This window comes from Schistocerca piceifrons, chromosome X (genome assembly GCF_021461385.2).
Source record: "Schistocerca piceifrons isolate TAMUIC-IGC-003096 chromosome X, iqSchPice1.1, whole genome shotgun sequence".
Classification (NCBI taxonomy): domain Eukaryota; kingdom Metazoa; phylum Arthropoda; class Insecta; order Orthoptera; family Acrididae; genus Schistocerca; species Schistocerca piceifrons.
The window spans coordinates 466,820,478-467,108,835 of record NC_060149.1 but is presented as its reverse complement, the minus strand read 5'-3'; the positions used below and the strand labels follow the sequence as shown (position 1 = coordinate 467,108,835).

The 288,358-nt window shown below is 41.1% G+C and overlaps 1 protein-coding gene across 1 annotated transcript; it reads right to left on the bottom strand.

The window, feature by feature from the left end:
• Positions 1-115,513: 115,513 nt before the first annotated feature.
• Positions 115,514-287,402, bottom strand: LOC124721559 (vesicle-associated membrane protein 2). The gene is made up of 6 exons (XM_047246596.1): positions 287,283-287,402; positions 164,625-164,766; positions 149,007-149,085; positions 145,418-145,497; positions 138,060-138,111; positions 115,514-115,957 (listed from the first exon to the last, which is right to left on the bottom strand). Coding segments are annotated over exons 1-6 (477 nt in total). The 5' UTR covers positions 287,285-287,402; the 3' UTR covers positions 115,514-115,835.
• Positions 287,403-288,358: the final 956 nt, after the last annotated feature.

Genomic DNA, 288,358 nt, shown 5'->3' with positions numbered 1-288,358 from the left:
GTTTTGTGCTTCTAGGCCCACTACTTAACCACTGTTCCTTTAAATCACTTTATCTGTCCCTTTAAATCCTGAAGTCTTCTGATAAGTGTCCTTTAAATCTAGAACTAGCGCTGTATAACTACTCACATAATTAATACATGTAGCTGACTGTCCGTTTACCCTAGTGGCGTGCATTAAGTTTACTTTGAAGTCAGTGTTTTATATCATGACACTGAATTTGGACACATCATTGCTTCCAACTATGATATAACTATTGAAGTCAGCAGCCATTACAGCCTTTTTCCCTTATTTTAAATTGAGATTTACAAGTAAGCCCTGAAATTTGACCAGAAGACCTTCAGTCGGAGCTTTATCTGCTACTCCGTTAACAAAACTACTCTAACTTTTATCTCCCATAACTCGACAAAGTAACTCTAGAATATACACTCTTCTTTGAAGTAATTAAAATCGTTTCTCATTTCGGAATAAATAAGTACACAAAAGCCTCCATGTGATTTCTCTTGTCTACAGTAGGTGTGGGCTACTTCAGAAATTTCGATTTTAATATTGTCATCTGCAAGCCACTGTCCATTGAGAGAAATAACTTTGATATCTTTACATTCAAAAACAGTAAATTATAATTCTTCAACTTTATCACTTTTGTTTGAAAAATCAGCATTTAGACGACTTATATTGCAGTGCATTGTGTAGGGATATTCTTTTTTACTTACAGTTTCAAGCGTACTCTTTCTTAGGTAATGTTTCGGTCTTGCCGTTTTTTTGTACCAAACACTTTTTGTTAACCCCATCCTCCCTCATTAGTTTCCCCTATCATCTAGAATTTCACATCCCTCTGCGAACATTTTACTAATAATTTTGGATCCTAACCCATACAAATGAGGACCGTCTTTACCTAAGCATTAACTAGTCAAGAAATACGATTTTATAAACACAGCTCCTAGGAGGTTACAGTTCTCATTTATGCCACAGTTTATTCTCTTTATATATCGACCACTGACGGATCTGCTGTAGACAATAGCACTCACTACAAATTCCAGATGTTTTATAGGGGTTACTGGCAGATGGAATGAAATTTTTGGTTTCACTAACCATTTTCTCTTCAGTGTTGCTTCTGATAAAATTCATAGCTACATGCATAAAGAATCCTTTGTAATTCTTCTGAACTGCACCTGCTCAGCTATCCTGCAGACCAAGTGTTAGCCAGGATTTGATTCTGGAGGGGGGGAGGGGGGGAGATCGAGTCTTAACAAATGGTCGTCGAGATGTCAGTCAACATTTTCGCATACATGTTGGCTATCCACGTCTTTCCAACAAGTGGTATAGTTACGAACAAGAAGTAGTTAGTGAGCCGTGGAAGCATCACAATGACCGTCAGCGAGAAAAGAGAAGTACATGGGAAATAATTTCCATTTTAGACAGTGCTGATAACACACGCACGGTTCCCACTACATATCCTCATCGATTATCCTCTATGGCGGGAATAACAAAGTAAGATGAGCGTTTTATATCTCGTCGACAGCTAAGGTCATCAGAGACGGAGCTTTGCTCGGATTTTTTATTAGTGAATGGGAAGAAGGCGGCCATGGCCTTCTCAATAAACTATCCCACCATTCGCCTAGAGTGGGAAACCGTGGGAAACCGAAATCTGGATAATCGGGTCTAGGATTGTACCCAGGTCCCCCGAATTCGAGTCCAGTGCGGTAGTCACTACATGATATCGCTTAGCGCTATGGAAGAAATGACAGACGAAGCAGCACAGAACAGGAATGTTTATGCTCAGATGTCGTACTTATTAACAGTAATGAATATGAAATTAAATGATGTATGTTGCAACAGTGTTAGATCGCGAAAGTTGGCGAGGGCCGGCTACGACCAACATAACTTCAACAAGATTATAGGTACTTTTAGAATAGTTTATGGACGATTTTCGGTTAAAGAGTACTGAACTGTATAATTCTGCATAAGTCTTAGTTAGTGTAGACAAAATGTAATGCTGTCCACCGCGTGTGAACTTCATATGTCTCATTGGAAGTTCTGCGTTTACGAAATGTTATCTACATTAATTCGTTCAAAGAAAAAGTGAGGGAACGAAAACTTTGATAGCAGTAGAACTTCCACTAAGGCGTATTGAGAGAATGGATACATTTATAGTAAAACTCACATTAAGACGTACTTGCACCAGCCGTACCAATGAATTGTACAATAACGGTTGTCCTAGCATCAGATTTTGCAGATTCCACTTTAGAAAGCAGTGCAGCATAGGTGAAGGCAGACTTTCAGTTTTTTTTTTCTCGTACATAACCAGCCGCTTCATGAAATGATATACTGCTACATAATGCACTGTATATTGTGTATTTATGCGTCGTAATGGAAATAACAATATTTCAAACAAAGAAATTAAGTATTTTTTTATTTTAGCAAACACACTTTTATTGTATATTAGTAGTCTTCTACTTTTCTCGAAATGCGGTCCACTACTTCTGATGCATCGGGTTGTATGCTGTAGCACATTTTAAACGGAGCCAAACCACTGAGTCTGTTTTAGGAAACTGCGTTACCAAGACATTTTTTAATCTTCTTAAGCTGGAAATGTTCCTTCAGGAACAGCTGTTGAAACTGGTGTTTAGACCGAAATCAGAAGCATTACGTAATTGTTTGGATAAAGATTTCAATCACACTGATCTAAGTACTCCAAAGCAGAGTTTAGACTAACGCTCTTTGATGTCATCCGTATATTCCAAGGAAGGTAGAAAGGAAGGAAGCTTGGAGTTTAACCCCCGCCTCCGTCAAAAATGAGGTGATTAGAGACGGAGCACAAGCTCGGAATGTTTCTGGAATGGGGAAGGAAATAGGCCGTGATTTTTGAAAGGAACGATTTAGGGAAATCAGAAAACATCAGTCTGGATGGCCGGTTGCTAATTTGATCAGTAGCCCTTCCGAATCCGAGTCCAGTATGCTAACCACTGCGCAACTTCGTTCGGTGTATGTGCCTTCCAAAGTTCTAATTCTGCTTTTATCATTGATGTGTTTTTTCTTTTCGGGAGAAGTGACGATCACATTGACATCGCCTCATCAATGTTAGTCATTTTCAAGAAATCTTCACGTAATAGGCCATATAGAGCACATATTAATTTCCAATGGTTTCCAAATCTTTCAGTTAACGTTGAGTTGCGTGCTCAAGAAACAGAATAACACTCTATAGCATGTTTTTACGTGTTAGAGCGGTTCAACTGTCTCCTAGCAAGGCGTAGCGCCTGCACCGAACCACTATTTTCCTCTGACATAGCATCTGCTTCTTCGAAAAGCTTTGTGAATTCATCGTCAGCATTGACTCTTAAAATCTGCAAGGCGTTAAGATCGTTGCAACAAGATGAAGTGTTGCGGTAAGGACTGCGTTGGTTCCCTGCACTTGTTTCGATGTAGCCAGTGCGTACCTCATCACTTTTTGAAGGACCACAGAATATGGGTAACGAAGTTTGTTTATCAGTTTGTCACCTTGTCTTGACGCTTCTTTGTTACGGCTAGACTGCAGCTTTTCGAGGGCGGCTGCAATGTTTCGTGCTTATGGACCCATCGTGTTTCATAAAGAGCAAGTAAGCTTTTCTGGGGAGTCACTTGGTAACAGTTCGCGAATTTTGACTTTTAATACGGCAGTACATTGGTCAGAATGACTGAAATAAGACCCAACAGACTGCACAATCCCGACTCAATTTCTGTTTTCTGCTCATGAAAATGCGTCAGCAATATCAAGGTTAAGGGAGTGTGCACTAAAATGTACATAAAGAGCAATGGCGCATTCCCTTGAACATTTGCTTAGCCACAGTGCAAGTGCCCAATCATAGATGCTGCACCGCCATAGCCTTGACCAACTACATGTGAACAGTCGAGACCATATTTTTTCGCTGCTTTAATGATAAGCTTTGCGAGGCCGAATCCAGCAACATCGACAGTTGGAATACATTCGATGAATATTTCCTTACTTTTATGGTGATTAAAGTTCTCCGCATCCACATATCGTAAGTAAAGTAAGACTTGTTCGAAGTGTGCAATGTCAGTAGTTTCGTCAGCAACGATATTAAATATTCTGGCTTTCTTTACCCCATCAGTTTCTTACGTTGGATACCTTCAACACAAATAGCAACAATTTCATTCTGATTGGTTGGTTGGTTGGTTTTGGGGAAGGAGACCAGACAGCGAGGTCATCGGTCTCATCGGAGTAGGGGAGGATGGGGAAGGAAGTCGGCCGTGCCCTTTCAAAGGAACCATCCCGGCATTTGGCTGGAGCGATTTAAGGAAATCACGGAAAACTTAAATCAGGATGGCCGGACGCGGGATTGAACCGTCGTCCTCCCGAATGCGAGTCCAGTGTCTAACCACTGCGCCACCTCGCTCGGTCAATTTCATTCTGAATTTGTGGGTTTGCATATTGAGCATTCTTCGGAGCAGTTGACAAATTCTCTAAAAGATATTTACGAAGGGGTACCCAAAAAAATCGGAATAACATTGCAGAGGGCGGAGCTTGTGAAGTACCAATTTCTGCCGCGAGGCGAGTATAGCGCAAATCATTGCCTGTTTACTGCCGACTGTGTTGTCGACCTGGCTTGTTCTGTTCATCTGCAGTGACTGTCTTTGTTAGCGCTGTTTTGTTCTTGTTTCGTTGTTAATGATAGCAAGCTTAAGTGAACAACGTGCAGCTGTGAGATTTTGTTTCCTACTCTGTGAAAATGCTGTTCAAACTGTTTTAATGTCGAAAACAGCTTACCAAGATGACGCTATTGGAAAAACTCAAGTGTATCAGTGATTTGCTCGATTTAAAAACTGTGAGATTTTGATTGACGACAACCTCGTTCTGGACGTCCATCAGTTGCCCGAATCGAGGCAAATATTGAAAAAATTCGGGAGTTAGCGCTGACAGACCGTCGACAGACAACTGATCAGTTGTCAGAAATTAGTGGGTTGTCTTGGAGCTCGGTTCAGCTAATTTTAACGGAAGATTTGGGAATGGAAAAGGGGTTGCTATTAAGTTTGTTCCTTGGGTTATGACTGATAATCGAGAAAAATGTCGAGTTGAAACATGTAGTGCTTTGAAACAACAGCTTGAAACTGATCCAGATTTTCTGTCAATGGTCATTGCTGGTGATGAGTCATGGTGCTTTGGTTACGACCCAGAAGCAAAGCAAGTCAAGCCTATGGAAGACGTCATCGTCACCACGTTCAAAAAATTTTCGCCCAGTCAAATCATACTTCAAAACAACGCTGATTTGCTTTTCTGGTGCCAAGGGCGTAGTTCATTCAGAGTTTGTTCCCCCAGGTCAGACCGTCAATCAAACCTTTTATTTGGAAGTTTTAAGAAGATTGCACAAAAATGTTCGTCAAAAAATACCCGATTTATGACAGGCAGGACACTGGTTTTTCCACCATGACAACGCACCTGCACACACAGCCATCTCTGTTAGACAGTTTTTGGCTAAAATGGCGTCGTTCCGCTGCCTTGCGCACCTTACTCGCCCGACCTGGCCACGTGCGACTTTTTACTGTATACACACACGAAAAGGGGCATGAAAGGACACCGATTTGACATCACTGAAGAAGTCAAAAAAAAAAAAAAAAAAAAAAAAAGATTGAGGATCTGTCAGCTATTTCTAAAGGTAAACAGTTTTTGATGTTGCTGAGCAACAGCCAGTCTATAATTTTTAAATGAACACACCGTCATTTGACTGTATTGTTGATTGCTTAATTACGAGCAGGTTTCGGAATATGGGTCATAATTAAATAAAAAAATACAGTCAAATGGCGGTGTGTTCATTTAAAAATTTCTAAAGGTGGCTATAAAAAGTGTTTCGAACAGTGGTGGTGATGGGACCAAACTGCTGAGGTCGTCGGTTGCTAGTCTTACACACTACTTAATCCAAATTACACTAACTTTGGCACAGATTTATCAGTTGTGATAGAGTGGATTTTGAAGGGGATGAGGTTGTTTTGCAAGCAATATGAATATATACAGCTTTTAAAACTGTTATAGGAGTGCCTTGTTACCGAAAAAAATTATAGCTTGTAACGTTTTGCTTCAATTTGCTATGAAAACGGTGCTGATAGACAATAAAAGCGGTTTAAAAGCTGTGAGCTGTCTGGGGAAGTTAACCTTGCATTACTGAGCAACTGTTTCACCAGGTATCCTGTCTAGCTTACCAAATTCTCAACCAGACTAACATTAATTATAATCTTTTAATAGTCATACGACAACCGGTGATATATACATAAAAGATAATTTAAATAAAAAGAAATAAATCAGTTTATACTTGGAAATTTATTTTAACATTGATCATTGAAATTTCAGCATATTAAACTTGAGTCATAACTAAGCTGGTGCCTTATTTAGGACTGTGTAAATGTGAGTTTGTAATCTTACAGAACACATCAAATAGGGAGCCCAGATTGGGAGACTACATACAACACTGCATTTATAAAATAATACACGAAGAACGTTGAAACATATGCAAGAGGAAATTAACCACAACCAACCGATTAAATTTTCACCCAAAGAAGTTACGTTCATAGCGCAATCCTGTCCGTCATGTAATTACCACACACTGGTATACTAAATTCATACTAACTCTCTGTGAAATCTTCCCGAAAAGAATAGCTGAGGGCTACTTTGATGATTACACCACATGCTTCACGTGGTCAACTTGGTTTACACAAAGAGTGTAACTCCACAATAATTTTGATAATTAAAATAAATTAGATCGAAAAGCAATTTACAAAAGAAAAACCTCGAACTGGTTACTAACGTCTTACTATTAACCTGGTGGGTCAAACAATTGTATAAGCACGTGGTACTGGTCTCACAAAGTACACCCCACGTGGGTTGAACATAAAGAAAAGTTGCTATATTGAAAAATATTGTCAAGACGAGACGTTATAATCTCACGCACATTCACATTTAAGATTGATGATCTTAGTTAGAGCTACTGATCAACATGTGGTTCCACTTTACTCACAAAGTAGTGACAAAGTAACTACTGGAAGATATTCTGAACTTCACACTCGAAATACACTGTGTTGCAATTTAAGATAACATTAGATATTTTAGAGCTAAACCTGAAATAAAGGTGATTAAACTTTCAGTTAGGCTGAACTTAAGAAATCCATTGTCCTACGGACTTAGCAGACACGCGCTTAGCCGGAGATCTTACCACTTCAGACGCTCGCCGCGGACAGACTGCCGTGGTCCCTTCCTGAGGGTGGCACACAAATACAAACGGAAGTGGCCAGAGGGGCAGCTTCCTATACCAACATAACAAGGGACGGACAGGACCATACTAAGAATGGAAACCTCTCTGCTTTTAGAAAGCGTAGCTACCTGTTCCGGCGTTGGTCCTACTGTTCTCTAGCAGACAGGCTTGTCTGCTACCCTCAAGCATGCAACTAGAAATACATTTGCTCATTCAACCTCTCACACAGAAGGGAAGGGGGATGACACCATCTTATCATATACAGTATATAAAAGAAAGCGGATGTAGGTTCCGTATGAGACTGTGTGAGATGAATTACATATAAATTGTGTTTTAAAGTGTAGTAGTGTGACAGCTCGTTCTTGTTTATGTGTAAAAGTAACACGTTCCACTACTCAGTCTCCTCCCAGATAGTCAGAAACACCACGGTAAATTTAGAAGAGGAATTTATGCCGTAAATAACAACATATTTAAGAAATTAAGATGAAAGGAATCCAACAGAGACCTTTCATAACCGCAACGCTCCGGGAAAAGGCAGTGAAGGGAATTTTCTGGCCATGCTAGGACATTGCCAAGCAGGCTTCTCACACCCAACTTAAACCAAAAGGTCACCAGCTACTTGCTAAAACACAATAATCTCAACACATCTTTAGAATCTACCAATTTCAAAGATAAAAAAACAATCTGTGACGCCTATTTAAAAGGTAGTGTAGACCTAATTCGGTCAGCAAGTAAAAACAATGGTTCCTGTGTCATTAATATGAAAACAGTTTCTGGTTGTTACCCTTACGGAGTTCACCAGTATTTTCTCATTGCAAGAGCCAACTGATCACAGGAAAATTTATGACTGTGTGTTAACAAGTAAAATTTATGAAAATAGCAAAGGTGCCCCAGCAATTAAAAAAGAACATGAAAATAACATCAGTATTATAAAGCAGAACATTACAATGCACAATCCGCAAAAGCAAAAAAAATGATAAGAGAAAAAAACATGTTTTACAAAGTGGTTATCGCAAAAAAATTCTATATCTTATAAAACTAATAATTTGTAGAATTAAAATAACTTTGTGGCACTAATTTAACCACTCTACTATATTTCAGTTAGTTAGCAAACCATGATCACTGTGTCATTATACTGAAACTACAATTAATTATGTGATTGTTACCCTTAAGGAGTTCCTCACTATAAATATGCCGCACGCAAAGGCTAATCGATCACAGTCCAATGAGAATGAATAGCTATCTGACTGATAAACGAAGCAATGCCACAGGAATGAATTTACGAAACAAAATATCACAAATCTAATACATCACACAAAAACAAACATTGATCAATAAAACAGCTCTGAAAGTACAATAGTCAACGTCTAAAAAAAAAACACCAATAAATAAAACACCTGCAAAATACAAGAGTCAGTCTAATAAACACCAATAAATCGAACCCCTGCAAAACACACGAGTCAAAGTTTCTCTTACAGAAACACACGTATATGCACTGAACTAAGAACCGTATAATCACTGTTCACTGACACACTCAGTAGTTCCACTGTTCCGAGGCACAATATAAAGAGAAGGAGGGGGGGGGGGGTTCGTCGCCGCAGCTGTCAGTAGGGATTTTTGGCCATCTGTTGCGCGCCATCCCGCCGTCTCTGCCCTCTCATGAAGTTCCTCTTGGTGGCCCGTGTCACGTACATCTCGATTTGGTTCCATGTTTGTGTTGTCAAATTCGTGCGGTATCCTCGTTTGACACGCCAGGTTGATATTCCTGGGCAAGGATGACACTTAATGGCTCTTCTTTGTGCCACCCTTAGCTACCAGCGAACATCAAACTATGATTTACTGTCGCTTGACAGTGGGCATCCGCCAGGAAATGTTGATAGGCGTCGTTGAAGTCTGCCAGTTTCTCTGGACAGTATGTGTCAAAAGGCTCCACGCCCCTTGTGTTGTTACATTCTTGAGTTATCCTCAATTGGCTCGCTGGTTTGATATTCCTGGGCAAGGATGACACTTAATGGCTCTTCTTTGTGCCACCCTTAGCGACCAGAGAACATCGAACCATGATTTACTGTCGCTTGACAGTGGGCATCCGTCAGGGAATGTTGATAGGCGTCGTTGAAGTCTGCCATTTTCTCTGGACAGTACCTGTCAAAAGGCTCCACGCCCCTTTATCCCCTGTCTTCTGTTGATTCACCGCGCCCGTCTCGCCACGGTCGCGTGCGTGTGGTGCGTTGCCAGCAGATGGATTTCCGCGCGGTGGACCGCTCGCCCATCACAAGTCATTGCCTCCATGAAGGGTCGCACTGGGGCGGCCGCCCATTAGCTCCAGGTGCAAGGGAAAGTGTTTGTCGCGTGCCCTTCTTTCGTTGTCGACTGCGCTCCCGAAGTGGCCCGGTTGACAGCATGTCCTGCTGGGAAACCTGTCTGTTTACAACTAGTCCTCTTCCTCGCTGCTCCAGCTGTCTCGTGAGGGTTTAGCCGGTTCGCTTTGACGTTCTCAACTGCATTCACAGAAATTGTTCATCATAGCTATGTGATTACACAATGTCATACATAATACCACTTAGTATTGTCTTTCACAATTTTTAAGAACAAAAGTGAGACTTAATTTTTTTAAAATAAAAAAGTTACATGAATCGACAATATAAAAATAAAAGTTAAATGACTTGACAATATAAAAAAATATAAGTGAAATGACTTGACAGTATAAAAATAAAAATTAAATGAACTGACAATATAATATTTAAATCCACATCACTAATGTGGTTCACTTACGTTTTAATAAATCAAATGCTACTTATTAATTCACTAATATGAATAGGATTATGCCTTGTGCAAGCATAGGTCAGGACAGAATAGGGTTCACATGTTATTTACACACACACATGCACACCTGTTGTCTATTCAACAAACTAACTACCCATAAACATGCATTACTCAAAATTTTACTTCAATCCACTACTAGTTAATCCAACAAGCTACTTCAATGCTACTTCAACACAGTGTTTATCCCACTACAACATTGTTCTAATTCGTCCTCTTCCTGACGCTCGCAGCATATGTCTTGTCACATGAAAAATATGGAGAAACTTTCCTTAAACATACACAGTAAAAAAAACAATGGTTATTTACATGCCAAAACATTTATACCAGTTGACACACCTGATAAGAGACTCGCAATTATACATTTACCATACTCATATGTTCATACATAAAACAGTAAGATAATTTCATCTAAAATTACGTTATCACAAGAATTAATCACGCAGATGACTCTGAGAACGGTAAAAATATCTGCATCATACAGGTTATACTACATTTTCTTACCCATTTTGCTGCGATTTCGTTCCTTCTTTAAGTTACCTTTCGCTTCCAAATCAGTTATTTCGCCTGTGGTGGTTATTCTGGATTCATTTCTCATGAATGGCAAAATTGTGGTCTCCTCTATTCTGTAAAACAGTTTCATCTTAACATATTGAACTTACAACAGACACAAAAGATCCGAATCCTCCTGTAGTCTAAATGACAAATGTTTTACTTTATCCTTATTACCTTAAACCAAGCTTTCCTTCGGCCCCATAGTCAAAATTATTTAATCTTCCTCTACCTTCAAGAGGGAAAGTTCCTCAGTACAAATCATATAGGCTGCAGTGAATCCCGCACCAGCGAAGTGAATCCCGCACCAGCGAAAACAGTAAGCTGTAATGCTCACAGCATCAGCAAAACACATAAACGGCACTTGTCTAGGACAAGTATTAACGCAGAATAATTTTTCAGGCTCTGGCTCAACATCAATCAAGACTACAAAAAGGATCCATATTTCTGTTCCATTCTCCATTTGCTGGAAAACTGCTCGTCGTTTGACTACCACAATAATATTTCAGGGCCACGTAAATTACACAAGCCACAATTCTTCTTTCACCTTGAAGGGAATCAATATACTGACGAAATCCACAGACAGCACTTTACCTACTCAGCTATAAAGAACAAAAAAAAGATATATCATCAATATTAACATATCACTGCATATGGGAAGCCATTTGTTAAACAATCGTATTATCGCATCCTGTTTTCAAGATTCCAAACTTACTCATTCCTTTCTCAGAGTTCTCCTATCTTAAAATATTCATTCAGCACGCATACTATAGTAAGAGATCCTCATTTATACTGACAGATATAGAATAGTAATAGATAGATAGTAGCACTGAAAGCAGAAAATCGGAAACAAGGCTACTAACAGCTGGGGACCTGGGTTTGCCAGACCCATAATACCCACAGATCGGATATTCCCCTGAGTTTTACATTAATTCAACACAGATCTTGCTTCTCTCAGGAGCGACTCTTTTCAATTTACACAAAAAAACCATAAACAGCATTTCACTCGTTCACAAAGAAACCTTTTATCTTCACATTTGAACCAATCTAAATACTAATTGCACAAGGAAAGAAAAAAAATTTAAAAACATCACTTCAATCAATCACATAGAAACATCTTTATCATTATTTTTACCAACATATTATTTAAAATGCACATGTCGCAAATTTAAACTAATCAATTCTTTCTCCTCACCGTCCTCTCTACTTCTCACTGTCCTTTCTACTCATTTGCCATGTCGCTCATTTGTTCCGATTGGGCGCCTTCTGCGCTGATCGTTTGTCATTGCCGGTTTTGTTCATTTCCATTTGCCGGATTATGTCTAGGGTTAGCCGGCCGAATTTCAACATCATGAGGTGCTCCGCCTACAGTTCTATTCCCACCGTATTCATCGTAGTATCGATTCTGGTTGCCGTACCTGTAGCGTTCACAATCTTGTCCACGTCCTCGATCATTTCCGTTGTTCCACCCGTGTTCGCAACTGTTACCCCACTTTCTATACGGCCGGTTCCGATTATTGTTCTGTTCGCGTCCCGACGACCAGTCACGTCGTTGATAAGTACCACGGCCACGACTGCGATCGCGCTGCTGTGCCCCGTAATAACTTTGTGCCTGATTAGGCGGGCATTCTGCTGTATTATATTCCAACTCTTGGAGAAGTGTCTTAAACGTTTCCACGTCCTCTTTGCATCGTCCCGCAAGAATGACGTGGCGCAAGTGCATTGGCAATTTGGTGATGCATATCCTAATTAGTTCCGCAGGTCCGTATGGATCGTATAGAAATTGATTCGCCTGCAGCATGTGGTCGAATAGGCATGCTGGACTGCCGAAACCAGAGTGGTTCAAATTTGGCAGCATAATTATGCCATGCTTGACCCTATCTTGTGCCGCTTCCGACCAATAGGCGGAGAGAAAGGCTTGTCGAAACTCCCGAGTGGAGTTGCAGTGTCGCGCTGCCGACCTCATGCGAATCACCGGTTCGCATTCCAAATAGCCACACATATATTCTATCTTATGTGAACTTGCCCAGTCGGGGGGAAGACAGAACTCAAATTGCTCGAGCCATGCTCGTGGATGTATTCCTTTTTGCGAATTTCGAAATATCTCAAACTTTCTCACCGCAAAGAAATGTCTGAAATCAAATCCTCGCATTTCCTCCCGGCGAGGCCCTTGAATGTTTCTATTTTTCTCATGTCTGCCTCTCAAAATACATCCCTCCCTGTCGTCAAAATCTCCCTCGTGGTCGGAGTCCCTCTCTGCACTGTTCGTACGGCTATTTTTAGTGCTATTGGCGAGTTCGTAATCACACGCCATGCGGTTTTCCAGATGCGCCACGCGTTCTTGTAATTCGTCTGTTACAGCTTTGTGCCGCCTGTTCACTTCGAACTGTCCCTTCTGAAATTTAAGACGCGAATGCACTTCTTCGGTCTCTGCGGCCGCTACCGGTGTAGTATTTTTCTCGCTTTCCGTCACCTTCATCGTGCCTACGATGTCCGCTAATGCCGCAATCTTATCATGTATTTGTCTGTTGTCCTCCGCCCCAGTCTGCTTCAATTGTTCTACTTGCTGTTCCAGTGCGTGAATCGCTTGACTGTTGTCCACTACTGTGTTGCTAACGGACGTGGGACAATGCGTTTCTGCCTCTTGGACCCTCAAGAGTACCTGCTGGTGTTCTCTTTGGCATTCTTCTCTCAGCGCTTGGAAATTCCTAAGTAGCTGTTCTTCACTCTCTTTAGATTCCGCATCGCAACTCTGCTTGCCCTGTTCTAAGGCTTGCAGACGGTCATCGATTTGTTCAAATGTATGGCCTAATTCTTTCATAATATCACTTTTTATTTCACTTGCCAGATTGTTTATTCTTTGTGAGATATCATCGGACACTCTCTGCATCGACTTGTCGACTTTATTTGTCTGCTGTATCAGTTTTTCGTCTATTTGTTGGCCTAGCTCACGGATCGATTTTTCAGACTTCTGCAGCATTTGTTCGCCTAGCTCACGGATCGATTTTTCAGATGATTCCTTTTGTTCTCGGAACGATTTTTCAGATTTTTGCGTCATTTGATCGCCTAGCTCTCGGATCGATTTTTCAGATTTCTCTGCGTTTTCTTTATTTTGTTGCAATAAGGCTTTCGTGAGTTCTGCCAAATCAATTTGGTTAGTTGGAGCAAATTAATTTCTGGCTCTGATGTGAGCCCGTTCGTCTTGTTTTGCATTTCCTCTGAAGTATTCCCCAATGCATTTTCGGAACCGTCCGACGCGTTAATATTCGAAATCAAATTATCCCCTTGGTCCATGATGCTTAAGTTATTGGACCGCCTACTTTTAGCTTGGTTACGTGTCTGCGTTAGTTCAATTTACACCCGGTACGCAACACACTAATCAGAATATATGTATCCCCGAAAAATTACGACAGTCATATACAGTATATAAAAGAAAGCGGATGTAGGTTCCGTGTGAGACTGTGTGAGATGAATTACATATAAACTGTGTTTTAAAGTGTAGTAGTGTGACAGCTCGTTCTTGTTTATGTGTAAAAGTAACACGTTCCACTACTCAGTCTCCTCCCAGATAGTCAGAAACACCACAGTAAATTTAGAAGAGGAATTTATGCCGTAAATAACAACATATTTAAGAAATTAACATGAAAGGAATCCAACAGAGACCTTTCAAGCTTTCACTACGGACGTCAGTTGCGTTCCATTGGCTTCTTGCTGTAGCTTTCACTTTGAAGACGGATGTTAAGTTACTTACGAAACAATTTTAAGAAAATTGTCGGCCATTTCCGAATTTCGCTTTTGATATGATGTTTGCGCATGCGTTGAAATGAGCCCAACGTTTTCTTTTTCTTTTTGTTTCTTATTTATTTTTCAAATCTGAAAAAGACTCACACAAGAGTTTTCATAATCGCTGATTGTTTCCTTTGCCTTCATCCGAACGATCCACAATGACACAAGTTTTGCAGAAGGCTCCGTTTTTTTAATCAGAATACGACAGCCAAGGGACCCAGTCAAACCATTTCAGTTGAACCAAGTTTCGTTAGAACGAAACGGGAAATATGTAATCGTTGGACGGTTCCCAAGCGTCTATTAAAATTTGTTCATCTCGACAATCATCGTGTCGTCAACTTTAGTGTGAATATAAATCTCTGTCCAAGGTAGCAAAACCATTCGAAAGAGATGAGACGAGATGTATAAACTTTTAACTGCCACGCTCGATGATGTAGGTTGATTGATGCTGGGAAGCAGTATGCGACATGACTTTTCAGTGGACGAAAGTACGTCCGCGTTTGTAGCCCTTTCTGGTAAGGAGGGTGCAACAATCATTACTTCATCATTGGCTTCACTCGTCGCATTAAGACTGGCAAGTTCGACAGCTGCAGATGCGTCTTTAGATGTATCATCTTGTAAACGCCATTTTCCCAGTATTCCAAGCCCTTTGCTTTATTACTATTCTCAGCTTTTCTTTTCTTTGCATCATTTCTGCGATGTAGTTGACCCCATAAAAACACTATAATAAAAGATTAACAATTATGCGACCGGTTGGTTGAGTTGTTTTTGGAGAGGAGACCAGACAGCAAGGTCATCGGTCTCATCGGATTAGTAAAGGAAGGCGGCCGTGCCCTTTCGAAAGAACCATCCTGGCATTTGCCTGGAGCGATTTAGGGAAATCACGGAAATCCTAAATCAGGATGGCCGGACACGGGATTGAACCGTCGTCCTCCCGAATGAGAGTCCAGTGTGCTAGCCACTGCGCCACCACGCTCGGTATATGTGACCGATTATTATTAAGTTTTATTCTGCTGATGTTAGTTATAATGCAAGTGCGGTGATATAAATTTCACTGACATTCATACTAATTCCAACCCTCACGAAATGGCGGGCAGCAGCTAGTAGGCCAAGAAATTAGAGTTACGAATCCAAAAATTTGTGGAGCCGTGGAAACTGTTTTAATCGTTCAGGTAGGCCTCAGATGTGAATAATTTGAGTTTTCCCCGATTTCTGAGTGGAGCTTAAGTCGTGATGAAAAAAAAACCGAAATTACGGTCTGTTTCTGGTTTCTCTCGAATTCTTCCGAAATTAGGCATTTAATCGAAAACGTCAAGGTTACCGGATATGTAGAGCATTATGTTCTATGTCGATTGAGAACCAGTTCTTTATAATTTAAATTTTGCGGTGCAGAAAAGCCACATCAGAAAACACTAGTTTTCCACCTTTCGATAAACGCTTGTTTCGTTGCCATAGAATGTGCAACATCTGAGAAATGGCAAATACCAGGAAAAAATTTCGTGGAGAGAAGTTGTAGACCATTCATTAAATTATGTTAGCAAAAAGTCAAATAAAGTGTCTAGTTGGTCAATAAACATTGCATTTTATCAATTTTATGCAAATCGCGTGGTTATTAACCGTCAAATTTTTACGTCACATTCAGTGGCTTTGCTCAGTTTTCACTCTTATTCTTTCATTTATTTATCAGTATACTCGTTCTACGGATTCTGTTACTCGGCTGCCGAAATCGTGTGCTTTCTACCAGGTCTTTCATTGATCACTTCTAAATCTGGACTATGTACACTAGCATACAAAAAGGCCTTAAAAGAAGAGTTTCTGTTAACATTTCTCGAGGAAATAGAACGACCAAAATTTTGACCATAAGGAGTAAGAGTAAGGAGATTTCACCTTGGGACAACACGCTACAGAGAAGTAGAAGAACTGCAATAAACAAACCCTCTTATGGAACATCGAAGCCTTAAAAGACGTGTTGCCAGTCATACCAAGAAGAACTCTAACAAGGTACGACGCTCTCGTCCTCACAGAAATCTTTTCAGCAGAAGAGGATACTATAAAAAGAGACAATGGATTTAATTTTTTTGCACGCCAAACCACAGGAAGGCCAATGCGAAGACTTTTCATCTTCCTCACACCATGCCTACCGTTGTTGTTGTTGTTGTTGTGGTCTTCAGTCCGGAGACTGGTTTGATGCAGCTCTCCATGCTACCCTATCCTGTGCAAGCTTCTTCATCTCCCAGTACTTACTGCAACCTACATCCTTCTGAATCTGCTTAGTGTATTCATCTCTTGGTCTTCCTCTACGATTTTTACCCTCCACACTGCCCTCCAGTGCTAAATTTGTGATCCCTTGATGCCCCAGAACATGTCCTACCAACCGATCCCTTCTTCTAGTCAAGTTGTCCCACAAACTCCTCCCCAATTCTATTCAGTACCTCCTCATTAGTTATGTGATCTACCCATCTAATCTTCAGCATTCTTCTGTAGCACCACATTTCGAAAGCTTCTATTCTCTTCTTGTCCAAACTATTTATCGTCCACGTTTCACTTCCATACATGGCTACACTCCATACAAATACTTTCAGAAACGACTTTCTGACACTTAAATCTATACTCGATGTTAACAAACTTCTCTTCTTCAGAAACGCTTTCCTTGCCATTGCCAGTCTACATTTTATATCCTCTCTACTTCGACCATCATCAGTTATTTTGCTCCCCAAATAGCAAAACTCCTTTACTACTTTAAACGTCTCATTTCCTAATCTAAATCCCGCAGCATCACCCGATTTAATTCGACTACATTCTATTATCCTCATTTTGCTTTTGTTGATGTTCATCTTATATCCTCCTTTCAAGACACTGTCCATTCCGTTCAACTGCTCTTCCAAGTCCTTTGCTGTCTCTGACAGAATTACAACGTCATCGGCGAACCTCAAAATTTGTATTTCTTCTCCATGGATTTTAATACCTACTCCGAATTTTTCTTTTGTTTCCTTTACTGCTTGCTCAATATACAGACTGAATAACATCGGGGAGAGGCTACAACCCAGTCTCACTCCCTTCCCAACCACTGCTTCCCTTTCATTACCGTTAGTAAAGAAAATAACTTGATATGAAAACACAATAGTAGGCGTTACTGAACCACAGATGACGATAGAAAATGAAATCAAAGGAATAACGGAAGTACTAACCCGGCCTGGCCCCATGGACTTAGCCGCCCCATGCGAAAATCTCTAGCGTCTCATCCCCCACCTCCTTACGTTTTCAGAAATAGTCGACCGTTTTCCCAAAGTCATTCAACATATTTTCATACTTACTGATACGTATTTCTGACGTGAATACATCTTTAAGACCCGAGCCACATATGGGGCACCAGTCTATGAAACAGAAATGAAACATTTACATTGCATATTTTATTTAGTCTCTATTTATTAATTAATTACGAAGTGTTTTTCTCAGTGATGATGCTGTAGGTTTATGGTTGCTGTATAGGAACTGTTAGGCAACCATATGCTGACATTTATTTTTATTTATTTAGTATAAAGTTTTTCGCTTCTCTAGGGGCTTTCAAGCTAACATAGGTATATTTCAAGTGTTGTGTAGGCGCATGGTAGGAATTGAGTTGGTAATACTGCCACTAGTAAGCTTTTCTGTTCTGAAAGATACACCCAAGGTGACAAAACCCGGCACCTTAGTCTTTCAAAGCTCCGTAGATAATATCCAGTATGATACTTGATTTTATGAATAAAACGTATTTACAACTTATTCTCACACTTCTTCATTTATGTAAAAAGTTTTATCGTCTTGTTTAACGCATTCTTTTGGAAGTAAATTAAAAATTTTTTCTGCCCTCGAAAACTTGCCACCCTCGGCTGTGGCACGGTCCTCCTCTCCATAGCGCCGGCCCTGCTACTAACACAAACGAAGGTCGACGAAAGAGTAACTTTCATCTACATCTACGACTACGTCTACATCAACACTACGGAAGCCACTGACGGTGGGTGGCGTGGAGGGTACTTCTTGTACCACTAACATATCCCCCTTGCCTGTTCCATTCGTGAGTGGCGTGTGGGGAGAATGATTGTCTGTAGGCCCCTCTATTAGCTCTAATTTCTCCAATTTTCTCGTCGTCGTCATTTCGCGGGCAGTCTATGCAAGGTGTTAATATGTTATCCGGCTCGCCCTGGAAAGTAGTCTCCCCGAATTTCAGTAGTATATCCCTTCGCGATACAAAATACCTCTCTTGTAGCGTCCGCCACTAGAGTTTGTTGAGCGTGTCTGTAGCCCTTTCGCACGGACCAAACGATCTCGCGACGAAACGTGCCACTCCTCGTTTGATCTTCTATATCCCTTCTATCAGTCCCACCTAATAAGCAGGAAAGTCTTGAATCCAGTCATAGATCTGGCAAGCTCGTTTTTCTTTTTTTTTTTTCACTAAAGGGCAGTTCGGGTCGGTGTCAAATGCCATCCTGAAGGCATGGAAAACGGCATCAACCTGAGCGCCGTTGTCTACAGCGCTATGGATCTCATGGGGCAACAAAGCAAGCTGACCAGAATGAGATTTTCACTCTGCAGCGGAGTGTGCGCTGATATGAAACTTCCTGGCAGATTAAAACTGTGTGCCCGACCGAGACTCGAACTCGGGACCTTTGCCTTTCGCGGGCAAGTGCTCTACCAACTGATCTACCGAAGCACGACTCACGCCTGGTACTCACAGCTTTACTTCTGCCAGTACCTCGTCTCCTACCTTCCAAACTTTACAGAAGCTCTCCTGCGAACCTTGCAGAACTAGCACTCCTGAAAGAAAGGATATTGCGGAGACATGGCTTAGCCACAGCCTGGGGGATGTTTCCAGAATGGGATTTTCACTCTGCAGCGGAGTGTGCGCTGATATGAAACTTCCTGGCAGATTAAAACTGTGTGCCCGACCGAGACTCGAACTCGGGACCATTGCCTTTCGCGGGCAAGTGCTCTACCAACTGAGCTACCGAAGCACGACTCACGCCCGGTACTCACAGCTTTACTTCTGCCAGTACCTCGTCTCCTACCTTCCAAACTTTACAGAAGCTCTCCTGCGAACCTTGCAGAACTAGCACTCCTGAAAGAAAGGATATTGCGGAGACATGGCTTAGCCACAGCCTGGGGGATGTTTCCAGAATGAGATTTTCACTCTGCAGCGGAGTGTGCGCTGATATGAAACTTCCTGGCAGATTAAAACTGTGTGCCCGACCGAGACTCGAACTCGGGACCTTTGCCTTTCGCAGGCAAGTGCTCTACCAACTGAGCTACCGAAGCACGACTCACGCCCGGTACTCACAGCTTTACTTCTGCCAGTACCTCGTCTCCCACCTTCCAAACTTTACAGAAGCTCTCCTGCGAACCTTGCAGAACTAGCACTCCTGAAAGAAAGGATATTGCGGAGACATGGCTTAGCCACAGCCTGGGGGATGTTTCCAGAATGAGATTTTCACTCTGCAGCGGAGTGTGCGCTGATATGAAACTTCCTGGCAGATTAAAACTGTGTGCCCGACCGAGACTCGAACTCGGGACCTTTGCCTTTCGCGGGCAAGTGCTCTACCAACTGAGCTACCGAAGCACGACTCACGCCCGGTACTCACAGCTTTACTTCTGCCAGTACCTCGTCTCCTACCTTCCAAACTTTACAGAAGCTCTCCTGCGAACCTTGCAGAACTAGCACTCCTGAAAGAAAGGATATTGCGGAGACATGGCTTAGCCACAGCCTGGGGGATGTTTCCAGAATGAGATTTTCACTCTGCAGCGGTGTGTGCGCTGATATGAAACTTCCTGGCAGATTAAAACTGTGTGCCCGACCGAGACTCGAACTCCGGACCTTTGCCTTTCGCGGGCAAGTGCTCTGCCAACTGAGCTACCGAAGCACGACTCACGCCCGGTACTCACAGCTTTACTTCTGCCAGTACCTCGTCTCCTACCTTCCAAACTTTACAGAAGCTCTCCTGCGAACCTTGCAGAACTAGCACTCCTGAAAGAAAGGATATTGCGGAGACATGGCTTAGCCACAGCCTGGGGGATGTTTCCAGAATGAGATTTTCACTCTGCAGCGGAGTGTGCGCTGATATGAAACTTCCTGGCAGATTAAAACTGTGTGCCCGACCGAGACTCGAACTCGGGACCTTTGCCTTTCGCGGGCAAGTGCTCTACCAACTGAGCTACCGAAGCACGACTCACGCCCGGTACTCACAGCTTTACTTCTGCCAGTACCTCGTCTCCTACCTTCCAAACTTTACAGAAGCTCTCCTGCGAACCTTGCAGAACTAGCACTCCTGAAAGAAAGGATATTGCGGAGACATGGCTTAGCCACAGCCTGGGGGATGTTTCCAGAATGAGATTTTCACTCTGCAGCGGAGTGTGCGCTGATATGAAACTTCCTGGCAGATTAAAACTGTGTGCCCGACCGAGACTCGAACTCCGGACCTTTGCCTTTCGCGGGCAAGTGCTCTGCCAACTGAGCTACCGAAGCACGACTCACGCCCGGTACTCACAGCTTTACTTCTGCCAGTACCTCGTCTCCTACCTTCCAAACTTTACAGAAGCTCTCCTGCAAGGTTCGCAGGAGAGCTTCTGTAAAGTTTGGAAGGTAGGAGACGAGGTACTGGCAGAAGTAAAGCTGTGAGTACCGGGCGTGAGTCGTGCTTCGGTAGGTCAGTTGGTAGAGCACTTGCCCGCAAAAGGCGAAGGTCCCGAGTTCGAGTCTCGGTCGGGCACACAGTTTTAATCTGCCAGGAAGTTTCATATCAGCGCACACTCCGCTGCAGAGTGAAAATCTCATTCTGGAAACATCCCCCAGGCTGTGGCTAAGCCATGTCTCCGCAATATCCTTTCTTTCAGGAGTGCTAGTTCTGCAAGGTTCGCAGGAGAGCTTCTGTAAAGTTTGGAAGGTAGGAGACGAGGTACTGGCAGAAGTAAAGCTGTGAGTACCGGGCGTGAGTCGTGCTTCGGTAGGTCAGTTGGTAGAGCACTTGCCCGCAAAAGGCGAAGGTCCCGAGTTCGAGTCTCGGTCGGGCACACAGTTTTAATCTGCCAGGAAGTTTCATATCAGCGCACACTCCGCTGCAGAGCGAAAATCTCATTCTGGAAACATCCCCCAGGCTGTGGCTAAGCCATGTCTCCGCAATATCCTTTCTTTCACGAGTGCTAGTTCTGCAAGGTTCGCAGGAGAGCTTCTGTAAAGTTTGGAAGGTAGGAGACGAGGTACTGGCAGAAGTAAAGCTGTGAGTACCGGGCGTGAGTCGTGCTTCGGTAGCTCAGTTGGTAGAGCACTTGCCCGCGAAAGGCAAAGGTCCCGAGTTCGAGTCTCGGTCGGGCACACAGTTTTAATCTGCCAGGAAGTTTCATATCAGCGCACACTCCGCTGCAGAGTGAAAATCTCATTCTGGAAACATCCCCCAGGCTGTGGCTAAGCCATGTCTCCGCAATATCCTTTCTTTCAGGAGTGCTAGTTCTGCAAGGTTCGCAGGAGAGCTTCTGTAAAGTTTGGAAGGTAGGAGACGAGGTACTGGCAGAAGTAAAGCTGTGAGTACCGGGCGTGAGTCGTGCTTCGGTAGCTCAGTTGGTAGAGCACTTGCCCGCGAAAGGCAAAGGTCCCGAGTTCGAGTCTAGGTCGGGCACACAGTTTTAATCTGCCAGGAAGTTTCATATCAGCGCACACTCCGCTGCAGAGTGAAAATCTCATTCTGGAAACATCCCCCAGGCTGTGGCTAAGCCATGTCTCCGCAATATCCTTTCTTTCAGGAGTGCTAGTTCTGCAAGGTTCGCAGGAGAGCTTCTGTAAAGTTTGGAAGGTAGGAGACGAGGTACTGGCAGAAGTAAAGCTGTGAGTACCGGGCGTGAGTCGTGCTTCAGTAGCTCAGTTGGTAGAGCACTTGCCCGCGAAAGGCAAAGGTCCCGAGTTCGAGTCTCGGTCGGGCACACAGTTTTAATCTGCCAGGAAGTTTCATATCAGCGCACACTCCGCTGCAGAGTGAAAATCTCATTCTGGAAACATCCCCCAGGCTGTGGCTAAGCCATGTCTCCGCAATATCCTTTCTTTCAGGAGTGCTAGTTCTGCAAGGTTCGCAGGAGAGCTTCTGTAAAGTTTGGAAGGTAGGAGACGAGGTACTGGCAGAAGTAAAGCTGTGAGTACCGGGCGTGAGTTGTGCTTCGGTAGCTCAGTTGGTAGAGCACTTGCCCGCGAAAGGCAAAGGTCCCGAGTTCGAGTCTCGGTCGGGCACACAGTTTTAATCTGACAGGAAGTTTCAAAGCAAGCTGAGTTTAGCAAGATTTCCGTTTGCGGAATCCATATTGATTTTTATACAGAAGGTTTTCGTTCTCCAACAAGTCATAATTCTTTAGCATAAAACATGTTCCATAATTCTACAAGAGATTGTCGTCACCGATATAGGCCTACAATTACGTGTATCTGTCCTGTGACCTTTCTTGAAAACGAGAATGACCTTCGCTTTTTTCCAGTTGCTAGGTACCCTTCGTTGCTTCAGCGAACTACGACAAACTGCTGCTTGAAGGGCAGTGAGTTCTTTTGCATAATCTTTGTAGAATCTTACAAGTATCTCATCTGGTACTGATGCCATTCCATTACTAAACGATTGTAGTTGCTTTTCTGTTCCGTGATTGACTATCGCAATATCTTCTTTTTCCAATGGTCATACGATGTTTGATAGGAGAGACTGTGCCTTAGACGGTGAAAAATTTTGGGAGACCGAATTCGGTTTATCGCCCTTCTATCTTTTATCTTCCGTTTCTGTGCCGGTAGGGTTACTTAGTGACTAAATAGAAGAATTCGAACTGATTTCACCTAAGACAAAAACCTCTTAAGGTGGTTAGTCGGATCGGCTGATAAAACTTTGCTTTGAGAGTAATCTTTTACGGGTGTTCTCATCGCAAGGACATACAAATCAAACACGAAAATAGAACTGACCCTGGTAACGCTAGAAGAAGGAGGATATACCCTCATAAACAAACCCTTCCTGAATACATACATAGGGGACGTGGGGGAAATGACCGTCGCTTAAGGAGGGGTCAGAATCAGAATATTAAAAATTTGTGTGCTTACTTATTAAATAGCATGTTTATATTCATTGAAATATACGAATTTATGAAAAATGTTGTGCTACACTATTATGTGTCGGTTCACGAGTACAAAGGCAATGAAATGAAAACACTGCTTTGTCTAGTACTACTCACAAATGGGTAGTAACGGTAAGAGAAATATTTACGGAATTAAGTTTAAGGAATAAATTTTACGTGATCACAAACATTGAAAAACACAATTGTAGCACATAATGAAGTAAAGCAACTCTCAAATCAAGATGAATGCATACAGAATCATATTAAAACTCCACATTATGCGATGTAAGGAATATGAAATTCACAGAAAATTACAACTTAACGAAATTTGAATATATGAATGTTTGGTTTTCATTTGTGGTTACACTTATATTAGTCTGGTTCATAGTACCCTGAACAATCTGAATGTGCCCACAAACTACAGATTGTACACCTGTACCATATTTCGCTACTCTTTCCATTCTTTGCATAAACTAAACACTCTTTTCCGCAAATTTCAATTTCGTCATCGAAATTATCATTGCACAGGTTGTCAATGTCATTCTCCAATGTAGCATCTAGATTCCTCCTGGAACCTACAATTCTCTTCTGAAGGATTGGTTTCCTCTTGTAAAAAGCCGTCGATTTCTCTTTGTTTATCTTCCCCACCTTATTTACCCTTTTTTCTTCAAGAATTTTCTTCATGGGCGACTCAGTTCGGTTTAGTGAGTGCTGCCGTTTCTGTCCTTGGCTATGCCTCGGGTCTTTACTAGATCTGGATCAGGAGATATTTCTGCATATGACTGTCTTTTAGTGGAAAATATTGCATCCTGAATGTCATTTGAGTTACTGGATCTTTGAGCCAGAGTATCTTCTGCTGGTGCTGGTTCTACAGGTTCTAGGACGTTGGAGACAGGAGATCGATCTTCTCGAGGCACTGGAGTTGATTCCAAAAATTCGTTCTCTCTGATTGAGAGTGAAATCAAAATCATTATTATATGGAGCAATGTCAGTCATGGAGGATATTCTGGCCATGCTGACTGCCATAACACCTGCTACAAGTCATTGGATATCTTGCAGATTAGTTGAAACACTGCAATTCAGATCACACACCAAACTATCACATTAATTTCCTGTATGTAATCAAGTTATAAATTAAAAGTATTCTATAAAACCAATAAAAATACTCACACTTACCTAGCAGCAATCCATAACATGTGCTATCAATCGCTTTATAATCGCACATGTGTCTAGAAACCGCAGCGAACGATCGTTCATCACACGGAAATTCCGTGCAGTCAGATACTGTAGGTCACACATACACTCCTGGAAATTGAAATAAGAACACCGTGAATTCATTGTCCCAGGAAGGGGAAACTTTATTGACACATTCCTGGGGTCAGATACATCACATGATCACACTGACAGAACCACAGGCACATAGACACAGGCAACAGAGCATGCACAATGTCGGCACTAGTACAGTGTATATCCACCTTTCGCAGCAATGCAGGCTGCTATTCTCCCATGGAGACGATCGTAGAGATGCTGGATGTAGTCCTGTGGAACGGCTTGCCATGCCATTTCCACCTGGCGCCTCAGTTGGACCAGCGTTCGTGCTGGACGTGCAGACCACGTGAGACGACGCTTCATCCAGTCCCAAACATGCTCAATGGGGGACAGATCCGGAGATCTTGCTGGCCAGGGTAGTTGACTTACACCTTCTAGAGCACGTTGGGTGGCACGGGATACATGCGGACGTGCATTGTCCTGTTGGAACAGCAAGTTCCCTTGCCGGTCTAGGAATGGTAGAACGATGGGTTCGATGACGGTTTGGATGTACCGTGCACTATTCAGTGTCCCCTCGACGATCACCAGTGGTGTACGGCCAGTGTAGGAGATCGCTCCCCACACCATGATGCCGGGTGTTGGCCCTGTGTGCCTCGGTCGTATGCAGTCCTGATTGTGGCGCTCACCTGCACGGCGCCAAACACGCATACGACCATCATTGGCACCAAGGCAGAAGCGACTCTCATCGCTGAAGACGACACGTCTCCATTCGTCCCTCCATTCACGCCTGTCGCGACACCACTGGAGGCGGGCTGCACGATGTTGGGGCGTGAGCGGAAGACGGCCTAACGGTGTGCGGGACCGTAGCCCAGCTTCATGGAGACGGTTGCGAATGGTCCTCGCCGATACCCCAGGAGCAACAGTGTCCCTAATTTGCTGGGAAGTGGCGGTGCGGTCCCCTACGGCACTGCGTAGGATCCTACGGTCTTGGCGTGCATCCGTGCGTCGCTGCGGTTCGGTCCCAGGTCGACGGGCACGTGCACCTTCCGCCGACCACTGACGACAACATCGATGTACTGTGGAGACCTCACGCCCCACGTGTTGAGCAATTCGGCGGTACGTCCATCCAGCCTCCCGCATGCCCACTATACGCCCTCGCTCAAAGTCCGTCAACTGCACATACGGTTCACGTCCACGCTGTCGCGGCATGCTACCAGTGTTAAAGACTGCGATGGAGCTCCGTATGCCACGGCAAACTGGCTGACACTGACGGCGGCGGTGCACAAATGCTGCGCAGCTAGCGCCATTCGACGGCCAACACCGCGGTTCCTGGTGTGTCCGCTGTGCCGTGCGTGTGATCATTGCTTGTACAGCCCTCTCGCAGTGTCCGGAGCAAGTATGGTGGGTCTGACACACCGGTGTCAATGTGTTCTTTTTTCCATTTCCAGGAGTGTATGATTCCAGTATGGCTTCCTGTCTGCGACTCGTTTATTCACGTTCGTGTTGTGTGGTTGGTACTGTTTTCTGAATCTTTGAGGATGGCTACCTGGGCGAGACACTTTTAGAGAACTATTTAGAGAACATTTAGAGAACTATTTGGGGAACAAGAAACATTATGGAAGGTTCAAATGGTTCAAATGGCTCTGAGCACTATGCGACTTAACTTCTGAGGTCATCAGTCGCCTAGAACTTAGAACTAATGAAACCTAACTAACCTAAGGACATCACACACATCCATGCCCGAGACAGGATTCGAACCTGCGACCGTAGCGGTCGTTCGGCTCCAGACTGTAGCGCCTAGAACCGCACGGCCACTCCGGTCGGCTTTATGGGGGGGTAAGGAGATAGGGGTCTGTTAGATAAGAGGCGAAGTAGATAGTGGGAATTCAGACATTGGGAAGGACTGAGTGTGAGGAGGAGTAATGGTGTGTGGGGAAGTTAGTGGCACAAGAAGAAAGGGATATGAAAGGGTGTAATGGGAGAAGGAGAGAGAAGCCCTGATGTGGAATGGGGTAGTTAGAGAAGGGTTTAAGTTGGTAGGAGGGATAAATATCGGGATGGATCTCACTGTCTGGGAGAGTTAATTAGTTGGAGTTGCGTTGGAATAGGATATGGAATGTGTGGACATGTAGGGACGGACAGATGTTTTGGTGAAGGTGCGGCAGCATACCAGGGTTGGTGATCATATGGGAGACAATGAGGTTATTGGAAACTACTTTGCAGGCAGTATAGGAGATATATAGGTGTTCGATGTGGGTGAGGAGGGGCGGGAATTTGATGATATTGTAGAAGATCCAGGTGGAGGGAAGGTAAACGAATGCAGAAAGTAAGACAGAGTGCATGGCATTCAACGATTTGGAGGGCAGAGATCAATGCAACATTTGCATAATGCACCTGGATAGGATGGGTTGGATGAGGGTTTTGTAGGTGAGCTGGTGTAAACTGGTGCCAGCAATCTGGGTGGCAAAGAGGTTGCGAGAAAGTTGGTAGAGGCCAAACACAAACTCACAAGAAATGCACTGTCAACACTCGCTCAGCTGCCAGGATTTAGATCGCCGTCATGGACCAGAGGGCCCAGTCAGTCACCCAGTAAGTCAACGAGCCGAGTTTCCACCAGTCATAGCCCAGTGGGAGTCACAGTTGCAGTTACAGTTAGCTCATCCTCTAGCTCAGAGTCAGGCAGGACATAGCGACCAAAAAAAAAAATGGTTCAAATGGCTCTGAGCACTATGGGACTTAACATCTATGGTCATCAGTCCCCTAGAACTTAGAACTACTTAAACCTAACTAACCTAAGGACATCACACAACACCCAGCCATCACGAGGCAGAGAAAATCCCTGACCCCGCCGGGAATCGAACCCGGGAACCCGGGCGTGGGAACATAGCGACCAGAGTAGTGTACATAGCAGACTTGTACTTCACCAGTAGTAAGGCTAACATGGGCTATTACAGAAGCGCTTATACCACAATAGCTGGACTATCTTAAGTTAAGTATCTTTCTGCTTATGTGCATAAAGAATCCTGTCAATTCATGCATGCAGTTGTGTTATAGAAAGAGGATACCAGCCACCAAACAACATCCTCTCTTTGCTTCCCATGGTACAAGCCTTCACTGACAACGAGACGACACAAAGGTAGGTGTGGAGAATAGTGGAGGAGTGTTATACCGAAGTTTGGCCTGTTAGTAGTTTTAGTTTATTGTGTGCTTTCTGTTGGAGGGTTAGTAGGTGGGGATTCCACGTTAGTTGCCAGTCGAGGGATAGACCAATATATTTTAGTGTGTTATGTAGCTGGATAGGATGGTTGTAAATTTAAAGGCAGAAGTCATGGAGGCAGAAGGTGCAGGTGGTTCATTCTATAATTATTGCCTGGGTTTTGGAGGGGTTGATCTTGAGGAGCCACTGGGTACATCATGAGGTAAACTGATTGACGTGAATTTGGAGTATTACTGCAGTGTTGGGCAGAGGGCAAGGAAAATGGTGTCATCAGCAAACTGAAGGAGATGGACTGGTGGAAGTGGTTTGGGCACATCAGTGGTATAGAGCAGAGAGGACAGAACCTTGGGGCACTCTTTGAGCGGGATAGAAGGTATAGGAACTGGTATTGTTAATAGTGACAAACGATGAGCGATTAGACAGGGAGGATGCTGGGGACTGCTAGCTCACAGTGACTCATTGCAAAACCTGACTCGGAGGCGCACGCACATTGTTGACCGTCACAGGGGCGTCCTTTATCGAAATCCACGCCCTCTGCAGATATCGTTCCATCTGTGGCTAAGCATTTTCTAGCATTTGTAGACTTAGAGAAAGCTATTGACAATGTTGACTGGAATACTCTCTTTCAAATTCTACAGGTGGCAGGGGTCAAATACAGGGAGCGAAAGGCTATTTACAATTTGTACAGACACCAGATGGCAGTTATAAGAGTCGAGGGGCATGAAAGGGAAGCAGTGGTTGGGAAGGGAGTGAGACAGGGTTGTAGCCTCTCCCCGATGTTATTCAATCTGTATATTGAGCAAGCAGTAAAGGAAACAAAAGAAAAATTCGGAGTAGGTTTTAAAATCCATGGAGAAGAAATAAAAACTTTGAGGTTCGCCGATGACATTGTAATTCTGTCAGAGACAGCAAAGGACTTGGAAGAGCAGTTGAATGGAATGGACAGTGTCTTGAAAGGAGGATATAAGATGAACATCAACAAAAGCAAAACGAGGATAATAGAATGTAGTCGAATTAAATCGGGTGATGCTGCGGGAATTAGATTAGGAAATGAGACGCTTAAAGTAGTAAAGGAGTTTTGCTATTTGGGGTGCAAAATAACTGATGATGGTCGAAGTAGAGAGGATATAAAATGTAGACTGGCAATGGCAAGGAAAGCGTTTCTGAAGAAGAGAAGTTTGTTAACATCGAGTAAAGATTTAAGTGTCAGGAAGTCGTTTCTGAAAGTATTTGTATGGAGTGTAGCCATGTATGGAAGTGAAACATGGACGATAAATAGTTTGGACAAGAAGAGAATAGAAGCTTTCGAAATGTGGTGCTACAGAAGAATGCTGAAGATTAGATGGGTAGATCACATAACTAATGAGGAGGTACTGAATAGAATTGGGGAGGAGTTTGTGGCACAACTTGACTAGAAGAAGGGATCGGTTGGTAGGATATGTTCTGGGGCATCAAGGGATCACAAATTTAGCATTGGAGGGCAGTGTGGAGGGTAAAAATCGTAGAGGGAGACCACGAGATGAATACACTAAGCAGATTCAGAAGGATGTAGGTTGCAGTAAGTACTGGGAGATGAAGAAGTTTGCACAGGATAGAGTAGCATGGAGAACTGCATCAAACCAGTCTCAGGACTGAAGACCACAACAACAACAACAACAACAACAACAACAACGTGGCTAAGCATTGTATTACCACAAGACACTCAATGGATTATTCTGCCACAAAAATCTTGGCCCCGGCGAGATCCTTTTGGAATTCAGTAGTCAAAGTCTCTGTAGAAATACATCTAGCACAAAATCTCATAAGTCGTGACGGCGGCTTCCAACTGGACAAGGCTCTGGACCCAGTGATCTCTTTAATTTCTTCTAAGAGAAAGGTTTTATTCATAATGGCACTTCTGGCGACATCTGATGTTTGTTTTTAGCGCCGCGAACGCGCCTTCAGACAGAGGGCGTCCATATAGTTTCACCTTTACACATGCGTCTGCACGCCACAGATAGAACAGTATCCCCAGTGGGCGCGGATTTCGATAGAGGACACTTCTGTGGTGGCCGCCAATGCGCATGCATCTATGCGCCAATTTTTGCTATAAGACCGACATTGTGAATTAGCAGACACTTACCCAAAGATGGCTGAATGGTTGCCAGCTGAAATATTGTGGCGAGAAGTCAACATGATCCGGCTGAAATCCCGAAACTTCATATAATGAAGAGTTGTGTTAGCTCCTATTTTCCCACCTATCTGAGGTCTTCTCCATTCCTGCTGATCCCCATTTTGATTACTCCCTTTTCCCCACCTTCCTTGAATGCACTGATACCTCTGTTCCACCGCTCGCCCAAAATTTCCGGTTTTTGGATCAGTTACCTCCCCTCGGACATAAACACTCCCATCACCGCACAAGACACCACACTCGTCCTCCGTTCCAAACACAACACTGTCCTTGGTCCTGATGGTGTCACCTGCCGCCACCTCAAGGAAGGCGCCCCCCCCCCCTCCACCCTTCGTGGCTACCCTTGCTATCCTGTACAACATCTTCCTCTCCAAGGCTTTTACCCTGACCTTTTGAAGACTTCCTGTGTCCTGCTGTTCCCTAAACCCAAGACACCCCCCTCTGACACCTCTTCCTATCGTCTCATCTGCCTTACCTCTGTGTTCAGTAAGGTCTTTGAGTCCATTCTCTCCCACTGTATTCATTTCCACCTTAACCAGCACCACCTCCTTACAGTCACCCAGTGTCGATTCCAGCCCTCCATCTCAGCCAACGACCAGCTCCTTAATCATATCAACCTTCTTTCCCTCCAATTTAACTCCCGTCTCTCTGCCATCATTGTTTCCCTCGACCTCCAGAATGCCTACGACCATGTCTGGCATCCCAGACTCGTCTTCAAACTCCAGACCTATGCTCTACCCATCAATTTCATCCATCTCGTTGCATCCTTCCTCTTCCGTCGTCCCTCCTATGTCACTACCCACAATTCCTACTCCTGTATTTTCTATCTCACAGCCAGACTGCCCCAAGGCTCTGTCCTTCCCCTCTACTCTATCTTCTGTATCCTGCCAATATGCTGAAACCTCCCCCACCTGTTCATCTCCTCCAATTTGCTGATGACACCGCTTTCCTGGCCCTTTATCCTACCCGTCAATGGTCCCAACGTACCCTCCAAACCCACCTTGACCAGTTCACCACTTGGTGCAACCAGTGGTTGCTTCGCCTCAATCCCTCCAAGACCCAGGCAATCATCACAGGCCACACCACCCCATCCTTCCGTCTCCATGATTTCTACCTAACCATTTATGGTTGTCCTATCCACCTCACTCCTACCACAAAATATCCTGGCCTCACCCTTGACGGCCACCTCACCTGGACTCCCCATGTCCTTACAATCCAACATGAAGCCCACAATAGACTCCGCCTCCTGAGACTTCTGTCCAGCTGGACATGGAGACTGCATCCTTCCACCATGCTTCACATCTACAAATCCTTAATTCACCCCATCCTTAGTTATGCCAGTGCTGCTTGGATTTCCGCCCCTCCCAGACTGTATAAAGTCCTCCAAATCCTAGAACGCCATGCACTCTGCCTCATCTTCCGTATCTGCCTTCCGTCGTCCCCTACACACATCATGTGTGACCTCATCCCCTTCCCTCACCTTCTTCTTTTCCTCGAACGCATCTGCACCCTGTACTTCATCTGCCAACTCAATCCCCACCCCCTGTTGTCCCCCTTCCTCTTCACCCCAGCTGGTTGCTATGTCTTTATCGTTGTGTCCTGCCCTCTCTCCAACTCCAAACCCTCCACCTCCTTTCCCAAGGCAACTTCCAGCACCTAGCCCTCTCGGATGATGAGTTTCACCCAGTCATCTACCCCTCCTACCAACTATAACCCCACCTTCCCCCATACTCCTCAGGGCTCCCTCTCCCCTCCCCTTCCCTTCCTCTAAATGGTTTACCTCCCTCCTACACGCCCTCCCTTTCCCATTGCCCATTTCTGTGTCTCTGCACTCCCTTCTGCCTTGTCTTCCCTCTTCATCTCTTGCCCTGCCCATCTCCTGCCTCCTTTCAGGCCTCCCATCCCTCAGCAGGTCCCTACCAGTGGCCGGCCGGAGTGGCCGTGCTGTTCTAGGGGCTACAGTCTGTAGCCGAGCGACCGCTACGGTCGCAGGTTCGAATCCTGGCTCGGGCATGGATGTGTGTGACGTCCTTAGGTTAGTTAGGTTTAATTAGTTCTAAGTTCTAGGCGACCAATGACCTCAGACGTTAAGTCGCATAGTGCTCAGAGCCATTTGAACCATTTTTGTCCCTACCAGTGGTTTTTATTCTTCGTGTGTGTTCTGCTGTTTACAGTGGTTTTTTGAGTGTCTCTAGCTCGGTGTGTTTCTCATACTGTGCCCGACTTTTAACTTGTGTTTGGCTCCAGTGTATTTTAAGTGTCCCGCAAATTGCCAGCTGTGTTCTTTTAACTTGATGTTGACTTTTTATCTGTGCCCCGGTGAATGTCCATGTGTTAGTGTATGTTTTAACTTCCATTATCTACATTTACTGTGTTTTTATATCTTCCTTTTTTCGCCATTTTTATGTATAAGTTACCCTTTTATATTTTTTGTAAAGCCACTTGGCTGAAGAGCAGTGGACTGTGCCGCTACCAGCCCTCCCCTGACCATATGGGAAAGGAAAAATGTAGCTCCTATTATTATTCTGTAAATGGCAGCACCAACCAGAGCACTTCAGAGCAATACTTTGCTATGGTACGAAGTGACTGGCATTATCTACATGACTGCGATTCCCCCTATCTCCCCAAGCACCCAATGGTACTAATATAATAGACCTAGTATTATTCAGGGGCGAGGGCAAAGAAGCAATTAATCAAAAAGTACTTTGGACATCAGGGATAGCACCAATTAGATGACATACTGTATATTAGTCACAATAGATTTTGAATTCAGGCAGCCATTACCAACAATATTTCCAGGAAATTGGGCATATAGAGGTTAAAAGAAAGCCCTGGAAAAACAGAAAAAGCAACACATCAAGTATAGTAACACAAGGCAACTGAAGCAGTGGAACTATGTACAACGACTCTGCAATCCTGTCAAACACAAATTAAAGATAGGAAATCGCAGCCATGGTTCAACAAGGTGTGTTATGATGAACGGCGGAAGACGCTGTCAGCACAACATTTAGCCAAAGCCACATTTCAACACTATGACCTGTGATTATGTGACAGACAGAGGAGGTCATACAAAGTACTAATAAAGAAGAAGAAGGTAGATTACATGTCAGATGCCAGATGATGAGCAGAATGCATTCAGACCCATTCTATAGAAAACTGAGGCAACCAGCTATAAAAGGATTAGGCGTGGTCAAACATTTTTGATGCCATCCTAAACCTTTAACACAAGGAAACGACAAACGAATACAATACAATGGGAAAAATAGAAAGTCAGGTGCCTATAACAAGACAAGAAGTGCACCAGTCGATAACAAAAGCAAACAACAAAAGGGCCTCAGGGCCAGACGGTATACTATTTACTCATATACAGAAGACCTTAAAGAATCCCATCACTTGATGGGATAGTACCAGACGGAACTAGACAACAACTGCACGAGCATGGGAAAAATACCAGAAAATCAAGAACTTCGACGATGAAACTCCTTCTCAAAGATAAAGGAGAAACCTTTAACCTGGATTAATACAAAGGAATATCCCTTGAAAACACGTTTCAAAATTTTCATGGAAATATTAACCAGAAGACTTACAGCTGCAGTAGATGTCCAAATAGCAAAAAACCAATTTGGTTTCAGAATAAGAAGAAGAACCCTGCATGCTCTGAAATGCTTAAAGGAGTTATCACATGACACACTAAGACATCCAGTGAAACAATATTTTGTTGTCTTTATAGATTACAGGAAATCCCTCGACACCATTAACAGGAAAAGACTCTTCTTTTCCAGTGAGCCTGTTAACTGGTGACACACAAAATAACAAAAGTATTTTCAGACATCCTAAGATACAACCACATCCCAATATCTGATCATATCACACTAGTCATGAATTTTACACAAACAAATGAAGTTCTACAAGGAGACCCAGTCACTCCGACACTGTTCAGCACACTATTCACGACCACAAACACCTCAAAGATCATTATGGACAGCTCAGCTACTTTATGTGGATGACATGGTAATAGGTTCAAAAGATAGAGGAGCTACAAAGAAGGTGCTAAACAGACTCACGCCGTGGGCAGTGGATAGTAACATACCAACAAACCTCAGTAAAAGCAGACATTTGATTTTAGAAGACGTAGCAAACACTCATCAAAAGACACACTTGTACTTCGAAATGTACCACTGGAAGTAATACCAAAATACAGATCTCGCTGTTACTCTGCAAACTGCATTGACTCATTCAACACCCATGTGAAAGAAAGAGCAACAACAGCACTAAAAGTAATTTGCATTATCCAACAGCCTCAACATTTCTCAATAAAAACGTCAAGGACTCTATTTAATATGGCCATATAGCATCAACAGGCCAACAGCCTTGTCAAAGTGGTAACACCGGTTCCCATCAGATCACAGAAGTTAAGTGTTCTTGGGCCTGGCTAGCACTAAGGTTGGTTACAATCCAGGTCTGCCGAGCGCTGTTAGCAAGCGCTCTGCACTCATCCCTTGTACATGCAATTGAGGAGCTACTTGATTAAGAAGTAGCGGTTCCAGTCACGAAAACTGACAATGACTGGGAGAGCTTTGTTCTGACCACATGCCCCTCCACATCTGCATTCAGTGACGTCTTCAGCTGAGGATGGCATAGCGGTCGGTCTGCTCCGTTGTGCCTTCCGAGGAGTTAGTTACTCAGTTATAGCCTCAGCAGCAATACTGAGATCTAGGGACCGAGCGAGGTGGCGCAGTGGCTAGCGCACTGGACTCGCATTCGGGAGGACGACGGTTCAATCCCGCGTCCGACCATCCTGATTTAGGTTTTCCGTGAGTTCCCTAAATCGCTCTAGGCAAATGCTGGGATGGTTCCTTTGAAAGGGCACGGCCGACTTCCTTCCCTGTCCTTCCTTAATCCGATGAGACTGATGACCTCACTGTCTGGTCGTCTCCCCCAAACAACCCAACCCCCAATACTGGGATCCACATATTCTGGGAAAAATTAAAAGTCAACGACCTCATGACATGAGCAAAAGTCGAATCCTGCTGTATGAAATGAACCCTGGGCATCGGGAAGACAGTGCCTTCAAGACTGGCTTACGTGTTAAACAAAAAAATCTTCATAGGAGAGCTCAGAATGCAGATGCTCCTGCCAAACACCAACGTCTACAAAAGCTTACACCTAATACTCATAGAAGATCACCACTCTATCTGGAATAGCTTCTACTCAACCAACTCCATAATGACGGAAAAGTGGAAACGGGCAAAACCATAAACCCTAACATATAGTCATATGATAAAAACGAGGATCAGAGAAATGTTACTCAGTTTTCCATTTGTATTTGTTTTACATTGTGCACATTTTCATTAATAATATATCTAGCAGGGGAGAAGGCTTCAGTCATCAGCTGATCATTGTTTAGTTTCGTTCATCAGTGGAAGTCAGTGCAACATCTGAAAGTCTTATTTGTTTATTTGTGGTGAAATGTGAAAGTGTTATGGACTAGTTTCGAAACCTCTCTTGCCATTAAAAAGAGTGAGATATGATACCAGTCACCACGCTCATTAAACTGTGTGCAACAGAGTTAATAAACGCTAATTCTGGGCTCAGAAATGGTTCAGTAGGGAAGGAGGGGGCGAGTAATCACATCGTTTCCTGAATTATGCAGTGGGTGACTAGTTATAAAATTCCTGAGTTTATTGGCTCCAACGGATTTCGTTAAAAGCATTATTAATTAATTCAGTAAAAGTTAATCCAGCTGCAACAAGTATAATAATTAACACAAAGAAGATAAAACTGAAAGGCCTTATGGTTGGAAAAGTTAGAGATGGAAAGCACATGATGGTAACTTCAGCTCTCTAACATATAACATTTTAACGGACTCAAATCCGCGACTCGACAAGAGTGACTGCCTTCATGCTTGGAATATAAGTGAAGTTGTTGAGCAAATTTTGTCAGGTAGAACCTAACCATGATGTTATTAAGGCTTATTAAATTCATTGAGACCTATATTGCGGTGCTTTCCGCAAATCTTGCTATCTTTGGGATATGAATGTGCTGGCTGTGGGAGGTGCCGATAGCTCGCTATATGCACCTGTGTGCGCGCTGCTGCTGCTGCATCGTCCGAAAGTCTGCTGGGCAAAGTCTCCGCCTGAAACGTTCTGACTGGAGAGTGTCCCAGCTGTGTCTGGAGCCCAAAGTGTCTCTACCGAATGTGAAATGAATGGGTGAAAACCATAACAGTATAAGGGACATTTTTTGCAAAACTGAGTTAAGTGCACTTTCGACCACGAAACAAGGGATACTTATCAGTGGCACAAAGATGCAGGTGCCTACTGTTAACGTCTGCCATCTATCGGCATGTGGTATAACTAATTTATCGAATCACAATCGATAGGCAGTGTCAGGACGGTACTAGCAACAACATGGCGACGCTGCAAAGAATTGCGATTTAGGCTCTCAATTACTGACGAAATCTCGATCTGAAATGAGTAGTTCTACCTTTCAAAGTATTCAGTGTCGTTCAGAAACGACTGATGAAGATTTATCAGATGATGATTCAGTCGCAGACGAAGATTATGTTCCTCTTCAAGGTAACTAAGGTTCAAGCATTTTGTGTAACATTTTAGTGACTACTTAAGGTTTTGTTTAGAAATGTCTTAAACTATTTTTTAGTATATAAGCACATATCAAACTAGCAGAACAACTTCTCCTTACTGTCAATAAAAATTATGTTCCACTTGAAAAATACTGTCACGAAAATATTGTGTCACTTGTACCGGTACGTCACTGAAATGCTTAACATCTTTCAGGTATGTTAGCATTAACACAATTACATTCACCAAAACGATGAGATTATTTTGGGAATTTTATGTATGAAACTCATTTTATGTAGATATTTGCTTTATTTCAATGCTTCAATGGTGTATTTCCTTTTCTATCCAGATTCATCTTCTTCCGATGAAAACAAAGATCATAACTAGCCAGAAAAACCCCTAACAATAAAAAATCCATAACACAGATGAAAAGTTGTGCGTAGAAACCCCTCATGAAGAAACTCAAGAAAACATTGTTTCAAAAAAGAGAAAAAGGAACGTGGACTCATGGAAAGTGAATAAAAGGAAACGCATAACAAGCCTGGGACAAGAATATACAGGCCGGCCGAGTGGTTCTAGTCGCTACAGTCTGGAACCACCCGAAACGCTTCGGTCGCACGTTCGAATCCTTCCTCGGGCATGGATATGTGTGATGTCCTTAGGTTAGTTAGGTTTAACTAGTTCTAAGTTCTAGGGGACTGATGACCTCAGCAGTTAAGTCCCATAGTGCTCAGTGCCATTTGAACCATTTGAAGATGAATATACATCTGCAACCGGAAAAATTACGCATGCAAGAGTCATGCAGCCATTTCAACGTATCTCCTCATAGGAATGTAGGACTTTCACAGAAGAAAGGCGAACAACTATCCATGAAGAGTTTTCGAAAACTGGTTCTTGGCACCAAGAACAAACATCCTTCATAGTAATATGTGGTTCAACTACCAAACCGAGACGTCCAAAACAAAACGGAAAGAAGTCAAAAACACAAAGTACTGTCATTATCGTGGATGCTAATCGAGTGTGTAAGGAGTTCTTCCTAAAGACACAAACTATAAGCAGTCGCCGGTTTACCACAGCTGCATTATACAAAACCGAGCGAGGTGGCGCAGTGGTTAGCACACTGGACTCGCATTCGGGAGGACGACTGTTCAATCCCGCGTCCGGGCATCCTGATTTAGGTTTTCCGTGATTTCCCTAAATCACTCCAGGCAAATGCCGGGATGGTTCCTTTGAAAGGGCACGGCCGACTTCCTTCCCCGTCCTTCTCTAATCCGATGAGACCGATGACCTCGCTGTTTGGTCTCTTCCCCCAAACAATCCAATCCATTATACAAACCAAGAGCGGAAGGCCTATCTCCCGTTGATCAATGTGGTGAACATGTTCCTGGAAATAAAGTACCAGAAGATCGCCTCACTACTGTAGGGAACCACATAAAAAGCTTTCCTCATTACACAAGTCACTACTCTCATAAACATAATCCTCGCAGGAAATAACAGTCACCAGAATTATCTGTCTCAAAAACGTATATGCTTTATACTAAGAAGTGTGAGGAAAAAAACATTGTGCTAGTGAAGGCCTGCATTTACCGTAAAGTGCTCAATTCAGAATTTAATCTATAATTTTGTAAGCTAAGGAGTGACACCTGCAATGCTTGTGACCGATTAGAAAATTTAATCAAAGCAAACGTAGATACCAATAAAATTAACAATCTAAAGCTGGAGAAAGAGCTTCGCCTAAGGAAAGTTGAGTAAGCAAGAGCCGCTAAAAAAGGAAATAAACGAGTACATAAGTCAAAAGAAGGCTCAACACATGTACTTACTTTCGACCGTGAAAAAACATTGCCAACTCCAATGCTAACAACCAATGTTATTTACTACAAGAGACAGCTTTGAACATTTAATCTTGCAATACATGACTGTAGAACAGATCATGCTTTCATGTGTATGTGGCCTGAAAATACTGCCTCACATGGACCTTCAGAAATTGGTTCTTGCTTACTGAATTATGTAAAGTCATTGCCATCTGTTATTAAACAATTTATTGCCTACAGCGATAGTTGCGGTGGGCAAAACAGAAATCAAATAATCGGCCGATTTTGGCTCTACATTGTTGCTCATAGTTCTACTGAAATTGTTGATCATAAGTTCCTCCTACATGGACAAAGTTACCTTGAAAATGATGCTGAATTTTATCACATTGAGAGGAAGAAAAAGGAAACCCAGTTTATATTTGTGCCATAGGATTGGATGAAGCGTGTAGAAAATGCCAGGGTGACATTTCATATGAAAGAATTGAAGCAAGGTGATTTCCTATCTACAGAACCAATTGCAAAACTCCTCATCAACAGAAAAATAGACACTGAGATGCAAAAGGTTAACTGGTTGGCACTGACATGGATGCAATAGAGAAAAGCTGAACCAAAAGCTTTCTTCATCAAGGAGACATTGAATTAAGACATACAATTTCGAAAAGTAAATTTCGCACATCCATGTAGGCCTGGAACAATACCTGAACAACTTCCACTATTTCGACTTGGACCAGAATATGTAAAGCAAGGAAAAATTGATGACTTGACGTCGTTGTTACAGTTTATTCCTCCAGTGTACCAAAACTTCCATAAGATTCTAACACCGATTCAGAACTCACCAGAAAACCAAGCAGGACGTCGTGGTCGCCCTTGTGGTGGTCCTCGTGGTCGTGGCGGAGGTCAGCATCATCTTTCACACTTTCCACAGGACACTGCACCGCCAGGTGATGAAGAATGCTACCCTGACAACTGTGATAGTGATGAAGTGAATGAAAGCGAGTATGAGGAAAGAGCTTATTCTTTAAAGGCATAGTGATACAAGTGACATTTTATGTAGACATTTTGAAACCATAATGGTACAAGTGAACTTTATGGAAATTTTAAACTATGATGCCTGACACTGAGGACCCTCAGATTCTTATCTACATCTACATACATACTCCGCAATCCACCATACGGTGCATGGCGGAGGGTACCTCGTACCACAACTAGCATCTTATCTCCCTGTTCCACTCCCAACCAGAACGAGGGAAATATGACTGCCTATATGCCTCTGTACGAACCCTAATCTCTCTTATCTTATCTTTGTGGTCTTTCCGCGAAATGTTAGTTGGAGGCAGTAAAATTGTACTGCAGTCAGCCTCAAATGCTGGTTCTCTAAATTTCCTCAGTAGCGATTCACGAAAAGAACGCCTGCTTTCCCCTAGAGACTCCCACCCGACTTCCTGAAACATTTCCGTAACACTCGCGTGATGATCAAACCTACCAGCAACAAATCTAGCAGCCCGCTTCTGAATTGCTTCTATGTCCTCCCGCAATCCGACCTAATAGGGATCCCAAACGCTCGAACAGTACTCAAGAATAGGTCGTATTAGTGTTTTATAAGCGGTCTCCTTTACAGATGAACCACATCTTCCCAAAATTCTACCAATGAACCGAAGGCGACTATCCGCCTTCCCCACAACTGCCATTACATGCTTGTCCCACTTCATACCACTCTGCAATGTTGCGCCCAAAAATTTAATCGACGTGACTGTATCGGGCGCTACACTGCTAATGGAGTATTCAAACATTACAGGATTCTTTTTCCTATTCATCTGCATTAATTTACATTTATCTATATTTAGAGTTAGCTGCCATTCTTTACACCAATCACAAATCCTGTCCAAGTCACCTTGTATCCTCCTACAGTCACTCAACGACGACAACTTCCCGTACACCACAGCATCATCAGCAAACAGCCGCACATTGCTATCCACCCTATCCAAAAGATCATTTACGTAGATAGAAAACAACAGCGGACCTACCACACTTCCCTGGGGCACTCCAGATGATACCCTCACCTCCGATTAACACTCACCATCGAGGACAAAGTACTGGGTTCTATTACTTAAGAAGTCTTCGAGCCACTCACATACTTGGGAACAAATCCCATATGCTCGTACCTTAGTTAGGAGTCTGCAGTGGGGCACCGAGTCAAACGCTTTCCGGAAGTCAAGGAATATGGCATCCATCTGATACCCTTCATCCATGGTTCGCAAGATATCATGTGAAAAAAGGGCGAGTTACGTTTCGCAGGAGCGATGCTTTCTAAAACCGTGCTGATACATGGACAACAACTTCTCTGTCTCAAGGAAATTCGTTATATTCGAACTGAGAATATGTTCGAGACTCCTGCAACAAACCGATGTTAAGGATATTGGTCTGTAATTTTGAGGATCTGTCCTTCTACCTTTCTTGTATACAGGCGTCACCTGCGCTTTTTTCCAGTCGCTCGGTACTTTACGTTGGGCAAGAGATTCGCGATAAATGCAAGCTAAGTAAGGAGCCAATGCAGTAGAGTACTCTCTGTAAAACCGAACTGGAATCCCATCAGGACCTGGCGATTTATTTATTTTCAACCCATTCAGCTGCTTCACAACCCCAGGGATGTGTATCACTATGTCCTCCATACGGGACTCTGTTCGAGACTCAAACGGCGGTGTTTGTACGATCCTCCTGCGTGGAAGATTTCTCAAATGCTAAATTTAAAATTTCAGCTTTCGCTTGGTCAAATATGTGCCGAAAAAGTGGGTTATGGATGGAAAAGACCCACCGTGGTTTAACGCGCAATTCGGAGAATGCTCAGGAAGCAAAGGCAGTTGCACTCGCGGAGGATCGTAGAAACATACCGCCGTTTGAGTCTCGTACAGATTCCCGTATGGAGGACGTAGTGATACACATCCCTGGGGTTGTGAAGCAGCTGAATGCGTTGAAAATAAATAAATCGCCAGGTCCTGATGGGATTCCAATTCGGTTTTACAGAGAGTAATGTGAAGTGACTCTGCTAGCAAACACATTCCAAAGTGTCCCCTCTGCAAGCAGAGTCGTAAGTCACTCTACTCAGAGCTGAATCTGAAGTGAAGCGTGAGTGCGTCAGCTCTTCGGATGTTTCCCACATCTCAAGCAGCACAAATCAGAAAATAATACTGTACATCCACGACCTTAGGTAAAATGCTGCCCTTCCAGTCAAATGTACTGTTCCTGAAACTTAGGTCTAAAAATTTTACACCCAATATTCCCAACAATCCAGATGTCATTTACAGAATTCTCTTTGTATCAGGGAAACGTATAGCATCAGTATTTAGCAACAAAATGTTACAGAGTGCACCCGGCTGATAATGTCTCTCCAGCAAGCGAAAGAGCACAATGATCGGCTATCTCCAGCATCCATCCCTAACCCCCCCCCCCCCTTTCCCCTCGATTCCAGCACCAGGGGTCGACGCAAGAGTTGGGCGGTTCTTTTGTCGATCTAATCTTGTTGCTCTGCGGCTGACACAGCAGACAGAAATCATCTTAGCGCTTACCCAGTACATCCAGTGGAATATCAACAAATATCGAGATGAAAGAAAAGGAAGAAGTCACTACACAATCACTGTTTTCACACAGCAATTGAAAGTAAACGAGTGTTTCTGCAGTCTCCCCGATTTCGACTGAATTTAATTTGAGGTGCAACTAATCTGCATATAAAACTGACTCCAATTTGTATACGAAAATGCCTTATGACTTATCTCAAAGTGAAAAGAGATTATGCCTGCTGCTTCAGCACTTTTCATCACCTTCGGCTTGTATTCTAATAAAATTGTGTGTTCACCGACATAATGAAACCTAGAGTGTCCTCAATCCCCTAACTTTTTTTAGCCAGTTGTTACTGTGGGTGGCGGAACTGTTTGCCTTACAATCAGCTGAAAAACTGGTTGTACGCGAAAGTACTTGCCAACTTACAGAATATGAAACATAAAATGCCATATATCTGAATACATATGTACCAGAGGGAACCACCACCCTACTCATGCTAGACTGACCATTCTGCAGAAGGTTGTTAATAAGATGTTTCATTTAACATACAGAATTATTAATTCATGGCAAACAACTTCAAAGGTGAAACTGACTACAATAAAAACTCGGCTTAGCACAGCAAACATACAAATGTTCATACCATGACTTGGGTAGAGTACATACACTCCTGGAAATGGAAAAAAGAACACATTGACACCAGTGTGTCAGACCCACCATACTTGCTCCGGACACTGCGAGAGGGCTGTACAAGCAATGATCACACGCACGGCACAGCGGACACACCAGGAACCGCGGTGTTGGCCGTCGAATGGCGCTAGCTGCGCAGCATTTGTGCACCGCCGCCGTCAGTGTCAGCCAGTTTGCCGTGGCATACGGAGCTCCATCGCAGTCTTTAACACTGGTAGCATGCCGCGACAGCGTGGACGTGAACCGTATGTGCAGTTGACGGACTTTGAGCGAGGGCGTATAGTGGGCATGCGGGAGGCCGGGTGGACGTACCGCCGAATTGCTCAACACGTGGGGCGTGAGGTCTCCACAGTACATCGATGTTGTCGCCAGTGGTCGGCGGAAGGTGCACGTGCCCGTCGACCTGGGACCGGACCGCAGCGACGCACGGATGCACGCCAAGACCGTAGGATCCTACGCAGTGCCGTAGGGGACCGCACCGCCACTTCCCAGCAAATTAGGGACACTGTTGCTCCTGGGGTATCGGCGAGGACCATTCGCAACCGTCTCCATGAAGCTGGGCTACGGTCCCGCACACCGTTAGGCCGTCTTCCGCTCACGCCCCAACATCGTGCAGCCCGCCTCCAGTGGTGTCGCGACAGGCGTGAATGGAGGGACGAATGGAGACGTGTCGTCTTCAGCGATGAGAGTCGCTTCTGCCTTGGTGCCAATGATGGTCGTATGCGTGTTTGGCGCCGTGCAGGTGAGCGCCACAATCAGGACTGCATACGACCGAGGCACACAGGGCCAACACCCGGCATCATGGTGTGGGGAGCGATCTCCTACACTGGCCGTACACCACTGGTGATCGTCGAGGGGACACTGAATAGTGCACGGTACATCCAAACCGTCATCGAACCCATCATTCTACCATTCCTAGACCGGCAAGGGAACTTGCTGTTCCAACAGGACAATGCATGCCCGCATGTATCCCGTGCCACCCAACGTGCTCTAGAAGGTGTAAGTCAACTACCCTGGCCAGCAAGATCTCCGGATCTGTCCCCCATTGAGCATGTTTGGGACTGGATGAAGCGTCGTCTCACGTGGTCTGCACGTCCAGCACGAACGCTGGTCCAACTGAGGCGCCAGGTGGAAATGGCATGGCAAGCCGTTCCAAAGGACTACATCCAGCATCTCTACGATCGTCTCCATGGGAGAATAGCAGCCTGCATTGCTGCGAAAGGTGGATATACACTGTACTAGTGCCGACATTGTGCATGCTCTGTTGCCTGTGTCTATGTGCCTGTGGTTCTGTCAGTGTGATCATGTGATGTATCTGACCCCAGGAATGTGTCAATAAAGTTTCCCCTTCCTGGGACAATGAATTCACGGTGTTCTTATTTCAATTTCCAGGAGTGTACATACATACATAATAGTATTAGAGCAAAGTTAATTCTGATACATTCCATTGTGGAGGTTGAATGCATTCAGAGGCAAGCAAACATTCAGTGGCAAATCTATTGCTTTGTTAATTGATTTATGACTCTCTGGGATAATTCGTCAATCTGAGAAACCTCCTACCACTTCTTCTAAGTCAGTGACAGGAGTTAATGAAGTACTACAATCCCTGTGTGTACATTTGCCTGACAGATGATGTGTGTGGAAGAGAGTGTGTTCTGTTCTCGGAATTACTGCAGCATGGCATGTAATTTCACATGTCAAACACTGCTGCTATGCATTTGTCTATTTCCTCAAAAGATGTCGTTATATAATGCATATTTCTCTTGCTGCCAATCATTTAATTGGACTGTTGCGAGTGTAGCACAATTTCCAGCCTATAATAGGATGTGGACAGTGACCGCTAGACACCTGCAGAAACCTATGTAGTGCATGTATCACAGAGAATCTATGTTTCTTTATGTAGAAGGTAGTATTTTATCATCCTCAGGTTTCTCACCATAGTGAGTGACACAGAAAACTTGGAGGGTGAATGTACATCAGGTGTTGGAATATATTTCCTGCATTGGAGTATTAACTGTGTTACATTCCACACGAGTAACATATCGGAAACCACACTGCTTTAACATTATAGCATATTTAAGTGCAGCTTTGTGTAGCCTTAGGAGCATGTGTTTATGTTCTACAATCATTTCCCTCTTTCAAGTATATTCTTGGTATGGAATACAAAGGCTACAACAATACTACAGAATTTATATCATATGTGATTAAAGTAAAATGTTTCAAACTCCTTCTGTCTGGAGCTCCATCATGCATAAACCATACGTTTCTTCTTCTTCTTAACTGTCTGTTACATCACCAAAATACTCTGAAATGTACCAAGCTTGTATCTGCTATACACAAATAAGGAGTTCTAACCTCTTCAGCAAGCATGCATGTGCAGAGAGATTGTGTTCAATTGGATGGGTCATGTGGGAAAGATTGGTACGGAACAGTCTTAACAGAGCGGCAGTTATAGTATTGGAATGAGAATACCGCAAAGTATTGATTACTTGGAACTCAGATAGTTCTGTCCCTGTGCAAGATGTAGAATGTAGTGTGTATAGTTCCCTCCTACTTCAGGCCATTTCCAAATTAAATGAGAGACAATGTTGCAGGGAGGGTTGGTTGAAGACAGAGGAACAGTTACAAGATGCATAGAGAGACCATCTAGAGTTTTACTCAGGATCCACAAATGCAAAAATACTTTGTGACTCGTATTCACACAAGGAGAGATGGGTAATCGTAATAAAACTTTACCAAATTTATAACGTGTTTTCGCTAAGGAACATAGTTCTTGAACCTTCTCTCTACTGATGACTATTTCCTACACTAAGAAACAGTATTTGTGTTATGTTATGTAGGCAGTGTAACAGGGTTTGCAATATGTCCACATCTATACAGAACTCACAAATTAATGGAGGGGGGGGGGGGGGTCTAGCTATGACACATAAATTGAGAATCATGCTGCAATGTCATTTGCTGATAGCATCACGAGGTCGATATGATGAGATGTTTTGTTGACATGGCATGTCATCAGAAGTGATGGTTTGGAACTCAAGTAATTGGATAAAATAAGTTTTAATTACAGGAAACCTGGAGAAATCGAAAATTGATGAAAATTATGTAAAATTGAGGTATATACTAAAAAAATTTGGATGAATGGGTACATACATGGTCACCTGAATATATAAGAATCATTATGTGCCTCCAATGGTGCAATTCACAACTGATGGTGCATACCATCCATGCTGTATGTGTGTAAATTCTGCAGAATACCCCTTGTTCCGCATGCAGTTATGCAATGTAAGCCATAAAAATGAAAGACACGGTGTCCAAAGATTTGGAGGTCATGATGACCATCACCTAGGACACCAAAACAGTGATCATATACCTGCATGCAATATGTACAGCCAATATATGGAATAAATGCTCTTGGTCTCTTTGAAAATGGAATTCCGAGGCATCTGCTACCCCGTCACTGTGGGACATGAGTTCAAATGTAGAGTTTCACTACTGCCTCCTTTATTCTCATTTCCCTTCTTAAATGTCAACACCATTTGTTTGTAGAGGCAGAATGTATATATATGACAAAGCGTTTCTACAGAAAAATGATGGTAACAATCACTTAACATTAATACAAAGACATCTGTACATGCATTTTTTATCTTACTGTGAAGTCCAACATAACAACTAACTATTTCCCAAGATTAATATCACCCTACTCCTAACATTCCTCATATATATACACAAAATAATCTCCTCTCTCATCCATTTCAATTTTATCTTCCTCTTCATCTCACATATTATATAGTCCTCATTATTCAGATTTGAACAAATGTCTGATACACACTAATATTTGACCTTCCTCTTCTTCACTTTCTTCAACCGGAATGGAATCCCAACTCCATCTTCCTCTTCCTCCATCTCCTGACCATCCATTTCATCTTCTAGATGGCTTGACATCCACTTTGCTTCATGACCTAGCATGCAAATAATTAAACAATCCACCTCATTTTCTCCAACTTGCTCATCTTCTGCATCGCTATTATTTTCATTAGGCACCTCAATGTCATCATCTTCCTTCTCCTCCTGGCAAGGTTTCCATCCTATTTACATGTCCTATTACGTCAGCTTGGTTCACTCATTTTTTCTGTGGGTGTTCTTACAGCCCTTCCCGCTTCCGTCACCAGTCACTGCTGTGATGGATGTGCCATGTGATTGTTGACCACTGGATTTGCTGGCCTGATCTCAACAGTCTCCACCTGTTGACTATTCTAGTCTGGCTCCTGCCAGTTTGCTATGAACTGTGGCCCATTATTTGGTTGATAGTAATTCCCTTCTCCTCTGCCTGTTGGGAATGGATTTAAATGGAATGCCCCCTCCTGACGGCTTCTTTACATTGTCCCTCCCGTCGTGGCAGTCTATGAAAGTTACTGCGACCATTATTATTCTCTTTTTCTCTCCTTCTCCTGCACCTTTGACTCTTGTCAAATGTGAGTCCTAATTTGTGCAACATCTTCTTCAACACTTTGACAACATTGTCACATCTACCTGCCAGTGTGGTATCTAAGCAGTAACTTCATGTAGCAAATTTTGTTGATTTCACTAGTGCTACAAGCCACATCTACGAATTGGTTCTCTCTCAGTAAAGCTATGAAAAACTTTAAAGGACTCCTCTGTCCTGATGCTTCCAAATCCTTGCACATTGCTGTCTCTTGCTTAATTCATACCTGTGTTTCCTTTGACGAATAGATTGCAAGAGAAATCTTCCTAAATTTCTTATAAGATTTGCAAGTTAGTTTGATATTCATAATTTTTACAGTCATTTCCCCTTCTGCATTTGCACACAAAAAGTCTAATTTATCCTGTAGTGGACATTATAATGGCAATGACAAATCAAATTGGTAAATTCACACCTTGGGATCAAGTGTAATTCCACCATTGTTATACGCCTGAAATTTACATACAGAGAAGAAGTGTTTGACAGCAAACGCCTCTCAGAAAGAATGCGTTTGAAATCAGGCACTTCTTCCTCTGTGGCACATATCTTAGTTGCTACTGGTGACAATCTGTTCTCTTCCTGACATCTTGCATTCAATGCAACCTCATTACTGCAGTTTGCCCTAGGATTGAACTTCTTCATTTCTCCAGCATGACTCCTCCTTAGTGGCACACAACTGTGTTTTCTCTCACATCTGCCTCTAATCTTATCACTTGCAATACTTGTTCTTTGGATGTGTCTATAAATTGGTTTCTTCAATTGTGTGCCTTTTTGTTTGAAGTAGAGATCATACTTCTTCTGATACTGCAGCTGAAGCTGTATTTGAGGTGTCTGACCCTGTACCTCTCTTGTACAAGCCTTGCGCTATCATTTCCTAACTATGTGACTCTAGCTGTTCTCCAGTTTCATCTAGTTTACTAATGATACATTCTTCAATGTTCTCTCTGTGCTCTTCTGTCTTCCCTATTCATTCCTCTTGTTCCTCCTGCTTATCACTGACCTTCTCAAGGTCTCACTCTATGACTGGAAGTTGTTCTAATTGGACTTTGTTTCTTCTTGCACCTTTTGTGTCTCTCTAGCCAACCTTTTAGCCACTTGCTCTTCTTTGCAAACCTCTGTAGCTTCATTTTTTGCTTCCTTCTTTACTTTTCTAATCTCTTCTCCTTTTATAGATGTTATTGTCCACTTTTCCCTCATCTCTTTTCTGACTGCTTTTGTTTTCTCTCTCTCGCTTCTTTTGTTATTTCTTCTAATTTTGCCTTCATTTCTCTTTTTGTCTTTTTTGCTCCATTTCGCACCTCCCTAGCATCTTCTCTTACCTCTTCTGTCACTTTCTTAGTTTCTTTTGCTTCTCTCCTAGTCTGCTCTGCTTCAGTGTTGACTTCCCTGTTTGCCTTTTTTACCTTCTCCATTATTTACCTACCACATTGAAAACCTACCACAATAAATTGCAAATAAATACAATGCCTAATGCACATAGTTACAATGCTCTTGTCAGTGCTGATACTCACAGGATATGGAACAGAATCCAAAAACAAGGCAAAAGCTGTAAGAAAGATACAGCTGATAAGTATGTGCACCATCAACTGAATCTAAAATTATAGAAATGTGGTTCTAATGTATCTCAAACATTCTATAATTGAAAGTAATTTTAACCAATCACCTTTAAATCTATATTGCCAGCTGAACATTTATAACTTAACTGCATCACAAAAGGTTACAAAAAATACCCATAATCCTGGATATGCTTGGCCCATTTATGCAGAAAACTGCTTGCTCTTAAAGAGAGTGAGAAGTTATGCTAGTTATTTACCTATCTACACTCCTGGAAATGGAAAAAAAGAACACATTGACACCGGTGTGTCAGACCCACCATACTTGCTCCGGACACTGCGAGAGAGCTGTACAAGCAATGATCACACGCACGGCACAGCGGACACACCAGGAACCGCGGTGTTGGCCGTCGAATGGCGCTAGCTGCGCAGCATTTGTGCACCGCCGCCGTCAGTGTTAGCCAGTTTGCCATGGCATACGGAGCTCCATCGTAGTCTTTAACACTGGTAGCATGCCGCGACAGCGTGGACGTGAACCGTATGTGCAGTTGACGGACTTTGAGCGAGGGCGTATAGTGGGCATGCGGGAGGCCAGGTGGACGTACCACCGAATTGCTCAACACGTGGGGCGTGAGGTCTCCACAGTACATCGATGTTGTCGCCAGTGGTCGGCGGAAGGTGCACGTGCCTGTCGACCTGGGACCGGACCGCAGCAACGCACGGATGCACACCAAGACCGTAGGATCCTACGCAGTGCCGTAGGGGACCGCACCGCCACTTCCCAGCAAATTAGGGACACTGTTGCTCCTGGGGTATCGGCGAGGACCATTCGCAACCGTCTCCATGAAGCTGGGCTACGGTCCCGCACACCGTTAGGCCGTCTTCCGCTCACGCCCCAACATCGTGCAGCCCGCCTCCAGTGGTGTCGCGACAGGCGTGAATGGAGGGACGAATGGAGACGTGTCGTCTTCAGCGATGAGAGTCGCTTCTGCCTTGGTGCCAATGATGGTCGCATGCGTGTTTGGCGCCGTGCAGGTGAGCGCCACAATCAGGACTGCATACGACCGAGGCACACAGGGCCAACACCCGGCGTCATGGTGTGGGGAGCGATCTCCTACACTGGCCGTACGCCACTGCTGATTGTCGAGGGGACACTGAATAGTGCACGATATATCCAAACCGTCATCGAACCCATCGTTCTACCATTCCTAGACCGGCAAGGGAACTTGCTGTTCCAACAGGACAATGCACGTCCGCATGTATCCCGTGCCACCCAACGTGCTCTAGAAGGTGTAAGTCAACTACTCTGGCCAGCAAGATCTCCGGATCTGTCCCCCATTGAGCATGTTTGGGACTGGATGAAGCGTCGTCTCACGCGGTCTGCACGTCCAGCACGAACGCTGGTCCAACTGCGGTGCCAGGTGGAAATGGCATGGCAAGCCGTTCCACAGGACTACATCCAGCATCTCTACGATCGTCTCCATGGGAGAATAGCAGCCTGCATTGCTGCGAAAGGTGGATATACACTGTACTAGTGCCGACATTGTGCATGCTCTGTTGCCTGTGTCTATGTGCCTGTGGTTCTGTCAGTGTGATCATGTGATGTATCTGACCCCAGAAATGTGTCAATGAAGTTTCCCCTTCCTGGGACAATGAATTCACGGTGTTCTTATTTCAATTTCCAGGAGTGTAGAACTCTCCACAAGGGATGCTCATTAAAGTGTGCACAACAAGGTAGTTAAATGCAAATTTTTGTCCCAGACATTAATTGATGGGTGGGAGTAATCACATAGGTTGCTTAATTATGCACAGGTGTGACTAGTTATGAAATGAAATTCACAGTTATGATAAAATCCTGAGTTTATTAGCAGAAATTGATTTTGTTAAAAAAAACATTTTCGAGTAATTCAACAAAAGTTACTCAAGTCAGTTAGACACTTGCATTTGTTGAAATGACAACTGTACTACCATATGCAGTCTTTATGAAATGATATTTGTATTATTATATACAGTCCATGTGCCTAAACCTAGAGCTACATGTAAGTACTGAAAGAACTGCAAGTACAGGGTTTTGTCACAAACATGTGCCTATTATACTGGTATGTGTTATTTATTCTTCATAATTTCTACAATAGAATTGTTCCACAGTAATGTCTGATGATAATTTTTTAGAAATGCATAAAATTTAATAAAGAATTGTGCAAACTAGATTTTTCCATGTGATTTGAGGCTTTCCTGGTGTATATGATCTTCCATGGCTCTCAGGTGTACTAGCGAATGCAGTCGTTGGAAGTCCACAATATTTTGGTGAACAACTGTTATCTTAGAGATTGTCTGATCACAATTAGTGCAGACAAACATTTTAAATTGGCAGTCACTGAACTAACAAAGTGAGACATCTATAAAAAGTCAATTACTCTGTTTGTGTACCATTTGTGTAGCAGCTATGTTGACACTTTCATTAACAAATTAACTGGGGTCCTGGAAAGAATCCTGGCCCTTGAAACTAACATAACAAGGTGTGGAGACATAAATATTAACACAGATCTTGAGGATGAAATTAGTAAGAACTCCATAAACATTTTCAGCAGTTTTGGCATGGTGCACATAGTAGACACTGCTAGTAGAGTATCAAAAAGTTCAGCATCAATCTTAGACCTTGTAGTTACAGGAACTGACAGGGCAAACTATGGAACATATATAATAAACCATGGCATTTTATATCATTACTGTCAGATAATAAAGCTAAAGATAGGTTTGCAAACCTGGAAAACTGCGGGAGTACAAAAGGATGTTATAGAAACATAAAATACATACTTTTTCTAGGGCACTGGAAATTAAACTGGAGATAGAGTGACTATGGAAAACAATGTGGATTTTAAGTTCTCTATATTCTGTACATTGCTTAAATTGCATTGGCTTTAGAAAATCCTTCTAGACACTTAAATTTCTCAGATCTTTTCAAAAGCACCACATAAATCCAGAGTTCCTGGACAACTACCACAGGTATAAAAAAATATACCGGAGAATGTAATGGTTATGTTTCATGACCAAAATACTTTTTTTATTTTTTAATGTTCTGCAACAAGGTGTCAAGGGTTCAAAAATGGATGCAGTAGCTACTGTGGCATTGTGAACAAAGGCATTGAGGAGCAAGTGGCCCCAGTAACAAGCAAGATGCCTGTCACCTATGAAAAGGTAGCAAGAGATTTTCAAACAGCATGTTTCTAAAGGAACTATGGAGTACTTATAATTTTAAATTTATTGCCAATAAAGAGATTAAAGGTAAAGACCAATAAAATTGTAAATACAGCATATAAACTATTTTCTAAATCAAGCAAAGGTTAAATATATCAAAGAAACAGGAGGCCAAAAAACTAACCAATGGGAGCTTATATTGGTGGAGGATGGTTTGGAGGAAGCAAATTTTTGGTCATTGCTAATGACAGAACTGCCGGGGGGGAGCAGGTGGCCTTTTAACAATGACAGCTGTCCATTACAAAGTGAATGACCTGGTGCAGTGGAGGACTTTTCCAAAGACTGTCAACATGCATCTTGGCATCTGACAAACTGGTGCAGCGTACCATCATCAACCACTACAATTGGTGAAACAACAGCTGTGAGGTTGTGAGACTTCAACCAGAAACATGAGAGAAACCATCTCGTGGCATAAAGGCATTATGGGGTAGAGTCCCATCCATAAAGCTGTTGTCAATTAATTGCAACATATCTTTCAGTCATGTGGGAAGCGGAAGTAACTCTGGAGACTTGCTGGGACAGCAATCAATATCGACTAGTCACACATTGGTCCAGAACAATTTTGTCATTCAATGGGGAATATAATGCCCAGAACTGGTTTCTCGAATTATCGATTTTTATTTCACAAAAGCCTTAACTATTCCTAACCCTGAAGTTCAATACTTTCTTATCAATCATTACTTGGGTCACAAGATATGAGAAGGTAGATACACCATGACATTGGTGTACAGAGAGCTGCATCCTCAAGCCTGTGAAAATCAAGTGGACATTAACAAAACATATAAGTGTAAACATATTTCACTTAATGAAACTGTTTCTAATGTGGCTTGTTGTTTGGAACTGTCATCAAACTCACTGTTCTTTTTCTCAGCACTAAAGGCAGTATAAAAGTCAGTAGAAGCTATCAGTAGTTTTGATTCTCAGTGAGTAAGTTGGGATTGACTTCTTCTGCATAGTCAAGACTGGCTTTCTGACACTGCTATTCTGCCAAGTGCACCCAGCATGACTGGGGAGAGAGAAGTATGAGTAGCTGATTTATACAGAAGAGTTGATGTGTCAAAGGTTAGCAGCAGCAGCAGTGAAGTGTAGCAGTGCCATAAGTAAGGGAAAGCATTCTGGCTGAAATACTGTGAATGTGGCAGTATGCTGTCCCACCTTTTTTGTGTGTTTATGGCCCAGAGCAGATGGACAAGGCATGCAACCAACCGACACTTACACAGATGTGATATATGTGAAAACACACCAATGTAGAAAAATGAAAGGTAGTTTATGTGTATCATAGAATTATGAGTAATGAACCAAATCTGTCACAGAAGCTGATGTGATTCTTGTTGGTATCCCCTTGAGGCTTTAACAAGAATCAAGAGAAAAAATATAGAAACTTCCTGTGGACAGATGGGTGGAACTCTACTTCAACAAACAGAATAACAAAGTCTGATTGTAACAATAGGAAGCTGTGGGATCAACCACAAGGGTACTGCTTGCTGCAAAACAGTCATTAAATGACAAAATAATATATAAAGCAGAAAATAATTGCAAAATAGCATTGTATATTGTTGTTGTTGTATTCCTGACAATTGATTTGATGCAGCTGTCTACATTACTATATCCTGTGCAAGCTTCTCCATCTTTTTGAACCTCATTGCTGTATTCATCTCTTCATGTCCCTCTACGATTTTTACTCCTCACACTTCCCTCCATACAAAACTTAATGATTCCTTGACATCTCAGAATGTGTCCTATCAACTGATGCCACAAATTGCTTTCATCCTCAGTTTGATTGGACAACTTCTCATTGGTTATGTAACCTACCCCCTGTAATGCCCTTCCCTTAACATACCAATTAGAAAACTGTTCTTTTTCTTTGTGACATTGCAAAATAATGTGCACCATTTGTATAGCAAAAATTGTGGCTTCATTTCCAGTCACATATAGTTCATCCACATTAACTTTCACAAATACAGGTCACAAGAATAATACATTCAACTTACAACCATTTATATTGTTCCCTATTCCAAAGAGGTTCACACACCTTTACACTACCAATCCAAAATTAGTCTAATGCAGTTAGTGCTGGAGAGCAATAATACAAGACATGTTCTTTTTTCTCAATCCTTTCAGAATATTGTTTGAGTCAATACAATCCTAGTGTGACTGCCAGCTCGATATTCAACATCAGATTTAATTCATTAAATATTCCTTGTGAGTATGTAATCCTTTTAAATTTTGAAAAATTACAGTTGTCGATAATATTTATAAAATATTGATGATATCAAGCCTGTAAAATTCTTGTCTTACAGGGATGTTGGTTACATACAGATATTATAAAATAAAAATGTAAATACTAATATATGTTTTGACTGAATTTAAAATTATGTGATAAACATAACAATAAACAACATAATTTTGTTTTTAGAGCACTTGCTGTTAATTATTTTCAATCTTTTCTTCATAGTCTATCATCACAGTATGTGATCATATTGACACATAAATGAAAACATATATTTATGACAAAAATGTACTCAGCAAATGGAAACTCTGTGAACATTCACAATTATGGATAATATAATTTACAGATGAAAACTGAATCCAAATCTGGCTAGAATTCAGGTGGTATAGCATATTTCATCAACTGAGCAGAAGTTCTGTTTGATCTTGATTTATTACAATATCCCTCTCAAACAGAATTTGTATGAAATTGTGCAAATTTAGGTATCACACTTGAAAATTAGTTTTCCTTAGAAAGATTTTAGCTCTAGTTGAATGTTCTGGAAGCCTTTGACTGTGGAAAATTTTCTTGTAAGAACAACATTATAAAATTTGAAAATACATAAAATGATGTTATGAAGATCATCTGTATAGAATCATAATAAAATTCATGGGACATCTGCAATGTAAACTGTAGCAAGTGTTTGATTAAGACAGTATTTCAATATCAAAGCAAATAGTGAAATTTCTGAAAAGTTTCATGATGAAGAAGCATGAGAACACATGACATTTATGCTTTTTACATAAATGCTTCTTGTAAGATAAATAATTTTTTCAATGTAAACAAAAAGTTGCATACTGGAAAATCATTTCATTTTTTTGGCACAATTTTGTAAAACACTTATAAGAATGGAAATAATTGTTTTTATCTCTTTGTTTCCACACAGAATAACTTTCTGAAGTACCTGTTATTTATGTTCAAGACTGTTGGTGGTATTCATAATTTAACAGCACATGTTTAACAGGGACCGATGACCATAGCAGTCTGGTCCCTTTAATCCCACAAACCAACCATGTTTAACATTTCATACAAATGAAAGACTGTATAATATGATTACATACTCATCACTACATTCTATTGTTTTTTTTCTCTTTTTGTGTGGGATGTATCTCATTTTGCCTCTGGCTCTTCATTCAGTTTTATGGGTGTTTCCGTATGTTGACATCTAAAAATATGCCATAATTTGACCTTTTAGGGAGAAGGACTAGAGTGTTTTCCTGCACACACCTATCATTTGGAATGGATGCTAAAGTAAAAAAAGAATACATTACTTATAAGCTACATATGAAAGGATAACACAGTAAAATATACATCACATACACACAGAAAATGAATTAATACCAAAGATAAGATTTTTGCAACTTATAGTTAAATGGGTCATTTTATCTGACTTGTGGCCTAACAAATAGCATAAGTGAGGTTTCAAAAAACATGTAAATAAAAATTTCATTTCTTCTCTAGGATAACTGAATAACTGTAAGAGTTTATTTGATCCCCCATTTTACACAAGATACAAATACTGCACAAAAGCAGTACAAGGAAAATTAGTTTCATTCACTTAGGATTGAATTATAAAAGGCTTCCATGTTTTGCTTTGCAGCTTAATGTTTTCCAGTAAGCCTAGATAATGTATTTATTCTAAGTTATTTGGAAAACATCGCAATTCCTGTTTTGCATTTGTGAAGAAAATATGTTTCCACGTACAATATTATATTTGTAAAGTCATTGTTAGAGTCATTGTAATGACATCATTTTGGAATAGGACCATATATGACTGATAAGATTGATTTTAGAAAGGTGTTAACAAGTGATATTTCTCACAACCCTGGTGAAGACATAATATGTAAAGTGCCAACACACAATAAACTATGATTAGGTTTTACTATTGGGTTCCTTGACCATGCACAAAAATTGAAGGAAGCATTTCAACATGACAGTTTCAGTTAATCTTAGTAAGAGACATTCATGTTGGTTTTTTTGTAATCTAAGGAAAGGACAGTCAGAGCAAAGAACACTTTAGTAAACAGAAAAATAAAGTTATCCAGTTAGGGTAGGCACTACTTGAGAAGTAGTGAAATTGCTACACCATAGTGATCCTCCTACCTACAACTATCCAAAGTGAATTTTGTTAGTTTTTTCTGAAATGTCTTGATCATTGACAGCTGGAAGAAGTACTTTCTTATAAAATGAAAAAAAAATATTTTTTTTATTTTAACCAACTTTGGCAATGGAAAACAAATGTTTTTCTGATAGAATGGAATGAACAAATCACAGTGAAGGAAAAAACTCGCAACACCTAAAAATAATTGATGTAGATTAATGAAATTTCAGGATAAATTTGTCTATGTAAAATATTTAAGTGATTAACATTGCAAGAGCATAGGTCAATGTAAGTGCGACATAAACCGTTGCAGGTGTGAAATGCTGGTACATTAGTTAATGGTGTAACCATCACAATGTTGAATGTTAGCAAACACACATGCGTTGTAGTGCACAGCTGCCAGATCTCAGTTTGTGTTATGGAGTTCAATGCCTGTTGCACTCAGTCAGTCAATGCAGGGATGGTTAATGCTGGTTGTGGATGATGTCCCACATCGCTCAGTTGGAGACAAATCTGGTGATTAATCAGGCCAAGACAACATTTCAACACTCTATATAGCATGTTGGGCTACAACAGCAGCATGTGGTTAAATGTTATGATCTTGGAAAACACCCCCTGGAATGCCATTCATGAATGGCGGCAGAGCAGGTTGAATCACCAGATTGACATACAAATTTGCTGTCGGGGCATGTGGGACAATACTGAGAGTACCCCTGCTCTCATACAAAATCACACCCAAAACCGTAAAGCAAGGTCCTGTCAGACAAATTGCTTGCTACCCCACAACTGGCCTGCTACGATCCAACTCACGGCCACCACTGGCACCAATGAAGGAGCAGATTTCATCACAAAATGTAACAGAACTACACACTGCCCTCCAATGAGCTCTTGCTTGACACCACTGAAGTCGCAAGTCAGTGGAACGCATGCTACAGGGCATCTGGCTCAGAGCCATCCTTGAAGTAACCAATTTGTAACAGTTTGTTGTGTCACTGTGGTACCTACTGCCACTTAGATTGCTGCTGCAGATGCGGTACAATGCACCAGAGCCATACACCAAACACAATGGTCTTCCCTCTCGACAGTGTCACAAAGCCATCTGGAGCCCAGTCTTCTTGTGAGCGTACGTTCTCATGACCACTGTTGCCAGCAATCATGTACAGTGGCGACATTCCTGCCAAGTATTTCTGCAGTATTGCAGAAGGAACATCCAGATTTTTGTAGCCCTATTACACAACCTCTTTCAAATTCAGTGTAATGTCATCTTTACCACCCTAAAGGCATTCTTGAATAACATCAACTCACCACATCCAATTTCAAAGGTATCTAATACTCATAGTCATTATAGCATGTATTTAAAGCAAACCTGATGTGGATCTGGTGCAAAATTTGAATAGACATCATATTCCAGATGTAGAAACATGCTTACCAACTTCCATTTATGTTTGACAATTCCTTATTAGTGTTAGTGATTTTTTTCCTTTCACTGTATTTACAAGGACATGGAAAATATTTGTTTAGCTATGAGATGCTGTAGCTACAAATGGCAGAAGGGGGAATGTTGTAATAGCCGTACATAACAACTGTATTATTTTCTAAGCCATTATTGCAACCTCACCAGAGTTGTGTACTAAGACAATAGAGATGGAGATATAAGTAATGTAACATACTTGTGAGAAACAACTCTTTTCCTAAACATAATGTACTCTTTGCAGGACATCCATAACTGTTGCTAAAATTGTTCATGATAACTAAATCCACTCCAGTTGTATTTGCCTCAACCTCTATTTGGATAAAATTATACAAAAAACCTGGGTTTAAGGAGACATATCACATGTTCAGACATCACAACAAACAAGGAAAATGAAGAGGGGTTCTGCATAAAATTAATTATCATTAAAAGGCCCCTTAAAAATGTGAACATCAAGTTATACATTGGTTGCATATGAGAAAGTCGTTCTAGTCATGTAAAAGAACCAACAAATTTATGAAGTAGAGTGCGAGATCCTGTGTGGGTGAGGCATGAAAAGGTTCTCTGAGTCAACCAGTAAGACACTGGGTAAATAGGGCAGATGTACACAATGTACACAGATATATATATATATCAGAGATTGACCACCACCAGAACTAATACTGAGGGCAGGAGGGACCACTGAAGAAATCAAATCATAGCTAACAACATGGCCACAACTCCACATTTCCTCCCAAATGCCACATGGCTAGGCCCAGCTTACCCAGTGTGGTACTTGTTGACTCAGAGAACCTTTTTGTGCCCTAGCTGCATGGGAATTCAAATGCTGCTTGATACAGCTTCTGAATATTTTACATGACTGGTATGACTTTGTTGTACACAATCAAGATATAACCTGATGTTCACATTTTTATAGGCACTTTTAATGTCCATTAATTTTATGAAGCAGCCCTCTTAGTTTTCCTTGTTTCTTGTAGCACCTGAAGATAGGATTCATATCCTAAATCTTGGGTCATGTGTACAAGGTTATCCAAATAAAGAAATGGTCAAGTATAGAGGAGCAAATTTATCCATACTGAAAAATGCTTCCTAAAAACACAAAAAATATCCTTACTTTGCAACGAATTGGCACAAATAGTCAAAGTTGTCACATTTTTTATAAAATAAGTAATATTTGTCAGCTAGATTTATGTCTTCACATTTTATAAGATAAGTAATATTTGGAAGCTAGATTTATGCCTTACATTCTTTTAGACAATAATTGATCCCCCATTTTCTTTAACACTAAACAACCTACCACTTTTTAATTGTGTACAGCTATGCCTTCAAAATGGCAGATATTTTCATAATTGGAGGTCCGAATGTATTTCGTGGACTGCATTTGAACTTTACATGTGATGTACAAGCTGTTTTCGGAGGTAGTACATGGCTTACTCTTTATTCCCCAGAATCAAGTACAGTATATGATTATAAACAAAAATACAATAAATTACAGAACAGAGCAAAAATATATCTTAATGCATCATCACCCTAACAACATCATTATAAATTGTTGTGACAGTCCCACGACATTTAACAGTGCCACCACGACAGTACGCGCAAACGGCGATAGAGGCGCTCCGCAACTCGGCTGAGCGCGGGAGCGCCACCTAGCTATGAACGGCACCGGTCGCATGTCACGGCACGGCAGTTGAATGAGAGGTACTGAGTTGTTATCATGTAACCAGCGATTGTTTCTAAGTGCGTGTGTTTGAATATCCACGCAATTATTGGTGATTAAAGGTTATAACACTTTTTGGCGACGAGGATGGGATATTTTCACTGCGTTGTGGATTTGTGTGTTCGTGACGGGGCAGACATGGAACAGCTTATGCAAGCGCTCATTGAACAACAAACACAGCTGACGGCTGCTATTCAGGCACAACAAACACAGCTGCTATTCAGACGTTGTCGACGTCGCTTACTCATCGTCTGTCTTCCTCTTCTCCGCCTCCATTCCCTCCTTACGACGAGGCCGCTGAAGACTGGGAGGATTATGAGAAGCGTTTGCGGCAACACTTCTTGGCTTTTGGCGTTGTCGACGCTCCTATGTGTAAGTCGTTATTTCTATCTTGGATTTCCCCATGGATCTATCAGCTGCTATCTCAGTTAGCCCCTCTGTGGGAACCTGCCTCCCTGTCCTTCCAAGAAATGTGTGACTTATTGTCTAACTATTACCGCAAAAACACCCACGTCGCTGCCTCCCGCGTGGCGTTCTACCAGTGTCATAAACAGCCCCATCAATCTTACCGGGCTTGGGCGGCGGAACTACACGGTCTGAGTAGGAAATGTCAGTTTGTCACGGACACTCATCATGAGTCTTATGCTGATTCAATGGTTAGGGATGCTATTCTACGGCTTGCTCCTGATAAAGAAGTTTGGCAACGTGCCCTACAACTGCCAAACCCGTCGTTGTCGCGAGTTCTAAGCATCGCTCAATCCTTTGAAGTGTCTCACGCTGCTGGCGTGCAAATAGACACGTGGTGTGATGTAGGCGCTATACAGTCAACTTTCGACACGGACTATTTGCCTGTTTCACAGGAGAACGAAGATGTGGCGTTGGGCCGCAACGCTCGCAGCGAAAACAGCAACCACAGAAGCAGGTTCGTTCCGCACTTCCTTCTTGTCCACGTTGTTTCGTACAGCATGACAGGGCCGCGTGTCCAAAACGTTGGGCCACGTGTAATTCATGTAGGAAAAAAGGCCACATTGCTTCTGTGTGTCAGTCCCCTAAAGTTCCTGTCGACGAGGACGAGGCATCGGACATGGATGTTAACTGTGTGCTTTCTCAAACAAATAAGTTGTTTGTTACTGTTCGTGTTCTGGATAAAGACATTCGCATGCAAGTGGACACTGGCTCTGCAGTAACTCTCATTAATTCTCGCACATATTTGGAGTTGGGCTCCCCTCCCTTGTCTCCAGTTACGCGAAATCTGAGAACTTATAATTAACAGAAAATTCCTATCATTGGCCAGTTTGATGCTTCCACTGCCTACAAGTCTGTTGTTAGGCCCCTCACGTTTTATGTGGTGGATCATGCGGGCACTGAAAACCTGTTCGGTTATGATGCTTTCCAGTTGCTCGGGTTCTCCATTGATGATGATGTGCACCTCATATCTGAGGATATTCCGTATCAACAGCTGGATGGATTGTGTTCTGAATTTTCGTCCGTGTTCTCTGCTGGTCTGGGTCGTGCCAAGGATTTTGAAGCCCACATTACTCTTAAACCTACAGCTCGCCCTAAGTTTTTCCGGGCACGCCCTATTCCGGTGGCGTTGCGTGCACCTGTCAAGGCTGAGATAGACAGGTTAACAGCTTCAGGGATTCTCCTTCCTGTTACCTCCAGCGAATGGGCATCGCCAATCGTGGTGGTTTCTAAACCAAACGGGAGTCTGCCTCATTGACACTTATTCTCTTCCCCGTCCTGAGGAGTTATTTACCAAGCTCGCTGGGGGCCAGTTCTTTTCCAAACTTGACTTATCGGAGGCGTACCATCAGTTGCCGTTGGATGCTTCTTCCAAGGAATTTCTCGTCATCAACACTCCTTGTGGGTTGTATCAGTACCAGTGGTTACCATTTGGCGTCGCTAGCGCGCCGGCCATTTTTCAGCGGTTTTTGGAACAGCTCACAGCTTCCGTTCCCTGCTGCATAAACTATCTGGATGACATTGTTGTCACGGGGGCCTCCACTGAGGAGCACGTTCGCAATTTGCGTTCACTGTTTCGGGTTTTGCATTCGGCTGGGTTGAAGTGCAATCTGGACAAGTCACAGTTCTTCCAACCCTCCATTGTGTATCTCGGTTTCCACTTGTCCCGTGAGGGTATACGTCCTCTACATCAGCACGTTGCGGCCATTAACGCTCTACCCCAGCCGTCTACAGTCAAAGAACTTCAGGCGTTTCTAGGCAAGATTGCTTGTTATCACAAATTCATTCCATCCGCGGCGGCGGTAGATCATCCTCTGCATTAGCTGTTACGCAAAAACGTCCCTTTCTGTTGGTCCGACGAGTGTGAGCAGGCTTTTCTCCGCCTGAAGGCTCATTTGCAGTCGGCGCCTTGTCTTGATTCCGTCTGGGTCAGGACTTGGTTCTGGCGACTGACGTGTCACAGTATGGCCTAGGGGCTGTTCTCGCCCATCGGTATGAGGATGGGTCGGAACGACCCATCGCCTATGCTTCCAAGACCCTCAACGATGCGCAACGGCGTTACTCTCAAATCGAAAAGGAGGTGCTCGCTATCATTTATGCTCTAAAAAAGTTCAGCGTTTTTTTGTATGGTTCTAAGTTTCACCTCATCACCGACCACAAGCCGCTGGTCTCTCTGTTCAGCCCATTGGCGTCGCTTCCGGATAAGGCAGCTCACCACCTGCAACATTGGGCCTTATACTTGTCTCATTTCACTATGAGATCCACTATCGCCCCACGGCCCTGCGCGCCAACGCTGACGCATTGTAACGATTGCCGATGGGCCCTGACCCGGTTTTCGATCGTGATGAACTACTCTGTTTCCACATTGATGAGGAAGAACATCGTGCGGTCGAGGGTTTTCCACTTACAGGTTCGCAGGTCGCGTCGGCTACTGCGCGGGACCTGGTCCTGCGTCAGGTGATCGGTTTTGTTCAACGGGGTTGGCCGGACAGGACCAAGGGCCGGGCATCGGATCCCCTTCACAACTACCATGCCTTGTGCCTTCGTCTCTCTGTTCGTGATGGTGTTGTTCTTCTGGCCACGGATGGCGCATCTCCACGGGTCGTGGTGCCAGTCTCTCTTCACAAAGATGTTCTCAAACTGTTGCATGAAGGCCATTGGGGGATTTCTCGGACTAAGTCCCTGGCCCGCAGGCACGTTTATTGGCCCGGTATTGATTCGGACATCGCCCACATGGTTGCTGCATGTGGTCAGTGTGATCAACAACTGGCTGCACCTCGTACAATGCCCTCTCCATGGCCTGATCCAGTGCAGCCATGGGAACGGGTGCACGCTGACTTTGCCGGCCCCTTCCTCGGTACTTATTGGCTACTGTTCATTGACGCCTTCTCGAAGTTTCCGTTTGTTGTTCGATATCCGCCACCCACCACTGGGGCGACGACGCTGGCTTTGTCCAAAATCTTTCCGCTAGAAGGTCTTCCATCCACGATCGTCACGGACAATGGCCCTCAGTTCTCTTCGTAGGCCTTCCGTGATTTTTGTACTGGACAAGGGATTCATCATGTTACAGCACCGCCCTTCCATCCGCAATCGAATGGGGAGATCGAGCGCCTTGTCTGCACTTTCAAAAGCCAGATGAAAAAATTCCTTAGTGATTTTCCACAGATGATGCTCTGCTGCAATTTCTGAGTTCTTATCGCTTCACGCCTCTGGGTGATCGCAGCCCTGCTGAACTCTTGCATGGCCGCCAACCGCGCACTCTACTGCACCTGCTTCACCCTGTCAGGCCTTGTGCTGTGTCCCCCAGTGCGGGAAAATACTCGGTGGGCCCGACGTGTGGGCACGAGGGTATGGATCTCGCCCTAAATGGATTCCAGGGGTGGTCAAGGCTCTTCGTGGCCGCCGGCTTTGTGAAATACATACGGACAACGGCATGGTTGTTCGCCATTACGACCAGATTCGCCCACGAGTGGTGGGCACGCCGGTGCCACCGCCCTTCCTTCGCCTCCACCAGCCCGAGAAGCCAGTCCTGTCGCTGCTGCCGATCTACCATACGTGTTGATCCAGCCGACGTCGCTACCGCTTCCGAGTATGCCAGAACCGGCCCTATTCGCGACGCCGCCTTCTCCGGGACCCATCTCGCTCGAGCACACCCCCAGGTCCGCGACACCTATGGATGCTGCTCCAGAGTTTTCACCCATCATCTCGTCCGGGAGGCACGTTCCACGCACGAGCTTCTGTCCTGGACATTTTCAACCATATTCTCGTGTCTCTCCGCAGGATCTTCTCGGGGCCTCATAAGAGCCCATGGATGTCTCCACACTGTCCATGTCTCCAAGGAAGTGAGTGTTTTTTTTTTCAAGGTGAGAAAAGTGTTGTGACAATGCCACGACATTTAACAGTGCCGCCATAACAGTACTTACAAACGGCGATAGAGGCGCAACTCAGCTGAGCACGGGAGCGCCACCTAACTACGAACGGTGCCGGCCGCATGTCACGGCACGGCAGTCGAATGAGAGATACTGAGTTGTTATCATGTAACCAGCTATTGTTTCTAAGTGAGTGTGTTTGAATATCCACACAATTATTGGTGATTAAAGGTTATAACATAAATCACTTAAACACATAATATATCATAATACTTCATCTCAAAATAAACCTCTTAAACTTCATGAATTCCATAAATACTGATACACCTCCCATAGAAAAACTGCTATGAATATAATCTATATAATTCATAATCCATAATAATACAATATCTGTTTTGAACCAAAAAATGTATTTTGCATCATAACTGATCTTTCATGTATCTTATTGTAGCCTTTGGTTTGCATTGGTCAAAATGCCACCATTCTCCATTAAGCCTTTCTCTGACAATGAAATTGAGGTGGATGCTCGGCTCAGTTACAACAAACAACACCTTATTATCAGCAGTTCATTTATTCACCTCTTTCCACAAGCAAGGCTTACAAAGAACTGGATGGCGGAACTGCACAAATATAATGTTTAGCTTAGTTCAAAGGCGATACTCAGATCAATACTGGTGGCAACCTCATTGGCGCCACATAACCCCCCCCCCTCCCCCTGCAGTATGCAGTACAGAGTACTGTTCAGAAGCCAGGGGGGGGGGGGGGGTTGACTATGGCATCGGCAGGGGTGGTCTGAGGGGCTGAACCACGGTCAGCTCAACAGCATCGTCGGGGAGCTGTGTGGGTAGATGTCGTGAAGGAAGGTCCGGTCACTGAACCTGGAAGTCGTTGAAGCGCGCCGGGCGTCATACTGGGTGTGCTGGTCATGCGCTGGTGGTTTGCAGGAGGAATGGAGCGACGACGATGATGTCTCTGGTGGGGTGTGGCGAACAAATGAAGCCTGTCCAGGTCGACGTCGGGCGAGAGGGGAACACATTTCACCAGATGGCAGGGAATGGCGGAGGTTGTGTTCTGAGCACCAGATGAAGGGAAACACATGACAAACAGTGTGTCATCATGTAGTATTTTAGAGATGTTGTGGATTAATTCCAGGGGGATCAGGCACAAACACCTTGAGCGAGGACACGTTCTAGATGGGTGGGTGTGAGAAACCTCAACAGGGCAAGGCAGGCGAAGGGGGAGCAGTCGAAGGGACCGGCGAAGGGCCCGGCGGCGAGGGCATGATCGTAGGTAAGCTCGACGTGGGGAGCATGGGGTCACTCGATGGAGTGCGAGAGACCGCAGTAGGGAGTGAGCTCAGAGGAGAGCTCGATGAATGGAGCTGGAGGTCACTGGATTGAGTGTGTAAGTCCTACCTGGAGGGAGTGGTCAGAGCCTCATGAGCCACGACAGTGAGTGGCGTGGTCGTGGCCTGAAGGGGGGTAGAAGAAGGCTTCTCATGAACAGGCATAAGTCTGTTGATAGAGACTGTCACAGCTGAATCTTTTATCTGGATGTCATAGGTGTTGGCTGAGCGCCGGAGAACTCGGTACGGGCCGGTATATGGACGTTGGAGGGGAGCATGGACAGTGTCATCTCGGAGCATGACATATTCCCAATTGTCCAGAGATTTTGGGACGTGAACCTTAGGGCGGGAGTGGCTGGCAGGCAGAGGGATATGGAGCTTGATGAAGTGGTGTCTGATGCGGTCCACGAAGGAAGGTAAGTCAGACCAAGGGAAAGAAGCGGAAGGGCTCACAATTTCGCCAGGGAGTACAATGTTCTGGCCATACATGAACTTGGCTATTGTGCCCTTGAGGTCTTTCTTATAGATCGCACAAATGCTGAGTAGCACAAGGGGAAGGGCCTCCATCCATAACGAGTCATGGCAACGAAGAGCTGCCTTGAAAGTGCAGTGCCAGTGCTCAACTAGCCCATTACTTTGTGGGTGATAAGCTGTGGTATGGATGCGCTGGATGCCACAGATGTTACAAATCTCGTTGAACAGGGCTGACTCAAATTGTCTCTCCTGTCAGTCGTGATGATAGCTGGACATCCGAAATGCGATACCCATGACTCGACGAAAGCTCGAGCAACAGTTTCTGCCATAATATTTGGGAGGGGGACAGCCTCCACCCAGCGAGTTGTTCGGTCAATAGATGAGAGGACATAACGAAAGCTGTTAGAGGGGGGAGAAGGCCGATAATGTCAATATGAGTATGCTGGAAACGCCCAGGAGGTCTCGAAAAAGCTCTCGGGGGGGGGGGGGGGGGGGGGGGATGAAGTGTGCTTGTGTACTTTGGCACGCGAGGCAGGAGCATGCCCATTGCTGGCAGTCCTTGATGACATTTCTCCACACAAAGCACTCCGCAATGAGGCGGCCGGAGCACAAACACCAGGGTGGGCTAAATTATGCAATGCGTTGAAGACAGGTCGATGGAGCGTGGTTGGGATGAGGGGGCGTAACGTGCCCGTACTGTCGTCGCACCAGATCTCACCAGAAATGCCTGGGAAGGTGGTGCGGATGAAGTGTAGTGAAGAGGTAGAGTCTGAAATCAGGTCTTGTGTGTCCTCGTCCTCGTCGGCGGGTTGGAAGTTAGGCAGTTCAGAGAGGTCTAACAGCGAATGAACGACGTCGACTCGTGAAAGGAAACCAGCAACTATATTGTCAGCACCCTTTATGTGTCTGACATCGGTGGTGAACTGAGATATGAAGTCCATGTATCTGAAGTGGCGAGGAGGCGGTTCCTCTGGCGGGTTTGTAATGGCCGCAGCCAGGGGTTTGTGGTCCGTTAAGACATAGAAAGGGCGTTCCGCAACATCAGTCTTAAAATGCTTGATCGCTTCGCAGACCGCGAGCAACTCCCTGTCAAATGCGGAATATTTCCGTTGGGAATTGGTGAGCTAGTCTGAGAAGAACTGCAGAGGCGAAGTCTGGCCATCGATTGTCTGGCTAAGGACAGCACCGATGGCAGTATCGCTCTCGTCTTTTGTGATGAAAAGCTGCGCGTTGGGATGAGGATGCGCGATGGTGCAGGCCTCGGCAAGAAGACTTTTAAGGGCAGTGAAAGAGTCAGTCGTAGCAGGGGTCCATGGAATGGTCCGAGATCCAGAAGTGTGGGTGCCTGCCAAGGTGTCTGTCAGTAGAGCCTGAATCTCCGCAGCCTGAGGTAGATGTCAGCGATAATAATTAACCATCCCCAGAAAGTGCCGGAGCTCTTAGAATGACGCAGGTGTGGGTAGGTTTAGTATTGTTTGTACCTTCTCAGGGGGCGGTGATATGCCATATGCAAAGACCCGAAAACCAAGAAAAGTGACAGCAGTTTGATGTAGCTGCAATTTGTCCTGGTTGGACTCGATGCCTGCTGCCACGAGAGTGTACATAACAGTTTGCACATGTCGAATGTTGTCCTTGATGGAGGAGCTGAACACAAGAATGTCATCAAGGTATGCAAAGCAGAACTTTAGGTCGAATTGCACTTGCCAGGCTTGGGATGTGTCTCTCAGACCGAAGGGCATGAATCGAAACTGAAATAACCCGATTGGGGTGGTGATTGCTGTCTTCTCGATGTCTTCAGGTGCCATGGGGATCTGGTGGTAGGCCCGTTTGCAATCAATGACCGAAAACGTTGTCGCACCTGCGAGGGAACTAGTAAAGTCGGCATTGTTGGGTATGGGGTAGGTGTCCATAATTGTTCGTGCATTTAGTCGACGGTAGTCTCCGCACATGCGCCAGGACCTGTCTTTCTTGGGTGTCATATGAATTGGCGTAGACCAGCTACTGGCAGAGGATTCAATGACGCTGGAGCTTAGAACTTCAGAAATTTGCTTTTTAAGGTCGGAGAGGCACTCGGGACACAGTCGACGTGGTTTACTGGAGATCGGGGGCCTGGCGTGAGGCGCAGCTTGTGAACAGTGCCGTTGGTGACGACGGAAATGTTGCCGGCGGCACGGGAGGCGGTTTGTTTACAATGTGTGGCAGGCGGGGCAGGCAAGGCGTAGTCGTGGTGTTCGGAGCCACTCGGCGGATCCTACGGGAGCCAAGGCGGCGAAATGTCCCAAGAGTCAACGTGACAAGATGGCCACCGGCCCAAAGCAGTGGCACCGTGGTCGGGTGAGCTCGGTAGAGCTCATGAACCGTTAGTGAGTCCATTGTCCGAGGGCGCGTCCTGTGGCAGCACGGTCGCGGACGAAGCGCTAGGCGTGAGTGCACTGTTTGTGTTGTCAGTGGCGGTCGTACAGCGGCGCGCAGGAGCCGAAGTTGCATAGTTTGAGGTGCTGTCTGCGAGGGGAGGGGTAGGAACTGTCAGTTCGGGAACACGTGATGCTCGTTGCGCATGCGCACTTGTGTCCAGCCTAGTGTCAAATGCTGCCGTGTTAGGGGGGGTGTGATCCTGTGGAACTGTCAGTACACGTTATGGTAGACTTGATAGCACAGTTGCGAGGGGTAGCGGGAAGTAAGCAAACGGAGGTTCGATTGCTGGGACTACAAGCAGATTCGGCACACTTACTGACCTTGCTTTGTCCTTGCTGCAGTGTCTGTAATCCCTTTGCTGCCTGTGTCCACTAGGAAAAGTGTCCTGACGAAATGTCTTTAATATAAAGTCGTCTGTAATTATCCGATTGTTCCCGGACAGAATGGAGTTCTGGGAGGTGCCTGTCATGTTGTGCGCAAGAGGCGGCACCCGGACCTACCTGCGACTAGCGTTTGGGAAGCAGCAGGGTGGTCTGCAGTTCCGTGCTGCCTCACCAAACCGTGTGTGGAAGTAACAGTATGGGTAGTGTGGTTGCATTTCCTGTGGGAAGTTCGTTGCCAGAGGCAGTGGCCAAGGTTCGGTGGCTGCAGCAGGTTCAGTTGCCAGAGGGAGCGTGACCATGGGCGGAGCCAGTGACGTCCCAGCTGCTTGTTTACTGCTTCCTGGAGCAAGCAGAACAGTTGGTGCAGTATGGCCCCAGCCGCGTCCGGCTGGGGGACGAAGAGCCTGAACCTGAGACTTGCCAGGTAGGCAGTGGCTGGCGAAATAGAGCAGTGATGCATCATGTAGTTTGTCAGCAATTGTCATTCGTTGCTCGACAGGTTCAGGAGACCTCTGAGCCAGAGCAAAGCGGATGTGAGGAGGTAGTTTATCTGACCAGATGGTGAGGAGAGCTGTGTCAGAAAGCAGATCGTCACTGACCAGGGCCAGAGTGTACCGGGAAGCTGAGTCCGGGGCATCGACCAGGTCAGAGTGTACTGGGTAGCTGAGTCCGGGGCATCGACCAAGTCAGCAATCAAGTCCTCCTGGTCGTGCAGGTGGGCGATAAAGCACAGATATCTCGTTGATTCGTCGAGTTTGAAATGGTCGAACACTTCATCCACAATTTTGAACGAAGTTGTTGCCCTGTCTTGATTGAATGGCGGCAGCATCGGTAAGCATTGTAGAATGTTTGGAAGAACAGGTTGAGATAAATTCGTCGAGGCACTGGCTGAAACGAGCTGCTGTTGTTGCAGTATTCCAGGAGAGTGTGTCTCCAGGGTATGTGGCGACGACAGGTGGTTGGGTGGCAGCGTGAAGGTGATGCGTTGTGGTTGAACACGATCCGTTGTGACGCGGAAGGCCGACGTGGGTGAGACACCGTAATGAGTCGATTGCAATTGCGGAAGTTCAACATGTTGTGGGAGTGTTTGGATTGACGTGTCATGGAAGACCAATGTGGAGGCACCGAGATGTGCCGAGAACAGTAGCGGAAGCTCGACTGGAGCTGGCGCAGGGGCAACAGGTGAGAAAAAGTTCAAAGTTTGAACACGTATGCCAGTCCATGGAAAGCTCGACGTACGATCAGAGCTGGGGCCACCTGTGTTGCAGGGAGGTTGCGGAGGTGCGGGCTGTCCAGAAGCACAGTGTGGAAAATGATGTCATACGTCGAATGGAATGTGTGAATGTTCATAGTCACTCCACTCAAAATGGTGTGCGGATAATGTGAATGATGTGGCACAAAACACTGAGGCATAGCAGTAGGATGGAGATGGAGGTCAGGCACAGATAACAAGCTATTGTTCCTGTTGCAGGCCAAGGTATCGAAGCGGGAAGTGCTGATGCTTAACCAAGGCAGGCGCGGGCATGTACGGATGCTGAGAAGGTTGACCTGTGAACAAAGCAGTTCCGGCCACGTGGCAGGAATCCGCGTGGTACTGCACGGATTTCGGCGTGGCGAATCATTGTCGTGGCAGTGGTAGGTTATCCAACGAAGCATTTGCAGAAATCGGCATTGGTCCCACATTGCACGGAGATCCGTAAGAGGTAACTGCACCGTCGATGAGGGAGGGCACATGTGGTGGGAACAACGGCATCTGATAGCCGGAGTCATGCACACTCCTAACCTGACTTATTGTTGCAGGCTCGAAAACGTCCGGCAAAATCGGTGTAAACGTCGAGTGAGAGGCAACATGTTGCAGTCCTGGCGGGTGTACATCACCCGCAACATGATGCATGTCGATCACAAAATCTGGCGATAGGCGTTGGGCTGAAGCCATTGATCTAATGTAGTGTTGATGTAATACATGCAAAAATAACTGACACGGAGGCCGCGGACACAGTAAAACGGCCAAAACGGAAGATGTTACAACTCAGGGTCACCAGTGAGGTCGATGCTCAGGTCAGTTACACCAAACAACACCTTATTATCAGGAGTTCATTTATTCACCTCTTTACACAAGCAAGGCTTTCAGAGAACTGGATGGCGGAACTGCACAAAGATAATGTTTAGCTTAGTTAAAAGACAATACTCAGATCGATACTGGTCTTGACCCCATTGGCGCCACAAAATCGCAACAGCTACAGAATTGACATAACTTGCAAAAATCTTACACTATCAATTTTCTTGAACATTTTTTTCATGCACCAAGACACTAGATGCTTTTGTTTGCTAGAACCAGTTAACTATAATCACAATGAACACTATTTTTTTTTCAGTTTGACTTCCCCTTATGTAAAACTCCAAATTTGTTTTCTAAATGCATGTAAGTTTCCCAAAATATTCACATTTCATTTACAGTTGCCTTCAACACTTGCAGGAATACAATATAACATATCAAAGTTTGCATAATCCAGATTAAAAGCAAATTATGATCAAAAAGAAGCTTGAGAATTTTTTTACTTCCAATATAATTTCACATAAGCATCATAAAACTCATGTATAGTAATAATTTCAAAAACATAAATCATATTAATTTATCTTCAAAGGTTTTTCCAGCATAAAAAGTGATCAATCTTATATCTTCTTTCAATTCCTCAGACATATTTTCAATGAAGCATATTTCATGGTTACTGTGATATTATTTGGCCACAATGTGACTACAACATTATTATTAGAGTGATAAAAAGAGGAATATTGAGTGATACTGAGAGACAATTGCAAAAAGATATGAGGTGAGAAGCAGAAGACATGAATTTTTTTAAAGAAATGTGCCAAGAGCATAACAGCCCTTGGTTAGCTAAGCCAGTATCAAAGAGTGTACTTGTGATCTACAGAGGAATTTACTGCTGCAATTCCTCAACATTAGTCTCTTGGTCTCCATCTAATTAACGCACTGTTTCTGTTTCAATCACATGCCCCCATTTTACCACTAATCTGTTCAAAGAAAACACAACACATTGCCAGTAAAAAATATTTGAATTTTCTGTGAGCTGAGGTTTTTGTCAATCTGTGCCAAAACATGTAACTACCAACACTAATTTGACAGAGATCTCGCCAGACTGCTGTTTGCAACTTTGTTGGCCCATCATTGAAGCTAACATATGCTCAAAAACTTCCCACATATATAATTTTATTATTGAATTTCTTGGATAAAATTAAAGTACAAAGATGCACACTTTTTCAGTAAAAAGTTCTGTTATGATTTCACATCTGATGTTGAAAATTGTTGTCCTAACAGTTCAACAAGTGTAAGCACAGCTTTTCTGCTTTGTACAACAGGTAAGACAATTTCACAAGCTGCAACCTAGTTGAGAATGAGAAACAGTGATCCTGGTACTGTCAAATGTCTTTTTTCCAGTCTCTGATCACAATATAAAGTCCTTTGAAGATGTCCATCTTCAAATCTGTTCTACACCATGTTTTATCACATTAGGACATGGTGTAGAACAGATCTGAAGATGGTTATTACTGACTGAAACTGGTAATCGTTGAAGGACTTTCTATTGTGATCAAAGACTGGAATAAAAAACAATTGAGGTAACACAATGTTTGGAGGGACTGCGTTAACTCAAGTTTCTTGTACAACAAGAATACTACTAGTATCTACAACTGAATCTTGTTCTTTAACATTTGGACTGAGTTTGATGTTAATTTTGTGTATTATGCTATTCAAAGAATTATTTGCTTCAGCAAGTTAGTTGTTTATTTGTTCATTGTTAGTCTTCAGAACTGATTATATTTTTTTCCAGTTTTGAACCTAACTGATCTGTGTTGTATTTCATTGTAGACTATATGTTTCCGAACTTTGCGCCTAATTCTCCCATTTGTTCCAACACACTTCTCAGTAATTCATTTATGTGGTGTCACCGCCAGACACCACACTTGATAGGTGGTAGCCTTTAAATCAGCCGCGGTCCGTTATTATACGTCGGACCCACGTGTTGCCACTATCAGTGATTGCAGACCAAGCGCCGCCACATGGCAGGTCTAGTCTAGAGAGACTCCCTAGCACTCGCCCCAGTTGTACAACGAACTTTGCTGGCGATGGTTCACTGTCTACATATGCCTTCATTTGCTGAGATGACAGTTTAGCATAGCCTTCAGCTACATCATTGCTACGACCTAGCAAGGTGCCATATTCAGTTACTGTTCTGAACAGATAATATTGGGAATCATGTACCATCAAGAGCGACGTTCATCATTAATGGATTAAAGTTAAGTATCAAACTAATTACGTCTGCTTTCGGAATTCTAATTCCTTATCATGTTCCAGACCTCACAGCAGTATTGTCCTTCCCTCCTCATGCCAGCCTGCGTGAGCTAAAACACGTGCATTTCGGCCTCCTCTAGTAACACGGTGTTGGCTCTTCTGCCAACACAACAATTTAAATCTGATTTCCTGCTTACTTTTACTTCAGCTGAATCATCAAAACCTATTGTCTCACATCTAACACCCCCCCCCCCCCTCCCCCCACCACCACCCCACCCTCCAGTCCCACCCCCTACAGCTTCACTTCATGTGCTTCTTTATTTTCACTTTTTCTAATACGATCATAAAGTGCTTTACCCAAAATAATGGTGAGTCTGATAAATTTTATACATTTAGTTTTCCTTCCATCGTCTCATGCAAAGCTCATCTGGTTCTTTCTTGACATTCATTTATGCATAGTCTGTCTATGAGTCAAATTCCTTTCAGTCTCCAACCAAACATCTGTGTTTCTTTGGTGCATTTTATTATGAGCATCATGTATGTTTATACTTCTTATGTCTCCCTCCATTGAGGTAACTATTAGTTTTTCAGCCAAAGAAGTCTATGATCCCATCTGTAATGCCCATTCCATAATGTAGAAACTAGAAAACTACTTTTTCTTCATGACATTGCAAAATAATGCACCCCATTTTTACAGTTATATGTTTCCTATTATAAGTAAGTTAGCATTATAAAGTACAATAATAGTTTTACTTGACTTCAACAGGGCATCAGCATTCTGTTGGCGCCCAACTACATAGGGAGAAATGATCATCATAATAAAATAAGAGAAATCAGGGCTTGCACATTCAGGAGTGGAACATTAGAGAGATAGCTTGAAGGTGGTTCATAAAACCCTGTGCCAGGCACTTTATTGTGAATATCAGAGTACTCACATGGTTGTAGATGTAGATGCACTCCATATCAGCGACCTCAGTAGTCATTGGGCATCGTGAGAGAGTAGAATGGGGCTCTTCGTGGAACTCACGGTCTTTGAATATGGTCAGGGGATAGGGTGTCACTTATGTCATACACATGTAAGTGACATTTCCACACTCCTAAACTTCCCCATGTCCACTGCGTCTAATGCGATAGTGAAGTGGAAACATGAAGGGACACGTAAAGCACAAAAGCGTACAGGCCGACCTTGTTTGTTGACTGACAGAGACCGCTGAGAGTTGAAGAGAGTTGTAATGTGTAATAGGCAGACATCTATCCAGATCATCACACAGGAATTCCAAACTGCATCAAGATCCACTGCAAGTACTATGACAGTTAGACGGGATGTGAGAAAATTTGGATTTCATGATCGAGCAGCTGCTAATAAGCCTCACATCATGCGAGTAAATGCCAAATAATGCCTCGCTTGATGTAAGGAGTGTAAACATTGAGCAATTGAACAGTGTAAAAACAGTATGTGGAGTGACAAATCATGGTACACAATGTTGTGATCTGATGGTAGGGCGTGGGCGTGGCCAATACCCGGTTAACGTCATCTGCCATCGTGTGTAGTGCCAACAGCACAATTCGGAGGCAGAGGTCTCATGGTGTGGTCTTGTTTTTCGTGGAGGGTGCTTGCAATCCTTGTTGTTTTGTATGGCACTATCACAGCATAGACCTACATTGATGTTTTAAGCACCTTCTTGCTTCTCATTGTTGAAGAGCAATTCAGGGATGACAATTGCGTCTTTCAGCACGATTGTGCTCCTGTTCATAATGCAGGATGAACTAGGATCAGAATACCAGGTCACCAATTTTTTTAAACCTAGTGCTGGTCTGGAGCAGGTGACAGAGGATTTAGGATCACTTTGCAAAGATTTCACTAAGGAAGACACCGTGGTTATAGTGGGTGGGGCAGGTAACAGTATTGACAGAGATCCTGGGTACAGTGCAGAGTGTGACCTGGCGGAGATTGCAGCAGCATCAAAGCATACTAGTGTTGAGTTTGTATCTGTTCTTGGGCGCCATGACTGACCTCATTTGAACTCCTCTGTCAAGAGAGTTAATTTGGAGCTGGAACGGCTGCTCATGTCGGGTGCGGGGTCACACATTGATGTGGTTCATGTTGATTCTCTCAGTAGGTGGAATTATACTAGGCATGGCCTTCACCTCAACAGGAAGGGGAAGGGTAAATTGACTGGGGAAATAGCAGGAAAGTTAAAGGGGGGAGGCACTGTTATGAGTGGTAAAATACCAGTGGTTATAGGATTCAGAAAAGACCCTTTTTTAGGGTAGGGAGGACAGAAAGAAAGCAAATTTTAAGAGAGGTTAGAACTGAGACAAACCTTCAGTTTGAGAAAGAAATCAAAAAACATAATTCCAGCTTATTAAATCAGCATAAACAGCCATTGGTTAAGAATTTTCAACTGTCAGCAGATATTTTAACTCCACCCAATTTTAACTCAGTCAATGTGAAATGTCAGCTATCTTTATTGCATCAAAATATTCGAGGACTGAGAAATAAAATTAATGAATTAACTATCTGCATAGATGAATTAGAGTCTTCAAACCCAGCTGACATAATCTGCCTCTCTGAACATCATGTGACCACTGGTATAGACCTTTTAAGTGTTACAGGGTTTAGGTTAGCATCTAACTTTTGTAGATCAGAAATGGAGAAAGGAGGAGTTGCCACATTCATCAGGAACTGTCATGAATCTAAGAACATAGACATTCATAAATTTTGCCTAGAACAGCATATGGAAGCATGTGCAACAGAATTAGAATTTCACAAAAAATCCTTCATAATATTAAGTGTATATCGAGCACCTGCAGGTAGCTTTAATCTGTTTGTAAACCACCTTGAAGCTGTACTGGCCCATTTAACAACCAAAAACAAAGAAATAGTGGTTGCTGGTGATTTCAATGTAGATTTCCGTAAAGACTCTCCCAATAAGAACTTATTTGAGTTAGTAACACTATCATTCAACTTAATTCCCACTGTAAAGTTCCCCACTAGGATAGCCACTTGCTCACAAACAGCCATTGATAATATCGTTACAGAAAAGTCCAATGAACAAAATTATATTACAAAACCAATAGTCAATGGCATCTCAGACCATGACATGCAGTTCCTTCTGTTAAATGTTAATACTGAACAGGATATAAAATCTGTTAAATCTGAGCTCAAGAGGGTAATCAGTAAGCCAAAAATTGATTATTTTAGGACACTCCTCAGAGACATTCACTGGACTGATGTTTACAGTGCTCATGGCATGAATGAAAAATATAACATTTTTGCTAATAAAGTGCTTACCTTATTCGAACACTGCTTTCCCCCAAAACTTACCAAGATTAGAGCAAAGTCTACAAAGAAGCCATGGATTACTCGAGGAATAGGGGTATCTTGTAAAACAAAAAGAAAACTGTATCTGTCAATCCGAAACATTTCCAATGTTGATGCTATAGCACATTATAAGAAATACTGCAAAATATTAAGGACTGTAATACGGATGTCAAAGCAAATATATTACAAGGAAAATATAGTCATATCAGATAACAAAATAAAGACAATATGGGATATAGTGAAGGAGGAGACCGGTAGAACCAGACATGAAGAGGAACAAATAGCATTAAGAGTAAATGATACATTGGTGACAGATGTGTATAGTGTTGCAGAACTTTTTAACAAACATTTTATAACTGTTACTGAAAAGATGGGGTTGTCAGGTTCGGTAGATGCTGCTATGGATTATTTTAGACCAGACATTTCAAGTAACTTCCTTAATATGAATTTGACCCTCCCTACCCCAACAAAAATAATGTCCATCATAAAATCTTTAAAATCAAAAACATCTAGTGGGTATGATGAAATATCAACAAAGTTAATTAAAGTATGTGACTCTGAGCTAAGTAACATATTAAGCTATCTGTGTAACCAGTCGTTTATCAGTGGAATATTTCCTGAGTGGCTGAAATATGCTGAAGTTAAGCCAATGTTTAAGAAGCGAGATAAAGAAATAGCATCACAATTCCGTCCAATTTCACTGTTGCCAGCATTCTCAAAAATTTTCGAAAAAGTAATGCACAGTCATCTTTATAACCATCTTATCTCAAATAACATACTGTCAAAGTCACAGTTTGGATTTCTAAAAGGTTCTGATATTGAGAGGGCTATCTACACTTACAGTGAAAATGTGCTTAATTCATTAGACAAAAAATTGCAGGCAACTGGTATATTTTGTGATCTGTCAAAGGCATTTGACTGTGTAAATCGCAATATCCTTTTAAGTAAACTAGAATATTATAGTGTAACGGGAAATGCTGCAAAATGGTTCAAATCTTATATCTCTGGCAGGAAACAAAGGGTGTTATTAGGAGAGAGACATGTGTCAAGCTATCAGGCATCATCCAACTGGGAACTAATTACATGTGGGGTCCCACAAGGTTCCATTTTGGGCCCCTTACTTTTTCTTGTGTATATCAATGACCTTTCATCAGTAACATTACCAGATGCCAAGTTTGTTTTGTTTGCCAATGATACAAACATTGCAATAAATAGCAAATCAAGTGTAGTCTTAGAAAGATCAGCCAATAAAATATTTGTGGACATTAGTCACTGGTTCCTAGCCAATTCTTTGTCACTAAACTTTGAAAAAACACACTACATGCAGTTCAGAACTTGTAAGGGATGTCCCAAGAGTATATGTCTAACATATGATGACAAGAAGATAGAAGAAGTGGACAGTATTAAATTCTTGGGATTACAGCTTGATAATAAATTCAACTGGGAGGAGCACACCACAGAACTGCTGAAGTGTCTTCACAAATCTCTGTTTGCAATGCGAATTTTGTCAGATGTAGGGGATATAAAAATGAAAAAGCTGGCATACTATGCTTACTTTCATTCCATAATGTCATCTGGGATTATTTTTTGGGGTAATTCATCAAGCCAAGCTAAAGTTTTCTGGGCACAAAAATGTGCAGTAAGAGTTATATGTGGTGTGAACTCAAGAACATCCTGCAGAAGCCTGTTTAGGGAGCTAAGGATACTAACTACTGCTTCCCAATACATTTATTCCTTAATGAAATTTGTCATTAAAAATATATCACTTTTTCAAACCAACAGCTCAATTCATGGAATCAATACTAGAAATAAGAATAATCTTCACAAGGATTGAAAGTCACTTAGTCTTGTACAAAAAGGTGTGCATTATTCAGGAACACACATTTTCAATAACTTGCCAGCAGCCATAAAAAGCTTAACAACCAATGAAATTCAGTTTAAGAGAAGCCTAAAGGATTTATTGGTGGCCAACTCCTTCTACTCCATTGATGAATTTCATAGTAAAACCAACTGATTTGTATATAAGTACAACATAACTTCTGCACAATTTCAGTGCAGTAATGTGTTCATTGAAAATGTGTGTGTGTGTGTGTGTGTGTGTGTGTGTGTGTGTGTGTGTGTTGTGTGTGTGTGTGTCAGTATAATCTAACTTCTGCATCATTTCAGTGCAGTAATGTGTTCATTGTAAATAAGTATTACAGTAGTTGTATTACATGTTTATTACCTTATAAATAAATAAAAAACTTTTTTATTTTAAATTCAGTGCATTAGTATTTGTAAAATGACTCTTAGTGTTCATTAAAAAATGACGATCATTCCACTTGGGACCTGTGGAATGGTACATTAGCTTACTTGTTTTAGTTGTAAATATTTGTCGTGTATTGTTGTTTTTCTGGCTTGTTCCACATCCTGGAGGACCTCCTCACTACGGATCAATTGGAATGAAAGTAAATCTAATCTAATCTAAGCACAACCTGTGGCAGAGTGGGCTACATGACAATAACAACCCTGTAATGGAGTGGCCTGAACAGAGTCCTGACCGGAATCATATAGAACACCTTTGGGATGTTTTGGAATGGCAACTCCATGCCAGGCCTTATCGACCATCATCGATACTTCTCCTCAGTGGAGCACTCCATGAAGAATGGGCTGCCATTCCCCAAGAAACCTTCCAGCACCTGACTGAACATATGCCTGTGAGTGTGGAAGCTGTCATCAAGGCTAAGGGTGGGCCAACACCATACTGAATTCCATAATTACCGATGCAGGATGCCATGAACTTGTAAATCATTTTCAGCCACGTGTCTGGATACTTTTGATCACATAGTGTATGAGAGAAAGTACCACCACAGCTGTATCTTGAGAACGTCTTTATTTTATCACATTACCAGTTTTGGTGGCACATTACTGCCATCTTCAGCCACCACCACTGCTGAAAGAAAATTTGATTTCCTTGGTGCATTAACTATGGGATCCTTTTTACTATCACACATGGGCTAGCTTTCATCAGGAATCTGTACTCAACAGTGTGTCGTCTCCAAGGCATTGGAGACAATACAGTGTTGACTGTAGATTCAGTAAATGGGCCAAGGACATAAAATACTGTTTTGGCAGTGGTGGAGCAAGGATGGCAATAATGTGCTGCCAAAACTTGTTGTGTGATAGAATAAAGACATACTGAAGATACAGCTGTGGTGGTTCTTTTTCTCATAACAAAAAGATTTATTTTGGTGGTAACCAGTTTTGGCCAGTTTTTGACCATCCTCAGACTCTCATACCATGATGACAGGCAGTGGTAGTGAATGAATTGGGAGCTGATGTTCGTGCAGTTACAACATGCATTCCATTCACTCCCACCGCTTGCTACCATGGTATGAGGACCTGAGGATAATCAAAAACTGATGAAAGCTGGTTACCATTGAACTAAATGTTTTTGTGGTTGAAACTGTTTGTTTCCATTTTTAAGTTCAGTTAGGTTTTGTTTATCGAGCATTTTCAGGAAATTATTTGTAAACTAATCTTCATAGTATGTGAATATATCATTACAGTACATAAACAAAAATATATATATTTATGGCAAAATTGTACCCAATAACTGGAAACTCTGTGAACATCCACTGTTACTGATAATATGATTTACAAATGAAAATGAATATAAATCTGGGTGAATTTAGATTGTACTGCATATTTCATTAAACGAGCAAAAATTCTGTAAGATCCTGATTTATTACACCATTTAATTTTGAGCATTCTTCTGTAGCATCACTCTTCAAAACCTTCTAATCTCTTCTTGTCTGAACTGTTTACCATCCATGTCTTACTTTTGGACACAGCTACACTGCAAAAAAATACTTTCAGAAAACATTTCCAAACACTTTATTCTATATTCAATTTTAACAAATTTCTGTTCTTCAGGAATGCTTTTCTTGTCATTGCCAGTCTACATGTTATATTTCTCTACTTTGACAATTTTCAGTTATTTTGCTGCCCAGATAGCAAAAATCATCCACTACTTTTCATGTCTTGTTTCTTAATCTAATTCCCTCAGCATTTCTAATTTAATTCAACCACATCCCCCTACCCTTGTTTTGCTTTTGTTAATGCTCATCTTATGTCCTGCTTTCAGGACACTATCAATTCCATTCAACTGCCCTTCCAAGTCCTTTGCTGTATCAGGCAGAATTACAATGTTATTAGCAAACTTCAAGGTTTTTATTTCTCCGCCCTGAGCTTTAATTTTTTTTTTTTTTTTTTTTTTTTTTTGAAATTTTTCTTTGGTTTCCTTTACTGTTTGGCCATTGTACTGATTGAATAACATCCAGGAAAGGCTACAACATCGTCTCACTCCCTCCTCAACAACTACTCACCTTTCATGTCCCTCGACTCTTATAACTGCTGTATCGTTACTGTACAAGTTGTATATCTCCTTTCACTCTCTGTATTTTACCCTGATACCTTCAGAATTTTGAAGTCTGTATTCTAGTTCAAATTGTCAAGTGGTTTCTCCAGATCTACAAAAGCTATAAATGCATGTTTTCCTTTCATTAACCTATCTTCCAAAATAAGTCATACAGTTAGTATTACCTCAAATGTCCTTGCATCTCTCTGGAACCCTAATTGATCTTCCCATTCTTCTGCAAATATTTCATATTATTATTTTGCAAACCATGACTTATTAAACCGATGGTTTGGTAACTTCACACCTATCAGCACCTGCTTTCTTTGAAATTGGTATTATATCATTCTCCTAGACGTCAGAAGATATTTTGACTGTCTCATACAACCTGCACACCAGGTAAATAATTTTGTTATGGCTGGCTCTTCCAAGGATATCAATAGTTTTGAGGGAATGTTGTCTACTCCAGGGGCATTGTCTTGAGTTAGGTCTTTCATAGCTCTATCAGATTCTTCTCACAGTGTCATTTCTTCCCTCTCATCATCTACACACTCTTCCCTTTCTGTCATATTGCCTTCTGGTTCATTTCCTTTGTATAGCCCCACTATATACTCCTTCCATGTGTCAGCTTTCTTTTCTTTGCTTATTACTGGTTGTAGATCTGAGCTCTTGATATTCATTCAGCTGCTTTTATTTTCTCCAAACACGTCTTTTATTTTCCTGTAGGCAGTCTATATCTTTCCCTTAGTTATACAGGGTGGTCCATTGATCATGACCGGGGCCAAATATCTCACAAAATAAGCATCAAACGAAAAAACTACAAAGAACAAAACTTGTCTAGCTTGAAGGGGGAAACCAGATGGCGCTATGGTTGGCCCACTAGATGCCGCTGCCATAGGTCAAATGGATATCAACTGCATTTTTTAAACATAGGAACCCCCATTTTTTATTACATATTCATGTAGTACGTAAAGAAATATGAATGTTTTAGTTGGACGAATTTTTTTGCTTTGTGATAGATGGCACTGCAATAGTCACAAACATATGGCTCACAATTTTAGATGAACAGTTGGGAACAGATAGGTTTTTTAAATTAAAATACAGAACGTAGGTACATTTGAACATTTTATTTCGGTTGTTCCAATGTGATACATATACCTTTGTGAGCTTATCATTTCTGAGAATGCATGCTGTTACAGCGTGATTACCTGTAAATACCACATTAATGCAATAAACACTCAAAATGATGTCCGTCAACCTCAATGTATTTGGCAACAAGTGTAACGACATTCCTCACAACAGCAAGTAGTTCGCTTTCCATAATGTTCACGCATGAGCTGACAATGTGCTGACACATGTTGTCAGGCATTGTCGGTGGATTATGATAGCAAATATCCTTCAACTTTCCCCACATAAATAAATCCGGAGATGTCAGATCCGGTGAACATGCGGGCCATGGTATGGTGCTTCGACGACCATCCACCTGTCATGAAATATGCTATTCAATACCACTTCAACCACACGCGAGCTATGTGCCGGACATACATCATGTTGGAAGTACATCGCCATTCTGTCATGCAGTGAAACATCTTGTAGTAACATCAGTAGAACATTATGTAGGAAATCAGCATAGAGTGAACCATTTAGATTGCCATTGATAAAATGGGGGCCAATTATCCTTCCTCCCATAATGCCGCACCATACATTAACCTGCCAAGGTCACTGATGTTCCACTTGTCACAGCCATCGTGGATTTTCCGTTGCCCAATAGTGCATATTATGCTGGTTTACGTTACCGCTGTTGATGAATGACACTTCGTCGCTAAATAGAACGCGTGCAAAAAATCTGTCATTGTCCCATAATTTCTCTTGTGCACAATGGCAGAACTGTACATGATGTTCAAAGTCATCACCATGCAATCCCTGGTGCATAGAAATATGGTACGGGTGCAACCGATGCTGATATAGCATTCTCAACACCGACGTTTTTGAGATTCCCGATTCTCGTGCAATTTTTCTGCTACTGATGTGCGGATTAGCCTCAACAGCAGCTAAAACACCTACTTGGGCATCATAATTCATTGCAGATCATGGTTGATGTTTAACATGTGGCTGGAGACTTCCTGTTTCCTTAAATGATGTAACTATCCTGTGAACGGTCCAGACACTTGGATGATGTCGTCCAGGATACCAAGCAGCATACATAGCACTCTCCATTTGGGCATTTTTATCACAATAGCCATACATAAACACGATATCGACCTTTTCCACAATTGGTAAATGGTCCATTTTTACACGGGTAATGTATCATGAAGCAAATACCGTCTGCACTGGTGGAATGTTACGTGACACCATGTACTTATACGTTTGTGACTATTACATTGCCATATATCATAAAGCAAAAAAAGTGGCCCAACTAAAACATTCATATTTCTTTACATACTACATGAATATGTAATAAAAAATGGGGGTTCCTATTTAAAAAACGCAGTTGATATCCATTTGACCTATGGCAGCACCATCTAGTGGGCCAACCGTAGCACCATCTGGTTTCCCCCTTCAAGCTAGATGAGTTTTGTTCTTTGTAGTTTTTTCGTTTGATGCTTATTTTGTGAGATATTTGTCCCGGTCACTATCAATGGACTACCCTGTATATATGCTTCTATATACTTAAATTTGTTTTTAGCCATTCATACTTAGCCATTTTGGACTTACTGGCAGCTCATTTTTTAGAACACTCTCAAGACCTTGAATTGACTTAATGTTTGTAGCATGAATCAACGTGACAATAAACCAACCACTGCCTTGGGTTCTATTATCATTATTTTGTATACCAAAATTTAAAACAGCACCAACAAATACAGATGGACCAGATAGAATATTTTGTGCACCACGTGGCTTGGCAGAAATGTTAATGCAGTTCCCTGTGCAGCACTGTGACCAAGACTGACGGAGCAGTCAGTATCACTGGGATTTTTATACTGTTGCCTCCTTGAGCCCCTGGTTCTCAATGTATGCTTGGCAACCTTGGCTGATGCAACTGACGTTAGACTTAGAAAAATTTTCTACGTTGGCAAGAGGCTTATCCCTGATGCAAGCTGTAGTCGCTTTAGCAGCACGCATCCCTGTGGGACTGAAGGAATAAGAGGCAGCCTTGTGATAAGCAGAGCTGGCAAAGAAAGGTTATGTAATAGCTCCTCATGGAGCCAAGAAAGAAGAGAGTTTCCTTTATACACAATAAGGTTTATTTATGATAATACAATGCAAGATCACCATTCACAACAACCAGCTCCTTTATACTAAACAAATACAGTTTCATCATCATTAGTTTTCATTTTGTTACATATTCTCAAAACAGTAGACGTACTGAATGTATAATACACTCCTGGAAATGGAAAAAAGAACACATTGACACCGGTGTGTCAGACCCACCATACTTGCTCCGGACACTGCGAGAGGGCTGTACAAGCAATGATCACACGCACGGCACAGCGGACACACCAGGAACCGCGGTGTTGGCCGTCGAATGGCGCTAGCTGCGCAGCATTTGTGCACCGCCGCCGTCAGTGTCAGCCAGTTTGCCGTGGCATACGGAGCTCCATCGCAGTCTTTAACACTGGTAGCATGCCGCAACAGCGTGGACGTGAACCGTATGTGCAGTTGACGGACTTTGAGCGAGGGCGTATAGTGGGCATGCGGGAGGCCGGGTGGACGTACCGCCGAATTGCTCAACACGTGGGGCGTGAGGTCTCCACAGTACATCGATGTTGTCGCCAGTGGTCGGCGGAAGGTGCACGTGCCCGTCGACCTGGGACCGGACCGCAGCGACGCACGGATGCACGCCAAGACCGTAGGATCCTACGCAGTGCCGTAGGGGACCGCACCGCCACTTCCCAGCAAATTAGGGACACTGTTGCTCCTGGGGTATCGGCGAGGACCATTCGCAACCGTCTCCATGATGCTGGGCTACGGTCCCGCACACCGTTAGGCCGTCTTCTGCTCACGCCCCAACATCGTGCAGCCCGCCTCCAGTGGTGTCGCAACAGGCGTGAATGGAGGGACGAATGGAGACGTGTCGTCTTCAGCGATGAGAGTCGCTTCTGCCTTGGTGCCAATGATGGTCGTATGCGTGTTTGGCGCCGTGCAGGTGAGCGCCACAATCAGGACCGTATACGACCGAGGCACACAGGGCCAACACCCGGCATCATGGTGTGGGGAGCGATCTCCTACACTGGCCGTACACCACTGGTGATCGTCGAGGGGACACTGAATAGTGCACGGTACATCCAAACCGTAATCGAACCCATCGTTCTACCATTCCTAGACCGAACTTGCTGTTCCAACAGGACAATGCACGTCCGCATGTATCCCGTGCCACCCAACGTGCTCTAGAAGGTGTAAGTCAACTACCCTGGCCAGCAAGATCTCCGGATCTGTCCCCCAATGAGCATGTTTGGGACTGGATGAAGCGTCGTCTCACGCGGTCTGCACGTCCAGCACGAACGCTGGTCCAACTGAGGCGCCAGGTGGAAATGGCATGGCAAGCCGTTCCACAGGACTACATCCAGCATCTCTACGATCGTCTCCATGGGAGAATAGCAGCCTGCATTGCTGCGAAAGGTGGATATACACTGTACTAGTGCCGACATTGTGCATGCTCTGTTGCCTGTGTCTATGTGCCTGTGGTTCTGTCAGTGTGATCATGTGGTGTATCTGACGCCAGGAATGTGTCAATAAAGTTTCCCCTTCCTGGGACAATGAATTCACGGTGTTCTTATTTCAATTTCCAGGAGTGTATGATTTGCTGATGACCTTGTTAAACACCTCACTGACATCTACATCTACATCCATACTCCGCAAGCCACCTGACGGTGTGTGGCGGAGGGTACCTTGAGTACCTCTATCGGTTCTCCCTTCTATTCCAGTCTCATATTGTTCGTGGAAAGAAGGATTGTCGGTATCCCTCTGTGTGGGCTCTAATCTCTCTGATTTTATCCTCATGGCCTCTTCACGAGATATACGTAGGAGGGAGCAATATACTGCTTGACTCCTCAGTGAAGGTACGTTCTTGAAACTTCAACAAAGGCCCGTACCAAGCTACTGAGCGTCTCTACTGCAGAGTCTTCCACTGGAGTTTATCTATCATCTCCGTAAACGCTTTCGTAATTACTAAATGATCCTGTAACGAAGCGCGCTACTCTCTGTTGGATCTTCTCTGTCTCTTCTATCAACCCTATCTGGTATGGATCCCACACTGCTGAGCAGTATTCAAGCAGTGGGCAAACAAGCGTACTGTAACCCACTTCCTTTGTTTTCAGATTGCATTTCCTTAGGATTCTTCTAATGAATCTCAGTCTGGCATCTGCTTTACCAACGATCAACTTTATATGACCATTCCATTTTAAATCACTCCTAATGCGTATTCACAGATAATTTATGGAATTAACTGCTTCCAGTAGCTGACCTGCCATATTGTAGCTAAATGATAACGGATCTTTCTTTCTATGTATTCACAGCACATTACACTTGTCTACATTGACATTCAATTGCCATTCCCTGCACCATGCATCAATTCGCTGCAGATCCTCCTGAATTTCAGTACAATTTTCCATTGTTACAACCTCTCGATATACCACAGCAACATCCGAAAAAAGCCTCAGTGAATTTCCGATGTCATCCACAAGGTCATTTATGTATATTGTGAATAGCAACGGTCCTACGACACTTCCCTGTGGCACACCTGAAATCACTCTTACTTCGGAAGACTTCTCTCCATTGAGAATGACATGCTGAGTTCTGTTATCTAGGAACTCTTCAATCCAATCTCACAATTGGTCTGATAGTCCATATGCTCTTACTTTGTTCATTAAACGACTGTGGGGAACTGTATCGAACGCCTTGCAGAAGTCAAGAAACATGGCATCTACCTGGGAACCCGTGTCTGTGGCCCTCTGAGTCTCGTGGACGAATAGTGCTAGCTTGGTGTCACATGGTCGTCTTTTTCAAAACCCATGCTGATTCCTACAGAGTGGATTTCTAGTCTCCAGAAAAGCCATTATACTCGAACATAATATGTGTTCCAAAATTCTACAACTGATTGACGTTAGAGATATAGGTCTATAGTTCTGCACATCTGTTCGATGTCCCTTCTTGAAAACGGGGATGACGTGTGCCCTTTTCCAATCCTTTGGAACGCTACACTCTTCTAGAGACCTATGGTACACCATTGCAAGAAGGGGGGCAAGTTCCTTTGCATACTCTGTGTAAAATAGAACTGGTATCCCATCAGGTCCAGCGGCCTTTCCTCTTTTGAGTGATTTTAATTGTTTCTCTATCCCTCTGTCGTCTATTTCGATATCTACCATTTTGTCATCTGTGCGACAATCTAGAGAAGGAACTACAGTGCAGTCTTCCTCTGTGAAACAGCTTTGGGAAAAGACATTTAGTATTTCGGGCTTTATTCTGTCATCCTCTGTTTCAGTACCCTTTTGGTCACAGAGTGTCTGGACATTTTGTTTTGATCCACCTACCGCTTTGACATAAGACCAAAATTTCTTAGTATTTTCTGCCAAGTTAGTACATAGAACTTTACTTTCAAATTCATTGAACGCCTCTCGCATAGCCCTCCTCACACTACATTTCACTTCGTGTAATTTTTGTTTGTATGCAAGGCTTTGGCTATGTTTATGTTTGCTGTGTAGTTCCCTTTGCTTCCGCAGCAGTTTTCTAACTCAGTTGTTGTATCACAGTGGCTCTTTTCCATCTCTTACGATCTTGCTTGGCACATACTCATCTAATACATATTTTACCATGGTTTTGAACTTTGTCCACTGATCCTCAACACTATCTGTACTTTAGACAAAACTTTTGTGTTGAGCCATCAGGTACTCTGAAATCTGCTTTTTGTCACTTTTGCTAAACAGAATAGACTACAATGTCTCTAATACTGTGCAAAATCTACTGCTATATCAGTCTTGGTTGTGTTGCTGCACAGGCAACTGCATTGAATGGAGCCAAGTAGATGTCACACTACAGAATGAGTAGAAGGTGTCCTGCATCTACCATCTACAAATCTATGGATAACATTAATATTTCTGCCAAGCCATGTGGTGCACAAAATGTTCTATCTGGTTTATCTGTATCTGTTGGTGCTGTTTTAAATTTTAGTACAGAGAATAATGATACCAGAACCCAAAGCAAAGGTTGGTTTACTGTCGCCTTACTTCTCGCTACAAGCAATAAGTAATTTCAAGGTCTCAAGAGTGCAAATACTAGAGACGTTATAGACTATCATACATTTCACATCAGGGCTCATTTAGTGTCTATTTATTTTTCTCCTTTTGTCAGTTAAATTCAGTATCTCCTGTGATATCAAAGCATTTCTGGTAGGTATTTTCTTTATACCTATTTTATCCTCTGGTGCCTTCACTGTTTCATGTACCAAAGTTACCCAGTCATCTCCTATTGTATTCCTTTCCCATGTTTCAGTCAATTGTTGCATAATGTTTCCTCTGAAACTCTCAACAAATTATCTAGGTCCCATATCCTTAATTTACTACCTTTTTCAATTTCTTCTGTTTGAATCTGCAGTTCACAACCAAAAAGTGTAGTCACAGTCCACATCTACCCCTGGAAATGTCATACAGCTTAAAATTGGGTTCCAGACTCTCTCTGTAACCATTATATAATCTATTTGAAATCTTCCATTGTATTCAGGTTTCTTCCGGGTATATAGTCTTCTTTCATGATTCTTAAACCAAGTGTTAGCAATGATTAAATTACGCTCTGTGCACAATTTTACCAGATGGCTTCCTCTTTCATTCCTTTCACACAGTCCATATTGGCCAACTAATTTTCATTCCCCACCTCTTCTCCTAAATTTCAGACCCCCCATCACAATTACATTTTCCTCTATCTGAAGTATCTGAATAACAGGCACAGGTAAGATCGAAGGTCAGTCATAAAAGTGTATCTGTGGTCAGTCTCATGGCTGCCAGGGAGCAGAAATCCTGATTCTTGATGGAGCTAGTAGCAAGGGTCCTCGCAGCCGAGCAGACGGTTTGACACACCCACAGAGGCATTGCAGGCAGCACAGCAGAAAACTCCATGGTATTAGTTGCAATAAAAGCATGCTCTCATATTCTTTACTAGCTGTTGGGCACATTAATAACTCTTGAAACCAAATTGTCAGACCAAAATAAAGACCCAGAAGATAAAAATGTACAGGATGATGAGATAATTGATATGGTTACTATTAAGAGAGAATTAAGTATCACAGAACTTCTTATTCCAGATACGTATTCGACAAGTGTGTTGTTTGATTAGTTCAGTGCTGGCTGTCACTGATGACACTCAAGTAATAACAGATGAAATGGAGAAGCAATTGGCTCCCGAAGTAGTGACCAATTGGAAAAATGTCTTGCTTTAGTCACTAATTTCAGTGTTAAGGGATCTCAAAATGGAACTATCCACAGAAATAGCTAGAGTCATTCTAATGTGCAAAGTGCAATAACTCAAATAAATAACAGCGTGCAAATAGTAAATTTTGATGTGTCTGCACAAAGGATGAAACTGAACATGGAAGTAAAGCAGGACCTTGGTGAACAGTATGCACAAAAGCAGGTGGATAAATGATTAAAAAAGTTTATTGCCAAGGTAGATTCTGTTATTGTTGCAATATGTGATAACTGAAATAAATGCAACAAAGAAACAGTAGCCAAAATCCCAAAAATTATAGAAGTGATTGAGGCTGATTATTGCACCTTCACAGCAGTGATAGAGTTAAAGCAACCGGGGTGCAAAGCTAAAATTAATAATGATGTAACTACCATAAGTGATAACATAAGAGTAATAATTTTAAGGGGCATATGACCAAGATGAATGGCCATCAAGTGAGCAAAGTGTGACTCATTTTAAAGAGAACACATTGCCCATCATCAATTGGTACGTCATCAGAAGCAGCCTTCATTTACTGTAGGAAACTTAATCACTTTGATTCATATGGAAATGTGCACCTGAAATTGTTCATACAGGAAGTTCTGTATGTGTGATTACCAGTGTCCTGGTCAGAGCAAGAACAAGTTTTCTTTTGTGGTAGGATATTTACAAGGGGACACAGTTAAATGGTCTTACAAGGTGTACAGTACTTGTACAGATCTATCAGAATTCAAGGGTAAGTTTTTAAAAGAATTTTGTTCTGCAGAATTTCAAAGAGTGTTGCTACTGGATTTCTGGAGTAGTAGCAAATGTCAAGCAGATCATGGGACCATGAAGGAATTTTACAAAGTTTGGTGGAAGCAAATAACATACCCTGACTCTGATAGAGCCATCGAATCATTCACCAGGGGCATAGAATTAATGTTGCCATTCTATATCCATTGGGAATTGGTAGCTGCACCTATCAACAGTTACAAGTGGTATGTGAGGCTTCTGCAATGGGTGGAATGCTTACATGTAGTGGCAGCAGCCAGCAAAACATACAGACATGGCAACAAGTACTGAGGCCGGTTCAGCTTACACATGATTGGGGACACTGGTATAATATATGTGAAAGGCAATAGAACATTGTAAAGTGACAGAAGATCAGGAAGAGATGGAGTATGGTAATCAGCCTATTCCTCATGGACAATTAAACCAAATGGTGTCTCAGTATGGGATAGTCCAAAGGCAGAGAGGCTTGAAGTTCCACTAGGCAGTGACAGTTTGATGAGGAGTAGGTACGTAATACACATGAACACAGGACAGCCAGCACCTGCTGCAGTGACCTTGGCAGTGAGACACAGGGGCTGGCTGGGATAGTAGTCACAGCAGCCAGCATACCACTGCAGTTACCAGTACAGGTGAGCAAGTTCAGAAAAGAAATGAGAGAGGTAGCCTTGGCATGTGTTGCCACAAGAAGAGATCGTACAGAACTGTAGGGGGCTTGGACAACACAAACAGCATGCAAAAGACTTTGAAGTAATACAAAGGTCTGTTAGTGGGGATGTGTTAAGAAGCATGAGACTATTTGAAGAGCACATACCAATGGTGGGGGAAACAGTAAACAATAAATATTCATTGAATCAGGAGATGGGGGAACTATAGGCCTCAAAATCAGTTATTCAAAATGGCAGGAATGAAAATAATTCAGAAGAACAAAAAAGCGAATTTACACAAGCAGAGAAAAATAGAAAGCAAGAGAGTACCAAGAGAAAAAAGTGACATTATCTTCAAATTTGTGTTTGAGAAAAATTACAAGTATGAACAACCCTAAGGTTAGATAATAAAGAACTTGAGCTTTTAGACTTGCAGGCTGAATGGGCTGAAGTCCAGCACACTTGTGAACTGTCACTTTACAAAATGCTGTATACAGAATTCCAGTGGTTGCTGGTAAGAAGAGCAAAACCAAAAGTTTCCCTGTTTAGCCCAGATTTTGATCAGAGGACTGTAATTAACGATGAGATTGCAACCATTGCAAAAGAGTGTTTTTCAGCTTTACCATATGAAACTGATATGGCAGAGTGGCCATTCTCCAATGTGAAAATTTTCTGAGCCATGTGCAGGAAAGATTAACCCCAATACAAAGAATTAGTCAAGACAGTAAAGGACACAATATAGTCGTAAAAGGGTTGAAGCAAATTACAGAAGTGATAATGGAGAAGCATAGGGGGCCTCTCACACTTTGAGAGACTTCACAACTCTGTGAGTATGTGAGCCTCAGCTGCCTAGAGCAGTTCTTCTTTTCCTTGGTCTAGTCTCTCTGGTATCTGTCTTTTAGTCTATAAAGTGCATGTAGTTTCTCACTTCTGTCATGATTTTATGCTAACTTAAGGGAAAAGGTGATGTGAGTCAAGCTGATAGTCTAAAGATTAATACTGAAATAAGTCAAGTAAATTACCAGGAAGTGCGTAAGGGACAGAAGATTAGCTCAGAATGCTAAAGTGCTGAATGACAGATCTAGCTAATGCTGTACTGTTATATGAGTGGCATAAACAGAGGTAGTGAACATATGGATAAGTTTGGAAATACACTTTTAAGATAGATTGTTGGCAGTGTGATAAGGGGGTGAAAAATTTGCAAGTGCTGAAGTATAAGGTAAAGTGTTGACAAGATGAAAGCACTGGAATTGTTTTAGTTTCAGTGATAAGAAGTTGCTAAAGCCATATGATAAAAAAAACTTGCACATAGTGTGACGCAGAAGTAGGTAATAAAAGCTGTGCTTTATAATAGGCCAGCTGACAGTAGATGTAGTAAGTGAACAAAGAACTATATGATGTGGATTGGAATGCCTTGGATAAAATTTACATATAAATACATATATATACACTTAAGTGGGGGGGACTGATGACCTTAGCTGTTTAGTCCCCCTTAAACACCCCAACAACCACCACCACCACTTAAGTGTTTGGTATGTGTTCACAGAAACTGAGCTGTCATGAGCACTACCTAAAGAATAGTTTAAGCTGAGATAGAATACCATATGTAAATTCATGCAAATAGGGATATGGGAAAGAAAAGTCACATTCTGCAGAAAGTGTAGTATACAGTAATTAGAGGTACAACAGTAATAAACATTAAGTAAAACTGTCCATAGTAACACAGTATGGGAATTTCTTAGTGAGAATAATATGGATGGTGTCACCAGAAATATTCCAGTGTTTCAAGATGTGGACAGTGGATAGCATTAACCTTCACAATACCAAGGGACGGGGGGGGGGGGGGGGGGGGGGCTGCTTTATGCCCATCTTTTGAAAATATACTCATGTATTTTATTCTTTCAGATTTTATGATTGTTTTACATTTTTTGTTTAAGCTTAATCCCCCCCCTTGGTAGTAGGTGCGACTTCCACAACACTCGTCTTACTCCATAAATAATAGCAGTATGTGACTTAGAACACATGGACATTATATTCCTCTGGGTTGACAGCAACAATGGTCTCAACAATGATTCATTTCCCTTTGATTCTTTATTGTTTCCTGTACAGTGGCACTTAGTCCAGTTTTAGATACAACTATGATTGAAAATGTATCAACAGTCACTTACTGACAGAGAAATATCACAGATTTTGGAAGAATCTACAGATAATCAAATTGAATTTGGTGAAACTGATGATGTAGTGAGTGAATCTGAAGAGGAATGTGTTGGGTGCAAGGATGTGGACAGTGATAGAGTACCTACAGATGCTGGAGATGAACTCTGAGCACCTGAAACTGATGACAACACAGCTTGTGAGGTTAGTGACAAGTATATTACAAGAACTGGAAAATTTTATAGCTCCAAAGCTCCTCACATTAGAAGTCAAGTGTCACAAAATGTAGTGACAGAAAGAGAAGGCATACGAGATTAAGGTAAAGTAGGAACAATAAGAGAATCATTTGTCTTCAGAAATTGTCAACATTATAATAAACCATATCAATGAAGAGGTATTGAGGCAAAAAATACCCAAGACAGACAGACTTGAATCATGGCATATATGGGGCTACTTGTTATTATGGGGGAGGAAAACGACAGTAAATCATCTGTTACATATTGGTAAGATCTTATGGGACCAAACTGCTTAGGTCATCGGTCACTAAGCTTACACACTACTTAATCTAACTTAAACTTACTATACGGGCAACACTCACACCCATGCCCACGGGAAGACTCGAATCTCCGATGGGGGTAGCTGCACAGACCATGACAAGACACCTCAGACAGTGTGGCTACCCAGCACGGCTGTTACAGATTTATGGTCCTACACTTCAGGAAGGTTTGTTTATACTGCTACCATGAGCCAAATCAGACTTCAGCAGCTTACTAAAATAGTAAGATTTGATGACAGAGAGTCATGAAGCAATTCCAGGACACATGATAAGTTTACTGCAATACAAGAAGTTTCTGATTAAATGAATGAATTACTGCCAAAATATTATTCTGCTGGGATACACAATGTTATTGATGAAATGTTGTCATTGTTCCATGCCAGGTGTCCATTTAAGGTCTTCATGAAGGAAAAACCTGGCAAATATGGTATTCTTATACGCATGCTCACAGATGCTAAAACCAGATATGTTATCAGCATGGAGCTTTATGCTGGTAAAATAAATGATGTTACACAAAAATCAAATTCTGCTGCAGCTGTGGTCAAATGCCTGGTGGTTCCTATAAATAACTCAAGGTGAAATGTCACCACAGACAGATATTACACATCAATTGATTTGGCCAAAGGTCTATGGAGGAATCACAAACTAACTCTTGTGGGAACATTACAAGCTAATAGGAAACATACACCTCAAGAACTGAAAGGTATCTCAAGATGAGAATTATATTCTAGTAAATTTGCTTTCAGTGATACTAGTACTGGAAATATTCCAATCACAAATATTCAACAAAAAGGGCTACAAGAAAGTGGCTGCTGTCTGTATTCTATACTCTTGTGGACATAGCAGTGGTAAAGAGTTATACACTATTTTTGTTGAACTTCCCAGACTGGAATAAGAAAAAACCTAATAACCGATAACTTTTTTTCAAGAACTGCAAATATGGCTCACAAAACCACACATTGAAGAAAGGGCTACAAATATTGCACAACTGTCAAAGCCTGTAGTTTCAAGTATGGTGAGTATTCTTGGATGGAAAATCAAGCAGAACTTCAGCTCATGGAGGAAAAGGTAGATGTCATTTGTGTGTTAGTGAAAGTCCTTCAAAAGCAGAAAAGTACAACAAAGTGAACAAAACAACAATAATCTGCAACAAATGTGAAAGATACACACATGGTAAATACAGCAGAAACTACTGTATGTTCCAAGTGTGAAGTAGATTCCAAAGAAAGTGATGAATAATTCCTCTCACAAAATTACGTTATGTACCTAAGCTATTTGTATATTACCTCAAGTTTTTGTAATAATTGTAATTATAATAAATTGTACTTCATGCATCAATAGATCTTTCAAAAGTATGTTATTAATGTAATTCAAGGACAATCAATGCATTTTATTTGTTTTAAATTTTTTATGGTAATACTCGTTACTGAAAATGACTTGGTATTGCAAGGGTTAAGTCTTGAGTTAACAAGTAAGTTTAGAAAGTTATCTGGGTCAAGATTGTTACCAAATTTGGAGAAAGGTAAAGACCATAAGTGGAAGTCTGACTCAACAGCAAATCTGATTTTGACACTGGAATGCTCACAGTTAGAAAAAGAGGGCCAACAATTAGGGATTAGCACTGACAACAGCATCATAGCTGAAGAAGTTGACAGCAACACATCACTGCAACAATCACCATTGACAATCACCATTGTCATCACATGTCTAGTAGACCTCAAGGTGGAGAAATATACTCCCTTCTCAATTATGTCCACAGTATAAAGTGTTGATGCATGTGAGAAAGTGAGTCAAGGTGAAAGGAGGAAATAAAGAGTGAAAAACACAGCAGCTATACAAAGCATATAAACAGTAGAGTGAAACAACACTATCAAAAGGTTATGTATTAGAATTAGCTTTAGACATGAGTTAGATGATAAGAGGCAAAATTTTATAATGGTAAATAGGTATTTTGATTGTATGGTGAGTAATAATGTTCATCCTTAATAGCAAAATAGAAACAGTTAAGTTAAGTAGTGGCAACAGCCAAGATCCACAGTGAAAAAGTTTGTAAATCCTAATGTTAGTGAGAGCAAGAGGGGTAAAAATATATTACATAAGAACCATAATGACCAAACAATTTTTGTACGTTACTGTTCTTCAAACCTATGAAAAGTTTAAAAACAATGGATGCTTTGTGAGTCATGGAAGTGTGCTGTAATAATAATGTGCATTCTAAAGTTGACAATTAAATGAATTAAACAATTAAGCATTATTATTAAGAGAAGCAAATAGCAGAAAATCATGTTAATTGATGAAAATTGCAAATCATAGATACTGATATAATTATAATATTATATTTGGTAAATTCTAATGTCTGATTTCATTGCCACTAAGATTTGGGAACAGTGAAGCAACATGAAATTGTTAGACAGACACTCCTAAGAGCTTGGACCAATTTGATATTCATCAAATGTCACCCCATAGGGATTGGACAATACGCTTTTCTAATGCTCATACTGTGCTCCTGATCTTATATAAGGGAAACTGCTCAGGAAGAGAGCTTTATGAACATGTTTTATGTGTACTTGTGCTTCCCCACTGACTTTGGCACACTCATTTTCCAACAAGCTCTGTGAATTCTGATAAGTGCCATCTTTGATTTTGTTTCATTGTAATTACAAATGTGTAACCACTGGTTTGACAAAACTTGGTCTACACACTATAGAAACATAATTGGTTTCTTTCTATTGGTAGGTGCATTAAAATTCCTCTAGTGTGATTGTGTTAAAAACTTAATTAGGCAGAATTCAGGTGTTGGAACACAGCATACTCATAACTGCACTGGAGGTAACGTCAGGTAAGTTTGACAGGTTAATGAATGTGGCTGGCCTTCAAAAACACAGTATTGGCTGATAGGTCAGTGTCCATACACAGTGACACACCCTTGTAAACTTTTGCTTGCTGTAACAGAGCATAATTTACAACAGTATTATCTTAGCTAGGGTTTGATTTTGTAAGTTCTTTCTGTGTCTTTTGAAGTATTGCTGTTGTGTTCATCAGTAACACAACTGTTCAATTCCATTTAAGAATTAATCAGACTATATGAGGATATTAGAAATGTTTAAAATTGGCATCATGGTGCCAAAAAATGACATGGAACTACACGGCGTAATTACTAATAATGTACTCATACATAGGTCTTGTTAGACATTCTGCAATTGTAAGACAGGAACAAGCAACACTCAAGTAAAACAGATGAGTTGGGAAAGTGTTCTGCTTTTGATACACTAGATGAATGTTGTGGTGCCTGAAGCACTTTTGTGGGAACAGATAAGACTGAAGGTCAATAATAAAAGTGTAACAGCAGTTGGTCACACAGCAGCTGAGGGAGCAGACATCCTGATGCCTGGGGAGCTAGCAGCAGGGGTTCCAGCAGGTGAGTGGAAGCTTGATTCACAATGGTGGCACATGGCAGGCAGCACTGCAGCAGATTACACACTGATGGTTGCAACGAAAGCTAAGCTCTCATACTCTTTACCAGTTGTTGAGTACGTTAGTAACTCTTGAAGGCAAATTTTTGCATCAAGATAAATGCCTAAAAGCTACCAAAGTATAGGAGCATGAGATAATTCATACAGATTACATTAAGAGAGAATTATGTAGCACAGAAGTCTTAGTCCAGATTGTATCAAAGGCATTTTCCTATAAATGTCCAAGGCTTTTATCACTTTTGCCTATAGAATGCTAGTGAGACAAGAAACATAATATAAACATAATTGTTCCACAGGATACTGTTTTGGGTCCAATTTTGTTCTTAATTCCTGTCAGTGACTTTCCAGGTAATATAAGACATGATGAAAAAAAAAAGGAACATTCTCTTTGCTAATGACATCAAGGTCATAAAAATTGATAAAAAAAACCAAATCTTTTATCAGAGAGAAGTCAATAAACCTCTCAAGGATGTTTGTGACTGGGCAGTATGTAATAAATTGATGTTGAACTTAAAGAAAACAACCAGTAAGCACATCAGGGGAAAAGCAACTCTGCCACATTAAGCATAGATAATACATCTGCAGACAGTGTAACAAACACGAAGTTTTTAGGGGTGAATGAATGTAGACTGTCTAGAAGCATGGGATGAACATTGAAAGATACTAGCAAAAAGAGTATCATCAGCATGCTGTACTCAAGGGTTTATTATCAGTTTGCAACAGCCAATGTCTTGTGGAACACTGTTCCTATGTACACTAAGTTCTTAGCTATGGAAGACTTTTTCTGGGGACTAAAGTCACCAAACGTGGACACAGTTTGAAAGCTGCATCATAAGAATAATAACTAGAGGTAGTAGTCAGGCTCATTGTAAAGACTTATTTCAAAAATTGTACTTTATTACTGCACCAAGTGAGTACACCTCTCAGTCTGTCAGGCATATGAGAGCAAACTTTACTAGATACTTTGCAAATAGCTCTACACATAAACATGGAACAATAGCCAGTTTGGACTTATTTTTACTAATTAAAAAAAAAAACAGTTTTTTCTATCAGGGAATAAAAATTATATAATAAATTGCCCAAGGCAATGAAAGAGGTTACTAAAATATGTCTGTTCTAGAAGGCAGCTGTAACATTATCCATAAAAATGCATACTAAACAGTTAAAGGTTACTTGGAGAACTCAAAATACTGGTTAATAATGAGGGGTAATTAGAAAACACCATGTCACATTTCCATATATGGTCACATTTTTCTGCTTTTACAAGAAAATCATGTATCAAGATATAAAATGCATGATAGTAATGTCTTGTCATTCTCCTGAGTTCAACATCTCACATACATGATGCTTATTTCAACGTTTGCGGCCCTGGTGTCAGTTTTTTGAACAGACTGGTGTTAGTGTGAGGAGTATAACAGCATCTTCACAGCCCAGGAATCATCAGCGGGAGCCCTCAGCCTGTGTGATGCAGAGCAAAACTATGTTTCATATTATAAGTAATCTGAAGCAAATTTTGTGTAAATTAAAGAATGTTCTATAATAGGAATCAACTGAAAGAGGCTGTGCAGTTGTCAAGAGTCTAGCCATCCTGATTTGGGATTTCCATAGTTATCCTAAAGCACTTCAGGCAAACACTAAGATGGTTCCTTCATCTGGGCAATGGGTGACCATTTGTCCTTTTCTCATGCCATATCATTTTGGCATGATCCTTGTATGAATAAAAATGAATAAATAAATCCTCATAGGCAGTCCTATATCATATGAGATGATCCTTGTATGATTAAAAATAAATAAATAAATGAAAGTTGTGATGCTAGTGACGTTTAGACATTTTGTTCAAACTGATATATGATGAATATTGTCTTAGAGATGTCCCTGACCTCCTATGAATTTGTTTTTGTGAGCGGAAATGAAGTGGTTTTTTTTTTTTTTTTTTTTTTACCCTTTTATCTGAGGCTGCAGCTGTTATTCATGAAACTCCTAATGACATTGACCATGTTAGACAATCATTAGCATGCAGATGCCAGTTGAGCATTAATGTAAATGTGTGACATTTCAACATCTCCAAAACAGTCATCACATGGCAGTTTGTGCACAGTCTCTGTGAATAACTGGACCCCTAGTGGGAAGATGGTGCATGTGTGACATTTTTTCACATAAAAAACTGTTTCATTTTATCTCTTCTAAATACTCTAAAATTTTGTACAAATAGTTTTTTTACACACTACATATAGGCACATGAAACACTGGCATCATGTTAATCATATGATTTCACATACAAAATTTCATTCATGCAGTTATTTTTGCTGTTCACCATGCTTAATTCAGCAGCTTGCTTATTGTCTGATTGTCTGAAACAAGTACAAAACAGAAGCAAAAGCAGTGACATTCTTCATATGAATGACACAGTAAAACACCACTGGCCCTGCTGCTGACAAATTGTATGGTAAATCACTAATAAAACATAAGGCTAAAAGAGAGGCTAACAAAAGGCCTTGAGCCTCTCCACAATTTTCTTCATTCCTGAAAAGTAACTTTTCTTTTCGTGACATATTTCTACCATCTGCTGCCTGTCGAAAACATAAAATTTCAACTAGCTACAGCCAACTACATGGTAACAAATTTACATAATTTCCAAGGAAGCAGACCATTTCTGATCAGATCAAAGGCATTTGATAAGCCAAGAAAAAGTTCAGAGGTTAACTCATCTTGGTCTGTATCATTTGGGACTTGCTTCAAGAAGTCAAAAAGAGTTGCCTCAGTAGACCTACTACATGTGAAAACATTTTGAGCAGCAACTAGTATTTCATTTTTATTCATAAATTTAGATAGCAGTAATCAGTCTAACATGACTCTTTCAGTAATTCTATGGAAACAAAGGTAACTGTGAGAGTGGCATATATTTTTTGTCTGTGTATTGTTCATTTTGTGAAGGTTTTATTGTTGATTGTTTTAAGTTGTTGAAATACTCCTGTAATAAATTATAGATTGAGTATATGAGTTAAGGGAGTGTTAGTTTTTCTTGAACTTTGTTTAATGATGCTTTATTTCTATTTTTTATTGATTGTACTTTCTCACATCTGTTATAAGTAGTCACTGGGTAAAGAAACATGATACTTTAATTTTGGAATACTTTAACATTATCATTTTGGATTACATTAATTTTTAAGGCAATCTGCATTAAATCTATATAACGATCATGAAAATTTTGGTAACGTGTGTGGAATCTACAACAGTTGTTCTTTCAGTTCTTATGCCCAATTAATTGTTCCTTAATTTATTTCTGCACACATTATCATTAATAAGTTTCTAGAATGACTCCGTTTTGTTATTTCCTCATTTGGTAGTTAAGTCATTAGCTAACTTTTTTGTTGTTACAATAAAGTCCTCAAAACCTTCCTGCATCTTCTCATATATGATTTCAAAGCTGCATTTTGTATTTTCTTTTCCATGCAGCATTAGACTTTCTAGAAGTTGCTGATTATCAACTTATATCCTGCATTCTCCATATATTTGATTTTACCTTAAGATTTATTTTCTTCTCTGGGAATGCAACATCAAAGCAATATTTGTAATTACAAAAAATGACTCAAATGTTTTATTGACATTATCTTGGAACACTGTCTCCCAACTTATTTTTTGTAACATGTAATGTAGTGATTTTTCTTGTGACATAGTTGTAATTTATTTTTCAGTTACTGCTAAGCAAAGGTTTACTTTCCTTGTTATCTGAAATACAAGTGTCCACCATCACACTCTTTTCCACTAAATATTGGTTTAGTTTTTTTCTATTCCTGACTTTGTCAGTTGGTCTCTTACACTTTTGGTGACAGGTTGTAAGACATTAATAAGTTCATCATTTGATCCCCTTTAGTATTAATAGTTCTGAATTTTACATTGATGTCACCTAACAGAATTGTACATTTTAACTAAATATGAAGTAAATTTAAAAGGAGTTCTGGATTTTCTGGCACTTCATGCACACAGTACCCAAAGTCTTTTTCAGTTAATTTCCTTAAATGTATCCTACATTATTTATAAAAAACCACACATACTACACCATATGTATAGGTTTGCTAACAGAATCAGCTGATCATTTCAAAATTGGCAATTGGAGATGTGCATGTTTGTGTTTCCTTTAACCAGTGCCCAGAAGTGCGAAACATCATGACTCCCTAAAGATCATTATTTTGAAGCATCCTGAATTCACCCATTTTGCCACTGAAACCTTGGATATTTCTTACACAGTCTTAAAGAATTTCTACATTCTATCCTTTGTCCATTGTGTACCTTAGTGATTTCCTGGAATTGTTTAACACTAGAACTTACCCAGTATTCTTCTTCTGTGGTGTGCTGGTTGTTTGATTACTGCTGTTTCTGCAGGCAGTTTCTTCATGTCAGTTGCTTTGATGGTGATGATGTATGTGCTATAGCTGTTATTCTATATTTTTAGCCTAAAAGTGGTATAGCTGTTGTGTTTTTACCCTAAAAATCTCTGCCCCTGATCCTTGTTATAACAGGGATTTGACCATGCATAACATGAGATCTACACAGTATACTCCCTTTAGATATCTTTCCAAATTTCCCTTTCTCTGACTAGTGGAGGTGTAGGCCATATGTAGTGTAGCCCCATCTAGCAAAAGTCCCTACACTTAACATAACAATATGCACAACGGCCATCATCTGTGCTGTTATAAGTCAGTATGTGGAATCTATTTATTTTATCTATATTCATCCAAGGATAATCTCACAATGATACAGGATATATCCAGGTAATACAGTGCAAGCAAACAGGTCAAAATACGCTGAGGTGACAAAAGTCATGCGATAGTGATATGCACATATACAGATAGTGGTGGTATCATATACACAAGGTGTAAAAGGGCAGTGCATTGCCAGAGCCGTCATTTGTATTAGGGTGATTCATGTGAAAAAGTTTCTGATATGATTATGGCCACATGATAGGAATTAACAGACTTTGATAGTTGGAGTTAAATGCATAGGACATTCCATTTTGGAAATCATTAGGCAATTCAACATTCCAAGACCCACAATGTCAAGAGTATGCTGAGAAGACGAAATTTCAGGAATTGCCTCTCACCATGGACAACACAGTGGCCAACAGCCATCACTTAATGACTAAGAATAGCATGATTTGCATAGAGTTGTCAGTGCTAACAGACAAGCAACACTGTGTGAAATAACTGCAGAAATTAGTGTGATACATATATATCCATTACAACACTGTGGCAAAATTTGGTATTAATAGGCTATGGTAGCAGACGACCACTGCAACTGCTTTCACTAACAGCATGACACTGCCTGCAGCACCTCTCCTAGGCTCATGACTATAGCAGTTGGACCCTAGAAAACTGAAAAACAGTGGTCTGGTCAGATGAGTCCTGATTTCATTTGGTAAGAGCTGATAGGAGGGTTGCACAGATCCCACAAAAACATGTATCCAAATTGTCAACAAGGCACTGTGCAAGCTGGTGGTGGCTCTATAATGGTGTGATCTGTGTTTATATGGAAAGGACATTGTCGTCTGATCAAACTGAACCAATCATTGATTGGAAGTGGTTATGCTTGGCTGGGCTACTTCAAGAACATTAGCAGCCATTCATTAACTTCATGTTCCCAAACAACGATCTCATGTCACTGGGCCACAATTGTTGGCAACTGATTTGAAGAACATTCTGGACAATTTAAGCACATGATTTGGCCACCCAGCTCACCCACATAAATCCCACTGAACATTAATGGGACATAATCAAGATGTCACTTCATCCGCAACATCCTACACCAGTAATACTTCCGCAATTATGGACGGCTACAGAGGTAGCGTGGCACAACATTTCTGCAGGGGACTTCCAATTACTTGAATCCCTACCACATTGAGTTGTTACACTACACCAGCCCAAAGGAGGTCTGACATTTGGCACTTCAGTGTATACACAGCATACAAAATACAGCATACAACACAGAGCATACAAACCATGATTTTTGAGGCTAGGACAGGTAGTCTGTGAGGGTAGGACAGGTGGTTGGCTGTGGCCTCCATTAATGGACCATACTAACATTCACCTTAGAGATGTAGGAACTATGGAAAACTGAAATCAGGATGACCAGACAGAGCAAGTACCATCCTCCCAAATAAGAGGCCAGAGTCTTAACAGGCTGCACTTCCTCATTCCGTAAGTCGCTATTGTACGCATTACCTATAGAGAATGTTACAGTTGCCTTTATTAAGATTTAGTAATCTTTTTCATTTACTCTGGTTATTTATTATATACCATTTTATTCCTTGATTTAAATTGGTCTTGTACTTCATTGTTTGTTTCCCTGGATAAATGTAATTCCAAACTGGCTCTTGTTCCATGATTATGTGTAAAGCTATTAGCAAAGTATTTAGTAATATTTCCCTGATATGTATTGGTAGATGTTCTTGCTCAGTGCAGTAAGGATGGAGACTATTTTAAACAGCTTGTTACAGTGAGCCTGACTACTACAACAGTGTTAAATGTTAAAAAAATACTATCACAGTTATTATTGTTTTGGTCCTTTTCTGCAGTTTAAAAAATGTGTCCATGATTTGTGCCTTTGATCCCCAGAAAAAATCCCATATCTAAGAACTGAGTGTATGAAGCATATTATGTCACCACAAGGCACTGGTTTTTACAAACTGATGCTAAGACACTGAAGCATAATATGTTTATGGTATTCTATTTGCCAATATCTTTGTGCATTCCTTCTATGTTAGCTGACACTCAAGCTTCATCCCTTAAGACTTTATATTTGTTATACAGTATATTGGTTTCTCATCTATGATTAATGTGACAGAGTTGTTTCTCCTCTTTATGTTTAATGCTTACTGTCTGTTTCTTTTGTGTTCAATTAATTTATTACACAATGCCCAACTGTAAACCTCGTTGATATTTTTGTTTGATTCCTCTAACAGGAGCTTTGGTGTTTTATCAGTCTTATCATCAGTCTTTTATCAGTTTTATCATGTCTCACACTGTCTGGAAAGTTGTTGATATATAGCTTGTAAAGGTTATAAGTGAAGATCTCTTTTATGTGTGGTACCTTAAGCTGTACACACATCATTGTGTTTGTTGTTCTTTCTCTGCATCAGACAGTCTTCCCACAAACTTTACAACCTGTTTTTTGTGCATGGTTGTAACTGCACCACAAAGTGGACTACACCTTTCAGTATAGACTAACCATTTTGTGTCCATATGTATCCACCCTTCAACACCTGACCTGCTGCCTAGGGGGAAATAATCATCAATGGCATGTTCTTGCCACACGCACCTGCAGGCATTACCCAACCTAAAGGCATACAGTTTGTATGCAATTTGTTGTTTGTACATCATCCTCAGTCACTAACAGAAATATCTGCACTTATACTTATTACACCCTGTAGATTAGAAAGAGAATTGGCTCCAATCCACTACCCTGAGGAATACCTGTGTTTATACAATTCTTGTATCACAATTGTTTTACTGAAAATTTTTCATTGGCAGACTTGCCAACAATCTACATAATTTGCACTCAGCTTTCAAAGTATGACTTCAACAAGTCATTCAGTATTTCGCTTATACCTAGCACTTCTAGCTTGCTTAATAGTGTTTTACACCCAAGAGAGTCAAAAGCCTTGGACATGTCTAAGAAAATGCCTGTAATATAGTCATTCTCATCAAGAGCTTTAAGCATCACTTTTGTGAACTCTGCAATGGCTGATATTGTACATTTCCCACTTTGGAAACTAAACCACATTTCAATAAAAAGGTTGTGTTTATTCATATAACTTGTTATTCTCTCTTTCATGACTTATTCAATTATTTTTGAGAATAAAGATAGTAATAAGAGTTGCCTGTAATCTTCAGTCCTTCTGGCATTAACTTTCTTTAGTAAGCACACCACTCATGCATGCTTTAAGTACTCTGGGAAAATATCTGAACTGAAGGACTCATTCATTACTTTTGTCAATGGGGGTAGTATTCTATCTATGCATATCTTCAGAAAAGAGACAGTATACTCATCTATGCCTTCTGCATTCTTATTTGTTTATTTCTGAATTGATTTTCTTGACTTCAAGCTATGCTGTGGGGAACATCATTGTGCTTGCGCTGTAAGTTATTGTGCACACTACAAGTGTTTTAGGAAAATTTTGGTGTGATTTCCCAACAATACAAGAGAACTAATCATTTTCAAAATTAGCAAATTCCTGAGAACTTTTGGCTGTTCTGTTACCATCTTTGATTTATAAATTATTATACTTGTGTCTACCTTTTCCAGTTTCTTGTTTTACAACATCCCACACTACTTTGCTTTTATGTTCTGGACATGCATTATTTTCTGATTGAATGTTTTTTTTTTTTTCTGCAAACTGTTTCCTCCTGCATAGTTCATTTCATACACGTGACAGTACTCTAGGATCTGTGGATTAGTGTAGAGCTTTTGCAAAGAACTAGGTAAGTGTCTGTGAGGACTTTCTAATATCCACAGTTATCCATCTAGTTTCCTTAGCTGCTGCAAGAGAAATGGTCTACTTTTGCATATTTACCCTCAACAGTTACTTTAAATAATGTGCAGAATTTAAAGAACTAGCATCTACATTGTTTTCTATATACACATCATACTAGATCAGATTTGCCAATGCCCTAGAAAAATCATGTATCTTATGTTTACAAAAATCCATGTACATCTGTATTTATATCTTTACAATGCAACCAACTGTGAAGTCCATGACAGAGGGTACATCTCACTGTACCACTTATTTGGATTTTTCCCATTCTGTTCATGTATGGAAAATGGGAAGAATGATTGATTAAATACCTCTAGGAGCAATCCCAATGGTAGTGATATGTAGTGCATTGTAGTATATTCCTAGGGTCATTGTTTAAAGATAGTTCTTGAAATTTTATAAATAGGCTTTGTCAGAATAATTCACATCTATCTTCAAAAAGTCTGACAGTTCAGTTTATTCAGCAGCTCTGTGACATTTTCCCCTGTGTCGAACAAGCCTGTGACAATTCAAGCTGCCCTTCTCTGAATACATTTAATATCACCTGTTAGTTCCATTTTGTATGGGTCCAAGACACTTGAGCAATATTCCAGGATGGGTCACAAGAGTGATGTGTATGCAATCTTCTTTGCAGACTGGTTGCATTTCTCCAGTAATTTACTAATAAACCAAAGTTTAAAACCCACCTTATTCATGACTGAAGCTATGAGCTCATTCCATTTCATATCCCCACAAAGAGTTAGACACAGGTATTTATATGAATTAACTGATTCAAACTGTGACTCACTGATATTATAGTCACAGAATACTACACTTTTTCATTCAGTGAAGTGCACAATTTCACATTTCTTAACATTAGAATGAAGTTACCACCTTTGCATCACTTTGAAATGTTATCAAGCTCTGACTGAATATGTATGGAGTTTATTGCAGACAGTACTTATAGATAACTGTATCATCTGCAAAAGTCTCAGGTTACTATTGTCTGCAATATCATTAATATATGAAATGAACAGTAAGAGTTCCAGCACAGCTCTCTGGAGTATACCTGAAATTACTTTTAAATCTGTTGATGACTCTTCATCCTAGATAACTTGCTGCATACTCCCAACCAATAATCCTCAATCCAGTCACTAATTTCGCTTGGTACCCCATATGATTGTACTTTTGATAATAAGCACATATGTAGTACTGAGTCAAATGCTTTCCAGAAATCAAGAAATGCTTCATCTACCTGACTGCTTTGGACCAAAACTTTCAGTAAGTCATCTGAGAAAAGTGTGAGCTGGGTTTCACATGAGCAATGTTTTCAGAATCCATGGTGGTTGGCAAGGAGGAGGTCATTCTGTTTGAGATACCTCATTATGTGTGAGCACAGAATATATTCTAAAATTCAATGACCAATTCATCTCATGGATGTTTGCATAGTTTTGTGGGTCACTTCTGCTACTCTTCTTGTAGACTCTTTTTTGTTCATGGGATCTATTATAGATTGTATTTAAAGTGGAGGCTAACTCAACCATAAATTCATTATAGAAACTGACAGGGATTCCATTGGGCCCCAGAGCTTTGTTCAGTTTTCATGATTTCAACTGTTTTTCAATGCTGCTGACACTAACACTTATTTCACTCATCTCTTCAGTGATACTAGCATAAAATAGTGGCTATTCTTCTGGGTTTTCCTTTTTAAAGGAACATTAGAAAATGAAGATAAGCATTTTTGCTTTTGCTTTGTTAACCTTCATTAAGTCTCATTCACAAGTGACTGGTCACTAACTTTGGTGAAACTAACAGCTTTTATGAATGACCAGAATTTCTTGGTGTTTTGTGGAAGTTCATTTGACAATATTTTGCAATGATAGTCACTGAAGGCTTCAAGAATTGCTCTTTGTCACATTTATGCATTTCAGTTCCATCTGTCTGTAGCCTTATGGTTTGTTTTACACTTGACATGCAGTAGTCTGTTTGTTTTGAAGTTTCAACAATATTATGAAAAGGCTAGGTTACTACTTACCAAATAGTGGAGATGTTGAGTTGCAGGCAGACACAACAAAAAGACTGCCAAAAAAGTCAGCTTTCAGCCAAAAGGCCTTCTTCTAAAGTAGAAAAGACACAAACATTCACTCAAGCACAACACACACACCTGACCAAAGTTCCTGGTCGCCTCAGTGATTTGGCCAAAAGCTAACTTGTTTGTTACTCTTTTTGCTGCACCTGCCTGCGACTCAACATCTCCACTATCTGGTGAGTAGCAGTCTATTCTTTTCATATTATTGTCATTATTACATCCTGGATTTTCCATCTTTAAGGGTTCCTTTACAGTGACTGTATAGCATGGAGGGTCACTCCCATTATGAACTGTTCTAGTGGGTACATATCTGCCCCATGCATGGTTAACTATTCTTTGAAACTTGATCCATAGTCCTTCTACATGATACTCTCCTGTGCTAAAACTTTTGTGTTCCTACTGCTTTTTATATTGTTTAGTGAACATAGATATTATGTTTCTGTTTGTTTTAGTTGCCCTTTGTACTTTGGTAATCATTGTTGCCACAACCCTCATGGTCACTAATACTAGTTTAGATGTGGACAACCTCAAAGAGGTCAGGTCTACTTGTTGCCATTATGTCTAACATATTTTCATTATGTCTAGGGCTCTGAAAGTTCGTTTTTCATTGTTTTCTGAGAAGGCATTTAGTAATGTTTCACAGGATGTCTTGTCATGCCCACCACTAACAAAACTGTAATTTTCCCAGTTGATTGTAGGATGATTAAAGTCTTCACCAATGATTACAGCAGGATTGGGAAACTTAGATACAAGTGAAATCAGGTTTTCTCTAAAGTTTTGGATTACAGTAGGAGGTGAGTCTAGTGGTCAATAGAAGGCTCAATTTACAATTTTATGCCCACCACCAATATTGACTCTTGCCCATATAATATCACTTGCAGCTTCAGTTTCTACCTTGGTGAATTTGAATTTCATTTCTGATGTGACAAATACACCATCTCCATTTTGCATTAGGCTGTTCTTTCAATGTACACTTCAATTTTTCTGAGAAATCTCACTGTTATCAACTTCAGGTTTTAACCTGCTTTCCATACTTTGTATTATGTGAGGTTCACTGCTTTGTAGGAGCACTTCAAACCTGCATTTTTTGTAAATGCTCCGACAGTTAACTACTAGCATTTTAATATTCTTGCCTGAGGGGGCCATTCCTTTGTGTCTTACACTAATACTTCTGGGTTTCCTACAGCTATCATTATGTGGGCTGCATGGAGAGTTGCATAATCTAACAAAACCTTTGGTGCTCCCCACACACAATTAGTTCTCTGGGTAGTAGCCAATGAGGTGTAGTGCACACTTGACCCATACAGAGAGGCCCTACAGTTATCAACCCTATGGTGCAAGTCCAAGGCCTTTTGTAGGTATGCAGTTTCGTGAGTTTTACCAAGCTTGCCTTTAGTTTTATTATCTGAATGCAACGTTCCAAAGTGCCAAGATCTATTATAACTACTTTACAATTATCGCTGTCAATATGTGTAAGTACATGGTCTAAAATTGAAGCTGAACTTTCTGAAACAGTTGTAGCAGTGTTTCCCATTTGTGCTACACCCAAAGTGCACAAAATATTTAGGAACGTATTAATAATTTTACCCTCAACACTTTTATGAATATTTGTGCTTCCACATATGAGGGGCATTCAATAAATACTGCAACACATTATTTTCAGCCAGTTTCAGTTGAAAAAATGTGGAATTTTCTGTGGGATATCATGGAATATTTGCACTTCAGCCTCTATAATTTCATGAAGTTACAGTAGGTGGCAGTGTTATATGTGGCCTTGAAAATGCTATCTTTAACAGAGGTGCATTCCAAGCACAGAGCAGTCATTTCATTTATTTTGGCAGAAAACCAGAGCATCATAGATATTCATAGTCACTTGTCGAATGTCGACAGAGACCTGGCAGTGAACCAAAGTATGGTGGGTTGTTGGATGAGGCCTCTGTCATTATTGAAAGGTCACACAAACCTGTTTGATCACCTGCATGCCGGCTGGTCACACACAGCTGTCACTTCTGCAATTTTGCAATGTGTGGACACACTCATATGAATTGAGTGGGGGATCACAATCAAATGCCTCATTGCACATGTTCACATTGTTGCCACCAGTGTGGGAAGCTACAGTATGTTATTCAGGTCATCACCTACAGTGTATGTTTTGTCTGATCCGCCCCTGGTAGCTGAGTGGTCAGCGTGACAGACTGTCAATCCAAAGGGCCCGGGTTCGATTCCCGGCTGGGTCGTAGATTTTCTCTTCTCAGGGACTGGGTGTTGTGTTGTCCTAATCATCATCATTTCATCCCCATCGACGCGCAGGTCACCGAAGTGGCATCAAATCGAAAGACCTGCACCAGGCGAACAGTCTACCCGACGGGAGGTCCTAGCCACAAGACATTTCATTTCATTCATCTTTTGTGAAACCCTTACACAAAGTTCCTAAACCCTCAATCACCTGATCAAGCCCAGCAATCTGCACGAAAATGCTTACTTATCCTATAATAGAGGGCCTCCACCTCAGTCATGACTGCTTCCTAACAGTGGCTTTCCCTTTTCCTCAACATATACGCCTTTTCTTATTCTTCCTAATCATGGGCAGAGTTTGCTGCACGCATCCTACTTCTACACCACCTGAAGGCTCCTCTCCCCTCAACTCTACCAGAACTGAATCTACATAATGGAACACAGAAAATAATATAATAAACTATTTTCATCAGAAATATTCCTCAGGTCTTAAGAATTAAGTGACAAAAGGCTACCTTGCAGCACTTGTTACTTTCTTTGAATAGTTTCTAAATCACACAAATAGATCTTTTCATTGAGTTTCCTTTGTCACATATTCTGTTATTTCATACACATATGTGACACAGCTGTATTGATACTTAACAGCAGCACATTGCTCATGCAAAATTTTTAGCCTCCTCGCAGTAGGTATGGGCATGGACTCATATGGTAGGTTCTCAAGGCACCATGGGTGAACTAGTAAGGAATTGGTCGGAGTACACAGAGAGTGTTTAGTTGGAGTTCTGCAACAAGCCTCTGGCATCACAGAGGTCATGCGGCATTGTACAAAAAGGTTTTGGTATCTGCCAATGGCTAGTGGGGGTCACTTGTGCATCAGCAGGTCACTATGCTGCTGCCCACTCAGGAAGTGAAGTGACAAGCAGCGCCAATTGACTTATGCACGGGACTTTGATTCTGATTTTGTTAAGCTTATTTGTCCTGTTTTTTTAGGCTCAGGCTCTGTAGTTACAGGCTGCTGGACTATTTTGCTGTGCAATACACACTCTGCTTCAGAAGTGTTTTAATTACTCTGTGTACAGCTTTAAGAACATTTTGTGGAATTAAGACGAACAATGGTCCTTCCATGTGGTACTGCAAGATTGCTTCTTCCAGCTTGTTTTGTTTTAAAAAGGCACAAGTACATTATGCATATGGCAGAATGATTATAAGTAGTAGTTTGTGTGGATGAGTGTGGCCATGTTGTGGTGCTCTCAGGCAATGTTAAAATTGTATGATGTTTAACTGTATGTTTCCTCTGTTGTAGAAACCTGTACAAACTTGGTTAGTATTAAGTGAGGGAATGGTGCAAGAGTGTGAATGGATGAACTGGTTGTCAAGTCCTGTGGTCTCATGTACCCAGCGAGTCACCAGTAGCCAATTGGATCCCATGGAAATTTACCTTAAAGCTTCTTTAAGTCATTCCCCAGCTTCAGGACAGACCATTTTCACATGTATGGATGTGTGTACTCTGCAACTGGTTAGCGAAGCAAATTCTGTAACATCCTCTGTTTACCATGAGCATCTACCTCTGTATGCTTGTATTGCTTAAATCACTCAGTGCTGTACTGTTTACTGAATACTTGTCTAGCAATAATCAAATTTCCTGCAGGGCTATGCCCATAAAATTTCTTTTCATATCTATTCACCTGTGTATTATTTGCTGAATTTAACTGATGGTAGCTTTGCATATCTTGCATGTTCTAACTGCTCTGACTATTTTCTTGAGAAAGGGCAGTCCCTGATGTCTAGCTTAGTATTGACTGTATACAAAGTTTTCATTGTTAGATTGTTTTACAATAAAAAGGGTACGGCCCATTAATTCAGTGTACTCTCTTGTATTTCTTGTGTATTTTCACATTTCTGAGATAATTGTCATAACAAAGGGCAGTGCCTGACATCTAAGTCAAGGTTGAATTTGGAACCATAGCAGTTCAGTAGAGTAATCCAACATTAAATAATATTTGTTAAAGGGCTAAAGCCTATTCCTTAAATGTAAATCTGATTCTTCTCTGGTGTATCTATTGTGTATTTGACTGCACAAGGTATTTTTTTAAGGGAGGGCAGTGCCTGATGTCAAGGGTAAGATTAACATTGGAATTATCATGTCATCTAAGGCAGGCTTCCACAGAGTAACTCAAGTTTTTAATAATATTTGCTAAAGTGGCTATGGCCTGCTGACTATGTGAATCTCTTATTAAAATTGTCAACATTTGTACCAAAGAGTGTTTATGCAAAGGAAATGGTTTGTTAAATAAATATTATGTAATGGCATTCAGAGGCTATCCATTCAAGAGAACGCCTGCATTCAAGTCTGACTTGCTCCAATGGTTGTCTCTAGTTTCCTATCCCTGTCATGGCAGTATCAATATGAGTGTGTATCATCAAGTTAAAAAAAATTGTATTAATTACATACAACATAATTAATTAATGACACCAGCATCAGTTAATTTGATAAAATGGAGCATGTTCTAATTGGAAACACTAATAGATTATTGTATAAGGGAGGCTGTATTCATATGATGTTTATTAATCTCTAACATTTCATGGCTCTTCACTTACAATTTCTCTAAGTATTTGAAACACATCTTTGAATGACCTATTTCTCATCCAAATGGCTCTGCATTATAAACCCACAGGTGTGTAAATAACTTTATCAATGAAATATTCAAAGTGATTATATTTTTAATTTTAAAATGTACTAACATTCTTCTGAGATTTCTTTCACTGCTGTATATATTGATTTAGTGCTACAGTATGCCTAATACATGTCAATGACCAATGGAAAAAATAGTTTCAGTATGTGCAGGTGAAGCCTTGAACAAAAGCTTGATGTAATGAATCAAGTGTTAAATTTACATCTCCACCCACATATATCTCTTCGTAATCTTTCATTGTCTTTTCACATTCTGTGTTCCTTTCTGTCTTGTTATCATGCTGAGAAGCTGCCTTTATTTTTAAATGTGTCTGGCAGTCCTACCACAAACATCACAGATCTGGTAAGCATGACTTTTCACCAGATTTATTTGCATTCAGCTTGTGTGCACCATGTAGCATCTGACATAGGCTCAGAAGTTTTCTTTCATGTTTTTGAGTAGGTGTGGTCAATCATTAAACAAATTATGCATAAACCCAATAGATCTGGCAGTAGTAACTACATTCCTTTGGAATTCTTGATACCCTGTGTACCTATAGTAACTTCATTATCTTTCTTCTTCATTTTGTTGTAAATTAAAGTAACTTTCAGTAAAGTTGCAGCCATACATGTGATCCAAAATATAATCATAAAATCATAGCTGACTGCATTTCATGAATGCTAAAGTGTCGTCAACCATGTCTGTTCACTGTGATTTATTTTTCAAATTTCCTTGTATGTGTCACCTATGTCTATGATTTTCAAAGTGAAGTAGGCCTATATTGTAGTGTGAGATATCAATGCAAGTCTTTGTTTAGGAAGAAAAGTGTGCTTTTTGACCTTTTAGGGACTAATGTAGTAAAATTCTTCACTGTTAAAAATACTTAACACAATTCTTGAAGTTTGTTTCGTAACATTATATATTTCGTCCTAATTTTTTCCCATTAATGCAGTGTACTGCAATATTTTCTACATTACATTTAAATTCTCCCTCAGTCACTGAAATTGTCTATTAAGTAGCTCTGTTCTCTTTATATGCACTAACAGTCAGCTTTAAATCAGGAAGAAATACTTAATCCTCTCTATCTGTACAAGTAAATTTTGTCATAACTCTTTGTTATATTCATACATTTCATCACCACAAGGCGAAAGCTTTATGCTATATGGGATATGTGTGAGTTCATTCCATAAACTTCAGTTACTTAACTTTATGTTCAATAATGCATTAGTCGGCTATAAGACTTATCAGATTCAAAACTCATGACAGTTTGCTTCATGTATAACATGAGAAATTAGTTTATCAGTAGTGATAAATATAGTACTATCTCATGCACAAGCGTTTAGAAATTTGATTTTTATGTGACACATGTGTGTGGTATATCTATCAAACTGCCCGTACCTATGATAATGTCTTCTGCTAGGACTAATGATTGACTAAAATATTTACTCAAACATATGATACATTATGCTGATTTAAAAATGTTGCAGCACTTGTAGAGTTTCTGTTTAAGGACTTCTGCTGCTTATCTTCAACTGACTGTACCATTTCAGAATTTCTGCAATAGTGTCCACTAAGGAGCTTAAGAAAAGAGTGAATAGGAACTTGGATAACTGCAAACACACAACTTCTTTTAAATTTATTATAGTGCTAAAAAATAACAACTTCAAGGAATATGCTTTACAATGTCTACTACTCATAAATGCCAGATATCTGAATTAAAGCTTCACATACATTTAAATTTCAATCTAGTCATCAGGCATACTTTATTAAATTAGTTTCAACAGTTTTTAAAATTATTTATATACTCCACAGATACTTTGTCTCACTTACTTTACTGATAGCAAAAGATTTTCTGTAATGCACATGTAATGGAAAACAGTACTACAATTTTTCCATTAAAATCTTAGCATTTGTACATAGTAAGATTCCTTGTCTGTTAAATTTGGTTTGAAGTTGTAACATATTATGGTCAACAGTAGTGCAATATATATGTACAGGTTATATGAAAGAGTGCTATTGTGCTCACTTCAGTAACTGCTTTTTTTTTAAAATAATTCATGTAAACTTCACACTGAATTCTACTCAGTCAGTCATCTTTAAAAGAAGTGGTGTATGAGAAACACATTAACCTTGGACTGCTGACATTCTTCCTTGTTTGTGGACTAGGAAGAGGTTCTTAAAGAGGATGATCTTCACCATTAGTACACATCCAAAGTTATGTTTGGTTGGTTGAAGTATTTGTATGTTGAATACTTATTATTCTTGGTGAAGTTTATTTTACGTATTAAAGGCTAAATGTCAACTTCAATTACCTAAGGTTTAAATTTTTGAGAATATGTCACCATCAAATCTCAAGCACTGCCTCTTCAAATTCTATTTACATAGGCCAATCCTAATCTCTACTACCCCACAAACAAATCAGAAAAAAAGAAATCAAACAAATAGTATAACTGGTAAATGGTATCCCAAACATAGACCTTTGAAGTCTACTTCTTTGTTTTTAAAGAATATATGTTAGTACATTTTACATTCCATTCATTTAAATACCTATCATTTACATTTTAGCATGGATAGTATTATTTTCATCATCTATTATCAATAATCTACTCAGATTGTAAATGAAGTCATACATACAATCTCCAGTGGCAAACAGTTAGAGTGGTTATATGTTCCAAATATTTGCATAGGCATAAAGACAACAAAAAACATTATTAAAGTGTGCTATAACACTAAATTATTCTCACTATAACCAAAAATGAATAGAATTGCTAGTTATATATATTTGCCAGTCTGTATTGTCTTGTCCATATATATGATTATCATAATATTTTTCATTGAATTTTTCTCTCAAACCATACAAAAAATTCAGAAATATTTGAAAAACGTAGTACAGTTCTAATGATCTGGTACACCTGCTTCAAGGCATGTGGAAAAAATCTTTGTAATGATGTATCAGTATGAACTAACTGTGGATCTCATTTGCTCACTTCACACATAGCTCAGAAAAGATGATCATAACATTATTTGTAGTCACAGCATTCTATGTCTTTATCACAAAGAGCAGACTAAGACCAAAATAGAAAAGCTCTAAGTTCTGCTGCATCTGAATATCTGCAAATGCAGTAACAACTAAAAATATAATGCTGAAATTATGTGTAAATGTCATATCATATTTACAATAAGTAATTCACATTCACAACATCAGTACTTGATTGTGTTGTTCACAGTAAGGCAAATATCAGAAAACATTAACACTGAAGTTCATTTCTTTAAATGGTATGCTAATGCACTAATGATACTTTCATTCAACACATGGTATGAATATTACAGTACAGCATAGTCCAACTACCCTTAAGTATGCACCATAAATTTAATGGCAAAAGTTGTCATAACAAACTATACATAACTTTTTACATGTAATAATATATTATGGTTATCATATATTCGTTAACAAGACAACAATACCCGTGAACTTTCACAAAGGTAAATCTAGGTGCTTGCACCCCGGTGTTCTTGATAGTATATGCAATATAGGGTAATTCATAAACATAACAGCACATATTGTAGTATCAAATACAAGTCAGACCTTTCAAAAGAAGAGTAATAAGTTAAAATGAAAGAGAAATGGCTTTCTTTGAATATGTAAGATGAAATATGCTTGTGGATAATTATTTTCCCTTAGCGAGCTTTTGGAGGTTCCTGTGGAGCCTGAGGAGGTATCTGTCCCATATTCTGAGTCATTCCAGGAGGTGGTGGTGGTGGTGGAGGTGCTACAGGAGCTGAATCAGGCATCAGTTTAACTGAAATAAAAGAAAATAGTTACGTCTTATTGTCTCACAATTACTGGACTATAAACAAATAATTAAAACCAGTTAAAAAGCTGTATGGATAGTGCCAATGCTTTTCTTGTTATACATATCTGTGTAAACATGCTCCTTTCAGTCTGTTTTCTTTAAAATTTGTTTTATTATCTGAATTTTAAACCTACAGAGTAAAACTCATAGTATTGTTATTATTACTACTTATTATCACATATGATAGTCTCTGTTAACCTTACATTATAAGAATACAAACAATTAAGAATATACACAATAAAATACAAATACATTAAGAGAACAAGTAACATTAGTATGTTGTTGTTGTTGTGGTCTTCAGTCCTGAGACTGGTTTGATGCAGCTCTCCATGCTACTCTAACCTGTGCAAGCTTCTTCATCTCTCAGTACTTACTGCAACCTATGTCCTTCTGAATCTGCTTAGTGTATTCATCTCTTGGTCTCCCTCTATGATTTTTACCCTCTACACTGCCCTCCAATGCTAAATTTGTGATCCCTTGATGCCTCAGAACATGTCCTACCAACCGGTCCCTTCTTCTTGTCAAGTTGTGCCACGAACTCCTCTTCTCCCCAATTCTATTCAATACCTCCTCATTAGTTATGTGATCTACCCATCTAATCTTCAGCATTCTTCTGTAGCACCACATTTCGAAAGCTTCTATTCTTTTCTTGTCCAAACTATTTATTGTCCATGTTTCACTTCCATGCATGGCTACACTCCATACAAATACTTTCAGAAACGACTTCCTGACACTTAAATCTATACTCGATGTTAACAAATTTCTCTTCTTCAGAAACGCTTTTCTTGCCATTGCAACATTAGTATGTAGATTATTTAAAAAAGGCTCTACTTAGCTCAAACTGATAGCTACTTAATTGTAGGAAATTTCATTACTAGTAATTTAACACCACCACCTGCTTTAGCTACATGTTCTATCCACTCTTTGTGTACACTCTGTAATGCATTTCAAAATATTTGTCAATTGAAAACAGTATCTGCAATCATAGTTTATGTTCCAAGCTTTCCCACTGACCATGACTGTTCTTCAGAAGGCAGATTTAGTGACACCACAAGAAAACCGTCATGTTTTAGGGAACTGACAGCTAGGGTGTTCAAATAATCCTTCCCTTTAGAATTATAACAACAAATAACATATCTTGCATGATAGGTTTCCTGGTTTTACTTTATAGAATTGAGGTAGCTAAATGCATATTTACTGTAAGCTGTCATTACTCCTAGATGGGTGTTATAATTCTAACAGCTTCTTCTGGAGCAGTAGAACACTCTTGTAGTCTGCAACTCATAACTCATGTGGCTGTGAAAGAGTGCATTGTACATTTCTAGGAGATAATGTGTTGTTGTTATGTGCATTAGTTTCTTTTAATGATGCACAACTTTTTTATTCACATCCATGTGCTATGTGTGTTTGCCAACTGAGTTTGCTGTCAGTCCTGAAACCAAGATGTTACATAATACCTATATCGCCCAGTCACTCTTTGGTCATACTGAGTAATACATCTGCTTATGGATTGCCTTATTCAGGTCTTTTGCATTACATAATAAGGTTGTATCATGTGAAAACAGTAAGGTCAGACCTCTGCAGCCCAAATAATTTACCACTAATATGAATAAGAAATGCTTGCATGATTTTGCTCCTTTGAGCACTATCTGTTGCTTGTTTTCTAAGTAGGACTGAAAAGTCATCAGGACGACACCAATAGCTCCACAATGCTCCACCTTTCTCAGAAAACTCTTGTGTTTTATGTAGTTAAACACTTTATGAGGTTCAAAAACTGTTCATGTTTTGTACTCCTTCTCTTTATACACCTTTATGATCATTCTTCCATAAAGAAGACACTGCTGAAATGATGAACTTTGATTACCTAGATCAATGTCATACATCATGTCATTACAAAGTCCCCCACTTTTTCTGGTACATGAATTAGTGATATTGGTCTATTGCTTAACACTTCAATTCGATCGCTTCTTTTGTAGACTGGCGCTCTTCAAGCTACATTCAAAAAACTGGGCAAGTACAACATGAAAAATACTGTTTGATGCTATGGTTAGTGGTCCTGTAACTTCAATAGTAATTTTATTCACGATAGCACATGATGTACCATTGTCATCTGGAGTCTCTGAACCCTTGTAAGCTTTCACAATGCTATGAACTCATTAGGATGCATTTCCTTCTGTCACTGACAGTACTATAGTTGTTTTGCATCACAATGCATGTATAGTCTATATCCAAATCTGGAAATTTTTTCACATATTCTCACAAAGTACTCATTATACAGGGTGAACATCAATAAAACTGATGAACTGCAGGGATGCATTCTTCAATGGAAATAGAGGAAAGAACATCCTATGGAAGTGTGTCTGGATCCTATGGAAGTGTGTCTGGAAATGCATCACTGTCACGGTAGATGGCGCTGATGAATGAAAGTTCCTCTGACCACATGCTGTGTGTTCCTCGTGTGTTGCAGGCTGTTTGACTGACATAGTTTACTGTAAGCAGCAGAATGATCTGGTATTCATCTCAGGATTGAGATGAGATGGTGTTCGGGTATGGCCAAACAGATGGAAATGGTCATGAGGCAGCACAGCTACACCAAAAAGAGTACGGTCACAGACACCAGCCACATCATGCAACATTTCTAGCACTTTTTGGGCATTTGTGTGATCATGGATCCTTTCAGACAGATGAATGTGCAGAGAGGTGGTAGACTGAGTGTACACCAGATGTGGAGGAACAGGTTCTATAGGATGTTGAGACGGACCCTAGTGCAAGCTCCAGGCAAGTGGCCTGCCAACATGGTGTAATCCATGATCATACAAACTCCCAAAAAGGGCTTGAAATTTTTTGTGATGTGGCTGGTGTCTGTGAGGGTACTCTTTTTGGTATAGCCATGCTGCCTCTTACCCATTTACAGCTGCTTGGCTGTACACAAACACCATCTTGGTTTGTTCCTGACATTAACACCAGACCATTCTGCCACTTAAAGTATGATTTGTCAATCACACAGCCCGCAAAGCAAAAGGAATGTGGCAATGATGCATTTCTGGACACATGTTCATAGGATATTCCTTCCTCTGTTTCCAGTCAGGAATCCATTCCTGCAAGTCAAAAGTTTTATTAGTGTTCACCCTGTATATATGAGGAAAATGCAGAGAATCTGTGTTCATCAACTGAATCTGAAGCTCCCTTGCATGGATTATGAACATTTTCAAATACAAGTATTGTAATTCTTTTTGACCACTTTGGTCTCTTTGCCGTAAGCACCTTTTGCTTATAAATAATGGCGACAAAACGTTGTATATAGTTAGTTCTGTTGCTGCTATGACGTGGTTATTTAGTATGAGTAAAGTGCATTTTATGTTAGCTAGTTTAGCCATGTGCCATTTTTTTTTTGTTTTTTTTATTTATTTTTTTTTAATGTCTAGCAATTTCTTGTTGCAGTCAGTTAAAATGCACTTTTCAGATGATAAAATTCTTCCCAATTAAATGATTCTCCTGCTAAACATGCACTATAAAAGCCAAATAATATCAGATCAGTTTGCATGCAAATCCACAATTAATGCGATACATTCTGCAATTACTGCTTCCTCTACACTTTTCCTGGAATACCTTGTGCATGTAATTTGTCAGATATAGTCCATATGTGCTACTTACATTTATAAATTCACTCACATTGATATTTGTTTAACCTTTTTGTTCACTGAAATCATACATTTTTACTCCAGCCACATTAGGTAACTGAAGATGACATTTCGAAGTCATGATTTGGAGAACAGTACACTGAAATAACAATTATGTCAAAACCTAATAGCAGCAGCTATCTCCATATCTGAATCAACACAGTGCCTCTTTTAGTCATTTTCACAGATGTTAAAGCTACTGTCAGCATAAACAATCATAGAAACATGAATAATTGTTCAGTTTCTCTTTTATTTTTTTCCTAGAGCATGCCCAGAGACTTAATAACTTTGTAGTATTCATCTTCTGGCTGCAAAGCTCAGTTTAACAAACACATAACATATCTGGCTCCATTTTCTCAACAAAGAATGATAATAAATTACCTTTTGCTCTATGACACTGAACATTTACAATGATTATTACTACAGGACCTACAATTTAGTGTCCGCTACTATGTTACTAGAACACAGGTCATCTTTGGAAATAAAAACTGTCAGGTCACAGCATTTTTTGGCCACATACTCTTGATCATTATTTTGCCCTTTACTTCAAAGTACAAACTGATCCTCAAGCTACTGTGCAAAGCCCCCATCTCTAGCTTCCCTAATATGAATTTTTTATTCATTTTAAGATTAATGTTGTAAGTTAGAACACTTTTTAGACTTTTATCTCCAGGTAACCCTGTAGGAGAACTTCAATACATTTTCTTATTCCATTTTGAAATGATAGCATTCACTTTATGTGTACTCCACTCTTTTTAAAATTACAAAAATTACTCTGGAAATGTAAGGTTTTTTCTGATGTTAAAAACTGTTCCAGGGTACAAAATGATCATGTAAATGGGAACAAATATTCTATTCAAATTTTAAAATGTTGCAATCAAAGAAATTTTGTCAATAATGTATTTAATACATTATGTGTTATGTTATCATTCTACACTTCCCCCCCCCCCCCCTCCCCTTTTCTTTTTCTTTTTTTTTTTTTGAGTCATCAGTCTACTGGCTGGTTTGATGTGACCCACTACAAATCCCCCTCCTGTGTGAACCTCTTGATCTCAGGATAGCACCTGCAACCTATGTCCTCAATTATTTGCTGGTTGTATTCCAGTCTCTGTCTCCCTCAACAGTTTTTATTCTCTACAGCTCCCTCTAGTACCATGGAAGTTATTCCCTGATGTCTTAACAGATGTCCTATCATCCTGTCCCTTCTTTGTGTCAGTGTTTACCACACATTCCTTTGCTCTCCAATTCTGTGCAGAACCTCCTCATTCCTTACCTTATCAGTCCACTTAAATTTCAACATTCATCTACAGCAACACATCTCCAGTGCTTCGATTCTTCTCTGTTCCAGTTTTCTCACAGTTCATGTTTCACTACTATACAATGATGTGCTCCAAACATACATTCTCAGAAATTTCTTCCTCAAATTAAGGCTTACGTTTGACAGTAGTAGACTTGTCTTGGCCAAAAACGCCCTTTTTGCCAGTGCTAGTCTGCTTTTGATGTTCTCCTTGTTCTGTCTGTCATTGGTTATTTTGCTGTCTGGGTAGTAGAATCCTTTAACTACATCTTCTTCATGACCATCAATTCTGATGTTAAGTTTCTCAATGTTCTCATTTGCGCCACTTCTCATTACTTTTGTCTTTCTTCAATTTACTCTCAATCTATATTCTGTATTCATTAGAGTGTTCATTCCATTCAGTAAGTCATGTAATTATTCTTCACTTTCATTGAGGATAGCAATGTCATCAGGGCATCGTATCATTGATATCTTTTCACCTTGAACTTTAATTCCTCTCTTAAACGGTTTGTTTATTACCATAATTGCTTCTTTGATGTATAGATTGAACAGTAGGCTCAAAAGATTACTCCCTGTCTTACATCCATTTTAATCGTTCTACTACATACCAATAACCAGTAAATGAAACCAAATTAAGAAGATGTATTATCAAGAATTCTTGAAATAGATGCTATTGGCTACAAACACAAATTTCCACTTTCAAGACAGGGATAATAGTTAAGACATTAAAGAATCTTGGTTCATTTGCAAATGTCATGTGTCCCATGGTAGAAAACCTCATTACGCTTCAAGGTATAAGATGGTGCATGACCAATGTCCACATATTATGTAACTAGTTTTAAAAATATACAGAATTTTACTCACCATAAAACTCTCTAACTGAGGAATTAACAATATCCACCAATTAGCTTTAATATATTATACAGAACTTAAATATGTGGAGCTCCATATATTTACAAATGCTGGACAAAACACAACCAACACAACCTTATGTCTCATATAAAAAATAAAAATAAAAATAAAAAAAATAAAAATAAAAATAAAATAAAATTGTTGGAAACTGCTTATGACCGTTTCTAGTCTGTATTTCTTCATATGATTCTGAAATCAGTCACTATGTTGTAACTCTAACCAGGATACATGTGTTCCTAGGCACACTATCCTCCAGGTTCATTGCTCTCCGCTATGCAGAAAATTTTCCAAATTTTCAGCTGTTGTGTAATTATCACCTTGCCTACTTGAAACAAGTCCTTTTCTCAAAATCAGGCATTCAGTTTTCATCACCTGTTACTTTAATAGTATTTGTCTTCTTTCTGACAGCATTTAGAAGCACAATCCACATGCTCCCCCATTTTCAATAAACTCATTTTTTTCCATTATTGACTATAATAGATGTGTTAATGCAGAACATATCTGCTCACTGAATGAACATAACTGATGCTTCAACTGCTACTTTTTATCCCGAATTACCTAATTGCTTATCACTGTGTCCCTTTAAGACTCACTTTGCTGCTATGTATTTATTTTTCTCCCCATACACTGCAGACTGCCTTATGGTTTTGGTTTTGATATTGATACATTACCCAAGTGAATGCCTAAATTAATGAACTGTTGGTAGTGTTTTATGCCACTTAATATACACTGAGCAGTCACATTAATACAACCACCTGTCAAAAGCCTGAATAACCACCTTTTGCAGTGCAGACTGCTGCGAGACATGCAGGAAATGAGTCACTCAGGTTCTGGCAGAAAGTGATGTGGAGCCATGCTGACTCCAGTGCCATGGCCAACTGTGCTAGGTTTCTCGGTTGAGGATCCATGGCACAAAGAATCTGATCGAGGTGGTCCCACAGATTCTCGATTGGGTTTAAATCTGGGGAGTTTGGTGGTCAGGGGAATATGGTAAACTCTTTGTGGTGCTCTTAGAACCATGCATGTGCACTGGCTCTTAGAACCATGCATGTGCACTGCAAGCTGTGTGACATGTTGCAGTGTTCTGTTGGTGGATGGCATTGTGCTGAGGAAGAACAAACTGCTTGTAGGAGTGGACCTTGTCCCCAAGGATAGACACATCTTTGTGTTGATCTGTTGTGCGTTACAGAATGACAAAATCACCCAGGGAATGTCTCCAGTCTTGACCCTTCTGATGATTGCAGCAGGGTGTTTGTTTTCATATTTTCATTCTCTGATTCTTATGGCATGATATTTGGGATAACTCTTTACTGAGGAAGAAAGTGTTACAAAGAAGTGTAATAAGGATAATAAGTGGTCCACCCTAGAACATGTAGACAGCTCTTTACAGAGTTCAGCGTACTGACAACAGTTTCATAGTATATTTGGTCCCTAATGAACTTTGTTGTCAACAGTCAGTCTCAGTTTTAAAATACAGTAACATTCCTAAATATAAAGGAGTGAGATATTCATCCATAAAAAGCTTCTCCAAAGAAAAATTTCTGAATGTACAGTTACACACACACAAATATGTGTGAACAGATGTGTGTGTGTGTGTGTGTGTGTGTGTGTGTGTGTGTGTGTGTGTGTGTGAATGAGAAATTTATCATAGCTAAGTGTAAATCAATATATGTAAAAAAAGAAAAGTAAAAAAAAATTGCTTAAGGCATTCATGTTAATTGGCAGCACATTCTCATATTTTTGACTCAGAAATTGTACTGTAATTTACTGTAATTGCAAAGCTGACTCATTATATATCATGGCAAAAAATCACAATTATGATCCATGGATCATGCAAACAACTAAGCAGAACTATGGCAGATTTGTGGTGCCCCAACAAAAATCAAACCATCTTTTTACTATGTGCTTCTTCTATGCAGTACTAACGATCTTGAGCAACTGACAATGCATGACTGTGCTTCATCTATGACAGCACCTTGAATGAAATTTCATGCTGCTGGTTTAGTGCATCTGGTTAAGACTGATACTTTTATTACACAAGGAAAGTGCTTAAATTACTGTTTGTCTTAAAGCATCCAAAATCATTTTGTATGGATCACTCAGATATTAATCAAAAGCCTGTCATGTAGTGTATCCTTGAACAGTGGCCCTTACACTTTATGGGAGCAGCTCTTACTTGTCTATCCTCAAATTGTGACTCCAACAACCTCTTTCCCACAGTGAATAGCATATGGATTAAATATCTTTTAAAATCTAATCTAAAATCTAAAATTCTTTCCCTGTCTTGCATTTTCAAAGTTAATTGTGTCAGTAAAGAGGATGTTAGCCTTTAAGTGAATTCACCAACAGTTTCATGCAATCTGCAAGTTAGTTTCTCCTTGGAGAAAATGTATAAAATTAAAAGAAAACAACATAGCTTGCTAAGAGTTGCCTTCAGTAGGTTAAAATTCTAGCACTGCCATCATAAACATTTACAGTAGAAATCAGTAATCCTAGCTTTAGTAATTTTCTGTTCCCTCTTCAGGAAGGAAAGAGGTGTTGGGTGGGGAAGATTGGAAATGGGAGGGGGACGGTTGACCACTTACAACCTAACTTGAAACATACGCACATGTTGTGAGGATGAAGGGAGGCAAGAATGAATAATAATCAGAGAGAGAGAGAAAGAGAGAGAATAGGATACCAACGATAATACATTTTTAAGTACTATACCAGCTCTAGTTCAGAGAACAATGCACTGTGTTGCGCAGCAGATTTTTCGTCAAGACAGTCCTACAGTAGTTGATTCAGAGAACTAAAAGCTAAACATACATTGTCAGTGAAGAGACAGTGATATGTGATTTCAATGTATGATTATTTTTTGTAAAATCATTATTAGCCAAGATCGCATATAGGAAAATAGACAACTAGTTCTTGACTATTTTTGGTCATTTCAGATCTGAAGGATATTGAAGCAGAGTGTTACACAACAGGAATTGCATTCAATATTAATGGTATTTACAAAAGATTTTAACAAAATTATTAAATAGTTCATACTAGAATAAAGATAAGTGGGCACTTAGAAAGTTAACTTTTAACAGTGCAACGGAATGTCAGCTGTGAAGTATGTACATCAACAGTCACAAAATGATGTAAAATTGTCAGCCTCATAGGTGAAGAAAGTGATAGAGGTGGCAACACAGTGTAATTCAATTTTGTCAAAAAACAGTTAAAATATGACTGTTGGAAGGAAACAGAGTAAAATAAACAAGTTGAATAAACACAAATATGAAGTTGTACAGGTAGAAGATCTTGCAGATGGTGTAATTTCATACAACTCTTTATTAAAACAGAATGACCAACAGTACAGTAATTTAAGCAGATCTATATAAAAAGTACTGCACATGTGTACAGAAAAAGGAAATCATATTAGCATGGATTGGCTTAAAATTATACAAAATATGAGGAGGATGGCCAATATATGTGATTGTTTTGAATGGGCTACATTAATGTATACCATAATGATGTCACTGATATAAAATGATAAACAGAAATAGACAGTGGCAATTGGAACGATTCAGCTAATAACTGGAATTTAAAATTATGAAAGCCCAACATAATATGCCCATACAGTAGTGGAAATTTACATACTGTGAAGCTCTGACTTACAGAATTATTGTAGCAAACAAATCCTATGCACATACACACTTAATAGTGAACCTCAGTGTGCATTAGTAAATATGTGAAGACAATCTGGATGTATATATCATCTGCAATTTTTCATTATACTGTAGAATAACTTACATATAGAGTTATTTACAGTGTAGTAAAGAAAAGCAATCAGTTAAAAATGACATGTATAAAATATAAAAAAGCATAGGTAAGGCGAAATGTTAAGATCAATAAAATGAAGTAAATATGGGTGAATGGTACAACATGTTTAAGTGATATGTTACTGATGTCTAAGTTACTGTATACATCCAATCACTATGTGCTATGCACACTGCAAACATAGTGATCAATAAGATAACAGTGAATATAAACAGTTAATATACAATATTGCCCTATAATATATGTAGACCTAGGTCTATGTGTTGTGCATTTCTAAAACTTTTTATATAACTTAGGTACTCCACTACATATTACATAGTTAATGATTGTGATCAGCTGTTATTTTCCATCAGTGATTGAGTTTGTAAGGCAGTATTGCATTTTTAAATGTTTATTTTCAATGTTATTGTATTTTTAAATATACATCATTGGCATCTGCAATATATGTTCTATGTATAGTATGTATACTTCTAAAACTATTTATGAAACTTGGGCACTCCATTACGGTTTATATTGACTGTTATGTATTGTGCACATTTTTTGCCTATGTCTGTGGTGTGCACAGTGTACACTGACTGAATAGCAATGAAAATAATCATGTATAACAGGTATTACAGTTTGCAAGCTTTTGGAGCCAATGGCTCCTTCTTCTGGCAGAAGGGTTGAAGGGGAAGGAAGGGGGTATGGAAAAGGACTGATGAGATTTAGGAAAAGGGGTAGAGATTGGAAAAATCACTCAGAACCCCATGTCAGGGAAGACTTACCAGATGGAAAGTCTCACCTGACCCAGGGTGTGGGTAACTTTTCTGACCCCTACCCCTTTTCCTAAGCCCCACCAGTCATTTTTCTTAACCCCTCTTCCTTCCCCTTCAACACTTCCTTCTACCACAAGAAGGAGCCACTGACTCCAAAAGCATGTGAACTGTAATACCTTTTATATTTGCATTCTCCTGCCACCACTTGATGACTAGATTTTTTTTATCTACACTATGGTTGAATATATACATTAACTTAGACAACAGTAACATCGCCTACATATGGGTAAATGGGTGCATGTACCAGTAACCTCTACTACACACATCAAAAAAAGTTTCGCATCACCTCGGTTCCGACAGTTCCGGAACCTGTACAGAAAATTGGAAGAGAGATCAACATAAACATCAGTTCCGCCCTTTTCATTGCTCATGAAAACCACACATTGTATATTGTACCACCATACAGTGAGACCTTGAGAGGTGGTGATCGAGATTGCTGTACATACCAGTTCCTCTAATATCCAGTAGCACATTTTCTTGCATTGATGCACGACTGTATTCGCCATGTCATACTATCCACAAGTTCATCAAGGCACTGTTGGTCCAGATTGTCCCACTCCTCAATGGTGATTCAGCTTGGATCCCCCAGAGTGGTTGGTGGGTCACATCATCCATAAACAGCCCTTTTCAATCTATCCCAGGCATTTTCGATAGGGTTCATGTCTGGAGGACATACTGGCCACTCTAGTTGAGCGATGTCGTTATCCTGAAGGAAGTCATATAAAAGATGTGCATGATGGGGGCTCAAATTGTCATCCATGAAAATGAATGCCTCACCAATATGCTGCCGAAATGGTTGCACTATCGCTCGGAGGATGGCATTCACGTATTGTACAGCTGTTACGGCAACTTCCATGACCACCAGTGGTGTACGTCAGTCCCAGATAATGCCACCTCAAAACAACAGGGAACCTCCACCTTGGTGCACTGACTGGACAGTGTGTCTAAGGCTTTCAGCCTGACCAGGTTGCCTCTGAACACATCTCCGACGATTGTCTGGTTGAAGGCATATGCGACACTCAATGGTGAAGAGAATGTGATGCCAATTCTGAGCAGTCCATTCAGCACATTGTTGGGCCCATCTGTACCATACCGTGTGGTGTCATGGTTGCAAAGGTGAACCTCGCCATGTCGCGAGTGAAGTTGCGCATTATGTAGGCTATTGCGCACAGTTCGAGTCATAACACTACGTCATGTGGCTGCACAAAAAGCATTATTCAACATGGTGGCGTTGCTGTCAGTGTTCCTCCAAGCCATAATCTGTGGGTAGCAGTCATCCACTGCAGTAGTGGTCCTTGGGCGGCCTGAGCGAGGCATGTCATCCACAGTTCCTGTCTCTATCTATCTCCTCCATGTCCGAACAACACGCTTCGGTTCACTCCGAGATGCCTGGACACTTCCCTTGTTGAGGGCCCTTCCTGGCACAAAGTAACTTTGTGCACATGATTTAATCATAGTATCGACTGTCTAGGCAGTTGAACTACAGATAACACAAGCTGTGCATCTCCTTCCTGGTGGAATGACTGGGGCTGATTGGCCGTCGTTCCCCCTCAGTCTAATAGGTTCTGCTCATGCATGGTGTCTTACATCTTTGGGTGGGTTTAGTGACATCTCTAAACAGTCAAAGGGACTGTGTCTGTAATACAATATCCACAGTCAACATCTATCTTCAGGAGGTCTGGGAACCAGGGTGATGCAAAACTTTTTTGATGTGTGTATTTGTCATCACTGATTAATTTTGTAAGATTATATTTTATATCCACTATTTCAGTTGCCCATTATTGTATTGCTCACTTTTTTTTGCGGATAGCACACAGTCATTGGATGCATACAGTAACTTAGACATCTGTAACATATCACCTAGACATGGGTCACTGTTCTTTTGTGTCATTCACCCATATTTACTTCATTTGCTTGATCTTAACCTTTTGCTTTACTTATGCTTTTTTATATTTTATACATGCCATTTTTATCTGATTGCTTTTCTTTATAACGTCGTAAAGGATTCGATATGTAAGTTACACTATGGTATAATAAAAAATTGCAGATGATACGTACACCCAGATCATCTTTACATATTTGCTAATGCACACTAAGGTTTGCTTTTAGATGTGTATGTGCATAGGATTTGTCTGCTACAATAATTTTGTAAGTCAGAGCCTCACAGTATGTAAATTTTCACTACTGTAGGGATGTGTTATGTTGGTCTTTCTTAATTTTAGATTTCAGCTGTTAGGTGACTCATTCCAGCTGCCCTATCTATTTCTGTTTGTCATTTTATATCAGTGACATCATTATGGTATACAGTGACATAGCCTCTTCAAATCAATCACATATATTGGGTATATTCATATTTTGTATAGTTTTAAGCGAGTTGTGCTAATGTGATTTACTTTTTCTGTACACATGTGCTTTACTTTTTATACAGATCTGTATAAATTGCTGTTATTGGTCGTTCTGTTTTAGTAAAAAGCCTTATGACATTACCCCATCGGCAAGAACTTCTATCTGTACAGCATCATATTTGTGTTTATTCACCTTGTCTATTTTTCTCTAAAAGTTTCCTTCCACCAATCATGCTTTTAATATTTTTTGACTTCATTTTATTACTTAGCTGTGCATTACCTATTATACAACTCAGAACTGTGTTATACTGTGTTGCCACCTTCTGTTACTTTCTTCACCTATGAGCCTGGGCTCTTGATGCAAGTCAGCCTGTTTCTGACCAGCTTATGGAAACTTTGAATGTCACTGTTACCAGACAACATGATTATCTTCTGTGTCACACTGAATGCACTGCAACAGTGCTTGTCTGTACTTACTATATACTCATTTTACAAGTGCAAGTTCAAAGGTATACCTATAACATAATGATTTTCATGTTACTTTTATGCTATTTTCTTGTCATTTATGGCATATGTGTGCTTACATTATGATGATATGATGAGAATTTTACATCACTTTGTGACAGTTGATGTATATACTTCACAGCTGACATTCCATTGCATTGTTAAAAGCCAACTAAGTGTCCACTTATCTTAGAAACACTCTTTTTATTCTAGTTTGTAGTGTTAAATATTTTTGTTAAAATCTTTTGTAGTTACCATTAATGTTAATGCAATTTTTGTCTTATAACCTTCTATTTCAATACCTCTTGGATCTAAAGATGACCAGAAACCATCAAAAATTAGTTATCTATTTTACTATATGTGACCTTGGTTAATAAAGATTTTGCAGAAAGTCGAAATTCATTGAACTAAATACATACCCAAAATTACCATGCATCTAAACATAAATTGTGTTATTTTTTGAACAGGGACATACACAATTATAGCAAGATGTGGGAAAGATTCTCAGAAATGAAGAACAATACTTCATTTAACTGACAATATTCTTGTAAACATGTGTCACTCTCTACTCAAGAGACTCCCAGACAGCATAAAATATTGAAAGAACATTACTATCCATAAATACACTCCTGGAAATTGAAATAAGAACACCGTGAATTCATTGTCCCAGGAAGGGGAAACTTTATTGACACATTCCTGGGGTCAGATACATCACATGATCACACTGACAGAACCACAGGCACATAGACACAGGCAACAGAGCATGCACAATGTCGGCACTAGTACAGTGTATATCCACCTTTCGCAGCAATGCAGGCTGCTATTCTCCCATGGAGACGATCGTAGAGATGCTGGATGTAGTCCTGTGGAACGGCTTGCCATGCCATTTCCACCTGGCGCCTCAGTTGGACCAGCGTTCGTGCTGGACGTGCAGACCGCGTGAGACGACGCTTCATCCAGTCCCAAACATGCTCAATGGGGGACAGATCCGGAGATCTTGCTGGCCAGGGTAGTTGATTTACACCTTCTAGAGCACGTTGGGTGGCATGGGATACATGTGGACGTGCATTGTCCTGTTGGAACAGCAAGTTCCCTTGCCAGTCTAGGAATGGTAGAACGATGGGTTCGATGACGGTTTGGATGTACCGTGCACTATTCAGGAGATCGCTCCCCACACCATGATGCCGGGTGTTGGCCCTGTGTGCCTCGGTCGTATGCAGTCCTGATTGTGGCGCTCACCTGCACGGCGCCAAACACGCATACGACCATAATTGGCACCAAGGCAGAAGCGACTCTCATCGCTGAAGACGACACGTCTCCATTCGTCCCTCCATTCACGCCTGTTGCGACACCACTGGAGGCGGGCTGCACGATGTTGGGGCGTGAGCAGAAGACGGCCTAACGGTGTGCGGGACCGTAGCCCAGCATCATGGAGATGGTTGCGAATGGTCCTCGCCGATACCCCAGGAGCAACAGTGTCCCTAATTTGCTGGGAATTGGCGGTGCGGTCCCCTACGGCACTGCGTAGGATCCTACGGTCTTGGCGTGCATCCGTGCGTCGCTGCGGTCCGGTCCCAGGTCGACGGGCACGTGCACCTTCCGCCGACCACTGGCGACAACATCGATGTACTGTGGAGACCTCACGCCCCACGTGTTGAGCAATTCGGCGGTACGTCCACCCGGCCGCCCGCATGCCCACTATACGCCCTCGCTCAAAGTCCGTCAACTGCACATACGGTTCACGACCACGCTGTCGCGGCATGCTACCAGTGTTAAAGACTGCGATGGAGCTTCGTATGCCACGGCAAACTGGCTGACACTGACGGCGGCGGTGCACAAATGCTGCGCAGCTAGCGCCATTCGACGGCCAACACCGCGGGTCCTGGTGTGTCCGCTGTGCCGTGCGTGTGATCATTGCTTGTACAGCCCTCTCGCAGTGTCCGGAGCAAGTATGGTGGGTCTGACACACCGGTGTCAATGTGTTCTTTTTTCCATTTCCAGGAGTGTAAATAAAAATGTTAATTTGGATCAATGTGCCTATGCTGTAATAAAGAGGGTATAGAAGTCAGGCATTAAAACTTCCAAATAAAATTATAAATTACATATATTAATGTAAGCAATTACTCGATTCTGGTACCCATTATTTGTGTTTTGTTTCTATTTCACGCATCTGAGGAAACCAACAGTTTGAAGAGAATAGAAAGGAAGTACAATGGCAGTCCTCAGAATACAGAGGGAAAGAGTGTATAGCTTGAATGGAAAACTATGTGTCTGGCGCTGTGTATTAGGCTCCTAGTGATAATGCATTAAAAGAAACTTTAATTTTATACAAATTTTTCTTTTTAGTGTTTCTGTAGTTGGCACACTTGCATAACAATTTGTATAGGTGTGTTGTGGATCCTGGTTATTAGTATGTATCTGTGTAAATGTAACAGACCTGTCTTTTACTACCTAGTATTCACGTTTCTTTCTGTTTCTCTATGAAATTAATATTACATTATGTTATATTAAACTCAAACATCTACAAGCAATGAAAAAGATAATAATCAGGTACAATGATCAGAAACAAAAGAAAACTATCCTATATTAATATAAGATAACCTATAGCATAACACACAATCTATAGTGTTTGTGATGAACTTTTAATGGATATATAATTATTGTTTTCAGTGTTTTGAACATTGAGCCTCATTCAAGAGTGAATATAGGCATAAAGTTGAAAAGTATGAACTCATATCACTCTTCCCAGCATTTTCTAAAGTATCTGAGAGACTAATGAAACAACAAATTACCAAGTACTTAAATTACCATGAGGTATTGGATTGTAATCAACACTGGTTTCAAACAGGTAGAAGTACAGAAAGAGCATTATTATTATTATTATTATTATTATTATAGATAAAATAATTAAAAACCTAGATAACAACAGTATTGTTGTATGAATTAATTTAACTCTTTCTAAAGCTTTTGATACTTATAGTCATGAAATTCTCTTAGATAATGTGGGAGCAATGGGGACAAATGTAATGTGGTTTTAGTCATATTTGCAAAATAGATCACAGGTTGTGGAAGTTAATTGAGGTCATTTTAATCACAAATCAGATTTGTACCTGATGTAAAGAAAGTTGAAATAGCTGTAACATAGGATAGAATGTTAGGTCCCTGACTATACCTTATTAAATGATATGTAGATCTTGGAAACTGCAGCTAATGCCATGTTGTTTGCAGATGATACTAGTGTACTACTGAATGATGTTAAGGAATCTCTGTCTACAACAACTGATCAAATCCTCAAGTCCTCACATCTGTGGTTCAATGCTAACAGAATGTCCCTTGATGTGAAGAAAACATATTACATTCAGATTGGAAAAATGAATCAAAACCAAGATCTCCAGGTGGTATTGGGCAGAACTGAGTTACAAAGGGTACAGTATATGACACTTTTAGAAATGTATGTTGATCAAGACAAACTGGAAATACCACACAACAAAACTCTCCCAAAGCCCAGGCTCTATATATTTTGCCCTGATAATCATTTTTAAGTATGCTCCTCAAAAGATGATATAATGGCTTACTTGGTTCCTTCCAGTCTATTGTAGCTCATGAAATAGATTTTTGGGGTAAAGTTCCTTGACAATTAAATGATGTTTTTACATTAAAAAATAATTTTGAATAATGAAATTAAATTATACATTGGCAACGAATTGGTAAAGAAAGAGTCTAGTGTAAAATTTCTTGGCCTAACAATCGAAAGAAACCTGAAATGGGACACACATATTGACTCCCTATCAACTGAGTTGTCAAAGAATATATTTGCAGTCAGTACTATTAGCAAGTTCTGTAAAGACACTGTAGTCCTAAAGACTGCATACCATGCTCTTTTCTCCTCTATCTTGAACTACAGTATTGAAATTTGGGGGGGCAACAACCAAAGCTAATCTAGATAAGCTACTCATTCTTCAAAAAAGGCATGTGAGAATAATCTGTGGAGCAAAATATAGGGAATCTTGTTGCAACTTGTTTCCAAAAACAGGAGTGTTAACTGATATAAACACATGCATTCTAAAAGTAATATTGCTTGAGAAAAGACTGCACCCAAACACTTATTCGGATTTCCACCAGTACAATACTAGAAATAATGAAAGATTTTACATTGGCAGCCACAGAACAGCACTTTATGAAAAGGGGCCTCAGTACGCAGATATAAAATAAGCTAATGCACTGCCTAGTGCAGTCATGGCTCTTCCTATAATTAAACTGAAACATTAGCTTAAGAAATTTTTAGTAAAACACCCTTAATACACATTATAAGAGTACCATACTTACATGAAGAACAACAAATGCTTTGTGAAATTATGTAAATAGAAATCAGTAAACATCTTATTGTAATTTTGTTGTAAATTAACAACATATTCAGAAGAATGTGTCTTGTGTATTGCACAAATAACTGTAATCATTACCATTTCTTTGTACATGTGCAGTGTACCATTCGATGTTGAATGACGCTATTATTATTATTATTATTATTATTATTATTATTATTACAGAAAAAGGCCCTTCAAATCTCGTCAGTTAAGTCTACAATGGCTCATTGCAAGCCCCCATATAAAAAGTTGTGTGTGTTTGCTGTACCCACCTATGCATATACAAATGTGTATTGATGAAAAGAACTAATCTTGGAAATCTGCAAACTAATAGTGATCACCATAGCTATAACACTCACAACTATGGGTCTCTCCATGTTAAGCAAGGAAAAACAACTTGCACTCAAAGACACGTAACCCACTTTAGTGTTATTCTTTATAATACATTGCCAAGATACTTAAAGAGCCTGGAGAGGGGAAATGCCTTTTAGAGCAGAGTTAAGATCATTTCTTATTGCAAAGTGTTTTTTAAGTGTAAATTAATATGTCAATTTACACAATACTGTGCCCTCATTTGCTTCTGAGTACTTTTTAATCTGTTAATGGTTGCACCATTTATGCTGTGTTTGTCTTTGCAGAAGAACACTTCCACTGTTGGTTTGCTGTTTTCTGTGCCTCATATCCAGCACAATACACCTCTTCAGAGAAGGGATCTGTTGCAAATATTAGTTGTGAAAGATATAGTGTTGGTTGGTGTTCATGTTTTACACTTCTAAATTTCATTTAATTAACATCTATGGTCACAAACTTTTTGTTCAGAGATTACCGGTTTCAGTCTATAATGACCGTCTTCAGATCTGCAGCAAAAAATATGGGAAAAAACATAAATGCACTCGCAGATTGTCTACAGCTTAAAAATAACAAATAGACCATAATGAAAAGTACTACTGACATATATATATTTTTCATGAGCGTTATATATTGTGTTCATATGTTTTCATATTCTCAGAATTGTATCAACTCTAAGACAAAAATAAATAAATAAAAGACACACTATGAAGGAACTATCAAAATGAATAGGAATTTGGAGGATAATATGTGTACACACAAACAAATTATTACAATTTCAGAAAAGGTAGATGATTTATTCAAGAGAAAGGGCTTAGAAAATTGAGAAAGTCAGTACTTTGTTGGTCCAATTCTGGCCCTTATGCAAACAGTTATTCAGCTTGGGATTGACTGACAGAGATGTGGGATGTCCTCCTGAGGGATGTTATGCCAAATTCTGTCCAGCTGGTGTGTTAGATCATCAAAATTCCAAATCTCAAGATGGTTGGAAGGCCCTGCCCGTAATGCCCCAAAACATTCTCAGCTAGCCGGAGATCCATTGAACTTAGTGGGCAAGTTGTGGTTTGGCATGCATGAAGATAAGCAGTAGAATCTCTCATCATGTGCAGAGGGCATTATCTTGCTGAGATGTGAGCCCAGGATGGCTTGTCATGAAGAGCATCAAACAGAGTGTAGAATATCACTGCTGTACTGATGTGCTGAAGTGTGTCATGGATGACAACCAAAGTGAATTTTTGACACTCTTTCTCATGAATAAATCATCCGTGTTTTCTGAAATTGTAATTATTTGTTCTAATGTACATTTATCTCACAGCTACCATTTTCCATCCAATATGAATGATTCCTTCATGGTGTAGCATCTTTTCATGTGGTTTCTATTCCAGTCATATAATGAGATCGAGGTGGCTAAGCTAGTGTTAATGCACTGGACTCACAATTGGAAGGGGCAGGCTTTGTACTTCATCCGGCCATGATTTTTCCAAGTTGCTAGGATTAACAATAGGATGGGTCCATTTATAAGGCCATGGGCAGCTTTCTGCCCTATCCTCATCTAATCATATTCTACTTTCCATATGTTTTATATGTGTGTACAGGGTGTCCCTAGAGGAATGGTGAGCATTCAGGGGCAGACAGGAATGATAATTTGAAGCCAAAAATCTGGTAAACAAGTGCTCTAAAATGCATACCTTAAGACCTATTAGCACTTCTTCATCTTTGATAGTGTAAAACAAATCTCTTCTATTGCAAGCTTTTTGGTTTCCATATTTTGAGAAGTGATAGAATGGATCAAAACAAGAGAAAATGTCCCGTAAACATGGGCACTAAAGTGCATCTTCATATATTCATGGTGCAAAGACTGTTACATAAAATTTTGGGCATGCAGCCACATAAATTTGACTTCTTCTTTTTAATATTTTGGCTGAATACCATCCAGCCATCTTCAGAGTGAGCCAAGGTGACTGATACTCCAGCACTTGCTCTAGCTCTTGCTCCAGCAAGTACTGGAGCATCAGCCACATCAGCTCACACTGAAGATGGCTGGATGGTATTGTGCTTGCTCCAGCAAGTTGTGGAGCGTCAGTCATCTCGGCTCATTCTGAAGCTAGCTGGACAGTATTCATCAGAAATATTAGAAGAAGAAGTTGAATCTATGGGGCCGCATGTCCGAAATTTTATGGTACGTGGGCTCTAAAGTTCATACCTCAATAACTATGACCACTTGTTCATCTTTGCTACTGTGAAACATATTTCTTCGACAGAACAAGTGCTCATAGCTCTTAAATTATGCATTTTAGAGCCCATGTTTACTAGACAATTTTTTCTTGACCTGGTCTATAATACTTCCTCCCAAAATATAGAAAGCAAAAAGCTTACAATAGAAGAAATCTGTTGACAGTATCGAAGATGGAGAAGTGCTCATAGTCATTAAGATATGCATTTTAGAGCACTTGTTTAATAGACTTCTTTGCTCTGAATGATCATTCCTGTCAAATCTGTGAATATTTACCAATCCTCCTGGGACATCCTGCATATTATTTCTGTTATGTATCTGAGACATTGCTGAACAGTCGAAGGATGAATAAATGAATAAAATAGAAATTATTGTCTTTTTCATTGCATTTAGATGCCTGAGAATGATCTGTTGCTTGACTGAAACTGGTAGTTTCAAAAAAGCAACATATAGTTATTACACAAAATCATGATTTTTCAATAATATTTAAAATGTGGAAATCCTTATGTATAAATAATTTTGTCACTGCAGATAAGCACTAGCCCTGCTCCTACTGGATAGTGGAAAGATAGTAGCTTGACTGTAGACTTCTTTGAAGAAACCTTTCTACTGTGGGTCCAAAATTTGATGACAATATGGAGAAACTAATCACACATAAACACAGCTGGATTTGAAACTGAGTTACGCCTAATACAAGTCCAGGACATAGATTGCTACCCCATCTCAATGTATATATGGTATACTTTCTCTCCTCAAAGTGATTGTGGTTTTCCAGTGGTGGTAGAAGAATTTTCCAAATATCTGAGTACAGATTTATGAGATATTAAGGGTTTAAATCAGTTCATGATGTACCCTTGGATATTTCATTCAGTTCATTACTTTTGTAAAAGGATATACAAGTTTCAGTTCTAGTCAAATTCATTGTTTTAATTCACAAAGAATATGCTTTTTGGTTCACAGTTCACACTGAGAAATTTCTTTCTATAATCTCTTCAAAGTTTAGAATATCTAAAATATAAATGAGAAAGAGACTTCATTTCCGCTATCTCATCTGTAAGATTTTGAAGATACTAATGTGTTATGGTACATTTACACTTGGAACTAGTGTTCTTCAACACATTCCCATACCACCATACCAGTTATTCACAATTATGATGTTTCAAAGTCTGAGTCAGTCAGTGTCCCAAATAAATTAACTTCATCACACTTTCAGACAGAACGTGTCTTTTTTATTCTGTAGCAGTGAGATGCATCTCCCTAAATAACTTGTAATTAAGATATTGAAGGAGTTTAAGCTTTAGTTTTGAAACTTTTATACAAAAGGCTCTACATTACTGGTGCACATATTATTCAATTAGAAGTGACTGCATTGAAGAAAAGGTGAATGAAAAATGTTGCCCTTTTTTAAGTTGGGCCTACATAAATAAATATATAGTTGAAATCTCTGAACAGTCTTTTCACTTGCACACTGTATGCAAATGCTACATATGGATGAACAATCATAAGCATGAGCTAGCCTCCACTGAAAACTACAAAATTAATTTAACTCTTCACATCTACATACATACTGTGCAAGCTACCATATGATGCATGGCAGAGGGTACATTGTATGAGTGCTATTAATTCCCATCTGATTTGAGTTTAGGACAATTATATTATCTTTCCTATGTTAGGTGTACAGGCAGTGATGAAACAGGGCAAACAAGGAAGTAAAAAACAAGGATGCATAAGTGATGTACTTACCAACAATTATAGCTAATATAACCAATCCAATAACTCCCATTATAATCATCATCTGAAAATATTAGAGAAAATGATAGATAACAACAACAAAGCAACATTTGTTATGGGTAAATTCAATAAACTTAAGGCCTTCTGAAAAGTTAAATGTTAAACATGCTATAAGAGAAATTGTTACAGATTTTCAAGCTTCTCTGAGATGCAGAGTGATTAGGTACTAGGCTGGAGAAGAAAGAAACTTTCAAATGGAACAATACAGAATTCACACTGCTTAAAACACAAAACTATAGAGGTTACTAGATTAACAACTATCAGCTAAAGCAGTTCCATTTTTAGAAAGCATTATTAGTTTATTAAAATTATTAGTGGCTACTTTACCCACAAGTCTGAACCTCAGGATGAGTACCGGTATGGTATTACATTTAACCAGCATAAAAAGTAATATGAGTGTTTCTGTGTTAACATATACAGAGTTTCCACTAATTGATGGTTCAGCAGCATTCACAATTATTGTAATAAGCTACATACAACAAAAATCTCAGGGGATATACTCACCTGATTTTGCTACACTATAAAAGGAACATACTTTACAAAAGTGAATAGCATATCAATGTAAACTTAGCATATTTTGTAGACATGTTTTGTTTTTCTGGTATGTTGTACCTCATGATGGGGCTCCTCGTATGAACCTATGGAATTACCAGTATACATAATACAATCTAAAAAATTAGTTCATATTTGCAGTCATTCTTCCTCAATTGTTACTTCAGTGATATTTATCATGTAGCTAAGAAAAATATTACTTGTATTTTCCAACAAAATGTTGTCATCAAGCACATAGCACTTTCTGCAGTTTTTATGTGACCTATGCTTTATGTGTACCCAGCAGCTCTCATGTAAGCAATAGAAGTACACAATATAAGTTTTCAATTATCTGCAAGCCATGATTTTGCATTTCATTGCACAAACTGCACTCAACCTTGCTGAGTTAACATGTCATATGGGCCCAGCTCCTGGTGTGATGGTATGTAGTGCCTTGGAATATGGCATGACAGCATGTTGCCATTGCTGTTCCAATCTAGCTCTATATAGAAGGTATTGGATTATTGTCCTGGCTAGCACCCTCTCCAGACTATTTACCCACTGAAAAAACCTCATCAGGGGCTGCTTAGAATCTAGCACACAACCACTCATCAGTCACTAAAACTGTTGAATCATACTATAGAGTTGAAGCAGCATGGAATGATATACCTGTATCTGTCATTCAGTTTTAGTTCAGTTTAATGCCTAACTGGGTTCAAGCCACTGTTGCTGCGAGAGGTGGCAGCATTATGCACTGCATTTTGCACCTTTTATGCCCCTAATACCGTAGAAATTTAATTACATATTCTTTCTACTTTACTGAATATGCACAGTAAGTAAAATTTCATTCTTTCCCATCCTTCTTGGTGCTACAATTTTAATGTCCAGTGGCTTTTATTATATGTGGGATGGGTACTGAAAGACCATGTAAGTAGGCCTACTTCATCCCACATAAATAATGTCATATTCACAGGAAATATCATGCACACTGAGCTCTTTGAGACCTGACTTTTTGACTTTCCTGGTTTCTTCTGAGATACATGTTCTGCTCCATTGGTTGTTGCACCACAGAATCAACAAATACTGTTGGCCTGGCCTCTTTCACTGAGTCACAAATCATTCTTTCTGTTTTTACCTTATAAAATCTGCAACTTTTTTCTTGCTGTAGTATTTTCCAGGAATGCATGTATCGAGTGAATATGTTTTGACAGGACACATTATTTTATCATAAATAATTTTAACACTATGTACAGATGCATTCAAGACAATTCTTTTGTAGTCAACATGTTAATGCTATTTTTGTTCTATTAATGCTTGGTGTATGGTGATTTCCTCAGCACTGTGGGATCACAGCTACCAACCTACTGCTGTTGCATCACATCTAAGAAAAGCAGTTTACCATCACTCTGTGTCTTCTCAAATGCAAAGCTAAATTGGTGATGTACTAACTGAGAGTATTGATGGTGACCCTCCAGCCTCTGATTCTCCATGATCACCTTGCTTTGTAGCCCACAAGAGTTGCCTTTGATGCCTATCTAACCTTCCATGAATGCATAAATTTGGGCCAGCCCTGCAAACTCTACATCTTGTGGCTTCAATGGTTTTACGAGAGCACTATGCCAATCCCAGCAGTCACAAACTTCACTCCTGATGAAAATAATGGTAACAGCTGCTGACAGCTCAAGCATTTTTTTTTCTTTTTTTCTGGATTAATATTGCTCAATAACAATTGAATGATTAAATTATTTATCTTAAATTCAGTTATTCTATCATGACTGTTGCCAAATGACTATCTAATTTGCTTGTGGCTTTTTCATCTACTGAGCATGATGTTTCATACCAGGCATTGCTTAGCTATGCGGGCTATAAGTGAACTGGATTCTGTCACTGCACAAGCTAATTCTATGAACTCAGCCTTTGTTTATCTCACTGCTTAGACTATTTCTTCATCTTCACTGTGAATTTCATTCATATGAAAAATATTTGTATTGTTTTAGATAAAAGTAACATATATACAGATTCATGAGCATAAATGTTCAGAGTTATATAAAGAAGCCCCTGTATAATACCTAATTGCCCATAACACAGATCACTCCCACAGTTCATTTATGTTATACCTACAAAAAATTGCTTTTCTTGCAAAATTTTTCTGTGTTATTATGCCCTATGAAATTGTGAAATTAAACAGAGGGCAACAACAGTTTCACATATCTGCAAATTAAATTGGAAACAGATATTTAGCTTATATTTTCTTAACTTAGTTTCTCTAGTGGTTGATTAATATTCTCATCCTGGACTGACTGATTAGCTACATGATTATGAAGTAATGTTATGTAGAAGTTACAGTTAGTTTTCTGCCCATTTAATATACTCCTAGATTATTATTCTCTGTGTCGAACTATATGAGATATGGTTTTCAGAGCAATTTTACTCATTTGTATACCTGTTCATCTGTTCTTTTTTTATTTTTGTCTGGGCCTTACATGTAAATTCAAGACCAAGCTTGTTTTTGTCATACAGCTGGATGGGTCTCATTCTTCCTGGCACGGGAACCCAGTTAATAATGTTGGTGAGCATTATGTGAAAAGTATAGTGAATTATGGCATAAGAATGTAGACAATGTGACATGTGGGGGTTTGGATCAGTCCAGGGAGCATGCTGGTATAGCCAAAGTGTTTAAGGTGACCATCCATGATAAGTGTGAAATCTGGGTTTGAATCCTGATCTGGCACAGATTTCATATGACACTTACAGGTAGTACATTAAGTTGTATGATATTGACAACCACAATCATTATTGCACACCAAAGAATGAAGTGGTCTAATATCAGCCAATGAGACTGCAATGTAATAATTTCGATCGTGTTAGTTGTTGTAAAATAAATGTGCCCTGAAAATGTTATAAAAAGGTTTAAAAATAACCATATATAAATTTGTGTATATTATATAAGTCCTGCAGTTTGTTTAACTTCATTCCAGTATTAAAAGCAACAAGTATTTCTTATGTGAAATGAATAGGGCTCGTTATGTAATATGGTTATAAGCCTTAAATTTTTTATTCCTTATTGTCCAGGATATAACAGATTTGACCCATGGCAATGGTATAACTAGTTGGTGTACAAACATTCTATTTACAGAAATATTCAAAAATTTAGATTCTACTTAATCACATATTCACAAAATTTCGACCTTCTTACTAATTAATTTGAAATTTATTCACTGACTGGGAATTCTTCAACATTAGCTGTATTAGGTATAGAGGTACTACCTATGAGTGACACATGAAAATTTGTGCCATACTGAGACTCAAACCCAGATTTTTCCCTTACCACAGGTGGTCACTTTAAGCAGTTTGGCTATCCGTGCACACTCCCTGAACCAACCCAAACCTCCACATACCACATTTTCTACATCCTTATTCCATACACCACTATATTCATCACCTAATGCTCACCAACATTACTAACTGGGTTTGAGCATGAAGGAGAATGAGACTACGAGGAATCAAGACCCAATTTGTTATCTTCATATTGCTGGATGGGTCTCATTCTCCCTGGCGCGCGAACCCAGTTAATAATATTGGTGAGTGCTATGTGATGAGTATAGTGAGCTATGGCATAAGGATGTAGACAATGTGACATGTGGAGGTTTGGGTCAGTTCAGAGAGCATGTAGGTATGATCATTCGTGACAAGCGGTAAATCTGTGTTTGAATCCCAGTCTGGCACAGATTCTCATATGACACTTACAGGTAATGCATCTATACCTAATACAGTTTTCTGCCCATTTAATATACTCCTAGATTATTATTCTCTGTGTCGAACTATATGAGATATGGTTTTCAGAGCAATTTTACTCATTTGTATACCTGTTCATCTGTTCTTTTTTTATTTTTGTCTGGGCCTTACATGTAAATTCAAGACCAAGCTTGTTTTTGTCATACAGCTGGATGGGTCTCATTCTTCCTGGCACGGGAACCCAGTTAATAATGTTGGTGAGCATTATGTGAAAAGTATAGTGTATTATGGCATAAGAATGTAGACAATGTGACATGTGGGGGTTTGGATCAGTCCAGGGAGCATGTTGGTATAGCCAAAGTGTTTAAGGTGACCATCCATGATAAGTGTGAAATCTGGGTTTGAATCCTGATCTGGCACAGATTTCATATGACACTTACAGGTAGTACATTAAGTTGTATGATATTGACAACCACAATCATTATTGCACACCAAAGAATGAAGTGGTCTAATATCAGCCAATGAGACTGCAATGTAATAATTTCGATCGTGTTAGTTGTTGTAAAATAAATGTGCCCTGAAAATGTTATAAAAAGGTTTAAAAATAACCATATATAAATTTGTGTATATTATATAAGTCCTGCAGTTTGTTTAACTTCATTCCAGTATTAAAAGCAACAAGTATTTCTTATGTGAAATGAATAGGGCTCGTTATGTAATATGGTTATAAGCCTTAAATTTTTTATTCCTTATTGTCCAGGATATAACAGATTTGACCCACGGCAATGGTATAACTAGTTGGTGTACAAACATTCTATTTACAGAAATATTAAAAAATTTAGATTCTACTTAATTACAAGAACTGGACAGGAGTGGATCATCAAACAAGGTCAGTTCTTTTAGACATGCAAGTAAGTTACTACTAATTATTTGTTTTAGGAATAACATACCTCGTACAAATCCCTCAGTTCCTTCTTTGAAATGAACCTTTTGTCTTCTTTCAAAATTGTGTAACTTAGCAAATATCTTTATTAAAAGTTATTGTTGCCATAAATATTCAAGAATATTCAAATTTTAGAATGTACCAGTAATGGTAATCTTTCCAAAATTACAACATTTCTATTTTGCAGCCATTATTTTTCTGAATCCAAAAATGAACAATATTAGTAAGAAAACATGTTAATTAAGAAAAGCACCAAATGTGACAGCTTGTTTTCCAGAAAATTCTTGTTGAGCTTTTAGAACAACGAGGAACATTTTGTCCCTCCAAAATTCCACCCACAGAAGTAGAAACTTATTTCAAAGCCATTAATTAACCTGAATGACTTCATTGCAAATCATGGAAAACTCTTGCCTATAATTCCTGTCTTTTATATTGATATTGGTACCATATGTAATCACCCTTTGTTTTAATCTTCTGTAGAAATTGTCCTATGTCTGTCTTAAAAAGGCAGTGCAGGTTCTGTCACAGTCAGTCTTCTTGATTTTGACGAAAAGTTCTGTGTTAAGTCAGCTGCATAAAATCTCTGTTTTCTATTAAACAACATACAAAAAATAAGCACTTTTTTCAAAAAATGACTTAAATATTAGTATTTGTAAATGAATGTATAAAAATATGCAACCTCAAAAAGATGGTAATATCAACCTCGAGGATTTGTGTTTCTCAGCTAGTGACACATCTCAAAGATAAATAAATTTTTTTGTACTACTACTTATTTCCAAATAAGTAACTCACAATGCAGTTGTATAACCTCTAAATGAGTGCACTTGGTGGAGGAGCAAGCAATGTAGTTACAAGACTCCCCACGTTTGCTGTTACTTAGTCTGAACCCAGGACTATATTTGCATCTGTTAGACTGATTCTGCTTCCTCTTATTGAGATGAAAGTATAACTGAAGGAATTAGCTGTCATTGGTACCATAATATAACATGCTCTGCAGTAATGTGTTGTGGATCCAGTGGGAAGACCACTTTTCGGACAAACAGAAATTTCTCACAGAACATCTTTTGCACATAATTCATATAGAATTTCATGTACAAGTCTGAAAATAACTTCCTCTACATACAGGGTTGTCAAAAACCATCTCAAAAGCTTCTAAGAGTGTTGCAGGGTAGGGTGTGCTGAGAAATGAATGTTACAGAAAAAATTCAATATACTGCACATTTAATGAGTTAATTAGCATTGAAGATAGCCAATCGAGCAGCTGATCATGCAAATTAAACTGGTCTGCCAGAGATGCTGCCACTGAATATGTCCTTTGTTTAGTTTCCTAAGACTGAACAAGAGAGAGATACAAAGATTGGTCATGGGATAATAGTAAGGATCAGACTCAAGCCAAAGGCTGAGTAGTCTCATGTGCTATCACTTACACTATGAGAACAACTGACACCAATTATATCTGTCAGACCACTTGAATTTGCGTGTGTGACAGGCTGATTGGCTAACTTCAATGTTAATTCACTCAGAAACAGAGCCACATGCAGAATTTTCTTCTTAACAATTATTTATCAGCAACACTCTCACAAACTTTTCAAACTGTTTGTGACTGTTCTGTAGAGTATCCTGATTGAAAGTCCAAGAACAAAGGAGTCAGTGAGCTGGTTTGTACAATGTTGAGATAAATCTGATCTTAAACAATTCTACAAAAACAGTCAAAGAAAAAACTGGTCAGTGAGAGATGAACCATCTTTGTCTCTATTTTATAAACACCCATCATTATAGCATATTCAAGTCTGTCTGGTAATATATGAGCTCCTATTGTAGCAGAATTCATGACTTTCTGCATAGCACACAACTTTCATATTTTAATCATTACCCTATCATACCCAGAAAGGGTTTGGTTTTTTAAGGACATGGTAGGTTTTGTAATTTTATGCAAGACTGAATTTGAAATGGAGTGCCTTAGATAACAGTTGCCATCAACAAGCTACAATTCTGTAACTTCCCTTCATACAAAAGTAAATGCCAATTATATGCACCTAGCATCAGTATTTGCAGTAGGAAAGGTAAACTCTAAATAACTATCAAAATAAAATTTACTCACTTTGAGATTTTGCAACCAAAACTTCCTCTTCAGCTTTCCTGCTTGTTGTTCAAATTGTGAGGCTCCTTGCTGGAGGGCATCTACAGTAAACAGACAAAAAAAATGATGTGTACTTCTTCACAAAAATGGAAGTATCATTATATCTAAACTGATGCAACAATCATCAACATCAGTAATACATTCACAGAAATATGAGTTTTAATAATTCTTTTCTTTTTTTTCATTTCTTAAGTCCTGTTTTCATAGATGGGGAAATAGTAATATTTCCTCATTACAAATAGAAATATTTTTCAGTTATGTTTGCTTCTGTCAAATCCTTCAAACAGTAATGCAATGACCCTCTTATTTCTGATCTCAATTATATTAAGGAAACACAACTGTATCAAAAGTACTGAATAAGGTGTAAATTTATAACTACTGTGGTTACCCACTGAACTGAAAAGGATTATCTCTGTAAAATATTAGGTATGTATTAGAGTGAGTGTCAATGGAGGTCACATGTTCAGTGCAGTTGACACTTGATGATCCTTCTGCTTTTATGACCATGGTTTCCACATGTTCAGTGAGTTTAAACACAAAAGCAATTTAAAAATGAAAGTCACCTCAGGCACACAGCAGCAGTCACTGAAAAATTGGTCTTCTGCTGTAAATCTTACTAAAATTTTCAAAGTAGTAGAAGAGAAGCTACAAAAGGCAAGTCTGCATGAAATCCTAGTCCACCATGGCAACTCATCTGCAGACAGCATGGCAAAACCACAAGCAATTCCTCAAGTGTCTCAAAGCCAAACAACTCTGTATCTACCTTCCATTTTAGATCTTGTTTCCTGTCTTTTTGTCTCATATGGAATGTGAAACAATGCAACTGGTTCCATCATCATTCTGATTCTGTGGATGTGGAAAGTGTTTACCAATGAAGTATTAGTTTTGGGTTATGGTTCTGATGATATTAAACCATATACTGTCACTGATGTTTACTGAATCAGTAATATATTATACATTTCAGAGCAGAACTCTATTATCAGGGAGTACAGTTCATGTTTTTGCAGCTTACTGTTGCTTCAGTGTTTCGCTTAGCATTAAACAAAACAGTTCATCTCATTCTATTTAGTGATACAGCACTTACCTCATATATCAATGCGGTATATATCAAGACATCCCATATAGTCTTGGGATTACACTTTATTTGCTGCAAAAAGACATACAGTCACAGTAATACTGTTAAGACAGGGCAGTAACTGGAACTGTCCATTTGACCTCATTTAATGAGGGGTAAACTAAAGAAAATGTATGCTGAAAAAACACAAACTGTAGACCTTCAGAACTGAGTTACGCTTTAAAATGCCTGAGATATAATTGAAACAATAAAAAACACTGACTGGATATTTTTAATACTATTAAATACTCTAACCTAAGATCTGATAACTCATGAAAAAGGTCCGTTAATAATGTAACTATTTCTCAAAAACCATCCCAAGGAAGCAAATCATGGTATTCTTGCTAAATGATTTTTCAGGAGGAAAGCATGTATGAAATATACAAGAAAGGAGTTTGAGAAAATGTAAAATTAATACTGAAGATAATCAGAATTTGCACTGCTTTCCTACAGCTTCCAGAGTGGCCCTCATTCAAACATATCTTTTAGCTGTTATCTGTCTGCAAGATATTCACCAAATTTTTTCTTTCATTGTTTTGATTTATGTAAAATTTCATTTACTTCTCTCTCTTTCATTATATTTTGCAAGACTAATTTCAGGTGGACAGGGATATGGTTCAAACTCCCACTTACAAAAAAGTAATTAAATATGAGTCTCTTACAGTTGGTGAAGAATGAGGAAATACTGGATGTGATTCACTCAAAGTGATAACCAAGAATTGGCTCAAAATTATTTCAGAGGGCTTCACAAAACTTCAACGATGATCACCAAATTGGGATTGGAACACAGTCCCATAAGTTAATCACAACACTAACGTACGATGTTCTTTGATTTCGGTGCATAATTTTCTTATATGTTTCATTTTATACACACACATTACAAAAATTCAACTCAACCAAATTCCAAAATTTAATATTCTTAAGATTATTTAATAGTTTTCATCTATTTTTATTGACTGTTCAGTATTTCCCACATCTTATACAGGGCCTTCATTGTGACCATCCTCCATGTATCTAACATTTGATGTATAACATTTTCCTGAAATTATTTCTTTTATGTGTCACATTAATGCACACAAGTGACAAGTTCATTTCTATCTTCTCTTGGAACATACAGTACTTTTTTCCTTTTTTGTTTATCTTTTCTCTTTCTGCTACTGAATAGGGTATGTTTCGTAACTTATGTAAAGCAGTTGCTTGCACTGCAGAATAAATATTCAGAAGGATTAACTAAGCAATAGTCATTGGGTAGTTTACAAAATACTAGTCAGTTTATATCCCCAGAATGTAAATAAAAAAGAAAGCTTAAGACATGTATAATAATCATGTTTGTCAATAGTAAGTAATAATGAACAGATATGAAGCAATTATAGAGAATTAGCACAGTCAGAGACCAAATTTCAACAAACATAGAACATCAGCAATAATTTTATAGATTTATGTGTTGCTTTTGCTCAACTTTTTGTAAGTACTTAAAAAGCTATGATATATGGTAATGAGAACAAAATGTCAACTCAGCGGTCCTAGAAATTTGCTCCCGCTGTGCATTCAAGACAGGTTGTCTCTGCAGTTCTTTCAACCTGATGTATGACACTCTCACAAAACTTATTTATTGTTTCAAAGCAATATTGCCACTTAATACATAAACTTTACTTGCAGTTTTCACATAAATAAAAGTATTCTTTGTACGACAAAAAAATCTGCCTAAAATATCATCCCGATATCACCAGTGTTCTTCCCGCCACATAATTAAGGTGTTTTGTGTCCTGTGTTGTTCTGATAAGCAACACAACATTTCTTGATTATATTAATCAAAACTGTAAAGCACAGTAAGGTACTGCCAGTGCTCATAAATAATAATAAGTGAATGGTCATTATAGTGTCATTATGGTATTGCAGATTCCATATATTTCATTGTTGGAAGAACAAACACGTAAATGTAATGATAACTTTCAAATTTTTTTATTCATTTATTGTGTGATGAACATTTTGCTGATCCATATTAGAAGAAAAACTCCCTCTCCCTCCCATTAAAGCCGCACAGTGTCTGTGGAAAACATCACTACATTTAGAACTGAGCAATATCAAGTCAAAGAAATCGCAAATAATTTTTTGAAAATCTTCTGTCATTTACCAGTACCTCATCCATCTTTTTCTGAAGTCTGTAGAAAAAGTATAGAGACTCTCTCTGTTTAGAACACATGTAATAGCAAAGTTGAAAAAACATGCTGTACATTTGTAAGTGTAATTGCTAATGTGTGCTGCATGACAAAAATATGAAGAAAATAGGAAACAATATTTTACACCTTTAATTGAACACTTGAGTTTGTGACATAATTATTAAAATAAGGTCCAAATATAAGATCAGATTTTGAGTTTTGCAACTTTAGTAGAACTTAATTTTCTACAACAACAAAAGTTTATTTCATGACATACCTGCTCGATCGTCAAGTTCTGATAGTTTCTGATCTCGCTCAAGTACTTTCTCGACATTAGTTTTCATGATATCAACAACCTGGAGGTACAAAAAATCATAATTACCATACATTTCCAATAAAACAGTAATTCATATTACATTTTTCCAACAATGCTATAACTTAATTAAGGAGATAAAATTAATTTTTTATATTTTTTGATCATTCAAATAAATTATTGACTCCACTTTAAGTGCTATTTACTAGTTATTGCACAATCTTCAGATGAGTATTTATGTATTTATTGTGAATGTCCTTGCGTTAAAATTTAACATTTTGATTGCCACTCAAAACAATGTTATGAGTTCATAGAGCCAAGTTCACATCAACTCATTTAAAACAGGTGAGGGAACTTTGTATGAATAAAGGTGCTTGGAAAGCACAAGACCAGAGTTTAAAACACTTTAAGGAGTTTACATGACCTGAACTTAAAGATAATGTTGGCCTGAATCCTTTGTTTTTGGAACACATCATAATGGTGTTAAATACGTACTTTTGCACTAAGTCACAGCATCAGAAACACAGTTTTCTACATTGTTTCTATGTTTCATTTTTCTGTACTGTCAGTACAACAGTCTACAATTGGTCTTCCTTTCTTCCTTCTTCAGGAAGCTGGTTTCCACAAAAAGAATAAGTATTTACACCATTCCCGATATTCAGTTTACTTTTGTTCAATGAATTTGCCTGAAAGTATTGCTTCATCTTATACTAGTATCTAGAGATGAGATGCTCCTTCAGTTTTCTTTTGAGGGTGGTCCATTCCTCTATGCTCTTTATGCTAAGTAGTACTCTGTTATAAAATAAGTTCCCTGCATTTTTAGGGCCCCTACCTGTCATTATCAATCTTTTACTGCAGGTATGGTAATTTGTTCTACATCTTGTGTTGTGGTCATGAAAATCTCTGTTTAGAGCTGGTATACAATTTACCATGAAAAGGAGCATTTTATCACAATAATATAAACAGTGTACAGTTAATATTTTAAAGTTTCACTATGCCTCTGATGGCTTTCTTTTGAAGTATTAAAATTCTCTGAATATGTGTATAATCTGCTCCTTTCCATATTGATATACAGTGCAATATGTGTGAGAAGATAAGTTCATAGTATATTTTAGCAAGGTTTCTGTATCCTCTGCATATGACATTTTCTTCATTGAAATGTATATTTGCACTCATGTTTGAGCAGATCTTATCATGGTTTTTCCATGCCAGAAACTTGTCCCCATCTGTTCACTGAAACGTATTATAGTCCACTTCTTCTAGGTCTGCATACTCAATGCTCAGAATAAAATCCTCCAAGCTGAGAGTTCAATCTGTTTGAAATTTTTTAGAAGTTTTTCCCATTAATTAATTGATCATTTTCTCTAAAATATCATTCTGCAATTTGCATGTTCTCACTGGCTCTCTTTTCCAGATCCTTTAATGAACTGCATCCCCACCATGTTTGATAAATATTGTACCGGTGCTTCATGGTGTAGCACTTTTAATTTCTGCCATTATATTTACTGCATCCATGACACTTGAAAACACAACAAGCATTTGTTTACAGAATAGGTGATATAAGACCTGATTATTGACCACAGTCAGAAAAAGAAAATACGATGCTGGCATTTTCTTGGCTTAAATATATTGAAATCATCATTAAATTCAATTTAATGTAAAATTTCACAAGAAATCATGATGTAAGACTGGATATGTTAAGAACCATCTCTATACACTCCATAACAACCTTTAACTCATTAGATGACGGGCTCTGTGTTTGAACAGATGACCTTAATAGAAAGATGTGTAACTGCAGTTGTAGGGGGATAATGCCTGCTTGTTCAAGTTCGTGTACCAATGTTGTCAATGATTCCACATCAGCTCTGTGACATATTTGTACAAATATCTGAGAATTTTAGTTATGGAAAAAGTTTCAACTATGGGGTTCATTGTTAATAGATGGAAAAGAAGTAACTCTTCAGTGAATAATCTGTTGAATCCATGGTAATGAGGTGTTAGACCATCTTTCCAAGAAAAGAACTTCAGTACAAGGAGCAAAATATCCTGCATTATCACACTAATAAATAAGAAACTAACAAATGAAGTTCTTCAGATAGATCTGAGGTGTTATTGTCATTGATGCCCCTGGAATTGGCATCCGGTGACAATTGGTACCACATCGAGAGATTTCAGCAGACACCGATAATGGTTGTGTGGGACAATGCTATAGTCAATGATGTGCACCGACTGGGTCTGCCTTCACCAGCTGTCAATAAGAGTGATCTCTGCAGACTGGATATAGGACAGCACCACTGCAGCTAGGGCCAGTTCATCATGAGTTAGAGAGCAGACTACACAGCATCATGGCATTCCTACTGCACGTTGAGTGTTGATGTCTATTGCTGTGTACAATGGACTACGTTAATGGACTGTACATCTGGCTTGATCAAGTTGATTAAATATACATTTATGGATTATTTTGAGGATTAATTACTAGGTCTTGCACAAATCTCTAACAGTGATAGTTTGCTGCTCCACTACTCCTGGTGACCTGTCTTCCTACGCTGGTATCCACTGAGGTATACAGCAGGATCAAAGGAAGGAAGATTAGAGTTTAACATCCTATTGACAATGCAGTCACTGGAGATGGTGCACAAGGTCAGATTACAAAAGAATGGGGAAAGAAATCAGCTGTACCCTTCACATAGGAATCATCTCAGCATTTGCCTGGAGCGATTTCGTAAATCACAGAACACCTAAATCTGAATGGCCAGATAGGGACTTGAAAAATCATCCACCTGAATGCAAGTGCAGTGTGCTAACCGCTGCTCTGTTTTGCTAGATGGGAAAGAACATACAGTGCAGAATGCAAATCAGAAGTGGAAAGGCCTTTTACAAAAATGAATAGTTATTCTATAATATACAAGGAATAAAACTGTTGCAACATTATAACTAACTGAACGCCGGTTGTGCCTTGTTCACTTGGTGTGCATCAATCACCCAAATTTTTAATTTATAGTAAAGGAGGTGTTATTATTAACCGGTGTCATTTGCTAAGTTGTGGAAAATTAGAACAACATAAAACAGCATCCAGAGGGACTTTGTATTGGCATGCCTGACACTAATGACTATATGCTGATGTCATGAGTGTGAAATAGATAAAAAAATGCTTTGAACCTGGGTCCATTTGGATTTCAATGCGAAGCTCATATAGATCAATCATTGATTTGAAACTTGTAGCTTTCAAAATTACAGCTCCACTGAGCTTCTTTTGTATGTTAACTAAGTGAAGCAGTGTGTGTAATTGAGACATTTTCATTTGTAACATTCTTGTGTAAATGTATATTTCACTTTTCCTGTGTCTTTTCCTATGGCTCATTTCACAACTACAGGGAAATTTTTTTCTTCTCTGCTGCTCCTAGTGTGGTATATAAATCCAGTAGATTTTTTTTACTGCTGAAAGCAATCATTTGCATTTTTGCTTACATACTCTTTGGCCTGACTAGTTTCCTATAATTTTCTTCATTAAATAGCAGAATCACTTTACCTAACTTGCTAAATCCTCCCTAGCATTCTTATATAGTAATATCCATTCCAAGCTTGTTCAGTAAGCAATGAGAGATTCAAGAAAGAAGTGGCAATCTCAGATGGGAGATGATATAAGAAAGTTGTTGAGTTGCAAGTGCCATTTTGAAAAGTTCTCATTATGAGGGAAATGTAAAAATGCCTTGTCCTAGGTGTGAATGACTGCTGTTTCAGGTCATAAATGCCATTTTTTGGGTTTAGTCCCCTTTAATATCAAAATACATTCCTGAAAAGTAGTTCTCAAAGGTCTAAAAAATACTCACTACAGCAGCCAAACATGTTCATTGGACTCAGTACATCTTCAGGCACAGATTTCTTTAAACGTAGGGGTAGCAGGAATTCAGACAATTTCAAATCTGATGAATAGTCTGGATTTCCCAACAATTCATACTGCGTAACTCTCAGTTTCCCTATGGGGAAAGCAATACCTATGTCTACTATGCCTACTCTACAAACCACTGTGAAGTGCATGACACCTACAGTGAAAATGTACTTAATTCATTAAATAACAAATTACAAGCAGCAAGTATTTTCTGTGATTTGTGAAAGGCATTTGATTGTGTGAACCACAACATCCTTTTAAATAAATTAGAATTCTATGGTGTCACGGGCAGTGCTGCTAAATGGTTCAAGTCAAACAAAGGGTGTCAGTGCTAGGGACTAGTGAATTAAGTCATCAGTCATCATCAGAATGGGAAGAAATTACATGTGGTGTCCCACAAGGATCCATCTTAGGGCCATTGCTTTTTCTTGTGTACATTAATGATCTCTCATCAGTTACACTGCCAGAAGCAGAGTTCGTTTTGTTTGCAGATGACACAAGTGTTGCAATAAATAATATGTTGGGTGTAGTTCTAGGAGGATCTGCTAATGATATTTTCATGGATATTAAGAAATGGTTTAAAGCCAACTCACTGACATTAAACTTCGAAAAGACTCACTATATGCAATTCAGAACCGATAAGAGGTTTCCACTCAGGATATGCATAAAGTATGAAGAAGAGCAGATAGAAGAGGTTGATAGTCTTAAATTCCTGGGATTACAACTTGATAATAAATTCAGTTGGGAGCAGCACACCACAGAACTGCAGAAATGCCTTAACAAATCTGTATTTGCAATTCGAAGAAAGTAAAGTCATATGACACGTATTGGTGGGAGACCCCAATGGGCAAGTTCAGCCACCCAATTGGAAAGATTTTCCCATCCTCCACACTTGCAGGCAACTTTCGTTCACGAAGTATTGGAGCTGTATACAAGTGTATCTGTTAAGTGAAGATGACTGTAATGGCATATGTGTGTGTGTGTGTGTGTGTGTGTGTGTGTGTGTGTGTGTAGTGTTTTGTTTATGTTGGGGATGATGGGAGAAGGGAGAGCGTGAAACTCGACACCAGCACCAAGCCTGCTTCTCTCGAAAAGCACCAAGGGGGCCACTGAGCTGATGTCCCCATCAAACTGACAGATTGCCATCAACAGTGCCATATGTCCTCACTTCATGAGATCCTGGGGAAAGGTTCGTAATTTTATCCAGGACACTGGCAGAAAGACTAGTGATCAGAAGCTTTAGGCCACCAACTCTCCTCTCATTGCCAGCTAAATACTGTCAGCAAAAATTTCATCCTCTACCAGGATTCAAACTGGCTTGCCTCTGAGTAGAGTGCCACTGCACATGTTGCATTAATGACCTCGGCTATGGAGGTGGGTATTCTAAACACTTAAAGCAAGCTTTCTTATCAATATCTGACTTAATATTTCTACAGCTTCCTTCAGACACTTCACTATAGATGACTGCATCACCTGTGAAAAGTCTGAACTTACTATTAATATTGTATGTGCTGTCATTAATATCCAGCATGAACAGCTAGGGTCCCAACACACTTTCCTGGGGCACTCCTGAAGTTCCTTCTAAATCTGTTGATGACTCTCCACTCAAGATAACATGCTATGTCCTCCCTAGCAAGAAATCTTTAATTCAGTCACACATTTTGTCTGATAGCCCATATGATAATACTTTTGAAATAAGTGTAGGTGTGCTATTCAGTAAAATGCTTTTTGGAAATTGAGAAATATTGCTATTACATGACTAGCTTGAATCATGGCTTTCAGAACATTATGTGGGAAAAGTGCGAGCTGCATTTCACGTGATCAATGTTTTTGGAATCCATGCTGGTTGGAATGCAGCAGGTTATTTTGTTCAAGATACCTTGTTACATCTGAATGCAAAATATGTTCTAAGATTCTACAACAAATGGATGTCAAGGAAATTGGATGGTAGTTTTGTGGATCACTTCTGCTACCATTTTTGTAGGCAGGTGTGACTTTAGTCACTTAGATTTTAGTTCAAAGAGGGGCTAACTTGACCCCAAATTCTGTAGGCACTCTCAGTGGTATGAGAATTAAATTGGGACATTACTCTTGGGTTTTCCTTTGTAGGGGAATATTTGAAAAGAGAGCTGAGTATTTCAGATTTCATTTTGCTATTCTCAGCTTCAGTTCCTGTTTCATCCATGAATAACTCAACCAAACCTTAGTGCCACTAATAGTCATTACATACAGTGAGAATTTCTTTGGGTTTTGGAGGGATCCTTCGACACTATTCTGCCATCATAGCCACTGAAGGCTTTATGCCTTGCTCTTTTGACAGCCAAATGTGTTTCATTCAGCAGCTCTCCATCTATAGGCCTTTGTTTTATTTTACACCTGTTTCTTTAGAAGTTTCTTTACAGTGACTGTATACCACAGAGGGTCCCTTCCACTATGAACCGTTCTACTCGGTGCATATCTATCTTGTGCATGCTCTTACATTTGAGCCATAGTTCCCTACATTCTCCTGTCCTGAAGTAAAAGCTTCAAGTTCTTCACTGTGATATGACACCACTGCTACTTTATCTAGCTCACTGAACATATAAATCTTTCTACTTGTTTTAGTTACACATTGTACTTTGTTAATCATTGCTGCTACAACTGCCTCATGGCCACTGATACCAGTTTCAATGTGGCCGTCCTCAAAGAGGTCAGGTCCATATGTTGCCATTAGATCTAATATAATTCCATCATGAACCGGGTCCCAAACTATGTGTTCGAAGTATTTTTCAGAAAAAGGCATTTAGTAATGTTTCACAGCATGTCTATCACTCCCACCACTAACTAAATTTTAATTTTCTCAATTGATTGTTGGATGATTAAAGCCTACACCAACGATTACATTATGACTGATATATTTAAGTACAAGCAAACTGAGGGTTTCTTCAAAGTTTTTGGTTACATCAGGAGGTGGGTCAGGTAGCCGGTAGTAGGATTCAGTTACAATTTTATGCCCACCCCTATAGTGAGTCTTGATTGTATTTGTTTACTGTGACAAATACACCACCTCCATTTCCCCTTAGCCTACTCTATCGATATGTGCTTAACTTTTCACCAAAAAGCGCACTTCTGTGAACTTCAAGTTTTAACCAGCTTTCTGTATCTAGTATTATGTGAGCTTCACCATTTTTCAGGACAGTTTTGAACACTGGCACCTTGCAAATATTTTGGCAGTATCTTGCTATGGTAGTATGTGAAGGCTTTATGCATTTCTCTCTTGACAGCCAAACATGTTTTGTTCAGAATCCTTCTATCTATATCCCTTTGCTTTGTTTTCACCTGTTTCCTTAGGATGTTAATACTATCACCTCAGGGGCAGTATTTCTCTGGGTCTTACAATGATACTTCTGGGTCTCCTAGAACTATTGTTATATGGACTGGATGGATGTTTGCCTAATCTAAAAAACCCTGTGTGCACCTCAGACAAGATATGGAAGAAAACAGTTCATATCAACTTAACTCCGGAAATGTATATCTTCCACAATGGATGGCAATGCTGTTATTGACTCACCAACTCTTTTTTTCCTAGTCAGCTTTCACGTGACCTTGGTGAAGTGCAGTTACAAGGTGGTTTACATATCATCTCTAACAGACTGACATGGTAATCATGCATGGGCCAGTGAATGAAAATAGAGACAGCTCCTTACAGAACCCAGCAATAAAACCTTTTCATTAGAACAAAAACCGCTTGTGAGAACACCTACACACGCTGCAGGTGATAGAAATACCGGTAGTGGTGATATAAATAAAAAAGAATAACGGGTGGCTCACTTGTCTGGTGTTTCTAACGATATGGAGTTTAATAGTCTCGTAGAATTTGTTTTTGAAGTGACAGTCTCTGCCATCGAACAATGCTATTTTGCACAGACTCTCAGTAAATGAATAGAAAGGGTGAGGAAGGAAGTGAGAAATGTTATAGTTAAATGTCTTGTCGACATCTAGGTTATCGGTGTTGGAACATTTGTTCACTTGGCAAAGAACAGAAAGAATCTGCTATAATCTCACATCAATGGAAACTTCTTAGCATTCGTTTCAGATGATTTAGTAGAAGAATGGAAAACCAGAAGCAATATGGGTGACTCAGACTGGAATCTAGCTTCTCTCAAATAAGAATCCCCTTCAACAACTCAGTTACTTCTCTCTGTTCTTAAACTTCAGGTGGCACTACCTGCAAGCACAAATTACTGGTAAATGTGTGCTGTCTCCTTATCATTTCCATCTGTTTGGCCATTCGCAAGTAACATGTTAGTTTCTCAAGAATACCTGACAATTATGTAACTCCGCTTGATTTTGCTCACTCCATAGCTAAACTGCAATAAGTCGGAAATAACTTAGCGAGTAAAATTATTATCATTTGTCACAGAAAATATGCATTGTCAGAAGGAAGTTGATTTGAATGTTTTTACTATCATGGGGGAGAGCGGGGCAAGATGGGGTGGAGGGCAAGATGGGGTTCTTGTAAGTGCTGCCAAGGCAGATGTCGCAACCTAACGGCAAATAGTTGAATTAGTAGGCTGTTGCTATGCAAGTGGCTGACAGTGCTGGCAGCCATTTTGAGCAAACCATTCAGAGAGTATACATTAAAATGTGTTTTCGTCTGTGTTGATGTAATTTTTTGTCGTTTTCAGACGTGAAAAGGTAAGAGAAGTAATTGTTTCTCGCACTCCCAAGTATTATCATTGAAAAAGCCGCTTTTCAGTGATAAATTAATGCATGCAATAACTAATTGAATAGATCCTTTGTGCTATAATGTTAACCTAACCTAAAAATGGTCCCTGGTGGCAAGACGGGGTATGCAGTGCGAGGGCAAGATGGGGTGCTCCACATGACATAACACATAATGCAAGAAATCTAATTTTATTGTTTATTTCCAGAAAATGGTTCAGACATATAAAAGGAAAAAAGAGAGGGATTCATGGAGTGACGAAGCTATGAAAAATGTTGTCACTGAAATAGTCAATGGCCGAATGGGTTATTATCAAACAGCAATGGCATTTCAGGTGCCCCAAACAACTCTTGGAGATAAGGTAAAAAAATTCAAATCAGAATCTAATGAAGTTGACAAAGGTGAATCTTTTGCTGTAAAGGATCAACTGAGACCTTACAAAAGTGTATTTAGCTCTGAAGAATAACAAGAATTAGTTATTTATATAAAGAATGTGGAAAGGCATTTGTTTGGTTTGACTGGTAGTGATGTAAAGTGGTTGCCATACCAGTTTGCTGTGAGAAATAACAAGCAGCATAATTTTATCCAGATCAGAGAATCAGCCAAAAGGATTGGCTGAGGGGATTTTTGCAAAGAAACCCAGGTTTATCACTTAGGAAACCAGAGCAGACCTCTGCAGCTAGAGAGATGGCTTTTAACAAAGTTAATGTGTCCAAATTCTTTGGTTTATTAGGGGAACTAATTTTTGAGAAATGGTTCAACAAATTCATTGAATTTTCTAAAGCAACCAAAGAGAAGCTCGTGCTGTTAGTGTTGGATGGGCATTCAACCCATATGCAGAGCCTGATTATAATTGATAGAACAAGGGATAATGGTGTGGTCATCCTCTGTTTTCCACACCATTGTACCCACAGGCTTCAGCCCATAGATGTTTCATTCATGAAGCCCCTCAGCCCATACTATGATCAAGAGCTAACCAACTGGCTAAGATCAAATCCTGGTAAAGTTGTTTCAGATTGCCGAGATTTTGGGCAAAACTTTTCTCAGAGCTGCAATCATGTTGACTGCCATAAATGGTTTCAAAAAGACAGGAATTTGTCCTTTCGAACCAAACATCTTCCCAGATTCAATGTCTGAAGTTTCTCTCACTGCAGACACTCCTTTAGCTACAAGTTGACTCACATAAGCAGGTTATGCCAGAGACAAGCGATGGTCCTGACAACCAAGCTGGTCCTAAAGAGCAAGATTCTCTTGCTGTTGGCCTAAGCCTTGGATGCTCATTTTGGGATGATAATAACCGCAAGTACCACACTACAAACAAGCAGGCTTCTGAGAACAACACCAATCAATTAAGGTCATTTGCTGTTTCACCTGAACAAATTGTCGTGATCCCTCATGTCGGAAAGAAAAACATCCAAAAAACAGACCACAAGAAAGGAAAAACTGTTGTTGTTACTAGGTCCTCTTACAAAAGAGCGCTTCTGGAGAGTGCAAGTAAAGTTAAGCCTGGCAAAAAGAAGGAACAAGAAGGAAAGAGTGCACCTGAGAAGAATGTTAAAGGATCCCTCTTTGTTTGTAAAGGAAAATGTGGGAAAAATAAAAAACCAATGACAAACTTGGCAAAGAAGATAAAAAAAAGGAAAAATTTAGAAGAATGCACATCAGAAGAAGATGACACTGCATGCCTGTATTGCGGATATTTCTACTTGCATTCAACAGAAGGATGGGTGAATGCATCTCTTGTAAGAAGTGGGCTCACTGTTCATGTGCAGGAGAACAGGACAAGGATGCCGAGGTACATCATGTCTGTGAATTTTGCTTTCAGAAAGATGATGATAACTGAAGAACAGTGAAATAAACCTACTAGTGATTAAAGTAAAAATGATTGAACATCTTTATCCTCCACTAACAAGAATTATTTTAGTTAGGCCTATTGAAGTTAATATTTTGAGTAACTAATTTAACTTTTTTATCATGCAGTGTTTTAGGTATTGAAATTAATGTTACAATTACTTTTTTAAGTTAGCAGCCCATTTAAATAATTTCTTCGCAATACAATGTTAAAAAGATGATTTGTATTTAGTTATTGGAGTTATCCTTAGTAATTAAAGTTAATGTTTAAAGTTAATATTTTAAAGTTAATAGTTACTGAACTTTAACATCATATAATGTTTACTTCATGCATTTTCATTAGATATTGAAATAAATCTTTTATAAATTTGTAAACCTGTGTTCACTGAATCATTTAATAACCTTTGGCTTGTACAGTATTGGAGCAACCCACCTTGGCCCCACCTGTGTACCCCATCTTGCCCTCACTATAGGGCAAGATGCGGTACTTGGTAAATGTTGAAAAAATATTTTTTTATACACTATTGGACATTAAAATTGCTACACCACGAAGATGGCGTGCTACAGACGTGAAATTTAACCGACAGGAAGAAGATGCTGTGATATGCAAATGATTAGCTTTTCAGAGCATTCACAGAAGATTGGCGCCGGTGGCGACACCTACAATGTGCTGATATGAGGAAAGTTTCCAACCGATTTCTCATACACAAACAGCAGTTGACCGGCGTTGCCTGGTGAAACGTTGTTGTGATACTTCGTGTAAGGAGGAGAAATGCGTACCATCACGTTTCCGACTTTGATAAAGGTCGGATTGTAGCCCGTCACGATTGCGGTTTATCGTATCGCGATATTGTTGCTCGCGTTGGTCGACATCCAATGACTGTTAGCAGAATATGGAGTCAGTGGGTTCAGGAGGGCAATACGGAACGCCGTGCTGGATCCCAACGGCCTCGTATCACTAGCAGTCGAGATGACAGGCATCTTATCCGCATGGCTGTAACGGATCGTGCAGCCACGTCTCGATCCCCGAGTCAACAGATGGGGACGTTTGCAAGACGACAACCATCTGCACAAACAGTTCGACGATGTTTGCAGCAGCATGGACTATCAGCTCGGAGACCATGGCTGCGGTTACCCTTGATGCTGAATCACAGACAGGAGCGCCTGCGATGGTGTCCTCAATGACAAACCTGGGAGCACGAATGGCAAAACGTCATTTTTTCGGATGAATCCAGGTTCTGTTTACAGCATCATGATGGTTGCATCTGTGTTTGGCAACATCGCGGTGAACGCACATTGGAAGCGTGTATTCGTCATTGCCATACTGGCGTAACCCGGCATGATGGTATGGGGTGCCACTGGTTACACGTCTCGGTCACCTCTTGTTCGCCTTGACGGCACTTTGAACAGTGGACGTTACATTTCAGATGTGTTACGACCCGTGGCTCTACCCTTCATTCAATCCCTGTGAAACCCTACATTTCAGCAGGATAATGCACGACCGCATGTTGCAGGTCCTGTGCGGGCCTTTCTGGATACAGAAAATGTTCGACTGCTGCCCTGGCCAGCACTTTCTCCAGATCTCTCACCAACTGAAAACGTCTGGTCAATGGTGGCCGAGAAACTGGCTCATCACAATACAAACCCAAATAGACTTCCAAGACTTACTACGCTGGGAAAGCCTAAGGAGAATTCTATATTTGTTCCACACACTTATTTGATACGTGAATCATCTGCGAAACTAAAGATATGTAGCACTCTTTGTTGAGTTATTCCTCACTTGCTGATTTCCGAGAATTTCTACATAGCATAGTGTATAGCCTCGGATGTGTCAAGAATTTGAAACTAACGTAGGGGTGCGATTCCTACGACAATAACAAGCACATTTATTTTATGTACATACGTCAATTGCACAAAGTATGACAAAATGACCTTACAGAAACATTTTCTTCAATGATGGGGCCTCGTTTGAACGAAATTACATCATAAACTTACAAAAGCACTCACAGATGGGCAGATCCTAATAATATCAATGGTTCGCTTCTCGCCAATCACGCTGTCTGTTCTACTTAAAAATTGAACGATGCGCCACAGCGCAGTGCAGTTTGTATACCTATTAATTTTTTTTTATTGCGGTGGCGGTGGATCGAATTTCGGAGTTGAGTACAGTGGCCAGTTCCGTTTCCTGACTGTAATCCTATGGACGAATGTTTCTGATAACATATCAAATGTGTAATGTACTTTGGCTAGCGACAACGATTTGGAACAGCATATGCATAGCACCTGTGAAGCTGTTCAACTGCATCTAAGTACCATCGGGCGGATTCGCTGCCCCTGGATGAGAAGTTGCCACGCATGCATTGCTCCTGACGGCGAACAGTTTGAGCGTCTCCTTTGGCAAGGCCACTGTATGCCCTCAACCGCTCTGGCTCAGCAACGATGCAGTGTGCAACGTACGTCCACAAGGATTTTTCGTCTTGTTCCTATATTAGGAATCAACCCCTCCCGATTGCTACAAATATTAAGAAACTCATTGTAAAACATTCGGAACCAAAATGGTGGTACCCCACATCCTTGTACAGCAGATAAGGATATTTTGGTCTGTAGCCCTATTAAGTGCTGATTTTCTGATGTTGGTGTAGCTGTGGAATAATTATTATTTCCTTGTAGTCTACCCTTGTATCTCCGTCCACTTTGAATAAAATATTCCGATCATTAATGTAGTAATTAACTTTGACGTCATTGAAGATTATCTTTCACTTCTTTGTATTAATACGATTTGCTTATTAACACGATTTGAGTTGATCCAGTCAGCCAGTGAAACGTTAACGTACGGAACCAGTCTGGTCTTACAGGATAGAACTGCAATGTTGCTAGGATAACGACTTACAACAGAAATCTATAATATTCATAACCTGCCTCGGGAACGGATGTGTGTGATGTCCTTAGGTTAGTAGGTTTAGGTAGTTCTAAGTCTAGGGGACTGATGACCTCAGATGTTAAGTCCCATAGTGCTTAGTGCTTAGGGCCATTTGAATATTCATAATGGCTGTGTGCTTAAACTGTCGTAATTACAGTGATCCCACTATCATGACCTACGGCTTAAGTCATTAGATTAATTAACATATGTCCTAGTACTGAACATTAGAACGTGTTAATGATTTGATACATGCCAGTTAGCGTGCGATTGAAACTACAACAACATGTATACTAAAAAACTCGTAATACAATGGAAAATATGGACTGACTTAACCACATTAAAAAGATTCAGGAAGCAAATAAAAAGATTTTACGTGAAAAATATTTTTTCAATTGGTTCTTACATAGTGGTTTTAAATTAGCAAGACTTTTGAAATCTAATTGAAGTGTATTCAGCACATTTTTGCTCTTGTAATAAACTCCTATACGCTCTACACTCTAGATTTTTGAACTGCTGTGCAAGATATGTTTCGATCTCGTGGTATTGTAAGTACCAAGTTTGGAGTCCACTCGTAATTCAATTTGCTCTCCTCTGAAGAGTGAAGATTTCTTTTGCCACGGCCCGATTAGCTCAATAAATGAAAATCTGTGTCTGGAATGAATGGAAATATTATGAGTATGCTATTCCATCGGCATCTTTAAAAAGGTAGCTGATGCCGTTACTTGCAAGGCAAATCACGCTGACTTCTAGACAGATCAAGAATATGGCTCGGAGAGTTTAGAGTTCTTTCGGCGTGCAAGACCAAGAATTAGCAGTATTTTTTAATATTCAAATTTTAGACTTAGGTCTTCTTATACGTACTGAGTCCGTGGAACTATGCCAGGTGTCTCTCTTATGGGTTTTTCAGGCGCATTTTCTCTGGTGTTTAGGCAGATACGTGCAATTTCATTTTTGCAACTTGTAGCTGGAGACAGACCGAACGCTGGCTGAGGTGGCCGAGCGGTTCTAGATGCTACAGTCTGGAACCGCGCGACCGCTACGGTCGCAGGTTCGAATCCTGCCTCGGGCATGGCTGTGTGTGATGTCCTTAGGTTAGGTTTAAGTAGTTCTAAGTTCTAGGGGACTGATGACCTCAGAAGTTAAGTCCCATAGTGCTCAGAGCCATTTGAACCATTTTTGAACAGACCGAACAAATAATACTCATCACGTCTTTCATACGGAAAGCGTCAGTTTATTTCCCAGCAGAAACAAAATTATTTTTCAATCGGATTTTTGCGCGTCCATTCGTCAGAGCGGTCCCAAATTGGTCAAGTGTGTTAGTCGTTTCTGCCTATATGTATTAACAGAAACAGTACAACACGTAGAATAAACAGTACCCCAGAGCGACTGGGCAGCGCTTCTGCATGGAGGAGCAGTCAGCGCGGGCCAGGGCGGTGTCGCCTCGTGTTTTACTGCCCCTGTTAACATATATCGATAAAGCGAACATCTCAGTAGACGTATTAGGAACCGCTCTACCAAATAAAAAATTCGGTTCAGAAGTCATTTTGTTTGTAGTGGGAAACAAACCGACGCTTTCCGTCAACGCTGGGCGTCGCCTGAAAGACGTGATGAGTATTATTTGTTTGGGCTGACTCCAGTTACACGTTGCAGAAACATTAGGGATAATGCGCCTGATGGCCCTTAGGAGAGACACCCCGTATATGCAAAAAAAAAATCTGTTTTTTTAAGCTTGAAGCAAGTTCATTGCAACTAAACCATTTTTGGACATTCATGAAAAAGTTGTTTGTACATATCACTGTATTGCTGTCTGCTGTATTTTCAACAAATTGGGGCGCATTGTGTGCAACGAAGGAAATTATTCGCACAGTTATTGCACAGAATGGGAGACTATTTATTAAAATAGGAAACAACATGGGACTGTGCACAGAGCTTCACTGTACTCCCGTGCGTACTGTATGTCACTATGATGAAGTTAGTATTCCATCTGCACCCTTAAATGACATCTTCTATTTTCGTTCTGTTAGGCGTACCTCAGTCCACATCCTGACTCTTTCAGTAAAAATGAAAAGCCTATTCTGCTCAGGAGAATAGCATGATCCACGCATTAAAAACCGTTGGACCGAAAGATTTGAACACATGCCGTTTTAATGTTTAGTGATCCAAGAGTAAGATCAGTGAAGGAGAATGTTGTAGTATCTTGACAGAGCAGGTGCTCACCTCGTCGACCTGCGCCTGTGTCTGCTGGAGCCTCTTCTGCGCGGCTATCTGCTGCGGGGTCCTGGGCCCGCCCACGATGGCGCCATCCTCCCCTGGCGTCAGGCCGGCACCTCCTGGCGCTGCGGGCGCTCCCTCGGCAGACCTGCAACACGAAGCACCCCGTACCTGTCAGCGGCCTTCCGAGGAGCGAGGGAGACGCTATTTGCTTGCTTCTGGATCTCGTGGACGAACAGAGCGAGCTATGTTTCCCTGAATGCTGCTTATTCCTGCAAGGAAGTACGCGGGCGTGTAATGCCTCCCAACCTGAAAAGCTTGTAAGAGTGTGTTGCAATGTACGTTGAGCTGCGAAATAATTGTTAAGAAAAAATTTCATACGTTGCGCTGTTAATTAGAATTGAAGTCAGCCAGTCAGGCCGCTGCGCTCCCAGAATCGAGCGGTCCGCCACAGACGGTGTCGCCCAACGTGTCCTTCGTTTGGTTTCCTAAAACGAAACATGACAGCGATTAAAAAACTGGACATGGAACGGTAGTATGGATCGAACCTGAGCCTAAGGTCAGCAGTCTCGTGCGTTATCATCTACGCCAGGCATGAGCAACCCTTGGTGACCCGCGGGCCTGATTCACATACGTCCTTAAGCTCGAAGGCCGCTTCGTCACCTGACGTGACAGCAACGCTTCTAAAGTCGAAATCATTGCGCCCGTGACAATGTTTGCGGGATACCACGCGGATATGAATCGTACCCATATACCTACGGTCCGCGCTAGCAAAATTATGCCTCAAAACACGCGTATCTGAGACATCATCATTTTAAGTTCATCCCATTTTCAGAGGTTTATATTTATTTATGCGTTTCTTTACTTAGGATGTTTTACAATAGCTGTCTTAGAAATTTCCGTTGCACAGTTCTCCAACGCCGTTAGTAAAAAAGTGATGTTCACAATATCTAAATAAATGTAAACATATGAAGCTAGGTTGCTGGGCATCTTGAAATGTCATCATGAAAAAATAAATGCTCATAAAGGCAGTTGGTTGCAGCTAATTCATTACAAATTGCATTCAGTTTCAACAAGTGCAGTGGCCTAATATATCCACAATGGATAAGGATTGCAGGCCAGGCTGACCGAGCGGTTCTAGGCGCTACAGTCTGGAAACGCGCACCGCTACGGTTGCAGATCCGAATCCTGCCTCGGGCATGGATGTGTGTGATGTCCTTAGGTTACTTAGGTTTAAGTAGTTCTAAGTTCTAGGGGACTGATGACCTCAGAAGTTAAGTCCCATAGTGCTCAGTGCCATTTGAACCATTTTTTGGATAAGGATTATTTACTAATCTTAATGCGAGAAAGAATAGAAGAATAAAATAAGGCAATGAGACAGGTAATCAAAATCGATAAGGTGTTAGGAGTACATTTGCGATTTTTTGTCCCAGACAGGTCATTAGGGTGTCTAAAATTTAGTGTGTTAATATCCACGAGCATTTTTTAAATATTTGTCCATAAATACTTTTGGTGACTGATCGCATACGCATGGATTGTTTCTGTAACACTAAATAAATTAAGTCATCATTTCTTCTTCCATTTTAAAAAGTTTTAATGTCTAAATCGCTTGAAGTCTGCATATATCGGCTGTATTGCACAGAAGCCAAACTAGAATAATGCGAACAAGAGAAGGGCAAATATCCGAAAATTCGTCACAGAGGAGTACAATGTGAGCGCCTATCTCTCTCTCTCTCTCTCTCTCTCTCTCTCTGTCTCTCTCTCTCTCTCCCACGAATTTCTTCCACGTGCCGGATTGAAATCGATCGCTGGCCAGACCCAGTCATTGGGCTGCCGGTTGCCCATCCATGATGAGAACAACTGACACTAATTGTATCACGCGGGACGTTTGAATTAGCGGGCGCAACGGCCTGATTGGCTAACTTCAGTGCTAATTAACTTGGAAACGGCGCAGCATATCGAATTTTTTTCTTAACAACTATCTCTCAGCACAATCTACCCTGTAACATCCTTACAAGATTTTCGGACTGTTTCTGACCACCCCGTTTATTATCTCTACATTGGAAGCCGTTTTATTTATCCATGCAACACCCTGTAAGCAGGTTACGAGTAGGTGACATCCTTCTTATGTGGCCTAATGGTAGTGATAGAACTGCCCCGTATGGGACTACAGGTATTTATTATGTAAACGTCGCACTGGCTCAAATGTGCTAACCTGTATACAAATCATATCACAGACAGTATGAGCAATTCTAGTATCTGTACATGTAGGAAGATCTTTCATGGCTGAGAGTCTAAATGGCTGAAGTCCTGCCACCGAGAAGATCATGTGACTGGACTGCCATGTCCGATCCATCGAGCATCAAACCTGCTCGAGATGACTTCGCAGTATGGTGGTTGGCGGCTGAGAACCACCATATTAAGCCATCGACGCTTCATAACGCCAAAGGCAGTGTCCTGCAGTGCAGTGCAGTCACCGCACGTCTTGCCTGTAAAGCGTCGTGGCAGAACGACCACTCCCACGAGGCCGCAGCCAGCAATCACTGCCTACACACGCGGGCTGAACCGGTACTGGTGATTCATGGCCACCATCCCACAGGGATTCAGCGTACCCGACATATAGTAGGAAAATAAGTGGTTAGTCCATTAAATGTACTGGCCCTTTAAAGGAAATAGACTCAGCCATGGGAACCTTGCGTTTCTGGAAATACACTCCTGGAAATGGAAAAAAGAATACATTGACACCGGTGTGTCAGACCCACCATACTTGCTCTGGACACTGCGAGAGGGCTGTACAAGCAATGATCACACCCACGGCACAGCGGACACACCAGGAACCGCGGTGTTGGCCGTCGAATGGCGCTAGCTGCGCAGCATTTGTGCACCGCCGCCGTCAGTGTCAGCCAGTTTGCCGTGGCATATGGAGCTCCATCGCAGTCTTTAACACTGGTAGCATGCCGCGACAGCGTGGACGTGAACCGTATGTGCAGTTGACGGACTTTGAGCGAGGGCGTATAGTGGGCATGCGGGAGGCCGGGTGGACGTACCGCCGAATTGCTCAACACGTGGGGCGTGAGGTCTCCACAGTACATCGATGTTGTCGCCAGTGGTCGGCGGAAGGTGCACGTGTCCGTCGACCTGGGACCGGACCGCAGCGACGCACGGATGCACGCCAAGACCGTAGGATCCTATGCAGTGCCGCCACTTCCCAGCAAATTAGGGACACTGTTGCTCCTGGGGTATCGGCGAGGACCATTCGCAACCGTCTCCATGAAGCTGGGCTACGGTCCCGCACACCGTTAGGCCGTCTTCCGCTCACGCCCCAACATCGTGCAGCCCGCCTCCAGTGGTGTCGCGACAGGCGTGAATGGAGGGACGAATGGAGACGTGTCGTCTTCAGCGATGAGAGTCGCTTCTGCCTTGGTGCCAATTATGGTCGTATGCGTGTTTGGCGCCGTGCAGGTGAGCGCCACAATCAGGACTGCATACGACCGAGGCACACAGGGCCAACACCCGGCATCATGGTGTGGGGAGCGATCTCCTTCACTGGCCGTACACCACTGGTGATCGTCGAGGGGACACTGAATAGTGCACGGTACATCAAAACCGTCATCGAACCCATCGTTCTACCATTCCTAGACCGGCAAGGGAACTTGCTGTTCCAACAGGACAATGCACGTCCGCATGTATCCCGTGCCACCCAACGTGCTCTAGAAGGTGTAAGTCAACTACCCTGGCCAGCAAGATCTCCGGATCTGTCCCCCATTGAGCATGTTTGGGACTGGATGAAGCGTCGTCTCACGCGGTCTGCACGTCCAGCACGAACGCTGGTCCAACTGAGGCGCCAGGTGGAAATGGCATGGCAAGCCGTTCCACAGGACTACATCCAGCATCTCTACGATCGTCTCCATGGGAGAATAGCAGCCTGCATTGCTGCGAAAGGTGGATATACACTGTACTAGTGCCGACATTGTGCATGCTCTGTTGCCTGTGTCTATGTGCCTGTGGTTCTGTCAGTGTGATCATGTGATGTATCTGACCCCAGGAATGTGTCAATAAAGTTTCCCCTTCCTGGGACAATGAATTCACGGTGTTCTTATTTCAATTTCCAGGAGTGTATATCCACTGCAACTCATTTGTTCTTTATCCATTCAGGGATCGAACTCCACAATTTGCATCCATGGATCCAAATCATCCTGTGTAACTGTAGAAGTTCATTCAAATTTCATCGGAACCAAACAGAACTTAGTGGAAATTTAATAAAATGGAAATCTAGTTCGACAATTCTTACAGAAGGACGGGAAACTTCTGCTACAGTACACTCTTCTGAAACAGCGCTAATGTGACCACCGAGTTTAAAGTACCTATCCACCAGGAAAATCACCATGCCAATGTCCATACTACACTATGATTAAACAACATACTTTCCGGGTGTTCAATATCTATGCTGTACTACGAATAGATAATTTCGCATGGCGTTTTCATCCGCTGTAAAATATGCAGTACTTTTAAGAGATCAAACTTTCTCGTTTCAGTAACGTTTAAATGGTAATAACGGTCCGAATGCAAACGTAGAGCGCTTGTTTCAGCAACAGATTCGATCAAAACGTGCATTGACAGAAATAAGAAGCTCTACACAATGAACGTCTTTATCGAACGCCACCAAACTTATACTCCAGTATTTACATGGCTGTGGGATATTTTGATTAAAATTTAATCCTTATGTGCGTTTATTTCCAGTATTTTCAGTATAGAAAAGAAGCAGTATCTGCAGATGGAGTATGTTGAGAGTACATGATGACTGCTGGATGTGTCTAATGTTACTGAAACTTTTCAGATGAAGATTGCAGCACAGTATCCGCAGAGGCTGTGCACATACAGCTTATCGCCATATTTCAGACTGTGAGAAAAATTGAATCATTGGCAAAACGAAGATAAGAGCATCATACCGACAGATCACACAGACAGTTGATTGTCGTGCAACAGAATGCGTGTTGACGAGATAGACTCAGAAGAACATTGTGGCAATAGAGAAGGCTCGACACCTTCTAGGTGGATTACACCACGGAAAGATAACAACTGCAGTAGTGGCGTAACCACACTCTTATAAGGGACGATCAAAAAGTTACTGTCTAGGGCGTTGCAGCGTACATGCAGCACAGCGTGACGCATATAAGCAACGACATGTAGGCTAGGGATTAGTGTGGCATTCGTGTCTTTCAGACATGTTTGCGGTAAATGCGGAAACGTGGACTATGGCCACGTCATTACGAATAGTGTCCAAACAGGACCAACGTGCTGTTATTCTTTTCTTGGCTGCCGAAGGTCAAACACTGGTAGATATCCATCGGAACGTGAAGAATGTGTATGGGGCAGCATGTCTGTCGAACTTCCCCGTTCTGGAAGGGTGCGCCAAGTTCCGTGATGGTCGCGGTGCGAGACAAGACGCCTGTCGATCTGGGAGGCCAGCCTCATCCACTGCGGACAAGTGGGGGGCATTCGAGCACCCGCCCTCCACTACTGATCTCTGCCAATGCAAATTTGTTTTACCAAACGGGTACCTTCAACCTGGTGCGTCGGTGTGATGATTGCACCAATACTCACAGCCTCTTTGCCTAATCGACATACTGATTCTGGCAGTACGGCCTCCGAACGGAAATTTTTTGATCACCCTTTTCAATATCCAAAGCGCCGTCGCTGCTTCTTTATCCGTAGCACCAACGGGACACGACAAACCGACTGACGACGATCTCATCAGCATGATGTTCTCTATGCCATCAGCATGAGTAAGATATTGCTCATTCACGAACTGAGTATAGCAGATTTATGAAATTTTAGCAAATACAGTTCGACAATAATCTACACGAAGGTGACAAAAGTCATGGGATATCTCGTAATAACATGTCGGACCTCCTTCCGCTTGCCGTAATGCAGTAACTCGACGTAACATAAACTCAACAAGTCGTTGGAAGTCCCCTTCAGATACATCGAGTCATGCTGCCCGCATATCCGTCCATAACTGCGAAAGTGTTGCCAGTACAAGATGTTTTACACGAACTGACCTCTCAATTACGTCCCATAAATGTTCGAAGGGGGACATGTCGGGCGATCTGGGTTTGCAAATCATTCGCTTGAATTGTCCAAAATGTTCTTCAGATCAATCATGAACAATTGTGGCCCAGTAACATGACACAGCTGTTTGGGAACATGAAGTCCATGAATGGCTGCAGATGGTCTCCAAGCAGACGAACGTAACAATTTCCAGTCAATGACCGGTTAATTACGACCACAGGACCCAATCTGTTCCATTTAAACACAGCTTACACCATTATGGAGCCACTACTAGATTGCACAGCGCCTTGTCAACAACTTGGGTCCATGGCTTCATGTGGTCTGTGCCACATTCGAACCCTGTCATCAGCTCTTACCAACTGAAATTGGGATTCATCGGGCCAGGCCATGGTTTTCCAGACTTCTAGGGCGCAACCGATATAGCCCAGAGCCCAGGAGAGGCGTTGTTGGCAAAGGCACTCACGTCGGTCGTCTGCTGTCATACCCCATTAACGCCAAATTTCGCAGCACTGTTCAAACAGATACGTTCGTCTCGTCCCACATTGATTTCTGCGATTATTTCACGCAGTGTTGCTTGTCTGTTAGCACTGTCAACTCTATACAAATGTCACTGCTCTCGGTCGTTAAGTGAAGGCCGTCGGCCACTGTGTTGTCCGTGGTGACAGGTAATGCCTGAAATTTAGTATCCTCGACACACTCTTGACACTGCAGATCTCGGAATACTTAATTCCGTAAGATTTCGGAAATGGAATATGCTATGCGTCTAACTCCATCTGCCATTCCGTGTTGAAAGTCGGTTAATTTCCATCGTGCGGCCATAATCACGTAGGAAACCATTTCACATGAATCATCTGAGCACAAATGACAGTCGTGGAGTACGGGACTTCGGCGCACTGTCTATAGGGAAACTTGTCCTGAGAACAAATCACAGCCGGCCGGAGTGGCCGAGTGGTTCTAGGCGCTACAGTTTGGAACCGCGCGACCGCTACGGTCGCAGGTTCGAATCCTGCCTCGGGCATGGATGTGTGTGATGTCCTTAGGTTAGTTAGGTTTAAGTAGTTCTAAGTTCTAGGTGACTGATGACCTCAGAAGTTAAGTCCCATAGTGCTCAGAGCCATTTGAACCCCACAAATGACAGCTCCACCAATGCACTCCCCTTTTATACCTTGTGTTCGCAACACTACCGCCATCAGTATATGTGCATCTAGCTATCCAATGACTAGTCACCATAGAGTACAAGACAAATCAACGTGCAAAAAATGGCTCTGAGCACCATGGGACTTAACAGCAGAGGTCATCAGTCCCCTATAACTTAGAACTGCTTAAACCTAATTAACCTAAGGACATCACACACATTCATGCCCGAGGCAGGATTCGAACCTGCGACCGTAGCGGTCGCGCGGTTCCAGACTGAAGCGCCTAGAACCGCTCGGCCACTCCGGCCAGCATCAACGTGAAAAATGAAGACTGATTTATATCACGCAGCTGTGATGATTTTTTACTTGTTAGCAACTCTTCATTGGTCTTTTGCACATACAGTTTATAGTGCTGAGAATATTATGTAAGATTATCTCCTTAATTGGACTAAGTTTACGGTCACTAAATAGTTAACCACTGCTGAAGCATATTTCGGAGCAGAGTCTTAGATGGCTAAACTACTCTTAACTGCAACGCAGGTGAATAAAATTAGACCTACACCCGAAATTCTTATGGAAATTTAGATATTTAGTTTTCTTAGGAGGAAATAATCGCATGAAGTTGGTCCTATTTTTTGCAGACGCTTCTGTTGTCTATAGGAAGGTTGCTACACCACAATACTAAGTAAAGCCAGGTAGACACTTTTTCTCTAGCGTTTCACTCTCTAACAGTGCGTAGGGAAAATGAACATTTAAATTTTTCTGTACGAGCTCTGGTTTCTCTTCTTTTATTACGATGACCTTTTCTTCCTATGTAGGTTGGTGATGATAATATACGTTTTCCCTTCTTTAGTGTTCTAGGGTTAAATTAACCGTAAGCTGTAGCGTGGCCTACGCGGAAAGCCATGTATGCGCCACGCTACAGCTTACGGTTAGTTTAATACTGGCAAATAAGCAACGCTTCTTCCCCAGGCTGTCAACGTGGAGGGTTTCGGGATGGCCTTGGTCCCGATTTTCTGTTGATGGACGAGTTATAAATTTTAAAAACCTTGATGAAAATGTTGGGAATGTGCTTTTTCCGCTTTTAAACAAATCGCTTCTATGAACTGACTGTAAACACCTCCTTATGCAAATATAGTTTGCGAAACCGGTCGTATCTTTGAATAATGATTTTTGACAGTCGCTGCGGTCTTTCTTATTCAACATATCTGAATTTTTTATGTTTACATTTATTGTAGCTAACTGATATACTTGCATTAAGTCATTACACGTCCGTTTTATCTGAACAAGCTGTGTTCTTGTCTTGGGTATGTGGGTGCTGCTTTCTGGTCTTTTGCGTTGTCTTTCTCACAGGAGCTGTTTCTTAGTCATTGCTTGCTATTAGTGTTGTCAGTAGTAAATTTTTCTCTACTGGTTCTTCCATTTTCCCCTGGTTTTAAATTATTTCTTTGGTTTATGCCTTTTTTATTTCTATTGATTTTAGTTCTGCCCTACTCTGTACTCGTGTTGGGCGTTTTATCTGATTTTGTGTTATGTTTTTATTTCTATGAGCTTCTCTTTCCATATCTTGTCTCGTTTTTATCGTTGTGACTTTGAATGTCTAAGCGCCCGTTCCTGCTAGTGGAAATTGCTTTTCCTATAGCTGAAGTTTACACTACTTTCTCGGCGTACGAGTAGGCCTTTCCATGGTCTCCTCTCTGCTTGATATATATATTTATATGTTTATTAGTGTTGTTCACATTTTCTATGTGCGACTTGTGATGCTATATCTCTGCAACTACGGCGGATAATGATGAGCGCACACATTTAGATATTTTGCATTCACTTCTTCACCACGCTTAGCTATGACAGGGTTCTTAAGTGTTTTGGACGTTGCTGTTCGCTCCGTATTTAGCGTAAGTGCATTCTGGCCGTTATCGATTACTCGTATTTTTTTGTATTTCGCTATATGTTTTTTTTTTCTTTAGGTTTACTGTCTACTGAGAGTGATGTGTCATTCTCTTTCCCGATAATTTTACCGCTGGAGCAATTTACTTTTAAATCGGCGGAGCCGCATCTCCCCCTGATGGTAGTTATCCACCACAGATTATGAGGGACTCAAGGCCCTGTACCATTATACATGTATTAAATACTTTATCAGGCATCCATTCTCAACGTTAAAATGTCTTTAAATAGACCACTTTACGTTACTTATTTGGAGAACGGTCCCATAGGGTACTAAAACTTGTACTATTGCAGCCGCGTTTACCTCAAGGTGTAGATTATATACACGGACACGTCTTCAACCGAGCACTATGGTACTACCTGTTACCTTCCTAGATTATGGATTTGAATGGAAGAAGTTAGCCTTGTTACAAGGTCGCGTCACAATCTGGGCACAAGTTGCTGTTGGAGTGTTTCCATGACCAACCAGCGGCCTACAAACACAAGAATTTGGAGTCCATTGTGAACGCAATGACTGTTTACTTCTTATGCGGTACTCACGGAACTTGTGAACAGTTGTCAGCGCTAGACATGAGTGAGACGGAAGCAAATCGTCATTACTCTTCCGTAACTGCGACAGAACCGACTCATAGGGCTGACTGAACGCGCCTCCACGCCTGGCCCAAACTTCCACTGCCGCTAATGTTCCCATCTATAGTTGTTGAATACTACTACCGGAGGTTTAGCAACGGGGGAACGTATTCGGTGGACGACCGTGCTTAGCCTGCTACAAGGGATATATGAACTGAAATAAATGAATTGAAACTAAGTGACTGGATCAACACGGATAAAATCAATGAAAGTAATGAATATTCCCTGGCAGATTAAAACTTTTGTCAATCCAAGTCTCGACCTCGGATCTACTGCTATCATGACAAGTCGCCTTAAGCATTTACAAACCAATTTTGATTTGAGTGGACATATTAATTATATGGCAGGTTTAGAGTAATTTAAAGTTTTCGAATGATACCATTTCATGTAACTGCACCTTTATTTATTTCATCTCCATTGATGCGTTCGTTTCACTTCGTTGCGTTTATTTAACTTCATAAAACTGAATTCTTTGTCATACAGATACAATATTTTTTCTGAAATTCTCTTTACTAATCTTGAGGCCTACTTTTGTACGACAAAGTTGTGAAGGTTTGACAGAGTTTGTACATCTTCATATATTTCACATTATCAAAGAAATCGCTGCCTAATAACACATTTATGCACACTTACTGAGAGCATGTTGCTGATTTCTATGTAGGGTAGATACTCGAATCTCATCCCCTCATCATCGCGTTCCATCTTCCGCAATATACAAATCATCCACTTATTGAGTCTTAATGTGCAAGCACGTTCCGCCACATTCCCTTTGCCACTATCACCCTTTTCTCCTTAAAATTTTGGGTATCGGAAGCTGTCTTGCCTGGCCGCAGACACATTTCAAGCCATCACTTCCTTGCTCGTCTTTTATGGTAACAATATGCATTGCTTTGAAGTGGAACGAGACTGATTTTTTCCAGCTATGGCTGGAACTAATGTTGACTTTGTCAGGTAGTGTCCAACTTTTCAACAGCTGCGCCATATCTGCCTCAACAGTGCGTTCAGTGCTCAGAGGTGAAAAATGTGCCAGACTAGCTATACATTTTGTCATGTCTCTCCATAGGCAATAATTTGCTGTTTTCGTCCTGTTAGTGAATGGCTGCGGAACACAGACCCCGGATCTGCGTCACCACATCAAGGAGCACGGTTTTAGTCAGCTCTGAGTCCTATGTTTAAACTCACTTATGCTAACATATTCTGTAAAATTTGGAAGTCACACTCAACACTGTGTAGTCCACACATCTCTGATGCAATTCCAGTTCCATATATAGAATTGGCGAATAGTTAACGCTTCCCTCGAGAATGGAAGCACCAGAGTAAAATCCGTGAACATACAAAGTATAAAGAACAAAGTAAAGCTTTTGTCAGGACAGGATGTACATAAAAACGCGGCTTAGAGCGGCACCGGCAAGGCTGCTAAATGACGGAATTTAAGGGTGAAGACTCGAATTCTAACAGGCGACAGAGCTCTAGAAATTCAATTCAGCGTTCTCCATCCAGAATGGCGGCTTTGTTCTTCGATCGCGGGCTTAATGAAAGGAAGGGGCGAGGCGGATCCTGAGCGCTGCGTCCACAGCAGGACAGCCGCTCAATAACCTGCCACATTGACTCCCTCTGTCCGACAGCTGCGTTCCCATGCTACGCACCGTCAAACCTAGTCCACAACACTCTTCCATTCAGCCAACTTTCTTACACACTTCCTCAGTTACGATGTTTTTCTCTAAACTATGGAGCTAACCTCAGGCGCAATGGATCATCAGCTCAAAACTCTCAGCGTTCGCAAGTATCTTGGCTTTAAAGACCTTGAAAGGTTCCACTCCAAGAACGGAACCAATTCGAAAATCAAATGTGTGAAAGTATGTTGAAGTTATAAACAAATTTGTATCTGAAATAAAGCGAGTAATTTAAACCTATGCTTCTTCCAAGCTAGTGTACAGCAGGAATCCTAGAACTGGAATCCACGCAAACGTTCATCAGTTACATGTGTAGGTCGTAACATTTTTTAAGCGCTGCAACAGTGGTGTTCTCCGCATTCTCTTCGTGAACTTTAACCAGATAAAAACGGAACCGTCAGCCCTGATAGACACGTGAGAACACACTGTTTCTCAGTCATACCTGGAAAACTCGTAGACATCACATGTACATCTGTTGATTTAAGTTAAATCTACAGCCCAGCGAATAAAAGTTTCTACGTCATTGTCGTCGGAGTCCACGACACAGGCATACGTAGTGCCACCGTTCGCAGTACCTGAAGAACACTACCGTAGATCAGTGCCCAGAAATTCAGTCACTAACTCAGCTGGAAACCCGAAAACATTTGACTCCCGATTTCAATTGGTAAGAGATAATGACAGGATTACAGTGTGACTCAGACCCGACGAACCCATGGATGGACCCAAGTTGTCAACAAGGCAATGTGCAAGCTGGTGGTCTCTCTATAATGGTTCGGGCTGTATTTGCGTGGAATGGACTGGGTCTCGGGTCACCTGACCCGATCATTGAGTAGAAATGGTTATGTTCGACTATTGGAGACCATTTGCAGCCATTCAAGGACTTCATGTTACCAAACAACGATTCAATTTTTATGGATGACGCCATGTCACCGGGCCACAATTGTTCGCGATTGGACATTTTGGACAATTCGAGTGAATTATTTGGCGACCCACATCGCCTGATATTAATCCTATGAAACATTTATGGGACATAATCGACAGCTCAGTTTGTGCACAACATCCTGCACCGACAACACTTCCGCAATAGAGTCAGCATGGGTCAATAATTCTGCAGAGGACTTCCTACGACTTGTTCAGTATATGCCACGACGAGTTACTGCACTGTGCCGGGGAAAAAGGAGCCCCGACACGATATTAGGAGGTATTCCATGACTTTTGTCACCTCAGTATATCTGTCACAGAGAATTACAACTCTATACTAATTTAAAAGTAACACTGACTTTCGACCATGTCTTCTGGGTGCTTCACTTGTTTTGTTAAGCAGTACAGTACACGGAGCTGTCATTTCTGGCAGCAAAAATGGCTCTAACCCAGCTGGACGTAGCGACGAGCTGACCTTGGATAACAGATAATGGTACGTCATTCCATGTTACTTCAACTCTATGTCGGAATTTATCGATCGTAGTGGCTGGCGAGTGATAGCGTGTCAGCCTCTCACCAACAAATGGTTCAAATGGCTCTGAAAACTATGGGACTTAACATCTGAGGTCATCAGTCCGCTAGAAATTAAAACTACTTAAACCTACCTAAGCTAAGGACATCACACACATCCATGGCCGAGGCAGGATTCGAACCTGCGACCGTAGCGGTCGCGTGGTTCCAGACTGAAGCGCGTAGAACAGCTCACATGACCAAATATTTTCAGTGGAGAACGTGGTGGTCAGGGCAACAACAGCACACATTCTGGCTCGGGGTAGTTCAGGACAGCATGAGCAACGTATGGATTTGCGTTATCTTGTTGAAACATATCTTCACGGATAACTCGAAGACAGGCCATAGCCATAGGCCGTAACACGTCAGAAATGTATAAACTGTTGTCCAGACTACCGTCTATGCAAGCCAGAGATGATCGTGTTGTGTACGCAATGGTTCACTATACCATCACGTCAGGTACTGGTCCTGTACGAGGACGGTGATGCAATCTGGCAAATTCGTCCTCCACTTATACTCCAAACACGAATACGCCCATCGTGAGGCTGCACGCACAACCGGTATCTGAAAAGACGACGTGCTGCACTCTTGTGTGCAGTGCTGTTATGTGGCCCGCTGTTGGTGAGCCTTTTTCTCCTACCGTGTTAGACATACCCTCAAGAATCGAGGGCGAGTTGACATGACACAGCTGTTTGGGAACATGAAGTCCATGAATGGCTGCAGATGGTCTCCAAGCAGACGAAAGTAACAATTTCCAGTCAATTACCGGTTAATTACGACCACATGACCCAATCTGTTCCATTTAAACACAGCTTACACCATTATGGAGCCACTACTAGATTGCACAGCGCCTTGTCAACAACTTGGGTCCTTAGCTTCATGTGGTTTGTGCCACATTCGAAACCTGCCTTCAGCTCTTACCAACTGAAATCGGGATTCATCGGGCCAGGCCATGGTTTTCCAGACGTCTAAGGCGCAACCGATATTGCCCAAAGCCCAGGAGAGGCATTGTTGGCAAAGGCACTCGCGTCGGTCGTCTGCTGTCATACCCCATTAGCGCCAAATTTCGCCGTACTGTCCAAACAGATAGGTTCGTCTAGTCCCACAGTGATTTCTGCGATTATTTCACGCAGTGTTGCTTGTCTGTTAGCACTGTCAAGTAGGCGCTCAGTCCGGAACTGCGCGACTGCTACGGTCGCAGGTTCGAATCCTGCCTCGGGCATGGATGTGTGTGATGTCCTTAGGTTAGTTAGGTTTAAGTACTTCTAAGTTCTAGGGGACTGATGACCACAGATGTTAAGTCCCATAGTGCTCAGAGCCATTTGAACCATTTGAAGCACTGTCAACTCTATACAAATGCCACTGCTCTCGGTCGTTAAGTGAAGGCCGTCGGCCACTGTGTTGTCCGTGATGACAGGTAATGCCTGAAATTTAGTATTCTCGACACACTCTTGACACTGCGGATCTCGGAATACTTAATTCCCTAAGATTTCGGAAATGGAATATGCCATGCGTCTAACTCCATCTACCATTCCGCGTTGAAGTGATCTCTTCGTTCACATGAACCGCACGCTATGAGGACAGCATTTTATCACAGAGAACGACTGCAGACCAGCGTAGGGAATTGGTGGAAATCATAGGTGGCTGCCTCCTATGACGAGGGTATTGGAAAGTTGGTACAACGCTACGACAAATGACTAAGTCGGAGCGGCGATTATGTAGAGAAGTAACGGGAAGATGAAGGTAAATATTGCAAATATAACATTTTTTTTTATTTTCACTGTGGTTTCCATTTCGCGAGGGACCGCGTGTTGAAAAAAAAATAGTCCTCGTACTAGATGTTGTCACTCTATTTTCTAACGATGCTCTGAAATTCTAATCATTTGTATTTCCAAACATATAGTACATTTCATGCCAATTTGATGTTTGTTCCATGCCGCCTTTGTTGTATGGAAATTATGACGCTCTATGGTTTATGAAAATGATACTCAGGTATTCTGAACAAACTGAATGAAAAAATACGCAAGGAAAGGCCTGGATTTCGAAGAAAAAAGGAATTATTTGTCTTGAAGAAAATGTATCTTCATGCTATGGCACTTTGGCAATAGGAGAGTGAAGGGATTTGAAGTAACAATTGTTGTCTATTCAGTAGGTTTGGTGCCCTTTGATTTCCCTATATTCCAGCGTATATAATAAATAGTGACCGAAAAACTTTATTTTAGTCTAATTAAGACTGTGGTAGCCACAAACTTACAAACGTTTCAGAACCACCCTTTCGGGATTGTATTTGCTCATTAGAACAACGTTATACGAAACGATGTCGGAGAAGTCTTTTTGGTGTAAAAATCACAGTGTTACATTGATACGACGACGAATTTTCACCTTGGACTCACCTTGAACCATTGAAAGCATGTTCAATTTATTTGAAAGAGAACGAGTATCGGAAAGACGCTGAGATTTAACTCCCCATTTACGACACCCGTCGATGAAATTCGTATCACATGGCGGTGGCGTTTCGGTGTCACAGAGCGAGCATTCTCCTGGCCAATATCAGCCCGAGAATACGACGGAAAAATCCAATTTCAGTGCGCGTCTGCAGCGAGCGAGGAAAATGTCAGTGCGCTCCCTAGCGAATACCACCGCCTCTCGGCGCTGCTCCAGTGACGTGTTCAGCAGCAGCGCCTGCCTAATACGTCGTCTCACGCTTGCTTTTGGATTTATTTACACCCTTTCCGTTCCGCTGTAAATTTAAACAAATCTAGAGGTAAAATATAATTCAAACATACTTTAGATGTGACATCAATTTCTACACCAAATTCATAGCCCTGTAAAATATTTCAGATTTTTTTTTTTTCAGCCGACCGGAGTGGCCGAACGGTTGTAGGCGCTACAGTTTGCACCCGAGCGACCGCTACGGTCGCAGGTTCGAATCCTGCCTCGGACATAAATGTGTGTGTTGTCCTTAGGTTAGTTAGGTTTAAGTAGTTCTAAGTTCTAGGGGACTGATGACCTCAGAAGTTAAGTGCCGCAGCGCTCAGAGCCATTTATTTTTTTCAGAGCCTGCCTCACACTTAGAAATAATTGGTATTCGAATGTGAAAGTTTTATGTTAGCGTAATCGTGTCTGTCGTGAATATGGATTGAAATACGCGAGTATTTCTGACCAGACAACATCATTTTAGGATTCCAAGACGTTTCCCTGAGTGTCAAATCTTCATCATCAATTGAATTTAATCCCACAGCTACGCAGTACCTGTTCCCTGTAAGCCAATATGTGGTGGAGGGTAGGCAGTGTACCGATTTTTCATATACACAAACTTTGCTTACAAGGTGAAAGTGAGGGAATGTATCGAAGATTTTTCCGGAAATAAAGCAACGTGGCAACAAGCTGGACTTTGAGATCAGCCTTCCCGATATCTTGCTGGGAAAGAGTCAGAGAGTACGGATATACGTGTTGTTCTACAGAGAGGAGGTTTTCGGTGTCCAAAAAGGCCGTTATACGTGATCAAAAAATGTCTTCCATTATTCTATAACAAACAGTATCAACGTGGATAGCCTCGCCAGTTAGTACGGCGCTTCCTGGCTTGGGGGAGGTGCGTCTGTCCTTGATCGAATCGGTCCGGGGCATGAACGACTAAGTCCGGTGTGTTGGTCACCTTAAATGTGATTTTTAGGCGGTTATCCGCATCCGACTAGGTAAATATTGGGCTAGCATCAACGTCCCGCCTCAGAAGTTACACGATCCGCATACATTTCGAAAACGTTCCCACATTTTCACATGGGTAACACTACACACAAACAGATGAGTTACTAATCCTGGCACTAACATTGCCAAATTCAGATTAACATGCAACTGCCGTGAAGATATGGGATAAAGGCCAAGAAAAAGCTTAAAGAAGAGTTCTATAACGAGCAGAGTCAGTGACATTAGTAAGTGGTTTCGCGTCCCTATCCTGCGAGCCTTCGTAAACAGCGAAACAGAGTACTTTTTTCCCTGTATATAGGACGCCTCGTTGTTCCAAAACTATACAATGTACAGCTCCACAGTTGAAAGCTGAAGGGGCTAGGCCTTTCCCATATTCGAACAGAGTCTGCCGGGAGAGTGTCTTCAGCTGTGGTTCAGTTCGGCTTTAATTTATTTGTATATGTGTCATTTGCTAACTCATTCGACAATCTAAAGTTGTTTTGTGAATTATATTGGTACACATAATTAAACATTTTAGTCTTCATTATACAATATTCTGCTTCGATACCCTCGTGTTAGACGTTCATTTCAACATATAAATTTGTCCACTGGTTCATTTATGTAAGATCAAAGCATTTCAGAACTTTTGTTTTAATAACTCAGAAGGTAAGATCTTACTTTCGAATCCGATAACGTTAGTTTATCGTAAATGTCAATTATTTTAAGCACATTTTTTTTTTTTTTTTTTTTTTTTTTTTTTTTTTTTTTGTGGTATTGTGTTTTGAGTGGTCACAGATATCGCGTACATATTACAGTGTGACACCAGTTTAAGAAAAGAGAAATATACACAGTGTTCCAGGATGACTGGTGAATATTCAGGGATATGACGATCATTCGCAGCAAAAGTATCTAGTAAGATGGGCTCTAATGTGCATACCTTAAGAGCTATGAGTACTTTTTCATCTTCGCTACTGCAAAACATATCACTTGCACTGAGCAAGTGCTCATAGCTCTTAAAGTATTGAATTTTAGAGTCATCTTTACTACGCAATTTTGTCTTATTTTGGTCCGTACTACCTCCTATTAAAATATGTAAAGAAAAGACTTTACAATAGAAGAGATTTGTTTCACATTATCAGAGATGAAGAAGTGCTTAAGGTATACATTTTAGAGCCCATGTTTACTATATTTTTTCCTTCGAACGATCGTTCCTGCCATATCCGTGAATATTGACCACTCCTCCTGGGGCACTTTGCATAAGGTGTACATGGTATTGTGGAGCTACTTGTGACCCCTGAAAGACATTACCAACAAAAGCCAGTTACATAATTTAACATTTATGCTGCACTGACGTTAACTGAATCACTCTCGTTTCAATTTCTGTGTGGTGTTCTAATTGATTGCTGCTTTTTAACGTTATCGCATGTCCTTCAGTATGCCTGCAGCTTCTAGAGAAACAGAAAGGTATTCTAGTTCGGCTCTTTTTTGTTAGCTAAGGTTCACCATAGATACGTGGTCTTGATCTGCAATATGATAATGAAAAAAAAATTAAAAGCCTTGGCAGAAAATTATGAAGTGCTGAATACAGGGTGTTCAGAAACAGTCTGAAAAACTTGTTAGGACGTTACAGGGCAGGTTGTGCTGAGAGATAATTGTTCAAAACGAAACAAAAAAAATTCGATATGTTGCGCCGTTTCCGAGTTAATTACCATTGAAATTAGCCAATCAGGCCATTGCGCGCCCAAATTCAGGCGGCCCGCCAGGGATGGTGTCACCAAACGTGTTCTACGTCTGGTTTCCTAAAACTGAACAAGGGAGCGATACAAAAATTGGACACGAGGCGGTAGTAAGGATCAAATGCGAGCCAAAGGCTGAGCACTCTCGTGCGCTACCGTCTCCGCTATGAGAACAACTGACACTAATTGTATCTGGCGGGCATGCTGAATTTGGACACGCAACGTACTAAGTGGCTAACTTCGGCGCAACGCATCGAATTTTTTCCTTAACTGATATTTTCAGCACAAACTGCCCTGAAACACCCTTAAAAGCTTTTCAGTCTATTTCTGACCACCCTATATAATACCATATCGCTAGAACACTGTAAGATACTACAAAACCATTTCCTAGCATTCTTCACGTGGTAAATTCCCGGTGTAAATGTTAGTCTACTATTTGCTAAGTAGCGTGTTGAGCCGAAATAGTATGACCAAGGAGTTACTGTGCAATCTAAACGTAATCACACAACACAGTAATATCTCCTCTTACATAACGCACTTTACAAGTTGTGGGAGTTATTATTTTAGAAAAGGTTTAACGGTAATCGTATTACTAATGCTTAATTTAGGCAATCTGAATCAAAGTTAATTATCCATCTCAAAAAGAAACCGTAATCACTGTACGAAACAATGCTTATTATTAATCGTTTCTGTTAGCTCTCACAAATCTATAATTACGTTTTATTAGCAACGCAAAGTTACGCTCATAAATCCCATTCGGCCATACTTTTTAATGGCTAAGGAAATAGAATAATTGAACCCAAAATGTTAACTGATAACTAATTGTCTGCATTAAACATTTCACAGAAAACTATGGAACTAGCTTTCACGTATAATATTGATTATGTGCTATGAGACATCAATTAACCAGCAAGTCAGATCTTCATATTGATATAGGTGTCCTATAAACACAACTACACATAAATCGGCACGCACGTGGCACACTTTACAAACAAAGATATCCCAAACAAACAAAAATTAATAATTTATTTTGAATGTTTGTTACATAATATTGCCAGAATAAAGTTACTTTTAGACTGATGATTCACTTCTCATGAAAATCTGAATCTATTACTACAGAACGGCAATAGTCAGATTCTGAACCCGTTTTAACTAGACTGGTTTTCCAAGATAATGCAATTTTCTGACAGTCTTTGTTAAGAGAATAAGACAGTTTTCTCCTTCTACCTATGACGCGAAGGTAAATGTTGGGATTTGGGCCAGGTAACTATCACAGGAAGCTTGCTAAACTAGATTGATGAAGGTATACACTCCTAATAGTGGCCCATGTTAGTTACAGTGCTAAAGAAAACAGTAAGCTGCCTGGAGGCGACGATGAGAAGCACTACGTTTGCATCGTCGAGTATTATGTAGTTTTAGCCTTGGCATTTACAAGGCTTAAGGCTCTTGTAATTAACAATTGCCTTGGAGCACTTTTTAAAAATGTTACATCTTTACTATCGGAGCCAACGACCATTCGAGGCAATATTTTCATATAGTTGTATAGATTTTAGCCTCGTATATGATCTGAGATGTGCTCACTTTTATGTCTCACTTTTGTTTTATTTTATTTTGTTTTCTGTTTTCACTTTTAATTCCCTCTTCTTAGGAAGGAGGGAGGATTTTTCTAAGACTTACATTTACCCTTTGGAGCCGGAAGCTCTTGACATGGTTGTTTTTATCTTTTTACTTCAATGGCGTGTAATAAGAGCTTTTATGTTTTTTGGACTCTTGCTTAGTTTTTTACATTGTAAAAAAGTGAAATAGTTGTTAATACTTCTGGTTTTAAAAATTATTATGAAAGTTTCCACAAATTTCTGCAAACAGTTGCCTTTTGTTTTATTCTATAATTTCTATTTCCATTACCGGTTTCGAATCACCTAGCGATTCATCATCAGATGGTACATATTTATTGCATGTTTGCAGCATTGTGGTGGTCGTGTAGTGGTTGCAAAGTTTATAAACGAAACATGTAAGCGCTGAATTTAGCGATAATTTTTCACATTATGAGATCGATTTAGCAGCATTACTACAGTTATTAGTATTTGCTGGTTTTCTATTGGTGCACACATTGTTTTGGAAAACATAACATATGTTTTCCAGTGACGTTAATTTTACACCACTTCACAAATTTAGCCGCAGGTAGCAACTTCCATTACTCATTTAAGTAACCCTAGGAAACCTTTACAAGTTGATAAATGAGATCACGAACACACGAAACCAAACCCAAATGTAGTTTACTCGCTTTTACTGTTTTTCATTTAGGAAAAATAAATTTTTGAACGTTATGATCTAAGGACATATTAATGAAGTCTGAAAAGGAGTTATAAAACAATGAACGGTATATTGTAGGGTTATCAGAAATGCAGAGAAAAAAATAAACACCAAATGTAGTTAAAATTAAGATGTATGTTTTGTTACTAACAGAGTAACGAAGAAATGTAGATGTAACATTTATAAGGAGGAAGATTATGTTTTAACGTTCGATCAAAGACGTTGTCATTACAGATGCAGTACAAATTGGGATTGGGGAAGGATGCGGAAGGAATCAGCCGTGTCTTCTTCTAAGGAATCATCGCAGCTTTACCCTTAAGTAATTTATCGAAACCACAGAGAACGTACAACTGAACGTCCAAAAGAGAATTTGAACCGTCGTCATCCTCAATACGGCTATTGCTTTGCACCGTGCCACCTCGCTCGGTCAATTGTAAGCTCAAATGTAAACAACAAAATACGGCAAATATTGTAGTATTATCGGTCAGAGTAGGAAGAATTTTTTAAAAATAAACAAAACATATTTCATAGAAATCATGGAATGCAGCGCGCGTTAGCAAGTCGCTTCTGAAATTTGGGTAGGCATGCGGCACCAAATCTAATTCGCTCGGCGGACTGAAGACGACGGCTGGAGTGCCAGCGAGTTTGGATGTGGTTTTTAGGCGGTTTCCCATATCCGATTAGGTGAGTAGCGGGTTGCTACGTTTCGCCTCAGTTACACGATTAACAAAAATTTAGAAAATATTACGCTAGACTCAGACAGGTAGGACAGACCAAATTCCATCCCGGGTGGTAAGGGGCATTAGGCCACCCTCTACCATTAACAGTGTCAAACCCGAGAAATTGACAAGCGGTTCCCGAGAAATAAGAGATAAACGCCAATAGAAATGAGAAAAAGATTCCATTGAAATCACTTAAGTCTATTCACTAACGTGCTCATATTCTGACTAGGCGGTACAAGTGCCCTAAGAAGAGTAACAGAATCTAATAAAATACCGCAAACGCCACTGCAACATGATAATGGATGGAATTATGGAAAAGACAAAACCAAAAGACAGATTGTTCATCTGAAAAAATGGATATGGTATCGGAAATGGCAGAATACATACATTAGTAGAATTTGCCGAGAAGAAAAGACTTCGTTCTTATTATACTTTTAAAAAATAATACAAACCGATAATCAGCTTGGATCTTAAATGACAGTGTTATTTTCTCAGACAATAATGAAATTGTACAGGATGTGACAGATAGAAAACGTTTTAGAAATTAATAGACTGGTAAATATACAATAAAAATAGATATACAGCTAGAGCGAAACAAACTCACCACGCAAGACATAAGGAATGTAGCAACTGATAATTCCTTTAAGAATAGTTTGTGGTCCAAATTTAATTAAAAACAAATTCAGCTACCTAGAAAATGAAGATCATACACGCACAAACAAAATCAGACATTTGTTTAACCAAAAGACCAGTTACGTTGCAGATATAAAAAACACAACAGAAAAGAAAATAGAACAAGGAATTTAATAATGTGAAGTCGAGAATTTTAACCAAACCAAGGGTCTTCAGTAAACTAAACAGCATTTTCGAAGCTATGCTTCGAATGAGTTTGAAACGGAAAAATTGACAATCAGTGTTTATTATTATTAGTTTTGTCTTTTCGCAGTGAGACAGACCTTTGTTCCGAAAACCATTCACAAACTGATCTTTGCGCAGTGACCAACGGACAGGGATGGAAACAGGTACAAGTAAACCAGGGTCGGGAGGACGTAATTATGAGTGTAATGAAACTGATGGAGATGGTAGAGACATGTAACCGGAGAAATGGATCATAGATGAACGGAGGAAGCTTTTGGTTGAGTCTAGTAGGTTGGAACGCGGGTAGGTGACATCAGAAGGAAAATTTAGGCGTGATTTGATGAATGTCACTGATGCGCATAACGAACGGGGGAGGTCTGCAGCTCTTTATCCAGCAGTGGATGCGAAATGAACGATGATGATGAATACACTTCATTAGAAAATTGTATCTTAGATACGGTATTTTTCTTTGACCTTTCATCAAAAGGAGACAATCACTAGTAATGTAAGCGAGCTTTTAACACTTCCGGGCTGCTGTTATTTTCTAAACAAAGTGCTCCCTGTTCTAGTTGTATTCATTTACCTGGAAATATTGTCTGCGTGGAATTCTGGGAGTTGTAAGCATATCTGCTTTAATATGAAACACTTCAATGGCTACATTAATGCGAACCGGCTCATCTACAATTAATGAGGGACCGTTGTCCACCAGCGTCCCCCCGACATCATTGATGGAGTGGCATTCAGTCGTACAGGTTTACGTAACAGGCGGGAGTGCGCTGCCGCTGATGAATTTGGCACTCCACGTGTCAATAACGCCAATTAATGAGTTTGTATCGAGCGCTGTAATTGTCTGATTAGCGACTGGCAAATGCTATTTCGCGTGTCGCCATTAATTCTCCGAGTTACACTGAATATTGATTACAATTGTATTTCTGTCGTCAGGCTGTTTCCTACCTCTGCGTTTCTGCCTCAGCGTCCTTCTCACCACTCCTCTTCCATCCATCCTCTTCCCTCCATCAACGCTTTGTTGCTATGAAGCCTAAATTAACAGCACTGGACACCAGGAACGTACTGCCGCTGAGATGTAGTGTAGGACGTACATCTGTCCGCCGAACAACGAAAACGTTTGTGCATGCCAGGCAGTTCAAAGGCTGCAGCGGTATTATTCATTCTCAGATTACCGGAAATTATTTCTTGTCCATTTGCAAGCCCCTTGTCTTCTTTACTTTCGATAACTAACCTCACAGGTCCAGCTTTTAACTGTTTCCGCATATTATTAAGTTCCTGCGGATAAACGAAATTTTTGACTTAACGTATTCGGCTACACACATAACGTTGCACGTTCGTGTACGTGTTCGCGCTTGGACTTGAAACACATTGTGGCCATAAATGAAGGGAGAAACGTAAAAACCCACTCGCTAATCTCTGAAGATATCTCTATGTTCGAAGACGCGGTTATTAGCATCGAATACCTTAGGCGTAGTCTACTATGAGTGACCAAGAACTCCTGTTATTTTTTTTAAAGCGGAAAAATTTCTTAATATTGTTTTTAACCTGAAAAGGACACTAGTGAAAAGACCTTTCAAAAAATTATGAGCTACGAAAGAAATGTAATTTCATTCGCAATTTCAATGCAGTCAATTCCTCTAACCTGAAAGGAGTTCTTTTCAGATATTTCTTTGTAAAGAAATATATCCCGACTTTTTTTCATTGTTCGAATACTTATGTAACTCGATTACACGATAAGATATACAAACCTACAGACATATTTGACAAAACTGCATAAAGACGGTCAGAGCATACTCCGTCGCTTAGGAACGAAGACGAAGCGACGAACGATTTGTAGGTGCTGGAGGAATATAGGACAATTTTTTTGTATTTTGTTTTCGGTTCAAGTTTTATCAACAGGGACTGAATGTGATAAAAATGTATCGTGGTTCAACGAAAATATGCGACGTTATACTAAAAAGTGTAAATACAGATTTTTGGCACCATGAAACAAAGAGATGTGTACGATGTGAAATATTCCTTACTAGTTAGTTTAAATTAAGTATACTGTGACCAGAGCCAGAAGTAATCATTTTCAAATTCGCTAATCAACTGACTCCGATATATAGCGCTTCACGTGAAAGTCTCAGTAGAATTTTTTTTAGCACTCCGTCCGTTCAGATGATGAAATTGATTTTTTAAACATACGCCATCTGAAACAAAATAGTATCATGTAGCCAAGAAAATAGGTGTTATTCGAAGATCGACCTAATCAATCGTAGATTCTTCGCTATTAGTTATTTGCCTCGTTAACGAAACTGGCGTTCCAGGAAGATTGGTACCTGCTGTAGCATTACAGGTAAACGTAACGTTTGATAGAGCACGTATTTTCTGCAATCACTGGAATCCATGGTTCAGAGGAGATCGTATACTGATGGAACTGAAAAATATTAGTTTTAACAGATTTGTAACACAGAAGCAGTCCACCTCCGTGATTCAGTAGTCAGCGTATTTAATTGCTATACGGAGCACTTAATTTGACGTCTGGCATCACAAAGGATTTTACCTTGGTCAGAGGATTGTAACATGATATATTTGGCGTTCTGAGGAGAAGTATCTGAAGAAGATAAAAAAATCCAGTATCGTAATGTGGCATTAACGATCTGTAAATCCATGTTTTGACCAGAGATACCTCAGCAGAGTATGGAATAGTACTCAGTGGTCTGACCAGTGTCAAACGTGAAGCTTTTTTTCCATTGTCAGGTACGAGAGTGATCGTATAAACAGAGAGCTGCCACGCCTACTTCGTTCACTTTACATCATAATGAACGTTGCACAACGCTCACATACTTCACAAAAGGTAATGACGCTACCATTTCCAAAACTACAATCATGCTTAAATTTCACTGCCAACTATATTTTGTAAGCAAGCCTTTAAATAAGAAATAAAATCCGTTGCTCAGTATAAAGGGACTGCAGCGCCGAAGCACGAATTTAAATTTTTTTTAAATATCTGGTGCTTGTTCGAAATTTTCAGTGCATCGTGTCTCTTAGTTTACAGGCACTGGTTCACGTATGGAAAGAATGGCAGGAGGACGACCACAAGTCAGAAGTTTTTTGCCGCTTCACTAGAGACGTTATTAAAAACGTGCATCCAGGAAAACGTGATATAGTTTGTAAACTATACATCATGATCTGAAATCAGAATCTTCCTCATATTTGTCTCTTCTCTCATGTCGAGGGATAAATTTAGGTTGCTCTTCACTGGATGTCAATATGGACTCTAAGAAACAGACGGGTTGTGCACGGTGCTTTGTTAGTAGGCCCACTAGAAGAAACATACATCCTTGGATTATACAACTGCGAATAGGAAGTGCATGAAACTGATTCGCCGAATGTTCATATAGGTAAATGACTTAAATTTCCAACCGATTGGACCATATCACTGAAAAAAGTTATTTTATGAACATATTATGAAGCGAAACTAAACCACCTATGCTTCACGACTAATATGTATGCCAACTATGGTGACAGGCTGCATCAAACGAAATTCATTGGTTCTGACTGGATGGGCACAACAACGGTTCAGCTTCTGGGTGGCCTTATGCCATCCGCATATAGGTGGCCGCTCATTTGCAACAAGCAGCTGAAGGAAACAGCGTTAGCTGATGTCCTGCGATGAAGACTTGAATATCCGTATCACGTTGTAGTGTGCTGTCCTGTCGCAAAGAACTGGAAACATGACGAAGAAAGAGACTGAAAATACACCTACAAATTATTTCGAGTGGTCGTTGACGTAGGGAACATCCATACTATGTGGTGATCTAGATCGGCGGTAGCAATCCAGACCGCTCTTCATCATTATGCTAGCGGCTCATCTTACACGACGCTTCGAAACACGTAGTGGACCTGATCCTGAATGGACGCACGAACGCAACTCTATACTAGTGTGGTATAGGCCACAGGTCGGAATGTCGGTTTAGTATTACAGTTACAGACATGTTCGAAATATGTTGTCAATTGTAATTCTGTATAACTTTGAAGTTCTGTGCTGGACGAATGGCAGACATGATAGAATGGCGTGTTCGATGTCCCATTGTCAACTAGACTGCTACAAATAATGGGTGATTCCAACAACAATTGATAGAGCTGAGAACTTGTAATGAAGAAAGCCATATTATTCGTTTCGAAAGCTCTTGAACCTGTATTCCAACACCACACAACACCATCAAATGTTCCCTGGAAGGTGGAAACAGTCCTTACATCACAACCTATAGTGTCTACCCTGTTTGTTGGCCCGAGATGCTTCCGATAAAAACATATGAGATGTTACTTTACAACTGAACCATTCTTGTTCCCCAGAACCGTGTTCGAATGAACTTTAGGATTTGACAAAAGCAACCTTAAAAACATATCATCGTCTTCTTCACATGTTGCTGTAACGCAGAGAAAGTCTTACTGCAGGACACCGTGGCACTAAAAGTATCAGATTTTTTACAGAGACACGAATATCATTCGGGAACGCTGTTCACTTGAGAGAGCACCGTGTAACTGCGGGATAAACTTTTTTTCATTTTGTAATGAGTATTTATCTTAATGCTTCAAGTTTTAAGGTAAGCGTTTCGTTGTGATTCGAACACGAATATAAGCGCCTGATTCGTCCTCAACTTTTTACGCAGTCGACGTCTGTGTTCTTGAGGTATGCGCTGCTTTGAAATGTAGCTGTCGCGGATTCCAATCAAACATATAGCACGAATGTCAGTTTTAAACGTGCCTTTACTGCATGTAAGTGGGTCTCTATAAAATTTAATTTTATATAAATGAACATGTATATGTACGAGTGACTGCACGCCAGTGTATAGGATAACGAGCTTGCCCATTCACACCAATGAATCGGTAAAAACAAGTATAGCTAGCTGAGTGCTCGTATGGAAGACTGCTAATTTAGTATTGTAATGTGGAGCTTGATGCGTATTGTTCGTTGTGGTTTGTATGAGTCGACTGGGGTTCGGCAGTAGTGAGTGCAAGCTGCCAGCCACACTTGCGAACTTAAAACACGATTAAGTCTTCAAGCTATTCTACGACTTGAAGTTTTATACGGCTTGAAGTTTTATAACACCACGGAACGACACTGCAATGATAACGAGTCACCCTGTTCAGTGCAGATGCAGGCGAAGTTTACCAAAAAGAAATTCAAAAAATTCATAAAAAAGAAATGAAACAATTAACTTTCCTGGCTAATCAAACAAGTTCCTTGTAATGGAAATTGCTTTACACTGGAACGCCGACACAGCAAGTGCAGAATTCAGTCATATAGAACCGACTAATGCTTTTTATTAAGAGAGAAAGGGTCGCATCATCAGAAAAATTGTAGGACAAATAATGAGAATATTCATTAAAATTAACCATCAATTTATTTCACCTTAAAAATTGGTTCTCAGATTAAGATAAATTACAGTGACTGTTCACTCTGTCAAGGATAAAAATTAATGGGCGTGGAATTACAAAATGGATTACAGTAATCAGCAGCGACACAAAATTCCAATCTGTTTTGGAAACACCGTATTAATGCTGAAGGCACCTGAATACTGTGTGGAAGAATGCCATTCAACAAGAAAATGACTTTTCAAAGTCTAAGTAGCTTGCAAACGCAATAATACTGCAAAAGATTGACTCACGATCCCAGTACGAAAAATTTACAATAAAAAGCAAACTCACTCAAGTTATGAGCTGCACAGAAGAAAAGCAGCGCAAATGCCAAATGCAACATATACTGAAAAAAGCAGCGAAAGAAGCGCCAGACTGGGCCGGGCACCTCTCGACATTTGCACAGCAAAATGTCGCCTCTGCGGTCCGGAACGATTAACACCAGGTGTATCCTCCTGTCTATTTTCCACCCCGATCCTAAACGCCGCCGGTTGGATCGAATGATTCACTAGTCTTTCCACAGTGACAACCAATAATTTCTCCTCACGTTCTAAAATGCAGGTGAAGACCGTAGAATTTTCTTCACAAGCGCTTGTTCAAAATGGTTCAAATGGCTCTGAGCACTATGGGACTCAACTGCTGAGGTCATTAGTCCCCTAGAACTTAGAACTAGTTAAACCTAACTAACCTAAGGACATCACAAACATCCATGCCCGAGGCAGGATTCGAACCTGCGACCGTAGCGGTCTTGCGGTTCCAGACTGCAGCAAGCGCTTGTTGTACTTCCATAAACTGACTAGGACTTGGCACTAGACGGGCTCTCACGCAGATCGTTTCCCACGCCGTGTACGGTAAAATGACGTTGGCTCATAATTTACACATGGTTCGAGCAAGGCCGTCGGCATTTATGGCTACCTCCCAAGCATCAATCATAGTTTGCACATCTCTGGACAAGCGCTTCACAGTACTCCGACCCGGAAGCACCGTTACCTGCGGCGGCCTTCTTAAGTGGCTCTACCGTACTTGAGGAAATTCGGGGAAACCACCAGAAAATCGGCTCCTCGACCACCCACAGCCCAAAAGTTTGAAGCTTGCCTTTCTCACCACGTTCCAGCAATGAGGAATTTAACAAGCTCATACCCCACACTTTACAAGCCCTGCTCCTCCATCCAGAAAATTTTGCATAATACATCAGTAATTGATTTTTTTATAGTCACTTAACGACTTGTGAATAACCAGTTACTTCACAGGGTAAAAAATAACTTCTACGTTTTTTCAGGGGGGCGTAAGTCTCTAGTTACTTTCATTAGATGGACAAAAACGGCAACTTCTTTTTATAGTACAGTCGTTTCCATTACACATTCACCAATAAACCTCCGTGCGATCACTGATCGAACAGGCTGCAGGCGAGCAGATAAAACGGCCTCTCTTAGAGTCTATCCAGGTTTGCAAAGTGCGTTTTTTCCGCTGCCTTTTTAGTTCGGTAACTGAGAGCAAGACGTGGGTGGGTGATTAATTAACTAGTAATTTCCAATGGACAGAATTCGACATGACTAAATCTCTTTCTGAGACACAAAGACAACAGGCATGCTCCATAAATTCTGTAATCTTTCATTGATCGTATTTACTGTCAGCAGTGATAAATATATCATACTCAAAATGGTTGTTATAGGTGCCGTCAGTAATTGCCCATGCATCCCAGTGCCTTTGATTTCCGTTAACACAACACTTCAGCTCCTGCAACTTTCTATTCAGCTCTGCACAAGTCTGATAGGCATATCTGAAATACTTACTATAGAGACATTACTAAGGATAATTCAGAAGCTGTTGAAGGGTCCGACTAGGCAACATTAACAAAGTGAAATTTAATTCTAAAAACAATGTTCTCAAAGCGTTTATTCATCCTGACCTTATGCGTCTTCATCCCACTACAAAGAGGCATTGCTCTGATCGTATGATCGCAGAACACACACAACATTTCCACGAATGCCGCAGTACCTTCAAACCATTTACCTTTGTCTGAAAAATATGAAACAAGAGCCTCTGAGGCGAAAATATCGTAGAATACACTAACTTAGCGACTGGGAAACGTTATAAAAATACTCTACCCAAATACTCCAGATCAACTTCGTTTCGGATGCATGTTAGTTTCAGTCTAAATCAAAACCATATGAACTGACCAGCTTGAAAGATTGTGTGCTGGCGCATGTTTACTAGCTTTTCATGACTGGTAAGGACTGACAGTGCACCAGAAATGTTCAGTATTTCCTAACGTGTAGGCGCATTTAACATTTCGTCTCGGATTTGTGCATAAAGCAGAAGTTGTGGTATGAAACGTCTCCACTCCGCTACTATTTCCAAAGTCATATTCTGCAAACAGCATGTTCTATAGGATGAAATTTTCACTCTACATCGGAGTGTGCGCTGCTATGAAACTTACTGGCAGATTAAAACTGTGTGCCGAACCGAGATTCGAACGCGGGACCTTTGCCTTTCGCGGGCAAATGCTCTACCAAAATTTCATTCTAGAAACATCCCCCAGGCTGTGGCGAAAGCCACGTCTCCGCTATATCCTTTCTTCCCGGAGTGCTAGTTCTGCAAGTTTCGCAGGAGAGCTTCTGTGAAGTTTGGAACGTAGGAGACGAGGTACTGGCGGAATTAAAGCTGTGAGGGCGGTGCGTGAGTCGTTCTTGGGTAGCGCAGTTGGTAGAGCACTTGCCTGCGAAAGGCAAAGGTTCCGAGTTCGAATCTCGGTCCGGCACACAGTTTTAATCTGCCAGGAAGTTTCAGCATGTTCTATGTCTGTAATAGGCGCGCTGATTAGGAGTCAACAGACCATTCCGCAACAATTCATCCAAAGCGTATATCTGTTCCACTTGCTCGTAGTACACGTCAAGTAGTCTACAACATCGCCCTTACACATGCTCTTCCGTACAGCAGGTCCTTAAAAAAATTCGTCTGAATACGTATAAAAGTTTACTCCTCTTGAATCTGTACGTCACTGCTGTTTTGTGATTCAGGAAGATATTATGCAGTATTTTGGCGTGGAAACATTTACTCAGGCTTGTCTATTCACCAGTAGCTCATTCAACCACGAAAGAGTGACAGAGCATTTTGTCACTTTTATTCCTTGTAGCATTAAGTCAAGTATTAGTAAATTTCCTGACAATATGCAGTGTTTCATGACGCAGTTCCATACCTTGTGTTCTCCTGCCTTTTATTCTCTCCGCCGAAGTTACTTATGCATATACATTCTAAGACGAAAAAAGAAGACGAACCATAAAGGAATGATTCGAATGGGATGGAAATCGGTAGATGTGATGTACATGTAAACACAAACAAATGATTATAATTTCAGAAAAATTGAATGACTTATTCAAGTGAAAGAGCTTCACAAACTGAACAAATCAATAATCCGTTGGCCCAGTTCTGGCCCTTATGCAAGTAGTTATTCGGCTTGGCATTGATTAATAGAGTTTTTGGATGTCCTTCTGGCCTTCTGGAGCATATCGTGCCAAATTCTGTTCAATTGGCGAGTTAGATTGTCAAGATCCCGAGCTCATTAGAGGACACTGCCCACAATACTCCAAACACTCTCAGTTGAGATCCGGCAACCTTGCTGGCCAAGGTAGGGTTTGGCAAGCACGAAGGCAAGCAGTAGAAACTCTCGCCGTGTGCGGGTGGCCATTATCTTGCTGAAATGCAAGCCCGGGATGGCGTACCAAGAAGGGCAACAAAACGGGGTGCAGAATATCGTCGACGTACCACTATGCTATAAGGGTCCCGCTGACGACAACCAAAGGGGTCCTGCTATGAAATGAAATGGCAGCCCAGACCATTACTTCTGGTTGTCGGGTCGTATGGCAAGCGACAGTCAAGTTGGTATCTCACCGCTGTACGGAGCGTCTACAGACACGTCTTTGAACTGGAGTCTCACTGACTGGAGTAGAACGTCTTCAGTGAAGAGCTCTGCTTCGAACTGAGCCCTGACGAGAGTGTAATTGGCCAATGTTCGCTTGAAACTTAATTCCATGGTTGTTCCTGTACGCTGGGATCGAAGTAGCTTCATTCAGTCCATTACATTATTAAAAGAAAAAGGTAAAACTGCCAAATGAGCATATCAGCTTTGTAAATAAGGTAGTGATTACGGCTGAGGGTTGGGAACCAGATGTTAATATATTTGAAGTTAATTCCATAGCTCGCCCATTCAAGGCAGAAGTTTCATTTCGAACGTTTGGTGTTGAAAAACATTGGTACTTCGCTGTTCGTTTCTGTACATAAAAATTAGACAGTGCGCTACGTCGTGACATTGTTGTCGTATTTTCACATTCTAATACATCTGTATTTTAATTTCAAGTATCAGTGTAAGAAAACTTCACCGTTTATACGAGCTCCTGGTAATAGTAAAGAACAAAATGACGTCATTGTCATCCGCAGACAGGACATCCTATATATGTACGTAGTTCAACATGGTAAACCGGAAATATTTCAGTAAGAGATAAGGATAAAACTTGTACTAATTTGCTGTAGCACGATTCACATCAAAAACGACCATTCCCTTTAACTAGCTCGTTACTGACTATTCATCTCTTAAGAATCCTCCACATGTATTTATAATACGGCATCTGGTATTTCTAGCTTTTCCGTGTCGCTGGAATGAAGGCACTGCCTAGCGCAATGTTATTGACATATTTTCCCTTAAGAGCTGTTGCCATTTAAGAACAGAGTTCACAGTAATTTACCAGTTTAAAAAAATCGAAGTGTTGACGTAGTGAACTAGATACCCCATTAATATCATTTGGTAGCTTCTTTTATTAAGAGATGCTATAATTTATGGAATGAACGAAGAATGACCTAGTGCGCCAGTCCGCTACTACGTTTAACATACATGAATCCTTTAATGATTTCTTATGTTATTCAGTCACCATGTTATGTTTAGAAGAAGTAGGAACTGGTCTCTGACCTGAGTGCGTAGCACAGCCAACATTATCCTTCAGTAATTAGGGAAACGACGAAAATAGGAGTAGATACTTCTGAACGGAATTCATTGCCTAACGATCGCACTGTCTCCATCGCAGTGTGAGGCTTTGTGTCAAGTAGTTTCATATGAAATGACTGATTTCCATTGTAAAGTATCTTGGAGGTTCCGAAATGGAGCTCCATTGCTGCAGTTTATCGATAAGTGTATCAACACAGAGCCATACGCAAACAGGGAACCAGAAGTCCGTATGGCTAAGGAGATGCGACATGGATCGAAGTCATACACGTGTATCTTTCCATTATCAATGGCCACAATCGCACACAGTAAGCGTTTGGAACTGACATTGTGAATATACGAACCATATAGTTATGACCCCAGAATTTCCAGTCCAGCTATACGACATGCATCAGCAGCCATCAACAAAGATAAACCACATCTACTAGCTGTATTGAAACATAAATATGCGACAGTGTTTATTTTGTAATTTCAACACTTTTAATAATCTGGAAAGTCAAATAACTGAACAAACAATATCGCCGTGAGGTCGTTGACTAAATCATGACTTCTGTTCAGAAAGTTTACCAACCTACTTCTTCAACGACAGAAAGGAAGAGCCAAAGATTAGAGTTTAACCTCTTGCCAACTGCGAGGCTGTATGAGGCGAAGTAGTAGCTCAGTTGGACAAGGATGCGAAGGGATACGATAGTGACCTTGTTGAAGGCATCATCCCACCATAAAGCTAAAGTGATTTACGGAAATCATGGAAAATTTAAGTCAGGATAGCCAGACAGATCCAGTGTCTTCACCACTACGTCACCTCACTCCGTCAAAAACAGACATGTTTCATTTTTGCACAGAATAGTGACGTGTGATAAAACTGAATATTATGTGATAACCATCACCACCCTGTACTGGCAAAAAATATACACCGACACGACAGTTCGCCCAATGAAAATTTATCGTTCGTTCGAGTGCAATAACTAATGCAGAAAAATACGGCACATAACTTCTAAGAACGTGACGACAGTTTCGTTCCTTAGAATAAAGTAAATCCCCAAGTCACAAGAACAAGGCAACTGTAATTGCACTAGATCTCCTACCAGACGAATCCGTGGATCTACTACGAAGATGGCAATAAGGGGCTGGCTGTTTAACGCTTTACAGGAAGTTGAGACAATAGAACGTAACCTAAGGTTACACATTTTGTGCCAATTTAGTGTAACTTTAATTTTCAGTAACATATGGAATAAGTTCTTTACTTTTCTGTGCTCAGCCTACAATCATAATCGATTAATGGAATCCTGAAATATCTCTCTAGTGTTACTGATTCTCATAGTCCACAGTACGAAGAAACGGAAGGAGAATACGGTGTTACGTTCCATCGGCAACGAGGTCATTAGAGACGGAGCACAAGCTCGGTTTGATTTATTAAGAGTGGGGAAGGAAATCGGCCGTACCCCTGCATGGAACGATTCCAGTATTTGCCTGGAATGAACATAAATGTGAATGGTGGGACGAAGATTTAAACCGTCGTCCTCCCGAATGCGAATCCAGTGTGCTACACTACGATTTCGACTTTGTAACCACAGAGGATTAATTTACATTTCTACGCTCAGTATGGGGTCATAACCAATGAATGGAGTCCCGAAATATCTGAGGAAAATTTGACATTTATTCCAAGCATAGTGACGGGGGTTACAGTGAACTGTGCTCGGTTAGTTCCGTCTTAGATCGAATATCAAACTATCGCTGTTGTCAGTTTATACATTTTTAATAGCAGTGAACACTTTAAGTTTATGTAAAGTAACAAACTGAAAGTAAACCAAGAGAACTTAGGACAATGGAATTTTGCCCCGGGGCAGCGCGGGTTAAGCCCCAGTTCAGGCATGCGGAATTCAAGTTGTCTGTAGATTCCTATAACTTCAGGCGAATGTCAGGTTGGTTTCCCCTCCATGGTCCGAACTGCCTGTTGCCCTTATTCTTGTCCATTCCTAGCAGGTAATTAGTTTCTAGTGAACTGATTGTCGGAGTTACCTTAAACCGTACCTTCCTTCCTCTTTCATATTGAATGCCGGTCAAAATCACTGATAGAGAAAGTGTGTATTGCATAAACAGTCGTGGATGTACTCTTGCAACTGAAAAACTTGTTTATAGTACAATGAAATCCTGACTCTTGAGTTTGTGAGTGATTTTTTCATGCATAATTCGTTCATTACTAAAAGTGTTTGAAACACTCGTTTTACTTTGCGTGTCTACGCTCATTCGAGGTGATCTTAAGTATTCACGGTATAATCACTCATCAAGAAGGACAACTGCTAATTTCGCACGGACCAAATCATAGTGTAACGATTTCACTGTTAGTCGTGTCAAAAGCTTGCTGCAAATCTGCAATAGGCAACACAATTAATCGTCATTATTGTACAGTTTCAGTTTACCAAGTACCGTTAATCAGCCTCTTCCACTTTCTTCTGTCTAAGTACAACCTGTCAGTAACTTCCTGGTAATTTCCTGTCTAATCGAATTATCTCTGGAGATTATTTTTCCGAGGTAAGGACAACTGTCTACACACTAGTTGGTGGTGCAGTTTCACACGAGCGAGATGTCCATCTTCCTTGCGCCATAACCACTGTCTTGGTCTCACTGTTCTAGAGATTGTACGCCTGGAATGTGGATTTCCGTACGTTCAGTCTGAACTCCCTCTTCTCCTTCACCATAGATCATGTCATCATCAGCAAAGGCAACTGCATTAAGTTCACCAATACTTTCTTTATGTTTATTATGTGACACAGCACAATTGGTACGTAATAAAAATAACTAGTCAAACGCTCGCAAACATATACTACTGGCCATTAAAATTGCTACACCAAGAAGAAATGCATGTAATAAACGGATATTCATTGGACAAATATATTATACTAGAACTGACATGTGATTACATTTTCACGCAATTTGGGTGCATAGATCCTGAGAAATCAGTACCCAGAACAACCACATCTGGCCGTAGTAACGGCCTTGATACGCCTGGGCATTGAGTCAAATAGAGCTTGAATGGCGTGTACAGGTACAGCTGCCCATGCAGCTTCAACACGATACCACAGTTCATCAAGAGTAGTGACTGGCGTATTGAGACGAGCCAGTTGCTCGGCCACCATTGACCAGACGTTTTCAATTGGTGAGAGATGTGGAGAATTTTCTGTATCCAGAAATGCCCGTACAGGACCTGCAACATGCGGCCGTGAATTATCCTGCTGAAATGTAGGGTCTCGCAGGGATCGAATGACGGGTACAGCCACGGGTCGTAACATATCTGAAATATAACGTCCACTATTCAAAGTGCCTTCAATGCGAACAAGAGGTGACCGAGACGTGTAACCAATGGCACCCCATACCATCACGCCGGGTGATACGCCAGTATGGCGATGACGAATACACGCTTCCAATGTGCGTTCACCGCGATGTCGAGAAACACGGATGCGACCATCATAACGCTGTAAACAGAACCTGGACTCATCCGAAAAAATGACGTTTTGCCGTTCGTGCACCCAGGTTCGTCGTTGAATACACCATGAACTGTTCGTGCAGATGGTTGTTGTCTTGCAAACGTCCCCATCCATTGACTCAGGGATCGAGACGTGGCAGCACGATCCGTTACAGCCATGCGGATAAGATGCCTGTCATATCGACTGCTAATGATACGAGGCCGTTGGGATCCAGCACGGCGTTCCGTATTACCATCCTGAACCAACCGATTCCATATTCTTCTACCAGTCATTGGATCTCGACCAACGCGAGCACCAATGTCGCGATACGATAAACCGCAATCGCGATAGGCTACAATCTGACCTTTATCAAAGTCGGAAACGTGATGGTACGCATTTCTCCTGCTTACACGAGGCATCACAACAACGTTTCACCAGGCAACGCCGGTCAACTGCTGTTTGTGTATGAGAAATCGGTTGGAAACTTTCCTCAGCTCAGCACGTTGTAGCTGTCGCCACCGGCGCTAGCCTTGTGTAAATGCTCTGAAAGCTAATCATTTGCATATCCCAGCATCTTCTTCCTGTCGGTTAAATTTCGCGTTTGTAGCACGTCATCTACGTGGTGTAGCAATTTTAATGGCCAGTAGTGTATTAACCCGAAAGTGGACCACGTCCATTCCACTATGCACATACGAGAGCTTTCCAGGAGCTGTGCTCAGTGCACAGAGGTCACAGGTACACTGACTGGAGTGAGTGGCTATTTTTCTGCGTATTTATGTGGTCTTGTGAAGACCAGAAAGCCCCAGTTCTACGGGTATATGTTGCGCCTATCAACGCCAGCTCAAGGTCTGTTGAGTGACAAACACGTACAATAATTCTTCCCGTGTGCGACTGCGAACATTCCTGTTGCAGTAGAATTAAATGAACTGTGAACGAACTTGAGTTACTGAGTGGCAGACTTTAAGATGTGAGGAGCCAGACAACGTAACGAGTGGAACTGCTTGTAATAAAGTTTTATGCAAGATGGGTGCCACATTTGTTACATGCTGACAAAAAACGAATACGGAAACAAATTTTCCAGAAATTTCTACAGAGATTGAACAACAGGTCCTTTCTTTTGCGTCAGATTTTTACTGTGCATGCGACGTGAATCCAACACTTCACTCCCGAAATGAAATAGCAATTAAACGTCGGATGAGAGCCTAGAAAAAGGTGAAGTTCCTTCTATAAGCATGAAAGATTATGACCAGTGTTTTCCAGTATGGAGAACGGAATCTTGATATTTAATATTAAAAAACGGCAAAGGAATAACTAGCGAAAAATACGTAAGACTTCTGCAGCAACTAGATAAAAAAATAAGCGAAATAAGCCGAGGCTTGAGAGATTAAAAAAAAATATATTTTTCATCAGAACACCGCGCCTCCACAGCAGAGTGTTTCAGGAACGGTAAAAGTGATGAATGTAGAGTGATAGTAGTTGAAAAATACACCCCATTCACCAGATATTTCGAGTCTGATTTCCAGCTATCCTCATATCAAATGAAATGGAAATATTATAGCAACTGCGCAAAAAACTTGTAGGCCCTCCACTTCAAAGACGCCATCCACTCAATGGAAAAATACTGCACATAATGCGTTGGCCTAAAAGAGGTATTGCCTCGAAACAGTAAGTGAATTTTTGTCAAAAGAACACACAACTTTGGCCGGGCTAAGTGGCCGAGCGGTTCTAGGCGCTACAGTCTGGAGCCGCGCAACCACTACGGTCGCAGGTTCGAATCCTGCGTCGGGCATGGATGTGTGTGTGATGTCCTTATGTTAGTTACATTTACGTAGTTCTAAATTCGAGGGGACTGATGACCTCAGTAGTTAAGTCGTTAAGTCCCACAGTCCTCAGAGCCAACACACAAGTTCTTCTACTGGCAGGCGGATGAGTACCGCTTTAAATTTGCGGTTAATTTTGGCGACGGCGTGGGATAAGCAGATTAGTGATTTGATCGTGCAGCGGCGCCGCTTTCCGCGCATTACGCGTTGCAGTGCACCAGCGGAGCGGCGCGCGTGGGCGGCAGCGCTGGCCTTGTTTGCACGACCAGTATCGACGTCTCGGCGCCGCTGCCACCGCAGCCACCCCGCCGACGCCTATACCCCAAGCCACGGCTCCCCTGTCCCTACGCTGCATTCGTACTTAACAACCGCGCTATCGACCATGTCTCGTCGAGATTGCGCGCGCTCTAAAACACGGCTCCTTGTCACTTACTGTTTTACACTAACGTTCCTGATAATTGCAACGCCGAGAAAATTGGGACTGAAATGAACTTAGGTTAGGCCTATAACAATACACAAATGATAGTGAATTCTACACGATCTCTGATTGAGAATTAAGAGTAACGTAAAGCCCCCACGTGCTGCAGTCAGTCACCTTAAACATCGTGGCATGGGTTTACGAGGGCACAGAAGCAGTTTACCCACATATCACGTACAGCACATGCTACGGACCGCGCAACTGCCGACTTGTTCAGGAAAAAATTAATAGTTTGCAATTTTGTATTGAAACTAATATCGCCGGCCGGTGTGGCCTTGCGGTTCTAGGCGCTTCAGTCTGGAATCGCGTGGCCGCTACGGTCGCAGGTTCGAATCCTGCCTCGGGCATGGATGTGTGTGATGTCCTTGGGTTAGTTAGGTTTAAGTAGTTCTAAGTTCTAGGGGACTGATGACCACAGATGTTAAGTCCCATAGTGCTCAGAGCCATTTGACCCATTTTTTTTAAACTAATATCAATATTTAGAATTTTGTGCGTAAGGTTGTGTAGTATTTTTTAACCAGTGGAAATAATATATCGTTGACACAAAAGTTAGTGTATTTTCGAACATTTGAAGAACACATTCGTCGTAATTCACTTTTATTACACTACATTTTAAGTACTTCGTTTTAGTTACATATTCTCTTACGTTCTGGCAATTCGTGTATTATTACGAAAGCATATTGTCAACAGAGATTATTCGATTTAAATTCATCCATACATATTATAAAATTGTATGTATGTGTGTATGTATGTTCCACACCTTCTACTAAACAAACTGATCGATTTCAACGAGACTTTGTAAATATATCACTTACTGTCTGGAAAGAACAACTGTGGGTTAGGAACCACCTTCCTCTCAAAGGGGTGGGGGTGAAAAGCATCGTAGCTCACGACACGCAAATAGCCAGACTATGTTCATCCACTATCTGAGAATGAGACCACTTAGTGACTTGCGACAGGCTGTATACATAAATGTATATTTTTACAAGACTTTTTCCTCGCTGACCCGCCCACGCCGCCCCCCCCCCCCCTCTCCCCCAACACACATAGACAAAATGACGAAAGGAAAAATGCTCATCGGTTTCTAGAGTTTCGTTGTCCATGCTGTAAAACTTACGTAGCAGGCAAGACTTTTTCATTTATTCCTTTTTTACCACCAACTCTATTCGCAACATAATTTGCAGACAGTATTCGCATATATCGCCGAATGTACCTGCAACAATATATGACTGTATAATACATAGTTGAAGAGATAAGACATGAAATGCGCGAAAAACAGTCTGTCATGCAAACGTATTAAATTATTACTTCTTTACTAGCTACCCTAGACGAAATACATTTCTCAAACAATGTCTACATATACCACAGGCTGTATCTGTGTGAAAACGAAATGTAGGGAAAAATTCACTAGGAATATGTGTACAAATATGAGTGAAATACGAGGGTTGTCCAGAAAGTGAGTACCGATCGGTCGCGAAATGGAAACCACAGTGAAAACCAGAAACGTTTTATTTGCAACAGTTAAGTACACCTTCCACCTACTTCTCTACATAGTCGCCGCTCCAACTGCGAGTGTTGTAGTTTTTTATCAGCTTTCCAATATCCTCGTCATAGAAAGCAGCCGCCTGTGCTTTCGGTCAGTTATCTGCACTGGTCTGCAGCTCGATGTCTGCGGAAAAATTTTGTCGTCATAGCCAGCGGTTCTTGTGAGCAGAGATGAGACTCAGGGGGAGCCAATTACGCACTGTATTGTGGGTGATCAAACATTTCTCATCGGAAACGCTGCAGGAGCGTCTTCATTCCCTCTGCAGCGTGCGGCCGAGCATTGGCATGAAGAAACTGTTCGATAGTTGTGTTATGTGGGCTGCATGACACAGGCGAAATTTCTAACCAGGCCCTCATACTTGACGGGAGACGCTACACTGTTGACTCAAAACTCAAAAGAGCGCCGCGACAAGATCGATGGGCATACTAGAGACACTGTCCAACACATCTGTGCAAAGCTTTACCGGATTTTCCTTGTGGTTTCCATTTCGCAACTGATCGGAACTTACTTTCTGGACAACCCTAGTATGTGATATATATACGAAATATAGAATATAAGTGCACACGCGAGCAAAACCGCAGCTAAAAAGCTCCTTCTAGATTCTTGGATCGATTGCAGCCAAACTTGGTACACATATTATCTATTATCGGGAAAAAATACCGCTGCTATACAGGGTGGTCGGAAATTCCCGTTACAGACCACCCTGAATGATAAATATAAAATAACATACCCAAAAAATTACAGACCAATCATCTTAACGTAGGCTTATTGCATAATTCATGAGCATAATCTAAGTTCAAATTTAGTAAAACTCTTTGAGAGAGGAAAGCTTGTATCCACAAATCAACACAGATTCAGACAGCATCGCCAGTGTGGAGTTCAGCTTACCCTTTTCTCATACGATATCTTGCAAACTATGGACGAGAGACAACAGGTAGAGATCATATTCCTAGATTTCCGTGAAGCACTTGACACGGTGCCACAATGCACACTGTTAACATATCCGAGCATACTGAATTAGTTCTCAGATACGTGAATGGCTCGAATACTTTATGTAATAGAACGCAGTACGTTGTCCTAGACGGCGAGTGTTTATCAGAGGAAAGGGTATCGTCCGGAGTGCCACGTGGAAATGTGATACGACCACTCTTGTTCGCTATGTATGTAACTGATCTGACGGATCTGGTGAGCAGCAGTCTGGAATTGTTTGCTGATGACGCTGTAGTGTCAACGTCTACATCTATATCCATACTCCGCAAGCCACCTGACGGTGTGTGGCGGAGGGTACCTTGAGTACCTCTATCGGTTCTCCCTTCTATTCCAGTCTCGTATTGTTCGTGGAAAGATGGATTGTCGGTATGCTTCTGTGTGGGCTCTAATCTCTCTGATTTTATCCTCATGGTCTCTTCGCGAGATATACGCAGGAGGGAGCAATATACTGCTTGACTCTTCGGTGAAGGTATGTTCTCGAAACTTCAACAAAAGCCCGTACCGAGGTACCGAGCGTCTCTCCTGCAGAGTCTTTACTGGAGTTTATCTATCATCTCCGTAACGCTTTCGCAATTACTAAATGATCCTGTAACGAAGCGCGCTGCTCTATCTGGTACGGACCCCACACTGCTGAACAGTATTCAAGCAGTGGGCGAACAAGCGTACTGTAACCTACTTCCTTTGTTTTCGGATTGCATTTCCTTAGGATTCTTCCAATGAATCTCAGTCTAGCATCTGCTTTACCGACGATTAACTTTATATGATCATTCCATTTTAAATCACTCCTAATGCGTACTCCCAGATAATTTATGGAATTAACTGCTTCCAGTTGCTGACCTGCTATTTTGTAGCTAAATGATAAGGGATCTATCTTTCTATGTATTCGCAGCACATTACACTTGTCTACATTGAGATTCAATTACCATTCCCTGCACCATGCGTCAATTCGCTGCAGATCCTCCTGCATTTCAGTACAATTTTCCATTGTTGCAACCTCTCGATATACCACAGCATCATCCGCAAAAAGCCTCAGTGAACTTCCGATGTCATCCACAAGGTTATTTATGTATATTGTGAATAGCAACGGTCCTACGACACTCCCCTGCGTCACACCTGAAATCACTCTTACTTCGGAAGACTTCTCTCCATTGAGAATGACATGCTGCGTTCTGTTATCTAGGAACTCTTCAATCCAATCACACAATTGGTCTGATAGTCCATATGCTCTTACTTTGTTCATTAAACGACTGTGGGGAACTGTATCGAACACCTTGCGGAAGTCAAGAAACACGGCATCTACCTGGGAACCAGTGTCTATGGCACTCTGAGTCTCGTGGACGAATAGCGCGAGCTGGGTTTCACACGACCGTCTTTTTTCGAAACCCATGCTGATTCCCACAGAGTAGATTTCTAGTCTCCAGAAAAGTCATTATACTCGAACATAATACGTGTTCCAAAATTCTACAACTGATCGACGTTAGAGATATAGGTCTATAGTTGTGCACATCTGTTCGACGTTCCCTCTTGTAAACGGGGATGACCTGTGCCCTTTTCCAATCCTTTGGAACGCTACGCTCTTCTAGAGACCTACGGTACACCGCTGCAAGAAGGGGGGCAAGTTCCTTCGCGTACTCTGTGTAAAATCGAACTGGTATCCCATTAGGTCCAGCGACCTTTCCTCTTTTGAGCGATTTTAATTGTTTCTCTATCCCTCTGTCGTCTATTTCGATATCTAGCATTTTGTCATCTGTGCGACAATCTAGAGAAGGAACTACAGTGCAGTCTTCCTCTGTGAAACAGCTTTGGAAAAAACATTTAGTATTTCGGCCTTTAGTCTGTCATCCTCTGTTTCAGTAGCATTTTGGTCACAGAGTGTCTGGACATTTTGTTTTGATCCACCTACCGCTTTGACATAAGACCAAAATTTTTTAGGATTTTCTGCCAAGTACGTACATAGAACTTTACTTTCGAATTCACTGAACACCTCTCGCATAGCCCTCCTCACACTACATTTCACATCGCGTAATTTTTGTTTGTCTGCGAGGCTTTGGCTATGTTTATGTTTGCTGTGAAGTTTCCTTTGCTTCCGCAACAGTTTTATAACTCGGTTGTTGTACCACGGTGGCTCTTTTCCATCTCTTACGATCTTGCTTGGCACATACTCATCTAACGCATATTGTCCGATGGTTTTGAACTTTGTCCACTGATCCTCAACACTATCTGTACTTGAGACAAAACTGTTGTGTTGAGCCATCAGTTACTCTGAAATCTGCTTTTTATCACTTTTGCTAAACAGAAAAATCTTCCTACATTTCTTAATATCTCTATTTACGGCTGAAATCATCGATGCAGTAACCGCTTTATGATCGCTGATTGCCTGTTCTGCGTTAACTGTTTCAGATAGTTCGGGTCTGTTTGTCACCAGGAGGTCTAATATGTCATCGCCACGAGTCGGTTCTCTGTTTAACTGCTCAAGATAGTTTTCAGATAAAGCACTTAAAAAAATTCACTGGATTCTTTGTCCCTGCTGCCCGTTTGAACGTTTGATTCTCCCAGTCTATATCCGGCAAATTAAAATCTCCACCCAAAACTATAACATGGTGGAGAAATCTACTCGAAATATTCTCCAAATTATCCTTCAGGTGTTCAGCCACAACAGCTGCTGAGCCAGGGGGCCTATAGAGACATCCAATTACCATGTCTGAGCCTGCTTTAACCGTGACCTTCACCCAAATTATTTCACATTTCGGATCTCCGTCAATTTCCTTCGATACTATTGCATTTCTTATCGCTATAAACACGCCTCCCCCTTCACTGTCCAGCCTGTCTCTGCGGTATACATTCCAATCTGAGTTTAGGATTTCATTACTGTTTACGTCTGGTTTCAGCCAACTTTCTGTCCCTAGTACTATATGGGCATTGTGACCGTTTATTAATGAGAGCAGTTCTGGGAGCTTTCTATAGACGCTCCTGCAGTTTACTATTAGCACATTAATATTGTTATTCCCTGTTGCATTTTACCTACTCCTACCTTGCCGCGTCTCAGGAGGCGTCTTGTCGAGCCTAGGGAGGGAATTCTCTAGCCTAAAAAACCCACATGTGCACTCCACACGTACTCCGCTACCCTTGTAGCCGCTTCCGGCGTGTAGTGCACGCCTGACCTATTCAGGGGGACCCTACATTTCTCCACCCGATAGCGGAGGTCGAGAAATTTGCACCCCAGATCTCCGCAGAATCGTCTAAGCCTCTGGTTTAAGCCTTCTACTCGGCTCCAAACCAGAGGACCGCGATCGGTTCTGGGAACGATACTACAAATAGTTAGCTCAGATTCCACCTCGCGAACGAGGCTTTCCGCCTTCACCAATTCCGCCAACCGCCTGTACGAACTGAGGATGACCTCTGAAGCCAGACGGCAGGAGTCATTGGTGCCGACATGGGCAACAATTTGCAGTCAGGTGCACCCAGTGCTCTCTATCGCCGACGGCAGGGCCTCCTCCACATCTCGGATGAGACCCCCCGGCAAGCAGACAGAGTGAACACTGGCCTTCTTCCCCGACCTTTCCGCTATTTTCCTAAGGAGCTCCATCACCCGCCTAACGTTGGAGCTCCCAATAACTAATAAACCCCTCCCCCCGTGTGCCTGCTCGGACCTTGCTGAACGAGCAGATGTCTTACATAGAATTTCTATTTGGTGTGATGAGTGGCAGCTTGCTCTAAATGCTGAAGTTAATGCGGACGAGCAGAAAAAAAATCCTGCAATGTCCGAGTACAGTATTAGTGGTGTGCTGCTTGACAGTCACGTCGCTTTAATACCTCGGCGTAACGCTGCAAAGCGGCATGAAATGTAACGAGCACGTAAGGTGGGTTGTAGGAAAGGAAAGTGCTGGAGAGCGGTTTGTTGGGAGACTTTTAGGGGAGTGTTGCTCATCTATAAAGGAGATCACTTACTAAACATTTCTTCGACCCATTCTTCAGTACAACTCGAGTGTTTGGGATACCCACCAAAGGATGGCATCGAAGGAATTAAGAAATGTGCTGCTAAATTTCTTGTCGGTAGTATCGATCAACACGCAAGTATTACGAAAATACTCCGCGAATTCGAATGGAAATCCATGGACGGAAGAAGACGTTCTTTTCGCGGAACACTATTGAGGAATTTCTTGATGCAGTAATTTGCCAACAGCCGTATGTATTGTAGAAATTTATTTTACGAACTTCTTATGTGCTACTAGTTTCGGCATTACATTGATGCCATCTTCAGGCCCCATACGTCATAGTCGTAAAATCGCTATACACGGAAGGAGCCATATAACTGGATCCGTAATCGAATCTTTATGCAACAGCTCTTGGTGGCCAGGCGACACAGACTGGGGCGGTTAGCAAACATCAATGTTTGCCTGGCCACCAAGAGCTGTTGCATAACGATTTGATTCGTGGATCCAGTTATACGGCTCCTTCCGTATATAGCGATTTTACGACTATGACGTGTTGGGCCTGAAGGTGGCATCAATGTAATGTCTAAACTGGTAGCACATAAGAAGTTCATAAAATAAATTTCTACAATACATATGGCTGTTGGTAAATTATTGCATCAAGAAATACTTGCCAGCCGTTGTCCCATGGTCCATAATGGATCAACGAAGACTATTGAGGTAGTTTACAGGAACGGTAATTCCGACATGGTTGGTTGATTGGTTTTGAGGAAGAGGACCAAATAGCGAGGTCATCGGTCCCATCGGATTAGGGAAGGAAGTCGGCCGTGCCCTTTCAAGGAATCGTCCAGGCATTTGTCTGAAGCGATTTAGGGAATCCACGGAAAACCTAAATCTGATGGTCGGACGCATGTTTGAACCGTCGTCCTCCCGAATACGAATCCAGTGTGCTAACCATTGCGTCGCCTCGCTCGTTCTCCACAGAGTGCAGAACAATCCAACTGCTTTCAACATACATTCCACGTAAGGAACGTGAAGACAAGATAAGAGAAATCAGGGTTCGTTCGGAAGCATGATTATAGACATCAGCATTTACAGACATTAGCATTTCCCTCGCCCCATTTCTGAACGGAAAATATAGGTACCCTCCGTCACGTTCTGTATGATGGCTTGCGGTGTATTTGTGTAGCTGCAGATCACTTTTCAAGAAAGTTTCCAAGTATGAAAATCCATTGCTGGACACAAACGTGCATTCAATAAACAGACAAATATTAGTAATCCTACGAACCTAGGCCAGTCACTGGCAATGTGAAGCCAGTGACAGACATGTAATAGTAAAAAGGCGACATGCAACTTGTGGATCGCACTGATACGCATCAAACTGATGATGACACCTGCACCTATTGCTTTCAGTCATTTAACATGGAATTATAAAACTGATCCGTTGCACAAAGAAAATTGTAGTGCAATACAACTGACGATCCTTTGATACAAAAACCGAAATGCGTCGGATGCTGATAAAGGTATAATCCAACAGTTAACGCAAACATTTTTCTTAATCTAATCAATGTGACTATAACGTGTTGTTCATAACATTTAACTGACGAAAGCCACACTGATGACCTAGTGTGCCATCTCTGATGTCTTCTATGTTGACGAAATGTTAGCTTCTAAATATCCCTTCCGTGTTACTTTTTGCCTCTTCTTTATCAGTATTCTCTCTCTTCTTGCTATTAGTTAACATGTACCCGCTGTCTAAATAACTGCGTGAAAATTTATTTATTTATCCATCCGTGTTCTATTACAAGGTACATAGTACTATATTGCTGCGCCTGCGTTGTTAAGAAGTGCGAGGTAAGTTCCTTCGGACATGCAAGCGCGTCTGAAGGAACAGGCATGGCGGCGACTACACCCGTCGTTAAAGACATGAAATGTGCTGCAGTTGCTAATACAGACCACTACCGGCTGTATAATGGAATGACGACAGTGAAAGTTTGTGCCGGACCGGGACTCGGACCCAGATTTCCCGCTTTACGCGAACGGTCATCTTAACCACTTTGGCTTTCCGCGCACGACTGACGGACAGATGCAAACCTCTATATGTCGTCGTCCATGGATGTCCAAAGGAACATTGTGTCGTACTTCTTAACGACAAGGCCACTGTAATATCGTATTTATCCGCTGATACCAGATGCCGACTTTCAATTAAAATGTCTTCCCACTGTACGGGAATTACAAAATTTGTACAAGTGCAGGTTGTGATGCATGAACAACAACTGGCCGTGAGTCGTGCATGGATGCGGAACCTATAAACCCCAGATTTGTACGAAAAAGAAAAAAAAGTTTCGTGTTAAACATAGCACTTTAAAAGGCACTCTATTATGTAGTTCCGAAAAGTAGAAAGAGAAGTAGTCGTAAAGATAGGAGATATTCTAATTACACTCCAAGGTGACCTCTGGCATTGATACAATTGTACAGGGGACGGTTCAGTGCAAATCCACTGTTCACTGAATATCTGAAAATAAATGATACGACCCCATTGCCTGTTGGATGATCTTTCGTTCTTTTGGGACAATGAGATATTTGGATCTTCTAGAAACTTCCCTTCGATAGGACACGACTGCTGAATGCAGAGCATCGTCCAGCCGTAAATGTAAACGACACGAACCCTGTATGATGTGTCAAAACGGACCAACCAGTTTCATATATGCCCACAATGCGACCTCGCTCGGAAGTACGTCTTTTTTTCTGTCAAGTGTGATTCTTCTTCAGAGTCATCGTTATATTCCAAAGATGCGACCGCGCCGAATGCACGAGTGGCTGAGTCTTATCCGTGTCACAGAAATATTTTCACAGCCTGCCAGACAAGGTGAAGATATCACCATCGTCCAGTCATAAGAAGGAATCGAATCACTGTAACGCCATCGGATGTGGAACAACCATATGGAATTATCATATACATCGTATATATAATACATATTTATTAGTTTTGTATTGTCATGTATCTAATATGAAGCATAAAGTTAATTTCGAGCAACTATATCCATCTTGATATTGTAATTTTCATAAACTTTACTTCATTTTTAAGTCCTGTAGCGTGTTTTTGTGTCTCAGATCGATGCTTACTCGACTCAAACATTTAGACGTTTCATTGTTCTCACGAATGTTCTGGCAAATTAACTATTGTATCGCGTTTTATGGCCATGTGTGAGAATGTTATCCCGATATCTGTGTAAATTGTCTATGTTTTGACACTAATTCAGGTTCTGTGAAGCAGGAGCTTGTCGTATCATTATTTGAACAACATTCTCGATCGTTATCAACGGTCTAGATAGCCGCGAGTGTTGGATGTGGCTTTTAGGCGGTTTCCTAGATCCAAATACGTGAATACCAGACTGGTACCCAAGTCCCGCCCTAGTTACACGATTCGCAAATATTTAGAAAACATTCGTACATTTTCAGATGGATAGCAGAAGATGCAGGCGGTTGGGATACACAAATTCCGTCGCGGAGGGTAATGGGGTGGCGACAGGAAAGGCAGCCAGCCATCATCTATCAATAACAACGCAAATTCTGATAATTAGCATGCTTACCCGTGTGTATACGGAATAAAGGCAAAATCAAGATGAAGAAAGATTCTCGTTCGTTATCAATATCATTGTAGGATAGAGTTGAGAAACATAAGTGAGAAAATATGTATTATTGGATTAGTTGTATGTAAGTATCTTAGAAGTTATTTTCTGTTTTATCAGGAGATTACTCGAATAAAAAATTGTAGTGAGAAACTGAGAAATGTTATCAGACAAGGGTAAGAATTTAAATCAGTATAAAAATAGATTTATTGTTAGCAGAAGTATAATGGACACTTTTCGATGCAACAATTGTTCACAGCTCGTAAAGACTGGCGATGAAAGCTATTATCATCTTAAACACAGTAAGAAAATTGTCGAAAAATAGAATCTGTAGATATCTTCCCTTCGACATAAAAAAACATTGGAGACGTCGTACTCGTGCAGTTTGACGGCGATGGAGAAAGAAATGAACTGTGAAAAATTGAAGAAAGAAAGGCAAAGTTCGCCTGAAGTTATTCAGAATAGCTTACATCACGATGGTTGACCACGAAGTAATGTGCCGCCTCTCCCCTAGCTCGCTAAAATCAGTATAAAAGTAATTCAAGAGAGCAAGACTGGAATACGAACAATAGTTCTACGGTGCAGGGTGACAGTACTGGAACTTCTCCATAATTCGACATCGAACCGAAGAACTGGTGCAGCTTCATGAGTGTTTTTACGTTGTTATATTAACGTTTTTAAGTGATGGTTACCAAACATCAGAGGGAAGCCTGTTTACCAGCTGCAAATCCCATTGACGAAAAGGGGATTTTCGATGATATTTGCAGCTGACGTAATCTGTAACGTGCTAGAAAGAGAGTGAAGAAGTGCAGCCCAGTCAACGAAGGAAAATTATGGGAAGAATTTGTATAGATGCAATTTTTCTTTACAGGAATTTCCAAGAACAACGTACTAAAAGACCTGAATGGTGGAGTATGAACGTGTGGAGGGGGGAGTTCAAGGTCGCTTTTTTCTGTTTTTCTTGAATAACTCGAAAACCGTGCCTTCTAGCGAACATGTTTCTCGAGGCAAAATTTAACTACATTAAATTTCCTACAAGAAAGGTCCTTTTCGCTTTTGTTCTAGAACTAATAGTTTCCACATTGCAGAGGATGGAAAAAACCATGGGTTATTAATAGTATAAAATTAATGTTTGTTGTTAAATGAAGTGGGTTAAGAAGAAATATTAAATGTATATACCACATTTAAGTGCAGTAGCGCCGTATTAAGGGTAAATTGTAACTGGTGGCGTACCAGGGCGGTGAGGCGGGCTAGAGGGTAGAAACATGAGGGACGGTAGTTTACCGGATTGTGGTCATTCACTTCCCTCCTTTTTAGTGTGCAAACTGAGAAGCAAGCAGCTGATTCCCCTCTCTCTAGACACCACTGCGTCGTGGAGGCACTACTATTCAGTCAGGATGTTCATCAACTGGCATCACGAGGCTGACTGCACCACGTCCCAGTCCTCCCACCATCGAAGAAGCTTTGGCAGTACTGAGAATCGAACCCAGGTCCATCACATCTATACTGGCCACTCAACTACGGAGGCGAATCATTAATAATGGAGAGAGGTTATAATTAAATTTTCGCTAATTGAGGCAGTGTAGATGGAAAACGGTTTACCATCTGAGGATCAAACTTCTGTTCAAACTATACGCTCCAGGATTTGCGTTGTTAGTAGTGCTAGAGTCATGACCTGCCGTGTGGCGCCGGTACTGTGCTGTGATGAAGGATTGAAAAACAAGCATCAGTTATTATTATTATTTCGTATGTCATCAAGGATACATTATTTAGATTGAACAGCAATGGTATTAATGGTAATAAAACAAACATAAAATACAGATAAAAGAAATTGCATTCATTCCTGATTAGGAAAGTCTTTGATTAAGTCAATAACACGATATTATCCATGTGAGTAGAATAAATTTGAGAAACGCCTGAAAGAATTACACATAAAACGAAAAAAGGTAATGTTTATAAACCGAATAGACATTCTAAGTTTAAAATTGTAATATAAAGGAGAGTTGTTTAAATATGTGCAAGCAACTGGTTATAGGTGGATATCTAAAGTTTCCATCCAGGAGACTGCTACGTCAGAGACCTCTAGTATGCTGGACAGAGTTCCAGCATATTTCCGTAAACGACGTTCTGCAACTATGTGGTGTATTGTTTGTCGCTGGTGTCTGCAGTCACACTTGGCACTTTCAATGATTCCCCACTTGTGCTTCAAGTCCAGGCATCTTCCTTGGTATCGATGCGATTTTGGGTGGTCCATCACCTCTTAGGTAGGTGGAATCCAGGACGGGCTCATGTAGGACCGACAATGAGACCTTCGCAGTCAGTATTGGCTGCAAACCACTCACGCCGCCATGCTGTTTGCGGCTGGAACCATTCAGAAGTGAGCGTTTTGCCAAGTCTTCAGGAGGCTTCCCTAGACTTAAGTCGTTGACTTTGAGTGGCATCACAGTCCTGGTGCAGTGGGAGCTCAGGATTTCTGGAATATTTCCCCCACTCCTATTTCAACGCAGTTTGACGTGCTATCTTCGATGGTTCGATATTAGACAGAACACGTAGCAGTTCTGTGGGCGCGTATTTCATTGTGCTAGATGTACTTCTCATGGCCACATTCAGCTGTGTATCAACAAAGTCTGTAAGACCACTATTAATCCATACGGGGCAATAATATTCGCCAACAGAGTACGCAAGTTAGAGGGACGTTGTTTTCAGAACTGACGCCTTAACTCCCAAATTTTTCCAGAGAGTTTGTGTAGTATGTTGTTCCTGGTTCTTATTTTTGAGGTTGTTTCTGTGCGCATTACAGTTGCAAAGTCAACATGGGTCTGGACAAGGTGAGCAGGGCTTTACCCGTAAAGCTGTTTTATGAAAACAACAGCAGTAGTGCTTCTGCTCCTCGCAAGTGCCATCACACTAAAGAAATACGGAGAGAGGTCTTCTTTCCGCAACGGGGTTTGAAGAACATAATTCGGAGGTTCGAATTAATTGGCAATTTGGACCTTGCTCCTGGGAGAGGCCGACAGCCAATTGCGCCACAAATTGTTGAATGGCTGAGAATGTTGAACGCAATGTGTTTTCTTTAAGCAGTGCACGAGCTGTGTCACGATATCTGACATTCCATGGTCCACCGTTCGAAAAATGCTAGGAACAAATACGAAATTCAGCTTCAGGCTGTCGCGGATGCAGATGGTCGTCGCACTGAGCAACGTTTGCAACCTGGAGCGTAAAGATGGTACGCAATTAACAAATGTTACGCTCTCATGTGGAAATGAAAATGTTTTTCCATCAATAACTTATTCGTTATTCCTCCTCCAAGTGTCATTACAAATGTTTCCATAAACTTTCATTGTCCTACGATCGGTAGTTTTTCATTTGGCCCTCTCAAATAGCGAAAATTTAATTACAATCGCCCTGTACTAATGCGAGAATCGTATATGGGCAGAATCTAGACAAATCACTGCACACTGTTCTACACTACTAGAAAGGAAATTGATTCTTAGTCATCATGTACAGCAACTGCGACGTTTTTCCGGGAAAGACAATTTGCCCTAAAATGAGTGCTGATAGATTTTCAGTTAACAGACTGACCACTTTTCGCCAGCATATCTTCCCCAGTTCTCTTATGTGAATAGACAAAATAACTTCACTGAGTTCGTGTGGAAAGTCGCCTTTCCTGGAAGAACGTTCCAACCGCCCTACAGGATGACTAAGACTCGGTTTCCGTTTTAGCAGTGTAGAACAAGGGACAGAGATTTACTTAGTATCTGTCCAAATGCGTTTCTCGCGTTAGTGTTATTAGTAACTCATATCTGTATTCCATGTAGTGCAAACGCGCTTTTTGGAAAAGACACCCCCAGGTTCGTCTGCACACCACGTCGCCATTGATTCATAAGGCGAGCTGCAGAAGTGTCTGGACAACTTTGATAAACACCCTGCAGTTGCATCTTGTGACATACTAGGATAGAGAGAGTGATGAACTGCCTGCTCGCTATTCAGTTTGCAGGCCTATGAAGGAAGAAGTGCATAACCACAGTCCGGCGACCCACCTTCCCTCACGCTTCTACTCTCCATCTCCCTCCCCTCCACCCCGTCACAATACTAAAACACAAATTATCTCTTAATATGGCTCAACTGCCCTTAGATGTGGAAAAAACAGTTAAGATTTGTTCTCAGTCTACTACATTTTACAATAAACATTAATTTTATACCATAAAACCATTAAGAACCTGAGACTTTTCCATGCCCTGCAACACGTAACCTATTAGAATGGGGTCTTTTCTGTAGGAAATTTAATGTAGTTTAATTTTGTACTGGTAAGCATTTGCGCTAGAAGCCACAATTTTCGAATCATTCAGGAAAAACATAAAAAAACTTATCTTTAAACACCCTTCACTCCCTCCCGCGCTCAAATTCCACCGGTCAAGATTTGTAGTATGTTGTTCATGGAACTCCCTCATAGCTCTGCAAAAAACTTTGTGACTATATGATTTTGTTCCCCTATTCGACTTTTCTTTTATCTTCGTGGACTTGAATAGAAAAAGCAGACATCGATTAAAAAAGTAAAACGCATTTAAAATTGTCCCTGACTTCTAGTCCCTCAAATATCGAATGTAAACTGACCTTAGTAGCGGCATGCCGTGTCACAGTCGGTTATTGTTGAGGCCTGTCACTGTGCTATATTAGTGCAAAAACGTCCGTTCCGTCCCCTGCTAAGCTGCACACTTGCTTGTAGTTGGTCATTTCCCACTTTAATAATATTATCGGTATACGCTCCAAAAACTCAGGGACAGTGATGACCTTATTGGTCTGAGTACACGTGAAATATGCCGATATTTGTTCCCATTAACAAAGCTGCAGAGCTTACTTGCAGCAACACTGTCATTGCTCAAACTACGTTGGATACGACGGGTTCTTTCTGTTGCAAGAGAGGCTAATATTTATCATCAGGGAGATAAAGACAAAACACCCATAATTACTTTTGACGTCATGTAAGAAACACAGTGCTCGTAAATTACAATTTTTAACAACAAAATACCACATATCGCAGTTTTGGTTTCGGTCTATATGGCATTCCTTTATCCCAGAGACTGAGATGACCTAATGAACCAGTACATGGCACTGCTGTGAGCAGCAACTGATCACCAATTGCTGACAGCTACCAGATGGTGACAGCTACCAGATGGAACTCACAGCAGCTCCACGTTCCCGCTCATCATGTCATCTTAGCCTTTGGTCTGACGATCGTCATATAGACCGAATCCAGTTACCAGAATTAAAAATAAATAATTCATTGCTCTAATTTTTTGGTTAGAAAAAATTTATAGCATTTTTTCATAATAAAAAATATTTCGAAGCGAACATTCCAAAAACAAAGATAGTGCATACATATTTAGCTGTCTCCAAAACCATTATAGCATCAGCTGTCGACTCGTCAACGCTGCGTTCACTTGTACGACACAGAAATCCACTGACGGAAAAACAATCGCAGCACCAAGGAGCTAAGTTGGTAGGCGTGTTTCTACATCTGAAAGATGATGTCAACTAATATTTCGTGCCAGTCACATATGACGACGCTTTAAAGATACGCTGTAACAACCGTGAGAATTAGTTGGGTTGTTTGGGGGGAGAGACCAAACAGCGAGGTCATCGGTCTCATCGGATGAGGGAAGGAGGGGGAAGGAAGTCGGCCGTGCCCTTTCAAAGAAACCATCCCGGCATTTGCCTGGAGGGATTTAGGGAAATCACGGAAAACCTAAATCAGGATGGCCGGACGCGGGATTGAACCGTCGCTCTCCCGAATGCGAGTCCAGTGTGCTAGCCACTGCGCCACCTCGCTCGGTGTGAGAATTAGTTACCTTTGAGATTGGACGTGGTGAGAGTTCCTTCGGCGGTATTGCAGAAAGACTTAGCAGGAATGTAGCCACTGTACACGATTGCTGGTAGCGGTGGTCACTAAGAGACCGGGCTCCGGTCGCTCACGTGGCATTACTGAGTGGGAACACCATCATGTTCGGCGTATTCCTATGGCGCATCGTTCTGCATATGCTCTAGCAGAAGTTGGCACCACAGTGACACAACGGAGCGTTACAAATTGGTTACTTCAAGGACAGCTCCGAGCCGCACTCCCTGTAGCGTGCATCCTGCTGACTCCAAACCACCGCCACTGGCGACTTCAGTGGTGTCAAGCGAGAGCTCACTGGAGGATAGGGTGGAGGTCTATTGTGTTTTCTGATGATAGCTGGCTCTGCCTCGGTGCCAGTGACGGCCGTATGTTGTTCAGAAGGAGGCCAGTTGAGGGCCTGTAACCAATCTGCTCACGTACTAGACACAGTAGACCTACAGCTGTAATTATAGTCTGGGGCGCGATTTCGTATGACAGCGGGAGCCCTCTCGTGGTCATCCCACGACCCTGACTACAAATTTGTGTGACAGTCTAGTGATTCGGCCTGTTGTGCTGTCGTTCATGAACAGCACCGTAGGGAATGTTTTACAACAGGATAACACTCGCACACCTAACGCTGTTGTAACCCATAATACTCTACAGAATTTCATCATTTTTCCTTGACTTACTCAGTCACCAGATCTGTCTCTAATCGAGTACATCTGGGGCATCATCGGATGACAACTCCAGCGTAATTTACAAACAGCATTAACCATCGCTGTATTGGCTGACCAAGTGCAACAGGCATGGAACTCCATCCCTCATACTGACATCCGGTAACTGTACAACACAATGCTGCACGTTTACGGGCTTGCATTCAACATTCCGGGGGTTACATCGGCTATTAATGTACCAGCATTTCATATTTGCAGTGGTTTATCTCGAGCCTATTTTAACCTGTGATCTTGCATTGTTAATCGCTTAAATGTGTTACCTAGACAAATCTAATACCCAAATTTCATTACTTTACATTAATTACTTGTTAATGTTGCATTTTTCACGTCAATGTCTAAAGCTATGCCAAGGTAACTTCTGTACAGACAACTGACTAATTCGCTTGCGAGGACGAGTAGTGGTTTCATCTCCTGTGAACCAACTGGAAAAGCCGCGGTATCTACTTATATATGAAAAAACTTCGAAAATGAGCATCTCGTTTCGTGTTATGCTGAAGTAGGGGAGAGAATGTCACGGATATGATACGCGAGTTGGGGTGGCAATAATTAAAACAAAGGCGTTTTTCGCTGCCGTAAGATTTTTACACAATTTCAATCACCGACTTTCTTGACTGAATGTGAAAACATTTTGCTGACTCCCATCTGCCTAGGGAGAAATGACAGTCGTAATAAAAGAAGAGAAACCAGAGCTCACACGCAAAGACTTAGTTTTTCATTTTCCCGCGTGTTCTTCAAGCATGAAACTGTCGAAACATTGTCTGAAATTGGTTCTATAAACCCTCTGCCAAGCACTCACGTGTGAAGTGTAACGTAGTCATGTAGACGTAGAATGTGACTTATTTAAGATGCTTGATGTTCCTGGTTTCAGCCATGAGTCAACAGTATGAAAATAAACGCCATTATCACGGTATGTATTTGCAAAGAGACTACAAGAAGTGCTCAAAAAGCACATGTTTTAACGGATTTTTTTTATTTGTCAAGACAATAAATCTGCAAATAAATATATTTACCACAACATATTTCCAGCTTTCTAAGACCCTCATTAAAATGATAATCTTTCACTTCAGCAAAATAAGGGTCTATATCGATTTGTACCTCATCATTTGATGCAGATCGGTGTACCATTGTTCACACACTAACTCTGCATGTTTAAGAACAAAAAGTAATCGTTGGGAGCCAAATCCTGACAACGCGTCAGTCGTTGAAGCACTTTGAAGAGGTCAAGCAGATTAACAGCAACGATCTAAGACGAAACTGAAGGGGCATTAACGTAATGGAAGAGAAGTTTCATCTTCGTAAGACGTAGAATTTTACCTTGAATATTACCCTGAAGTTTGTTCAACAGTTAGGCGCACCAATCCCATGTGCCGGTTCTGCTGTTCCAAAATTTCTGTATGAGTGCCCACGAGATGCCAAGAATTTTACAAAGCAGTAGCCATGGCTTTTACTCCAGATGATACCACCTTTCTTTCTTTGATGGTCTTTCATTTTTTGTCACCTACTGGTTGGACTAGTTCCACCTCGTTACCGTGTAATGATGAACTGTTGTTTCAGCACCTGTCATGAAACTTAGGAGAACTTTGTCGACGAATAACATATGAGTTACCTATCGAGGAAAAAACCTGTTTGTACCCGAAACTATGTATAAAATGCAGTAGGCACGACCTGTCGAGATTTTCACTATGTCATCGAATTCACGTACCTTCGGTCGGCGGTCACCGAGTACGGCATTATAAGTTTTTGCCTCAGCTTGGTCTGTCATACAGGTTTAGGGCGGCCTGAACGCATATCATCTTTACTAGATATACAGCCACGCTAAACAAATTTTTAATCACTTTTCATTATCTACTCCCTAAAGGTATAGTGTGCTGTTCGAGCTCTGACCCGTTGATGAGTCAGGGTCTTTCAGCTAAATACCACGCGAACTGGTAGTGGGATAGAGGGAGAAAGCTTAGTTGTACCCAAAACTACGTGCAAAATGTAGTGGGCATGAGCACAACTTTTTTCACGAAAATATAAGCACCTCGCTGTTTTCATGGTCGTCACAAACAAGCAATTAAACGCCCATGTCTGTAACTTCACAGCGAGTGACCTCAAAATTTTTAGCTACCGATGGTCATACGAAGGCATGTTGAAAAGTAACGCCTCTGATTTTTTTCTGTAAAAACTCTTAAAGCTTTTTAAATAAAACAAACTTCATTAACAATCTACATCTTTATTCATTATGCCTACATATTTATTTCTCAACCTAATCACCCTGGTGACGAACACATTTCTCCCAACAAGAGACCAGTTTGTTGATACCGTCACTATGGAATGTCTGACTTCTTTGACGGAGCCACAATCTCATCTCTGCTTGCATAATCAAATTGAGCTCCCCGAAGATGTTCTTTAAGTTTTAGAAATAGAAAAAAATTGGGTGGGCCCAAGTCTGGATCATATGGAGGACGATCGGTGACAGTGAACCCAAGGTGTCGCATTGTTGCAGATGTTGCAACGCTTACGTATGGTCTGGCATTGTCATGTTTAAGGAGAGCGTGATCAGTGTGTGGACGAACTCTCCGAATTCGAAACTCGATTATAGCACCCTGTCTCTCACGCGCCGACACAGTTATGTTACACACCGCCACTTTACACGCTACAATTCGGAGCTCTCTAGTGGCAAAGGGTTGCTTCTTGCGTCAGCGAATCGAGAACGTCGACCGAGTAATGTGCCGGATATGTAATACCTTAACCGGTATTGGGAACAGAATAAAAAAATTAGGAGGCATTACTTTTCTACACACCCTCGTAGTATTTCGACCATTACATTCGTTGGGGTATTAATGAGCACTTTATTAGAGCTTGTAATCCAATTTTATCCATTTTTCATTAAAATGTAAGCACTTGATTGTTTACATGGTTGCCACAAAAACAAGAAACTGAACCCCCATCTTCGAAAATTCAGAGTGTGGCATTTTATTTCATACTAGCACAAGCAATTATACCCATACCACAGTGGGTATACAATTTCGCTAGCGAACGGAGTGCAATACCTAGAATACCATTCAAATCTCTTGCTCTTTCTCGTCACCATTTCATGATTTGTCGCTGATCTCGACCAGAGTAAGGGCGATGTCGTGTAGCGGTACGTGCGTTCTGGTTTTCGTAGCAATAATGCACTATACTTGGGGGACAGTGGACTATGAATCTAAACTATGTTTTTCGAATTAGATTCCCGTTTTGCATGGATTCTTGAAATTTGTGCTCAAACGTCACGCTCTCTCGTGCTCTCTCAATCAGAAATAAATATTTATGAACATCAAACTCACTTTAATATTCACGAGGATTGCACACCTGACTTCGTGCTGCAATTGTGTGACGGATGTGTTACAATAGCTTCCCGCATGCACGTCCTTTGCGTTTTATTAGTAGTAATTCGCAAATTTATAGTATTTCTTCTAGATTACACATCCAAAGGTCTTTCAGTCGATATTCGTTTAACCCAAGGATTTTTCCTGGTGTCTATAACGGCATTCACGTTTGGCAGTTCTTTGTGGATCAAGTTGCACCACGCTGTGGCCTCTACCTAAAACTGGCTAGTTCAGTTACTTTTCCGGTGAAAGGGAGGCCAGAGCATACCATCTCTAGTAGGATCACGCTTACTAAAGTGCAATGATGTTTACATCAACTGTCGGGCTGAGAACAGCTTTACATTTTTTACAACCATTATCTAGTAGTGATTCATTTGGTGCCGTGATATTATTTTCAGCGCGACAGTATTTATTGTAGGCGATTGCTTGTTTTCCTTCAACTAAATATAGATCTAAATGCATATTAACTCACTGGTATGCGCAACAAGGTGTATTCTCGAAGGTACTTCATGCCACTATAACCTATCGTTCCAGCTCTCCTTTTACCATTCCTTCACGGCGGTTGGATGGAAAGAACGAGTGGATATATTTTACTAGACATGCCATAATCTCTCCGATTTTACCTCTACGATTCCTAAGCGATAAATAAATTGATGGGGGAGGGTAATATGATCCCACGTTGCTATGTGGAAAGAGATCCTTGAAAATTTAAAAGCTATTCTTCACGTGATGCACGACACTACTTCTGGAGGATATCCCACCCAAGCTAGGTAAACATCTCTGTGATCTCCAGTTAGTCAGACCCTATAAATCAACAACAAACTGCCCAGCTCCCCTTTGAATACTTTTTGTACATTGAGATAGTAAAAGTTGAATCGATCCCAGGCAGTACTGAAGAAGTGATGACACGAGGTGTTTTCTGCCAGTTTGTACATAAACTAACTACATGTACCTGTAATGCTTCAAATTAATCGAAATTCGCCACCCCACTTGATTATAGTTACATCATCCGAACAGTCACATCGAGGTATTTGAAGCGCGTTTGTGCTATGCTACCGTTTTTCAGAGATGTTCTCAGTAGCTAAGATGTATTCAAAACGGGCTAAATGATGAAGCTCTACATATTATACGCCCTCATCTCCAATTAGGCCTCAAAGAGACAGCTCTGTGCATATGTATCTGACAGTCATTGTGTTACATCAGCATATAGTCACTCTTATTTCCTAGCTACCGTTTTTATCTCCTCCAGTAGATGCCAACTGAACAGGTAAATCCTTTCGTTACTGACATAGCAAAGCAGGAGAATAAAATAATGACATCCACGGAAGACTTAATATGGCAACGTATAAGCTGGCAAAATTTTGCATAGTGCTGTCAGAGTAAATGAATTACTCATCACTTATGCAAATAATACGTTTCTTCAGTCTACTGAAAAACAATTGTCCATTTGAAACCCAAACAAAAGCAATATCATTCAGTTTCCAGAAAAGTATACAATTACGTACTTCATACCCACTGTATACCACTTCCCAACCAAATTTCCCAGTATGTAGACCGCTGAATGTAGCTTTCTACTGATCAGCAACATCATCTGCTCTACCACATAAGTCTAAAGAATTTTGAGACTAAATTAATCAAAAATAGAGAAAGGTTAAGATGGTAGTTTTACTGCTTCAGGCGTTCTACATAGCCCCCACTCCCCCTCCCCCCTCTTGAGTCCAATGCGCAGAACGTTCATACAACCATGTGAAACTGTTGGAATACTCCTTCTTTGGGATGTTGTCCAATTCGTACCTAACATTGGCTTGAGCGTCGGTAACATTCTCAGAGCGTCGAGCCTTCATGCGAATTTCTGCACTTTGTCGTTTTGTGGTAGGTTTGTACCAAGTCCCATCACACGTAAGGTTTTTTCGAGGAAAGTATTCCCTGCGTTTTACATTTCAGCCAAGTTGCGGCAGGCGTCCACGCGCCAATATTTATGTTTGGGAGTCAAGGTGTGAGGGACAGACTTTGCACACCCTTTTCTCTTCTTCAAAACATTCTGGAGAATGTCTTGAACACTTGATTTCGAGACGTTGCTCCACTGCGATTTTTGACACAACAACGTTGATACACTACGGTCATACGTCCATTACTTACCACTGCCTGCTCACAACTGACTCGTCGAATACACATTTGTTTGTAGTTGTTCGTTCAAGCTCCACCGTAAGTACTGCGCCAGGAATAAATCGGCCTCGGAACTTTTCGGACGACCAGTGTAGATGCCTATACAGTTTCTACCTCTGACTCGCTTCGCTTATATTGTACAGTATACATTGTAAGTAAGGAGGAAAGGTACATGCTTTGAGAAGTGGTAGTAATGGTGCTTCTGAACAAAAAATTTCTTAACCGTACCCGAGATACAGCTGTTTGAAAACCACGGGCCTCTGTTACATGTTCTTTTTCACCAGCACTTACATGCTGATACATCTAAAGTGATAGGTGAGGTTGGCTTAAGAGCCAAGTCTACAAGTGCAGAGTGGATACAAAGAAGCAACTTCTCGCTCGCATTTTACACTCGTGTGCTCAAGTAAAGGACCGTACGAATCAGCTCAGATCAGCAACACAACAGCTGTCTACAAGAGCCGTAAAATGCATTACATTTGACGGTGGACTTGTAGAACATCTTTTGTGAGGAAATGTACACCTTTAAACAAAACGTAGATCACAATGTTTGACTTACTATCACCTGCATATGTCTTGTTCCCCATTGTTGTCATTAGCTTCCTTGGAAACTGTTAAGAATAGCAAGTATGTTCATGTGACGTTGTTTGTTGAGAATCACTAACACTACCCCCCTTCATGCCGGTCGTGGTCGCCGAGCGGTTCTAGGCGCTACAGTCTGGAACCGCGCGATCGTTACGGTCGCAGGTTCGAATCCTGCCTCGGGCATGGATATGTGTGATGTTCTTAGGTTAGTTAGGTTTAAGTAGTTCTAAGTTAAGTCCCATAGTGCTCAGAGCCGTTTGAACCATTTGAACTACCACCCTTCAAAGCATGTATCTTTCTTCATGACTCAGCCCGTCCACTATAGTCTTAATCGCGAGGCAGTTAATAGAGGTTCCGAGAGTAAAAATTGCCATAACGATCTGGAACTGCTGTCAGGTACGTGTAACAATTGAATTCCGATTGAGCGTACGTGTTGGTACAAATCGAGTGAAGTGGCGCAGTGATAAGACACTAGATTCATATTGAGCATGTAAGTGTCGTAGTAAAGAAGTCGAATGGACGACTTCGGTTTATTGGGATTGTTTTAGGAAGTGTGGTTCATCTATGAAGAAGAGCAGCATTACGGAGATGCTTCGTGAACTCAAATGGAGATCACTGTAGGGAACGCGACATTCTTTTCGGGCAGCACTACTGAGAAAATTTATACAACCGGCATTTGAGGCTGACTGCAGAAAGATTCTACTCCCGCCAACGTACATTTTTCGTAAGGACCACGAAGATAAGATTAGGGCTCACACTGAGGCATATAAACAGTCATTTTCCTATCGCCCTATTTGCGAGTGAAACAGGAAAGGAAATTACTAGTAGTAGTACAGGCTATCCTACACCAACCAGCATACGGTGGCTTGCGCAGTATCTATGTAGATGTAGATGTAGAAATCCCTGACCTGCCATCCTGATTTAGGTTTTGTGCGACTTCCCTAAGTCACTTAAGGTGAATTTCGGGATTGTTCCTCTCAAACAGCACGGTCGATCTCCTTCTCCATCCTCTCCCAAAACGAGCTTGTGCTTTGTCTCTAATGACCTCGTCGTCGACGAATCGTGAAGTTCTAATCTTTGTTTCTTTCTTCTTGGTGCTAGGAGTGCATTGCGCAATGTATAGTATGAGGTGCGTAGATAGGCTAGCCTACAGGCTATCCTACACCATCCAGCATACGGTGGCTTGCGCAGTATGTATGTAGATGTAGATGTAGAAATTCCTGACCTGCCATCCTGATTTAGGTTTTGTGCGACTTCCCTAAGTCACTTAAGGTGAATTTCGGGATTGTTCCTCTCAAACAGCACGGTCGATCTCCTTCTCCATCCTCTCCCAAAACGAGCTTGTGCTTTGTCTCTAATGACCTCGTCGTCGACGAATCGTGAAGTTCTAATCTTTGTTTCTTTCTTCTTGGTACTAGGAGTGTATTGCGCAATGTATAGTATGAGGTGCGTAGATAACAACTGTTTGCATTTTTGCATTGTGTAAGATTGTCGCAGAGCCGGTATCATGTCGACAATAACGTTACTTGGGATTAATAATGGATCAGACGTTGGAAGGATGGAGTAAGTGTTAGACTGTACCCGTTTTCAAGGAATCACTGAATAATTTTAATTTGTGCGAATTGGAAACCCTCAAGAATCTAAATTCGTTCGAGACTCGAACAATAACAATAATCTTTCGGATTGGGCGTCCATAGTTTTCTCGTCACGTTGTAACTCGATTTATTAGCAAAGTGGATTATTGTCGATCTAATTATAAACTAAATAACACAGCTGTAGCACTAGACGTGCTGAAGACAGACGAAGTTAAGTCGGGTATACTAGCGAAAAACAGTTAAAGCGGCAAGTCGTACAGCAAATCCAATTCCTTTGAATTAGTCCCCCATGTAATTTTCGAGCAAGTGGCGTAGTTCTATACCTAACATGCATTTACCACTCTGATACCCTCTCTAGATACGAACTCTGCAGGACCTGGAGCTGACGAATCACAGCTTTCTCATTAGCAAAGTTCTAATTACTAACGCAGTTCGCGCCACTTAGCAAGTGATTGTCTTCCGGCGCAATAGCGGCATGTCATTCCACGCTACTGGCAAAGCTGAAACCATCTGGAACCTCAATCAGATCCTGTATAATGCACATTTTCTGATCGAAATCATCGCTAGATCAGCAGCTGCATTCGTAATGGACTGCATGTCATTCGTCACTGGTGGAGGCATGTAAGAAATCTGCTCCTTTATTTCCAACAGGTGAGAAATGAACAAGTCAGTGTACACGCGCCCATACTTGTTTCGAATAGAAAGTACATGAGGGGCGTCCATAAAGGGTAAGAGTGAGCAGTGTGCTATTATACGAAGGGCAACAGATCAACTGACGTCGCAGGCATACCAAAGGAAAGAGCACCATTCATTTTACATGAAGATTTAACTAAGAGAATATTTGTGCACGATGGGCGCTACGTTGAGTTCTGCAAGAAAGGATATAAAAAAAAACGTGTATTACCGAAAGTTGCAGACTGTTTTAACAATAATCAAAGTTATTACTATGAATGTGATGGGTCCACTACTTCACATCACAAATGAAACAACAACGGAAACTGAAGGGTGTGGATGGAAGCCTGCGATTCTATATTAAGGGCACGGTGGATTCCATTTGCCTAGCAGGTTATGACCAGTGTTCGGAGAAAAAAAAACTTTCATCTGGATATTATGACTATCCACAGAGGTGACATAGCCAAAGGAAAACAAAAAGATTTTAAATAAGAATTACTGAAACATTTAAATTACTCTCTAGTTTTGACACCTGCTCATTTCCACCATATGCAGAGAACTGTATGGTTGGAAAACGTTTTAAATGCAATGTAGACAATACGACAGTCGTCGTTGAAGGACTTCCAGAATCGGAATTGTGAGTCAGAATTTAATCAATTTAATCACTATGAAAAAGTTGGACAAAGTACACTGCCTTAAAATGAGGCTACGCCGAAAATATAAGCGCAGTTTTCATGTAAGCAACAAGTCTTTCACTGTCAATCTGGAAACTTTTCAACTTGTCTTCGTAATCATCACAAACATCATAAACTGTAAGGTATTATTGACTGACTGCTGAACAATTGAGGACACGAGTACTTCCTTTTCGCCCTGCATATTTACATCCAGCCCCCTCCTTTGACAGTTCAGAATTGTTATTAGGGTGACATTATTAAATTATTATGGTCACAACATCTCAAAATTATCTGCCAGCCATCGGATTATGGCATACTGTGTTGGTGTGTTCATTGAGTGAGATACGCAAGTATATCTCGTCCTCAAAAAGTAGTTATATAAGAGTAAATTATGTTTAACATAAATTTATTTTCTTTTGGTATCATCGAAAATTCTATTTAATTTTTCTTAATAGTATAAATTTCTTTACAACAAGGCAGCTGCTAGTTTCAATAGTGTATACGCTCGCCATAAAACTGCAATTTCTAAATAGAATTTCTGGACACATTTAATGTTATTTACTTGTTGGATTTTTCGAGTTATTTACGTTTAAAAACCTAACCTAACAATCTTAGCAGCGCTGATCCTCTAACAACAAAGAAACTACTAATTCATTCTTCTGTCGTTATATCTCTCAGTCAGTACGACGACAGCGGCAACAACACAAAACACTTTAGTGTCATTTTGTTTACATACAGCTATTCTCTCCTTCTTGAAAAAATTAATACATTGTTTCAAGTTATACTCAGTTTTTCTTTCGAAACTGACAATGAGTGGGCCGTGCGGTTCTAGGCGCTTCAGTCCGGAACCGTGCTGCTGCTACGGTTGCAGGTTCGAATCCTGCCTCGGGCTTGGATGTGTGTGATGTCCTTAAATTAGTTAGGTTTAAGTAGTTCTAAGTTCTAGGGGACTGATGACCACAGATGTCAAGTCCCATAGTGCTCAGAGGCATTTGAACCATTTTTTTGACAATGAGTGAGAAATGTAGGAGCTGTTATAGGGTAAGAGTAATGGGATATGTTGCCAGTCTTACTTAAAATTAGTTAAAATATTTTCATTTGGGGGGAGGGGGGGGGGCGCAGTGGGGAGAACACTGGGAAAATAGAAGGGGATCTCTCCTGGAATCGCAGAATATGCAACAGAAACATTCTTACTGTTCAGCAGCATGGAAAATCTGCGCACTTTGGGCACAGATGAAGGAAATAAGGAAAGAATTCTTGATCAGGATCGAAGGAGAAAGAGCGGAGGAGGGAGGTTGGTAACTGGCAGCTGGTAGGAAGGCAGAGAGAAAGAGGACGCGATGTGACAGTTCTATTATCAACGCTAAAAACAAATATTAACCACTGCCAGAGTTAAGTAGACAAGAACGTCAAGTAGAACTAGACACAGGAAATGGTAAGCACACTTCAACCGAGATAAGAAGAATGTTAGAAAGATGAAAGTGCTGCACCTAAGTAGTAGCCATGGACGACATGTTGGGCCTCATTTACAGGAAACCTTAGGAGCAACGTACCAGGTCACCAGCATTTTAAAACCAAATGCATGTCTTCGTCATATGATAGAAGATTTAGGAACTTAATGCATGGATTTTTCAAAAGAGGGTCATGTAGTGACAGTGGCTGACGCGGGAAACGGCTTGGACAGGGATGGGGCACATAGCATAGGTGAAGACCTGGACGAGATAGCTTCCTTCACTCTTGGCACCTGTGTACACTTCGTGTAGCTGTTCCAGAGCAATGATCGGACACGCCTTAATGGAGCTGTGAGGTAGGTTAATGTGGGGTTACACATCGAACGCATGGCAGCCGACCTTGCGCATCTTGCTCTGGTACCAGTAGGGAGTTAGGGACTATCGACAGATGGGTTTTCAGTAGGTATGTCACGAATGGGATGGGAAGATTGCCACAGCTGTTTCATGAAAGTATAAGACGTAGATCATGGGCTATGCATGGTCAAATACCTGTTGTCACGGGTAGGAAAATAGGTCTTTTTTGGATAAATCCTGAAGACATGTTCCTCCGCCTAAAAACTTCTCCAAAAGTTAAAAAAATTCTACAACAAGCACTCACGTGATAGATTCTAACACACAAACGACACACATACTGCACGTCATAAGGAAGCAGACGCTATTAGAAAGTAACTTGAGAGATTTCACAGATTTAACGATCCTTCAAACGTTCAGTCAATAAAAAATAAAATATGGCAAGCTGAAGTTTCACAATCGATTCGGCTCAGCTCATATTCGCAAGTCGCTTGTGTACAACCTGAAATTAAAGAAATTAGAGAAAATCACCCATAAAAAATTTATGACGTGCTGTTGATTCAAAACTAATGAGATTCACATCATTCACGGTGATTCAGCTGCCCCTATATGGGTTTCATGCAACATACAACGCCTTCAAATACCATGCCCACGATTCTGACAGTCTCTCGTTTGCTGCACGCCAACTATCAGTCCTACAGAAAAAAATGAACAGGGTAATTTTCGAAAATTTAATGTAGTTAAACTTTGTACTGGGATACATTTGCACTAGAAGCAGTAGTTTTCGAATTATTAGAGAAAACTATACAAAAGTGACCTAAAAACGTGTTTTTCTTGAGTAACTCGAAAACTGTGGCCTCCAGCGGAAACATAGTCCAGTTCAATATTTAACTACATTAAATTTCCTACAAAAACGTCCTGTTCATTTTTTTCTGTAAGACTAATAGTTTGCTCGTAGCAAGCTAGAGAATATCAAAATTTCGATTGTGGTTTTTGGAGGCGTTGCGGACTGCATAAAATCCGTAGGTAGAGGCAGTTGAATCATCCTGTATAGTGGGTTCGCAAACGCATACTTTCCTAGAAATCGAGGAAAGAAACTTCTTTGGCCGCCGCTTATGTACCCATAAGGTAAACACTACACTACGAAAGCGTCGCTGGCTTAGCGACCGAGGCACCTGGCTGGGGAGCGGAGAACCTTTGTTTCATTCCTAATTGCATTCATTTATTTAAATTTGTATTGTTTTCTATTTCGAAATTGCTAGGTTAGGAGGATTAATAAGGTAAGTAAATCAATAAGAACGAAAAACAAGGCGCCGGCCGTTGTGGCCATGCGGTTCTAGGCGCTTCAGTCTGGAACCACGCGACCGCTACGGTCGCAGGTTCGAATCCTGCTTCGGGAATGGATGTGTGTGATGTCCTTAGGTTAGTTAGGTTTAAGTAGTTCTAAGTTCTAGGGGACTGATGACCTCAGAAGTTAAGTCCCATAGTGCTCAGAGCCATTTGAACCATTTTAAAAACAAAACAAGAAAATAAATTCCCCAAACTACTTGGATTAGTAAAAAATTACAATTTTTATCCTTGATGCATGAAACCAGTTCCGAGTAGAGTGCTGTGAAGACGAAAATTTGACGAATGCTTCCGCATAAGGGAGAAAAACCAACCTTCGTCGCAGTTAGTAGTGCACATAAAATAACGCATCCGCACACGGCGCGGTGTTCCATCACAGCGTCTGGATAATTGTTGCCCGACGTTTTCCTGTGCTTACAAGAAGTAACTGATTAATTTGGCCCTCATGATAAAGAAGAGGTCAGTCGGTTAATCGACTCGTTAAAAAATGTTTACGCTACTCCAGCTGCTGTAAATTGATAAATTAAATTTATAAAGCACGTCTTGGGAACATTTTAAAACCATCTGTTTCTGATAACAAGTTTTGTCCAGTACTGAATTCCCTGGATGGACAAACTAATACTGTCATGTACCATCAGCTGTTTATAAATGACGAGGGTCAGCCGACTTGCGCGGTAGAAGTAATACCGCGGGATTGGGCGTAATGTGCCAGCCAAGAGATGTTTATTTTCATCGCCAAGTTAAAATATTTATTTCCAGTCTTCAAAATTGCAATCTGCTTCTGCAAATCCAGCAGGAATTCACAACCGCATAGTTGCAATAACGGTTCACAGGATAATTCATGATCAAATTTAACACCAATTTTTCAGGAAATGTTATCGTATTCGTGGTATCGAACAAAGCTAATTCCAGATAAATAAATATCTTTAAATATTAACCAAGTCTGTCTCCAGCCGAATCCACGAAAGTAACGATGTATTTGTGCGAAGACTATGTTCATCAGATGTTCTTGGCGCCGCGAGAATGTTCGCTTCGAATATTTATATGACGACAACGATCCATCTAGTTGTTCGAAAGAAATGGAGGACGTGTAACAGAGTGAGTGAAAGGGTCGTTATAAAGCGACTAGGATTAAATTTTTGATTCTTTGCTAATCCACGTCGCCTGAGAATTCATTTGCCTACCTTATTACTATTTATTAATTTACTTACATTATTAACCATCCCAGTCCTACCAATTTCGAATCGGAAAAAGTAAAAATAAAAAAAAAACATCAATGCAATTAAGAATCGAAAATAGGTTCTCTGCTCCCCAGCCAGATCCCTTGGTGACTACACCAACGGTGCTTTCGTGGCGCAGCATTTACCTCATGGGTACGTAAGCGGGTGTCAGAAAAGCTGTTTTCCTCAATTTCTAGCAAAATATGCGTTTATTTATCGTCTAAGTCAATTTTGAGTCGATTATACGTCCTGAATTTTACGGCCGGTTTTCTCAAAAACGGGTGGGAAGGTGAGTGGTGGTTGAGCCAAAATATCTTCGAGTCTCTCACTTTAGCTTGTATATAAGCGACCTGCCAAATATTGGCAGTGTACGAGGCTTTCTCCTTGTGAACAATGGTGCAGAGACAAACAAATCCAGCCGGCCGGTGTGGCCGTGCGGTTCTAGGCGCTTCAGTCTGGAACCGCGTGACCGCTACGGTCGCAGATTCGAATCCTGCCTCGGGCATGGATGTGTGTGATGCCCTTAGGTTAGTTAGGTTTAAGTAGTTCTAAGTTCTAGGGGACTGATGACCACAGATGTTAAGTCCCATGGTGCTCAGAGCCATTTGAACAAACAAATCCAACATGTAACTTTACCGTTTTATGAAAATAGAGCTTCTCAGTATACAACGCCCAAACCATAAAATATGAAACACAGATATAGAAAATTTCTACCGTCTGTGTCTTACACACTGAGGTGATAAAAATCATGGGATAGTGATATCCACATACACAGATGGCTCTATTATCGCTCGGACAAGCTATAAAAGGGCAGTCGTCATTCACACTCAGGCAATTCATGTGAAATGATGTCCGACGTGACTATGGCCACAGGAAGGGAATCAACAGACTATAAACGCGGGATGGCAATTACAGCTAGACGCACAGGACATTACATTTCGGATGTCATTGGGATATTCAACATGTTGCGATGCACGGTGTCAAGACTGTGGCGAGAATACCACATTTCAGGGATCACCTCTCAGCACGGACAATGCAGTGGCCGACGGCCTTCACTTAACGGCCGAGAGGAGCGGCGCTTGCGTAGAGTTGTCAGTGCTAACAGACAAGCAGCACTGCAGAAATCTATGTGGGACGTACGACGAACATATCCGCTTGGACAGCTCGCCGAAGTATAGCGTTTGTGGGCTTATGGCAATAGACGACCGACCTTTGCTAAGAGAACGACATCGCCTGCAACGCCTTCCTGGGTTCGTGTCCATATCGTTTGGACCCTAGAAATACTGGACAACCGTGGCCTGGTCATATGAGTCCCGATTTCAGCTGGTAAGAGATGATGATAGGATTCGCGTGTGGCGCAGACTCCGCGAAACTATGGACCCAAGTTGTCAACACAAGACGCTGTGCAAGCTGGTGGTGGCTCCAAAATGGTGTGGGCTGTGTTTACATGGACTGGAATGGGTCCTCTGGGCCAACTGAACCGATCCTTGACTGAAAATTGTTATGATCGTTTACCTGGAGAGTATTTTCATCCATTCATAGACTTCATGTTCCCAGATAACGGTTGAATTTTTATGGAAGACAATGCACCATGTCACTGGGCCACAATTGTTCGCGATTGGTTTGAATAACATTCTGAACAATTCCAGCGAATGGTTTGGCCTCCCAGATCGCCCGAAATGAATCCCATCGGACATTTATGTGACATAATCGACAGGTCAGTTCCTGGGCAAAATCCTGCACCGCCAACAACTTCGCAATTATGGACGGCTATAGAGGCAGCATCGCTCAATATTTCTGCAGAGGACTTCCAACGACTTGTTGAGTCCATGCCATGTCGAGTTGCTCCACTGCTCCGGCCACAATATGGTCCGACACGATATTGGGAGGCATCCCATGACTCCTGTCACCTCAGTGTATGATTTCAGATGTACGGTTACATTATATATTTTAGATTGTAAATTCATAACTTTTGTAAAGCATCACAAGACTATACGATTTTAACGTTTGACGGTACATGGAAACAAATAATATTTTTTAGTTTTGCATGGACACGACGTGTAATCCCCCACGACCGATCTTCGTTTACACTGAAATGCTCCCTATGTTTCATAAACAACTGGTTGTGCTCATTGGCAGAAAATTGTACTTCTATTTGATGTACGCGCAATACCGCATATTGGGTACTTTCTGGTACCGTCCTAAAAAAATGGTTCAAATGGCTCTGAGCACTATGGGACTCAACTGCTGTGGTCATAAGTCCCCTAGAACTTAGAACTACTTAAACCTAACTAACCTAAGGACACCACATACATCCATGCCCGAGGCAGGATTCGAACCTGCGACCGTAGCGGTCGTGCGGTTCCAGACTGTAGCGCCTTTAACCGCTCGGCCACTCCGGCCGGCGGACCGTCCTAGTTTTAACGAAAATAATATAATCTCCTTCCCCTGTTTTACAGCCTGTATTTAAATTTGTGTTATATGTGTATATTGCTGTAATATATTTTAATTTTATATCGCCTGTCATATCGCACAGTTGTTGTGACTGTAGCTTTTGAGGATGTGCGGCGCAACGCGTAATACTCTCGAATTTAACAAATATTCTGTGCAATGTTTTATCAATGTTAAGTCATAACAAGTTGTATAAAGAAACTATTTCTTTTATAATACGTTGGTTCACAGCCAACAGCCACACCGTATAATAAGTGTACAGTAGTTGATCCCAATGTACATTCTGTAATACCATCGCCGGCCGTGGTTGCGCAGCGTTTACCTTATGGGTACGTAAGCGGGTGTCAGAAAAGCTGTTTTCCTCAATTTCTAGCAAAATATGCATTTATTTATCGACTAAGTCAATTTTGAGTCGATTATACATCTTGAATTTTACCGCCGGTTTTCTCAAAAACGGGTGGGAAGGTGAGTGGTGGTTGAGCCAAAATATCTTCGAGTCTCTCACTTCAGTTTGCATATAAGCGACCTGCCAAATATTGGCGGTGTATGAGGCTTTCTCCTTGTAAACACTGGTGCAGAGACAAACAAATCCAGCCGGCCGGTGTGGCCGTGCGGTTCTAGGAGCTACAGTCTGGAACCGCGCGACCGCTACCGTCGCAGGTTCGAATCCTGCCTCGGGCATGGATGTGTGTGATGTCCTTAGGTTCGTTAGGTTTAAGTAGTTATAAGTTCTAGGGGACTGATGACCTCAGAAGTTAAGTCCCATAGTGCTCAGAGCCATTTCATAATACCATCTGTTGACAAAAATGTGTGCTTGCCCGCACGGTACAGAAGTGCGTCAGTAGTGTGCGAATGTTTGTTTCACTTACAACCTGAAACGCCATATCTACGTACAGCAATCGCTTCTGAGTAGGTATATTTTAGTTAGTGTCAGGCTATTTCAATCAAAGTGGAATGCTATAGCTGTCCATAACTATGTTTTATAAAAAATTTTTGTATCTGATTTTTATAGATATCGCGTCATAATAGTAATAAAGTCATTTCTTACCAGATGTTTGACTTTCACCATTGCGACCCAGTCAGCCTGAGTGCAGAACTACTGAATGCTATAACAATGGTCGCCTGCCTCCCGCATAACTTTATGTCAGATTTATATTGTTTAACAGAAGCTCGAAATTCAGCGCTGATTTCAATGCGAGATGCCTTTAATAATTTCCAGAACGAAAGATGCCTTTAATAATTTCCAGAACGAAATTCTGTCTGAAAATCTGCCAGAAAATCTAAAGAGATTCTGGTCGTATGTAAAGTAGTCCAGCTTCGCTGCACAACAGCAATGACCATTTTACCGATGACAGTGCCTCTACAGCGAAGTTACTAAATATGGTTCTCCGGTATTCCTTCAGCAAACAAGATGAAGTAAATGTTTCAGAATTCGGATCAAGAACAGCTGTAAACATGAGAGATCTAGTTGTCGAAATCCTCGGTGTAGAGAAGCAACTTAAACGAATTAATAACTTCCTCGGGTCCAGACTGAAGTGGTCCACTACAGGCACAAAAAATATTTTTTTAAATACTGTCATAATAATAATAAAGTGATAAACACCGCCATCGCTGGTCTCAAGCCCGAGGCCTCATCTTTCAAGTTATGAAGAAGTAGGAGTGGGAGGAGTAAGCCGTTGTGAAAAAAACAGGAACCATCCGGCACCGGCAGGCCACATCCAGCAAGGGCACAGCCTACGGATACAGATGACACCCAGTCAACATAAGAGAGATACCAGTTTCCAACGGCGGGAGAAAGAACCTAGTGGAGTAAACCAGGAAGACAAATCATTTGAGACTAAATATCTGATTTTATTGTGGAATCCAGTTCCTGCCCTTTATAATACGCAATTTCAATTCCATAATGGAAAGATCGCTTGAAGAAGGCATTACCGCAGGTGGTAACTCGGAAGAGATACACATCATTCCGTTACCAAATGCATTGTGATCTACGATTCTGGGAAATCGCAACATTTGCACTATGCATGATTCAGAACATCCTTGGACTCCTTCCAAACCGAAATTTAATCAAAACATTCCGCTGGCACTTTGAATGTAAATTCTTTACCTAAGATCGATAAATAAAATGAATTAGAAATAACTCTTAGACAAAAAAGAAACGTAACTTATAGCTGTTTGAGAAACAAGATTTTTAGATGAGAAGGTAACTGAAACCAAAAGTTATACAGAAGATAAACCAGCGATCAAAATTCTGAAAGGAATGCTACTGTTGCGTATAGATTTTTATGTTCGTAAAAGAATAATTAGATTATCTAAAAGAATTCTACACTAATTCAAGAAGGATATCTCATCTAATCAATACATAAAAAAATTAAACGTACACCTTCGTTTATTGTCATAATCCAGTAAATAAAGATAACAAGCAGAACCCAAATAAAACAGAAGAATTTCTGAAATTAATTAAAATTTAACAGCTTTTGCAGTTTTGCTAGTAGTTGAAAAGTTATTTATTGTAACAGCATAAATTGTAATTTTTAGGCCGGCCGAAGTGGCCGTGCGGTTCTAGGCGCTACAGTCTGGAACCGAGCGACCGCTACGGTCGCAGGTTCGAATCCTGCCTCGGGCATGGATGTGTGTGATGTCCTTAGGTTAGTTAGGTTTAATTAGTTCTAAATTCTGAGCGACTGATGACCTCAGAAGTTAAGTCGCATAGTGCTCAGAGCCATTTTTTGTCATTTTTAGTGCTGCAATAAAAAAGAATTGAAAGGGGGTACCGCAAATGAGAAATACCTTTGATTAAATTAGTCACCATAATATACATTATGTGATCAAAAGTATTCGGACACACCCAAAAAATATGTTTTTCATATTAGGTGCATTTTACTGCCACCTGCTGCCACGTACTTCATATCAGCGACCTCAGTAGTCATTAGACAAAAGGAGAATGGGGCACTCCACGTAACGCGCGGACATCGAACGTGGTGAGGTGATTGGATGTCACTTGTGTCTTACTTCTGTACGCGAGATTTCCATACTCCTAAACATACCTAGGTCCACTGTTTCCGTTGTCATAGTGAAGTGGAAACATGATGGGACACTTGCAGAACAAAAGCGTACAGGCCGACCTCGTCTGTTGACTGACAAAGATCGCCGACAGTTTAAGAAGGTCGTAATGTGTAATAGGTAGACATCTATACAGACCATCACACAGGAATTCCAAACTGCATGAGGATCCACTGCAAGTACTATGACAGTTGGGCGGGAGGTGAGAAAACTTGGATTTTATGATCGAGAGACTGCTCGTAAGCCACACATCACGCCGGTAAAAGACAAACGACGCCTCGCTTAGTCTAAGGAGCGTAAACGTTGGACGATTGGACAGTGGAAAAACGTTGTGTGGAATGACGAATTACTGTACACAATGTGGCGCTCCGATGGCAGGATGTGGGTATGGCGAATGCCCGGTGCACGTCATCTGCCAGCGTGTGTAGTGCCAACCGTAAAATTCGGAGGCGGTGATGTTATGGTGTGGTCGTGTTTTTCATGGAGGGGGCTTGCAGCCCTTGTCGTTTTGCGTGGCAATATCACAGCACAGGCTCACACTGATTTTATAGGCACCTTCTTGCTTCCCACTGTTGAAGAACAAATCGGGGATGGCGATTGCGTCTTTAAACACGATCGAGCACCTGTTCATAATGCACGGCCTGTGGCGGAGTGGTTACACGAAAATAACATCCCTGTAATGGACTGGTCTGCACAGAGTCCTGACCTGAATCCTGTAGAACACCTTTGAGATCTTTTGGAACGCCGACTTCGTGCCGGGCATCACTGGCCGACATCGATACCTCTCCTCTGTGCAGCACTCCGTGAAGAATGGGCTGCCATTCCCCAAGAAAACTTCCACATTCGACTGAACGTATTCCTGATAGAGTGGAAGCTGCCGTCAAGGATAAGGGTGGACGAACACTATATTAAATTCTAGCATTACCGAAGGTGAGCGTCACGAACTCGTGAGTCATTTTCAGCTAGGTGTCTGGATACTTTTGATCACATAGTGTATGTACGAAATACTTCCGAGAGCTGTGCAGGATAATGAATGTCAGTTCGTGGAAACAGTGCTTCCTCCTAAAGAACATACACGAGAATTCGATGGAATCTTGCGAGGTCGATTCCTTTAGCGGGTTGTGGTATATCATGATACACGTGTGCTTACTGTTTCTGAAACCGTATTACAGAAAGTATACGTAAAAAACCTAGCTTATATTGACTAAAAACAGACATTTAAGGCTTAATTTGTCTGCTACGGCATCTTCTAAATGATATTTAACTTGGAAAAGGTTGCTGTAGTGCCAGCACTGTCCGATGTTTTCCGTATTAAATAATCTATGACGTCACCGTTGCTAGTGATTCCGCCTGTAGACACAAGCCATATTTTCAACAGTAGTTTACTTGCCTGAGCATTACTAATTAATGCAGTCCTCCCCCTCTCATCATGAGAATTTGTTTCTTTGCGAAATCATGGAACTTACATTCTAGCACATACAAAAAGCTACTACTCAGATGATGATTCGAACAGAAACAACAGCTACTCACGTTTTATTGTTTTGAAGCATTTATTCTCCTGTCGTTGTTAAACGCCCATTCACCTCTTCATCTTCATAACTTTATTTACGTTTCTTGCAAGAGCATTTTTCTTAAGCACTACGTGGTACATTCCGATAAGAAAAACTGAAATAACCTAAGATCGCAAAATTACTTATTGTCAAGCTGGCACGATACTGCGAACAGACCGCGATCAATTGGATGCTTTTAGGCACGCTGATACGCAGAGAACGTTACCAGGGTGACGTTTCACTAGGGACCAAAATTTTTTCGCAATCCTCAAGCTTTCACGACATGGCTACAACACTGGCAAAGACCTGTGCACGTTCAGTAATTAATGTCTTGCAAATGCCAACGTCTAACGATGGGCCTGCGATAGCCTTAAAGCTAACTAACATGACAATAACTATTTAAAAACAATAAATCCCAATTGGTGCCTGTTTCTCCCAAAAATATCCTCTATGTACAGTACAGTCGCAGTGTTTAAAAACGTCAAAAATTGGTAAGACACGCCTCTTGTCTGCATGAACTGCTGACACAGGCAGCTTTAGGCATGCTCCAGTTGCTCCTTCCATCGAACGAGGTAGTGCAGTGATTAGCACACTGGACTCCCATTCGGGAGGAAGACATTCAAATCCGCGTCCGGCTATGCTGATTTAGGTTTTCCGTGATTTCTCTAAATCACCCCAGGAAAATTCCGAGATGGTTTCTTTGACAGGGCATGGATGATTTCTTTCCCTATGCTTGAAATATTCCGAGCTGAGTTTAAACTCTGTGCTGTCGCGTTCAAGTATCAATGCAGACTCGATTTTGTGACTACGTCTCTCTTTCTTCTTCTTCAGAATATTTCTGTTTTAAGGATTCTTAATTTCTAAACCGATCAGAAACGTTTGTCAGATGGGTATAACAAAAATTATACACCTTTCACTACGCAATTAAATTTGGATAGAATTTTAGTTCCATGGAAACCGCGATCATTATTCATCACTTTCCTCACACGCTGGACTGAAGTGATCGGCGTTTGTTCATATAAACGGCTGGGCATTAAATCTGCAGCGTCATGAAGGTGGCGTACAACAAATGTCAAACTGACGAAGTATACTGTACAGGGTCTAACGGGTATAATTGCAGATATTTATATTGATGACTGAGGACGGTGTACTGAACAACATTACATCAGTGTTTACTTCATTTGCAGACAAATAGTTATAGCTATTACAAGTCGTACGTTTTGAGGTTGGTTACTACCTCCAGGTACATGTGGCAAGACCAAGACATTGATGCATATTTTCCTCTGAGCGACGGGGTAGGTACTGAAGTGTGGATGCGGGGACGCAAAATGGTGAGTCCATACTGACAGGTGTAGTCCGCCTAGTGGTGGCGTAACGACCATGCAGAAAACATCAGATAGTAAATTAAAATGGCTCTGAGCACTATGCGACTAATCTTCTGAGGTCATCAGTCACCTAGAACTTAGAACTAATTAAACCTAACTAACCTAAGGACATCACACACATCCATGCCCGAGGCAGAATTCGAACCTGCGACCGTAGCGGTCGCTCGGTTCCAGACTGTAGCGCCTAGAACCGCACGGCCATTCCGGCCGGCTAGTAAATTATGTGACGTCCTTACAAAAGGCTATTTTTACGCAGAGAAAACTCAACCAACAGACTGCTGTGTGTAGGTATTAAGGTACTACATATCTGAACTTAACTCGTTGCACCCTTTATGTCTGAATATGAAAATGATTAACGTTTCAACGCAATCCCGCGAAGTAGGTAGGAGTAACGCTATCTACATTATGTATATAAGGAAAGATTATACAACGTGTTTCACATGCAGAAATTGCATCTGAATGTTGGTTAGTTGTAAGAAGATTGTGCTGCTCCTCGTGTAGGAAGGAGATACGCCTTTCAGCGTGTGGCGGATTTCGACAGTGGCAGTGTCATATCGAGTCTGCGGAGTATCTTTAAGTGATATTGCTACGCGCGTTAATTGAGATGGCACGACTGTCATGTGAATATGGAGTCTGAGTGTTTAATGGGATCATACTCAGCGCTACGCAGGATCTCAATTGCTCCACGCGACTAGTGCCCGAGAGGACCGAATCATGTCTCTAGTCCGTGCAGGACCGTGTAACCAGTTTAAGTACCTTGCGTCAGGAAATTGGCTTGTTTGCAGCAAGACAAGTACCTACAAGCACGGAGACCATTTTTGCGTTTCTCTTGATACTGCAACAGAGAGAGTCGGGCCGACAATGTGGAACCCAAGGAAAGCACTGAACACAGCAGTTGCATCACATCATCTTATCAGACGAGTCCCTGTTCTGCGTACAGCATCACAATGAAAGTATACATGTGTGCAGCATCCGAGAAGAACAAACGTTGCCTGACTGCAACTATCATCATCATAGTGGCCCACCACCTGACGTGACGATATAGGCTGCCACTGGACACACAAGACGATCACCTCTGGTTCGCGTAGCTAGTAATTAAAGGAAAGCACGCGTTACATTTCTGACTTATTAAGGCCGGTGGCTACTGCCAGCCATTACGGTTGATGAACTCTGCTATACAACTGAAGCGGCAAGGAATGAGGTACCTGTATCTGTCATACGAGCTAAGTTCGACTAGATGCCTAATCGGGTGGAATGACTCTTTCTTGCTGTCTGTAGTGTCAACTAAGTGTAGTTAATTCTGCATCTCGTATGCCCCCAAATCACCTACAGATTTAATCATGTGTTCTTCCTACTACACTGACGAAAAGAAAGGGTAACACCAAGAAAGAGTTGAACGACATAAACGAAGGTTGGTAGGCGTGTTTCTACATATGAAAGATGATGTCTACTCAAAATCACTCCAGATTCGTAAGAGTGGCACTAGTAGCACCACTATGAGGATGCAAATCAGGTATGGTTTAAATACACGCTGTAACGATCTTGAACGTTAGTTACCTCTGAGATTGGACAAGACTGCTGGCAGCGATGGCCACAAGAAAGTACGGTCGCAAGAAGACGGGGCTCCGGACGGCTACGTAGTACTACTGACAGGAACGACTGTCGTGTTCGGTGTATGGTTCTGGTGGATCTCACTGAATCTGCAGCAGCAATCTGAGCACAGTTGGCACCACTACTTCAAGGACAGCTCCGAGTCACACGCCCTGTAGTATGCAGTTTACTGACCCCAAACCACCATCATTTGCGGCTTCAGTAGTGTCAAATGAGAGCTCACTGAGAGGCATAGTGGAGCTCTATTGTATTTTCTGATGAAAACTGGTTCTGCCTCGGTGCCAGTGATGGCCGTGTGTTCGTTAGAAGGAGGCCAGTTGGGTGCCTGCAACCAACCTGTCTGCATGCTAGACACACATTGACCTACACATGCAGTTATTGTCTGGGCTGCAAATTCGTATAAGAGCAGGAGCATTCTCGGTGTTATCCCACGCATCCTGACTTCAAATGTGTACGTAAATCTAGTGATTCGACCTGTTGTGCTGCTATTCATGAACAGCATCCCAGGGCTGCTTTCCAAAGAATAACACTCGCCCGCATACCGCTGCTGCAAAACAACATGCTCTACAGAGTGTCGACATGTTGCCGTGGTCTGCTCTATTACCAGATCTGTCTCTAATCGAGCACATATGGGACACCATAGGACGACAACTCTAGTGTCATCCACAGACAGTATTAAGCGTTCTTGCATTGACTAACCATGTACAACAGACATGGAATTCCATCCTACAAACTGGCATCCGGCACGTGTACAACACAGTGCATACACGTTTGGACGTTTTCATTCAACATTCTGACGGCTAACCGGTTATTAACGTCCCAGCATTTCACATTTGCAATGGCTTATCTCTTGCTTAAATTAATCTGTGATTTTGAAACGTTAATCACTTAAATATGTTACCTAGACAAATGTATTCCCTAATTTTTTTTTACTTTACATTATTTACTATTTGTTGTTGCGATTTTTTTCTGTCAATGTATATCGTATACGCACAATATGTAAAAATTTCGTTATTTGATATCCTTCCTTGTGTTCCAGTCTTTATGAGCAGCAGTATATGAAACCGATGATAAGCGCGTATGGACGAGTTTGGCGGGGCGGATTAGGGAAGCAAAGTGGTAAGCGGATTGTAACGATCGCGATGATACAGCCTGCTTAACTTTTCATAGCAAACGATTATACTGGTGTTCCTTCGTAAAACTAATAAAATCACTGCTTAATTTTATCATAAATAAGAAAACGACAAATTTAACATCATTAACCGGTAGATCAATCCAGTGTTGATACGTGCATTATGAAGACACAAGAAGTGATAATATTACAGAAATGATGCCCCAAACGCAACGTGTTGGCAGTGAGATATATGACGTGTTGGCAGTGAGGTATTTGAAATAATATAAGAGGCCCTTGTAAAAATATATCGCCTCCCTTATAGCATACATTAATTGGTAGATTTTATGGTAACACTGAAGTATGGTATGAAGTTAATTTTGTGTATTTTATTTTAACTTGCAACATGCTGATTTAAGCCGACCTGTTGATATGCACCACTTTGTTATTGAGAAGAAAGAAGCAGAATATTATGCACGCCTCTAGCTCTTCCAGTACACCGACGCTTAGACCACCCATTTTTAATTGCTTCCGAATAGAATTTGCTCGTACGAATACAAGGTTCATCACATAGTTAATGAATTGCTGTCAACTTTCTGTTGTATTTAAAGAATTACAATTATTCAGCCTGAGTATTTTTGTTACAGAAAAGTAGAATTAGAATCATTGTTGTGTATAGTGTAACTAACAGTTGGTGTGTATCTGGGGAAAATGGACTCCACACACGTTGAGCAGGAGGTTATACTCGTACATGCTAGTTTCCTGAGACGCTACTTTCAGTTGTAACCTCCACTGTGTTGAATCCAGTTATGTCATTTCTTACAATGTTCATGTATTGCAAAGAAAGAGGACTCCAGTGATAAACGTCACTGACTGAATTTGCAACCATTCGAGCTATTGTTTTTCAATGGATGGTTTATGCCTGGTGACAACCTCTTCTAACTGCTTTGAAGAAAGTAAATAAGTAAATCACCTTTCCTTATATTGACTATCATGGACGGTAATTTTTATTATTGCCTATTTTTCTACATGATTCCAATAATTATAATATGCCCTTTAGACACACATTTTTTCTCTGCTATCAGAGATAAAAATGCTGCTCATTCTGCAGCTACGAGATTCCACTGCAAAGGATAATAGCAAAATTTCAAATTTCATACGATAAAATTACACACTGGGACAGTTTAAAATTTTGTAGTGGCAAAAATCAGATGAGTGGTACGATAAGCCGTGAATGTTTTGGTCGTAAAATTATTTTACTTTCCCCCTTTGACCCAAGCACTGGAAATAACTGAAACGTACGTTAGGCCACATCTGTGCACATAGAAAGAGAGACGTTTGTTTTCTGCCTGTTTGGCTTGATAAGTACTACCATTAGGTGTCAGTTGTTTTTAAGAAATCATATTACGTTGTAGACAATGTAAAAAGACACGGTTTTGTGGGTTTGACCATTGCTCTTTCCATAGCATGGTATAACATACGTCTGTGGATACCTCACAGCCTAGGATAACGTGTTACATTTCACCTATAAGTTCTCAGTCCAGTCGTCAACGTGTATTTATATTGTATAAGAACCCATCTCCTGTAGAATGCGTCGGTGCAGTGCTAAATGAAAAGCATACCAGGTGTTTGAGAATAGTTGGGCAGGAAGCTAAGTTTCTCATTCCCGGTCCGCCTAAGCTATACGCTTCCGTTTTTGTTTTCTTTGCCAAAGTACTATCTATGATCTTCAGGGCATCCGAGTTTAGCTAAAACAACAAAAACACTTCGTAACCAGTCATTAAATTTTTTATTTGTTATGGCCTTAACTCCATCTACAGACTCGGCTCGTCAGCGTCGACAACGCTTTTCGATGTTATATAACTTTGTCCCAATGAGGCTGTATGTTACGTTGGTGTGCATCAAGTTAGAACTGTAAATTTTCATTTCCACATTTATTTCTTCCCTCGTCCTTATTCAGCAGACCTAGTGATCGATCTCAATAACCTTGATAATGGCGGAACATTAAACTCTGTTTCTTTAACTAAAATGCGCTAAAGATCCAAATGTGAGTCCAAACACATACATCATATGACTAAAATGTTGTGCCTCACTTTTCTACTTCTCATGTATTGTCTTGTTAAGTCGACTGAAAGATGTTAACTGCATATATGAAATGTGGTGCATTTGTGTTATGAGTTTCTTACTGCCAGAATGAATATTTCACTCTGCAGCGAAGGGTATGTTATTACGATAATTAGTAAAAAATTAAAACGGGAAATTAGAACGGGACTTTAATGTAGATCCTTCCCTTTCATGGACAGTGTTCTATAACTGACCTTTGAAATCAGGATCCTGGACCGGCCTCTTAGTTTGCATGCACCACTAACCATCTCCTGCTTTTAATACTCCTCAGAAGCTCTCATGCACGCCTTACAGGACTAGCATTCTAGTGAGAAAGAATAAAGAGGGAAATGTCACAACACAACTTAGGAAATGTTCACTCAATTGCAAAGTGTATGCGATAATGACAGAGCACTCTCCATTAAGGCCAAGGTTCAAAGTTCGAGTCCTGGGGCGGCAAAAAGTTTTTAACCTGTCAGGATGTTTCATAACAGTGCACGTTTTGTTGCAGAGTGAAAATTCAGTCTGAAACCACTTAGATATAACTAAGGTACTTGTCACCACGTACCCTCTCGAGGGAATGCATGTCAATCACACCATACGAGAGAACCTCGAGAGCCGGCCGGGGTGGACGAGCGGTTCTAGACGCTACAGTTTGGACCCGCTCGACTGCTACGGTCGCAGGTTCGAATCCTGCCTCGGGCATGGATGTGTGTGATGTCTTTAGGTTAGTTAAGTTTAAGTAGTTCTAAGTTCTAGGGGACTGATGACCTCAGAAGTTAAGTCCCATAGTGCTCAGAGCCATTTTTTTAGAACCTCGAGAGAGATTGCAATGTGAGAGACAGGGTCTCACGTGGGGAAGTTGTTAGGAAGGTTGTCAGTCGTGCGTGGACAGGTTGTTTGATAGATCACGAAGAAATTATCCGAATAGGACGAAAATCGAAAAATGTGATGTACATTTACAGAAAAACAAATGACTACAATTTCAGAGAAATTGGTTGATTTAATCAAGAGAAAAAGTTTCACAAATTGAGCATACAAGCAGTTATTCGGCTTAGCATTGAGTGACAGAGTTTTGTTGGATGTCCTACTGAGGGATATCGTGCCAAATTCTATTCAATTGGCGTGTCAGATCATCAAAATCCCGAGATGATTGGAGAGTCCTGTCCATAATGCTCCAACCATTCTCAATTGGGGAGAAACGCACGACCTTGCTGGCCAAGGTAGGGTTTGGCAAGCACGAAGACAAGCAGTAGAAACTCTCGCCGTGTGCAGGCGGGCATTGTCTTGCTGAAATGAAAGCCCAGGATAGCTCGCCATGAAGGGCAACAAAACTGATGGTATAATATCGTCGACGTACTGCTGTGTTGTAAGGGTGCCGGGGATGACAACCAAAAGGGTCCTACTACGGAAAGAAATGGCACCCCAGACTATCACTCCTGGTTGTGGGGTCGTATGACGGGCGACAGTCGGGCAGCTATTCCACCGCCTTCCGGAGCGTCTCCAGTCACATCTTCACTGTTCATCGGAGCTCTGTTCGAAGCAGAACTCATCAATAAATACCCTTCTACTCTAGTCAATGAGATTCCAGCCCGATAGTGCCCGATACCATGCGAACGGGCTTGTTGGTGTACAGAAGTCATTGACAGTCGACACAATGGGCGCCGTGAGATTAGCCCCCTTTCTTTGAACCACCTATTAATGGTCCTTGTGGTCACTGAAGCATCAGTTTTACGTCAGATCGATGATAATGATGACTGCAATGCTATGAGTGACTCTCTGACGATTGCTCGGTCCTCGCGCTCTGTCGACTTTCTAGGTCGACCGTTTCCTTCTTGATGCTGTGTTCCTGCAAATTCGTCGAATAGTAGCATTGCTCCTATTCAAATGTCAAGCGATTTGCCGATTACTGCAACCGGCTTATCTGAGCCAAACTAAACATCCTCTCATAAATGCTGAGATCTGCGTATATTGGTCACGCGTCTTTCTGTGAGGCATAGTTACTGTTCCATTGAGTACACGCAATGACATTCGCAAAGACTTTATGCCTTGCTATTGACATGTTCCCTGTTTACCATCCTTGCAAGGTGCATGGTGAAACCACTCTGCAGCGTCACATATTTATCCATCGGCGGTCAAAGTTTACAGTTTTGCATTTTCCGTCGATACCAGTATGAATACCAATCTATGAACAATTTATGTAACGCCTTCGTAGTGCGTCCTTTTTTATTGTCTTATAGACTGTATTCAGGATGTAGTTGCTATTTACGTTTTACTTTTCCACAGATTACTGTGCGCGATACGCATTTTTCAAGTGCCTATTTCGGTCCTGATTGGAGACTTCTCATCCACGTGATCAATAATACTCAATGTAAGACCTACGAAGATAAGATGAGAGAAATTAGGGCTTGTATGAAGACATATAGACACTGTTTTTTCCCTCGTTGTACTTACGACTGGAACATGAAAGGAACTGCCTATGGTGCTACGTGGTACAATTCGCTATGCGCCGTACAGTGGCTTGCGGACTTTGTATGTAAATGTAGATGTTGCCTTTATCCATCGTCCCTGACTGTCTTTATTGCCATCCCGAAAAAATCTTACATTTCCCGTAAGACACTAGATAATACAAGCCCGAAGGTACTTTGGACTAATACTAGCCATTCGCACTTGCAGTGAGCGAAAAAATGGCTGTCTCTCTGCATACTCCCTAATTCTTTACTCTTGTTCTCCTGAACCTTCGCAAGACATACGATGAAGGCATTAGAAGCGTTCCCCAGTCCATCATGAATACCATTTCTCTCTAGTAGGTGTTACTGAGGAATAACTGTTATGGAAAGAATTCGATAAGTTGTCCCGTTTCCGAATTAATTATCATTGAAGTTGGTGAATCAGATCGTTGTGTGCGCAGATTCAAGCGGTACGCCAGACTCAGTTAGTGTCAGATGTTACAGCGCAGATGATAGCGCACGAGACCGTTCAGTCTTCGGCTCGGGTTCGATCCTTACTACCGTCCCAGATCCAATCTTTTTATCCCTCTCTTTTTCGGTTTTAGGAACCAAACTAGCCACAGGCTTGGCGTCACTGTCTCTAGCTGGCTGCTTGACTGAGCAAATTAACTCGAAAATGGCGAAACGCATCGAATTTTTTTCTTAACAATTATTTCTCAGCATAACCTACCCTGCAACACACTTACAACCTTTTCAGACTGTTTCTGACCACCCTGTATATACACGAGTGTACATGTACATTTACAGGGCAGTTATAATTAAATTTTCGCTGCTTTTGAGGGCTCTCATGAACAACGAGTGATCGTAGGACATCGAAACTTCGTGGACACAATTTTAAGGACATGGGGACGAGAAATAAAGAATAAACGTTGCAAGAAACACATTTTAATTAGAACATTAGAGGGTAAAATTTGTATATTACATATCATGTTTACGTTGCAGGTTACAGACGCTGCTCTATGCGACTACCATCTGCATCTACGGTAGCCTGGAGCCGCATTTCACAACTTCTCGCAGCACTTTTCAAACGGTGAACCATCGAATGTTCAGATGTCGTGACACAGCTCAGGCACTACTTGATGATCGCGTCTAACATTTTCAGCCATCACAACAGTAGCTTCATCAACAATTTGTGGCGCAATTGGCCCTCGGCCTCCCATGTGCAATCCCCAAATCGCCAGTTAATTCGAACTTACGAATATGTTCTTTAACCCCAAGACGACTTCTTCCTATTCCTTTAAAACGACGATATGTGCGAGGAACAGCAGCACTACTGCTGTCGTTTTGGTAAAACAGCTTTACGCTTAAAGCCCTGCTCACCTTGTCCACACGCATGCTGACTGACTGCAACTGCAATGCAGACTGATGGCTACGTCGCCGTACTTGTACCGACGCCTAACGGCAAGTCAAGACACTAACACTTCTAACAACACAAATCGTGCAACGCAAAGTCTGGTCATGATTCCTATGAAGTTGGGTGCTCACGTGGTAAATAGTTTCCCGTTGACACTGGCGCAAGTAGCGGAAGTTGAATTATAACCACCCCGTACGTAAATATGTATGTACATGTAATATGTGTGTATGTATATGTAATTTGTTTGTATGTATGTGTATCTATAAACTTTTTTTAAAGAATGCTGTAATTTTTTTTTAATAATCCATCTTTAGGAAATGTATTCCATAAATGGTGATTAACTATTCAAATAAATTCGCAGCAGTCTTGGAAAAAGTTGTAAAAATGGATTATTAAGTACGCAACTCGCTTTTGGTCAGTCTTTTTTTTCTGGTGGAGCACGTGTATTTTATTATGATGGAGGTGGAATATAGAAGAATAGAACCATTTTATTTTCATTGAATGGACTTTACATGTTTTTGGTCTGAATCTAACTTTTTCCAGAGATTACTCTTCCACTACGGGAGAACATTTGCAATTGTATCTACTGCATCACTTAATTTTCGTCGTTCATCCACCACGTTGTTGTAATTGTGGTCTTCAGTCCAAGGACTCGTTTGGTGCAGCTCCCCATGCTACTCTATCTTTTGCAAGCCTCTTCATCTCCGAATGACTACTGCAGCCTACATACGGTTGAATCTGCTTACTGTATTCATCTCTTCGTCTTCCTCTACGATTTTTACCTCCCACGCTTTCCTCTAGTACTAAATTGGTGATCCCAAGGTACCTCAGAATGTGTCCTGCCAACCGATCCCTTCTTTTAGTCAAGTAGTACCACAAGTTTCTCTTCTCCACAATTCTATTCAGTATCTCCTCATTAGTCACGTGATATACCCGCCTAATCTTCAGCATTCTCCTGTAGCACCACATTTCAAAAGCTTCTATTCTCTTAGTATCTAAACTGTTTATCGCCCATGTTTCACTTCCATACATGGCTACACTCCATACAAACACTTTCAGAAATGTCTTCCTTAGACTTAAATCTGTACTCGATGTTAACAAATTCCTTTTCTTCAGAAACGCTTTTCTTGCCATTGCCAGTCTATATTTTATATCCTCCCTACTTCGACCACCATCAGTTATTTTGCTTCCCAAATAGCAAAACCCACAGTCTCACAAAATACAGCTTCGTCAGACGTCATCTGACGCCGACAGTCGGCCATTTCGCCATGTCAGTGCTACTTTGCAATAGCATGATCGCGCACTAAACTTCCGTACTAAGTCACGACAAGCCTCACACCAGCACGCTTCGAGCGCACGCTAAGAGAGAACGCATCGAGGAGCAGCATGCGACCGCAGCGCCACCTTCCTCAGACTCGTCATACTCGCGTCTCTACATCAGGAAGGAAGGAAACCGATGCAGCACTGACGTAACAGTGGCGCCTTGATTTATAGCACATTGAACCCTTAACATTAGACTCGTAATCGTTCCGTTTCTGATCCCTAGTACACTGGCGTGTGAGCTGTACTGGTCTGTCACAATTTTAACAGTGTCCCTCTGAGTTTTATGAAATCCGCTTTAGGCCCACGTGATATGGAACCAATTACTAGCGCTGTACTTCAAAATGGTCGCACTAGCATCTTCAATGCGGTCTCCTTCCAGACGCAACGCACTTTTACAAAATTCTCCCGAGAGATGAGGGGCTTCCGTTCCCTTCCCTACTTCCGAATTCACATTGCATTTTAAATTGCTTCGTAGAATTACCCTACATAATTAAACGATGGGACGGACTCCAAAGGTTTATTATTAATGTTTTAACAAGATACTGCCAGGTTCCTTCTCCTGTTCATGGGCATTAACTTTCACTTCTCCACACGTAAAGAGACCTGCATTTCAGTGCACAGAAGGAAATACTAAGTCTGCAGCAGTTTCGTACAAATACAGCAACGATATTCCCCCGTAGACAACGGTTGTAGGAAATGTCCTAAACTCGTCTCACAACAGCGACAGTAAGGAGAAGCTTCTTCGTAACTACAAGAGAAAGATGAAATACAGTAGGAAGTAAGGATAAACATTTACTGTGGCTCATCCCTCGGGAGATCACGCAGTCGCCTCGTATATCAACGTCGACCTCATTCGCAAACAGTCTGGACTCCCTCGCCAGATCAATAAGGCTAGACAGCAACGAAATAACGACTTCGTGGAACTCCGTGCAGAGACTGCGAGGAAGATCAGCCACGTGTTTGCCCTTCAATTCTAGCTTCACCCCATGCTTGCGACAACAAGACGGGAAAAAGTGTGGTTTAGAATGCTCGCAAATAAGTGTTGCCTTGTATTCGAAACTCCATTACCTTTTGATATTTTAAATATCTAGTACCAATTCCACGCATAAGTAACTGTGAGTAAATTTTGATTCTTCTTAAGACAAGATTTCAAGACATCTGCAGCAGATAAGTTATATACTTGCTACATTCTTGAATATACGAAAATAAACAGCTACCCGAAAGAAAGTAGTTTACGGGATAGAAAATTGTGCAATTTTCGAAGAGTGCGGGATTCCAAGAATAACTTATTATAACTGCATCGGGTGGTCTCGGAAGATGATCCTTTTTTAAGTTCTATTTATCGTCTTGGCTGACATGAAAATTCGAAATTGCTTTGCACTCTAGGTTAACAAATGAATCTACAAGATTTTCTTGCTTGGGCAAAAAGAATAAAAACTAATACTCTTCTGGAAGCAACAGCATAAACGATATATATATATATATATATATATATATATATATATATATATATATATATAAAAATATGCTCACAGGCGTTGGCCAAATTCAGAAGGGACTGCGTTATAGGTACTTCGATATATGTGACTAAGTTGCATCATAATGAGTCTTTATCTCCTCGGGATTTTGCCAGTGACTGTCCTAGTGGCGCTGAATATATTGTCTGAAAGTCTTCTGCCACAGCAGTTTAGTTGGTCAACTTGTCTCTTACTTTCTTTTATTCCGTGGTAATGTGTGCTTTGATCCACACTACATGAATGGACATGTTTTTTCGTCTTGTACGAGGGCGTGATAAAAAGTAATTTCTCCGAATTTTTTATGTGAAAACTCAAGGCTTTTTACATAAAACAAACGTTACCAACATACTGCATCTTTATTCTTCAAGTCAACACATTTACTTCTCAACATTCTCACCCTGGCGACGAACACGTTTCCCCCAACGACAGACCAGTCAGTTGCTACCCCTAGTCACTACAGAACAAATTTGTTGACAGTGCCAGAACCTCACCTCTGTTGCAACAACTGCATCACTATCAAACTGCAGTCCTCGAAGGTGTTTAACTTGGGAAACAGATGAATATCGTATGGGGCCATGTCGCTATTATTCGGAGGATGATCGATGACAGTAAATCCAAGGCGCCGGATTGCTGCAGATGCCACAACGCTGGTGTATGGTTTGGCACTGTCATGCTGAAGGAGAGGCTGTGTCATGTGTGGGATAAACTTTTCGAAGTCGAAACTCGATTCCAGCACGCTGTTTCTCACGAAGGGGCATAGTTACGTTACGCACCGCCATGTTACACGCTACAATACGAAGCCCTCTAGTGCTGTAAATACGTAGACATGAAGAATAAAGATGCAGAATGTTAGTACAGTTTGTTTCATTTAAAAAGCTTTAAGGTTTTTAACATAAAAAAATCGGAGACTCTACTTTCAGCACGCACTCGTTTTTGCAAGTGGTTCTATCATGTCCTATATGTTTTAGTACGTTTTTGATGCAGTGAATTCTCCAGACTACTGCACAAACCGATGAAGATTACATTGTCCTTGAAACATTTTAGGTTGGAAGAAGTTTCTTCCTTTATTACCGAAATGTCGACTGTACATTTGCTTGTGTCTTTTGGAAAACCACTGTATTTTGCCAGAATGAGTCCTTCAGTATCCAGTAGCGGGAAAGTTGTGTGAAACTTCCTGGTGGATTAAAACTGTAAACTGCATCATAACTCGAACCCGCGCCCTTGGCTTTGGAGGGAAATATTTTACCGACTGTGCTGTACACCAGACGGGAAAGAGGTACTGAAAGATGGAATTATGTGAGTTGGGTCGTGAAAGAGGCTGTATAGCTCTGTCGGCAATGTATTGCCCACGAAAGTCATGAGTCTAGCTTCGATTGCAAATAATGGACATAGTTTTAATATGTCAAGATGTTTTACTGTATTTTATTAGATTACTTAGATGAGAGACATAAATGTGAACTCTACATCAGTTGCAGCTATGGAGGCGCCCGTATACACTATGATAAAAAATATTTGGACACCTATTAGCGGACATTAATATGGGGTGTGTCCACCGTTCGCCTTTATGATGGTTTCGGCTCTGCTGGGGAAACTGAATGTCTGTAGAGGCATGGCGGCTCGTTATTTCTCAAGAGCCGAAACCAGGAAAGGTATAGATGTTGGACGATGGGGTCTCGAGCGAAATCGACGTTCTAATTCATCCCAAAGGTGTTCCATTCCTCCTTATTTCAGTGTTGCCACTATATATAGAAATGTCTGTGGTGAATTTGTTACTAGGTGACTTCTAATTTCAGTGCACTTTCAATATCACTGAATTCTCCGTTCTGCTGTTACAGCTTCTTTACCGACAGCACAATATTCCCCACCTCCTTGTATACGAGCCCGACTGCCTCCCGTGACATTTAGTGGTCAGTTATGTATCATATAGAGGTGTGCTGTTACTTTTGATCAGATAGTGTACATCTGTGAGTACTGAGATCCGTTTCTCGATGCATCTATCAGCACCATAGCCAATTAATTCTCATTTCATGTAGTGGTGAGATCATTGAGTCCTCTTGTCCCTGTGAATCGTGTCTTTTACTTTGTATAAGTTTATGCGTTAAATTCTTCGCGTGTTGTAAATTTGAGTATTCTGAGGAGGAAATATTAGTTTATCCAGCTTACATCTCATAAGAACCAAAATTAGCAAAACAGTATAGGCACATAGCCCGCAAACCATGTAATAGTTCTCTTTATTATTAATAATACACATTTCAATTGACTTTCGTAGCTTTGATTGTTCACTTAATTCAAGCCTCGTCGCTTTCAGATACACGTTGGCTTTATCGTATTCGTTAGGAACATTTCCAAATCGTATTGTTTTAACCTGAACTATGACTCGATTCGGTTAAGTAGCTGCGCAAAAACGTGAATTAGCGTAAACTAGCTACAACAGGTACTGCGGTAGCTTTATAATGCCTGCCTACAGTCGACAAGGTTTAACACGAGGATCCACGCGTGCGTTCCTCCCCGTTGCATAGCTTTCTTTCGTAAACGGTACATCTCCGAGTACGATAAACAAGTATATTATTCGTGCGCAATGCCTCTTGTAAAAATTTCCTCACGAATGTTTCCCGGTAAGTCCTATATTTAAATAAGTAACAAAACCTGTGAAAAGTCTTTTCCATATAAACAAATAGACTTTAAAAAAGGTCCGAAGTTACATGATATATTACGGAGCCATCGGTGAGGGGCAAAGAGGGGAAAGCAGATAGATAAGAGTATATAGAAGGGCTATACAAGGGGGATGTACTTGCGGGCAATGCCATGGAAATGGAAAAGGACGTAGAGGAAGATGAGAAGGGTGACATGATACTGAGTGAAGAATTTGATAAAGCACTCAAAGACTTCAGTAGAAACATGGCCCCGGGAGTAGACAACATTTCGTTAGAGCTACTGATAGCCTTGGGAGAGCCACCCACGTCAAAACTCTTCCATCTGGTGAGCAAGTTGTATGAAACAGGCGAAATACCTTCAGACTTCAAAAAGAATATAATGATCCCAATTCCAGAGAAACCAAGTACCGACAGGTGTGAAAATTACCGAACTATCAGTTTAATAAAGCGCGGCTACAAAATACTAACATGAATCCATTACAGAAGAATGGAAAAACTAGTAGAAGCCGACTTTGGGCAAGATCAGTTTCGATTCCGGAGAAATGTAGGAACACGCGAGGCAATTTTGACCCTACGACTTATCATAGAAGATAGGATAAGGAAAGGTAAACCTACGTTTATAGCATTTGTAGACTAAGAGAAAGCTTTTACATGTTGGCTGGAATACTCTTTCAAATTCTGAAGGTGGCGGGGGTAAAATATAGGGAGAGAAAGGCTACTTCCAATTTGTACAGAAACCAGATAGCACTTGTAAGAGTGGAGGGGCAGGAAAGGGCAGCACTGGTTGAGAAGGGAGTGCGACAGGACTGTAACTTATTCCCGATGGTATTCAATTGTACTATATTGAGTAAGCAGTAAAGGAAAGAAGAGAAAAATTCGGAGTAGGTATTAAAATCCATGGAGAAGAAATAAAAACTTTGAGGTTCGCCGATGACATTGTAATTCTGTCAGAGACAGCAAAAGACTTAGAAGAGCAGTTGAACGGAATGGACAGTGTCTTGAAAGGAGGGTATAAGATGAACATCAACAAAAGCAAAATGAGGCTAATGGAATGTAGTCCAATTAAATTAGGTGATGCTGTGGGTATTAGATTAGGAAATGAGACACTTAAAGCAATAAAGGAGTTTTGCTATTTGGGAAGCAGAATAACTGATGATGGTCGAAGCAGGGAGGATATGAAATGTAGACTGGCTATGGCAAGAAAAGCGTTTCTGAAGAAGAGAAATTTCTTAACATCGAGTATAGATTTCAGTGTCGGGAAGTCCTTTCTGAAATTTTTTGTATGGAGTGTAGCCATGGACGATAAACTGTTTAGACATGAAGAGAATAGAAGCTTTTGAAATGTGGTGCTGGAGAAGAATGCTGAAAATTAGATGGGTAGATCATATAACTAATGAGGAGGTGCTGAACAGAACTGAGGAGACGAGAAATTTGAGATACATTCTGACTAAAAGAAGGGATCGGTTGGTAGCATACATTCTGAGGGATAAAGGGATCACGAATTTTGTACTGGAGGGAAGCATTGAGGGTAAAAATCGTAGAGGGAGACGAAGAGATGAATACAGTAAGCAGATTCAGAGGGATATAGGTTGCAGTAGTTACTCGGAGATGAAGAGGCTTGCACAGGATAGAGTAGCATGGAGAACTGCATAAAACCGATCTTTGGACTGAAGACCACAACAACAACGAGGCTACTAGTTTGAACTACGTAATGTCAATTCAGTCTTGGGTTCCAACATGGTTGGTAAACACATGTCAGAGTACAGAGATATGTCACAATCTTTGTGCTAATCGGTGTACCTCGCGAATCCCAAATGGATACTTCTTCCACACTAAGTGGTTAGAAACTTCAATGCTAGTATTATCTTTTGAAGAATATGACTTACATTCACATGGATTGTATCGTGAGCAGTAACACGGAGGCTGTGGCTTCGACTTATTGGGAATGGTTTCCGATATAGTCAGTTAGCACTACTGGCCCCTCGCACAGTGACAGTCTCTTTTGTGTAGAGATTTTTGCTGTCAGAAAGAACCAAGTAAATCTTAAAACATGAGAGTGTAGTTCAGTGAACCACTCACAACTATCTGAGAAGGTAGACAGAGCGTTTATTCGCATCTGGAAGTCTTTAAGATTTCTTCCCCAGAAGTGTAATCAGCCTGAAAGCAGTGCCATCATTTTAAGAAAACCGAGGGACAAACAAGAGTTTCTTCTGGATTAATTACACAGTTATACATATCAAGCAATACCTATCCACGAGAGATACCGCATAAACATAAAAGGGTATGTTAAGTACATGCATAACCATTAACGTTATTGACCTGTTTTCTGTCATTCTTTTGGGTGAAGCACAGCACTCATTTTAGAATACGTCGATTCGACTAAAACGCCAGTGAGAACTATTCGGAGAGATTGGACAGTAACAGATATTTATTCTTTATTTAAAAATAAGGAGTATACACTGAATCTCTTTATCTCTTTTGTAGGGTTCCACATCGTGACGTTAATCAACAGGTCTCTTCGAAATCTATGTATAATTTTCCTCTTTCAAGGCAAAGAGCAAGCATGGAACTTTATACACGATTACATCTAAATTCTCAGAGGTTTAACATTAGTAGAACAAAGATTCTTTGAGGTCCCGTGTCGTGATTTTCCAGCGACTACAAAACTTTGTAATCCCTCCGTACTGCGTTTTGCGCAAATATTGTTCGCGGTTTTTTTCCTTTTTCTTTTCAGGAACAGGCCAGAACACTGGTTGATATCACAGTGTTTTTCCACAAGCAACGAAATACCGTGAGCCAGTTCGACTCATTAAAAGAAAAGGTAAACTAACAAAAAAGAATTTCAGTTGGTTTCGATACGTGATTACCTATATCGAATGACCTCATCTAAACGACTAGAAGCAGTGTACGCGGCATGAAAACGTTGCGTGACATTCTTTTGCTGCACGATGGAAAGCCATGGGCTACGTTTACGGCAGACCAGCACGCAAAGAGAACGGTGATGTGTACACACGTCTGTTGACTCGGCTTGCTGTTTGACTGCGCCGTTATACATAGTTCAGAACAGAAATCCGTTCGACGTAACGAAGCGCAGAGCTGAAATCTATCGATGACAAACCTCCGCCAACACCAAGCGACGTACGAATAACGTTCAAATTTACAGCAATACAGCAAGAAAGGTCAGAATACAGAATTGTTTCGGACCGAATAATAACTATAACTACTGTAGTAGCCATCATACATGATACTAACGCTACAAAATATCTGCAGAAGTATTAAGCCCATCTAACCAAATACATGGTCTAACAAAAATGTATGTCTAAACTTTCAGGAAACATTCAGCACATGTAGAGGAAGGAAACATGTTACATGTTCAGGGTCTGGAAAAGCTTTATTTCCGTGTTAGAGCCAGTTTCTACAACTCTTCAACACATTAGTAATGGGAAACATACAGGAAAAGTATCAGCACAGCATGAAACACTTTCCTAATTGACATGTTCAAAATGCCCTCCGTTAGCAAGGATGCAGCTTCAGTCCGGCGTCGCACTGAATCCCTGATGTGCTGATGTATCCCTAGAGAACTGCTTATTGTTCCACACCGTTCCACAATACGAGCACGAAGATTCTATACATCTTGTGCCGGGGTTCCGTGCACAACAGCTTTGAAATACCCCCACAAGTTAAAGTCTTGTAGGTTAGGTCCGGAGAGCGTGGGGCCCAAGGAAATGGTCCAACTCTACCAATACGTCTGTCACGGAATTTTATTTAGAAGCCTACGAACATTAACATTGATATGAGGAAGAGCTCCATCGTGCATGAAGTTCATGTATTGACGCACTCGTAAAGGTCATGTTCTAGCAGAATAGGTACAGTATTATCTAAGAAAGCATGGTAGGTTACTCAGTTGAGCCTGGGTAGAAGAACGTTAGGCCTTAACAAATAGTCACCAAGAATTCCGGCCCAAACATTGACAGAAAATCTTTGTCAATGACGTGAATGCACAATTTCAAAGGGATTCTCAACAGCCCATAGTAAGGAGCAGAAGTGGACTCAAAATACAATCTTGTGGACTCCCTTCGTGATTTCTCTCCTGCCACAATTTTTTTTTTTCTCCTTCAAACATTGTTTGAAGTATTCAGCACACTTTTTGCAGTCTGTTAAGTATGATTCAAACCAGTGGTGTTTCCCATGATTCATGCAATTATGAGCAGAAGTAGAAAAATAGGCTCTAACAGGGAAATAAAGCGTTTCCGGACACATGTTCATTTACACATGTTGTTCCTCTATTTGTGAGGAATGTTTCCTGAAAGTTTGGCGATACCTTTTTGTCACAGCCTCTATAAATCACTACGTACAAAGTCACAGTGAACTGGGAAAGACCACTGATGAAACATGGCCTAGATGATAACATTTTGTGAGGCGTGTCATCGACAGTTCCTGTCTCTCTATATCTCCTCCATGTCCGAACAACATCGCTTTGGTTCACTTCGAGACGCCTGGACACTTCCCTTGTTGAGAGCCCTTCCTGGCACAAAGTAACAATGCGGACGCGATCGAACCGCGGTACTGACCGTCTAGACATGGTTGAAATAGCAACACGAGCCGTGTACCTCCTTCCTCGTGGAATGACTGGAACTGATCGGCTGTCAGACCCGTCCGTCTAATAGGTGCTGCTCATGCATGGTTGTTTACATCTTTGGGCTGGTTTAATAACATCTCTGAACAGTCAAATAGACTGTTTCTGTGATACGATATCCACAGTCAACGTCTATCTTCAGGAATTCTGGAAACCGGGGTGATGCAAAACTATTTTTGATGTGTGTACATCTACCAGTGTCATTTAAAAGGTTAAAGAAAGCATTTTTATAGCCATCAGCTGTACACATTCAACTTTATTCTTTAGTGATTTGAGTTATTGTAACCATCATCACTGGAAGAAAAGCAGTTCATCAAATGGATGAAAAATACATAGTGCTCATAAATGACTCAACAGCACACCAAATACAACGATATTCCGTAGTGGTATGTAAAATACATATAATTTGGCTAATGTCATAAATCACAGAAGTAGGTTAAACTCCAATTATGAGATTAGCCAAATTACGCGACACCACTGTGGAACACATAATATCACTGTGGTATATCGTTGTGTTTGGTATGTTGTTGTGACATTTGTAAGTAGTATCTATTTTTGATCCATCTGATGTACAGCTTTTCTTCCGGTGATGATGGTACAATAAACGAAACCGGTAAAAAATAAAGTTGATGTGTTCAGCTGATGGTCATAAAAATGCTTTTCTTCAAATATTTAGCAGCTGCAGCAAGTTACCTATATAAAGCAATAAAAGGTTAAAGGCATTTGTGTCCTGCCGTCAAGATGCCATTCCGGAAAATCGTATAAAAGTCCAGACGAGACACGTTAGGTTTCCTAGCACACGTATAAAGAACTACTAGCCTACATTTCCTATGGCGAAGTCACTCGTCTGTGAAACGTGCGTTAAGAACGTTTATACTTTCATGTTATTATCAGTGAGCTGGCAAACAACAATTAAAGAGTTGCTATGTGCTTGTGGTTCAATGCCGTGATATTGCCACACAGAGTAGCATGAATATCAAGTTCTCTTCACGAGCAACACCACAACGCTGTAATAATAAAGGTAAAGGCAAGAGACTTCAATTCTGGGTAACTAAGGTTCATATCTTTTTCTGGGAATCCTGACTCAGGTTTGTCATAGTTTCACTAAAATCTTTTCCTGGTAATTGCCGGTGTCCTTCTCTTGAGCAGGCTTCAACTGATTTCCTTCTTGTTAGTCTAATTAATCATATGTTTCAGCTATCTGTCACTGGAATCAGTAACCTAGGAATTCTGACAGAAATTATTTTAGAGAAACGCCACGCAATTATAACTGTGAATGAGGCACCTTGAGAAAATCAAATTAACCCACAAAGACATTCTACAGAAACCTCTTTCGACCGGTTCTTGAATATTGTTTGCCAGTGTGCATCTCACTCCAAGTTGGTTTGACAGAAGAGATAGACAACATTCAAAGAACAGTTGCAAGGTTCGTCACGGGTCTGTCCAGCTGGTTTTTTACAGCATGTGAATCAGTGTGTGCCTGGAGTCAATATAATATATTGGTTATGACACTGAATCGGGTTGGGAACGAAATTAACGCTTCAAGAACAACACAGTGCTAGGAACAGATATTGGGATAGAGTAAAATTACGTTGTATTTGGAGAGCATGACAACAGAAAATAGTTGCGTTGTCAGATCATTTTGTTCAATGACCGACGCCCTTAGCAAGTCACAAAATGTTATCATCTAGGCCATGTTCCATCAGTGATCTTTCCCACTTCACTGTAACTTTGTACGTCGTGAATTATAGAGGGTGTAACAAAAAGGTATGACACGCAACCTCTGAAGGTCTCGCTGTATGGTGGTACAACATGCAATGTGTGGTTTTCATGAGTAATGAAAAGGACGGAAATTATGTTTATGTTGATGTCTCTTCCAATTTTCTGTTCAGGTTCCGGAACTCTCGGAACCGAGGTGATGCAAAAATTTTTTGATATGTGTATATACCACTGGAATTACCATGTATAATTTTTTGCTGCTGACTTATTGGTATGAATACTTGCCGCTTCAGAAAATAACGACGAACGAAGAATGATTTTTTACTGTATTAAAATTGTGGTTAGTTGCACAACAATTCCACAGGAAACTAAAGAACATGTGAAGTACGATCCTACGCTTGGGAAAAATGATTTGGTTGCCGCCATTAGTGGTATTTCTATTCGGAATAAAGTTAGCAGGAAAATTTTAATCGTTCGATATAACAATAACTCTATTACTACTCCAGGAGAAATGCACTTTGTCTACCGAAGGCCTGTTATTATGGGCGCGACTGAAGTCTTGTACTTGAAGACTTACGAGGCCTAGTCACAGACTGCATATATCTTGTGACGTTTGCGGCTGTAGAGTGTGATCAGCTCATCAATTGACTGCCTAAGGACCTTAATACATGGCCCTATATAACTTGCTAATTTTGTGTACGGTTTCATGGATGATCCTGGAGCCTAGACATGTGAAAGACGACATGCCGCTACCTGTTATCTAAGACTTTATGGAAAGTAAATGTATTTTTTTAATTTTTATTAAAAAATGTACTGTGAGATTGTAGAAAAATTTGGGATATCCAAGAAAGAGATTCTCGCGTCCAGTGAGTTTAGTGAGCTTCCTCGCGTTTGTTACACTGAAAGGACACGAGCGAGATTCTTAGCTCGGTTGATCGGTCATGATCTACAACACACGGTTGTTCTCTAACGCCTCAGAAAACTGGTTTAGTAGCTTATGTGACTTGGTGGATCAAACTGGAAGGCATCTACAAGAAATTAGAACGAAAATATGTAAGCAAATCAGCTTCCTTGAAGGGAGCGATCCCGGTACACGAAAGGAAAAGATATCGCTCTACTTCAATACTTTAGCGTTACAATATTAAACATCGTTTACCACACGCTCCAAGCAAAGTCTTCCCCATCGATTGCATTTTCATTCAGCTGAAATTTACTTAGATGTTTCGCCTCACGGTTTTCAATCGTAAAGATGTAAATTTGTGACTGTGTTAAATCAGCCAGAGTCTTATTGTTGATTTTCGTGCATACAGAAACTCTTTTCTGTCATAAAGAGTGCCATGTTTCACTAAAGTTGCCAAAATGAGCTGCGAAACTAACGACTCCGTTAAACAAACTACTCGAACGCATTCGTAAGTCCGCGCCTCACATTCGCGCTCAACGCATGCCGCTGTTCAGTCCATCTTTCAGCTGAAAGACGAACCCACAACGCGATTTTATTTTAAAAAGTTCACTTGTTTTTCATTTACACAGAACCGTTCCTCTAAATGACGAAGTGCCGTAACTTCGTGTCATCATAAACATGAACAACATAGAAAACTTTTTTCGTGTGCACTAGAAAACAATATTCGTATGTGGTAGAACAACGGTAATTAAAAAGCAGCAGGACAAGTAGTCTGAACGTTGGTGAGATTCTGTGCTTTTGGGTCAAGGCTACACTTCGTTTTCTATTTCGCCTCCTTTTAGGTCTGCGCTCTTTGTATATAATTTTTCTCGTGAGTTAATAATATTCCCAGTATATGTTTCCGGTATTTCCCAAAAACACCCATCCTCACTGCCATAACCTCTTCACTGGACTGAAAAAGCGTTATAGTCACGAATTTTTTTCAGATACGGGAATAGTTCGAATCCAGGATGTGTCATATCTGGTGAACAGGGTTGCTGGTCCAACAGTTTGTAATTCAGTTCTCTAAGTTTTCACAGTGCCAAAAAATACTAGAGGACATTTGCACTGCACTGATTTTTTTCTTTTCCAACCGCAGAATTCTCACTCGTATTGTTTAGTTGGTCCAAGAGCCTTGTTCTACCCTTCGATAGGTAATCAATGGAACGCAACTCTTTTGCACCGCAGTTAACACTGGCCAGAACCTTCATGGCAGAAAAATTTGACTTCGCCTTTCTTTGGCGTAGGCCTATTGATTTCACAACTCCTTTGTATCAGGCGTGGAGTGGTGAGCCCAAGTCACATCCACAGCAACAAATCGGTATACAAAATTAGTTGGGTTCTTTTTAAAACGGTCCGTACATTGCTGAGAAATTTGTTTTCATGTTTTCTTATGGTCATAATTCAACAAATCCGCATCTATTTTGCAGAAAGCTTTCACATAGTTAATTCTCCACGCAAAATTCGCTGTAATCCTTCTTATGATATACATATGGCATCATTAATTCCACACACTTATATCGTCGATCATCCTATACCAAAATGCTACTTTCTCGATTTTTCCATTTATAGTTGTAGTTTAAGGACGTCTTTCACCTGGAGCATCGTCAAGAATAGCACTGCCACATTTGAAATCAAGCACTGATTTCACAATCGTTGAGGGAATAGGCTTCTCTTCAGATTTCACCAGCGAAGTACTCCAGTTCCTCCTTTTGAATGAAAACGCACGACATGTCTTTGAATCACGTTATTGCGCAATATGTGCCAACATGACAAATACTAAATTTAATATTTGCCGTCACTCTACCAGGCCTAAAACTTTTCCCTTCACTCCGCACTGCAAATGCATTACTGACTCGCTTACTTCGTAATGCTATACGAAGTGAAGCAAATATAAATAGCGCCGATCTCGGTTTGAGCGTGATATTCTAATAAGATGTCAGGGTACTGTATCTTGACGAAATAAGACGAAAAGAGAGTGCTAATATTTACGGCTTCTATTTCGCGTCAAGAACCATTTTTATGACACATACGGACGCTATTTTCCCTATAATCTAAGCTAAATCATGATTAAAAATAAGATAAATAACACTTGTGTCAAGTACCCTCCTCAGTTTACTAAAATATGATTTGCTAAATGCCGCTCCATATTAGGGTTCACCTGTACAATGAGAATACCAGAGGCGCTTTAAAGAAACGGCGCCCTACGTAACACGTGTGCGAAATTTTGTAGGAGAGCAGAGCACGAACAGCGACGGCAGAAATCGATGCCAACGCCTCCCACTGGCTTCTCGCCGTCGACGGCCTCGCCCACCGCCTGTCTTCTCCCACGACTTGACACCGCGTCTACCGTGAATCCAGCTTGTGCCGCACCACGTTCCAGATGTGAGTCACACAGCAGACAAGCAAAAATGCCACGCACGAGAACCCCTGTGACCGCGTTCGCCTTCCTTCTCCACCATCATTATAGAAAACTGAATATCAAACTATACTGATATGCAAAACTTGAGGACGAAAGTAACTTTAGGATGATGTGTCAGTGCCAAGTGCCATAGCTCGGTGAAACTCGGACCATAAATAGAAAGAACTTCTACAGTATCGTACAAAAGGTACCTGAAAGAATTACGCAGTGAGACCAACAGATATCACACTTTTATTCAAAGACCATTAACTACACTGAAGTCTCCCTGAGGAATGATCAGTCCCCTACACATTACAATAGGGGGGAAATGCTTCTTAATTGGGTGTGTGATCACCAGGACGGCAATGCACACTCTGAAACGTCCTACCACGCAGGCCACAAAGTTGGTATGGAGTACTTGTGGTAGGGCGTCCAATCGTCCACCAGCGCTGTTGATAACTGCTGGATGGTCTTTGGTGCATGTGGACTTACTGCAATACGTCTGTCCAACGCATCCCAAACGTGTTAAGTCGGGGGGACGGGCAGGCCAATCCATTCGCACAATATCCTCTGGTTGTAAGAGTTCCTCCACCTCCGCTGTTCAATGCAGTCACGCAGTCATCCACCCACGAAAAGACGGAACATGGGGAAGGAGTACAGTGCCAAGATTAGAGGTCAGTATGCCCATGCAACATTATACCTACTCACACCATAACATCTGGACCACCAAAACCATCATGTGGCGAGATGCGGCAACACGAATGCTCCCAGGAACACTGTCCAACATGATCATGTTACTGTGTAGGGAGGCGCAATGTTGTTTGTGCGTTCTGACCACCAAATCTTTGAACATGGTACACACAGCGGTCGATGTTATATTGCCATTGTACTCCTTCCCCACGTGCGTCTTTTCACGGGTGAATTCGGCCATTACTTAGTTTTTAAGGATGACAATACGCGACTTCATCGAAATTTGTGACGTGAAACTGCCCCGTTGGGTAACTGTAGGGGGAAGTAGATCGACGTGTGACCGGCGGGATGGATACATCACAGGTCTACAAACATTCCACTAAAATTTATTTCCAGCAAGAGAGATCTTAGTACTGATGGAGCGCGTTCCTTTTTTCCATTAGTATTTAACATCTTGCACCCAAAGAAGCCGCTGTTCATTCAGAATGATAGCAATGGTAGCCTACTGTATGTTTCATCGGGGCACAAGTTGACAGAGGCGCCATTCTGGCACTCACGTTTATCTGTTTAGGTAAACCGCGGAGATCGTAAACCTGGATGACCGAACGGACATTTGAACTCCGCTCCAGCCAAATGCGAGTTCATCATCTGAACCACTACACAACCTCGCTCGGCTTACTGAAGTCAGATTTGTAATACAGACAGCCATGACTGCAGCTTCCTCGACCACGAACAGAATACACTCACAAAAAAATGGTTCAAATGGCTCTGAGCACTATGGGACTCAACTGCTAAGGTCATTAGTCCCCTAGAACTTAGAACTACTTAAACCTAACTAACCTAATGACATCACAAACATCCATGCCCGAGGCAGGATTCGAACCTGCGACCGTAGCGGTCTTGCGGTTCCAGACTGCAGCGCCTTTAACCGCACGGCCACTTCGGCCGGCAATACACTCACAAGCCAAGTAAACAATGAGAGTGACCGAATGGCGTTAGTTCAACTACCACCTCAATTAAATGTGAACCACAAAAAAACATGTACCAGTAAAATGTCTTTTAACAATGTATATTGTACAAAATTATGGAAACACCGTGAGAAATGGTTCAAATGGCTCTGAGCACTATGGGACTTAACATCTGAGGTCATCAGTCCCCTAGAACTTAGAACTACTTAAACCTAACTAACCTAAGGACATCACACACATCCATGCCCGAGGCAGGATTCGAACCTGCGAGCGTAGTTGTCGCGTGGTACCAGACTGTAGCGCCTAGAACCGCTCGGCCACCCCGGCTGGCCACCGTGAGAAATGCACGCTTCAACATCAATGCAAATGCTAGCCAACCCTGTAGATTGTGCTGTTGTATTTGACCAAGAGCAGCTCCTGTGTAATGTCGTCAATAAATTGTAAGTGTCGAGTGTTCCGTGTATTATGCTTGTGAAGGGCAAATCGTCACAGGATCATACTACCGAGGTTTCCTAACGAGGTTAAGGTAGACTACCGTGACTACCGTGTCTGCAAAGCCACAGTCAAATATGCTGCATCTTTGGGCTATCAAACATCACCTCACCCCCTATATTCCTCTAACACGGCACGCAGTGGCTTCATCTTTCTTCGAATGAAGAAATAATTTTGTGGCAGGCATTTCCAGAATGACGACGAGTTGATATTCGAGGTAGATTTTTTTTCCAAACAGCCAGAATGCAGACTTCTACAACCAAGGTCTACTTAAGTCATCTATCGCTGGGTAAATGTGTCGCATTGAAGTGTGAATATGTAGAGCAGATCACCAAATTTCGCCGTCGCAACCTGACTTTTCGAGGACATAATTTAAAATTTATGACTATTTCTAAATCTACATCTTCATGAGTATTCTGCAATTCACACTTAAGTATCTGGTTCATCGAACCACCTCCAGACTATTTCTCTAACGTTCCACTCACGAACAGTGCACGGGTTAAGCGAACATATAATCTTTCCGTGATTTATCTCATTTTATTACGATGATCAGTTCTCACTATGTAGGCAGGCGTCAAAAAATATTTTCTTATTCGGAGGAGAAAGTTGGTGATTCAGACTTCGAGCAAAGATATCGATGCAACGAAAAACGCGTTTGTTTTAATAGCAGCCTCCCCCTCTCACGTATAATATCCGTGTCACTCTCTTCCCTATTCCACGATAATACTAAACGAGCTACCCTGTATTCGACTTCCTTGATGTCCTTTTCCGATGTCGATGTTCTATCTGGTGAGGATTCCATACCGCACGACAGTACTCCAGAGGGGTGGCACAAGCGTACTGTAGGCAGCCTCTTTACTAGATCTGTTGTATCTTATAGGTGTTCATCCAATAAAATACAGTCTTTTGTTCCCCTTCCCCACAACATTGTCTATGTGATAGTTCCAATTTATGTTGTTCTTAATAGTAATCCCTAGATATTTAGTTGAACTGACAGCTTTTTGGTTTGTGCAATTTATTGCGTAACCGAAATTTAACGGATTCCTTTTAGTACTCATGTGGATGATCTCATACTTTTCATTACTTAGAGTCAGCCGCCTCTTTTCGCACCACGAAGATACCTTGCCTAAGTCATTTTGTAACTGGCTTTGACCTTCTGATATCTTTACTAGATGGTAAACTGCAGCCTTATCCGCAAATAATCTAAGACGGCTGCTCAGATTGTCTCCTAAGACGGTTATTTTATTAGGGACAGCAGAGGGTCTATAATTCTTCCTTGGGGAACGCCAGATATCACTTCTGTTTTACTCGATGACATTTCGGCAGTTTCTACGAACTGTGACCTTTCTGACAGGAAATGACGAAGCCAATCGCACAACTGAGACGATACCCCACAGGCATGCAATTCGATTAGAAGTCGCTTCTGAGGGACGCTGCCAAAAGCCTTCTGGAAACATAGAAATATAGAATCAACTTCAGATCCCCTGTCGGTAACACGCATTATTTCGTGTAAATAAAGAGCTAGTTGTGTTTCACAAGAACGATATTTTCCGAATCCGTCTTGACTGTGTGTCAATATATAGTATTCTTCGAGGTAATCCATACTGCTCGAACACAGTATATTTTCCAAAATCCTACTGCAAATCGACGTTAGTGATATGGGTCTGTGATTCAGCGGATAACTCCTATTTCATTTCTTGACTACTGGTATGACTTGTGGAACTTTCCAGTCTTTCCGACGGATCTTTGATCGAGCGAATGACTGTATAGGGTGTGATAAGTACGAAGCAGTTATATCAGCATACTCTGAAGGGTCTCTTATTGATATAAAATTTGGACCGGAAGACTTGCCTTTATTAAGTAATATAAGTTGCTGGACGACACCGAGGATATCGACAATTAAGTTTCTCATGTTTGCAGCTTCTCTTGGTTCGAATCCTGAAATATTTACTTCATCTTGTTTGGTGAAGGAATTTCGGAAAACCCTATTTAGCAACACCGCTGTAATGGCACTGTCATCAGTAACATTATTATTTACTACTACTGCGTAGCGAAAGTAGTAATTGTGTCTTGCTACTGGGGTACTTTATAAACGACCTGTTTTTCGTTGGATTTTCTGACAGATTGCGAGACAAGAGTTTCGCTGTGGAAACACTTAAATGCATCTGTCATTGAAGACGGCGCTAAATTTCGAATTCCTATAAGAGATCGCCAATCTTGGAGATTTTGAATTCTTTTAAATTTACCATAGTTTTTGTTGGTCCTGCGACAGTGTTTTAACCTGTTCTATGTACCATAGGGGATCGGTTCAGTCTGTTTCCAATTTATTTAATATAAATCTCTCAGCTGCCGTCGATACTATTTCTTTGAATTCAAGCCACATATCGTCTACGCCATCCTTCATAAAAGCTGTACTGGGGCGTAAAGGCAGTGATTCTGTCCAAGCTCCTCCTGGAATTAAACATTAACGTATGGTACAGTAAAAATCACTCTTTTCAACACACATTCCGATTAAAATATACAGAAACAGTTACTAAATTGTTATTTTCCATACAATATTAATACAACGCGCTGCGCTAATAAAATGTTCATGAGACGTCAGTTTCTGAAATGTACAGTCAACCTCAAATCTGCTCATATAACGCTGCGTGCCACTTTTTTCCACTCTTTCCCAGCGGACAAGGTCCTGCTGGAGTATAACCACGTAACACAATTACATGACGCATCGTGCGGTTAATTGCCTATTTCCGAAGACTGCACGCTATGTCTCGGGCCAGTCGATGAGAGTCGCCGCACCCGCGTAATGATTCGCTAAAAGCTTTCGATCGCAAACAAACTAGCGTTCGATTTTGTTTTGTTTTCCTCATTCTTTTTTTCCACTCTGATTTCCGGTACAAAAACCACCGTAATCGGAAAAAACTCTACCCCATGCGCAACCTGTGGTCATTAAAAAAAGAGACAAAGAAAAACACCCACTACTGGAATGATTCTCATATTTTTTACTCTTTCGTAAACCTCTGGTTTTTCATTGCGTTCTACAAGCAAGCTACCAACATTATCTGCTTGAATTTTCTGGTGACACGTTTCGCTGTTAAGTGCTGGAAACGGAGTGCACGATTTCTTTGCGTACATCTACAGCTACATGGATAATCTGCGAACCACATTTAAGTGCCTGGCAGAGGGTTCATCGAATCACCTTCACACTAATACTCTAATGTTCTAATCCTGCACAGCGCGCGGAAAAAACTAACACCTATATCTTTCCGTGCGAGGTCTGATTTCCCTTATTTGATTATGATGATCGTTTCTCCCTATGTAGGTCGGCGGGAACAAATTATTTTCGAATTCAGAGGAGAATGTTGCTGATTGAAATTTCGTGAGAAGATTCCGTGGCAACGAAAAACGCATTTGTTTTAATTATGTCCACTCCAAATTCTGTATCATCTCAATGACACTCTTTCCCCTATTTCTCGATAGTAAAAAACATGCTGCCCTTCTTTGAACTTTCCCGACGTACTCCGTCAGTCCTGTCTGGTAAGGATACCACACCGCGCAGCAGTATTCTAAAACAGGACGGACAAGCGTAGTGTAGGCAGTTTCCTTAGTAGATCGGTTACATTTTCTAAGTGTCCTGCCAATAAAACGCAGTCTCTGGTTAGCCTTCCTCACAATATTTTCTTCGTGTTCCCTCCAATTTAAGCTGTTCGTAATTGTAATTCCTACGTATTTCGTTGAATTTACGGCCTTTAGATTAGACTGATTTATCGTGTAATCGAAGTTTAATGGATTCCTTTTAGTACTCATGTGGATGACCTCACACTTTTCGTTATTTAGGGTCAATTGTCAATTTTCGCACCATACAGATATCTTCTCTAAATCGTTTTGCAATTTGTTTTGACCTTCTGATGACTTTACTAGTCGATAAACGACAACATCATCTGCAAACAGCCTAAGACAGCTGCTTAGATTGTCTCCTAAATCGTTTATATAGAGAAGGAACAGCAAAGGGCCTATTATAATAACTTAGGGAACGCCAGAAATCACTTCTGTTTTGCTCGATAACTTTCCATCAATTACTACTAACTGTGACCTCTCTGACATGAAGTCACGAATCCAGTCACATAACTGAGACGATATTCGATAAGCACGCAATTTCACTACAAACCGCTTGTGTGGTACAGTGTTAAAAGCCTCCTCGAAATCTATAAATACGGAATCAATTTGAAATCCCTTGTCAATAGCACTCAACACTTCGTGTGAGTAAAGAGCTAGTTGTCTCACACAAGAACGATGTTTTCTAAATAGATGTTGACTGTGTGTCAGTAGACCGTGCTCTTCGAGGTAATGCATAATGTTAGAATACAATATATGTTCCAAAATCCTGCTGCGTATCGACGTTAATGATATGGGCCTGTAATTTAATGGATTACTCCTACTACCTTTCTTGAATATTGGTTGTGACTCGTGCAACTTTCCAGTCTTTGGGTACGGATCTTTCGTCGAGCGAACGGCTGTGTATGATTGTTAACTATGGAAGCTATTGTATCAGCACACTCTGCAGTTAACCGAACTGGTATACAGTCTGAACCGGAAGACGTGCTTTCGTTAAGTGATATAAGTTGCTTCACTACTCTGAGGATATCTGTTTGTACACTGCTCATGTCTGCAGTTGTTCTTGATTCGAATTCTGGAGTATTTACTTCGTCTTCTTTGGTGAAGGAATTTCGGAAAGCTGTGTTTAGTAACTCTTCTTTGGCAGCACTGTCGTCGATAGTATTTCCATTGCTATCGTGCAGAGAAAGCATTGTGTCTTGCCGCTAGCATACTTCTCATACTGTCACAATCTCTTTGGATTTTCTGCCAGGTTTCGAGACAAAGTTTCGTTGTGGAAACTATTATAAGTATCTTGCATAGATGTCCGCGCTGAATTTCGAGCTTCTGTAAAACATTGCCAATCTTAGGGATTTTGCGTTTGTTCAAATTTGGCATCCTTTTTTCGCTGTTTCTGCAACAGTGTTCTGACCCGTTTTGTGTACCAAGGAGGATCAGCTCCATCGTTTGTTAATTTATTTGGTATAAATCTCTCAATTGCTGCCGATACCATTTCCTTGAATGGTAGCCACCTCTGGTCTACACTTACATTGTTAATTTGGTAGGAGTGAAACAGTCTCTCAGGAAGGTATCAAGTGAATTTTTATCTGCTTTTTAGAATAGTTATATTTTTCGTTTATTTTTGGAGGATTTACGGATTACAATATTCAGTCTCGCTGCGACAACCCTGTGTTCACTAATCTCTGTATCCGTTTTGATGCTTGTTATTAGCTCAGTATTATTTGTTGCTAAGAGCGTGTTTTCACAACCGTTTACTTCTCGCGTGGGCTCGTGAACTAACGGCCCGAAATAATTTTCAGAGAATGCATTTAGCACAATTTCCGATGATGTTTTATGCGTACCTACGGACCTAAACATATATTTTCGCCTACATATAGAGCGTAAATTAAAGTCACCACCAACTATAATTGTATGAATTGGGTACATGTTTCAAATTAAACTCAAGTTTTCTTTGAAGCCGGCCGCGGTGGTCTAGTGGTTCTAGGCGTTAAGTCCGGAACCGCGCGACTACTACGGTCGCAGGTTCGAATCCTGCCTCGGGCATGGATGTTTGTGCTGTCCTTAGGTTAGTTAGGTTCAAGTAGTTCTAAGTTCTAGGGGACTGATGACCACAGATGTTAAGTCCCATAGTGCACAGAGCCATTTGAACCATTTTTTTTCTTTGAAGCTCCAACTACAATTGTATGAATCGGGTACATGTTTCAAATTAAACTCAAGTTTCCTTGAAGCTTTCAGCAATTGTATCATCTGAGTTGGGGGGTCGGCAAAAGGATCCTGTTATTGGTTTATTCCGATTGCCAAGAGTGACTTCTGCGCATACTAACTTGAAGGAACTATCTACTTCAGTTTGGTGACAAAATAAACTACTTATAACAGAAAGAAACACTCCACCGCCAATTGTATTTAGCCTATCCTTTCGGAACACCGTTGAGGTCTTCGCAAAATTTCGGTTGAACTTATCTCCTGCTTTAGCCAGCTTTCGGCGCCTATGACAATTTGAGCATCAGTGCTTTCTATTAGCGATTGGAGTTCTGGTACTTTCCCAACACATCTACGACAACTTACAACCGTTATACCGATGGTTCCTGTGTCTACGTTTTTCCTGTGTTCGTCCTGCACCATTTGAGACTGAAGCCCTTTTTGTGTTTTCGCGAGACCCTCCGATCTAAAAAAATCGCCCAGTTCACGCCACAGAGCCCCTGTTATCCGTGTAGCCGCCTCCTGCTTGCAGTGGACTCCTGATCTATTCAGCGAAATCCGAATCCCAACCACTCAAGTCGAGGAATCTGCAGCCTGCACGGTCGCAGAACCGTCTGAGCCTCAGATTCAGACCCTCCATTCGGCTCTGTACCAGAGGTCCGCAATCGGTCCTGTCGATTACGCTGCAAATCGTGAACTCTGCTTTCATCTCGCAGCCTTTACCACTTCTGTTAGCCGCTCGAAGCCAGACATAAACTCTTCCGATCGAAGGTGACATACATCATTGGTACTGAGGTGAGCCACCACCTGCAGTTGGCTGCACTTTGTGCTCATCATGGCATCCGGAAGGACCAGTTCCACATCTGGAATGACTCCACCCAGTATTCATACTGAGTGCACATTGGCTTCCTTCCCCTTCTTGGCAGCCATGTCCCTAAGGGGCCCCTGAACGCGCCTAACATTGGAGCTCCCAACTACCAATAATCCCACCCTTTGCTCGTATCTTGCAGACTGAGAGGTTTCCTCTGAAACAGGACAGGTGACGGCACGTGGCTGAGCGGCAGTGTCAGCTACAGACAGCACCTGGAATCTGTTTGTCAGACTAACCGAGAGGCCTTACGTGCGTCCCCCTAGGAAGTCTTTTGCCAGCTGCCACACCCCGAGGCAACCTCCCACTCGACCACGGGTGAGGAGTAAACCTCAATGCGAGCAGTAACTGGGCTGGCCACCGATGAGGATCAGTTGGAGGACTCAGACGTGCTGGACGTCAGTTGGATTCCCACGGCCGGCCCACAACAGTGACGCCATCCACTGCAGCTTCAAGCTGTGTAATCTAAGCCATCGCACTCTGGAGCTGAGAATAAAGTGTCACCAACTCAGCTCACATTTGCACACAACAGTCACAGTCCCTATCCATACTAGACTGTGGAAAACTACACTACTAAGAAAAACGGACTAGCGACAAGTGCTGCTGAACTCTACTGTAGACCCTGGCCAAAACGCAAGAGTTGTGTCTAATAAATTAGATTCAAACGCAGAAATTCAAAAATCGAAGCACTCAGATGAAACTAAATAACTCGCCCAAGTTTAGGAACTTTTAATATTTCACAAAATCGGTTTACTTTCCGACGCGTAAAATCCCTTTTCTCCCAATGTGAGTCAGTATCCTGTTGTCACTCCCTTTGCTACTGATTCTCTGTGATGCGCTGGTACCGATGATTCAGATAGATGTTCCTTTCACCTCCAAGATCAATCTCCTCAGTGGAGTCAGCTCTAAATGTTTTGTATCACATTTATTACAATTCGATCGCAGTTTAACTTAATAATTAACTATTGGGACTCTATATCGACTGAGCTCTTTAAGAACGACCCACGACCCGCCCTCACAGCTGGAATGGACATGAGGTACTAACGGAAGTAAAGCTGTGAGAACGGGTTGTTAGTCGTGCTTGAATAGGTGAGTCGATAGAGCATTAGTCCTCGAAAGGCAACGATCCCAGATTCGATTCCCGTTCCAGCACACAGATTTAATCTGCCAGGGAGTTTCATCTCTAATGTTCCCATTACACGCAAATGATTTATCAGGCAGGATAAGTCAACTGTTGTCTACGGGAAACTATCGCCATTGGAGAATCGTGAGGAGATGGAGAAAGACTTCGACAAAATTTTGCACTTGGATTAATGAACGATAATTGTCTTTAAATGTGAATAATTGCAAGATAATGCCTTTAAAACAGAGAAAGAACCCGATAGTATCATATGGTCACTAGTGAGCATCTAGAACATATTGCATTTAGAGATAAGTAATACGTGGGCCGGCTGAAAAGTAATGCCTCCGATTTTTTTTTCCAAAACGCTTAAAGCTTTTTAAATAAAACAAACTTTATTAACATTCTATATTTTTATTCTTCATGTCTTCATATTTATTTCTCAACATAGTTACCCTGGCGACGAACACATTTCTTAAATTTATCCATGTTATATGGATGTTATTTGAGGACTTCGACAGTATTGTAAGATTTTTATGAAATGATATATACCGCGACAGTCACCTGTTACTACTATTTTACTAGTGTGACGTGTTTCGGCAGCACGCTGCCATCATCAGGTGCATTTACGGTTACTTTTACTAAAAGTACTTAAGTAATTGTAGATGCACCTCATGATGGCAGCATGCTACCGAAACGGGTCGTGCTAATAAAAACTGGTAACAAGTGATTCTTGTAATATATATTACATTCCTGGAAATGGAAAAAAGAACACATTGACACCGGTGTGTCAGACCCACCATACTTGCTCCGGACACTGCGAGAGGGCTGTACAAGCAATGATCACACGCACGGCACAGCGGACACACCAGGAACCGCGGTGTTGGCCGTCGAATGGCGCTAGCTGCGCAGCATATGTGCACCGCCGCTGTCAGTGTCAGCCAGTTTGCCGTGGCATACGGAGCTCCATCGCAGTCTTTAACACTGGTAGCATGCCGCAACAGCGTGGACGTGAACCGTATGTGCAGTTGACGGACTTTGAGCGAGGGCGTATAGTGGGCATGCGGGAGGCCGGGTGGACGTACCGCCGAATTGCTCAACACGTGGGGCGTGAGGTCTCCACAGTACATCGATGTTGTCGCCAGTGGTCGGCGGAAGGTGCACGTGCCCGTCGACCTGGGACCGGACCGCAGCGACGCACGGATGCACGCCAAGACCGTAGGATCCTACGCAGTGCCGTAGGGGACCGCACCGCCACTTCCCAGCAAATTAGGGACACTGTTGCTCCTGGGGTATCGGCGAGGACCATTCGCAACCGTCTCCATGAAGCTAGGCTACGGCCCCGCACACCGTTAGGCCGTCTTCCGCTCACGCCCCAACATCGTGCAGCCCGCCTCCAGTGGTGTCGCGACAGGCGTGAATGGAGGGACGAATGGAGACGTGTCGTCTTCAGCGATGAGAGTCGCTTCTGCCTTGGTGCCAATTATGGTCGTATGCGTGTTTGGCGCCGTGCAGGTGAGCGCCACAATCAGGACTGCATACGACCGAGGCACACAGGGCCAACACCCGGCATCATGGTGTGGGGAGCGATCTTCTACACTGGCCGTACACCACTGGTGATCGTCGAGGGGACACTGAATAGTGCACGGTACATCCAAACCGTCATCGAACCCATCGTTCTACCATTCCTAGACCGGCAAGGGAACTTGCTGTTCCAACAGGACAATGCACGTCCGCATGTATCCCGTGCCACCCAACGTGCTCTAGAAGGTGTAAGTCAACTACCCTGGGCAGCAAGATCTCCGGATCTGTCCCCTATTGAGCATGTTTGGGACTGGATGAAGCGTCGTCTCACGCGGTCTGCACGTCCAGCACGAAAGCTGGTCCAACTGAGGCGCCAGGTGGAAATGGCATGGCAAGCCGTTCCACAGGACTACATCCAGCATCTCTACGATCGTCTCCATGGGAGAATAGCAGCCTGCATTGCTGCGAAAGGTGGATATACACTGTACTAGTGCCGACATTGTGCATGCTCTGTTGCCTGTGTCTATGTGCCTGTGGTTCTGTCAGTGTGATCATGTGATGTATCTGACCCCAGGAATGTGTCAATAAAGTTTCCCCTTCCTGGGACAATGAATTCACGGTGTTCTTATTTCAATTTCCAGGAGTGTATTTCATAAGAACACATTTTCCCAACAGAGCCCAGTTTATTAATACCGTCACTATACCATGTTTGACATTGTTGACTGAGCCTCAATTTCACCTCCGCTTGCACCGCTTCATCATTATCAAATTGAAGTCCTCTACGATGTTCTTAAAGTTTTGGAAACAGATGAAAACCGGATGGGGCCAAGTCGAGACTGTATGGAGGATGATCGATGACAGTTAAACCAAGGCGTCGGATTGCTGCAGATGTCGGAAGCGCTCGTGTGTTTTCTGGCATTGTCATGTTGAATGACATCGTGCGCCATGCGTCTAATTCGAAACTCGATTACAGCACGCCGTTTCTCACGAACCCACAGTTACGTTACACATCGCCATTTTACACGATTTAAAAATCATTAAGAGTTTTCAATGCCGCGCTGAGTGGCGGCGTGGTTTGAGGTGCCATGTCACGGGTTGAGCGGCCCCTCCCGGCGGGGGTTCGAGTCTTCCCTTGGGCATGGGTGTGTGTGTTGTTCTTAGCATAAGTTAGTTTAAGTAGTGAGTAAATCTAGAGACCGATGATCTCGGCAGTTTAGTCCCTTAGGAATTCATACACGTGAATATTTGAGTTTTCACATAAAAAAAATCGCAAACATTACTTTTCAGCAAGCCCTCGTACTAAGAAGCGATGTAAAATGGGACAACCACGAAAAATAGGTATTAAGGGAGGCGAACGGAAGTTTTGGATTTGTTGGAAGGGTTCTGGAAAAGTGCAGTCCATTTTTAAAGGATTTTCAATGTCAATGAAATCCTCCAACAACCCGTGTAACTTAAGATGTTATTCTATTCTATATATAACCTCTTAAGTTACACGGCTGTTGGAGGATTTCATTGATAGTGACAGTTACTTAACCAGTCGATGTCCCCTGTCCATGATGGACCAACAGAAATTTTTAAAGGAAGTTGCATGTATGACACCAGTGTGACCAATTCTAGAGAACTGTTGCAGCGCTTGGAGAACGTCCCAAGTAGGCATAACAACTGACAGCGGACGAAATCAGATACTCTCTGCTGGGAGCGAGATAATTAGGTACAGCCCATAAAAAAGAGAAACAGAAATGTTCTGCGAGTCTTGTTGAGTAAATTTAGAGAACCTGTATTCGAAGAAGACTGTGCAACAGTTATACTGCCACAATCGTATTCCTCGCATAGGAATCATGAGGATAAGATAAGAGAGATTAGCGCGCGTACAGACACATATGGACAGCCATTTTTCCCTCCCACAATACACGCATCGAATAGGACAAAAAACTGATAATACTGGTACGAAGTGCGCTCCACCATGCTCTATATAGTGGTTTGCGGAGTACATGTGTACGTATGAACGTAGACAGTGTGACATGTATCCACAAGCTGAAACTTCAAGTTAAAAGGTAAACTGTTTGTAGAACACAAATGTGCATCGAAACGGACATGGTTTCCTCGACGTTCTGTTTCCATCAAAAAGAACACAGATGAAAGAGACGAACGAACACATTAAAGCAAAAATAGAATTCCAACACGAACTCAAATGCTTTCTTTCTTCCGGGACCACAATGCATTTCGCATTCTGTAAGCTCATCATATGGTGCTTGTGGTCAAGAGAGAAAGGTGTGGTAGACACGGGTTCTCTGAAACTTTATTTTTCTTAGTTGCGGGCATCTATGGATAGGCAATGTTGCACGGTATCAGAACGTCGTGGAACAACTATACAGGTTGAACCGTAATTCCACTGACAAGCTTTCTGAGTTGGTAGTATGGACCAAAGTAAGAAAAGAAAATCTAAGAAACATGGGCTCTAAAACATGTACCTCAAGAGCTACAAGAACTTCTTCATCTTCGCTACTGTGAAACACATCTCTCCTGCTGCAAGCCCTTTGATTTCCGTATTTTGGGAAGAGGTAGCATGTACGAAAACATGGAAAAAATGTCCAGTAAACACATGCTCCGAAACGCACGCCTGTAGAGCTATGAGCACGTATTCAGTAGAAGAGATGCCTCTCACAGTAGCGAAGCTGAGCAAGTGCTCATAGCTCTTAAGATATGCATCTTAGAGCTGATGTTTACTTGAGATTTTTTTTCTTAGTTTAGTTCATACCACCAGCTTCGCGTTTGTCGGTGCAGTTCTGTTCCACCATGTGGATGATCGACACTTGGACGGACAAGACATGAGCACTCTTTTAGTGTGTATAGGCACTGGACTCGTCTTCGAGAAGACGCCTGTCCAAATCCCATCGGCTACACAGATCTCGGATTTTTGTGGTTTCCCTACATCATTTAAGACCACTCCGTCTACAGGCCACAAGTGGCCCATCGGGGCCATCCGACCACAGTGTCATCCTCAGAGGAGGATGCGGATAGGAGGGCATGGGGTCAGCACACCGCTCTCCCGGTCGTTATGATGGTATTCTTGACCGAAGCCGCTACTATTCGGTCGAGTAGCTCCTCAATTGGCATCACGAGGCTGAGTGCACCCCGAAAAATGCCAACAGCGCATGCCGACCACGACCGACAGCGCTTAACTTCGGAGATCTCACGGGAACCTGTGTACCCACTGCGGCAAGGCCGTTGCCTACATCATTTAAGCAAATGACGGAATCGGGTCTTCGAAACGGACATAACTGTTTTCCTTCCACATCCTTCATCAATCCGAGCTGTGCTTCGTCTCTGACGATATCATCGTTGCCGGGACATTAAACTCTAATCTTCCTCCTTCCAGATTTAGATTTCCTCTGATTTCCCGAGACCGTGCGATATTCCTATAAGATGTCACGGTATCTTTCCTCCGCATTTTTGACCATTCCGAACTTGCAGTCCATTTCAAATGACGTCTTTGTAGACGGGATGCTACACCCTCATCCCCCTTCTTCCCTCCCACTGCGGGCACAGCATAACCGGAGTTTGCCTGGCCACGAAGACGCAGTGTTGTTCCATCGTCAAGCATCCTCGCATAATTAAAGGTAGTGATATACTGCACTGTACTGTTCATTTTACCGTATGTTGAAGCCGGAGTACTCATCAGCAGAAGAGATTAGTACATTACTGTCTTGCCTAGCATACGGTATTATAATGGAATAAATAGCATGAAGTTTTATTTCAGTTCAAGCACCCCAATGAGGTAAAACTAAATTAAATGTCCTATGGCATTGTTGGCTGGGACAGAGTCACATACTCTCACTTCATGAGACCCTGTGGAGAGGTCTGGAATTTAATCCCAGACATTGATGTCAAGACAGATTGTCAGGAACTTTATGCCACCAACCGTCCTCCCACTGACGGCCAAATACTGGCAATGAAATTTTAATTCACCTCCAGAACTCTAAACGGTGTATCTCCGAGTCGATTTCACATACATTATATATTTGTTTCTCGCTTTCCTCCATACTACTACACTCCAAAACAAAGCACAACTTGATTTGACGTCCTAAACATAGAATAAGACGTAGATTCATCTCACATACTGTATACCGCAACCTGACACATAAGTGAGTGGAGCTGTAAAATCATCGTTTTGTCTAACGTAAGTGCTCATTCTGAACGTGAGTTATCGGGGTGGGCTAAACTTCAGATTGAATCTAACATTTACCGACAGGCGTATGAAGAACATATATAGAGTCACACTGCGGTCACCCAGCTGGTCGATGGCCGGAGGTTTCTAACGTCGTCGATCACGCCTCACGGCTCTGAGTCAACAACATTCTTGAAATGCGCTTCTTAGATTTGTGGTTGCGTCGTCTGCGTGAAGCACTGAGCCAGAGTCTGTGAGTGTCACTGAACGATAATTATCTTGTTTCTAAACTAGGAAGACGCGGTATAATATGGTTAGAATCATGTGAGTACCGCTTTGCCTACCAGCTTTTTAACTGTTTGTCGTAAGTTGAAACTTGTAAGACGAGGCTCTATCTTGCCCCACATCAGATACAAACCTGACAAGGAAGGTGATAAGAAATATGCACAAACCAAAGTATTCAGTTATTTCATTTGTTTTCGTACGTTGTTGTTCAAGGAAATCCCTAAACACCAAGAGATAATAACGGTTTGTTTCCCATTCACAATCAAACAACCACCCAAATTACGTACCACAGTATACTGGCAAGGGATTAAACTCTTCTCGTTCACTAATATTTACTTCTTCTGTCGGAGACTCAATGACAGGCAACATAAATCTTGGAAACGTTTTTGTCAAATACATCCATACATATTCAATCTGAAAATCTGGCGCACATCGTGAGCACTCTGAAGTTACGGTTCTGTTGCTGGGGTCACGCGCTTGTCTCGTGGCACTCGACTCAGAAATAGCCGGCTTAAATCCTAGTGGAGACAAAAGTTTCATATCCAGTATTTAGCCAGCAAGTGGAGCAAAGGCTGCGACATGAAATTCATTTCATAATAATAATCACCACTAACAACAACAACATTAAATCAACACTACACTAAAACTGCACTCATCATAGTCACCTACACGAAACAAACAACAATTAACACATCCGGCGCCTACGTTTCCTAAGTGGTGCGGTCAGAGCATGAGACAAACGAGTAAGTAAATCTGAAGTAAGGACATAGCCTCGAGTTAGGTGACAATAATCGCGTCACTAGTCTGCTTTTGTGTTTTTGTCACTCTCACAGTATTCAGCCATTTCCATGATCTTCCCGTCCGTTAGTTAATCAGAATCACAGTGCATGCTGTGTAGATTGCGAAAACATACATTCGATAAGGAGTATCTCTATGTCTCCATCCAAGATGGCTGTTGCTCAAATCGCATTCCACTACAAACTGCTCCAACCAATTTTCTCAAAGCACCAGGAAACTGTAATAGTTTTTATTATTAATACGAAACAAAATGTGTTGTACTGTAAATTACTTCTGGCATAACCTGTGCAAGATACTGACGCAATACAGAATGTCGGTTTTGATTGGAGATTACAAATGAAAATTATGTGACACTCAGCTATGATTCAAATTTTCGTTCTAACTTTATTGAACAGATGCAAATAATGATTTCGAATTGTACTACTATATCGCCAGATATCTCCAGTAAAATGCACTGAAGGCTCCTTATCATTAAGTGAAGATGAGTACGATCAAAGTCTTAAATTTGTCACAAAAATGTTTTATTTTGCTGGTGGGCAAGGTGTGTAACTTACTAACATTCACACAAGAATGAAGATTCGGTATGGTGATATGAATTTATGGATACATTACGACGAGCTAGCCACTTTGACTTGTAAGTCCAGAGAATATTGCAGTACATGAAGCAAACAGTATGTAATACTGTCAAAACAGACTGCATGAAACGGAAGAAAAAAATTTTAGTCTCTGACGACGAGGAACACAAGCTTGTATTGGAAAAGAATGAATGTATTTTTTGGTCCCGCCGGAGGTTCGAGTCCTTCCTCAGGCATGGGTGTGTGTGTTTGTCCTTAGGATAATTTAGGTTAAGTAGTGTGTAAGCTTAGGGACTGATGACCTTAGCAGTTAAGTCCCATAAGATTTCACACACATTTGAACATTTTTTTGAATGTATTTTTCAAAAAAACAATCCAGAGTAAGTCTTAATCGATTTAAGGAAACAATGGAAACCTACAGGTGGATAGCCAGAGAGAAATTTGAACTCCGTTAGTTCTTCTGTGAGTCATGTGTCAACAACTGCGCAAAGTCAATCACTAGGGGAGGCAACGACGTTGAAATGAAAAAAGTATTAATAATCAATTTTGGACGGGAGTCGAACCGTCACCTCACACACGTTCGTCTTACGAAACTTGAACGCTACTCAGCTGACCTCCACGAACTGTAACGTGCGGCACCTCATTATAGACGCGTAAAACTTCTCTTCCGATTTTTTGAAAATTGTCAGGGTATTGCACACCACTACTTATGTTGTTTTAACGGCCTTCTAAAAGTGTAGAAAGTCTGAAGTAAATCTGTGATCCCAACGTCGTGGCCTCCCCTTGTCAGTTGTCTATGCTCAGAGTCGCAGCAGGCCAGCGCGCATTGAATACAGCTGAGGAATAAACTTATACATGATGTACATTTTATCATTAGCTCAACTTTCGTATTTTCCTCTAGACTTGACTATTACAACTTACCTTTATACCCTAACACGAATGAAGCATATGTTGTATAACAGGGTTTCTCCCAAGTACTACTGTAAAACATCATTTTCGGAGCTTGTTTTCCGACTTACCTGACATTCATTTCCGTTACATCCAATTTCTTCCTTGTTCGATCATAGCTCTGGCAGTTTCTTTTCCATAATTGATTAAAGAAGACAGTGTCTTCGTCGTATGTTACTGATAAAGGATTTACAGCAACCAGTTACTATTTAGGTTATCAGATTGATTGTCTACCCTTTACTGGTTTCAGTGTATTCACATCATTCTAGGGAAATTAGACATTTTATATTTTGTTTATTACATAAAACTCATAGCAGGTCCAATATTTGTTCTCAATATTTGGATATTCTTCTTTCTTTTCATAAGCGTGGCTACTAAAATATTAACACAATGCTATTCAAACATTGTCTATTACACGTGAGGTTACGTCACAGTAATATGTAGTAAACTAATATTCACCTTCCGTAGTTAAGAGTAAAAATCCTAGCCGGAAAAGTTATGTCCTAACTAGTGGTTAGCTCCTGTAAATCCTTCATCGGCTCTGAACGTGTTCTGAGTCAATAGTACGACCATGATCAATTTGTGCCAGTGCCCTCTTAGCTGCTACATCCGTGACAACCAGCGAACAAACAAGGAATGGCATTCGTCTTCTCCACTAAAGATAAAATATTTTCGGGCACAACTTTCTTCAGTTATAACTCGTTTTTCTGAAAAAGCTTTGTTTTTTTAAAGACTTCACTGTGACCTCGTCTTTGAACCCCGCCCAAGAAAAAGAGCGAAGATGGTTAAGTTGGTTAAGTTCTAAGTATCGGTAGTGAATGCTGTTACCATTTCATTACATTTAAGTCTACTAAAAACGGTTTTCGGCCAGTAGTTAAATAAAAGAAACGCAGGTGTTCTCAAAACACTATTTCCAATACCGCCCCCGTACAACTGAATTTATTGACGATCTGCGTTTTGAATGTCTCCCTCACCCATCGTACTCACTAGGCAATCTGTTCTTCGAAAAATGCCATGAAGAATCTCCGGATATCGGTCGTATCGTGTTGTGCTCCTAGCATAATACCTTATAGCTCCCTGGGCCAGCATTCTTTGTCGTTCTTTAAGTCTCTTCACAGTAAAGTTACAACGGTATTTGAATTTTGTATGTAACATAGGGTTGAGCGTTGTTTGAGTCAAACGCGAAAAGGCACATACTTGTAATGATGCTGAAAGACCTCTAAATTTCACGAAATTGTAACAATACGCATTATTATCGGTTTGGAAAGAGCAGGGTTCACCCTCCAAAAACGGTTCTTCCCCACCATAATAACCAATTCCATGATATTCTCCAAAAGTACGTTCGTCACCCTATCTGTTCAACGCTGACATGATAACACCGACAATTTATTCCTCGTGACCGCATGCTCTCAAAATTACCGGAGCAATATATCTCGCTCCGTCGCGATTTACATGGCAGACTGAGAGTCTGAACTATTATGTTTGTCTTAAATTTATAAAATCACGAAATAACTAGGTTTCTCTCAGCGGTCGCTGTGGTGCTTATCAGCATTCGGATGGTTGTTTTTTTTTTTTTTTTTTTTGTTTTTTTTTCGCTCTACGCACTCATTCCGACGGTTACTAGACTAAGCTCAAGTATTCTCCTTTTTTCAGTGATGAGGGAAAATACAATATGATTTTAAGTGCTTCTCTCTCCTTTTAGGTAAAATCAAGTCCAACTGCCTCTGTTGACCCAGCAGTACACTGATCATTTGACTCCAAGCAATTAAAAGTCAATATTTCTGTAACTTCTTTTTCAACCTTATCTCTATAACTGCTCGCAAACCTAGATTTAAATCAGGTATGAAATTTTCGTAGGAAACTATTAACTACACAATTGTGTAAAACTACGTTCTTTGGAGAGATTATTTAGGAGAGCGCAAACACTACTGCTTCAGCCAGTGCGGATAGTACCAACGCAAATGTGTGAGACACACGTCAGCCGGTGAGTCAGTGCTACGTGATGTACAGGTGTGCAGGTTGCGTAGTCCATTATGCACGCCGAAAGAAGTAACCAGCTGTGAGTTTCCATAGTATGGGTCGTAGTATACCTTTGAACATAGAAGTAAACTTTTTCTTTTCGCACAAAAACCTCGATGGATGCCTCGGTATTTCAAAGAACCGTACACATTAATCATGGACAAGAATAAACTCTGATGACGTCGTTCCCCTTGTAACGGCTCTTCGTTTTGTCACAAGCATTTATCCAGATTCGCTTACATACATGGCGAACCGGTATAATTCTGAATTCGCCAAAGACCACCGGTAGAAACAGAGAGGAACAGAACATTCCGACTACAACGAGTGATGCAGTGCTGTCGTGCAAAATGCCTTGAAGCTGAATCCGGGACAGGCTATTTTTGGATTCGGTTTTTGCTCATTCACAAAATTCTCGCGTCCTCCAGCAGTTCATTAACCTCTGGAGCTTCGTTTCGCCTAACGTACGCCGCGTGGCGCAGAATGAACAGTTTACTCACAGATCCGTCACATTGTAGAAAGAAGCTAATCAGCAACAAAGCAAGATATTAAGCTCTTTCTTTCACGTGGGTAGACTGCAAAATAACGGGGTTCTGCGTCGTGACGGGGAGTGTAATGTCCGACAATCGATAAGCCACACTTCATAAACTGCAACTGCGAATACCAGAGGTCTACTTTTGCCTGTTCTGATACTATAATTTAATGTCACAAGCTGCAAACATTTTCTTTTGGTGATAAGCGAAATCGGCGCATTGAACAATGCTGCAGGGTTATTGAGCGGAATATGTTAGTCGGACGACTGTTCTATTATTCATCGTCAGGAAATTCCACTACCCTCAACAGAATCGTCATGCACATCGTCAAATAGAGCTACAGTTAATAATAAGCAGTTAGTTGTCAAAACATTCGATAAGTGATGTTTCTATACATCTAAATGAGAATAAAATTGACGTTAGATTTTATTTTTGTTAGTGATATAAAATTCAGCAGTTCATCAGCGTGACTTTTAAACAAAAGCGTTAAGTGTAATTACGAAACATACTGTCACGTAACGATGTAAGATCGCTATTTATTTTACTCCATTATAAGCACATGTTTTCCAAAATATGTCAGTTTAACTACAAAGAATAAACTCAAGAATATTCGTTTACTTGCTCCAGTCGCTATTAAGAAACAATACGGCATCAGATACATGCATTCGGAAGTTTGTCAAAACAGTTTGTAATAATAGAACTTAAAACATATTTGAGCGATTAAAAAAAGATTAAAAGAAGCTTTTTGCTGTATTTTATTGTCCTGGAAGTACTGAGGGCCTTTGCAGGTTACTTAATATGCGAACCATATCACCTCTAGTTATAACAACATGCTTAAAAGCCAAGTATTGCCACAACATATCACTACGAAAAAACATTTATACTTACATTATTACTCTTTACTGACTTAAAAATAAGATAAATATGACAACATGAAAGCGTATATATGAAAGAGAGTTGCAAGCTATCGTAGAGTGTGTAAACTTACATGGTTTCGCGTAGCACTGAGCGTAAAACGGAAAATCTCTTTCACACAATATATCCAGCGCTGGTATTGATAATGTGCCAGACGGGGGTGCGAGAGTATCGACGCACCCTCTGTGCAGTGCCGAGAGCAACTATCGACTGCAAAGGCTTCTATGTAACACAAATAACACAGTGCAATTTGACGACAAAACAATAAAAAAATTCACCGAATACGTAAAAATAATTTATTTTAATAACTGTCTAACACTATGGTAAAACGATTTAGAAAACCTACGAAGAAATTCACGGCACGGGCGTCGCTGCCGCTGGCTAGACCTCGATGCGGAGGTCGATTAGCGCCGCGCATCGAAACGCGCTCTGCGGACATTTGAAGGTGACGTCATCGCTGACGTCATAGTCGGGTCTTGATGCCGCGCAAGGAGAATATGTCAATAACACGCGCTGCATTTGCGTACAGTGGAGACAGGGTTTGAAAACTCAGGATCACTGACTTACGAGGACGTGAAATCATTATGAAATTTTCGTTTCATAGTATACCAGTCAACCGCTACAAATTCGCGAACACTGAGGTAAGTGCTGACAATTTAAATTCTTTTGAAGCACGCTAGACATAGCATATAACGCATAGATGCAGTTTCAATTTACTATTCAAACTGTGACAATTTATTACTTGCCAATTTGTCTGCCATAAACCAGCCATTATCAGTGTAAAAATTAACTGCATACACATGGATGCATACTCTTTACTTTCTAATTTTCTATATGTTGATACTGGTATATTTTCTCTCAGAAAAATATTTCCAGATTATTTCTGCATATAACGTAAGTTATAGTTAGAAATGGTATCTGTTTTCATGTATCTCTGAGCATAATCCACATGATATGTCAGTCATTCATCATAACTCTTATTACAAACATGCCTTTCGGATGCAGTGGGAAGTAATATTAGTTTCTCGTATACAATGTAAAATCCTCCTCATAGTTGAATGCTATTACGATTGTCGCAGGGTTAATACCATACTGAGTGAACAATCTGACAATACGAATTGTTCTTGCGAGACGAAATTTAGTAAGTAA

Bases quoted from the DNA above. Each gene is read 5' to 3' on its own strand.
- LOC124721559 (XM_047246596.1), bottom strand. The intron at 138,112-145,417 runs GTGAGTAAATTT...TAATATTTTCAG, and splicing joins TTTGGTTGCAAAATCTCAAA to ATGATGATTATAATGGGAGT. The intron at 115,958-138,059 runs GTAAGTACATCA...CTTTTATTTCAG, and splicing joins TATATTAGCTATAATTGTTG to TTAAACTGATGCCTGATTCA.